At 41.3% G+C, this 277,156-nt stretch overlaps 8 protein-coding genes and 2 long non-coding RNA genes across 13 annotated transcripts; 6 read left to right on the plus strand and 4 right to left on the minus strand.

Annotated features, from left to right (window-relative positions):
- Window positions 1–2,419: 2,419 nt before the first annotated feature.
- Window positions 2,420–6,179, minus strand: nhlh2 (nescient helix loop helix 2). 2 transcript variants are annotated; one of them, XM_026159142.2, is made up of 2 exons: window positions 5,489–6,179; window positions 2,420–4,769 (listed from the first exon to the last, which is right to left on the minus strand). In XM_026159142.2, exon 2 carries the CDS (start codon window positions 4,731–4,733, stop codon window positions 4,362–4,364), a length of 372 nt encoding a protein of 123 aa, XP_026014927.1. In that variant the 5' UTR covers window positions 4,734–4,769; window positions 5,489–6,179; the 3' UTR covers window positions 2,420–4,361. The 2 variants fall into 2 exon arrangements, with proteins under 2 accessions (XP_026014927.1, XP_080153596.1); XM_080297470.1 differs by having other exon boundaries at window positions 2,420–4,786.
- A 28,643-nt stretch (window positions 6,180–34,822) lies between these two features.
- Window positions 34,823–36,581, plus strand: LOC145424121 (uncharacterized). The gene is made up of 2 exons (XR_013905090.1): window positions 34,823–34,974; window positions 36,271–36,581. It is a non-coding gene; the product is annotated as an uncharacterized LOC145424121 (long non-coding RNA).
- An 8,107-nt stretch (window positions 36,582–44,688) lies between these two features.
- Window positions 44,689–48,306, plus strand: hpxb (hemopexin b). Its single transcript, XM_026159741.2, has 10 exons — window positions 44,689–44,895; window positions 45,414–45,439; window positions 45,614–45,706; window positions 45,787–45,944; window positions 46,045–46,198; window positions 46,359–46,571; window positions 46,656–46,748; window positions 47,385–47,515; window positions 47,632–47,779; window positions 47,851–48,306. Exons 1-10 carry the CDS (start codon window positions 44,831–44,833, stop codon window positions 48,075–48,077), a joined length of 1,308 nt encoding a protein of 435 aa, XP_026015526.1. The 5' UTR covers window positions 44,689–44,830; the 3' UTR covers window positions 48,078–48,306.
- Window positions 48,307–56,832: 8,526 nt separating this feature from the next.
- LOC113016594 (gap junction alpha-3 protein-like) lies at window positions 56,833–66,769 on the minus strand. The gene is made up of 5 exons (XM_026159519.2): window positions 66,482–66,769; window positions 63,785–63,846; window positions 62,696–62,784; window positions 61,894–62,444; window positions 56,833–57,785 (listed from the first exon to the last, which is right to left on the minus strand). Exons 3-5 carry the CDS (start codon window positions 62,762–62,764, stop codon window positions 56,972–56,974), a joined length of 1,434 nt encoding a protein of 477 aa, XP_026015304.1. The 5' UTR covers window positions 62,765–62,784; window positions 63,785–63,846; window positions 66,482–66,769; the 3' UTR covers window positions 56,833–56,971.
- Window positions 62,216–71,434, plus strand: LOC113016596 (uncharacterized). The gene is made up of 3 exons (XR_013905305.1): window positions 62,216–62,355; window positions 62,536–62,643; window positions 71,297–71,434. It is a non-coding gene; the product is annotated as an uncharacterized LOC113016596 (long non-coding RNA).
- LOC113016595 (gap junction beta-2 protein-like) lies at window positions 68,322–72,371 on the minus strand. 2 transcript variants are annotated; one of them, XM_026159521.2, is made up of 7 exons: window positions 72,299–72,371; window positions 72,090–72,138; window positions 71,281–71,452; window positions 69,480–69,632; window positions 69,093–69,241; window positions 68,810–69,016; window positions 68,322–68,664 (listed from the first exon to the last, which is right to left on the minus strand). In XM_026159521.2, the coding sequence occupies exons 3-7, from the start codon at window positions 71,449–71,451 to the stop codon at window positions 68,577–68,579; spliced, it is 768 nt and encodes a 255-aa protein (XP_026015306.1). In that variant the 5' UTR covers window position 71,452; window positions 72,090–72,138; window positions 72,299–72,371; the 3' UTR covers window positions 68,322–68,576. The 2 variants fall into 2 exon arrangements, with proteins under 2 accessions (XP_026015306.1, XP_080153597.1); XM_080297471.1 differs by lacking the exon at window positions 72,299–72,371 and having other exon boundaries at window positions 72,090–72,224.
- A 4,621-nt stretch (window positions 72,372–76,992) lies between these two features.
- Window positions 76,993–81,015, plus strand: sap18 (Sin3A-associated protein). The gene is made up of 4 exons (XM_026158978.2): window positions 76,993–77,236; window positions 79,836–79,945; window positions 80,508–80,630; window positions 80,738–81,015. The coding sequence occupies exons 1-4, from the start codon at window positions 77,165–77,167 to the stop codon at window positions 80,892–80,894; spliced, it is 462 nt and encodes a 153-aa protein (XP_026014763.1). The 5' UTR covers window positions 76,993–77,164; the 3' UTR covers window positions 80,895–81,015.
- Window positions 81,016–83,125: 2,110 nt separating this feature from the next.
- rtraf (RNA transcription, translation and transport factor) lies at window positions 83,126–86,332 on the plus strand. Its single transcript, XM_026160023.2, has 8 exons — window positions 83,126–83,329; window positions 83,808–83,932; window positions 84,063–84,162; window positions 84,903–84,983; window positions 85,134–85,222; window positions 85,592–85,660; window positions 85,796–85,844; window positions 85,995–86,332. The coding sequence occupies exons 1-8, from the start codon at window positions 83,269–83,271 to the stop codon at window positions 86,147–86,149; spliced, it is 729 nt and encodes a 242-aa protein (XP_026015808.1). The 5' UTR covers window positions 83,126–83,268; the 3' UTR covers window positions 86,150–86,332.
- Window positions 86,333–88,524: 2,192 nt separating this feature from the next.
- nid2a (nidogen 2a (osteonidogen)) lies at window positions 88,525–144,915 on the minus strand. The gene is made up of 34 exons (XM_080297473.1): window positions 144,595–144,915; window positions 141,513–141,698; window positions 141,196–141,312; window positions 129,000–129,101; window positions 128,476–128,615; window positions 127,903–128,035; window positions 124,415–124,720; window positions 122,269–122,380; window positions 119,553–119,592; window positions 119,109–119,218; window positions 118,879–119,012; window positions 117,865–117,976; window positions 117,341–117,541; window positions 117,030–117,260; window positions 107,962–108,102; window positions 106,441–106,569; window positions 104,798–104,923; window positions 104,266–104,399; window positions 104,068–104,173; window positions 103,567–103,700; window positions 103,306–103,411; window positions 103,080–103,213; window positions 102,663–102,768; window positions 99,016–99,149; window positions 98,599–98,704; window positions 95,904–96,033; window positions 95,699–95,799; window positions 95,421–95,593; window positions 94,568–94,697; window positions 94,281–94,452; window positions 91,288–91,445; window positions 90,928–91,051; window positions 90,707–90,819; window positions 88,525–88,853 (listed from the first exon to the last, which is right to left on the minus strand). The coding sequence occupies exons 1-34, from the start codon at window positions 144,796–144,798 to the stop codon at window positions 88,843–88,845; spliced, it is 4,596 nt and encodes a 1,531-aa protein (XP_080153599.1). The 5' UTR covers window positions 144,799–144,915; the 3' UTR covers window positions 88,525–88,842.
- Window positions 144,916–151,555: 6,640 nt separating this feature from the next.
- On the plus strand, window positions 151,556–167,513 carry ptger2a (prostaglandin E receptor 2a (subtype EP2)). Of its 2 annotated transcripts, none has more exons than XM_026159329.2 (3): window positions 151,556–151,749; window positions 156,754–157,600; window positions 165,754–167,513. In XM_026159329.2, exons 2-3 carry the CDS (start codon window positions 156,755–156,757, stop codon window positions 166,027–166,029), a joined length of 1,122 nt encoding a protein of 373 aa, XP_026015114.2. In that variant the 5' UTR covers window positions 151,556–151,749; window position 156,754; the 3' UTR covers window positions 166,030–167,513. The 2 variants fall into 2 exon arrangements, with proteins under 2 accessions (XP_026015114.2, XP_080153601.1); XM_080297475.1 differs by having other exon boundaries at window positions 151,588–151,653.
- The last annotated feature ends 109,643 nt before the right edge of the window (window positions 167,514–277,156 follow it).

Consider the following 277,156-nt stretch of genomic DNA (forward strand, 5'->3'; position numbering starts at 1 on the left):
AACTCCTGGCTGCTCCAGTCTGCATGCCAAAGTATCCTTGGGTAAGATACTGAACCCCAAGTTGCTCCAATGTGTTTGTCAGATTATGAAACGTGTGAATAGGTGCTTGTATGTACATTTGTGTGAATGTGTCATTTTGTATAGAGCGCTTCAGTAAAGTAGAATAGCGCTGTAAAAAGAAACAGGCCATGTATCATTCCTGTGTGTTTCTTCTTAGACCAACTTGATAGCATTACTTACATAATGGCGAAAGCTTATTATGGAGTTCTGTTTATTGATACCCAGAATGTGTTGTCAGCCTTAAGGTGTGGGTTGTGAAGAAAGATCCTTCTACTACAGAATCCAGAAAGTACTGAGATTGAACCTAAACCTTTAGTTAGAGGCCTGACAGCCAGACAAAATGCCAAATGACAAAAGTCCATGCTGGTGGCTTTTTCAAACTCTCAAGATTTCATGTAAATGTTGAGACAAACTGAGAGTGGATAGTATTTGACCGCAAACAGAAAAGCTACCTGAGTAATGTCTGTTGTCTGTGTCATGTAGCTGGATGGGAAATCTGCAGCAACTTCATGATGCTATCACGTGAATTTGGATCAAATCTCTGAGGAATCTTACTAGCACAAAGAATTAAGACAGTTCTGAAGTCAAGGGTCCAATCCAGTACTAGAAAGGTCTACCAAACAAAGTGACCAGAAGTGTAGAAGTACAAAGCAAAGGCAGCAGTGGAGGGTTTTATTAATTTTACTGACTTTATATTCTCAGAGGCAGGGCCTAAACAGAAGGACCAAAAAATGCACAAACATGAACAAGAGTGACCTGTGTTGTTCCATGTATTTTTGCCACTTTTGCTTCTAGTGAGATTTAGACATGAGTATGCAAAGCTCTGCGCAGCCCCCAAGGACTCCTTACCCACAGTTTAAGCTGAAATCATCAACTACTTTTGTCTTTTTCAGAATATGAGACATGAATGAGTTTTTCTTTTATATTTCAGAAGGTATATACTGTATGCTGAATTTAATGACTGACGTGTCAGTCTGATTAGTGAGTTAGCAATGTCGGCCAGCAAACTTTCCCAGTCTGCAGTTGAAGTTAAAGCAAGAATGTCTGGAAGATGACTGACTGAGAAATACCAAATAGAAAAACAAGACCCAGGAGACCCTTGAGCTGAAAAGGAAACAAAATGTCCTGCTACCTTCAGTGTCTACAAAAAAAAAACTTTAAAGGAGAAATGTGACTGCACCTGCCACCGTAGGTAGGTAGATAGATAGATAGATAGATAGATAGATAGATAGATAGATAGATAGATAGATAGATAGATAGATAGATAGATAGATTTTTATTTATTCTGTTGCTGATTTGGAATTCTGGCATATCCAGGGTTAAAGGTTCAATTCCCTCTGGGGCTGTGCATGCTTAAAAAAGGTTCTCTCATGATAATCTAATGTGGCTTAGATAAAAGCATTTGCACATCTCTGTTTCTGTAACTCGACTCAGCTACAAGCCTTTTATAGCACAATCGATGGGGATAGGCGTCTATATTTATATCGCAAATGAATATAAATATTTGGATCTCTTTTTTGCTCATACCATTTGGCAATATTACATCTCAGCACTTGCTCTCTCACTCATAAATTTCCATCTCTCCCATCCCTCCTCTCTCGCCGGGTTTCCCACGGGAGGTGCCAGACGGCCAGTAATTTGGTTGTCTTGGCTCGTCTGGAGTAACACCTGCCCCCTCTCTGGGGAGGGAGAGAGCCTTTCAGCCAGGAGCACACATGTAGGCTACCACTGCCTTTAGCTGCTGACCATTGGGTCTGTGTGTGTGTGTGTGTGTGTGTGTGTGTGTGTGTGTGTGTGTGTGTGTGTGTGTGTGTGTGTGTGTGTGAGAGAGAGAGAGAGAGAGAGAGAGAGCAAGTGTGTGCGTGTGCAGCTGACTGAGTTTCCTTCTATGAATGTGCGCTTATTTTATCATGCACATGTGCAAACACACACAGCCATGTGCATGTGTGTACAGTAGGCTGAGTTTTCATCTGTATGCTAAACTGGATTTGCACTTGTTTCACCTTTCATTTTGTGTGTGTGTTTGTACATTATGCACATTTTTATGTGAGTAGGCTAGTGTGTGTGTGTGTGTGTGTGTGTGTGTGTGTGTGTGTGTGTGTGTGTGTGCTCTCAGACGCCCAGAAAGCATCTGAGAGCTTGCACTACATGCATGCTGAATGATTTGCATGTACACTTATGTCACTCCGATCGTGCGTGTACGCGCGTGCGCGTTACGTGAGCCTGACGTCATCAGGCCAGTAGGCTTTTCTTCATTAGGATAAGCTGAATATTCTAACGGTGGCTATGTCCTAGTTCTCTGTTACATTCCAAAACCTCAAAACTTTTTTTTTTGAGTAAAATAAAATACAAAACGTGCTTTTTCTTTTCAAGTATTACCTTTTTAATTAAAAATAACACCGAAAAATATGAAAAGTTTGTCCATTAGAAACCAGCTGTCACACAATACCTCTACTACAAAAGATCTGCATAAAGCAACAAGTAGCCTACACAACCCTGAAGAGACAAAAAATCTTTGGATAGAGGATATGTTTTTTTCCCTTTCACTATAAAATTACTTATTGACTTTTCCTAATACAAAGCAGAGACAAATAAATAACCCAATTAATCAGAAAATAAAATAATAGTCAAATCAGCGCACTGAAGATAATATTTTTTTCAAAATAATAATTTTTTGGTTATAGCAAATAAATAAATAAATAAGACAAAGAGGTTGAGCTCTGAATCGTATCCCCTTGGTGGTTTGAATTATTTGACAATCAGTGTCGATGAAGCAAATGTTTTTTTTACTTAGTTTTTTTTCTTTAGCAGCCCAATTCTAATTCACAGAGAAACCTCTCAAAAATGGGAAACAAATTCATGGGGCCACTAGACCCCATCTTGAAGTGCTTATCGTTGCCATCGATAGACAGCGGACATGAAAAATAATAACAAACAAAAAACAACAACAACAACAACAACAGAAAAAAGCATCGAACATACATCAAACGAATAAATTATACAATGGATTAACAGAAAGTGCCATTTTTGAAGAACACCACCACTTTCCAAGTTCAAATTCACAGCCTAAAATATAGAAGCAACAAACCATTATACATTTATACAAAAAAGACGGCAGCTTATGATATTAACATAAATAAATTAGCCTTAAATATTAACACAATTAAATAAATAATTCCATACACTTTAGGAGAAACAAAAAAGCATGATTAAGGTCACAATTTTATATGTCATAAGTGGCACTTACGCATTGAAATGTTTTTTTTTCTTCCTTTATGGAAAATCTAAGCTAGATCTAAAGCAGCTATGTTTACGTCCTTTCGTTCCGATCGGGGGGGGGAAAGACCCCGTGTTTATTTTGTTCAACCTCAAAGTGACACAGTGAGGGGAGCATTCAGAAATCTATTCATGATATTAGATGAGATTAGGCTAATATCATTTTTAGATGTAGATTAAATGTGAAGCAAATTAAAATAACCAGAATCTTCTTGAATTTTTTGCAGCCCACGCGAATTATTATTATTTTTTCTGTCCTCCACTGCATCACTGCAAAGGAAGCATGAATGCCTGCGGGGGCTCTTCCAGACCCCCCCCCCCCTCCCCTTTTGCTGAATATCGGAAAAAATAATTGTCATTATTGCATCCAACGGCTCAAAACAACTCGGCGCTTGCTGCTTGCAGTGAGCGATCTGGACTGAAAGTTTAGGCTCCCGTAACTTTTTGCACCGCTGCCACTACATCAATCAACACTGGACTCACACTAAAGGGCTCAGCTCACCATTAGAGGTATGGCAGAGTGTCAGCATCCGGGGAAGTGATGCTTTAGTTTGGATGGAGATGATGCTGGGCAGATTTTGGGCCTTGAATTGGATGGAAATTTTTTATTACATATCATTAAATGAAATAGAAGTTTCGGTGAGATGAAGGCAACACTGTGTCACAGGTGTTAGACCGATATATATGTGGAGCCGATATCGACATTTTTACATCAATCAATTAAGCAAGTCCACCTTAAAACAACAGTTTCTACCCCTGCAGCAGAAGTTTCGATTGTTTTTTTTTTAATTCACTGCAAAATTATCTGATTACTTAAAAATTGACCTTCCTTTTATTCAAAGTAGTGCTTTGTGGTGTTGAAAGCTAAAAAAAATCTCCTGCATCATTCCACCCTGACCGCTAACCTTGCCATAACCAGTTAACTCCCAGCACGTCGAGCGAGTCCAGTCTCCCAACAACTCAACCAGTTTCTCTCACATATGTGTGCGCGTAGAGGGCGGAGTGGGGGGTGGAGTGGGTCACTTTTAGACATCCAGCACATGATTGAGATAGGAGATGTAGCATATAGCCAGTCTGAGGATCTCGATCTTGGAGAGTTTCTTGTCCGGAGGTAATGTGGGGAGTAATTTCCTCAGCTCCGCGAAGGCCACGTTGAACGCCTCCACCCGGATCCTCTCCCTGGTGGCGTGGGCTGAGCGGTACTTGGCCGTGGCCCTCCGTCTTCTCCTCTTCTCCTCCCTGCTCAGGGGCTGGTCGGCTTTGCATTTGGCTCTGTCCTCCATCTCCGCCGGCTCGTCCGAGGCACAACCGGCCGACTTCAACCCATTGAGCATCGTCTCCGGGTCGGACTGAGTCCAGGAGAGGTCCGCCTCAGCCTGATCCGGGCTCAGCATCATTTTTATTCTGCGGTGTTGGCAGTCCTTCTCAAGAACCTGTGCACGGGAAAAATCTGTCATTGAAACATTAAAACATTGCTGCTTTTTTTTTTTAATGGTCATTTTAAATTCCACATTTTACAGTCAGAGAGCTACGGTGTCACATGCGTTTGGATGAAATAAAAAACTGGATTGATTTTTGAAATCATCGTTTTTGCTGTTTTCCTGCACTCAGGCACCACTATGAGAAAGCCCACAGCGGGTGCTCCAGTCCCTCCTGTGCCTATTGCATAATAAAATTAAACTCCATAAATAATGAATGGTTCAAAATTCGCGGTTAATTCACGAAAGCTTCAGGCCTTAAAAACAGCCCAACAAATTTGAATTTCCAAGTGTCATGTTTGCAAAATATTGTTTTTTAAACGACGAAACTCTTTAAAAATACTATTTGTTTTTAAATTAAAGAAAAAAAACCTCATTTTTTTGCGAATTAACATAATCAGAATTGGCCATCTGTCACAGTGTGATGAACACATCTGCTTGGCTGAGGCCGGAGCGACTTGACAGCATGAAGGCAGGAGATGGTAAAATAATGTTGACATCTGCTGGACACCAAATTATTGGAGCAGTTGCTTTTTTTCTTGATTTTTGTTAATAAAGAAAAATAGATCTACGAATCTAAAAATAATAATAATAAAAATGAACAAATCGGAAAAAATCGTATTTAATTTGTTTTTATTTAAAAGCTTAATTTTCCACAGAAATCTGAGACTCACCTTGACAAAGGGTTGGAGGTTTTGTTCAGTTTTTTTCTTGTTGGGAACTAAAAGGCGCTCTTGAGCGGAGCTTCAACTCCAAATTAACTCATATTCCACCGGCCAAAAGAAACAACAAAAAAAAAGACAACAACAACATCAGATGTTAATGAGACGAACATTCAAAGAAAACAAAGAAAGGAGAAAAATTATTTTCTTTTCTTTCTTTCTTTCGGTTTTTTTTTTAAATAGTTTTTGACTTTTCTCAGCCGCGAACTTGCAACATGGGATCACGCGGGGTCAAACGTCAAGCGTGGAAATGTTTCTGCTGATAAAAAAACAGCCCATCAAAAGTCTTGAGATGATTAGGTCGGACGAGTTGGAGAAAAAGAAATAATAATAATGATGATGATGATGACAGTGGTGGTGATGGTGATGATAAGCGTGGATCAGTCAGCCCCCCTGTGTGATCCCAGCGATGGAGAGACAATAGAGGAGATGGGCTGATAGCGGTGAAAGTGCAGCCAGGGCTACTCGTCCGTGAGCCTGTTGGAAGATGGGGATAAAAAGAGGGACAGATAAGCGAGGCTCTCCCTTGTCAGGAATCAGCGGATCGGAAGGCGGTTCGCGGATAATCCCCCCTCTCTCTTCCTTCTTGCGCCGAGTGTCATATGCGAGATAAGATCCAAGCGATCTGGACTAATAAAGGCTCACTTCATGGACGGAGGGGATGGAATATATTTGAGGAATGGTATTGTCTAACGCCGCCCCTCCCTCCCTCCCTCCCTCCTCTCTCACCCCTCTCTCTCCTTCTCTCGCTCCTCCTCACACACACACACACACACACACACACACACACACACACACACACACACACACACACACACACACCTCCTCCCTCTTTCCTCACTCCCCTCAGCCCCCTCAAGCGGTCTCACTCCCGTGGGAGCAGTGGGCAAAGGGAAAGCAGAGATGTGTGCATGATAAAGCGTGGAAAAAAAGGAATACTTGTCCATGTTGTGAGTTTTTGCACGTGCTCACATTTGTAGTGAATATTAATGATTATAAATAAATGTATATATGTATTTTAAATGCAAATGAAGGGGGGGGGGGGGTCAACTTAAATGCGATACAAGCCTGTAAAGAAATATTTTCTAGAATGCTTTAGAAATGTTGCTTATTTTTGGTTATTTTCTTGGATTTATGAAAATTAGAAACCATTTTTTGTAAAGAGGTGAAATAATAAAGCAGCTCCTCTGTTTTTTTATATGGTTTTAATTTGGTGCTGTTGACAGGTTGAGACTTAGATTTCCCTGGCTGACACACCTGAGTGTGTTTCACCCTGCGTTTATCAGTGGTCTGTTGTACTAATGATTATTAAAATAAATAAATAAATAAATAAATATTTGTTTTATTGTCAAAACTAGTTGGTGTGGAGAGAGAAAAGGGTGGAGAAGCTGCATGCCAGTCCGAGGATGTATTAGGATTAGGTTATAAAACAAGAACAAGAATCAAAGCAACTGTTGTCAGTCAAACTTCTTCCTTTCATTTTTTTTCCTCACAGTGTTTAACACTCATTGAATCTTTTTTATGTTTAAAACAATTCATATCCATTTGTTGACATCCTCATTTGATTTGGTAAATAAACAGCGAAACTATAAAAGAGAAAAACAGCACCTCAAAGAATCCTGGCTGCTAATCTACAGCAGGGGAAAATATGCTTTAATTTGCTCTATGCTACTCAATGACTGCCCAAATAAGTGCCCAGAGGTGTTACCAAGAAGGCCCTGATTGATGACACTTGCTTATTAAAGGACTTTGATATTAAAGAATAGCAAAGAAGCATCAGGGAGAACATTTTTCCTATTTTCTCAGATATGCGACTTACAGTATAGCCTACACATCGCTGACTTTTATCCAAGTTCTGCAGCTCTTTCCTGTCCCTGTAAAAAAAGAGAAGTGGAAGTGTAGTTTAAGGGCCTCGGAGAAACAAACCTGATATCCAGACACACAATAAAGATGGATGTAACAGCTGAGTCCAGCGGAAGAATGGCTGGTGAAGAATATAAGTGGGGATAAATGCCAACATATTGTCCCGCTTGTCACATATATATCCCAGGATTATGTCATATATAATGTTTTTGGAGTAGAATTGACACAAACATAAACATAACTTTTTCTTTTCCTTATTATATTGACATTTAGATTTAGGAAAACTTCAAATCAAGCAAACTTGATCTCTTCTCTTCTCCCATCATGCCGCCCTGTGCCCGGTGGCACCACCAGCATCGGGTCAGGAGGGCATGGTTCCAGAGGAGGAGCAGCGGCCAGTAAGTGTGGGGACTAGCTGCGCCTAACGAGGTGATTAAAACGATAAGGGGAAGCACGGATGACTTGCCGTGGCCCGCAGCCACCGACGTGTTTATTGTCTCACGCACACACACACACACACACACACACACACACACACACACACACACACACACACACACACACACACACACACACACACAATATGTGAATGAGGGAGAGAAGTACTACCACAGTGCCAGAAGGACCATATCACTGAAAAATCAGCGTGTGTGTGCATGACAGAGAGAGAGAGAGAGAGAGAGAGAGGGAATGCTTGTGTGTGAGATGACGGACAGCTCGCCTTGGGCTCTGGCCGGGTCCGTGGAGTGTGTGTGTGTCACAGAGGGACTCACAGCGGGGCGTATCGGAGACATGTCAAGACCAGGAGACAGAGGCCTCCTGACAGCTGGAGCCCACAGACACACACACACACACGCACGGACCACCACCCTAATTACTTCACAGATGGAAGAAGTGGAGATAGTATAAGCTTGGTGGTCTGCATCGTCCGGACCCCTCCTCAGACCATAAGGCCCTTGGCCAAAGACATGAAGGACCCCTCCAAGGCTGTTTTGTTAGTGCCTGCTGCAATTACATCCCACAGCTGATGTAGTGATTCCGGAGACAGACAGGCAAGCTGCAGGGTGGTGGAGTCACCAGAGAACAGTTAATGGATGATGTTTGCTTTAGTCATGGCGGTGCTGGTAAAGAAGCTGAGCTGGTTCCGAGCTGATTTGTGTGCACGTCAAGTCGTGCTTCCGCTTATGAAAATGAAATTTTGTTGTGACACAACACTGCATGTTAATAACAACCTCACACGTGTCATTTCCAGCAGGTCAGTGGGCGCAGAGATGATGCAAAGAAAGTTTTAGAGACATTGCACACAGACATTGTAGCAATATGAAGATAAAACAATCCAATAAGTCATTAGGTTTTGACCATTACACACCTCCTTAAAAAATGTAATATGATGAAAATGTAAACAATGAACAGTGTCATCTCATACTTAAAATTTCAACAAATCAAGCGCACACTCATTTTTCCTTAAGTGGCTAAAAAAGCATTATAAAGAACTAATGAAACTTTTTTCAGACTGAGATATTCCCTCGAAACAATCACCTTGTGAACACGAGTTTGGCGTAGGCTGATACTCTCTCTTGCTGTGGTTCCCATAATCATTCAGACCGGCAGACACACGGGAAGGAAGCCGTTCGGTGATTTATGATTATGATTATTATTTGAGGGGTTCATATCAACCAGCTGAGGCCGAATACTGCTGCTGAGTTTGTGAGGAAATAAGATGCAAATTTGAAACCTGAAAGGATCAAATTGTTTTCCGGGCTTAGTCTAAAAGTCGAAAAGACTTAAAAGCAAGCCTTTTTGTGTGTGTGTTTGTGCGTAGGTGGACGTAGGTGGTGACGAAGCTGTCAACAAGAAGTTGGGAGGTGATATCACTCTGATGAGATGTCTGTAATGGAGTTATTTCTCTAATCAGTCAGAGCTCTGTAGACCCCTGTGGCTGTCTGAGCTGCTTGTTACAACAAAAAAAAAAACCCCACCTTGAACCTGTGTGACATACTCCCTCCTGTCACCTATCAGACACACTCGCACGCACATACACACAGTTTTGAACATTCCCAGAGAGCAGTGGGATGGAGCTGTGAAATGGGAAGGATTAGTCACTTTGTCAGGAGATGTATGAGGCTTCTCTCAGGTGGACGGTGAGCCACAGGGGGCGTCTGCACGAGGCAGAAGGGAGAGAGGAGAACTAAGAGGCTGAGAGAGAAAAAGAAAAGATGGAGAAGAGCAGGCACGCAGGCCAGGAGGTTCCACGAAGGTGAGCGAAATGAAGACAAAGTGGGAGAAAAGACAGTTTGAGAAATACAAAGAACACATTGAGGAAGTTGCTGCGACTGATCATTTAGCCCCAGAAGCCAAAAAGTTGATAGAACTCTAACTCGACCCCTCTCACCTTTGCTTCACTTGCATCACTGAGACACACGCTCACGCACTGGGGAACACTCGGGGCAGCGTGTGACCGCCAACTCGTCCATGTGTTGTGTTCTCTCTTTTCTTCCAGGCTAGTGAAATAGGCAGCGGCCTGGTCTTTGGCCTCGTGTGTGTTTGTGTGTGTGTGTGTGTGTGTGAGAGAGAGAGCGAAAGAAAGTGAGTGTGTGTGTGTGTGGATGGGGAGGGGAAGCGTTTGTCAGTTCAGGCCTGAACAGGAGGTGTGGGATCCAGAAAGCTGGAGGTCCCATGTGAGAATGTGGCCGTCGTCAGCGCTGCCGTGGCAGGCCTCGGCACCATCTGTGCTCCCAGCAGGGCGCCCAGCACGTTCTACGCCACCCAGACGCATATGGACACACAAAGGTGCTCGCTTTCTCTCTTATGAATGTGCAGTTACGCGCACACTCACTCATCAGGAGTGGAGAGACACACACTTGGGAACGAATAGTGAGAGGTGCAGGAGGACAGATGATGAGTTTGTTGATTGTGCAGTGAACAGGATGAGAATGTCTTGGTGATGATGCTGATCTAAGTGTGATGACTTCAGAGGCAAAGATTAGTCAGCAAATGACCCAGATGTGCTCTGCTCACATAAAACATTCAGTTTCATTTTAATAAAGATGACAATTCATTTTCTGTGCTTTTTAAAAAACTTTTTTCTTTTTTGACTAATTTAAGCAGAGTCATTATTATACCTGTGTGCCAGTGTTGGCTCTGACACACCAAATTCAATAATTACATTGATTCAATTTTATTTACATAGTGCTAAAACAAAACAGCAGTCACCTCAAGGCACTTTATATTGTATGGTAAAAATAAAGAAACCCCAACAATCAGCAGCAACTTCCTTTTAACAGGTAGAACCAGGCTCAGGGAGGGGCAACGATCTGCCAGGACGAGTTGGGGGTGAGGAGAGGAAGACAGGACAAAAAACGTATTTATCACATTATTACTGGGTGGCTGTAGCTCAGGAGGTAGAGCAGGTCATCTACTGGGTTGGTGGTTTGATCCCTGGCTGCTCCAGTCTGCATGCCAAATATCCTTGAGCAAGATACTAAATCCAAGTTGCTCTGAATCCAAGAGAGTGTGAATGTTAGACAGAAAGCACTTAAGCATAGAAAAGAAATGGTTGTATGAATGGTGGATGAAGCTACTGGAAGTTCTCAAGTAGAGTAGAAAAGCACTATAAAACCAGTCCATTTACCATTTACTTGCATTAAAAAGGTTCCTCAGTTATCTGCATGCTAAGAGGATCCATTTTCCTGCGCTTACCCAGTTCAGGGTTGTGGCGTGAAGAGGAAAGACAAAAATAAAAGCAAACAAACATACCTTTTTCTTCCAACACATTTATGCTACACTTGGCTGGTTCCCATATTTGTATGGAAGGAGGAAAACGGTGGAGTGGTCTACAGATTTTAAAGAGTGGAGATTATAAAGGAGAATGACATTACGGGGTGGTTGTAGCTCAGGTGGTAGAGCAGGTCACCTACCATGTTGCTCTCTGATGCATCCATCGGAGTATGAATGTGTGTGGATGAAGTGATTGTGTGAATGGTTTAATGCACAAGTTGTGTAAAGCGCTTTGAGTGCTCAAAATAGAGTAGAAAAGCACTATATAAGAACCAGTCCATTTACCATTGCTTTTATTTTTATTGCATGAAAGGACAACAGCACAATACTCAAATACAGCCTCTGTACAGAAACAGCCGTATTATACTGTTAATACAACTTCAGCTCTTTATAATCTTTACATCTGCACAGATAGCATGCTAACACAAAGCAAGCCAAGAGTCCAGAATGGTATTAAAGCTGAGTCCAAGCAGCCGAGATCCTGATGAGCAGTCATATTTGTAACATTGGAACTTTTTTCTTGTAAATGTTTCTATTGTAGAATCACTCTTGGCAGTCTCTGTGTTCTAGTTTTCAACTTTAACAAAGAGAGGTTGTGTGTTCACAGTAGGATAGGGATTTGTGTCCATCTGCAGAACTGTAGATAGGGTTTATATTGTTAAATGTGACAATTTATGAAGTAACACAAAAGGAATGCAAAAGGAATGTAATGTAACTTCTGGCGAGAAGTTCAGAAACATGTTGCATTACTTTTAAGAAAAGTAAAGAGTAATGTGTAATACATTACTTTTGTTGAGTAATGACCTCAACAGTGCTGTGTGATAACAACCACGCTACAGTCAGAGACTGGATATACAAATGGCAAAGCTGGTAGGCGGAGCTAGGTTGACATTCATAACTTGCCAGGCAGCTGAACTAATGTAATAGTCCACAATTTTTCACGTTTGTGTGTTTTAAAAATGGGTTAAACAAGCATATTTAGAAGGATTTAGAAGTTCATTGGTGTTAGAGTACTTTAACCTAGCCTCTTGCTAGCATGATATTACATGCAAATTATAGAAAAAGGCATCATAAAATGCCCTCATGAGTCATTACTCCACCATGTACTGCCAGAACAGTTCCTTGGGATTGACTCTGAAAGTCTCTGGAACTCTAATACATGGATAGAAAACCATTCTTGGAAAACTATATTCCCATATTTAGGATTTTGAACATGGTGGTTGGAAAGTGATGTCTGACTCACTAAGCCACAGGTGTTGAGTTGGGTTTGACTGTGAAGGTCCGGCTGTGAATATAAATCATTTTCATACCCATGAGGACAGAAATGTGTCATCACAGGAAAAAGGTGATCACTCAGAACAACTTGGTATTGATTTGCATTGACCCTTCCCTCTAAGGGAACACATGACCTGCAGTGTATGGGTCAAGGGTTCATGTTTTTCCGTCAACCATCCGCACCTAAAAGAGGTGTCAGTCTTTGTATCACTCTTCTCAGCATCAGCGTACACTTTCTTCTGTGTGTGGGAAAATGCATTTGGTCAGCCTCTGCCCTTTTGTTTTTGATCGTCACAACTGTACATTTTGTAGCTTCGTAAAGCCCTGTTTCAGTTTGCTCTGCAGTGCCTGAAGTTTTGTGTTTTTCCGGTGACTTTGTTTATTCAATCAGACTGATTTTCTATCTGAGCTCACAGCAGTAATCAGCAAGTTCTTAAGCAGCTGTTGTCTCAACTTACTTTTTAAGAAATTTGTGAAACTTGATATGAGAAAAACAAGAGTATATATGGATAATTTTCAGCTTTTTAGTTCAGATTTTAAATCCTGACTATGATCCTTTTTTAGCATAATTATTTTTATGCACTATCCATGAATCCATGAGGTGCACTGACTTTTTTAAAAAAAAACATATTTCATTCCTTTCTGCAACTTTCATTTCAGAGCAAAACTAGGCTGGTACATAATTTAGAATGGCAATAGACTCAAGAAAAAATGTAAAATATTCAATTTAATGTTCTTGTCAAATTAAATGGACTTTATTGGATTTTAGCAAATATGTTTACCTTTAAGATTAATCATTTGAATGAATAAACCTTTGTTTTCAAATATTTCATTCGACTTTTACTCAAAATGATTGCTTCCTGTATATCATTTTCTTGAAGGTTGCTCAGAAAATTGTTATTTACGATAGGAATTATATATTGAGTGGATCTGCAGCTTCAATTAGAACATTAAAGCTCTGTTACTTTGAATGGCTTCTCTTTTCTTCTTCTTCTTTAGTGCATTTAATTCTTCTCTTAATCTTGACTGGAAACTTCAGAACTTTTGTGTTATCACCTGCCCATCTGAACCCCATGTTAGAGCCATCCATCCTTTCCTCTCCTTCCTCTTTCTCTCTTGCCATCCCACCTTGTTCTGCTCATTCTCCACAGCCTCCCATACCTGTTCTTCCTGCCCGCTGACCCTCCTGTCTTGGCCCTCAGCCCTCCTCTGAAGCTGCACCTGTCTCATTTATGGTGTTCGTTAGCTATCTTCAGCCACCCCACACCTCCACTTTCCTCATACCTTGCACCCCAGCCCGATGACCCTTTCTTTCTCTCTCTATCTCTCTCTCTCCCCCTGGCCCCTCATCCTCCCCTGAGCGCACCCTGTCGCTCCATCTAGGGCCTCCAGCTGGCTGATGAGTTCATTAGGCCCAGAGCTCTGCCAAGGAGTATGGCGTTGTTTGGGCCAAACCGGGAGGGCATCAGGGGGCCCCCGGTGGCCATTGGGCACAGGCCTTGGCCATTGGAGTTGGGACAGAAAAGTCCCATAATGTCCCACATGTCAATATGCAGGCTTGGTCCCATTCCTGGAACCTGGAGACTGTTATTTCGTACATTAGCAATCTGGTTTGGGGCTTGTTTCTCCCTTAAACTTCAGAGGGAAGAACGCAAGGCGTTGTGGTCTGAAGGGGTCCACATAAACAATGAGGGTAACAGATTTCTAATAATCCCCACAGGTCGCAGTGACATCTGGCCCTGCACTTGAGCGTTGGCTCAATTAATTCGGAAAACACAAAACAAAAAGTGCCAGGGGCAAAGATCTGGGGGACGTCACAGTACACTTTGCATGTGTGTCTATCAGAGTGTGTGTGTGTGTGTGTGTGTGTGTGCATTGACTGTGGCATTTGATCAAATCAGCGGCAGTTTATGTATGTGTGAATTTTTTTCAAATTAGTCAGAGTATACAGCTCCTACACCGAGACACACATGATTATAATTTTTCCATGTGAAACAACAACAAAAAAAGGTGCGTTGGTCTATTTTTTTCGTTAAAATATCTCCAAAATACTCCATACTTCATCGTTCCCTCTGCTCTCACCTTTTCCCTCCTCTGTCCTTTGCTTCCTTGCGGCGGGTCAGCTGGGGTTGGAGCCTCCGTGGCTGGGCTCAGGTGTAGCCTCAGCTGGGCAGAAGGGGGGAGGATGGAGCGGAGAGGTGATGTGAGGAAGAGCAGAGGAAGAGGAGAAGAGAGGAGAAGGATTCTGTCCCACGGGGAAGCCGAGAGGGAGTCAGAAAAAAAAAAAAAGGAAAACAAACACGTGCGTTCACGCAAGTTAAAAAAAAAAAGAAAGAAAAAAAAGACAACAGCTTTGTCCCTCACCCTTCTTTTCTACACCTCCCCCATCGTCTCTCTTCCCCTCTTTCTCTCTCACTCTTTCTCTCCTGGGAGAGGCCTGGCCGGGCTTGGCCTGCACGCCATCTGCTGCATAATGTAACGGGATGGAACTCCAAATCCTTCATTTCCACTCACTGCCTGTCATCTGTGTGTGTGCACGCGTGTGTGTGTGTCCACTCGTACAGTTGCATAGGCACACTGAAAGGGTGTGAATGTTTGGGTGCGTGTGAGATCTCATTTTACGGATGTTGTGACATTAGCTCGCCCGGCGACGATGTCGAGCGATGGGTTTGATGAAACAAAAGGTGATGCCAAAAGTGTGTTTGTGTTTTATTTTTCTAAAAATACTTACTCCACCATTCAACATGCAAGTCTGGTTTTCGCAGCGTCCGCCGAGGACACAGAGTTTCAACTCTCAACAGCTCTTCGTAGCTGGCAGCATTGTGGCATCGCAGAGTTGTTTGTCTTTCTTCATCCATTTTCAGATGTAACAAAAGCTCTAAATGAAATAGTCTTTAAACACAAGCTCCTGGGAAATCGAGCTGAGAGTGGCACCTTGCCAAGGATGTCACAAATTTGCTTTTTGTTTACAAGTTAACACACAAAAGTGCACACACACAGAGTCGTGTTTAAGTGCTCCACCCCTCTCTGCAGTGCTGGTAACCTGGAGGTGCAAAGAGTTGTCCCTCCAGGTCCCCCGTGGGGCCACTATGAATTGGGGGGCCATCTGTTTTCTGGTAATAAGCTTTCTCTTCATTCAGTCTCTCTCTTTCCCTCCCTTCATCCTCTCTGTGTTTGTTTGATTCTACTTTTGTTTTGGAAGGTTTTTTTTCTGTCTCGCTCTCATTCCCCAGACATGAAAAGACGCAGACAGACAGAGAGATCTGGTGCGAGAGGCAGCGTTGCTTCTGGACATAAACACAAGCTCCACTGCTGTTTAGGGGAATGGAGACATGGCGAAATATCACAGTGTAACCCCTGAACCCTGACCAGCGATCTATGGCTGTTGACACAAAGTAAACGTGACACATCTCTCCTCACATAAACCCCTGCACCCACCACCCCTACCACCCCACTCTCTCCCCTTCCAGCTGCTGGGCAAGTGCTAAAGTCTGCATTAGATGCTATGTTCTTTGTTGCTGTGGTGCTGTATGGAAGCCCCAACAGCTCTAAAAACTAAAGGAAATGCCAGAGAATATTTGAAGTGTCTCTGTAGCCTTTGGAAAAAGAAGTGACACCACACGGATGAAGGACAAAACTCTGTTGTGTGCTGTGCAAAGCAGCAGAAAAATAAACCCAGTGCAAAACTACAAACTACAGTTCCACATGTGGCTCCGGAAGCGTGTCAGTGTGATAAATTCTGTGGTAATGTGCAGAAATTTTAAGTGGAAATAAAGTTGTTTACTACTGGTAAAAAAAAATGTTTTGCTCCTGTAAACAAGGCGATTTTTAAAACCATTTACCCTTTTTAAATTAATTTAAGTTGAACTGAATGACGAGTGGACACTGACGCTGACGTGGACCTCTCACTTGTGTTTGTCAAACTGATGTCCACAGATTCTATTAAATGTAACATTTTGCATTGTAATTATGTAACAAAACGACATGCAAAATTACATGTAAAAAAATTAATTTGAGCAGATTTATTTATATTTTCCTTTTCTTTGAGTTCAGGCCTTCCCAGAAGTCTGTGCTCAATCTCTGGTGATTGAACTTCTCGCACTTTATTTGTGTGCTACTCAGCGCTAATCTGCAGATGAGACTTCACAAGCCAATGTATGCACATCTGTTTTAGGTTGTGACTCACAGTGTAAATAGACGATCCGTTAATTTGTGTGATTTAAATGGGATTGCACAGTACTTATTATTGAACTGAATTCAGAGCTGACACACCAGCAAGCAAGGAAAGCAAACCTCGCTCTCCCATCATCCCCTCTGCTCCCCGATCCGTCGCTGACGACCTGCATGATTGTTTAAGTTTTGGTTCGGAGAAAGATTTGGTATTAGATGGCACCGGATCGATCACAATAGTTGCCATGGCTACGGTGCAGCGTGATAGGGGAGAGGCTGAAAGGGGAAAAAAATAAAGGAGGACAGTGGACTTGAATTCACGTATATATAAGCACAACCTCGCATTAAAACAACCTTGAGTCTGAATGGAGACATGTCCAAGGGCCTGCTTTAAAGCGGTCGCAGCTCCTTTGGCTTTCATAACTTCCCGTACGTGTCGTGTGGAGCAGTGTTAAGGACAAATAACGTGTGTTTGCAGCTGTTTGGCTGCTCCAGCCTGAGTGTACTAGTTCAAACCTAATATTGCACAATACGCGTTTATGTTTCATTGCGGGCTGTGCATGACAACATCAATATGTCATCTGATATTGTTCATTATCCCAGCTGTAGCATTATCCAATTTATGCCTTCCTATGGCAGATTTCAATGCAGCCCCGTGTTATATGATGATTATGAGTGGTCTGGGCCTGGGATGCTGTCTGCATCTCATTGAGGCAGAATGAAGTGGATCAATATACCAGAGGGGGCTGAATCAGGGAGTCCTGCATATATGAGAGACAGTGTGTGTGTGTGTGTGTGTGTGTGTGTGTGTGTGTGTGTGTGTGTGTGTGTGTGTGTGTGTGTGTGTGGACAGACAGCCTTGGGAGATCAGAGTGCACAACTGCTTGCAGCCTCAAACAGCTTCTCTGTTTGGGTCTCTCACACACACCGCTGTTTTTTGGGGTTTAATTTTTTTTGCTGCATGCACAAGAGCAGACTGTGTGTGTGTGTGTGTGTGTGTGTGTGTGTGTGTGTGTGTGTGTGTGTGTGTGTGTGTGTGTGTGTGTGTGTGTGTGTATTTTTGTGTGTGTAAAACATTAAGGTGAAGCAACAATGTAATCACACAGTATATCTGCCTCCAGACTGCTTTGTTGCAAACTTCACGAGGCTATATCTCTTCAGCGGCGCAGCAGGTAAGCAGGCAGACAGACAGGCAGGAGTCGGGCTCTCACTTGCTCTCATTTAAGTGCAGATTTACAAGCTGTTTGCGACAGCAGCTTAGGTGCCTTTTCAACATGCCTAGCTGGGAGGAAGCCGCCATGTGAATACATCTGTTGTGTCATCCAAAGTGCAGCAAACAAGCTGTCAGGCATTCTGTGTTATGAAACGGAAAAATCTGAGCCCTCTAATAGCTCAGGTGCTTTGTTGGTTTGTTCTGAGAAATGGATTTGCTCTCGTTGGAGGGATATTTTTATTACGTTTGCACGCACAAACACACACACACACACGTATATAGTGCTGCTACCTCACAATTACACAATTACACTAATTTAATGCCCCATTCTCCTCTATTAATCCCGTATTCTGTCCACATTTTTATTCTTGCTTTAAATGAAGGGGCTGCCACATGCTTCACTCCAAACAAAAGCAGGGTTAGATTTATTCTTCATTTGAGGCAGTGTGGGTGGTGGTGGAGTATTTGGTGTGGAGGGTGTGGTGTGTGTGTGTGTGTGTGTGTGTGTGTGTGTGTGTGTGTGTGTGGTGGTGGTGGTGGTGGGGAGGGGGTTCATGCATGGGCATAACCCGGCCCCTGAAGGAAGGCCCCCGCTGCCAGCTGCCAGCCATAATTAAACAGCCCTGCCGTGTCTATCACTGATTATGTTTGACCTGGCTAATAAGGCGAGTGTGTGCCACCTACGTGTGGCAGGAGAGCACCGCGGCCTGCGTCACAGCGCCCATTGTCCTCTTTTAGATGAGGTTATTAGTTTGATGTATCGCCGATGCCAAAAAAATGTGTGTGTTGCTCAAACATCAGGTGCTCGGATGCTGCACCATTTGGTGCGTCACATAATAGGGAATATGAAATATCCCCACGTTTGATGGAAACTAGGTTTTTTTTATTTTTTGCTTAAAAAAAAATCTAAGAAATTGCAAACAGAAGCCAGATCTCATGTTCACAGTGTAACACAGTGTTTGTTAGTCGTGGAGTTTTAAGACAGATTGGACGTTGTTTTTCTAATGTTGCAGTAAACCCAGCACATTTCTGCTACAGCACATCAGGTCTTTTTTGGTCAGGAAGACGAAGCAAAGACTGTATATAAAAGATAGATGCAGCCACAGTGACATCACCAACTGATTTGGATTTTTGACTTCAAAAGTGGTGGATCAGACTGTGGGCATCAGCACACCCTCTGGATTTGTCGCTTGTGGAACATCATCGCACAGTCCTTTTTATTTATACCTGCCGTTAAGGTGCAGGAAGCTGCAGTTTTCTCCTAAATGATAGGTGTCCCCACTCAGACTCACCACCACATAAGTGCTGATATAGTAAAAGAAGAAGTCAAAACCACAATCAAATCCTTTTGCACAACTGCCTGAATAGCCACAAAAAGTGTGGTGCGCTGTATAATTTGACGTCCATCGAACACCATTAGAAATTGAGGATGTGTACTTATGTGTTTAACCACAAGGTAGCCACACCCCTGGTTTTTCATCAGTTATACTCTGAACAAGGGCATTAAAATAGATATTGTGCTGTGTTCAGTAAGACATAAAATTATCAGTTAAGATCACAAACAAATCAGGAAACTGTTTACTGATCAAGTCAGAAGTTGGGTTTTTGTTGTATAGATTTCTAAACATTTTGCAGCTTGAGTGACCCCTCTCTGCTGGTTGTTAAGAAGGATACAATTTTTGAGGTCTTTTTGCTCTAGCTTCCCTTTTCAGAGACAATATTCATTATTTAATCCATTCTGTGAAGCACATGTCTCCTGATGAGTGGGTGTTTGCACAAACACAACAAAGTAAACCTGGAGGCAATCGTGCCAAAGCAATGAACGCACAAAGATGGGGAACGTTAGGTTCCAGCTTCCCACTTAAGATGTGCTCTGCATTCAGAAAAAAACTTGTTATCGGATGTTTTTCTTAAACTTCAAATTCATCCCACTAGCTTTGGAACAGATCACATAATTACACTGTGAAATGTTTATTCCTACTTGGGTAAAGATCACTGTCTTCCCAAATGGCAATCCCAGGGAGGGGTATCCTTTAGTAACCGCTTTTGCCTGCATGTACACCAACATTGCAGCAATCAGTATAAATTAATAATAAGTGAATCAAAGTGCTTAATTTAATGGGGGCTATGAAAGATTAATACCTGACATTATCCAAGCTGCTGTGCTGTAAGGGGAACCACCCATGCCTGAGGTAAACCAATCACATTTCTATGAATATGACATTAGACACATTGATGTGATGTGTTCCATCAATGTCAGCCAGTCTTCACTACAGCAAGTCTGGATAGAAAGTCCACTGAGTGTGACTGGTCTATTTCTGTCTCTTTTTCCTCCCTCCCTCTCTCTCTTGGTCTAGAGGCGAAGGATCAGTTCAGGGTGGAGGAGAGCTGGTGTTTGGCCCGAGGGGGCCTTGGACACAGATTCTGTCATTGTTCCACAGCTGCCTCTCTGCCCCTCCCCTCCCTAGCCCTCTCCACTCTGTGGCCATCCTCACCTTAAGGGCGTCCCCTGCTACCCCGCCTCCCTAATGAAGAGTGACATGCGTCCAGAGGATCTGATCTAGTCTGAAACTGGGCCCTTGCCTCCTCTGTTTTGTCTCCTATTATTGACTGTGGTGGCTCATGCTGAGCTACGGTGATGAGAGAGCCATATACCCAAGAGGCATCGCTCCCAATTCGGAGGGGAGCTCAAAGGGCAGATGCAATTGTATGGAATCGTGAGGGCCTAATTGTCTTTATTCATGAGCTGTGTGATTGATATTAGTGGGAAATGAGACACTCTAATTGTCCTCTTATATGAGGAATTTCTTAAAGGCCCACACTTTGGATTATCTGTGGTTGTGTGTGTGTGTGTGTGTGTGTGTGTGTGTGTGTGTGTGTGTGTGTGTGTGTGTGTGTGTGTGTGTGTGTGTGTGTGTGTGGGTGGGTGGTATGCGTGGGTGTGTGTATACACTACTGGGTGAGATATCAAACTGACAACTCCTGAAGGGCATCTATGCAGTGGTCTCCCAACATATCACTTGAAATGATTCAGGTCGCCTTGTTGTCCTTTCTGACAGTTTCTTGCCTTTTATGACATTCAGAGAATCCAAACGCAACATTGCTGGGAAGAAACATGCAGACTCTTAATAGAAATGGCAAGCAACCTTTCTTGTTTACGTTATGTTCAGTGGCTCGTCAGTTAACACTGTAATTCTATTAGTTCTGTAGTTCTATTATAATCAACTTTAAAATTATTAAAAGCACTTCTTTGCTTACTTCCTGACAGCATACTGCAGATCCATAAGTCAAAATGGTGTAAGTGACAGTTATTATGAATAGCACCGATCAGCTTGAAAAGCAATGCACTGCTGGAAAAGCTGTGGACCTGATATTAATGTGCTGCTTTCATCCGCCAACAATTTTGTAATAAATGTACCATTTACTTCAACCAGTCTCACTCATAGCTTGTCATATGCTAACACTTGGTCAGGAACCTTTGATCTACGTGGTGACACTGGGTCTCTCCTCAGTGTCATTTTTCAACAGACCTCAGTAGTCCTATACTGACTCAAATAGATACAATGTGACCACTTGGGTGAAAGTGTAGTGTTGTCACTGTAGCTGGGCAGAAAACCATGGTAACCAAGGAAGCCAAAATGTGGAATAGAATAGTATTTATGTAGACCTTTTCTAGGCTTCTACACTACAAGTGGCATTCACTCTACAGAGCTTTGTTGTCCCGCTTTATGCCATTTAAGCACTTATCACACATATTAAAGGATACATCAAGGGCCACTTGGATGGGTGTCTTTGACAAATCCTTTGACATTTGAACTTTCCATGTGGCTACTAAACCACCAACCATTCAATTCATAGTCACACCCATTCAAGGTAACCAAGGAAATGTCAAAGCAACTTGATGCAGATCAATTAAGTTTGGCTCGTTGACGTGGTGAGGGGGTCTATTATAACTCAAATTATGACTTTTCCCTTGATCCTGAAGCTGTCTTGGTGTCTAGACCCAATTTAATGCCTAGACCTACACTTAAAAAGACACAAAGTGCCTTATTGTACACTTAGCAGCTTGTCACTGGGATAGTAACTTCTGAGGATCTTTCACTGTGCCCTTGTACCCACTTGTGGTTTGTAACTTTTCAATTTTATTTATATAGCAACAGTCACATCAAGATGCTATATACTGTAAGGTGAAGACTACAATAATAGAGAGAAAATTCCAGCAATCAAACAACCCCCTCCGAGCAAGCACTTGGTGACAGTGGGAAGGAAAAACTCCCTTTAAACAGGAAGAAACCTCAGAAATCGCTAATCCAGGGTCAGGGAGGGGCAGCCATCTGCCACAACTGGTTGGGGGTGATGGAAGGAAGACAAGATAGGACACACTGTGGAAGAGGCGCATAACTTTTTACAATTTTACAACCTAATTGTAAAATCAATATTACCATTAAAATCTAACAGAAATGATGTAAATATGAACCTTTTGGCTGCTTAGTGTTTTCAGCTTTTGCATAAAGACAAATGAACCTTAAGTAGACTGCCCGTGATTGTATAGGGAAGGTTGAAACTCAGAAATAAAATAAATAATGATGCAGAAAGTTCTTCTTGTGACATTAAAATAATAGGGTATGTAAGTGTATCCATCTGTCTACCCAGCTGACCTATCTACATACTGCACCTACCTTTTCCATCCTTCCGTGGCATAATCTAAATCCATGAGGGAAAACACCTTGACGGACTCAGGTGAGCGTAAATTATCGTGTTCGTGTGTGTTATATTGTGGGCCAACATGCATGCATACGCCAACCCACAAATAAAGATGAAAATAGGGTGTGAGTGTTTATGCACGTATGCATGAGTAGGGTGTCTGCGTGTGTGTGTGTGTGTGCGTGTGTGTGTGTGTGTGTGTGTGTGTGTGTGTGTGTGTGTGCACCCACCAGTGTAATGTGATAAGCTCCAGCAAAGCACATACCTGATGCCATTAAATGCAATTTCCCCTGTGTGTCAGCCGAGCCATTTGTCAGCTGCTAACACTGCACGCTTTATTAAAAACCTCATCCGCTTCAATTAACTGCGCTCGCAAAGCAGTTTAACTCCACTCTAATCCTGTCAAGATGTTTAAACAGGCCTTACGTACAGTAGGTACATCATTTCAAAAGATGTCAGTGAGGTTTTTGGGATTTTTTTCTGCCCCTTCACTTGTTACCTAAAGTTGGGGCTTAGCTCAGTGAGGGTGCTGATTTTTTTTCTTTTTTTCCTTTCTTATTGTGAAGCACCTCTCCCCAACAGTAAAATAAGTTTATGTAGGCCATCATCCTGCTGCTGACAAATGTGTTTGCATTTTTCCGATAAGCACATTCTGTATGCTATGTTACATACTCTCTACTTATATGCCAAATTTTAAAGCTGTTTCTGCCTGAGTAAACAGGAAAATTAAGCCTGTAACTGTAAAATCAAGCTTTAATTTTTGTGTAATAGCTGGCAGCTGTGGCCCACTATGGCTTGTCTCTTTGCTTAAGTCGGTTGTGACAGAAAGCATAGTTGTGACCAGAGTATTTGGGAACTGCAGAAAAAACAAAAAGTATATTTTTTATATGTACAATAGGATTCAAGTTACAATTACAATCACAATCTGTGCCCACTTTGCTCTGATTGGCAAGTTTGTGCTGGGCATTCATTCCTCATCTGTCGCTATCAATGTAAATAGTAGCACTAGGATTTGTTAGCATCTATAACTGTCTCTTCAGATAGAGTAGTCAATCACATCTGGTTTTCCCCCCAGCAGCAGAGTTTTGCCCCATTGAGCCACTTACTGCTAATTTTCCTCAATAAAAAGTTAGTCTGGATTTGCAGCACATTTATAGTCTCATATGTGAGAGTTTCAGAGTTTCAGAGCAGCTTAGTAAGAAATATGGAGTAAACATGGACAACACGTTCTCATCCCAAAGCGTACGCCATGTGACAAATCGTTGGTATGTTACACGTCGGGAATGAGAAATATCTGCCGAAGGATTCTTTAGGTTAGAGACAGATTGTAATTATGGCAAATAAATAATGGTTAAAATGAGATTCATATTTCAGTTCAATTTGGTTCTATTCAGTCATCCTATACTGTAAGGTAAAGACCCCAGGGTAAAGGTAAAACACTGGGATTTGAAGTATGAAGTAAAAATCGTTGTCATGCTTAACAGCGAGGTTGGACTTAATAACTAGAATCATCACACTTAGAGCAGTTTAAAAGGTTTATTGAACACTGGGGGAATGGACTTGAGGAACTGGTTAGTAAGATGTGAGAAAGGAGAGGAAAGCTTATTCCAGGTCAAGGTTGAAATGTAAATATTATTAGAAATTGAGTGAATGAAGTTGCCTTACTTAGGGAGTCTTTGGTTGACAGGCGGAATTCCAGCGGAGCAAAGTGAATAGTGGCAGGAAGTACAGGCTTGGAGTTCGTTGGGAAAATGGGTTAGTCAGAACAACTGGTGAACACAGTTTCAGAGAATGAGGAGCTGAGGAACAGATGGACTGATTGCATTGACAATGAGGGATTTTCAAAGCGTTCCAAGTGTTCAGTGCAAAAACAGTAAATAGACATAAGAGAGTGGAGAGGTTGGAGAAAGGGTGAGACTGAGGTTTTTGTACTCTTATTTAAAAATCCTACAAACATGGTGTGTGACGACTTCCTTACTCCAGATACCATTACCACATCCAAAATGTTGCAGTGAGAGTACTGTCAGGGATTTCCTGTTAAAGGGGACTTTTTCCTTAGCACTGTCACCAAGTGCTTGCTTACTGGGGGTCGTCTAATTGTTGGGGTTTTCTCTGTTCCTTGAGACAATTGTTGTAATTTTTCTCTGTGTAAACAGGAATGAATTTGAGTGAATTGCTTATATATTTTGCAACTAACGAAGGAAACAAAGTGCAGGCATTTAGGTGGGTTAGGATCAGATGTCTTGTGGAAGTAGGAAGTAGTGGGCTAGGACTGGAAAGTGAGGAAACATCAGAATTTGAAGACAGCCACTCAGTAAAACTGAAGTGGAGAACTGGAAAACATGCCAAACTTCAAAACCTTTAAAAATGTTGACTTGAAACCTGCTCCTCGTTTTAACCCTGAAGTCAAGTCCTTTTTTCACATTAGGGCCTTGAAGGCAACAAAATGAAAATCCCATTGCAAAAAAGAACCTAGTCTGAAGGGCTAAAACTGCATCCCCCAAGGATACCACACATGCTCTTCTGCTTTCTTCCACTCTCGTCAGTGCACACAAACACACATGCTCACACACGGTCATGCCAGCAGGGAGGTGATGGTTAGCATGGTGCTGTCACCAGGGGATCCTGGGTGGGGTTTGCAGGAAAGGGAGAGGTGTAAATTGGGTGAACGCTGGGTGCAAAGCATTCTGAGTGAAGACTTGGTACTCTTCCTCTTGATGCTTTGTCACTCACACACCCCATGAGATACAGGTGGTGGGTAAGGTGAAGAGAAAGGGGAGAAGGAGGAGGGGCAGCTTGGCTCAGCTGTCTGTTGTATATTATGTTTGTATCAGGACTGTGAGCTCTACTGTGTCTTTCACGGCTGCTCTTTCTTTAACCTGTTTACGGACTTTCTTTGCTGTCCAACACGCTATGAAACACTTGATTGGATTTCGAACACTAGAGCAGAAAAACAAGGTGTGAGCCAGACAGAGGGAATTGGACGCAGTGGAAAAAGATGGGATTGTGATGGCGTTGACCACAAGCAAACAGGTTTATCCCGTAATTTCATATCTATCCACTTGACGTTGATGAAATTTGAAAGTGTAATCAGCGAAACGAAAGCTAAAGACGAGCAGGTGTGACTTGCCTTTGATCATAACGGAGACCAATTGCAATTAGGCCCGAAATGGCTTGACGGCAGCATCGGGGGGCTGTTTGCAGATTATGTATTTTTAATCACAGTTGTTAGCATCTGTGATAGATGCCCATTTTGCTCTCACCAGTGTGTGATGGCATACGTCATGTTTGTTACCTGTTATCAACGCATGTAATCTGTCGATGAACTGCATGAAAAGGTGTACATTCTGAGCGCTACATGAAAACCATAAATGGCTTTGACATACACCTCCACTTGGGTTTAATAGGAGAAACAGATAAGCTCTCAGCTAATGAGAGAAAAGCAGTCCTGTGATTAAATATTAAGGTACAGAACAGAAATGCATTTAAAGCTGCATTAAAATATTTTGGTCACTTGAAATAAAAACTGCACACTCAGTCTTGACTTTCATATCTTTTATATTTGAGTCCTGAAACAGCTTTTTTCGATCTCAAAGTTCTGTCTCATAGCTTCAGACATTTTCACATAACATGTGCTCTTTGGCCAGTTTATTTGTACTTGTTCAGCCGCTGGTTAATGCAAATATCAAATAAGCCATTGGTAACAAGTAATAAGTCACATGCCTAAATGCAATGAGTTGTATTTAGGCATGCAGGCATGATCAAGATGACTGGCTGAAGCTCAAACCAAGCATCAAAATGAGAAAAAGGGGGCTTTATGGGACTTTTCACACTTGGTTGTTTGTACTGGATAGGTTGGTCTTAGTATTTCAGAAACTTTAGATTGACTGGGATTTTCCTGCAGAAGCATATTTAAGGTTTACAAACATCGGCCTGAGCAAGAGAAAATGTCCAGCAAACAGAAGTTCTCTTGTCCAAAAAGCCTCATCAATGCCAGAGGTCAGAGGAGAAGGGCCAGACTAGTTAGAGACCCAGTAATTCATTTTTGTGCACTGTAGTACACATTTAGTTTTTGCTTGTAGCTCTCATACTCTACTTGCCACTCATCTAAGTCCTGATGTTTCTTAGAGAGGACAACAGTACCTTTAAAATGATATCACATGTGTGGGGGTGTGGCCTTGCCAATTGTTTTTTTCCCACCTTTTCAAAATGGCTGGCATGCCCACAAGCACATTTTATGGAAGAAAGAAAGGTAAGCATGATATTTACATTTAAAATGTTTTTTAAAATCAGATTTTGATTAATTTTCAAAAATAAACATCTAGTAAATAATTTGAGGGGTTTTTAAGAATTAAGCTTATTTAGTTTCACAGAGGAAATGACTAATTTATTAATGTGTACTTTAGTGCACGTCGGGACTTTGTACTTATATTTATTTCACTTTTTCCTAGTAGACAACTCTTTGACAAAGGCAGAGAAAATTCTTAACAGAATCATTGAGGGAGATTCAAACATAGATTTTTCAGAAGATGAGAGTCATGTTAGCCAGATAGGAGAGGGTGAGAACCCAGGAGGAGCCACACGAAGATTATCAAGATGCAGTGGCAGATGTAATAGAGAAAGACACAGGGCCACCTGAAATCTGTCGTCCTATCTGGTCCAAAACCAACATGTAGGAGAATCTGGAATTTTTGATTTTGAGTTAAAAATAAAATATGGGTAAAATGCAGAAATGTTTTCCAGTAAAGTAAAAAAAACAAGAGTCGCAATTATAGCTGAATCCATGACACCTGATTGTTTCTACAAGATCACGTCTTTGCTGAAAGTTGTCACTGATCTCAATGTGTGAAAAGAACTCACAGTATCTGGAGTTCAAGCTCCTCTTGGCTGAGAAACCAGGGACAAACATGTGAAAAAGACCTGAATAATACCAGTGATGAAGAGTTCTCTCCAAAAATCAAGAAAAGGAGGCCCCAACCAGATGAGAGTGTAACAAAATATGGTTCACTCCACTTGCCTGAAATGGTTAACAGTCCAAGGCATTTCATTTGTAGAATGGTTGGGTGCAACAGTAAAACATATGTGAGATGTGGGAAGTGCCAAATGTTCCTTTGTGTCTCCAAATAAAAAAAATCACAGTACTTCCTCAGATATCATACATGAATTGACTTTTGTGAAATAGAAAGCCCAGTGCAATCACTTGTTCCTGAACCAATGGCTTACAGCTAGTGAAGTGTCAGTGACTTCTAAGTTGACCCATGATCTACATTTTTATGATATTGTTATATAAATAAGTTTTAATATCCTGCTTACAAAAATTTCAGTGGCGCATTTAATTTTCTTAAATAACTCTTGAATTTTGTTAGTTTCACATTCGTGATCAATGAACTCCCCTTGTGCACTGTAGTGCACATGTTGTAAAATTTAAATAAAATTAGTTAAAAATAATTTTGTTTTTGTAATGTGTTTTTTACCATCCCAACACTTGATTTATCTGAAAAAAATCACAATCAAAATACTTTTTCCCCCTGGGTCTCAGGAGGTTAAAACCAAGGTTACAGTAGGAATTAAAAAAAAATCAGTAGACACAATTAAGGTGTGCAGAAGAGCAACATGTCAAACCTTAATTCAGTTTTATTTATATAACGCCAAATCACAACAACAGTCGCCTCAAGGCGCTTTATATTGTACAGTCGATCGTACAATAATAGATACAGAAAAAACCCCAACAATCATATGACCCCCTATGAGCAAGCACTTTGGCGACAGTGGGAAGGAAAAACTCCCTTTTAACAGGAAGAAACCTCTGGCAGAACCAGGCTCAGGGAGGGGCGGGGCCATCTGCTGCGACTGGTTGTGGTGAGGTAGGCAGAGACACTGAGCTGGAAAGGATGTGCAGGATAGACAGAGATGGAAATGTAAGAGAAGAGAGTATGAGCGAGAGTATGATGAGAAGGTGGAAGGAGTACTTTGATGAGTTGATGAATTAATTTAATGACAAAGAAAGGAGGACAGTGAATTAGGGTGGCCAAAGGGTTGGCAAGGAGAAGAGGGCAGCTATGAAGAGGATGCAGAGTGGAAAGGCAGTTGGTCCAGATGATATACCTGTGGTGATATGGAGATGGCTAGGAGAGAGGGCAATGGACCTTTTGAAAAGATTGTTTAGCACAATATTGGAGGGTGAGAGGAGTCCTGGTACTGATGTGCATAGTTGTAGTAACTACAGAGAGATAAAGTTGATGAGCAATACCATGAAGCTATGGGAAAGAGCTGCCGAAGGCAGAGGCGACAATAAGTGAGCAGCGAGATGGTTTTATGCCAAGAAAGAGCACTACAGATGCAATGTTTGATTTAAGAGTGTTAATATAGAAGTATAGAGAAGGTCAGAAGGAACTTCACTCTGTCTGTTGGACCTCTTGGGGCAATCATGGCTCAAGAGTTGGGTGTTCGTCTTGTAATCGGAAGGTTACCGGTTCAAGCCCCGGCTTGGACAGTCTCGGTTGTTGTGTCCTTGGGCAAGACACTTCACCTGCCGCCTACTGGTGTTGGCCAGAGGGGCCGATGGCGCAATATGGCAGCCTCGCTTCTGTTAGTCTGCCTCAGGGCAGCTGTGGCTACAACTGTAGCTTGCCTTCACCAGTGCGTGAATGAATAGTGGTATTGTAAAGCGCTTTGAGGGGTCCTGAAAAGTGCTATATAAATGCAATCCATTATTATTATTACCTGTTGTACTGTATGAGTCCGAGTGTCACATAATCATGTAGGGGTGGTGCAGGACATGTAAGAGGACAGTGAGACAGTGATGAGGTGTGCGGTGGGAGTGACAGATGGGTTCAAAGTGAGGGTGGGATTACATTAGGGATAAATTCTGAGCCATTTCTTGCAGTGGTGATGGACAAGTTAACAGATGAGGTCAAGCAGGAGTCTCCCTGGACCATGTTGGTTTCAGAAGACATTATGATCTGTACCAAGAAGATCTGTGGAAGAGATCCTGGAGAGGTGACGGTATGCACAGGAAAGAAGTGAAATGAAAGGTACTGGAAGCATGAAAAAAGGTGTGGTGAAGTGCGATGAGTGTCAGGGGTGATTTGTGACAGAAGGCTAGCAGCAAAAGTGAAAGAGAGGATTTAGAAGATGGTAGTGAAACTTGGGGTGATGTATGTTTTGGAAATGCTGACCCTAAGAAAAAAGACTGGAGGCAGAGCTGGAGGTGGCAGGACTGAAGATGTTAAACTTTTCACTGGGAGTGATGACGACAGATTAGAAAGAATACATCAGTGCGACAGTTCAGTTTCATGTTTGGAGACAGAGTTTGAGATGGTTTGGACACAGACACGTGCAGAATATGTGTTGAATATGGAGCTGCCAGGCAGGAGGAAAAGAGGAAAACTGCAGAGAAGATTCATGGATGTAGTGAAGGAGGACATGCAGAAGGTTGGCATTGACTGAGGGGGATGCTAGGGATAGGGTGAGCTGTGGCAACCCCTAAAGGGAGCAGCCATAAGAAGAATGAAACATAAATATTCCATATTTACAAAGACCAAAGGCTGTATTTGTCAGGTGTGTGTGTGTGTTTGTGTGTGTGGCCCCTAACTCGACCATGTGCTAACCCCACACAGCTGCAGAGTCCCCTTGAGGGTTTGTCACACAGGCAACAGAGGAAGGGCGGAGAAGGTGGGGTGGGGGGTGGTGTGTGTGTGTGGACTCATTTCCATGCCGCACTGTTCTGGCAAAGACATTGTACACCGCTGTGATTGTGCGTCTCTAGTGCTATTGCTCAATCTTTTTAGGCCTGTCAGTTAGTGTTTTCATCAGATAATTCTCTAGGCGCCAAGGTTGGAAAGGTCAATGTGTACTTCACTGTGGCAAATGTGTTTATTTGTGTGTGGCATTGCATGTATACAGGAGATAGAAGAAGAGACTAGGGGACTGTTTAGAGGGAATTAACAAGAGCATAATCTGATTGTTTTCTTTATGCTAGACATCAAATGGAGTTGCAGAGAATACAAATTAATTTAGTCTCTGCTCAGATACCTTAGCTGAATTTTATTCAGCTGTATTATCGTAGCACTTGTCACTCTTGTAAAACTACAAGTGTTTTCTGCACACTTATAGCAGACATACGACAGCTCATAGTCCAGCCTGAAAACAGTAATGGAGAAACCAAGGAGTCTCAGGTTCCTCAAATATCCCTGTCAATCACACACCGTTTCCTCTGAGTGCGTTTTCTATCTGTCAAGGGTCATAGAGAGTGAGGATGAGCCCCGTCTCTCCCTCCCTACTGCTGCTTCTCCATCTCCTCCACCTCCATCCCTCCCTCCCCTCCTTCTCCTTAGAGGTGTATCTCTACCTTGTGCATCACGTCTGGGCATGACCTGTTGCTAGGTAACTCTGGGTCACAGCTGCACACTATGGCAGACCCTTTTTTTATTTATCAGTGAGTTATGTGGGAGACGGGGGCTGTAATTTATTAGTTTGATATTGGCCAGGCTGCGCAAGTTTGGGATTGTAAAAAGAAGAGACGGCCTATAGCTCATCAAAATGCTCATTCTGATCCTGGGCCTCCTTTCGCTGAAGAGATTCACAACAGAGGGGATCACAACATTATAAATTCATCTGCTTTTTACTAAGAAAATCAAGCATCTCCAACAACAAAGCCAATAGTAATGCACTTTCCATGCTGGTAATTGAACAGATGTGGTCAGAGCTTAGAGGACCGAGGAAAAGGAATTCATCTCAGTACAGTATGTGACTGATTCATGTCCAAGGATGAAGTGGCTGCAGACAAATAGCGTTATCCAGCTTTGTAGTACCTCCAGGGTAAATTTATGCAGAGCTTGCATCAGACTGATTAAGTTAACACATTTGTGTGAACCAATGATTTTGATAGAAATAAAAGCTAAAAATATGATAAATGTCTGATCTGATTTCAAATGCACGGTTTCATTTAGATGTATTTTGGTTTGCTATATAGGGAACTCTGCTTCTTTGCTTTCGATAAAGTTGCCGCCGCTCTCATATCTGTGAGGTGAACGCAAAGCTGGAGCAGCAGCTGGTTAGCTTCGCTTAGCATAAGAGCTGGAAACAGATGGCTTATGTAGTGTAATAAAAGGTTATCAGCCATAAAGAAGATATAAAGATTATATATCAAAAGATCAACATCTATGGCATTAACTGGAAATATTACTAATATAATAGATCGAGCACAATGTAGCGTTTTCATTGACCTAAAGAGAAGCTTTAGAGACAATTAATCATGAAATCCTTTGACACTGGAGCACTATGACATTAGTGGAGTGGTGTTGGAATGGGTCAAGAGTTCTTTGAGAAGCAAACAAAAATTTGTGAAAATGTTAATATCAATCAAAAATGCCCGGACACTGTTTTTGGAGTACCTCAGGGATTAGTATCAGGACCAAATTTGTTTATCCTGTTCATTAGTGATATATATGAAATATCTGATATATCACAGTTTAATTCATTTGTAGATGATACAAATATCTTTTTGTGCTGGAAAAAAATTCACGACAGCTTTTGGAAATTCACACAAGAAATGATTGAGTTGAGAACATGTTTGATGGAACCAAGTTTGAAGAAAACTAAATTTGGCGGTATTGGTACATACAAAACTTCACTTCGACAATTATGTAAACTTGATTAAAAAAGAGCAATCGGGAAACTTAATGGTCAAACATCAGTTAAAACCTTTTGCATTTCTGTTTGTGGATTAAAAGCTGTGGAACAATGAGCCTACAGCAGCGGTCCCCAACCCCCCGGGCCTCGGATCGGTACCGGTCCGTGAGTCGTTTGGTACCGGGCCGCGAGAGTTGAGGCTCAGGTGTGAAATGTATGGTTTTCAGGGTTTTTAGCGGTTTTCAGCGTTATTTTGTTATCGTCTTTATATATATATGTATATGCATATATATGTGGGTATACATGTATTTGTAATTGTATATATGGGTTTGTTTGTTTTATATGGCAGAAATAAAAGGTTATCATCATTATCATCATCATTAAAATTTTATAGGTGGCAGCCATCAACTGGAACAATAGTAACCATTAATATTATTACTGCTAGCTAATCACTAGCATAGGGCAAAAACACCAGAATGTCACTGCAAGGAAACCATAACTGCTTGTTTTTACTCATAAATTCTAAGTAATATGTACATACTGAAAGAGATCTTGGTGTTTCCACTGGTGCGATTGATGTTTCTAATTAGAATTAAAAATGGCGGGAATATTCTAACTAAAGTAAGCTAACCGGCGGCTAGCAGAACTGTTAGCAGTATAAATATTTTTGTTTCACTCTGAGAAAGAAAGCTTGTTCACTTAAATATACCAACATATTTCCATAAAATGGAAGATAGTTATTTTCCATTTTAAACATATTTTTTGTGGGAAAACAATTTAAAATTTTTGGAAGTTTAATGACCCGAGAGAGATTTGTAGATACCGGCAAAATGCGTAAGGTGAGACATTTCCCTAGGATTATTACTACTCCTTAAAATTTATCAGAATAAAAATTTCTACATTTTGCCGTAAAATGGCTCTCATATTAATTTATACTATATAAAATAAAATTCTACATTTCTTTTCTTTCTTTTTGTAGTTGAAATAAACAGATACATGGAAATAACTCAGCCCCTAAACTAAAATATGGCTTGTAAAATTTTAGAACAGACTGCTACCATGTGAAAGTTTGACAGTTTTTGCAACACTTCAGTATGATATTAATTTGTGATGCATCTGCTGCTGTTGACTCAGCCACATCTCTCTCTTTGCCCTGATGAAAGCTCAGCATTGCATCCCAGGTCTCACCCACAAAGCTTTTGTTAAATTCCTCTCCCTAATGTGCGTGTGATGAATATTTTTCAGATGCTTCCTTCAGGCCATAGCTGATCAAAACAAATGCACCTGCACTTTTTTTCCCTCCTTGCAACTGCAACTCCCCCAGGACTGGTAAAAATTGACTCCCTGGCTTCCTCCACCAGGCAATTACGTGCCATCTGTTCCCATCTTGGTTGTTCCAGCTCGTTTTGTTTCTGCGATTGTTCGTCTAATATCATAGGCCTGAAAGTGTTAGAGAGGATGGTGGGGTGGGGGGTGGGGGTAAGAGTGGAGGGGGGCACAAAAATGAGGAGTGGCATGAAGAGGAATTAATCGAATCTAACAGTCGAACCAGATCTTCCCCTCTGAAAGGAGATAGTCCCACTAGAATGAGGACAATTACCATATTCATCACCTAATATTGCCTGCTGTATGCAAAGTGGAGAAGAAGAGTGTGATATGACTTTCTTGACCATCTTTCTAATTCCATCTGTGGAAGCTTACAGGCTTGTCTTTTAATTGTTTGTTTGCAACAAGTCCATGTTGTACCTGCTTTGCTGTGGCGCTGCCATTTGTTGGAGAGTGCTAATAATAACCCATTAACTTCCCTGTCATATAACCCACTGATAAATCTATATGTGTGGTTGTTATGCTGCCATGCTGAATCACAATATTGTTTTGTTACAGTAACTATTGGGCCCATTACTCTCTGCCACACACACGGGCTGGTAGCGGCGTGTAGATTTAATTGCGGTGATGTTGCAGGCGAGGCGGCAGCTGGATTGGAGAGTTTTAACAGTGATATCAATAACGGAGCGCTACCTTAGGCCGATATTATTTTCCATCTCTCTTGGCAGAGCGGAAGATAGAAATAATCAGTCACAACACCAGCCAGGCAGCCTGTAGGACCCCGTCTGACATCCAGCAACACTGATGGCTTAGGACCCATCTGTGTCCAGGGGGCAACGCTCAGTGTGTGTGTTTGAGTGTGTCGCTGACGATAATTGGTGAGAAGATGCCGGATCCTATAAGAAGCGTGAATCTGTTACTGTGCTGAAAGGCTCATACAGTAAAAACCTTAACTGTGTTAATCAGTGGATATCAAACCTCTTTCGTACCATCTTAAACAAGTATCCAGTGCTTGCTTTGGCAAACCAACATTTTACGCTACAGTTTTTAGATATCAAATGAAAAGAAAGGAAAAGAAAAGAGACAGCAAAAATAGCTTGACAATAAAATATTTTGAAAAAACGAGTGACAAAAAAAGAAGATGGAAATTATCTGCAAGCAGCTGAGGACAAATTCAAGCACAATATCATTCCAGTATCTCCTTAACCTTCTTCTGTAAATTGTTACCTCTGAGAGGTTTCGAGTCTCCTCCCACAGAACCGGTGAGATCATTTGGTTTTTAATAACGGTAATTAGATAAGCAAAATCCCATAATGCAACTGAATATCGACAGGCAGCTGTTGAACATACGTGGTTTGAACCTTGTTGACAGCAGCAACAAACCCTGTAGGTTTACTGTTATTTTAAATTCATGTGCGCAGTTTCTTTTCCAAAGTGGCCACCCTGGTTGGAATGGCAGCTTTAAAAAAATAGGAAGGTAAGTGTGAGTCTTTAATTGGTTGCAAATCTGTTAAAAATGTGAGCTTCCTGTGGAGAGATGCTGATAAGATTGACCGACAGACAAATCTGTAAAATGCTATATGATGGGAAATTTTCATAGCTCAAGTTATTTAATATGAAAATATACACAACTAAGAAGTATTTTCCTCTAATTAAATTACTTTATGAAAATGATTTAATCTTTATTTATATAGTAAAGTATCTTTAAGTTGTGTGTGAAACGAAATATAGCTGTGGGGTGAACCCCTGGGAGTTTTGGCTCCTTGTTCAGTTGGTGAGAAAGTAAGTCTTGACACTCAGCCTGAATGATAACCTCTTTCTATAGAATAAAATACATTGCTTTCTTAGAGCTGTTTAATTTGGCATTAAACAGCTCTAAGGAAGAACAAATTCTATTAACTTGCATGGCAGTCTCCCCTTCGATTCTTTATATTTGCTGACATCTAGTGGTTCAAACTTGAAATGGATGTGTAGAACAAGCGTCAATGGAGAACTTCGCTCTCAGACTGCTGCCAACGTGTGATTTCTAGGATATTTAAAAGTAGAATGGGAGGCAGAGCCATTGGCTTTCAGGCCCCTCTTCTGTGGAGTCAGCTCCCAGTAAATAAACATGCTTTTCTTTTCTGTTTCATATTTCATATGCTGGTTTGCCTGCAATAATGCCAAATAATAAGCTACTCCGTCAACATGACGTGATTCTATAGCATCACACATTACGATGTTTTATCTAATTGTCTATGACCTCAGCGCATTCGAAATACACTAAAAGCCTATTAAGAGAGATATGAATTTATTTAGAACTCACCGGAAAGAAAATGATGCGAGCAAACCAACAAAAAATTGGGGATGGCAGAGAACTCGATATCCGCTCATCTGACCGCTGCAATCCAAGCCTGACATCTTCGTTTAGTAATATCGGATACATGAAATCCCTCCCGTTGCCTCCAGGAGGGGAAACGATTAAAAGTGAGCCCATTTTCCAGCTTCTTGCCTTCCCTATCGTGTGATCTAACGTTGCAACCGACAACACAGCACGTACGAACCATAGCTGACGCTTCCGTGTACTTTCTTTGGCCTACTGTCATGGCGAGAGGGGGCGTGGCCCAGCTCCCGTGACATCACGCTCCAAAGCCCTATAAACCTAAGCTGCTGCAGAGTTCCCATGATGCACTGAGTGTTTCTTCTTCTCTCATCTTTTTTCACTCACTTTGTGTTTATGCATCAGTCTGCATTTAATTATTAGTTCTTATTCATCTCTGGCTCTCTTCCACAGAGTGTCATTTGTCCTGTCTTCCTCCCCTCATCCCCAACCGGTCTCGGCAGATGGCCCCACCCCTCCCTGATCCTGGTTCTGCCGGAGGTTTCGTCCTGTTAAAAGGGAGTTTTTCCTTCCCACTGTCGACATTTGCTTGCGCATTTCGGGTCATATGATTGTTGGGTTTTTCTCTGCATCAGGTCCTTAGTTTACAATATGAAGTACCTCGATTTTGTGATTTGGCTTTATATAAATGAATTGAACTGAAATGTACCGAATTAGTACATTGCTGTATTTTCATTAAATTAAAAAACTGATGGCTTATAATATACAGTGTTTGTGTTTCTAAACCTAGCGAAAGTTTGCTGATATAACACACCGAATAGTTAAGTTACATTAAAATTATTAGTAGTATTATTAGAGACAGCTATATGCCTATTGTGTATTTCGTTTATCTAGTTTAGGAGCCAGAGTCCAATCAAAGTGAGTTCTAATGTGACATAAAATAATCCATCCATCCATCCATCCATCCATTCGCTTCCACTTATCCTTTTCAGGGTTGCGGGAGCCTATCCCAGCTGTCATAGGGCGAGAGGCGGGGTACACTCTGGACAGGTCGCCAGTCTGTTGCAGGGCTATCACACAGGGACAGACAACCATTCGCACTCACATTCACACCTAGTGGCAATTTGGATTATCCAATTAACCTATCCCCACAAGCTGCATGTCTTTGGATGGTGGGAGGAAGCCGCAATACCTGGAGAGAACCCACGCAAACACGGGGAGAACATGCAAACTCCACACAGAAAGACCCCGGCCTGGTGGAATTGAACTCAGGACCTTCTTGCTGTGTGGCAACAGTGCTAACCACCTTGCCACCGTGCTGCCCATTTTGATATAAAATAATCAAAATTAAAAATCCATCTGTAATTATATAATTGCTGATGGATTTTATTATTCAAATATTTACAAAATAATAAGGAGTAAGTCTGTGAAAAAAACTTTTTACTTGATTGATTTTTGAATGGGAATTCATTCTTGAAAAGCAGTCATCCTCAGGATGTTTGTAGATCTTCATCCTCACCTGCTAAAGTCTGCCTCAGATCAGCAGGTATTTAATGAGAGACATTTGTCATGAGCAGACAGATGATGGCAGATGATTTCTGCAGCATCTTTCTGTGGGAGAATATGTATCATCACAAATGTACCAGCAGGATCAAAATGACAAAAACATAATACACATTACATTTGTTTCAGAATAGTTCTGTGCTCCATCAATCTCATCGTCTTGGGGTGGGGTGAAGTTTTTATGTCTCATGTCGCTGATAGGGTGCTTGAATGCGAATATACTCCGGATTAAGTTTGAAGGTACACCCTCTTAGCTATCGTTTACATATATCATGCATAAACTGTTTTTGCTTTTTCCCCCCTCATAAATTTTTCAGCTCCCCAAAATGATCTACATTTTCAAAGAAGTTAAAATTATTATCCCTTACTGTAATTCAATAACACAACAATGCAGCCTGTGAAATATGCAAGGACAAAAAAAAGGGAGGGGAGAAAGATTGGGGGTGAGGGTGAGTGGGGAGGAGGGAAGGAGTAGAGGCTGCAGGTCAGAGCAGAGTGAGGAGCAGAAGGAGCAGTGCACACCTTGGTCACAGGTAGGACCTCCTTAGCATTGCTACTTTTAAGACAAAAAGGTATACATTGTTCTGTATATTCACCTTTAAAATGCTGGTATGCTATATAAATACCAAAAATGCAAATGATGGCTTTTAGGGACAATTTGCGACTCACAGATTTCTTTCAACCAACTGCGGGACATGCGAGTTTCAAAGAGGTGTTTAGCTGTGCTGAGCTTTACACTCCGTAACACTTTCTGAATAGCTCTCTTGTTTAGTTTGGATATGCAGTAACGCTCATGACCGTACTGCATAATCTTTTCAATTATGAATGGTATCATTTATTTTACACTCAGTGGAGGGCGTTTGGTAACTTAGCAACTACTGCCTCTCATTCAACATTAAAGTGGGGTAACATGAGAAGTCAGTGTCTTCTCTCCAGATAAGTGACAGGGATTTGTTACTGAATGTAACCTACAATTTCCTTAACTTTAACCGACAGATTAATTCATAAACCGTGCATCTTTTAACCCATGTGTGCATAAACTGTAGTTTGATTAAACTTGTGTTTATGTGTTCCGTGATTTCCTGCATCTGAGTTCTGTTTAAAATAATGTTTCAATTGACCTAAAAATGTACAACAAATCACTCATGGAAAATCTTAAACATAAAAGAACCCATAGTAAATAGATTTTATCCATTCAAAACAGGAGTTCACATCTTTCCTTTGGGGCCTTATTGTGAACCTGCACAGGTAAACTGATACCACCCCTTTCATCCTCGCAAAAGCTTTTTTGTTTGTTCCAAGGGAGCACAGAACTGCCTACCCAGGTCTACACTAACATATACAGTACATGCTCCTACCAACAAATGCCAGCTCCGAATATGATCCCTTTATAAATGGCCATAAAACGCATAGGCTTGCTGAAAGCACTGACCTTCTCTCACATACTTTGTGTCAGAGTTGAAAGACAGAGTTCAGTTTCAATGCTTTAAGCAGATAAGCGTGGCTGTTTCCATCAAGAGCGACAATGGGGCACCTGTGCTGCTTTCAGAAAAAATATTTGAGGCTAAGATTTCACGATGAGTAACATCAAGAGAAACAACTTGGCAAGCATAAACCAATGTGTTTTGCCTGGACTCCATGTGTAATGAGGATTTAATAATAATTTGAAGTGAGAAAAAGCAGTAGATTATAAAATAAGATATACTTGAGCCAACTGTCGATTAGCATCCTGTTAGAGACATTTATTGTCTTCACCAAACTCTTCCAACAGAGTTAAAGTCTGATTACAACACTGACCTCAGAGAAATGGAACAGTGGTTACCTGAGAGTATTTTGGAGTCCCGTGAGAAACTGGATATTGTGTGGGATAGATAAAGTTGCAATGAAAGAGACTCTGTGTCCCAGTTTTAAAACAGCAACAGATAGGCCATGTGGTTTTTCACAGGGCGGACTGTGGCATTCATTAATAAAACACCACAGACTGTGTTGATGAGACCCAAGACATCTCAGTGACATACCATACTTAATTTTGCTTCAGATCTACTTAGCTTTTATATTGACCTGCCACTGGATGAACATCTTATTTTGAATTCTACCTCCACATGTCTTACATTTTTTAATGCGTTCAAATACTACAAAAGTCTGTGTATTTTCTATTTACATGAATAATCTTTTAATTCTTTACAGAAACATAAAGGAGTAAAAAGTAAAAAGAGGACTACTGAAATCTGTCCAGCACAATGTTAATGAGGTCTCACTCAGAAAGAAGAGCCCTTCCTGGGTTCTCAGCCCTGCTGACACATAGCACTCCAAAACTGAAAGATGTGACTTTCCCACCTCCACTTTCTCAAACCCCACGGGAGTCCATCTTTACTCCCATATCTCTTACTTCACCACCTCCATGGGTAACACAGGCTCTTTCCAATCTGGAGCGAGGAGAACAAGAACTTTTAAATCTCAGGGAGCAACAGCAGGCCGAAGTAGAGGAGGTGAACCGCGAATTGGACAGCGCTGCAATTGAAGCTCAGCGAGAGGAGCGTCGCCTTCTTGAAAAGGTTGAGCAAGATCACAGAGAAGCCCAACGGCACCTCAGTCAAGTGAAGAGGGAAAATGCTGCTGCGGTGAGAGTTGTGCAGTCACTTGTTGATCAGCAACTCAGAAAAATTGGTCAGCTGAGGGAACAGATACAAAGATGGGGGAGTACAGCTGGAGAATCCAATAGAAATCAACTGCAAAGAGGGGTGGCAGAGATCATCCAGCCATGGGAAATCTCTCTAACACTTAAAAGAGTCAGTTTTTTACCAAGTCCTCAGTCCAAATCTTTAATCTTAGGGGAAGTTGATGTTCGTGAGCAAGGTATGACCTACCACATTGGTGTCTGTAGTGCTCAAGGACAAAAGTGTGCCTTGCACTCAGGAGATTTGAAATTTTTGAACCTTTCCCCTCTAGAAATTAGAAAGGAACCTCAACCAAACAGAACTGGCCAAAGGTATAGTCCAGAGGAGAGCATGAAGATAAATAGTGGGAACGTGCGTATTGTCCGGAAACTACGTCTGTCAAGTTCTACAGAGAATGAGGAAGACTTAAAATCACCGAACTCTCCCATATCAAGACGCCGTGGTGTATCCGAGTCTTCCCAAGATGAAATGGAATCCATGTTTTCAGACACACAAGGGCAAGACCTTTTCCTTGCTGTCCAACCTGTCTCCAGTCAAGGAGAATCTGAAGGTGATGACTCTGACAGCAGACCAAAGGGACCAAAGAGACGCAATACAGTGAAAGGTAAAAGAAAGCAAAAGTCTCTTGTCTTGGTGTCATGTAAGGAGCCATCCTGTCCTCCTGAAGAAACTGATACAGCAACATCTCCAAAGACTAGGCACAAATGTTCACTCTCCAGGCACAGTCTTGTAGATGTTTCTACAAGGCATCTTTCTCTTTCCCAACAAAGCCTTTCACAGAAATCTTCATTGGACAATGGAAGCCCACCATCCCCAGCCAACAGTGAGGATTTCTGCTACACCTATACTGTGAATACTCCAGTAAATGGATCGCTTAGGCAAGAGCACTGTCGATCAGTATCCACAGCTGACCTCTATGGTAAACTCCGTCCTTTAATTAGTGATGACAAGACTGAGAGCAGTGGAATCAGAAAGGTCAACAGAATGTGTCTTGTCTCTGAAACCTCAACTTTTGAGCAAGGCCAAGGAAACTCCCCAGAATTTGAAGGGAACACAAGCCGTGATGAACAGCAGTCCACAGCCACGACTCAAGTTACACAGGGTTTGAGTTCAAATCGTGTGAGCAGATCTCTGTCAATGTCAACCATTGAAGGTGACAAATTCCACAGAGCCAGTGAAACACAGCAGGATATGGAAGAGGGAGCTGTGTCTGGTCTGAAGGGGCTGGGGGAAAGAGCTGGTGGTTCAACTGCCCTAGACTCGGCTTATCTAGTCAAACAGTTTGGAAAACAAGGATCAGGCCGTACTGACTTCAACCTGCCAAGTGGTATCCACGCAACTGTCAAAGGGCAGCTATTTGTGGTGGATTGTGGTAATGCCAGAATTCAAGTCACAGATCTCCAGAAGAATGTTGTACAACAGGTGTCTCCTTCAGGACCTGAAAGGTCATCCCGCATCTGCAACTACTTTGATGTGGCTGTGAATTCAAAGGGCCTCATAGCCCTGACTTGTGCTGCTGAACGAGCTGTGCTGGTGTTCAGTCGTCATGGACGGCTGCTGCAAACATTTGGAGGCACTGCAATCGGTTCTACCACTGAAGAGTTAGATGCTCCAAGAGGGGTCACTGTTAACCGTCAAGATGAGTTTTTAGTTGCTGATATCAAGCGCGGCACTTTAACTGGCTTAAAGCTGGATCCCAAAACAGGGGCCAGGTTAGAGCGCACAGTGGTGACAGGGTACCACAGACCCTACTTGGTTGCAGCTTGTCTCACCACTGGGCTCATGGCAATATCAGAAAGAGGCAATGAAACTGGGCGTGTCCCATGCATTCGAGTCCTGGAGCCAGGCTGGAACACTATCCGAATACTGGGAGTGTGTTCTGGCCTGGGGCCAGTCCTGACCTGTCCATGGGGCCTCTGTATCGACAGTGATGGGGATGTATTGGTGACAGATTGGGGTAAACAGCACCACCGTGTTCTTATCTACCCATCCAAGGGAGTTGGCTGGCCTCTGGTGACTGACAACCTAAGTAGCCCAAGAGGTCTAGCCCTTCTCCCTGATGGCCACATGGTAGTGTCAGACAGCATGAATCACTGCATCAAGATCTACCAGTACAAATAAATGCGGTGCATGGTAAAGACTGAGATGCAACAAAATAGAGATACAGTAAGGGTGAAAAGTTTTAGAACACCCCAATTTTTCCAATTTTTTATTGAAAACTATGCAGTTTTATGTCTCATTGCACTCTGAAATGAAAGCATGTATTTTAAACTTCTGACTGATCAATGTAGCCACATTTGGCAGATATAACAGCTGAACACACACCCGTGGCATTCACTCTACAACAGAGATCAAATATTCTTCAGAAAGTTCTTCCCATATCGGTTGCACAAGTTCCCATAAATGTAGCACTTGTAGGTTGCTTTGCTTTCACTCTTCTGTCCGGCTCGATGGGCTTAAGTCTGGAGACTGTGCCGGTCACTCCATGTTTTCAAGCTTACCATCTTGTTCTTTTTTTCCTGAGGTAGTTCTGGCATAGCTCGGACCTGTGTTTTGGGTAATTAATTTGCTGTAGGATAAAACCCTGACTGACTAGGAGGATAACAGAGGGTATTGCATGGCGCTGCAGAATGCTGTGTTAGCTGTTTTGTTTCAGGGTGCCTCTCACTCTGTACAAGTCAAATCAAACTTCAAGTCATCACACTTCCTCCTCCATGTTTGACAGTTGATGCCACACATTGTAGAGCCATCCTTTCACCTACTCGAAGGCATAATACCTTTTTCCAGTCTTCAGTAGTCCAGTGGCGATGTCTCATGGCCCAGGCAAGCCTCTTTGTCTTATTCTGACGTCTTAGCGATGGCTTTCTTCCTGCAGCTTGTCCTGTCAAACCTGCAGCTTGAAGTCTTCTCACAGTTGAAACTGAGACTTGCTTACAACAACCACTATTGAGCTGTGCTTGAAGCTGTTGTCCTGTGAGCCGCCTGTAACACGAACTGTGAAATCTCAGAAACTTGTCCTCTGATTCAGTTGTGGCTTTGGGTCTACCAGACCTTTTCCTGTCAGAGTTTGCCCAAGTTTCATTGCCTTTTGATGGTGAAAGAAACTGTACTCACTGACACCTTAACTTTCTTTGCAATTTCTCTTTAGGAAAGACTTACATTTTTAAGTGTTATGATGGTCTGTCTCTCTTCCATTGTTAATTGCCTCTTTCTTTCTTTCTTTCTTTCTTTCTTTCTTTCTTTCTTTCTTTCTTTCTTTCTTTCTTTCTTTCTTTCTTTCTTTCTTTCTTTCTTTCTTTCTTTCTTTCTTTCTTTCTTTCTTTCATTTTTGTAGCAACAAACTACTTTCTGCCGTGCAATACTGTTCAGCTGATGCTCACGAGGGTATGGTACCACAACGTGTTCCAATACTGCTTTCATGCAGACGTAAGTTGGAACACCTGTAAGAATTAGTCGCACCAGCTTTCAAGGGTTGATCAAGCTCTATTGTTGCAGAACAGTTTTAAATTGTTAACCCGTTTTGTGTTCCCTGAAAAAGGCCTTTTTGAATAGTTCTGAAATGCACATTATTTTTACCCTTTTTTATCCTCTGGTAGTTCACCACTTACCTTCTCACCATCTCAATCTATTCATTTGACTTGAATTGCATTAAATAACTGGAAAAATTTGGGTGTTCTTAAACTCTTGACCGGTAGTATATACTAACAATAATTGGTCTAATAATTTGAGGTAGGTTAAACTCTTAGAAGAGTTATAATCTGACATTTTTTGAGATTCTTCTAAAATCTTGTACCTCTTACCAGTTATATTTGACATGATCATGCTTGAAGAGGTTTAAAGATTTAGTGTCATAAGTTAGAGTGGTGTAGAAAATTACTACTTTGATAGAATAAATTTTCAATATTTTCCTTTAATTTCCAATTCCAGAAGATGCAAGCAATATGGCATGCTTGGAAAATGTGAGCACAGTGCAACGGGTACATCTGTAACTCTTGATAATTGAGTGTTCCTGCGTGATATTTAGACTTTTTGTGTATATTCCCATATTGGAAAACATTTAGATGATGAATAATAATCATGACAAAATATAATAAACTCATTGTAATCTCTCCTGTATCAAACTCTTTAGTTGGCTTGGGAAGGTCTGAATAACGTTTGTACTGTCAGTTTCTTAGTTAATTTTATTAAACTTTCATTCAAATCTAATTTCCAGCTATTTTGTTGTTTCTGGAGATTTTTTTTAACCCTACACTTTCAAGGGTGGTTCAATAGCTTTTGGGTATTTCTATAACTGAGAAACTGTCCAAAATTGCAGTATTTCCAGAAATCTCTTACAAACACTGTAACACAAATGGAGTCTTTTTTGACCAACGTGCAGTTATCAAATGTAGTTAGAAGTGGTAACCAGACAGATCAATGATTACACTTTAATCTGCTCCATAATGAAAGTAAATCTTCTCCTCCTTTACTCTCATCTCAAGGCAGATGTAGAAATATATTTTGGTCTGCACACGTTCTCATGCAGAAAGAATAAAAATTAGCAAAGTTGAGTGAAAAGTGATAAATAATTATGCTACAGCCATATTTTGCAACAACAAAACTTCCATCACTCTGGCTATACAAACACACACACAGGAACACAGGATTTCCCAACCTGTCCACCCACACATGCACAGCACAGAATAAAAGTGCAGCTTCAGCTCCTGTGAAGCTACAGCTACAGCACCAGTCCAGAGTGAGACTCCAGATCTGAGGACTTCAGCAAGAGAAACATGGAGCTGATCACCAGAACTCTGCTTCTGGGTCTGGCACTTTCCCTCACTAATGCAGCACCTGCGTGAGTGTTAATGAGCTCCATTTATATTTTGAAGTTTTAGTCAAAATAGACAATTCGTGTTGGCAGGATTTTTCCTACTATCCTGGCTTTAAAGGCAGCATGATGCGCCATGTCTTTTAAAATAATTTGCGAACACTTGCAGTACGAATTCTCTGTGTGTTGATTCTTTATTGAGGTTAAAAAGGCAAAATGTGAAACAACTCATAAATTCTCTCAACTCTGTAAATTCAGGAATAATGGAACATATTAAAATTGATAACCTTTCTCAAAACATCAGTCTGTAACTATTTAGACATAATAATAGAATAATTTCTGGATTTTTTCTTCTTCTTATCAGTTGGCGATTTAGTGAAAAAGTCAGCTTTATCCATTTGGAACCCTGTTTGTTAGATTACAAAGGTCACCAGATGGATCAATTGAACAAATTTAAGACTGCTTAGTCATCATATTATTGCGTTGTTTTGTAAGTGACTCACTTTTTTTCATCTAGTATAACAACTTTTTGAAATTATCTACAGGCATCAAGACGAGCCAGCACCAGAAGGTAGGATTTTATGTACATAAACTGTACGTTGTTTGTCAGTTACATAACAGCTAGATCTCAATCACAGCAGCATTCTATACCGAGCAATACTCGTATGTGTCTAATGACATGCATTTTGAATATTAAAGTTACATTAACAGTTAAAAGTATGTTACTTTTATCTTGGGAATAAAGATGGAGATGCTGCTCTACCAGACCGGTGTGAAGGAATTGAGTTTGACGCTATCACTCTTGATGAGAGTGGAAAAAACCCCTTCTTCTTCAAAGGTATTGGACATGTTCTTTTTCTTAAAATGTTGGACTAAATCATCCTCTAAAATATTGTGTCTGTGGTGTTTTCTCCTCAGAGGGCCACCTGTGGAATGGTTTCTATGGTCCAGCTAAACCCTCAACGATGTTCTTCAAGGAGCTAGATGAACACCACCACCTCGGCCATGTCGATGCTGCTTTTCGGATGCACAACCCAGCGAAACAAGATGCCCACGATCACATCTTCCTCTTCCTGGTACGATCCTCATATGCTTTCAGCTATCATATGGGTCAAGACATCTTTTACTGATCTCAGATATTGTGTACTACTGTGTACTATTGTGTACTATTTCCAGGATGACCACGTGTTCAGCTATTACAACCACACTCTGGAGACCGGATATCCAAAAACTATCCAGGAGGATTTTCCTGGAGTCCCCACACATCTAGATGCTGCTGTGGAGTGTCCTCAAGGAGAGTGCATTACCGACTCTGTTCTGTTCTTCAAAGGTATGTTGGCATTTACTGCTGCAAAACTATTCAGTAAGTCGAAATGAATTCTTTGACAGCATTTTGTTGAGTACTGTGATATAATGAGGCTACAATAAATAAAAAAGAACATTGTGATGACTTGTGATCTCCTTCTCAAAGTGGTCATTTCCCTCCATAGGGCAAGATGTGTATGTTTATGATATAGTCACAAAGACAGTGAAGACCAAGACATGGCCCCACCTGCCTCTCTGCACCTCTGCTTTCCGCTGGGCAGAACACTACTACTGTTTCCATGGACACAACTTCACCAGGTTCAACCCAGTATCAGGAGAAGTTAGCGGCACGTACCCAAAGGATGCCCGCAATTACTTCATGAAGTGCGAAAACTTTGGTGGGTTCATTAAGAAGAGAATCTTAGAGATTCATTTTGGAGGTTTTTTTGTCAGATACATACAATCTTGTGTGTTTCCCGCAGGTCACGGAGGTGATCACAAGGCTCCTAAATGCAGCGAAGTCAAACTAGATGCCATTACTACAGATGACAGAGGCAGAATTTATTTATTTACAGGTAATGTGACATATGTTTCAAATTCTCAGTCAGCTCTCACTTAGTGTGATCTCCCATAACTGAATAAATAGATTATAATTTAATTATTTCTAGATGGGCTTTTAGCTGAGGGAACTTCGGACAGTCCTTGTATTTTGAGTTAATTTAGGATAAAATTTAAAGCAAAAAAAATGATATTTCAGTTATTTTATTGCCATCAAACATCAAACTGTAAGAGTTTAAATACCAAATAAAATAACATTAACAGTCAACTAAATAATGATGTTACCAAGCTAAACTAAGAAGGTGCTTATTAATAACACACTTAAAATAGCATTTAGCTATTTGGTTAAGTAACATATAGCCTTATGTAACTGCTAAAGTAGGATTCTTTTGCAGTTTAGTTGTTGCACAGATCAAACAAACAAATTGTCACTTTTCTTTTTTGTAACTTTACAACTTGCCAGGTGTATTTTTGAACTTTAGTGAGAGTCAGGCTAACCCGGAAAGTTTACAAGGAAACAGCTGAGCTAATAGCATGTTGATCCACACTTTATATGTAGCATACAGATTTAGGAGTGCTTCATCCAAATGTGATCCTGTAAAAAAATGTCTTTAAGTTTTCTGCCATGATAAAGAACAAGTTCAATTTCTCAGGGCTTAACTACATGCGTGTGGACAACAGGCGTAACGGCCTTCACGCCTTTCCAATAACCAGGGGATGGAAAGAAGTGACAAACGGGGTGGATGCCGTTTTCTCCTACACCAACAAAATGTACCTGATTAAGGTAGACACCATATAACCCCCCCCACCCCCACCCCCCCCCCCCACACACACACACACACACAATTTCTGTGTTGAAGTTAAAACTAAAATCCACTTATTCTAACAAAACACTTACAGGATGATCAGGTTTACATCTATAAAACTGATGCCCACTACGTCCTGATTGAAGGCTACCCTAAATCCCTCAGGGAGGAATTAGGCATTGAAGGAACCGTGGATGCCGCTTTCCTCTGTCCCAATGAACACACAGTTCATATACTCCAAGGTAAGTTACTGAGTGCTTATGTCTTAGTTTTTGTGGAGAAAATTGGTATTTACATTTGCTTTCTCCAAAAGGACACATGATTCGTGACGTTGACCTCACTGCCACGCCCAGGGTCATCAACCGAGAAATACCTTTGCCCTTGCCTGACATTGATGCTGGTCTCTGTGGTCCAGATGGCATTAAAGTGTTCAAGGGTTCACAGTATTACCTCTATGAAAGTCCCATGATATTGGCTACAAGCAGGATCGCTCCTGTTCCTCGAAACATCACGTCAGGAATGATAGGGTGTGAGGATTAATCAGAAAAAGAAAAATGAGGAAGAAACCTTAATAATAATTTACTGGCAAGTCAGTTTTTGGACGTAAAGACTCCAGCGAAAGCTAAAGTAATAGGGAACAGCTTTATTAGGTGACCAACGCGTTTCGTTGGCCTTAATCAGGGTCATTCAAGTCAGTTTTTGGAAAAATGATCATGTCTTGCAATGAAGTTTGACTTGCTTGGTGAATAAAGCATTTTTCATGGTGAAATCTTTATTATTAAAGCATCTATATTTTGAATCTGCAAGCTTGGAACTGAAATCAACCAAGTTCAGTTAAAATGAAGTAATGTCAGAGTTTGGCCACAAGAGGACCTGCTGTACAAAGGCATGCATATTCCCATGCATGGCTCTGTCCCAGTGATTTGCTTCTTTAATGAACAAAGTGTGACTTCTTCTTGTTGTTGCACTGATATTACAGGTCCTCTTGCTGACCAAAAGTTTTTTCTTTTCTTATAGCTTTCAGAAATGATACTGGTACTTTAAAACTTATATATATTTCTTTTCTGTCAGCTTTATACAATCAATACGGAGTATTCAGGTATCTGAAAAATCCTTTTCAGGACTATTACTTGACTAAAAGGCATCAGGTCAAACAAACAGCTCATGCAGATTGTTTTCAGTCATTGCTTCTGTGCCCAAATGAGACACATCCTCTGATGTCACATCCAAGGGGGCACTTGAGTGCTCTAAATGCCTCTTTTGTAAGTGCATCTGCCTTCCAAGGGGCTCTTCGGTCGGCCCAGATAACATTTCGGTTAGCTTAAGTGCTCCTTTAGTGTGAAAACTAGGAATTAAAAAATGAACTTTTGGCTTAACCCCTCCCTCTTAAATAGCCTATTGATTGCACAAATACACAAGGGCAGCACAGTAATGCACGTGATGGAGCTTTTATCCATTGTGTTGATTTTAAAATAATTTTCCTCAGACAATCTCTTTTTCACCTTAACTTTTGAATATGTCATATGAAAAATAAAACTTTTACTAGATCATACCTTTTATTAGCTTCTTGAACGTGTTGTAGGTTTTACAATTATTTTTGAAATTAAAAAATGAAAACAAAGTTAATTTTTAATATGTCAACATCAAAGTCAGGTATTGCATTTCCATCATCCTTTTATTATCAATATGTATATGTAGATATATATAACAGAGTTATAAATCCAGTTCTCTCTCTTTATTGCAAAATATTTAAATTACTGTCTCTAGCCATACTGGACCATGCAGACACGTACGCACCAGCCTGCAAGAGTCCAGAGGTCGGAATAGCATTAGCAGGCATTCAAGGCCTTTTCTCTCCCCGGAGAGGTTTTTGTTCAGCCAAAATCCCTGGGACTTTCAGCCAGCATAAAAGAAGTGCTGGCCTCAGCACAGTTTAATGGGTGAGGCCACTGGGACACACACACACACACACACACACACACACACACGAATATGTAAGTGCATATTCGCGCATGCGATCCAGTGTACTTGTTACTGTGATTAAATAATAAACATCTGTTTATGAATTTATTGATTGTCAATGCTTCTGTTAGCTTCTTTTAGACCGGTTTTTGTTCCGCTTTCTAGCACTGCGCATTTAACTGAAGGAGCTTGCTGAGCTGAAGCAGGAGTTTTTGTTTTTCTAATATTTATTTATTCATGGTGTCATGGTGAGTTATGACTTTCAAAAGACAAATGCAAATAAACATATATATTTTCCATTTCCTGTATTTAGAGGGATTGCAGGTCGAGTGAACTATTTTGCCACTTGGCAGAGAGCACAGTTCATACCTGTTACATATTTTTACACTTCAACTGAGTTACTTGATTTGTGATAATAGATGTAATTAAAAGAAAATGACTCAATTCGATTTAGACTAGGAATACACTATCTTGGCTATACTTGTGTCAGTGGGTCTATCCTTTCCATTAAGTTGTATGTTGTTTGTTTCACCACATGTCAGGAGCTATGCCTTGTTTGATAGAGGGAGAGCTAGCATAGCATGGAACGCTAATAACAAAAGCTCAGTACGTTGTAACTATTTGATATCTGCTATATCAACAGCTCTTCTTTGTAGTTTACAGTAGCTTTGACTCCAAATGAAGCTCCTCAGCCTCAGCAATCGATATCATACAATATCATACATATACAAACTAATAGACTGCTTTTTTTCTATCTCACATTTTGCCTACAGGCTGCTAGAACACAATTAGGTTTACACATTTTTGGATAACAACACAACTTTTGTAATTTTGCATCTGTACACCACCACAGTTGATTTTACAGTGATGTGGAAAAGTATTTGCCCCCTTCCTGGTTTCTTAGGATTTTGCATAATTGTCACACTGTCATGTTTTGGGTCATAACATACATTTTATTATTAGTCAAAGAAAACCCGAGTAAATCCAAAATGCAGTTTTTAAATGATGATTTAATTTATTGTAACTGCCCCCATGAATTAACTACATTTTTTTAAAGCTGACTTCAGTTCCACTAGCCACACCCAGGACTCATCACTATTACACCTGTTGAATTAAGAAATCACTTAAATCTGTCAAAGTGAAGGCATCTTCTGTGGCCTGAAATACCACAGAAGTAGGGATGGGAATCGAGAACTGGTTCCCAGTATTCCAATTCTTTAGAATGTTAGTCTACTTGTCTATCAATCCCAATTATTGGCTCTACTTACACGTATGGTTTGATCTATCAAACCAAGTCATCTATCAAACTTGATGGACACCAACACGTTCTCACTCCCAAAGCGTAACATTTTACGCTAGGTGACAAATAATCAACATATTACGCTTCTGGCCACCCAACACGTCCCTACATTACGAAACATGAGAACCGTTTGGAATGAATCTACACATGTACGTTCGTTTCGATTAAATCGCTTTGGAAAACACTATCTAACGTCATTAGAGTGCTGGTTAAGGTTAGAGATGAGGTTATGGTTAGGTATAAGGTTAGGGTTAGAGCTGGAATACATGGCTGGAACGTGTATTTCATCCATAACCCGGCTTGTAGCATAGGAACGCGGACGGTCACCTTTCGCGTTCCTCAGGAACGCGAGACTTGACAAATCGTCATTATATTACTCCTCGGGAGTGAGAACAGGCTGTGGAGGCAGTGTTATAGTTATGTTATAGCATGGACATCACTAGTACTTTTGATGATGTATTCTAAAGCTTACATGGCACACTGTCTGTTCAGATTCAAACAAAGTCTGCAAAACTGATGGGAAGGAAAAGTGCAAATATGAAGAGCATGTTTTTCAGTTAAAAAAGACCCAGCTGGATGCAAAAAAGGCTCACAAACAGTGATGGCAGATGCAGTAAAAGGTCTGAAAGAGCATCTCAAGGTATCAAGCACAACATACGGTGATCAGTCCAAAGGTTCCAGAGAATCATTGACTGCACAAGATTTTAATTTAAAAAAAGTAAAAAAAAACAAAACAAAATACTCCTTGCACTTAAAATGATCGTTGTTTGTCCAATTGAAAATGGGGGACTATGTAGAATCACTGAGGGTTAGATTCAATGTATCACCAAAAATTTAATTAAAGAATCTTTAAGTGTTCCCTTGGAGCTTGGAAATAACTAGAAGTGGCTGTGCATAGTGTACATCTGCACAAGTAAAGAAGAAACTGATAAAAACCCCACATTGGCTGAGAGGCAGAATAAAAGACTGATGCAACAAAACCATGAATATGCTAATTAGCACTCTCAGTTCAATTCAATTTTATTCATATAGCACCAATTCACAGCAGTCACCTCACGGCTTTGTAAAGTAAAGACCCTAAAATATTAGAAAAAAATCCCAACAATCATACAACCCCAATGGCCAAGCACTTTTTACCAGGAAGAAACCTCTAGCAGAACCAGGTTAGGCTAAGTTTTAACTACTTTCCATTGAAATCAATTGGCAACATTGCTCCGGACCCCAAAATATTCCAAAACAAGCAACAAATATAGGTATGGTACAAAATATTTATTGAGTAACAGTTCTGTAAACATCTGAGGTAAATCAACATTTACATCAACATGTTCTTCAACAAAAGGTTCAGACAAAAGGCCCTTCTCTTCAAAGACAATCATTTTACAGTGGGAGTAGTCGCAGGGGTTATTCTGTGTGTGCTCCTGCTTGTGTAGATGATAAGTCCATCATATAATCTTCATCATTTCCCATCAGAAAGTCTTTGATTCAAGGTACATCCACTGGTAAAAGCTAGAGCCAACATCTCTTCAACCATTTTCAGGACAGAAAAATATCACTTTAGTTTCATTTCTCGTCCATTCCAAGTCTAATTGTGTTTGTTATTTCCACAAATAAACTAAATATGTTAATATATCCCTCTTTATACGAAACCCTTCTGATTTTTGCTTCTCTCTAAATATTTCAATGTCTTCATAACTGTCTAACTGTGCAAAACTTTACCTACATGTCAAAGATACTAAGAACAACTTGGTACAATAAAGTTAAAAAAAAAACATTTAAGCAATAAAAAAAGATAATACCTTATTTCAAAAAGTCATCTTTTTAAAAGAAACTCTAACATAATGTATTTTCTGTATTATCTCTTTGGTGGATATTTCTTTGGTTTGGTTAAATCAACACATCACAACCTGCAACTTCCTCTCTAAGAATAGATTAAGTGGTTCAGCATCTACAGTGTGCTGAATTTATTGTCACCCAAACTTGATCAGAGACATAAACTCTATCCACAAACAGCATTTATGGGGGGGCTTATTTTATGCATTACAAAATGATTTGTTCTTAACTACAAAGTATGTAGAACAAGTTCCTTTCACCGTATATTGATTCTCATTTATCACCTTGTTTCTTATGTTCATTTATGCGCTTTAGGAGTTGAACTCATGACAAGATGGAAAACTTTAACTCCGAACTTTGAAAAGTTCCAAACATGAACCTCAGATTGACCCCATCAATGGTATGCCATCTAGTTTTACAGAAAATACATTCTTAATCACAAACTTAATGACTGCAATAACATCATAATCAAATAAAACAGAGGTAACACTCTACGAACAGATTCAATGTCACTTGAGGCATGTCCCATCTCCAGCGAATAGCAAATATTTGGCAAGTACTGTGGCATTCTCCTTCACTGTTTTGATATTGATATTGGTATTAGGCCATTAAAAAATACCTTAGGATGTCAACACTTTTACAGATTGATGAAACCTGAAATAGTTAATGTAATGGCCTGTAAATGGCCTGTATTTATATAGCACTTTTCTAGTCCCTAAGGACCCCAAAGAGCTTTACATATCCAGTCATCCACCCATTCACACACTGGTGATGGTAAGCTACATTGTAGCCACCCTGGGGCGCACTGACAGAGGCGAGGCTGCCGGACACTGGCGCCACCGGGCCCTCTGACCACCACCAGTAGGCAACGGGTGAAGTGTCTTGCCCAAGGACACAACGACTGAGACTGTCCAAGCCGGGGCTCGAACCGGCAACCTTCCGATTACAAGGCGAACGCCCAACTCTTGAGCCACGATCGCCCCTTATGTCTGAAAAGGGCTCTGGTTTATACCATGAACGTGGTAGATGCTTGCAAGGGATATTGTATTTTGGGGAAACAACCACATTTGCTATGTTGTTTAAAATTTATACTAGACAAACGATCCAGCAGATCCAATTGAAGCACTATTTATCTGTGAATCTGTAAATCCAAAAGATAGGTGGTTGTGCTAATCAATATGCCTGGGAGCAAGGGTAGCTATATATAATATATAAGCTAGCAGTCTAGTCTAGTAGCGGCATTAGCATCTTTGGAACAATAGGTCAGACCCTATTGTTCCAAATTCCTGAGGCAAAGCCCCTAAGGCTCTCTGAGCAACGGAAAAGGGAAGGGGAGCATTAGTGAGTGTCAAATCCACAGTCCAGGATGAAACATAGAGCATCCACGAATACATCGGGAGGATGGACCCCAGAAATAAGCAGCTGCAAGAATGCCTCTGGCAGCTGAAGACAGAGGGCGATGGACGACCAAGCATAGGATGTACCATCGACAGATAGAGGAACTAGATGGCATCAAGATTTCCTACTAGTGGCTAGAAAAGGCCGGCCTAAGGGACAGCACAGAGGCACTGATCATGGCAACACAAGAACAGGCCCTAAGCACCAGATCCAGAGAGGAAGGAGCCTACCACCGCCAACAGGTCCCAAGTTGCAGCTTGTTCAAAGGTGCCCAGGAGACTATCCACCACATATTAGCAGGATGTAAGATGCAAGCTGGGGCCATTTACACTGAGAGGCACAACCAAGTTGCTTGGATGGCGTCCAGGAGCATCTGTGCTGCATATGGACTAGAAGTCCCCAAGTCCTGATGGGAGAACAGCGCCAAAGGTGACTGAGAAAAACAGGTCGAAGGTCATGTGGGACTTTGAGTTCCAGGCAAGCAGATGTTGGCCAACCAACCAGGCATAGCGGTGGTTGAAAAGGAGCAGAAGACTGCAATCGTGATAAATATGGCAATTCCAGCAGATAGAAACATCAGGAAGAAAGCGCTTATGAAAACAGAGAAGTACTGAAGGAACAACTGCAATAGGAAGGGAATGGAAGGAGCTCTAACCCTAAAACTGGAAGAGTGGCTCCAGCAGATTCCAGGCACAACATCAGCAACATTCAGTTTATTCTGGAAATTTAGAACTTAGCTTTATTAAGAATATTAAGTTGACTTTATCCACTACACCATGTCTACGCCATCCAAAAAGTGTAAAATATGAACCTTTTCAAATTGAAATGAATGCACATTATCGAACAATCACTAGATCTATGTTTATGCATTTGGTTTCAGTATATGAGCATTACTTAAAGCACTTTGATATTTGACAGCTGAGCTGTGAAGTATGTGAGGAAAAAAGTGTTTAAATTCAAATGTTAATCACTGACTGTTCTTTGGTAGGTTGCATTTTTTTTTCAAGCGTGTCATTTATAAGCAACTCAAATCTGTTCATAGAGGAACACAAAGTTGCAAAAATACAAAACACAGTTTGCTCCAAACCACTCTCTCTTGCTGTCCTGATGCAAGGCTGACTTTTTTCCCCCCAATGGATAAAATTGGGTAAATTAAAGCTTTAGGGAAGTTACTAATAAGCAACATAACAACCTAGAATGCATAAACCATTATCCATGTGTTTTCTTGTGTTTTTAATCTGGCAGGAATTAATAGAAAAACAGGACATAAATGAACATTCCTATGTGGGATGTGTTAATTACTAACAGCAAAGTAAAAATGAACACTTCTTAGATCATATTGCTTTCTTTTCTCTCAAAAAAATCTAAGAGCTACAGCATAATCTACAGCTCATCTAGAAAATTAACTTAAGAGTCCTCCTAAACAAAACAGCTCCAGGGAACTCAACACTTCCGTGCCACACTGCAAACACAACCAGCAGAAAGAAGGCAGTTTTTATACTCAGTTCAAGCTGCAAAACTTAAACCTGTTCAGTAAGGAACTTTGAAATACTGTCTTATTAGTCGACTCAACTCTTATGCTAAGGGGTTTTGCATAGTGACAAACTTTGGCTCAAAGTCAGTAAAATGTTAAAGCATTTATGGTTTTTGGTTTCTTATGTAAAACTGCAGTTTGATCAGAGACAAACTTTTTAAAAACATAGGTAGTTCTGTATAAAGTCTTGTCGTGCATATCAATGCTGTTAATTATTATGTATTTACATATTTATATATAGTTTACCCTGATGTAACCGCAGAGATATTATTTTGTAAACACGAAACATTATAAATATACCTAAATGCAGACACACACACAGCCTGTAAAGCCTTAGAACTACATCTCTGGGTGGGCCTGCTTTATGGTCACCTGCTATTTTCTAATGCTGGTGAATCCCTCTATTTATTAAAACTACAGGCTGTGTAGAGAGCGTACACAGAGATGGACGAGTTCTACACACTTACGACACTTCAGCTCCACCATCACATCACAAGAAAAATTAAAGCTCAAGAAACAAAAGTGCAAACCTTTCCTCTGATGTCTCACAGGAAAGAAATAAAAGAAAGATGAAAATTAAAAAAAACTGCACAAAAACTTATTAGTAGGTCCAGTCATCATCATCATCACAATAACCTTTCCTTATATGTATTTTTGCTGGCTGTGTGGATATTTTAAGTGTGCAGTTACATTAAATATCATCTAGATTTCTTATCCTGTGTTATTCTTTTGTCAAAGAGGAGTGAGAGAATGGCCAGAGAAGCAAAATTAAGTAGCAGCAAAATTGACTTCTGCATTTCTGTCTTTGTGTCAGTAAACTACTAAAACAATGGATTTGATATGATTAGCTTAAATTGGCTGGGGGTTGTTTTAGTGATACTTTTTCAGTGGGCAATATCATGGCTACAAGAAAATTCCTGAAAACTCTAAGCTGGAATGACAACCATGGCCTGACAGGATTTTTGGTCTTGAAAAAATCTACATACAAAAGATATAGTTTCTTGGTCTATTTAATTTAGCCTCTAAACCTAATAATAAAAAAATAAAATAAAAATAATCTGGATGTTTTTATATGTTCGTAAACGAAAAAAATGGACCCCCATGTGCACAGCCATTACTCTAAACAATTTGAACCTCCTTTGAACTGAAAACTTACACGTTAAGAAACTAATGTGGACATACCCTGATGTTGTCAATATCTATGTAGGGCATCATTTCAGATTCGCAATGCTGACTATAAACTAAGCAGCCAACTCCAGTAGGCATCAGGCTCATGCTGAAGTGCATGCTTAGGTGTGGTTTTATGCTGCAGTGCATATTAAAAGAAAAAAAAAAGCATGTGTAGGCTCTCTCTGAGTATAGAGCATGCATGCATAGTTGGGTAAAAGTGTGAGTGAGTGTGTGTTTTAGCTACACGGCCAGGTCATCGGGGCGAGCTCGTCCACCGCCACTCTTGCTGGCCCGACTTGGCTTGCGGTTGTCTGTCCCCGCAGCAGCAGGAGGCTGATGCATCTCTGCCCTGGTTACCACAGTGAAGTCACTGTGCAGGACCTTAGGTGCTGTGATGACAGCAGTTTCCTCTTTCATTGCCGTCTCCTTTGGCATGAGAGAAGAAAGAGGGGTGTTGCGCGGAAGTGTGGGAAATGCAGATTGCTGCTCCTCTGGTGTTGGGGTCTTTTCCACTTCAGGAGAGGAGGAGGCTGAGGCTGAATTTTTTCCATTCAGATCGTGGACTTCCAGCACCATGTTGTTCCAGTTCTGCTCCATCACCACCAGCTGTCCTTGACTTCCAACACCCACTTTCTCACTGCTGCTATAAAAAGAAGCAGCATCCAACAAGAAGTCGTCTGGGTGGAACGCCGTGTTGTCCATCTTCATCCCAGCAGGCACAGGGGTGGTCGCAGCGTTTAAGGAGGTCACAGCAGGGGAAGACTCTGGTGGGCTGTAGGCCCCTCCCTCAGCTGCCCCGTCTCCCGTCACACTCACGCTGCCAAATGTCGGCAGACAGTCGAGCACCAAAGGAGAGGTCTGCTCAGGGATTGTCTCTGCGTCTGTGGGCTCATCTTCAGCCAGAATCAGTGACTCGCTGTCAGGTGCAAACTCATTGGTGACCCCTCGCTTTACTTTCTTCCAGCCTAGGTGATAGATCTCCAGCAGGTTGAGGACCAAAGAGACACAGGCAACGACCAGCATAAAGATGATGAAGATTGTCTTTTCAGTGGGCCTATGGTAACAGAGGAACAAAAAGAGGTTGTGATTAACAAATCACACCAGTGTATAATAGGAAATGTAACATTAAAAGAAAAAGAAGGAAGAAAATCCAATGTTATTGTTGGATTTCTCATTGTTAAAGCGATAAAGGCTGCAGTGGGAACACTTGGTGATAATCAATTTTAAATAAACCACAAGGGGAAAAATGTTAGTATTTGAACAATATCTTCATAGACTAAAGTAACTAGCTCCTTACTATTCAATATACTATTTATTCATACTATGTCCTTTTACTTTAGACTCCCTCTGTAAACACAAAATCCTCTTGTGTTAACTGAAATGAACCTTACTGTACTCGCTTGTACACTGTACTTCCAACTGGGTCTCTCTCCTAGAGTAGCTTTGCATGATTGTCAGTTCAAAATAATTCAAAATAATCCTTGAGCCTTTTTGCAGGCCCTAGATTCATCCAGATATTGAAATAAGGCTTCTCTTTAAGCCCTTTGCCTTGATTCATACTGACTGCCACTTACAAACAAAAGATTTGATTTGACCATGCTAAGGTTATCACTATTATTGACATCATACAACATACTAATGTGATACAAACTGTCTGATAATGAGTGTTAAGAGCATTTTGTTTATTTATAAATAAACTGACTTCTGACACTGAAAAGCTTCTTAAAAACAGACCTAATCAGACACTTAAACCACCCTCATTTAGCTCATTATTTCTACCTCTTCCAGGAAAGGAAAGATGATTCGTAATTTGTTTTGTTTTTTTGCCCCTGTGGTATTTAAATACTATTGGGTATCAAAATTCTAGTAATGTGGCAACTAGGGATGGGTACCGGTATCCGGTGCCATGATGGCACCGGTTCTGACATAAACGGTAGTAACCAGACCGAAAAGCAGCGCACATTTCGGTGCTTTATTTCGGTGCTTTTTTTTCATGAGCTGTGATACGCTTTAGATTCTAGCCAATCATTTTACGTTTCCCAGGATAGTAGGCGGGGCCAGGTACGTACGTTCTTTTAGAGCAGAGCTACAGATTAAAAATGACCAAGGCAAAGCGGTCAAAAGTCTGGCTGTACTTCACAGCAAAATTAGCAAACTCAGCAGCCTGCAACAAGTGCTTTAAGCTGATACTGTGATACTGTCAAAGGAGGTAACACCTCAAATCCGATGAAGCACCTGGCGACGCATAGCGTTTTTTTTAAAAGCCGAGAAATGCGCCGTATTTGATAGCTTGCTGTGAGACCTCACACCGAGCACCCTGCGGGTGGGTTACCTGTTATCGGACCCGGAGTTAGCAACATCCCCCAAAAACACGAAGAGGAGAGTCCTGGCCCCTAGCCCTGCCAGTGTAGCAGAAATGATGACGGATGATGATGGCAGCAGCCGCCGTTCTTCTCTGCGTGAGTAGCTTAATGTTGTCCGTGTGTAATTTACGTTGAGTAGGCTAACCACGTTATTAAATGAATGCATGTAAGGTGAACTAGCAAACATCATCATAGCTACATGCGGCTGTCTTCTTGTTTGATGGCAGATACTCCCTTCACCCTGGCCAAAAAGGCTAAAATGACCAAAGAAAAAGTGGAAAACAGTTAAACATGAGAGGTTTTTGGACAAAGTTTGTGTTTTTTCCATTGTTTAAGCACTGCTTCCAGCCAAGAGTGATGCCATAAATCCCCTATAGCTGCAGAAAAGGCTAACATTGTTATCTTTTTACAAAAAAACAGCTGAACATGAGAGGTTTTTGGACCAGTTTTGTGTTTTCCATTCTTTACATTCTCTACACTGCAGACTTCTCCCACAATTCCACCCAGTGCTTCCTGCAGAAGTTCTCTGATGACTCTGCAATAGTCGGCCTCATCACTGATGGGGACGACAAGGAGTACAGAGGTCTGACCCAAGACTTTGTGGACTGGTGCCAGCAGAACTACCTCCAGATCAACGCCAGTAAAACCAAGGAACTGGTGGTAGACTTCCGCAGGCACAAGCATTCTCCACTGCAACCACTGAACATCCAAGGTATGGACATTGAGGCTGTGGACAGCTACAGGTACCTTGGTGTTCATCTGAACAATAGACTGGACTGGACTCATAACTCAGACGCCCTCTACAGGAAAGGGCAGAGCAGGCTGTACCTGCTGCGGAGACTCAGGTCGTTTGGAGTGGAGGGCCCACTCCTGAAGACCTTCTATGACTCTGTTGTGGCTTCTGCTATCTTTTATGGTGTGGTCTGCTGGGGCGGCAGCATCTCTGCTGGGGACAGGAAGAGACTGAACAGGGTGATCCGAAGGGCCAGCTCTGTTCTAGGATGCCCTCTGGACCCAGTGGAGGTGGTGAGTGACAGGAGAACGGCGGCTAAGCTGTCATCCCTGTTGGACAACATCTCCCACCCCATGCAGCAGACTGTGACAGCACTGAGCAGCTCCTTCAGTGGGAGACTGCGGCACCCACGGTGTGGGACGGAGAAATTTCGCAGGTCTTTCCTCCCCACTGCTGTCAGACTCCATAATAAAGACTTTAACTGATCAAGCACACACATCCATACATATGCAATAATACTAAGTGCAATAATCCTTTCTGTCATCGTTGTATTTTTACTCAGTTGTATATAGTATTTGTATTTGTATTCTATTTTTATCTTATTGTATATTTATTTTATTTTATTCTATTCTGTACAGTTGTGTACTGTATTTATTCTTATTGTATTCTAATTTTTACCTCATAACTTTTGCACTGTCCACTTCCTGCTGTGACAAAACAAATTTCCCACGTGTGGGACTAATAAAGGTTATCTTATCTTATCTTATCTTATCTTAAGCACCGGTTTAAGCACCGTTTAAGCACCGGCACCGTTTCAAAAGTACCGGTTTGGCACCGGTATCGGATAAAACCTAAACGATACCCATCCCTAGTGGCAACCCTGTTGGAGACAGGAATATTAATTGTTGTTTTCTTTCAACTCTTTGAAGCAGTCTATTAGCCACAACACTACAACTGATCAAACTGCAATGCCAGCCAGAATTGCTCTTTTTCATTTAGAAACAAAAGGTCCCACATCGCAGACAGGTCTGGCCCGGATCTGGCATCAAGCTAGCACTTCTGACTGACTGGTGTCATGGCAGGATGTATGTCTACCAGATGTGGGCCAGGTCTGGCAATGATGGCACTATTTATGTTCCTATTTTCCTATTTTAGTTAGAAGACCCAAATGCCATGTTGCAATACTATACTGCTATTGTAGCCAGCGTTTCAAATGCAGGTTTGACAGGTTGTGAGTGTACACTTTATCCAAAACCTAGTGAGGGTTTACTCATGTTTATCACTACTGATTGGAAGGTTATTGGTTCGATCCCTGGCTCCTCTAGTCTGCATGTCAAGAGTGTGAATGTGTATGAATGTAGTTAGGAAGCACCCAGTTTAGAGAGAGTGTGTGATTGGGTGAATGTGGAGCACTTTGAGTAATCCGGGAGAGTAGTAAAGCATTATCTAAGAATTAGTCCATTCACTGTCTGAACAGAGTTTCGTCATGTTACTTTTGCACTATTATGTTCTGGCACATGTTGTTATTACATGGCTTGATTAAGGTACACATTAGGCTGACATCTGGGGCCAGAGCTGAAACTGTTCTGGGCCAGCACAGGGCCAGCAGTGTGTCTACAACTGGCCCATGGCTGCACACAACTTACACATGGCCCACATACCACAAAGAATGACGGCCCTTTGGTATCCCAGATCTGGTTTGCCAGAGGTAATCCACACAGGGGCCAGCACAGGACCACCAGTGTGTCTGCAACTGGCCTTGTGCTGGCCCATGTGTGGGCCACCTCTTGCAAACCAGATCTGGGCCACCAAAGGGCCGTCATTCTTTGCGGTATGTGGGCCATGTCTAAGCACATTGTGTGGGCCAGATCTGGGCCATACCAATTTTGCTATGTGGGGTGTTGTTTAGACTATTAGTGTTGTACAAGAACATAGAGAGTGATAGACTCAGTAAATATAACTGAGTGACAGGATGTATGTGTAGAGTATAATGAAGAATTATTAAACAGACACAAAGAAAAAAATCTTTGATTGTGATGCAAAACAATAAAACTGAACTTTCTTACCTGGAGATGAAGCAGTCCACAGTATTGGGGCAGGGCCAGCGGCCACATTTATAGAGAGGCCTCAGCTGGAATCCATACAGGAAGTACTGCCCCAGAATGAAACCCACTTCAAACAGAGTCTTGAATATTATGTTGAAGATGTAGGTCCTCAATAATGCCCCGCGTATCCTGATTTTTCCATGTTCGTCACGAATTGGGGGTTTCTCCTTTTTCCCTCCACCATCACCAACTCCATTGTGATAGAGAGGGTCATGGTCATCCTGGTGTCGTCCGGCCTTTCTGAGCTCCTCTTCCCTCTCCCTCCTCTTCTCCTCCATGCGAACAATGTGTAGTACATGGCCCAGGTAGATGAGGGTTGGTGTGGAGACAAAGATGATCTGCAGCACCCAGAAACGGATGTGGGAGATGGGAAATGCCTCGTCATAGCAAACGTTTTCACAACCGGGCTGCTGTGTGTTACAGGTAAAGTCTGATTGCTCGTCACCCCAAACTTCTTCAGCTGCTGCACCCAGCACCAAAATTCGAAAGATGAAGAGGACTGTGAGCCAAACCTGGGTTGGACAAACACGACAGTTAGAAGCACAGTAGTTAGTACTTCCTGGATAATGCAGAGGGTAACTAAAGCTTGTGGTTTCTCCACAGTGTCAGTATGGTCTACCCTTTACCAAACTGAAAACCAGAAAATGTCATCAACAATGTTGGCGTATCAAAAGTTCTATGAAAAGGAAATACAGTGAAAATCATCAAAAGGTAAGCTTAATATGTTTAACAGATCATGTTTTTGTTATCAATAGTCGGTCACCTTTCCAATCACAGTGGAGTGTTCTTGAGCATTCTCCAGCAGTCGCCCTAGAAAACTCCAGTCACCCATGCTTCTCTCAGTTTTCTAGCCTGCAGAGAGACATGAGAGTCTATGGTGAACAACAAAAAGTCAATTAAAGAACAATACCACAGAAAGTCAGTATTTAGGATTTTATCTGAACTTTTATGGCTGATACTGTTTTACCTTGTGTCTCTATGTCTGATTGTAGGTGTCTGTGTGTGTCTGTGTCTCTCATCACAGCAAATCATGTCAGTATGTATCAAAATCTCTGAGGAATGTATACAGCATCTTGTTGAATTCACAAAGAATTAAGCCAGTTCTGAAAATCAGTACTAGCAAGTGTCCTAATCAAGTGTTCGGTGAGTGTATTTTCCAGGACGTTTATGAGGAATCATTCGATCTCTGTCAGTCTGTTTCCCTTTTTTCTTATGCCAAACATTCGCTTCCTCTTCCTGCAATCAGTTTGACACTTCTTTTCCATGAAACATAAAAAACTAGCATTGTTCCATTTTTAGTCTGTGTCAAACACAGACTAGAGAGTCCTAATGAGATCTAACGGCCAGTTCATCTATAAACTCTTTAGCCTAGAAACTTTTGAAAGTATTCATCTAAGCCACAGTTATTCATATATTTAGTTCAATACAATTAAATTTTATTTATATCTCAACAGTAATTGTCTCAAGGGGCTTTATATTATAAGGTAAAGACCTTACAATATAAAGGCTATCATCATCAAAAACAAAATTCTTTGATATTCTGAAATATTGCTTCATATAAACGAGTGCTGTTAATACTTACCAACAAAATAACTGCATGAACATCTCAAGCAGTATCTTGCCTTACAATACCTAGAAATATCTTCTTTTACCATTTAAACCTTGGTGTTTCACTGTGAAATTTTACAAAAACTTGGCTGCTGCCCAAAAAGCTCTTTTCAACTGAGCACAGAAAGCATAACTACTTTCGAACTTCAATGCTAAAATCAAGAAGAGAAAAGACTTCAAAATAAAATTTCAAATAAGTTGGATTGTTTTGGAAAAAAAAAAAAGACAAATTAAGCTGACTTACTAAAATATTGTTGTGTTGTCAGTGATAAATCCATCGACCAGAAATCAGAACAAAAACTATATCTGGAAGGAAGACACAAAATGCTTTGTATTAGCTTTTTGGGCTCATCATCATACAGACATCACACAAAAAAGGATACAGAGCTTTTTGATGCTGATGCCAATATGAATCTTTTTTTTAACCAGAAACATTTTAGTGCACAGTAGGTACAAATGATGCCATATACTTATAGTATGGCATCGGAAAGGGTCTTGTTACTCCTCACCTGATGCTAGGATTAGTACCAGTGCTAAGAACTGTCCAAATTTTTTAAACAGTTCAGATATTTTAAATTATCAATCACACAGGTCTATAGAGTGATAACTTCAAAATTAATTCTGCAGCATGATGAAAACCCCAGAAACATAGCATAAGACATAAAGAACTAGCTAAATTGAGTCCGGCAGCGAATGGTATGACCTTTCAGAGCATTCTCATTCCCAACATGTAGCATAACTACGATTTGTCACGTCCCATGGCATCTCAAAGGTAACCTTCCGCATCCCTATGATACGCTCCGGATTGTGGATGGAATCCAAAAGAATGATGCTCGCGGAGGTAACACACATTCCAGCTGTGTATTCCAGCCCTAACCGTAACCTTAACCCTAACCTTAACCATATCAGATAGTGTTTTCCAAAGCGATGCATGATCAGATGTGTAGATTCATTCCAAACAGTTCTCGTGCCTCCGAAAGCTTAACATACCGACAACTTATCTCATAGTGTCGGTATGTTACGTTTTGGGATGAGAATGTGTTGGATCTTCACAGAGTCCAGGTTTTAGCTTCATAGATTCCATGTGGAATTACATGAAAAAGGAGAAAGAGGTTCCACAGAGGACCCGGAACAGTCAAGTACTCTGAACAAAGTGTACTACTAAGAATTGGTAGCTGCAGTTTAAAAGCGCTCATTTATCACTACTTTGATTTAATTTCACTCTTTTTTCTTCATCTGACATTTTGGTGCAATCCAATGCTCACAGTAGCACTGCATGTGTCTGATTGTTTGATAGTTATTCCATGGTATACATTTGCTTTTGGATGTGCCAAATTTGTGTGTACTTGCATTGGTATGTGTGTGTGATGCGAGACTGGCTGGTTAGTGGACAATGGCTGGCCATCTGTGAGAAGTGAAGTGAGTGAATAACAGGTTGTCGCTGTTGAATGCCGGACTCATCACATCCCAGGAATGCTGATGGGGGCAAATGTTTGCCTGGGATTCCCTGATATGAACGCACACAAACATATACACGCATTCTAAAGTTTCAGCAGTGTTCTGTACTCCTGCATACTGTGTAACTTACTTCCAAAATAAAATGTAAATCCAGGAATTTGTGTCTGATGAGAGGTAGGTCAACTGAGTAAAAGAAAAAGAGAAAGAGAGAGAACGGAAGCTCCATAGACAGAAAGGAAATATCGTGGTCTTGATTTAACTGTGTTCTTAAAAAACTGCTTAGAAACACAAATAAATAAATAACAAAGACTTTTCAGATGTCTTACACGTGAAACATATTCTCAAATGACAAATGGCTACTAATTCACCAGTCTAACGGTGGTATGTGTACATGTACATGATGTGTTGACGTGATGAAATACCATCGGCCATGGCAGACAATAGGGAAGCTGCCAGATGGATATTGTTCTGGCTGCTGTGTGCTTTTGATGGATCAGAGGTCTTTGTGCTAAAACAGCCCAAACAGTTAACTCCTGGCCTGCCATTTGCACAACGAAATCCGAAAATATGCACAGTCACAATAAAAGACAATTCTGTTCATTACTCAGTTAATCAACTACCTTAGTGTATATCCAGAAACTTGAGAAGACCGTGCTCAGTGTTTAAGCAATTAGTTTCACATGGTGTGGAATAGTACTGAAGATGATTAAATGCAGTTTGCTTTTAAGAAAAGATATTTTTGATACATATATTAAAAATGTAAATGTATGTCTAAAAGTGCCATTCCAAAAATGTGGAAAGAGTTTCTAACTGTACACACAAGTGAATAAATGGGCCCAAAGTTGCCTAAGATACTAAAAGTACAAAACAAATTTTTTTTTAAAGTGTGCAAAGATTTATAGAATGGCACACAGCATCTAAAGAGAGTATGGAAATAATCAATTCAGCAGCTGGTTGGCTGGTTAGGAGCAGCAACTTATTTCCTCCATTTACTACAGCAAGTCACACAGTACAATTCCAACAAGCAGAAAAACTACAGGAAGGTTCTTCCTTTCGTGGTAACATTAGACAGTGTGTCTCCTATACAAAAGATAAACAACTAGCAATGGTTGCATTTAAATATCCATCAAAACTAAAATGTAAGCTTCCCTACAGTTGACCTCAAATTTATTTAAAAACAAAAAAACAGTCCTACCGCCTGTTTTCCATTAGTTTCTTGTCCATGGCTCTTTTAAAAAAAACTTATTTTTTAACTAAAGTATCAAAATCTAGCCTAAGACCCCACAAAATGCATTCTTTTTTCCCAAAGATTATTTAAGCCTGGACGATATTGGTTTGGATTTGTGGCTTCCTGTCTGCCGTCTTTCCCACATGGATGTGAACGCATCATGAGAGGTGCTGATAATCCAGCAGGTGGAAAGATGATAATGCCTCTTCCCTCCCACTTCAACCTCCAGCATCACTCTACGGTGACCCTGCTTACCGCGTTTCTTCTCTTCTTTTTTCTTTTAGTCCCACGGAGGTTCTCGGGGCAACCAAGAGAAGATTGGGCAGATTGATAGAAGGGAGAAGGGAGGGAGAGAGACACAGAGAGAGCAATACACAGAGTAACAGAGAGAGAAAGTTAACAACAAAAAAGGAGGGAAAAAGAAAAGAAGAATACGCGAGGCTAGTCTAGTCTAAAAAAAAGGGCGCGTGTGGAACCTGTCCCGCGAAGGCGAAGCACAGCGGCTGCGTCCCGCGTGGCCAAGGCCATCCGCCACTGTCAAACATTGGTGTCCCCGTGCAAGGGGCGCAGGAGGGGGGTGGTAAGGGGAAGGCGCGCGTTTGAGTGCGCGCGCGTGTATATGTGGTGTAACGCAACTATCACATTCCTGACCAGACAAAAATTTTCTTTAACAACTTCTGTTAAGGGAAAAATAAATATTTGGATTGTTCCTTGTTGCAGTATGAGGTAAAACACCCTCTGGGTATTAGCTAATAACTTACTAGCTTTTTTACTGTCATTACAAATAAACATCAATATGGAAGATTACTGATGTCAAAAATGGAGAAATCAGAAAAAAACAGACAAAAATTGAAGTGTAAAAGTAAGCTCATCTTTCTACAAGTTCTTCATATTGCAACAGTTTTTAGCCCCCAAAAGGAATTTACATGTTAAAGTGTTACATTACATACATGACATTTAGTTACAAGTAAATTACATTCAGTTACAAAGATGATATTTTAAATGAAATTTAAAAGAATAGACACATTAAACACCATCAAGTTTTAATAATAAAAGATACAGGATAACAGAAATTAAACACAACAAAATACAAATGTAAAGACAAAATATAAACAGAAGCAGAAAACACAGAAACTAAAATCAGTTATCCCAAGCTTAGTACAGACATGAAAATCTTGCAGCAATAGTCAGCCGTGTGGCCAAGCTTAATATGGCCCAGAGCGCCAGTGTACAATAAAATGAATTCTATCCACCCAATGACAGCCTTATAATTAAACACTGACATATAGCCCATTTTCACATCTTTTAAACAGAAAAGACTACCTCAGTATTCATGTGAGATTAAGTGATTCATAGTATAAATGTTGACTGCAATAAATGTGAAAAGTAGAGTGATAAATAACATCCACAGTCTTAGGAATGCAGGCAGAGACAAATAAATTATAAATGTCACTGTATCTTTTTTAAAAACCTTTTTTCACTCCAAAATGTTGCAAAGTTTTTTCTTTTTCTGTAAAAGAAAACAAGTTTTTTGTTGTTGCTTCTTAACAACTACAAAGAATGGGGTGACACCATCTATTCACCTATGTTATCACTTAGTTTTGTGTCACCCAAAAAAAGTCCCTCTGGGTAGGGGAAGGAATTGTTGCAGACCTGTTTGCTCACCAGCAGGGGTCAGCAGAGTACAGTATCTCATTACAGAACAAAAGAATTCATGGGTTTGTCTTTTTCATTCCTTTAAAAACAAACATCATAAATATCATAAGAATAAACTACATAACCAGTCAAATGAAAAGAAGATTAAATGTTATCTGGAGACTTTTTGCATTCAATTAATTAATATGAAAAATACAACTTTTTGTAAATATTTGTACATCAGTGGCTTTTCATCAGGACCTTTCAATCAGGACAAGGCCCAGGGGTTGGGGACTGCTGCTTTACATTACTGCCTTCTTGTGGTCTGCTTGCTTTGTACTCATAGGAAATTGTAGCTGTCCCCATTTTTTTCTTTCTACAAACAATTTATAGAACATGATTCTGGACATTGAACAGAATAAAAAGTATTTAAAATGACTTCAACATTAAACACATGTAGTTAAATGCACATGATGTATTTATATTTTTATTTGTTAAACGGCTTATCTACATACAACCTCATTTAACATGAAAGTATAGTTTTAAGATGCTAACATCCTCTCCACCCCTTGATTTTCTATAGATTATCATTGAAAATGTCCAATTTGTGAGTTGTATTTACATTTATGATTCTCACACATGCATTATATCTCTAAAATGACAATGTTTTTATCAGTTTCTTCTCCACCCTCCGTCTTCTAGCTACATTTCAAAATCAGGTTGAAACAAGTGACTTCTGGTTAGTCCTGATCCGCATCTTCTCTCTGCTGCCTAATTTCCTCTCCTTCTGATCACAGAGACCCCTACAAGAAAAAATAAATAAATTATATATAATATAAAGAAGTGCATATGGAATGCACAGCTTAAAACTTAAAAACAAAAATAATGCACAAAAGAATTGCGTCAATCAGCTGATTAATCACCTGACTGTCTGATTAATACTATTACCTAGAGACAGCCTTGATGACAAGATATACAAGTTCAGCCATGTTAAGGACCATGCAGATAGATGAGGTAGTGGCCATGAAAACAGTGAAGATGGTTTTCTCAGTTGGACGTGAGATGAAGCAGTCCACCAGGTTAGGACATGGCCATTGATCACATTGCACCAGCCGTGGCATCTGGAAACCATCGTACACCACATACAGAGCATACCTGGAGACACAGATATCGTACCATCAAACCAAAACAGCCATGTGAGACTGACGGAAAAAGGAAGCACTGATCTTACATGAATCCTGCTTCAAACAGCAGCCTGAACACCAGGCTGCAGGCATATGTCCACCAGAGGGCACCAGCTATTGGGAGCCTCCGCTTTTTCAGAGTCTCTAACTCCTCATCTTGGCCCTTTGCACTGAGAAACCCAGCTCTACCAGGACTCTGTCGCACAGGATGAGATCATTTGAGCACTCAAAGAGCTTTCTACTACAAGTCTCATTCACCCAAACACACACATTCATACATGCCTAAGTGCCTTTTTATCTAATATTAACTTACACACACTGATTGATGCATTGGGGGCAAATTAGGTCTCTGTCACAGCTGCCCCAAATGACATCATCATTTTGTCTGTCATCACGATGACTTTGCCGTAATCATAATAAAACAATGCACACACCTGAAGGAGCTTCCTCTTATCTCTGTGGTTACGATAGGCCACATACATGGCAACCAGGAGTGTTGGCGTGGAGACAAAGACAAGCTGAAGACACCAGAGACGGATGTGGGACACAGGAAAGAACTGATCATAGCAGACGTTTTCACAGCCAGGCTGAGGGAAAAACAAACCAACCATGATCGTCACAATTATGACAACATCAGTGTATAGTTACTAGACCCTGTGTACGAGAAAATGCTAACTTCCTGGTTTGAGACCGGATGTGGGGTTGTACATTTCCGGTAGCTTTACTTTGCGGTCAATCGCTACTGCGAAGATATACTCCAAAATCATGTCCAAAACTCAAAAACGGAAAGATCGCGTTAAGTTACAAAGAGCAGAAGGTGGGAACACTCACCACTGTTGTGTCATAAAAAATCTAATGATCAATTTTGACGTTTAAAGAGTTTAGATCGATCAGTTGTTTACATCACTCAACACAAGCAGAACTGCATTACTGCATGCAGAAGACACATCGTCCACATTCAGAAGCACATCTCTGTATAGTGACAGTTATTATGATTTAAACAGGCAAATGTTCAGCATTCAAACTACAGGTGAAGAATAGTCAAACCAGATGTTTCCCTGTTATGTCGATATTAGCTAGTCAAGTACACACCTACACAGCATGTCAACAAACCGTGAAAAAAAGCCACACAAAAAATGAACGATTGCTGGTAAGGGTTTCTATACATTAGTATTTACGATGGGTATGTTGTGACTTACCTTCACAATTACAGTGGTCCCTCGCTAATAACCCCGTTCACCTTTCACCTCGCTGTTTCGCGGATTTTTTAGTGCAAGTTTGCATGCTTATTTTTACATCACATTGTGTCCTGCGTCCTGATCGCTGCAGACAATCTCCTCCGTGACGTCTCTCCTGTACAGTACAGAATCGCTGCATCGATCGCTAGCAGTGTGACTCTGAAGTGCAGAACTGTATGTCAACAATGTCCACAAAACGTTTTGCACCTTCAAAACATAAAATTGGCTACTTGATTTCACCTATCGCCGGTTATTTTTTAGAACATAACACCCACGATAAACGAGGGACAGCTGAGAAATATAACATTTGAATCCCTTTTCTCTTTTGCTCTGAGGCGCGGGGGAAAATATCAACAAGTCGATGAACATCATTTACAGATATATTGGGTAAATGCCCAAGACATCTAGAGAAATGTAAATCGCCGCTTGATTCATTCACTTGCTTAACTTGTTTTGGACCGTAAACAAGGCGCGAATAGGACACCGGAAACAGGGTTAGGGTTAGGGTTAGGGATGAACCTGTTTTTGCCTTCAGAACTGTCTTAATTCTTCGTGGCACCAATTCAACAAAGAGCTCGAAACACTCCTCTGATACTGCGGTCCATGCCATCACTCAGCTGTCGTTTAAACTTGTCACAGAGTCTCCGTTTCCTGGCTGACAGGAGTGGCGCCCGACACAATAAAAGCACAATAAAAATATTAAGTGGTGATAGATAGTGACTACTTTTTAGATTATTAATACTTTATGTAGTATAAAACTTTACAGTATAACTTTGAAGTCAGTTCTTAGACAGGAAACCAGTGGAGAGAAGCCATCTATTAAAACCAGTGAGAAGAGTAGATTCTGTATTCTTCGAGAACTAGGGGTGAGAGAATGATTCTTTGAGCTGCAGAATTCAAGCTCAGACAATAAAACCCAAATCTTATTTTAACAAATAAGTGTCATTATAACTTACATCCCATGTGTGGATCGGATGTAAAAATGGACACGTCCTACCTGCAATGTGTTACAGGTGAAGTCAGACTGCTCGTCCCCCCAGACGCTCTCCGCGGCAACAACCAGCACCATGACCCGGAAAATAAAAAGCACAGAGAGCCAGATTTTACCCAGGCTGGTGGCATGACGGTTCGCCCCGACCAACTGAGTGTACAGAGCGGGCCAAGACATCCTGGGGGAAAGGACAGTGACAAGGGAATGGGAATGCTTGCACTACAGAACAGGGATTCATCAGCATACTCGTTTGCATTTCTTGTCATTACACGGTCGTGTTTATCTGCTACTTTTACAGCCTCTACACGTCTGACACATGGACACCGATTTCAGATTTCAGATTTACAAGGAAGTCAGTGGCAAACGATGAAAGCAGAGACCGTCGCTGAACAAAAGACGAGTTTGAAAGAGGACGGGATGAAAAGGAATGAAAGTGAGAGGAGGAGGGGAGAAGGTCCACTGCCAGCATTCATGTGAACTGATGAACCTCTCTGCCCACTGTGGACTGTACTGAACCGAGCCCACTCATCTAAAAGCACACTGAAACACACTGTACAAGCACACTGCTGCGGTTCTCACTGAGCTTCACTGTTCACACTCGGTCACTGATTGGTTCATTCATATTTTTTAGATGATGTGTACTTGCACTGAAAGAACCTGGGATATACTTCACATGTCATGCTTATTTAGAGGTTTGTTTCTAGCTGGAGATGTTTTGTCGTAAAGTAAAAACAGAAATTCTGATAAAAACTGGAAGCAACTTTTACCAAAATGAATTAAGATTAACTTTTGTTTTGTCTTTGTTGTTTTCTTACCTTGTGTCTTCAGTGTCAGGATGTCTCCATGAAAGTATTCCACATGATCCTTTTCAGTATAAAAGCGCGCGCACACACACACACACACACACACACACACACACACACACACACACACACACACACACACACACACACACACACACAGCCTGTTGTTGCATCAGTCACATTTAAAAGAAAATCTCAGTCTAAGAAACTAAAGCACAAACCTGCAGCTCCTGCTTTCTTTGCATGAAATCAAAGATGTGCCTCTCAGTGTGAAGTGAGACAGGATGATGTCTGATAGCTTCCTGTGATGACTTTCAAAATAAAACAACACAGCGCAGATTGTGCATTTTAGGAGGAAGAGATAACAGAGAGGAGAAATACAGATAATATTTTTAGCAGAAATGTAGCAACAAGAAAAACTCTGGATTGTGACAAGAAGCACTCTGAGAGTTTTGTTATTTGCTCTGTTAAAACCCATTTTAAAAGGCTTGACATAATTTTGAAATATTTTTATGTGGATATAACGCATTAATTTCATTACTTAGTAAAATCAGTTTTTTTGTTTAGGAATCAATGTCAAATTTAAAATGTTTTTGATCACAACCTTATATTGTTTTCAACAAAAACCTTATTGTGCAAGGATATTCATATTGTTACATATTTAACTGATCATAGCCTGTTATTGTAATTTACAGGGTGGGCCATTTATATGGATACACCGTAATAACATGGGAATGGTTGGTGATATTAAAGTCCTGTTTGTGGCACATTAGTATATGTGAGGGGGGCAAACTCCTCAAGATGGGTGGTGACCATGGTGGCCATTTAGAAGTCGGCCATCTTGGATACAACTTTTGTTTTTTTCAATAGGAAGAGGGCCATGTGACACATCAAACTTATGGGTAATGTCACAAGAAAAACAATGGTGTGCTTGGTTTCAACGTAACTTTATTCTTTCATGAGTTATTTACAAGTTTCTCTTTGTTCATAGCCATTGACATGTCGAAGAGGTTAACACGTGTGGAGCGGATCTAAATTGTGTTGATATCTGGTGAACGCAGTAACCGGGTCATTGCAGCAGATTTCAGTGCAAGACACCCTACGAGACCACCCATCTCCCATGCTTTCGTGAAACTGGTTCAGTGTTGGATTTGCCAAAATATGGACACAAGAAAACTGTCACTAATGAAGAAACATCAGTGGCTGTCCTAGCTTCATTCAGCAAGACCCTCAGTTCATGCTGAAGATTTTGTTCAGTGATGAGGCAAACTTTATTGTGAATGGTGAAGTTAACAAACAAAACCACCGCTATTGGTCTGACACTAACCCACATTGGATGGATCCCTCCAAGACTGTTGGAACAACAAAAGTGATGGTTTGGTGTGGTATATGGGGTACAACGATAGTGGGTCCATTCTTCATCAATGGAAACCTCAAGGCCACTGGATATTTGAAATTGCTACATGATGATGTGTTTCCCTCTTTATGCACTGAAGCTGGCACGTTCCCTGAGTTTTTCCAGCAAGATGGTGCACCACCACATTATGGGTGCCAGGTCCGAGCATTCCTAGATGAACAGTTTCCTGGAAAGTGGATTGGTCGTCGTGGGCCAGTTGAACGGCCCCCAAGGTCTCCCGATCTGATCCCCTTAGACTTTTATCTGAAGGCAATTGTCTATGGTATGAAGATACGAGATGTGCAGCACCTGAAACTACGGATACTGGATGCCTGAGCTGGCATTTCTCCTGCGGTGTTGCTATCAGTGTGTGAAGAGTGGGAGAAGAGGCTTGCATTGACAATCCAACACAATGGGCAGCACATTGAACACATTTTATAAGTGATCAGAAACTTGTAAATAACTCATGAAAGAATAAAGTTACATTGAAACCAAGCACACCATTGTTTTTCTTGTGACATTACCCAATAAGTTTGATGTGTCACATGGTCCTCTTCCTATTGAAAAAACAAAAGTTGTATCCAAGATGGCCGACTTCTAAATGGCCACCATGGTCACCACCCATCTTGAGGAGTTTACCCCCTCACATATGCTAATGTGCCACAAACAGGACTTTGATATCACCAACCATTCCCATGTTATTACGGTGTATCCATATAAATGGCCCACCCTGTACATGACAAAGACAAAGATTTTTAAGCATGATTTTAAGGATAAAAGGCATTTTATTAAATTTTGATCTTATTTGACCTCAAGAAGAGGTCAGAGATCCAAAGAAAGGTGATAGCTAGAATCCCCGTATATCACTCCCTTTATGTCCATATACATATAATACAAACAATGGCAATAAAAAACATAGCTTTAAATAGCCTTGTCTAGAATTATTATTACTTTGACCTTCAGATCAAACTACTGATCTTGAAGCAGAGGTCAGAGGCCAAATGTATTTTTATTCAGTGCTTTCTGTATGTTGATAATACACATCAAAACTTGTGAGATTCATAGTTTCAAGTTATAAGGTTTTCGTCCATTTTCCACCAGTAACCATTAAGTTGACCTTGAAGTCCTCGATGGATGTAAATCAACTTATAATGGACTGTTCACATGACCTCACTCTACACCTCTACAAAGTTTTATCAAAATTTATTCAGGAATATAAATTCAAAGTAGTAATGAGATGAAACACCAATTATTGATCACGACTAATAAGGACAGGGCGTCGTGTGCAGGCAGGAGTGGTGAAATGGAGGACCTACAGTGCAGACTCCAGAGACAAAACATGAACTCAAAAAAACAGCTTTAATGCCGAACTCAAAAGTAACAAACTTCAAAATACAAACACTCAAGCACGCAGCCAAAACACACAGCTTGAATGAGGGTGGATCACGACACAGACAGATGAAAACACAGGGCTTAAATACACAGAGGGAACAATCAGGGAATGAGAGACAGTAGGGAAACACAGCTGAGGCAAATCTGGGCTGACAAGACAAAGGAAGCAAAACCAGATAACATGAGACAGACTTTCAAAGTAAAACAGGAACTACAGACTGAACTTACAGACACAGACTCACAAGCAGGCACTGCAACAGAGGGAACAGAGACATGGACTGACTGGACACAGAATAGAGGGAGTATGGAAACCAAAACTTAAGAACTACATAATCACACACCAAGAAGAACTTGGGAAAATAGAAATGCAAAACAGAAACCAAGACCTTCACAATAATAAACTAAGATGAGAACACAAATAAAAGGTACAAAACTGAAACCACTGGGTCAACGACCCAGGTACCCTAACACAGAGCAGGCAATTGCTAAAGAGGGAAAAAAAGATAACCTTGGCAGGAAGTAAAAGAACAAAGGGAATGCAAGAAAGGTTTGCTTCCAGTAAAGTTTCATAGAAATTTTCCACTTTTTAATGTTTCACAGGCTGGTTAGTGCTCTTTAGAAAAGAGCTCAGTTTCATGTGCAAGATGAGTGGGACTAGTCATGTTGCCTTTTCTTTGACATACTGGATTTTCCCAACTAAATAAACTTGGTTTGGATGACCATCCACTGCACCTCCTCTGCAGTGTGGAAGTCAGAGAGCAGAAAGAAGCAAAGCTGCGCTGGGGTTTAATGTGTGCGCGCGATCTGTTTGTGGCTGTAAGCTGAAACAGGTAGAGTCAGATGATTTTTCAGGTCCAAACCAGGACTTGGCAACAGTCACCCTGCAGGACAGAGCAGCTCTGTGTGTTGCTGATGGCTGTGACCGATGAGCCTTTCCCACTGTTTGTCAACGTGTGGGAGGATAAAGCACAACTTCCTCAGTTTACAATAAGGATGCTCAGAAATGAAGACTATTGAGGAAGCTCTAACTAGTTCTGCATTCTGTGCTGCAGTTTGAGTGGTGCGGATATAAACTGTGAAACAAATATTTTGCAAACAAAAAGCTGCCAGCTTGTTAAAAGTTGACGAATGAAGCAGAAGCGTCCCCGTGCAGAATTGCAGACGTCCTGGCTGGAATCTCATGTGCATAACTACACGTAACATGACCCAGCATTATGAGGAGACACGAGCTGAGACAGAGAGGGCGTTAGTGATTGTAATGGAGTCATTAGGGGAATAACAGCGCCACTTATTCTTGATGCATATCAATGAATGAGTATCAGTGTCAGGGCCCGACTCAAAGAGCCACTGTTTGATCTCTCAGTCAGCACAGGGTGAAAACAGAGGGGTGAAAGCTGGCAGATTGGCTGCCCATTCTGATGAGAGGAGGTGGTGATGCAGTGGTGATGGTGGGGGGGCTCAAAGACACGCACACACACACAGTGAATGGGTGGAAAGAAAAAGAGAGAGGTAAAATAGAGCTGATTGTTAGAGTAGCTCCTGATCAGCCACAACTGCAGGAGAACAGAGAGAGGCACTGTTAGGATACACACACTGCACAAACACACACACATACATACTGTACAAAGACGCACTGTACAACGCTCACATATATGTTACCCAGAAATCTACACACGCTCACCCTCACACCATGTAATGAGTGAGGGGGAGAGCAGCATGTGACTGAATAGCAGGTTTCACATCTGTAGGTGGACTTGGCTGCCTGATCTCAGATCAGCCACTCTGTGGAAGTCCGTACAAGTGCTGCAGGATGAGCATTTACCCCCCTTCAGTAACATCATCTGAAAGGCTACTACAGGTGTTTCAGACAGGGGTGCACTGGCCACCCCCACTCCATACTGAGAGAGCGAATTCAGATTTCAAAATCTTATTTGCTTTCATATGTACCTATTTTCAGTGATATTAACTTTAATAGCAGGAAATTAACAAGGCATATAATTCTTTTCTTTCTCTCTTATATAACTTATATTTGACAACAACATAATAAAACCGCTAATTCTCTTTTTGGTGTGCCACCCCAATATTTTTAATGGCCCTCCATACAGCCGCCCCTGTGAAAGAAAATCTGGAGCCGTCCCTGACCAGAAGGTGGCAGTAACTTATTCTGCGGTGGACGAAAGCACACGGGAAACGGAAACTACATGCTATCCGCCTCATTTTTGGCTGCAGCCTGGCTGAAATATCCAACACGGAGGCACAAGTCACCTAACTGAAGCAGTAAATTATTTAAAAAGTAGCAATGGCACTTGAATCGCGGATCACACAGGAGGAAATAAAGAAAGAACCAGAGAAGCCAATTGACAGGGAAAAGGTAACCAGCGGATTTTGATTCGCGTGCTGTTTTTGTTATTAGCTCTGAGTTAGCCCTGAAAGCTAACTGGTCAGTTTGATGCAGACTGCCTGATGTTTGCTCAGAACTGTCGCAGTTTTAGGGGTAAGAATAGATAAAGCTGCATTTGCGCTTTGTTTTCAGGATATGCAGCCTTAATGCTCAGAGAGTCGCCAGTTTGGATACAAAGTGTGCTAGTTAGCTAATAATCAGTTCGATAGCATCCAGCGGCACTGTTGCATATGATTTATGCAGTTTTTTTCGTTGCATATAACCTAATATAATTTTGCAGCTGATTAGTAACTGTTTGCTTGGTGTTTACGTCGTAAAATAGTAAGAAAAAAAATTAAATTAAAGTAAAAAAGCAAAGCTGTTCGTAATCGTAATTCACAGCTGGCAAAAGCACGAGGCATTTCTTTCCTTTTTTAAAGCTAGAATACCTTTAAGGTCTTTATCGAAATCCTGGCGTTTTGAAATGTGCCTGTAGGCAATTGCAAGAAAAAGCATTTATCACTTAATTTAGCTCAGTTGTCCTGTTAGATTTAGCGTTAAAGAACTTCAGTGATGTCTTACTATGAGTTTACTTTTGTGGCATTTTGAGTAAACAAATAAAATAGCGCTGCAGTTTAAAGTTAGATTTGTACGCAAAAGTTCAGAAATTAGCAATAAGGGAAACATTGTGAAGTGCGTAAAATAAATCGGTCAGTAAAATGTGAAGGCTCTAATGTAGAGCAGGGCGATATGACCAAAAGTATTTATCACGATATACATTTGAAAATTTGCGATAACAATATAACTGATGATATAATTGACACGAGACAAAATACTTTACAACTTTATTAGTGCAAAACAAAAAAAAATCAATGTATTTTCACTTAAATAAGCAGCTGGGTTTGTTTTATTTTTATTTTTTATTAATGTGCATTAAAAGTTATATAAAAATGTAACAGTGCAAATTCCTTGCTGGCAGTTTAACCAAAAGGTATTTCCAGTGGAAATTGGCCGACAGGTCCTCAGCATAACCATGTGTAATATCTACATAACTTAAAAAGAGCTTATACACACACAATACGGTAATATTATGTTGAAGCACAGTACATATTACTCCGCGAGGCTCCTGCGTACGACCCAAATTCTATCACCATATTTCATTTTCTTATCGTTGCCCAACATTATACCCGTATTACCGTGAACGGTATGATATGGCCCAGCCCTACTCTAATGCGTCTCTTACATATCTTTAGAACAGTTTGTTTGCACCAGACAAAATGAAAACGCATTGATCTTACTACTGTGATTGAATTGTAAATAAGCCTGTGAGGCAAGCAAAGGGAATCTATGGTGATCGCCTCGATCACCATAGATTCCCTTTGCTTGCTTTCTTGATTGAGATTGGGAAGTAGATCTTACATCTTTCAATGCAGAATAATGAGATGGAAGTCAAAGCAAACAAAACTTTCACTTAATTTAATCTTGCCGTAAAATAATTTTGACCACATTTCCATTAACTGGCTTCACTTACTGTGACATTGGTAGTGAGAGTTTATACAGTCTTTCTGTCAACTGGAAAGTAAACCCAGATTTTTCCAGTCAGACTACATTATGCTCACATGAAAGGAGCTGCCTTGGCCATGCTAGTGCATTACAACTGTAAAACAATTTGTACCTTGTTCTTTCAGCTGCAGTCTCTGGAGTGTTTAGTGCTCTGACAAAGTAAAAAATAAGAATAAGTAGGGCGAAAGCGGATCGTTGAATGAAACGGATGAACCGTGTTTTTCGGAAAATGCGGCACACTTAAAATCAGTCCTTTGATTTTCTGAAAAATCGACCGTGCCCCTTATAATCCCGAGTGCCTTATGTATGAATTCTGGTTGTGTTTACTGACCTCGAAACGATTTTCTGTGGTACACGGCGCTCGAAAATCTGTCAAATGTTTTAGTACGACTTTGCTAAGCTACGAACCCGCACCGCTTGATGGATTGTCGGAGCATTACGGTTATCGTAGGCAGGCGCCTCGAGGAGTGATACGTACTGTGCTTCAACATAATATTACCGTATTGTGTGTGTATAACCTCTTTTTAAGTTTTGTAGATATTATACATGGTTATGCTGAGGATCTGTCGGCCAATTTCCACTGGAAATGCCTTTTGGTTAAACTGTCAGCAAGGAATTTGCACTGTTACATTTTTATATAACTTTTAATGCACATAAAAAACAGCTGCTTGTTTAAGTGAAAATATATTGATTTTTTTTTGGGGGGGGGGTGCACTAATGAAGTTGTGGAGTCATAAAGTATTTTGTCTAATGTCAATTATATCGTCAGTTATATCGTTATCGCAAATTTTCAAATATATATCGTGATAAATATTTTTGGTCATATCGCCCTGCTCTAGTATCAGGTTCTGTTATTTTGTGCAGGGTTTCTTAGTAGTCATTTAAAAAATAACAGAGAATACACACCTGAATTATTTGAAATCAATATTTTTTTTATATCTCTTATGAATCAAATGTTTTCATTGTGTTTCTTCCATTGTAAACTGAATTTGTTCAGTAATATTATTATTATGTTTCTTTGCTGCAGACCTGCCCCCTTCTGCTGCGAGTCTTCACCACCAACAGTGGGAGACACCACAGAGTCGATGAATTTGCTCGAGGAAATGTTCCTTCCAGCGAACTGCAGATATACACTTGGTAAGATCACAGATGTGTCACTGGTTTTTGTTTTTTGTTTGGGTGGTTGGTTGGTTTTTTTGTGAGTGTGGGTGTTTTGGCCGGAGTCAAGGATTTGCCAGTGTTTTAAGCTGAGTTTGTAAAACAACAGAAACATAGTGTTATAATGCTCTCGGGGTTGGATAATTTTCTCAAATCAGTGCTCCTGGCCATCTCCCTGTAGCATCGCTGATCAGTGATAGCATTGTTGCTGTGGTGACAGAGGACGTTGATTGATTTGGCAGTCATGGTTAACATAATTGGGAGCACATCGGCTAAATAGTTTAAAGAGGACTAAATAAAAACATTTGCAGGCCCTTTAATTTTTTAAGTTAGAGCTATAGTTCGCATGAGTCGTCCAGTTTGTTTTCTCTGTGTCATATCCCACCTGTCTCTGGCTCTCTTTTCATATACGGTGGATTTTTCCCACAGACAAAAACAATATTGTGAAAAAGTTAAGGAGCTATGGGTGTCGTTTTTCGGTTTGTTTTCTTTTTGAATAAGGACACTGGAGCTGGTCTCTGATTGTGTTTATGTGTTTCAGGATGGATGCTACACTAAAAGAGTTGACCAGCTTGGTGAAGGAGGTATATCCAGAGGCCAGGAAAAAGGGCACCTACTTTAGCTTTGCCATTGTCTACCCTGATCCCAGAGGGAAGATGTACAAGTGAGTATCACACCAAAGACTGCGCTCTTTGGATTCACGCAGCTAAAGAATGTGGTGATCTATGTATATTGCATCTTTAATAACCTCTCTTCTCCCACCTCCTTCAGGTTGAAAGAGATTGGCAGTACTGTGTCTGGCAGAAAAGGTGCAGATGACTCAATGACACTGCAGTCTCAGCGCTTCCAGATTGGAGACTATCTGGATATAGCCATCACACCACCCAACAGAGCACCGCCCCTTGGCACACGCATGAGGCCATTCTGAAAATACACATGCACAAACCTACACCTTCTGTATTTTGTCTTATTTTCATCATCTTGGGATGATTTTGACTCAGTTTTTTTTAGAATGTGATCTGTAATAAAATTGTCCCTTTTTTTCCAAAGTCTGAATAGTTTTTTCTGTGTCACTGTGAGGTGATTATTGAACTTGTTAAACTAGCAAAGAAACAGAAGTGAAGCAGGGAGCTCGCCTCTTCCTTGAATGCTGTATTAATTTCCAGGATTGGAAATGTAGCCATTTACTGAATGCACATTATTTCGCTACCTTTGTATTTGTAAGCTATAATATTAAAATTAACTGAATTGCATTTTAATTAAAAACATGAATAAATATTACAAATTAAGTGAAAAAAAAAAAAGTTAATATTCAATATTCACAGTACCCACAAATCACCAATGTCAAATGAGTCCAAGCTACATGTAAGGCAAGAACAGCTTGATCAAAATGTTCTTTTCTTTTGAATGCAAATCTATAGTTAAAGATCAATGAGAAAAACATGGTTGCCATCAATGTTCCCTCTAAACTGCGCGCGTGCACAATTGCGCACTGCTGGCACAGAAAAAAAATCTAACCTGAATTGAAATTGAAATTAAAACTTTAACAATTCTGTTTTGCAGTGTTAGTAAGTGACTGTCTGCTCCCGTATGGGATTAGAACGATGCTACCTTATCCCATAGTCCAGCCAATAATGCGATTCACATTCGTATATACACAGCTAATCAACGTCGTTGACAGGTTATAACAGCGTCCTTATGTGCCGACACAACCATTGGAGATGTGAGCAGGACAGACGGAACAATTGATGGAAAAAGTGTGGACTTTATACCAGTTTTTAAATTGTGTTGATAGGCCACGTAAAACCAGAGTTATGATAAAAATATATGCAATGTTTGGTTTTCTTCCTGAATACTATCGTTGTTTATATTTACTGCGGGAAGAAACGCTCGAAAGCACTCTCTGCCTGTGAGCAAAACCAAAAACCCCACCTTTCCTATTCAACGAAAAAAGTACCATGTCGACCAATCAAAAAATGATATGGCATTTAGTTGTTTAGGAAGGGGGAAGTTTTAGGAGTGACGGCGGTGTTTTGAGATGTGAGAGATTTGCGACGTTTAGCGCAAGTTTTGTGTAGTTAGTGTGTAGTGTAGTCAATAGTTTTGTTGTGTGTGTCAGAACAATGAGGCGACTACTTAATGTTACGGCAGTGATACATCTCCTGCTGTCAGGCCTGCAGGTATCAGGCTGTTGTTCTCCTTTATCTCATAGTGGACAGAAATTATTTTTTGGAGTGGCACAAATAATTTCTGTGGCATCAAATTTGATGCAGAACACCTGATTGTTCTGTAAATAGTTTGAAATGCTTATTTAAAAAAATGCCTTGGCTGCATTTTTAGGTAAACAGCTGCAAAAACTTTGTTGTTTGCATAGCTCAGTTACTTTTTTGAAGAAGTAACTATATAATTAATTGCCCAACAGTGGTCATTATTTACTGTATTTTGCAGACAGAGAGTTACAGGACTCTCTCCCAGACCACAGACTCATAATACAAGTCAGAGCCTTATTGATTTTTTTTTTTTAAACAACAGCAGCAAGCTTTATAAGCTGTTGTTAGAATTTATTTAATATTACTTTCTAGTATCAGCTGATGTTTGCTGGAGCCACAGCTGTAAAAACTGCTGGTCATGATATCGGTTTGGATATGTGGTGAGAGGGAAACATGAAGGTGATACAAATCATACATATATACCAACAAGACAGTGTACATCACTTTCACAACAGCGTTTGTTTTAATTCAAAGGCTTTATGGTTTTTCCTATAATACCTGGTGGTGTAGTCGGCAGATTTTTTTGTCAGTTCAGCCTTATAGACCAAAACAGCCAATCAGATTTTTTTGCATCCAAGTCTGTGATTGGCTGGTTTTGTGGCACAACTATAATGGTGTACAGAAAGAGTTGAATGTGCACGGGCAGAAATGTTGAGAGCACAAGCAACACATTGCAAGCCAGCGCAAATGCAAAAACTGAGTGAGAGGGGGCTGTGTGTGTGTGTGGATAATAGTAAACACTGAAATACATTTTTTTGCACACAGCAATGAATTTTGTTCACTCAAATTTAGCTTTTCTTCGCTCAAAATAAATTTCTCCTCAAAATGCAACACTTGCACCTGCAATTTTACTCTTGTTAATGTCTAACGGCGGTAGTCAGTGTGGGAAAAGTTTTATTTTGATACCTATAAGAGGAAGTTGTACGCTCTCCGTCAGCGCATGCGCGAAGCTACATACTGAAGGCTAGCAGAAAATCCAAGCGACTGTTAGCTAAAGAAACTATTTGGTTTCCGTATTAAACACGGGGTGAAATGTTTCGGAGAAAACTGGGCGCTCTGGATTATCACAACCCCGACGGCTTTGACTGCACAGGTAAGAATAAACTTATGAAAGAGCAGTTCGGTTGGTCAGTTGAGTTGAACGTGGAGCCGGCTAACGTGTCTTGTCTGTATGGAGACAGAGAGCTGCCAGATTAATAACGTAGAACATGTATGTTCAGTATGAGACAAACGTGTATATTTATGAAAAAAAGCAATGTACAAGGTGCTTATGCTCGACACTTTTAATAATTTTAACTAGTTTTGACTATAGGTTGTTTGCATTTTACACGCAATAAACACACACTCGGGCTTCATTAGTAGGTAGGCTGCAGATACCAGTTTAGCACAGTCATACCAGTAAGTTCAAACGCTGGCTACTCCCTGGTGCCAAAGTAAATTGTTTGCGTCCTGTAGTGAGTGATTCAGCAGATATGGTCTTGGAACCTCAGTTTTATTTATTCACTCCTTCACTTACTTGCCATGTGTAGCTGCTGATGTGTTGTTATCGGTATTGTCTAATTTCTTCTCAGATGAGACACAGTTTAGGAACTGCATTGTGTGGCTGGAGGACCAGAAGATTCGACATTATAAAATCGAAGACCGAGGCAACCTGAGAAACATCCCCAGCTCAGAGTGGCCCAAAGCCTACCAAAAGGTAAGACTGCTGGATCATCTGAAAGTAATCACTGCTGTTATTAATGGGTATTACTAACATAACACTGCATTTCTGATATAATATGAGGAGCACGGTGAGTTGTGTTTGAGTTTTCTTTACCTGTGTGCAGTACCTACAGGATGTGAACTGTCCATTTGAAGTCGATGAGAGGAAGGAGGCTGTAGATTGGTTACTGGGCCTTGCTGTGCGGTATGAATATGGAGACAATGGTAAGGGGTTTCATTTGGGTCACATTTACTTGTATAGCGCAAGAATCCCTTAAAAAAAAAAAAAAAAAAGAAAAAAAAAAGACTCCTGGCAGAACCAGACTGGAGGGGACCACCATCAAGTGCAAAAGTGCAAGTAGCTACAGTAAGGGAGTTTTTCCTTCCTGCTGTTTTCCAAGTGTTCTCTTAAAGTTGGTCATGTGATTGTCGGGGTTTTCTCTCTGTATTATTGTAGAGTCTTTGCCTTATAATATAAAGTGCCTTGAGGTGTCTGTTGTTGTGATTTGGTGCTATATCAATAAAACTGAATTGAATGCAGTACGTAGAGAGCTGTGCTACAGAGCAGAGGTTTATTGGGGAAACCTGAGGGTTAACTTGGATTTACAGGTTTGCAGAGGGGGTTCACATCAACACGGTTGTGTGCCACACTCCTAATCGGACTTTTAGTAGGTTATGGTTAGGATAAGGGATAATGTACACAAAATTGCCACCTACTGGCCAGTCAGTTCCCTAGGGTTAGGGTTATGTTAGCCTGTGTCACTAGTTGAAATGCCACCGATGACCAGGAGATGGAGACATTACAAAAGGAATACTTTTTGCTAAGTGCCAGATCATATGTCTACTTTTACTGCAGAATAAGAAGAACAAATTGTTACTCTTCTACTCATTACTGTGAGCTCCCCTGTTAATGTAGTGCAAGTCAGTCTGTTCATCGGTGACGTGTTTTGTGTGTCTCTTCACAGTGGAGAAGTACAAAAACTGTCAGCCCCTGGCAGCTTCCAGTAACAGCAATAAAGCCATGGACCCTCTGGTTAACCTCGACAGTAAGTAAAACTTGGATTTGAGCTTCCTCTGTCCTGGCATTCTTTCTTCTTTCCCTCCTTTAAATCTTTGCAGGATAAAAGTTAAAGTGTGTGTGTGTGTGTGTGTGTGTGTGTTTTTATTTGGTTTTTTTTTGTTTTTGTTTTTTTCAGGTAATTCTCCAGATTTCAAAGCAGGAGTAACAGCTTTGTCCAACATCCTCAAGATACAGCGGCATGACGACTACCTGGTTATGCTTAAGGTGAGAGCGCACTAAAGGGCTCTTTAATACTGTAGCAAAGCTTACCTGGGCACAGAGGAAGGCGAAGTTTGCGTTTGCTTCACAATAAAAGCCCTTAAAATGATTTAATGCTTTCCACGTGAGCCGGCAGCCCTGAGTCGTTCTTTTAATGCAGGGTAATGGTCAGACTGATAACACGGAGATAATAGTTGGCACTCAAAAAATGCAGAATAGAAATTTTGCACTCTCACTTGCCACTCGCAATAGAAAGTAATCCTGTTAACCATATTAAGGGAATAGTTTTTTTTGTTTTTTAATGTAAGTCTTATGTATTAGAATGATCTCAAATCATTAAGAAGAGTTTTTCTTGTTTTTCTTTGCAACTGCCAGGCCATTCGTATTTTGATCCAAGAGAGACTTTCTCCAGAAGCCATTGCTAAAGCCAGCAACAATAGAGAGGTAAACTAAAGACACATGTGCATAATATGCATCAAAAATCATATGTCTGTGTATAGACTGCTGCAAGTCTAGAGCCATGATTTCAGCGGCGTTACTGACAAAACTCAACCAGCTATATTTTCTTTTTTCCTACAGGGTGTTCCAGTAGCTTTAGACAAGCACATCTTGGGTTTTGACACTGGAGGTGAGTTATTTATTTAAAGAATTTTTTCAGCAGAAAGGCTGAAAGCCGATGAGCAAATGCTATGACGATCGGTCTGCCCACAGTTCATAAGAATTGCTTCTCTTAAAGTATTGGTCAGCTTTTGGTAAAACTTCTGTCTTTTCTCCTCAGATGCAACTCTAAACGAAGCGGCTCAGATCCTGCGCCTGCTGCACATTGAGGAGCTGAGGGAGCTGCAAACCAAGATCAACGAGGCCATCGTAGCTGTTCAGGCCATCATAGCCGACCCCAAGACAGACCACCGGCTGGGCAAGGTTGGCAGATGAGAGCGAGGACGGTGACGGACCGCAAAGGGAGTGAGGGACTGAACCTGATTTGATTTTTGAGAGGAAAAACCTTTTGTTTGGTTAAAGGACATCAAAGAATTTTTGTTGATTTTTTTTTTTCCGTTGTTGCATGAGATCGGACTGTTTAAATTGGGAATCTCATAAATAAAAGACCCAAGTGTTCATGTGTGGACAGTCTGGATAAGTTCTTAAAACTTAATAATGTATAAATAATAATAATTAAAAAAATGGTTTCCATTAATTATCCAGTAACAAAGTTTAAAGGTTCTGAAACTGCATCTTTTCTTCTGCAATATTCAAACTGACTGTTATATTTGTTTCTGGTGTTTCTGATGAAATATTCTTTGCAGATGGACAGAAATTGTTATTTTCAGGTGGGAGGGGAAAATATATAAATCCAGCTGCACACAGTTTGACTCCTGCACTTCTGTGGTGAATCAGACAAATGTTCAAAAAGCATCTCCCGTAACAAGTCACATTTTATTTTCTAAATATCACACCTTATGAAAAAATTTAAAAGTAGAAGAAGAAAAAGTATTTGCTAAAAAAATGTCATTTGTGTAAAATACAATTAGTAGTGCAGCTATATATAGTAGGGCTAATTGGATGGGGGAGGCTGGAGAAACATACTCCGATTATAGTAATCGGATTACAAAAACTGGTAAGCATACAACAGTATCAGTGACAAGGGTTACAACTATCATGATTCCTTGGCAGGTATCGATACATTTGGGGAAAAAGATGTTCTTACATTTTACTTTGCTGAAATAAAAGAATCAAGTCATCTTTAATCTTTAGTGTTAGGTGCTGTATTTTATCCCTGCTTCCACTCGTTCAGTGATGGTAAACCAGTCTTCTTCTGACTGTGGCTTTATGTTTAAGCATATACTGTATATAAAAGAAGAAAGTAGCCACTGTGACTTTACCCACTGAGGCTATGTCCCCATGTACCTGGGTATTTTTGAAAACGCAGATTTTTCTATGCGTTTGCACCTTTCGTCCACACGTAAACGACATTTCCGGTCACTAAAACAGAGATTTTTAAAAACTCAGTTTTTGCATTTACGTGTGGACGAGGAAAACTGAGAAAACGCAGCGTCAAAGGTGTGCGCCTTTTTTGACGTCACACTGTGCGCCACGTTATTGTTTCGGTGAAATAAATTTCTACAATGGTGGACTTAGACAAAATACTGTTACTGTTAATTTTACTGTTTAAATGCTTACATATATACACACAGTTTATGTCCCGCCACACATAGGACTCAGTTCTGCTTCTATGCGCCATCTTTGTTTACCCTTTCCCACCCAGGCTTCTAGGCTTCTGATTGGCCAATATTTCTACACGGTTAGGAATATATCGCCACCTATTGTTTTGGCATGTTCCTAGCAGCGTTGTCCTTCGTTTTTGCGTTTACGCGTGGACAGGATTTAAAAAAAAAAAAAACGGAAACGGAAAATCTCAGTTTTCAAAAATACCCGTGTACGTGTGGACGTAGCCTGAGTGAAATGCCAAGGTGTAAGACAGCATGGCATAGATCTCACTGAGAAACTAGGACTTTGCACGCTGAGAGTTTAATGTCTCAGAGCTCTTATTCTCTTAACTGTTATTTCTTACAGACGGTTTACAAGACAGTCCAGAATGAAAGGGGCTCGGTGGAGCAGTAGCCAGACAATGTCTCCTAATAACAGTCACCAACAACCAACTTCTAAAGTGTACCTAAAGTCTAACATCAATCAAGCATTTTCTGATGTAAATCTTTAACAGACATTAGCATAATGCTAGCATTTTATGGGCAGAACTAGCTTCAGTGTAACAAAGACATAAGTGTTGTTTTATTACAATTTGGACACATTATCAAACCACATAAAGTGCTGCGACACGAAGTGCGCAAAACTCGCCAAAATCTGCTAACTCAGTTACCGCTGAGTTTCGAACCTGCTCTGTCATTAACATCAGCACAAAAAGCTGTGTGCTAGGAACTTCATGGCATGGGTTTCCATGGTTGAGCAACTCCTTTAAGTGTAATGTGTGGCAAGGACTTTTGTCCATATATCCAGTTTTTTCTTAGTCTGTGTATTTAGCTCACAGATGTGAGTGCAGTATTATTCCCAAAAAGTATTCCCCAAAAAGCCAGACTGCACCTTTAATGTGCAGTTGTTCTTGTTGTTAACCAGAGACCACTATGAGTGCATCTGTAACTTCTCAACTTAATGGCCAATGTTATTTGTTGATATATTAAAAAAAAACCCAACAGCTTGATGTTAGTTTTCCCAAAAGGAAAAGCTTCAAATTATTCTTCTTTGGCTTTAAAGTACAATTAAACCCCCAAAAACTACAACCATGCATTTTAACATCGGATTTCATTGTTCTGCACCTTTATTCAACAGAAAAACAAAAATCTCAAGCAATACAAAAATACAGTAGAAAAAAACTAAAAATGAGGTATAAAACAAATTTACAAATCATTTACTTTGGGTTACATTAAGGTGAGATACTGGGGTTGAAGTGGGTGTAAATTTGCTCTGATTGCTGATCTGGCTGTCGTAAGCCATCTTTGCTCCCTGCTGAGTGTCCTTCTTCCAGAGGGACACCAGAGGGCCTGGACCTGCCTTATGTCCATGAATCGCCTCAGAACTTTAGCACCAAAGCACACTGCGGGTGCAGGCTGTCGTTAGTGGCTCCCTGTGACACACACACACAAAGATAAAAGCTCATCACTTTGAATCATCATCCCATAGTGGAAGTACTTTAAGGATAAGTTAAAATGAGAGGTTAAAGGTTTCATTTTCTGTGTGAATCCAAATGTGACAGGATGAAAACTTGGGCGCTGCAGTGCTCTAATGACAGAACAAACAGTCGTGCACTTTGTAACTGGAAGCGACTGAGAATTATCTCTGTAAAGAATGTGTGTATATTTATGTATTGCACAATAAGAGCTTTTAAGCCTCTCGCAAGCTCCTCCCAAAACTTCAGGATCTGTGTTTTAGACCTGTCATCATGGCAACAATTACACCACACATCGTCATCTTTAAAGCTAGCGACTATAATCTAGTCTGACTGTTGAAGGATGTGACTTTTACAGCAACACACACCAGTGATAGTGTTCCTTCCGACTGTTTTCAAAGGCAGATGCATTGTGACGAGATTATGTACTCTGCAGATGTGTGTAGCTTTAATGGTGACATTTGCCAAAGTGCTACTTTAGGGATTATCCTGTGTACTTTGTACTTTAACGTGAGGCTTTGAAAGGACTCGAAGCCATCTGCAGACAACACATCAAACATGATGCGTGCAAAAAAACAGGTAGAGGGTCGCACACAGCTGTGTAATCTTTGTTCTTTGGTCTCTCACACACGCAGGTCACAAATAGAGGGTCACAGACAGCTGTGCAATCTTTGTTCCTGTCTATTTCATGGGTGTATGTGAAGTCACCCCTCAGACACATATACCGGTATCTGCAGAGTGGTAGGTGTTAGCCAGCTGTGTGATGATCAAACACGAGCTGTGATTACTTCCAACAACAAAGACTGCCCAAAGAAACCAGTTTGATTAACCTTTATCAGTAAGATGGATTTCTGAAAAAATTAAAACGTACAGCTCTGCTATCACTTCCAACATAAATGATGGCAGGAAACTAAACAGTAGTGACGTTTGTAGGGTCACAGAAGTTGGACTAGCTGGTATATAATGAAGTGCTGCGTGGTGGCTAGCTACACAGCTATGGTTAGCATAACATAGCAAACACAGTGAAGCTGGAGGATGAACGCTAACTTTTTTTCCACTTGAGAAAAGTTAACATGAGGGTTCCTGATGGTTAGGGACAAATGCAATCCCATGGCAGGATCCTGTAAATGGACCAAACTTCAGTCAGGAGAACAACTGAGATAATCCATCCACAATACGAGGTTAGTTATTAATATACTGCTGCATGGGCTGGGCTGTAGTTACATCGTAAGGTTTTAAAAACTGAGCACAGTAGCTGCATGTCCTGGTTAGAGAGAACAATAATGGGTGATAACGATTCTTAAGGATAGCAACAGATGGCAGAAAGATACCCTACTCAGAAATGTTTCTGATGAACTGAGAGAAATGTAAATCTCACACAAGTAACACCATTCATTTCAGAGGAACTGTAATCAGTGGATATGCAGCCTGCACAACATGTTGCTGAAGGCATCTAGTTTCATTTCATTCATACTGTCAAATGTCATGTTTTTCAAAGGATCTGTGAGATTATAGGAAAGTGCAGTGCAGGAAAAGCAAAGTTGGTACACAAACTAATGAGTTCACTGTCTGCAACTCCTTTAAGTTAGAGTGTGTGCATAATACAGTTAGTTTTCCTTCAGTTTAGCCCTGTGACAGACTGGCAGCCTATCCAGGGTATATCCGGCGTTTCACCCAATGACAGCTGGGATAGGCTCCAGCTCTGCCCCCTGCCATAACTCTTAACTGGACAAGTGGTTAAGAAAATGGATGGATGGGTGGATGTTCCTTCAAACTTGAAAGACGGACTCTGATTACACAATATATCTCACCTGGTAGGCAGTGGGTCGTTGCTACGGTGATGCCATACAAATGAGAGCGCTGCTCAGGCAAGTACTCATCAGTGAACAGACTTCTGTGTTTGTTCACTGCAATCACACCATCCCTGTGAGTAACAGGTTAGAGAGGAATGATATCAGCGATATACACATATCAACTTATTGAACTGTAACCACCACTGTGATCTGAGTAGAAGGAGATGAATGAAGACTACCTCCGCCAGTCAGTGTAATAGAAGTGGTTCCTGTAGTAGACCATGCTGAATGGGTAGTTGAGGTTGGCGTGGATTACTCTTCGACCTGAACCATCTGAGGATATACACTCTAGACGCTTTGTACCTGACAGACACAGGAAGACAGCATGGCTCATTACAACATCAAGAAAATATAGGTTAGGTAAATTCTAGAGTATTAACTTTTAACTGAAGAGTTTTCAACTATCTCAATAAGCAAGATATGACAGTATATAGTCTGAGAGGCAGCTGTACACTGTTTACAGATGTCTTAAAACCCTGGGACAATAAATAAGGGACCAATTCACATGAATGCAGCATCAGCATAGAGGCCATGTTTACCTGCGTCAGCCCAGCAGATCTGTTCAGTAGCAGAGTCATATGTTAGAGCATTTGGCAAACCAATCCCATCAGACACTATCACCTGGCGGTTTTGACCATCCACTGATGAGCTCTCGATCTTAGGGGCCTCTCTGTTCCAGTCTGTCCAATACAGAGTACTGCAGGGAGACACAGGAGGGGAAAACTTATTACTCTCACTCTGATTGTTCCTTTACTCTTTTCTCCATAAAGACAACATTTGATAACCTCCCCCGAAACCATGATGGTGATTTTTTTACACCTCAGAATATATTAATAAAGATGTGATTTGACGACCGTTAGAATAGTGTCCAGGTTTTTCCAACAGGTAGCTGCATATGCAGAAACCATCCTCATTAATATCTGATGCAAACCCAGTCATTTCCTTCTTAAGCAGGCCTGGAATATGACAGAAACTACTCTGTTGAGAAAAGAAATTCAAGCATTTCTTCTAGTGAGCTTTCAGGGACTAAAAGAGTTAAAAGGGACCTACTTGTGGGAGTCAAGCAAAACTACTCTAGAGTCCAACATTAAAAATATGGAGCTGGACATGAGCAGAATGAACCCCTTTCCACACCCTTCCATCTGGATTGTTGACTACAGTCATTTTGCATTGATTTGAGGTCAAGGTCAGGCTTATCTTTTTAGTTTCTGGTCATGCTTTATCTGTGTACATAGAGAACGTGGACCACACTGCCTCACACATGCAGGCATATTTATCAGTGTTTTCATATTTCCTGTTTAATGAAGATTTAAATACTATTTTAAACAGTGCACTGTGTGTGGGCTGCTTACGTGCTGGCAGTCCTCTGGGAACTACAGGTAATACACACCACATGAACGTTCAGCTTATACACACACACACACTTATGAATTTGGTGAAGGTGCAGGGCAGCAGATGTCTGACACATTCACACGTGTATATGCTTTTATAAAGCCTTTGCGTGTCATTTTGGTGTGTCTGCTTCGCTGAGTGTCGTGGTTAGAGATGAGAATATTCAGCGACCCTCCCCAATTCGGTCTATTCGCCTGTTATTGGTTAGGGTTAACTGCATGTGTTCACTTTACAGCCTAAGAAACCACAGAGGACATGCTTAATCATAAGTGCATAAGTGTGCCCGTATGGAACAGTAATTACTTTTCAAACCTGAGTTTTTGTCAGAACACACACACCCCATATATTTACCCCTAAGTCAGAAACTAAGCTGTAAAATCAATAATGTCAAGCAAACGTTTCAGGTTTTATGACCAGGGTTATTGCTGCTGTGTTTAATCATTTGTAACAACCACATTAACTAACACACACACACACACACAAACATGCACGCGCATAACTGTTGATTATGTGATTAGTTGCTGTGATGAAGAGCAGATGTTATTCCTGGCGAGTTGGCCAATCAAGGCCTCTTGCTTTCATCCTATGAGCGTGTGTGTCCAGGATTAATGGCATCAGTAAATTCAGGACAGTCTTCTTGGCTCAGTTTGCTGCGACACACACAGCACTAAAAGTCACTTGTGATAGAATTAGCAAACATGTGTTACTAAAGACAGACTCCACCTAAAAATCCCCATTGCCATTTTTTTTCTATGAGTGCCAGTCTCATAATGATGAAGTCATGTTTTGGTCACAGTCTAAATCTTAGAATCCAGACTCAACAACCCCCCTTACTGCCAAATAGCCTTAAAACAGAGTTTGCACTGTACTAATGAATTAGGTACAGGCCTCATTGAGTCATAGCTTATTAAAGAACTAGTGTTTAATTTTCATTCTCGTAGTAACAGACTGAAAACCATCTGTGCCCTCTTCTTCCATAAAATCTCTGTGGATACAGTGAAGGCTATCTCAGCAGAGCACCTCCAGGTTGTTGCAAGACAGTGTGTGGGCTCTTGTTTGTTTCTTGTTCCATGTCTGCAAATCCAGATTATGTTAACATACTTTTCTTCATTTCTAAGTAGAGCTTTTATGCCTTTCTGTATTTTTTTCCATATACATATGTTGTGATGTTGTTGAGGCTTCAGACTGCTCTAAACACTCAGCCAAGGCTATCCTTATTTGTATGGGAGAACTGAGTGGTAACCCTGCAAACATTTCAATGTTCAGTACATTTTATCCTATCTAGTCTGAAAAATACTTTCAAAATGAAAGCTGTGCAGACACTGAGATGTAAGTTTGCCATCAACTCGCTGTACTTCTTGAACATCACCTGCATGCCTCTGTTTGACTGCTCAACAATGGTATTCTGTGTTCAAGGCAGACTTCATATTATCCCTTCTTACAATTCTTCTAATTCTTCAAACTATGACAAAATAATTTAAGCAAAATATTCTTGATAGTGACATCGAAAAGCCCTAACCTTTTTTGTCATAATTCTGCAGCCAGTTTCAACCCGACAGATTAGATTGCATACGCATATCTCTTACCCAAGCTATGGCTAGCAATCTGTATCCATGAACATATGGTGGATGTTTTTTTTTTTTAATATATATCTTAAGAACAATTGGCTGCTTTTATTAGCAGGTGTGCTGACAGCAGATGTAGCTAGTAGCTGTTTGCTAGGTCCCTACTATTGGAATTATCTAACAACTTGCTATGTGGCACAGACTATCAAGAACTCTGTCAGCATTAGCTGACAACTCAACATTCAGTCATCTCATCCAAATGTGATTACGTCAGGGTCTTAAAAAAAACAACATAAGCACAGCCAAATTGCTAATGTTGAAGCTTTCGTATGGGGAATCCAGAACCCCGCGGAAGACGTCACTGTGACTCCATCTGTTCAAATCTGCTCTTTGTGAGAGGCAGTGGGCTTAAGGGAAGGAGAGCAGGAGTTAGAGGAAGAGACGGGTTGCTTCAGACAGTGCATCACATTGACGTCAACAGCAAGAAGGACAGTTTTTTTCAAATAACACTACGGATCTGGAAATTGGCATTTTGAAATTAGTGAAAGCAAAGAAAGATGAACAAATGGTTTTACCCGGTGGAAGAAACCACTATGATTGCACGGGGGTTCACCAAGTCTGTGTCAAACAGGGTCCTCCTCCCACTGCCGTCCAAGTTGGCTCTTTCAATCACATCAGGAGTAGAGTCAACCCAGAACATCAGCCGGCGTTTGACATCCACTGCCAAACCTTCTGGACTGACGAGATCTGCAGAAGCGAGAAGAACAGAGATCCAGACATCATAGAGGAGATATTGAAATCATTTAAGGCATTCCACAACAATCATTACAGGAACAAGCACCACACAACTGTGAAAGCTTACTTGTGTTAATGAGAACCTCAGGCTCAGCACCAGACACCATTGAAGCTCTGTTGATTGATCTCGCAGACAAATCTGTCCAATAGACTTGGTTTTCCTTGCAGTCATAGGCTATACCAACAACTATGGAACCCTGGAGACGCACACATAAATACAAGCTTCACAAGTGTTGACATACATCAGTTCACACAAGTGTACCTCAAAGATGAGAACTCACCTCCAACATTTTGGTCACCTCCAACAACAAAACTCAAAGTTAGTTATAGATACTATGAACTATATGCTTTTCTTCTATTGTGGTCTCTCTTTCCCATCACCAAATTGGTCGAGACAGATAGCTGCCTCTCCCTAAGCCTGATCCTGCAAGAGGTCTCTTCCTGTTATAAAAGGAAGTTCTTCCTCCCCGCTGTCACCAAGTGCTTGCTTATTGGGGACTGCCTATTCCCTGGGGTTCTTTCTCTAATATTTTAGGTAGTTTTTCCTAAAGTATAAAGTGCCCTGAGAGGACTAGAAATAACTAAACAAAATAACTAAAACACCATATTTATATATCTGACAAATTTAAAACTTTCTACCCAAATATGTAATACTTTATATTTATATACATAATATTTATTATACTAGTCAGATATTTTCTATAATCAAGGTGCCGGGTATTTACAATGACATACAATTTGAAATACACGATGTGAAGTCAGTTTTTACTTATAATTCTAAGACATAATTCTGCTTAAGACATAATGCTGACAGTTTTTTTCTTTCTTTCTTTTAAGTAGCAAACAAATTTATTACAAAAATTAACAAAGATTAAAAAAATAATTTTATAGAGTATGTGATCTACCCATTAATTTCTTACATGTAGAGCCAATAGTGTTTTGGATCGGCTTTCGTCTAGTCTGGTCCCGTTGAGAGGCAGCGCTCCTATTTTCTGGCCCTGAGCGTACAGCAGTGTGATGCCAGTGTTTATGGGAGGGGTGACATCTGGACGGGATGTTGGACGCACCGTAGGCGGTGGCACTGACGAGATGCCTGGGATGTAATTGGATGGATAAAAATGTTTGAGTCACAATTAGTGAAAGACAAAACTTATATAATACAGTACAATGACATATATCTTTGACGATTATTGCTTACATGCAGGTTTGACAGCATCATCTGATTTGGTTCCGGGAACCATGCGTCCATTCTGGTCCACACACCAACAGTAGTTGGTCTCCCCATAACACTGGACTGGACTGGGATGGTGCAGGCAAACGGAAAAATCAGAAGACTTTTAAACAGCAATGCAATTATTTTTTCCTTGAGAACTTCCTTTGATGACTGCATATCTGCTGCTTACCTGAACTCTCCATCTGGCTCACACTGAGGTACATACTGCTGTGGGCCAGGTTTCCCACCATAGTGCTCAATCAAACTGGCTCTCCATCGCTCACACATGCTCTCAGGGCGTTCTGTTGGAGTCACTGCAACTAAGGGGAAGCCAAAAACCCCAAAACAACCCATCAGTACTTCCATTCATAAAGCTAAAGATAAATTACAAGTCAGATGATATTCTTCTGTAGTTCATCATTATTTATTCAATTGTATTCTCAGGATGTTCCCTACTTTGCTGAGTTTATACTACAGTGTTAGTTGGAAGCTAATGGTGAGGGGATGCTTCGTGTTTAAAGAGGCACACATATACACACATCGTACTTTTGTCAGAAATGTTTACCGCGTTCAAATCCCTTTAATGACTCGCTTTATTGGAGAGCATTAAAACTAAACCTCAGAGCATTTCTGGCTTCTACTTGTGTTTACACTAGCCTCGCTCTCTCAGTGTCAATTTTGAATGTGAGACTTTGCTGTTTGTAGACTGAGAAGGAGGGGAGGACACAATTTGAAAGGGAACAGTTCTCTATTGCGAGATAAAGACAAACCAAAATATTAATGCAGTTAGCTTTTCCAGAAGTGTTTATTATAGTGGCAGTTAGCATGTTGCAATTTAGTCTTCTGGATCACTTGGTTTTGCTTCTATTTAATGTTCAGACTACCCACTAAATATGGTGGTTTGGAAAAGAGCAACAACTGGATGATCCATCAGTTCCATCTGCAGACTGGCAAACTACAGTGGGGCAAAAAAGTATTTAGTCAGCCACCGATTGTGCAAGTTCCCCCACCTAAAATGATGACAGAGGTCAGTAATTTGCACCAGAGGTACACTTCAACTGTGAGAGACAGAATGTGAAAAAAAAAATCCATGAATTCACATGGTAGGATTTGTAAAGAATTTATTCGTAAATTAGGGTGGAAAATAAGTATTTGGTCACCTCAAACAAGGAAAATCTCTGGCTCTCACAGACCTGTAACGTCTTTTGTAAGAAGCTTTTCTGTCCCCCACACGTTACCTGTATGAATGGCACCTGTTTGAACTCATCATCTGTTTAAAAGACACCTGTCCACAGCCTCAAACAGTCAGACTCCAAACTCCGCCATGGCCAAGACCAAAGAGCTTTTGAAGGACACCAGGAAAAGTATTGTAGACCTGCACCAGACTGGGAAGAGTGAATCTACAATAGGCAAGCAGCTTGGTGTGAAAAAATCAACTGTGGGAGCAATCATCAGAAAAGACATACAAGACCACTGATAATCTCCCTCGATCTGGGGCTCCACGCAAGATCTCATCCCGTGGGGTCAAAATTATCATGAGAACGGTGAGCAAAGATCCCAGAACCACACGGGGGGACCTGGTGAATGACCTGCAGAGAGCTGGGACCAAAGTAACAAAGGTCACCATCAGTAACACACTACAACGGCAGGGAATCAAATCCCGCAGTGCCAGACGTGTTCCGCTGCTGAAGCCAGTGCATGTCCAGGCCCGTCTGAAGTTTGCCAGAGAGCACATGGATGATACAGCAGAGGATTGGGAGAATGTCATGTGGTCAGATGAAACCAAAGTAGAACTTTTTGGTATAAACTCAACTCGTTGTGTTTGGAGGAAGAAGAATACTGAGTTGCATCCCAAGAACACCATACCTACTGTGAAGCATGGGGGTGGAAACATCATGCTATGGGGCTGTTTTTCTGCCAAGGGGACAGGACAACTGATTCGTGTTAAGGACAGAATGAATGAGGCCATGTATCGTGAGATTTTGAGCCAAAACCTCCTTCCATCAGTGAGAACTTTGAAGATGAAACGAGGCTGGGTCTTCCAACATGACAATGATCCAAAACACACCGCCCGGGCAACAAAGGAGTGGCTCAGTAAGAAGCATTTGAAAGTCCTGGAGTGGCCTAGCCAGTCTCCAGACCTCAACCCCATAGAAAATCTGTGGCGGGAGTTGAAAGTCCGTGTTGCTCGGCGACAGCCCCAAAACATCACTGCTCTCGAGAAGATCTGCATGGAGGAATGGGCCAAAATACCAGCTACTGTGTGTGCAAACCTGGTAAAGACCTATAGTAGACGTTTGACCTCTGTTATTGCCAACAAAGGTTATGTTACAAAGTATTGAGTTGTATTTTTGTTATTGACCAAATACTTATTTTCCACCCTGATTTACGAATAAATTCTTTACAAATCCTACCATGTGGATTCATGGATTTTTTTTTTCACATTCTGTCTCTCACAGTTGAAGTGTACCTCTGGTGCAAATTACTGACCTCTGTCATCATTTTAGGTGGGGGAACTTGCACAATCGGTGGCTGACTAAATACTTTTTTGCCCCACTGTAGGATGGCAATTATTATGAGTTATGTGGGAGCAGATAAAAGCAGATAGAAAAAAAAGTCTACAATTGAATTTGAACAAAAGAAATTTGTCAGTATGACTAAATCAGACAAATTGCCTGTGTGGGTCAGATATCTTCAGATCCTGAACCAAATGTGAGTGAGAAATGTTGTCATTATGAAATAATAAACCTCGTTTGCAGTTCATAGACTATATATTAAAGATGTACTTGTTTTGCAGCTACAACTTAGGCATTTTGTCTGTTGCATTCTTGGTGATTTAAAACTGGTTGTGAGAGGTGAGGGGGCTGGGGGTGAAGAAGTCTCACCTGGTCTGTCACAGTCTACAGGTGCTGCACCAGGTGGAGTCCTGGTTCCTGCTCTCTCCTCTCCTCTACTGTCCACACACCAACAATAACCAGTGGAGCCATGGCACTGAAATAAAGATGAGAAATACATTCCATTTTGGGGAATTCTGACCTTTATTTGATAAACAGTGAAGAGTTTTCAGACATGAAAGAAGGGAGGAACAGTGGTGGAAACCACGCAGCAAAGCTCCCTGAGTGAGAGTCGAACATAGACTGCTGTGTTGAGCTTTTCAGCATAAAGTTGCCTGCTCAACCACGTGAGCTAAACTAACACCAATAAAAAGGGTCTTAAGAAGAACAAAAAGAAATCACTGATAAAAGCCAAAGAAGAAACTGTAGTTATTCACTAAATAAATAAATAAAAAGTCAGAGTTTCACCTGCTGAGGTAGATACTGTCCTTCTGCATCACACTGTGGTTTGTAGACTCCAGTTATGGGATATCCATCAGCACTGGTGGTCTTTACGCTGTCTCTGTGGTGCTCACAGTGAGTTTTAAGATGCTCTGGTTGAACTGAATGAGAAAAAAGAAAAAAGGAAATTGATGCTTTGTTGTGCCAACAGGAAATAAATCTGAATAAAAACAATCTGAATGAAGTACGGGCCACTGGAATACCAACAGCACCCAGAGAGAACAACTGCTCCTGAAAGAAAAGGACTCCACTAAAACTTTAATATTTGTGGACGCTATTATTACTGCGTGTCACCCCTCCCAGGGTATGGGCCTCCAAAGGTACTGTAGATCTCCAGAGATTTCTGTCCTGGGCCATTATTTCTAGTTGGGTCCAGGTGTAGCCAATCTTTTTTGCTTCTGCCTCAAGGTCCTGTCGTCAGGTGTTTCTTGGGCGGCCTCTCTTTCACTTGCCTTGGGGATTCCACCTGAGAGCCTGCCTGGTGATGTTGGTTGGTATTTTGCATAAAGCGTGCCCTGCCAAGCACTAGGGCTGGGCCATATTATACCGTTCACGGTAATACTGGTATAATGTTAGGCAACGATAAGAATATAAAATATCGCGATAGAATATGGGTAAAACACGCATGCCTTTGTTTTCATACGCACATGGCCGAAAAAGCATGGCGGCAACGGAGAATGAGAAGGGGGAAAGCGGATCGTTGACTGAAACGGATGAACCAGAATTGGTTTGTAAAAATGGTGCACCTTCAGTGGTGTGGAACTGGTTTGGTGTTTGTCCGTAAGATACCCACCAAAGCACTATTTTTTGTAGAACATGCAAAGCGGGCCGTCGTTATTGCCGTATTTGTCGGACTAAGGTGCTCGTAAATCTGGGAGCAATCTGGGTCCAAAACTCCGTCCGCTTCAGGTCCCAAAGTCAAACGAACACTGCGGCACATTGAGAGTTAAAAACTGTCGAAATTATTTCACCTTTAATAAAATGATCAGCATTGCTGCTTTACCAGGTGTAACAATTAAGTTTAACATCCAGGCATCCATGAAAACAGAATTTATTACATTTAACGGAGTTAGAAGTTAGCAGGAAGTTTGAGGAAGTTAGGTAGCTAGCGAAACTAGCGAGCTAAGCATGATATAGCATGTTCTGACTGAGAGATTTCTGAAAAAATTTAAACGTACAGCTCTGCTATAACTTCCAACATAAATGAAGACAGGAAACCAAACAGCAGCGATGTTTGTAGGGTTACTGAAGTTGGGCTAGCTGGTATATAATGATACGCTACGCTAGCAACACAGCTATGTTAGCATAACATAAACAGTGAAGCTGGAGGATGAATGCTAACACTTTTCCACTCGATAAAAGTTAACGTGAGGGTTCCCGATGGTTAGAGACGAATGCAATCCCATGGCAGGATGCTGTAAACGGACCAAACTTCAGTCAGGAGAACAACTGAGATAATCCATCCACAATACGAGGTTAGTCATTAATATACTGCAACAACATGGGAATAGAGCAGCTGTGATAGAATACAGCATTAACGAATCAATGGTACAGAAGTGGAGGAAGCAAGAAGAATGAGTTGAATAAAGTTTGATTTATTTGACCGCTTTGTTTTGCTTAATGTGCCTTATAAACCCGTGCACCTTATGGTCCGAAGAATACGTATTTGACTTTTTTATTTGGCACACTGCAGTTTAATGTTGCAAAGCACCTCTTTTTAAACCTTTGTGGTGTCCTCGGGATTCCCATATGCTTGTTTGCCATTCACCTAGGGACCATTTGTGATCCGAGGACACCACATTACCTTTAGTGGACATTATACATGGTTATGCTCAGGATATGTCCGCCCATTTCTACTCGAAATGCCCTTTGGTTAAACTTTCAGCAAGGAATTTGCATTTGCACTGTTAAATTTTTATATAGCTTTAATTCACATAAAAAACAGCTGCTTGTTTAAGTGAAAATAAATGGATGGGTTTTTTGCGCTAGTAAAGTTGTGGAATTGTATTTTGTATTTTTGTCTCGCATCAATTATATCGTCAGTTATATCATTATCGCAAATTTTCAAGTATATATCGTGATAAATATTTTTGGCCATATCGCCCTGCTCTACTCGGCACCATCTTCTCTGCCTGATTTCTTCCTTAGCAGCGAGTTGACAGGTTATTTCCCGTAGTTTGATGTTACTGATTGTGTCTGGCCAGCGAATGTGGAGAATCCTTCTGAGACAGCTGTTGAGGAATGTCTGGATTTTTCTATTTGAGGTTTTATTTGTCTTCCAGGTTTCAGCCCCTTACAGCAGTACTGACTTCACGTTGGAGTTGAACAGTCGGATCTTGGTAGTCAGGGTCATCTCTCTGGATGCCCAAATGTTTTTGAGCTGGATGAAGGCGGCTCTTGCTTTTCCAATCCTTGTCTTGACATCTGCATTGGTTCCACCTAGTTAAGTAAAAGAGTGTATTTCCTCAGGGGACTTCCACTAAGGATGACTGGGTTGTTACTATTGGAGTTGATCCTAAGGATTTTGGTCTTCTCCTTGTTGATTGATGAGTCCAACCTGTGCTGATGTGGCTGCCAATATGCTGGTCTTTTCTTGGAGCTCCTCAAAGTGTTCAGACCATCTTTTCATCTGTTGCACTAGTTCTGTGATGGCCTTTCCCTCTTTGTCCTTGACGGGTCGTTCTGGCTTGCTGTACTTCCCAGACAATTTCTTGATTATTGCGTAAAGGTGTTTCATGTTACCATTGTATGCTGCCTGTTCTGCTTCAGCTCCCATTCCATCTATATAGACATTCTTGTCTTTCCTAATGCTCTTTGTCACTGCTCTGTGGGCTTCTGCCTATTCTGCTTGGGCCTTGGCTTTGTCTGCCCTAGTCCTGCTGTTGTTTACTGCCACCTTCTTGTGTTTTCTCTCTTCTATCTTGCCCAAGGTCTCAGCTGTGATCCATTCTTTATGATGCTATTTCTTTATTCCGACCACTTCTTCACTGATTGTTCTCAGTGTCTTCTTTATGGTCTGCCAATTGGCCTGTATGCTGCTTTTCTCCTCTCCCTGGTGCAGCTAATTAAGCACCTTGATCTTGCTCTTGAACCGAACTCCTCCCTTTATCTTTACTCGACTGACATCATTCTTCGCTCTACGCCGTGTTGTTTTTGTCCAGTTCTTCTTTAACTTCAGCTGCATGTTGGCTACTACAAGATGGTGGTCAGATGCCACATCTGCTCCTCTTCTCACCCTAACACCCTGGAGAAAACTTCTAAACTTCTTGCTAATGCTGATGTGGTCAGTCTGGTTCTCTGTCACACTGTCCAGTGATACCCAGGTTCTTTTGTGGATCCACTTGTGCGGAAAAATGCTACCTCCGATGACCAGGTTGTTGAATGCACACAAATCAACTAATCTCTGCCCATTATCATTCATCACTCCCAGCCCATGTATCCCTATGATTTGTTCATATCCTGTGTTGTCAAACCCAATCTTGGGTTCACATTAAAATCTCCCATAAGGATAATGATGTCTCTGGTTCGGAACGCTAGATTGCTAACAAACAGACAGACAGAAAACCAAATAAATGGAACTGATTACATAAATCTTTGGGGGGGAACAGTCTCACCTGGTCTGTCACAGTCTACAGGTGCTGCACCAGGTGGAGTCCTGGTTCCTGCTCTCTCCTCTCCTCTACTGTCCACACACCAACAATAACCAGTGGAGCCATGGCACTGAAATAAAGATGAGAAATACATTCCATTTTGGGGAATTCTGACCTTTATTTGATAAACAGTGAAGAGTTTTCAGACATGAAAGAAGGGAGGAACAGTGGTGGAAACCACGCAGCAAAGCTCCCTGAGTGAGAGTCGAACATAGACTGCTGTGTTGAGCTTTTCAGCATAAAGTTGCCTGCTCAACCACGTGAGCTAAACTAACACCAATAAAAAGGGTCTTAAGAAGAACAAAAAGAAATCACTGATAAAAGCCAAAGAAGAAACTGTAGTTATTCACTAAATAAATAAATAAAAAGTCAGAGTTTCACCTGCTGAGGTAGATACTGTCCTTCTGCATCACACTGTGGTTTGTAGACTCCAGTTATGGGATATCCATCAGCACTGGTGGTCTTTACGCTGTCTCTGTGGTGCTCACAGTGAGTTTTAGCACGCTCCGGTAGACCTGAAGGCAAAAATAAAAATAATCACATATAAGCTGTGCTGTGTCAACATGAAATCAACCTGCGTAAAACAATCTGAATGAAGAAGTCTCACCTGGTCTGTCACAGTCTACAGGTGCTGCACCAGGTGGAGTCCTGGTTCCTGCTCTCTCCTCTCCTCTACTGTCCACACACCAACAATAGCCAGTGGAGCCATGGCACTGAAATAAAGATGAGAAATACATTCCACTTTGGGGCATTTTGAACTTTATTTGATAAACAGTGAAGAGTTTTCAGACATGAAAGAAGGGAGGAACAGTGGCAGAAGAAACTGTAGTTATTCACTAAATAAATAAATAAAAAGTCACAGTTTCACCTGCTGAGATAGATACTGTCCTTCTGCATCACACTGTGGTACATAGGCTCCAACTATAGGATATCCATCAGCACTGGTGGTCTTTACGCTGTCTCTGTGGTGCTCACAGTGAGTTTTAACATGCTCTGGTTGATCTGAAAGAGAAACAAAGCACATCTAAACCTTCCTGTGTCAACTCCAAATAAACCTGTAAAATACTGGTGGCCGCCAGTACTACCCCTCAGCTTCATAGTAGCTGCACCTGCATGCATCAATGTCAAAATCCTTGTTCACAAATAAGAGTTTTAGAAAACTTGACCTCTGACCTTTAGGTCAAGGTCACTGAGATTTGAACTCATCTGAGATTTTTATTAGATACACCTGTGGTACCAATCTGAAAATCCCATGTCGCCTTATTCTCGAGTTATTGCAGGGTGACAACAATACCCCACAACTTTTTAGGGCTGAGGGGTAATAAAACTAATCTGAATGAAGTACAGGACACTAGAATAAGAGTCTCACCTGGTCTGTCACAGTCTACAGGTGCTGCACCAGGTGGAGTCCTGGTTCCTGCTCTCTCCTCTCCTCTACTGTCCACACACCAACAATAACCAGTGGAGCCATGGCACTGAAATAAAGATGAGAAACACATTATTTAGAAGAACAAAATTAAGTTTTAGATGAAAGCCCAAAGCCAAACTGTACTAATTGGAGTTTCACCTGCTGAGGTAGATACTGTCCTTCTGCATCACACTGTGGTTTGTAGACTCCAGTTATAGGATATCCATCAGCACTGGTGGTCTTTACGCTGTCTCTGTGGTGCTCACAGCGAGTTTTAAGACGCTCCGGTCGATCTGAATGAGAAAAAAACACAAAGACAGAAAATTTAGGAAAAACAACACACAAACCAGAAAAAAGCATAAATTCATGAGTTGCAAGAGACAGTCTGTCAACATCAGAAGTTTCTGACTGGCAAAGACACCTGTTTGGAAAGTCAAGGGTGAACAGTTCAATTCCACCTGAAATCACAAAGCCCCTCTGGGGTTAAGGCACAAAGAGCTTCTAGTGTAAAGCTATGAACCATATCAAAACCCCTTGTCAGCAGGGACATATATTAGCCCTCGACACAACCCCTTCATGGTTAAAATCAGACTGAATTGGAGTCTTTGCCTTTAAACCAAAGGCATCTTTTGCAAAGGCACTAGTTGACTAGATTTAGCCCAGAATACAATATCCATGGAGTGCTACTGACCTTCCTGCTGAGAGCAGTAGAAACCATTCCCAAAAAACCCCAGCTGACACTGACACTGGAAAGATCCCAGTCCATTAATACATCTGGCATTGATGTGACATGGAGAAGAGCTGCACTCATCTATATCTGAAAAAAAGAAAAAAACAGAAGGAGAGAAAGGAGTCAAAAACCACAACTGGACTGGAAACTGCACTACCAATACAACTAAACACTCACACAAAAAATACTACCTGGCTGCTTAATAGATGTTATTTATTTCAGTGGTGATTTATCAGTAGTGTGATTATCTAAATGTAAAGTATTATACTTAGTTTTATTTTTTATTTTTTTGGGGGGGCTCAAAGAAAGTTCATCAAAAGTTCACACTTTTACGTGAAAGGAGGACATGTATGCGCGCACACATTCACAGACAGACACACAAACACACACACAGCCAGGACCTTGCTCCTCCACACATTCCAAAGCAACAAACACATTGTGCCATTGCTCCATTTGTCTTTCCCTTAACCCCCACCCGCCCTGTTTAATCTCACCCTGTCGTTCTCACATTAGTTCTGTTCTCACATTTCTCATCTATCCTCCCCTCTGCCTGTGTTTTCTAGCTTTTTGCAGCTGTGGATGAAGAAATGTTGTAGCTCTGCTTGGACAAACAAGTGAACCTTTTCCAAATATTCAACTCATTTTGGAACTTGGAGGACAAAATGCTCCGAGAATACTTCTCAGGGGGACAGTTAGTCCAGCTGACAATGGATAAAATGCAACAAAGGCAGAATGGAAGAATGATGTGTTTGCCACAAAAAATATGTGTGCACATATTTGGTTAAAATTTGCATTTGCATCAAAGGTACGGTATGTGAAAGCAGACAGGATGCCACAGCTTAAAAAGTCAGCAGAAACCAGCACATTTCTAAGCAGAGATTGATCAAACTGACACGGTGTTATGGCTTTCAGTTGATTTCTTTGCACACAGGGGATATTCTTAAGTGGGATTTCTGAAATGCTAAACATTCGGTTTAGTTGAAATTAACTGTCTGTTTGCTGAAGCTAATCATCAGCCCTCCACCACCGTCATCATCATCATCAACCGAGGGACTGGATCCTCTCTAGAGAAGCAACTGAATAACACCGAGCGCCACAACACCAGTCACCTGGCTAGCCAGCTGACAAATAGTGAAAATTTTCAAAATAAGAGCTCATAAGAAAGGGTTTTCCAACAATAAACTGATGATAGATGATGCAACACATGTCAGTTCTTATGCAGAACAACTGAAAATGTTCACACTTGTTGCTGATGATGTGATTAAACTGATAGGAGGCAGTTCAGAATGTGCAGGCTGCAAGTGTCGCAAGGAAGTTGATATCAGCCCTTAACGTAAACAATCTGGGAGACAAAAGACGAAGAATTCATGCAAGAGATAGCAAAAGAGGTGGACGAGAAGTAAAAGAACATAGAAAAGAAGCACAACATTTTTGGCTTCTAATGAAATTATTGGATACAGTTCCATTGATTGATGTCAAGTCATTCATGTTTCCCTCAGAGCGACCCGTAATAACTGATGAGATCTACTGACTTTGCAAAAAAATTTCCTCTCACATTTTATACAGATGTTTTGTGCATTTCTTGAAGGAATTTCCAAACTCACCAACACAGGTACGCCCATCGTAGCCAAATTCGTAGCCCCTCTGGCAGTGACAGCGGTGACTCCCAGGCAGGTTCACACACTCAGAATTATCCCCACATGTGCCCAAACCCTCAGCGCACTCATCTATGTCTGCAGAGAGGGAGACAAAGAAATTAGCTTTTCTTTAAATTTACAAGTCTGTAAATCAGGAATTCCTTGTCAACACATGTAAAAGCTGTAATTAGGGCTCATTACTGGTGCTTTTACTGTATAAAAAGAAAAAACAAGGTTTCATAGGACTCTGTGCAGTCTAGTAGTACACCCTTAACAGCTTCTAAAGAATTAAGAGGGTAAATAACAGGCAGGTGCTTCCCTTGATTAAGCGATCATCACCAAGTTTGAGCACCTCTAGAAAAGCAGGGGTTTTGGCAGTTTGCTGTTCTGACACATCCAGGTGTGTGCTAACACGATGCCACAATCTTCCAAGAAGCAAATGTCTAAGGTCAGTACAACTGACGAGCTACAACTCAGACTCTACAGACCTCAGTTAGCATGTTAAATATTAAAGGTTGGTGGAGTGATGATTCAGGGTTAATTTGCAGGACCTGGGGACTTTGTAGCCATTAAGTCGACCAGGATCTTCTCTGCATACCAAAGTATTCTAGACAAATGTCAGGCCATCTGTCTTACAGCTGAAGCTTGGACATACATTGGCTATGCAAAAGGATAAGGATCTCAAGCGTGCCAACAAATCTAAAACAGAAATGCTGAAAAAGAAAAGAATCAAGGTGTTGCATCAAACCATTCGAAGTCCAGATCTTTACCCGATTAATATGTGTGGAGGGACATTAAGAGAACTGTGCATGAACGAATGCCTGCAAACTTCAATGACCTGAAGTGACACTGCAAAGAATAATGAGCCAAAACTCCTCCACAACAACGTGAAATAATGATAAGTCGTAAAGAAAACAATTACTTCAAGTTATTGCTGCTAAACTGAGAAATGGTGGCGAGTCTTGTGCACATTTTTTTTCCTCACATGAATGTAAAATGCATTGTGTAATACAACATGGAGATCATCTGAGCAGAAAGGCGCACTGAGGCCCATCCATGAGAATTTAGGATGAGCCTGGGGCTTTCTTTGCTGTCAGCAGCGAAAAAGACCTGCTGCTGGGCTAATGACAGACCACACACCAGCTTGAAGTCCTGAAGGCCCTTTTAACTTGAAAATTAACCTTGAAGAGACGAATGGAGAGGAAGGATGAAGAAAAGAAAAGAAAAGAAAAGAGTGATTACAGACGATTCTGCTCAACCAACCTGTACTTGACCCCTCTACACTGGCTGGACAGATGTTGATAAAACACAGAAACACTGTCTTGGACTTCGACATTTTGTATGCGACAGAAAACGCTAGACTAAACAAAGGCAGAGGAAGCACTCTGAAATGTACATAAACCATCTCATTGCTGCACAGTATATCCACAGAAGAATTCACTCTACGTGCTTGTTCACAGAAGGACCGACACAGACACAGATAGATACCGTAACAGTTGTGCCCATCTCCTGTATAACCAGTAGCACACTGGCACTGGAAAGCCAGGTCCTCTAACGGGATGCACTGGGCTGTGGTGTCACAGTCGTGGGTCCCGGCATAGCAAGGGTTGTGCAGCTCAGGGCCTGGAGCTTCCATTTCATGAGGGAAGAAAAAGAAAGGATTGTGTTTTTAATCACAGTGGATGCAACTTAACAGTGACCGAGAGTGACAGTGAAAAATTACTCTAAGATTCCTAACAGTGCTGCTGGAGAGAGAGGATCCGTTTGGACACCAGGTGTCTATGATTTTTAGGGTCAAGTACAATAACTCAGTTTTGTCTGAATTTAGAAACAGGTCATCCAGATCTTTATGTCTTTTATTCATACCTACAGTCTAACTAGTTGGTATTTGTCATCTGGTTTCATGGATAGATAAGCTGGGTATCATCTGCATAGCAGAGAAAATGTATGCTATTCCTTCTAATAATACTGGCTAAGGATAGCATGTATAATGTAAATAGAATTGGCTCTTGCAAGGAATCCTGTGGAATAATTAACCTTAGTGTGTGAAGAGGACTTCCCATTTACACAAATAAGTAAGCTTAAGTACTTTTTATATGCTAACTTTCATATAACTCCCTGTAACCAGTGTCTAATATAATTTCCTTATTTAATATAATATATATACTTCTGCCATGGTGGATTTTTCATGTTCAAAGTTTCATTTGAGGTCAGCCTTAAAAATAATTCAATATTTCTTCTATTTCAGACGTTATTTTGTCTTACACTGGCTCTGTATGATGACAAAGAGAGACCATATCCCTGTTATAGTCATCTCAGTCAAATTGTTTTGGCTATGGTTACAGAAGCCCCACCCACTTGCTGGTAAAACCTTCTGTTTAGGAGTAGCAGCCAATCAGATGAAAGATGGCCTAAAGAGCCAAAAGCAGGTAAAATGGCTTGTTTCAGGTAACCTGATGGAACTCATGCAAAGCTACTCTATTAGAAAAAATTGCTTGTGTACTGTCAGTAATGTCCATTTGATTTCATTTTCATTTTCTAGTCTTTCAAAGCACATTAAAAGTGGCACCTTCAACAAATGTTAAAAAAGAAAGAATTTAAAGAAGCAGACAATAACATTAACAGACATTAGAATCTGAAAATAAACTGCATTAGACATAAAAGAGCAACATTGTTAAAGCTGGTGTGAGAAAATTCAACCAGACAACCACACAAAATCTGCTACACACCAAATATCCTGAACTCAGATCAACTGAGGTCTGGATTATTTAGTGAAACTTCAGTGATTAGGGCAATGATTACAGGGCAAGTTAACCAAACACACATGTAAAATCACTCCAGACAAACTCCCACAGGATGGACTCCTCTTAGGAAGCAACTCCCTTCATGTTCTCTATGTTCAACATATGGACAAGCTTAGACGCATATGGGGGGGTAGACACATGGACAGAGGGATGAGTGAGCGGATGTGAGTTCAGGGTTTCTTCATACTGCTGCGTGGCTCAGACACACAATTTCAAAAACAAACCTCAGACGAATTTTGAGAAAATCAGAAATATAAACAAAAGAGCAAAGAAAACCATGGGGGAAAAAATAGAAATGTTAAAGATGAATAAATATGCTTAAAGTTCAAATTTGCTGTGTACAGCAGGATACAGCAATGATCCTGTTATAAGAATGCTCCAACTCTTATTTTTTTGTATTATTATAACTTTAACATTAAGCAATATTATAGTGTCGTTAAAACAAGTCTCAGCATCTTTGATCGATAACTTTGGTCTCGTGTCATGTAAAAATATTATCTCATGTAAAATACCCCACACTGCTCAGGCATTCCTTCTACCCACACAATTTAAATATTGGCCCAAATATGGAATTTAGATTCGGCTCAAACACAAACCTTCAGTGTCTGCATGGTTTCGCTTTTATTTCAAGGACATCTATAGTTAGTCGGCTCCAGTTGGCTGGGATGTAAAATATTCTCAGTTATGCACATGAACACATCTGTTATAATATCTGTTTTTAATAATCTTAGAATGTTTCATGCTGGACTTTTGCTTTACTGTCAGCTTCATCATATGCCATAAACAACAACACACTTGCACATAAACAAAAACAAACATACACACACGCAGCTTGTTTTCATCTCCTGAGGCCAGAGAGCAATTTTGGCTCATTATCAGAGAGAGAGAGAGAGAGAGAGAGAGAGAGAGAGAGAGACCCTGCAAAGTCTGAATGTGGCGGTAAAAAAGGGGAGATGAGAGGGTGAGATACACATGGACTATAGAAAAGGCTGAGGGATAATTAAAGAGAGAGAGAATGGGAGAAGCACGCACGCACACACACACACACACATCATCATCATCATCATCAAAGTGGTGAGTGCAGTTTCCCACCTGTTGCTTTTCAAAAATCTCCTCCACACACGCATAAACACGTAGACACAAACAAACTGGGTTTATGCACTGGACACTTAAAGTCCAGCAACACTAAATCATCTGAACGCACTGAAAGCTGGATTTAAGTGGTTTATCGGGCTAAAAAAAAAAAAAAACCCGGCACAGCTAAGGAGAAAACTACCCAAATGAATCCATAGTGGTGTCAACAGTTAGCTAAAGTGAGGCTGCAAATAAAAAACTAACTGCAGGCATGGTGCTTAAAACATGGGGGCAATTAACATGTAGTTCTTTTAAAATATGCAGCTTTGGCTTTTGCACTACGGGGAATGTACAACAGGGGCCCGAGTCTCATTAACAGACTCAGACTCTTTAAAATGACGAGATGTTTGTTCAAAGCAAAATCCAGATAAGTAAGATAAATATGAATCACTTTAGGTCTAAAATGCTAAATTGGCCACAGGTGTGAATGCGGGAGTGAGTGTGAGTGCAAATGATTGTCTGTCTCTGTATGTTAGCCCTGCGACAGACTGGCGACCTGTCCAGGGTGTACCCCGCCTCTCGCCCCATGACAGCTGAGATAGGTTTCAGCGCCCCGCGCGACCCTGAAAAGGATAAGCGGAAGCGAATGGATGGATGAATCATTTTAGCGGCACCGTGGCACGGTGGGGTCTTTCTGTGCGGAGTTTACATGTTCTCCCCATGTTGCGTGGGTTCTCCCCGGTTGCTCCGGCTTCCTTCCACAGTCCAAAGACATGCAGTTAGTGGGGATAGGAAAACACTAAATTGCCTATGGGTGTGAATGTGAGTGCGAATGGTTGTCTTTGTCTATCTGTTAGCCCTGAGACAGACTGGTGACCTGTCCAGGATGTACCCTGCCTCTCACCCTAAGACAGCTGGGATAGGCTCCAGATGGATGAATAATTTCAAATATTTACTTCAAAACTATTTACTCCAATACTTTAAATAACAGGTGGCTACATTAGATTAAATTAAATCATTGAAAATAGGGGGCCCTCAATAAACTATACCACAACTAGTTAATTTGCAGTTTAATAAAGCGTATGACAGGTTTACCTGTCAGTTCAGCGTCTTTTCTTCCACAATTCTCATGACATCACTAGTCAGCTATTCTACCTGGCAACCCCCATTCAAGACACCCCCCACTCCACAGCACATATGTATGCCCTCTGTGTGACAGGCTCATACTTAACCCATGTTTACAAAATCCCTTATCCCCAAAAGCTCTTCCAGCTGTGGTCTGGGTGGATCATTGTGTGTGAGCATGTGCATGTGTGAGATATGTCATCATAACGTTTTTAATCAGCGTGCTGACGTCTCAATGACAGATTCCTGGTCTGAATCCAAAAACAAGGTGGTGGTGTCTGTCTCAAATTCTTTTTCAGACTTCTTTTTCCCGTCATCTTACAAGGTCACGTATCCAACTGTCACTATCTGCTTTTCAGCAGACAAAGTGGGTAAAGACAGCACAACTGCTGCATGTTGACAGAAAAAGAACACAACACATGTTCTGTCCTGTATTTATATATCTATGAACATTTTTTCTTCCATTATTTTAAGGAGAGCAGATGAAGGTAATGGACATAAAAATTAAAAACAACGCGGGAAAAATTGTTGAAAAACTTTTCATCTAATGTAACATAATTCATCTAAAAGGATCTTTTCTTTGGCTTAGCAAGCCACAAAGACCTCTGTGATTCTCAAAGTGCTTGATTTACCATTCACTTGGGTGCAGTAAAGCTTTAACAACGATAAAACTGTAAATAGAAAAGATAACATCAAATATGCCTGTCAACCACACACACTCCCCAAACACATTCAAATCCAACCCATACCTTGGATATCACTGGACCTAACTGCCTACAGTTACTATTCTGTGACCAACGCAGCGAAAAGTAGCTAGCAGCTAATTTCAGGTTTACCTTCTGTAGATCATTGATTATTGAATCATTAAATGATTGCCAAGCAATATTTGTTTATGAGACCTGCCGTAACTGTGGTCCAATAGCATGGTGGCAGGAGTTTTGTTTTTCCGGTACTGGCATTGTGTTTTAACGCTGGGGTACGCATTAAAGTTTTACAGCGGACTAACATCCAGAGTGATCATTGGCTTGTCGCATCACATGAGAATGCTACACCTTCTATTAGTAAAACTATATTAATGTCCATTCCATCCATCCATTCGCTTCCGCTTATCCTTTTCAGGGTCGCGGGGGGCGCTGGAGCCTATCCCAGCTGTCATAGGGCGAAAGGCGGGGTACACCCTGGACAGGTCGCCAGTCTGTCGCAGGGCTAACACATAGGGACAGACAACCATTCACACTCACATTCACACCTAGTGGCAATTTGGATTATCCAATTAACCTATCCCCACAAGCTGCATGTCTTTGGACGGTGGGAGGGAACCCACGCAAAAACACAGGGAGATCATTCAATTCATTTCAATTCAATTCAATTCAATTCAATTCAATTCAATTCAATTCAATTTATATAGAACCAAATCACAAAAACAGTTGCCTCAAGAGGCTTTGTATTCTAAGGTAAAGACCCTAAAATACTACAGAGAAAACCCCAACAATCAGATAACCCCACTCTCTTTTAACAGAAAGCAGATGTCTTTGATTTGTCTTCCTCCCCTCACCCCCAACCGGTGGTAGCAACGTCTGCCCCTCCCTAAATTTCTGGTTCTGCCAGAGGTTTCTTCCTGTTAAAAGGAAGTTTTTCTTCCCACTTTCTCCAAAGCCTTAGCTAATAGGGGGTTATCTTATTGTTGGAGGTTTCCTCTCTAAATTTTTAGGGTCTTTATCTTACAATATAAAGCCCCTTAAGGCAACTGTTGTTGTGATTTGACATTACGAATAAAATCTAATTAAAATGAATTGAAGAAAACTCCAGCACAGCCAGGCTCATGGAGGTACAGCCATCTGTTGTGACTGGTTGGGGAGGGGTAAGAAAGGAAGACTGAACCAAAGAGACAATGTGGAAGTCAGCCAGAGATTAACAGTAACTAATGATGAAATACGATGCTGTGTTCCAAAAGGTTGATTCTGTTCATCTGGAGGTAGCGTTTTCAGTGGGAGAAACGTTTCGTCACCCATCCAAGTGACTTCTTCAGTCTCAGCTGACTGCAGGTTTCCCCAATCTTATAAACAGCACATTTGCATAATGACTGAAACCAGCCCACTGAAGGAACAATGGGCTGTGAGGTCAGTTCCTTGATCATTAGATTAAGGTGAAGAAGAAGAAGAAATGCTCAGTGCACCATGGGAAACCCCCAGCAGCCTAAGTCTATTGGGACGTACCAAGGGAGGGTTCAGTGTCACCTGTCATCCAATCCTTACTATAAGCTTCATCAAAAGGGAAAGTTTTGAGCCTAATCTTAAATCTAGAATAAAGGTCGTCTATCTCCCAATTCCAAAGTGGGAGCTGGTTCCACAGAAGAGAGGTACTTTTAAATACCCTCCTTCCCATCCTGGAGAGGCCATCCACAGTTTCTCAGCTGAGAACCAGAGACTCAGACTCTGAGCTGCTAATTGTCAGCCACTTCACACAAGTGGATCCAGTGTGAAAGTGAGTTTACTAAAACTCATATCCTCTGCCTCTTCATGGCTCCTAAAAAATTCTGTCCATAAAAGTTGTAAACATAGTCAGTTGTACCAATAATACTTTAATAATTATAATAATTACTAAGTAGTATTCCAAGCACATTACTTTTTTATTCCTAGGTTGCAGACGATAACGCAGAACACAAACTTGGGGGCAAATTCCACAGAACCAGTTCTGGTTTGGTGGTTTTGGCTTGTGCTCTGGAAACAGAAGGTGCTTTTAAACAGTAAGGCAAATCTTTTTTTTCAACACTCTGAGATTTTTTTCCCCCACTCATGCTAAGTTCTCATTAAATTCTGTTGGCCTATCTACAGTTTTCACTCCTTGACCAGCTCTTTTCGTTAACTGTGTTAACACATGTCTGGATTCATCTGCAGCTGAATTCGTTAAAATCCTTAAAGACAGCTGTGACAGCTGTGACGTAAACTGTGGTTCAAATTATCCTTAAAAGGGTCTGGTGTGTCTGCACCATGGTAGACACTGAAGTGAAAATGGAGACATTATGACAACATTTTCTATGGTTTCAATCTGTAAATCCACAGCATGTGTTCTTAAACCTGTGCTCTATCCAACTCTGTGCCATTGGTTTGGCTGAGGTTTCTGTGGCAACCCTGCAATAATTAATAGCTGAATGGTTAAAGGCTCTGGAAGAGAAGTCATGTTTCCAACACTGTAGGCGTTGTGACTGAAGCTGAAAGACTGAAGTTACAAAATATGTGGTACAACCATTCTCGGGACTAGTCTGGCTTGTGTTGTTGGTCCATCCAAGTTATAACATACAAAGAGCTGAAGTGAAAGCAAGTGTTAAAAATGATGGGACGTGTCCACTGCAGTCACTATCTGTGGTTTTCATTTTGTATTTTTTATTATTATCTTTGATGGAGTTTTGTGTGCTTCTCTCTTTCCTCTGGCGAACTCTGTTGCGGCTCCCTTTGCTGTTACGGCCCACTTGTCAACCAGTTAGCATTCGACAACAGACAGCTTGATCTGCATCCAGCAACGTGCAGTTGGGGTTTTGGAAGACTGCACAGGAAGATGTTTGCGGTGGGTGAAAACCCCTCACCAGAAACTGTCCATATGGAATGCCATACGCAAACAGACACAACTGGTAGATCATAAAATACACATGACAGGGATGGTCTGAAATCCATTTAGCCATTAGAACCATAAGATTTGTTGATTTAAAACTTTAAATTGTTTCAGTTTGGAGAACAGCCTGTTTTTTTGGTCATCATGTATGACTGTATCATGTATCAGAGTATCTAGTAGATGTTTTTATGACAGCTTGCTGGGAAACAGTTTACATAATGGCAGCATTTACTGCTGTAGCTCAGGAGGTAGAGCAGGTCATCTACTGATTGGAAGGTTCGATCCCTGGCTTTCCCAGTCTGCATGCCAAATATCCTTGGGCAAGATATTAACCCCAGGTTGCTCTCCAATGCGTCCATTGGACTATGAATGTGTGTGAATGGTAGTTACTAAGGAGTTAAAAGCATAGAAGACAGTGCTTGTGTGAATGTGGCATATTGCATAGAGGGTTTTGAGTACTCTAGGAGAGTAAAAAAGCGCTATATAACAATCAGTCCATTTACCATTTAAAGAAAAATCTCAGCTCAAAAACTGTCACAGTTATCGACAACTCCAGTCATTAAGTGAACTGCAGTGTCAGTTATCTTTTCATGAGTTTAGGTTCATAAAATGTGTGCAACCTTGTAAACACTGTCCATTGTACCATGCGTTATTTATCTTATATTACAAGTAGGGGAATGGCATGTGCACTAAATACCTATATCTATATACCAAGTATCATGAAAATGATAACTTTTTCACTTTTGGCACAAAAAATGCCAGCTGGCCTGCTAACCACACCCATGCTGGCAATTACAGCGTAAAGAAAATGTAGTTGATTTACCGAATACTTTTATAATTTTATAACAAGGGGCAACTACTCAAGACAGTATTTTCTTATGTGAGCTTGCAATCTGTCTCTGTCGGCAGGGAAAGACAAATATTATTCCGAAACCAAACAGTCCCTTCATGAATCAAACGCCCTTTTGATGTGGGCCATAGCAATCGCTTGGCGAGCACATTTCTGTCTAGACAGGCTTCAGTAGACAAATTCTTCCTGCTAATTTTCAATTCAATTCAATTCAATTTTATTTATATAGCGCCAAATCACAACAAAAGTCGCCTCAAGGCGCTTCATAGATACAGAGAAAAACCCAACAATCATATGACCCCCTATGAGCAAGCACTTTGGCGACAGTGGGAAGGAAAAACTCCCTTTTAACAGGAAGAAACCTCCGGCAGAACCAGGCTCAGGGAGGGGCGGCCATCTGCTGCGACCGGTTGGGGTGAGAGAAGGAAGACAGGATAAAGACATGCTGTGGAAGAGAGACAGAGGTTAATAACAGATATGATTCAATGCAGAGAGGTCTATTAATACATAGTGAGTGAGAAAGGTGACTGGAAAGGAAAAACTCAATGCATCATGGGAATCCCCCGGCAGCCTACATCTATTGCAGCATAACAAAGGGAGGATTCAGGGTCACCTGGTCCAGCCCTAACTATATGCTTTAGAAAAAAGGAAAGTTTTAAGCCTAATCTTAAAAGTAGAGATAGTGTCTGTCTCCCGAATCCAAACTGGAAGCTGGTTCCACAGAAGCTGCTAATGTTAGCTAAAATTTTATGTTATTCTTATTATTATTTATTGCTGGACAATAAATACTTAAATAAATACAGCACTTCAGGCTTTTAAACTACTGTTGTGTTGTGTTGTTGTTTGCTGTTTATGTGTGTAAATTTGTTGACTTGATTTTATAAGAACTTTGCATTACGTGTGGTCAGAGGCTTGACAAGTCGCAAATGTTCACTTTACTTCAGGTCAAGGCACTACTTGCTATGGTCGATTTAAGAAAACACTACCATGTTAAAACTCACACATTATATGAGTAAATATGTAGTATATACAGTAACTGGACCACCTGTGAATTGCTATTAAAGTGTGATCTCTGTAAACATAGTTTGTCTCACCTCTAACTGGGCTGATTTTGTTGGTGATGGCGTATCTCAGGATCCGCTCCTCCTTCACGAACATGACAAACACCCTCTCCATAAGGATCTGCAAAGTCTCCGGGGTGGCAGCTTGGTTGTTGTGTGGGCAGTCACGGTAGGTGATATTCTGTTTCAGCTGGAAAGAGAAGGACTCGGACCCTCGGTCTGCTGTAACCACTGAATACTCTCTAATAGAGGTGGAGGTTGCAACTGTAGAAAGAGAGATGGAGTCACTTTAAGCAACAAAAAGGGCAATCGAATGATGTATGCTGTTCAATCCTTGACTTTACCTGAGGGGTAGTACTGGTAAGTCTCTTTGAAGGGCTCCATGGTAACTTCAGCACCAGGAGGAAGGAAGGGCACACTGCCGCTGATTACAGTACCCACGGTTAGGTGGTTGTGGTCATCGAGGCCACGGGCCGTCTGAATAATTGACAAGCGCTGGTTCCCAGGGTAAAATACAACCTCTGCGTGACGACTGAACTCAGCACCTTGTAACACAAATAATCATCAATCTTTTATTTACTGGTTTATATATAACAAACATGCAGAAGCTACATTTCAGAAAAAGTGCAGTGTCTACAATAGTTACACACTAACACAACCACACAGCTGTTTCCCATTAGTGAGGGGAGGGGGAAGACTGATATCACATCACATCCCTGGAGACACTACATCTGGCTGGGAGACCAGAAACACACACATGCAAAGAAACAGACACACGATGTCCTTGCTATTAAGGAGTTCCCTCATGTCTCTCCAGAATGTCAAGAGTCAGGACGTACAAGGCAAAAAACTGTGCAAACATGTTTACCTGTCAGTTTGAATCCCGCTTGGCTATTCTGCAGCTCCAAAGCAAACAGCCATCCAAATAGCTCTCCAATGGGTGCAACTGGCATCAGTGCCCAGCCCACTGGTTCTGGTACCTGACCAAGAGGGATAATGTTTGCTAAGTTGACTAAGTTTACATAAATGACGCAAGACATTAAGATGTTCATTTTTTTCAGAGGCTTTTTAACCAACATATTTCAATTTCCTTTACTTAAAAATGATTAAATCCAAGGTGGATTTGAAAAAATTGTGGTTGAAAAAAATTCGAATCGAATTCCCCCAATGGACACTATATCAGGTGTTTGTGCTGATATGCTGTGTTTGGTTTCCTCCTTATTTGGTGTTGTGCATTATAGCCAAACTTTAGTTTCATCCATCCAAAGAACATTGTTTCAGAAGTCTTGTGATTTGTTCAGATGCAAAGTGGAAAACCTAAGCTGTGCTGTCATGTTCTTAGAGGCTTCCTCCTGATAACACTTCAAAGCAAACCATACATGCACTTTTTTATTAAATAACGATGGTATCATGACATTAAACATTGATGGACTCAGACTCTACAGGCCTCAGCATGCCCATGTAGTTCTTGGTCTGACATTGGAATGAATTCACTGGGATTTCCATTATGTTAACACACCTCAATGCTCCAGACCAGCAAACTGACAAAACTTTTATAGAGGTGCTCAAACCTGCTGATGTCAATTAATCAAAAACATTCGATTAGCCAAGTATTAGGGTTACCCTCTTAATTCCTGTGGAAGCAGTACGGGTATGCTTAGTTTGTCTCATGACTACGTGCAGTCCTCTGAAAACTTTCTTTTTCATGACTGTAAGTTAAACCTTGCTCCTGATCTCCTGATCTGATAAGTTAGCCCCACTCTGAAAGCTTACCAGATTGGTTCCTTAAATTTGTTATGGAAAAAGTACTGGCTGCCTTAATCTTAATTACAATATAGAAGAAGCTTGTACACGATTAATGGGGCTGTTTTTCAGGTTGTACCTCGCTGATGGCAGTATACGCCCTCCCGTCTCCCACCACGATGTAGGCATGGAGATCAATGTTGTTCAGCGATACTGGAGTCGATCCCACATACACAGTACCGCTCACCTTACCGCTAACACGCTGGGGGGCACCTGGATGAGCAGCACAGAACGCACACAACAAAGCAGCTTTAATATGTAAAGACAACCAATGGGCACAGCACTTAGAAAAAATGGCCAAGATCTAACCATCAGGCAGACACTGGCGTCCATTTCCATAGAAGCCTGGTTGGCAGTGACAGCAGAAGCCTGTGGCATAGTCAGTGCAAAATGCATTCTGGGAGCACTGCTGCAGGAATCTAAATGAGAAGGAGAAAGTTGTAGTTTTAAGTACGATCGGTGCTTTTTTGATATGTATTCATGGCATCAGACAAGGCATGAGAATGGACAAGTGTCAGATCAAGCAGACACTAACTTAAAATATTATTTCTGCAGGAAAGAGCTTTTCTTTTTTAAGAAAGATCTTCAGATTCTGAGAAAGCAACTTTTACTCTTTACACTGTTTTGAACAAATCTCAGTGTTGTTAAGACACCTAACAAAGTTGTCTTTGATGTCTTTTCAATGTCTTACCAACAATGTCTGATTGGCTGTGTAGGTAAGCAAATTAAATTGCATGTCTACTCTTTACATACCTGGCACATGTTTCCTTATTCTCTGTAGTATATTGAATCACTATGAGAGAAAAAAAGTAAGATTAGAGGATACATGATATGACATTTAAACTCATTAGCCTAATGTTTCCACTCTAATGCTTCAGTTATACCCACTACATTGGTTAGTTTGCGCTCCACTGGTGACATCATCACTCAGCCATATTCATTTAAGCTCTCTGTTATGACGCAGCTACTTGCAGTATTCTCCTGAACAGTAAGTGTTGCTACTCAGACAAAACCTTCATATTGCTGATGGTTTAGGGGGAGAAGAGTTTTTCCGACTAAGTCTTATCTTTTCAAACTGTTGCAACATCTCCCTCTGTATCATCTGTGAATGTCTTCTGCAAAATTTATGAAAAATCTTTTATAATGATCAACATTCTATATTATTTTTATGACTTTTACCTGAAAATGAGTGATGGTAAGATGATTCACTTGAACAATTTATATTTTGTCTCCAATCTACACATTGTACAAAAACTTCAATTCAAATGTATTTGTATAGCACCAGATCACACCAACAGTCAGCTCAAGGCGCGTTATACTGCAAAGTAAAGACCCTACAATAACACAAAGAAATCAGATGACCCTCTATGACCAAGAACTTACTGACAGTGGGAAGGAAAAACTCTTTTAACAGGAAGAGACTCTGCAGCTGGTTGGGGGTGAGTGGAACAACATGAAATTTGCACACACACATGCAGACATATATGCATACACTCCAAGATGCTATATGAAAAGAAAACCAGCTGCTGCAGTCCTGCTTCAAACATCCACACATGCACATCTTTCCTCTTTAATGAGAACCTTCATTGACATAATACATTGTGTAGTCTTGTAACCCTCACCACTCACTGGCTAACCACAACCCTAAACTAAGCCAAATATTAACCTAAACCTCAATACCAAGTAATAAACAGTCCTTGGATGTGGCCAAGATGAGACCCAATGTCTTCACAGCATATACATGTTCTGACTACGGCTCTAAATAGACTCTAAACTAAAAGACTGTTTATTTGTTGAAAGTGTCTCTGACTTGAATGCTGCACAATTTTTTTCTTTGAATCGACAAAAAAATAAATAAATAACTGAGTCAGCAAGAAAACTGCTGACTTAAGATATTTAGATTGAAACCTTAAATGCCTATTCTTATTAGAACTGCTCAAGTCTGACCACAACCTCACATGCTTAAGTAACTTCTCTTAACAAAAAACATCACATGGAGCTTGCATAACTCCTGAGCGAGTGCATTGTTCTCTTTGACTTTCTCATTTTCTTTCTCTCTTTTTGGGACGTTGGAATTTTCTAGGGAGACAAAGACGTAACAATTGTACTCCAAGTTTCATAAACATCAAATCCATAAAAATGCCGAAAAATATAAATGTGCTTTCTAAAAACTTCAAAACACATAAATATAGCACTTGACATTTGACCTTTTTTAAAACCCGCTTGAAAACACACTTGTATTCTTTAGCTTTTAATTGTGACTAGTCATTGTTTTTTTACTATGAATGTTTACTATTTCCATTATCTACAGCACTTTGGTTCAACCTGTGTTGTTTTTAAATGTGCTTATGAATAAATTTGATTTGATTTGATTTGATAAATATAGCCAAATACTCTATGTACGTATACTAGTACATGAAGTCTGATATTCTTTAAGTCTACAAGATATGGTCTAAAATGGCCTTAGCAGCAAGATGCTCCATATCCCATCCTGCCTGTTTCCACTTTTACTATAGCTCTACAACAAAATAGTGAGCTTAAAGACATATCTTGTTTTCCTAAAAACATGCATAAAAATGTCAGATAGAACATTAAACACTTGGCGACAGATCTCGAAGGCTTCTCAGAAAAAACTGTTTCTTTTTCCCAAACTGACCTAATAAGATGAACTCACTTACACAGACAGTTTGCTTGACCTTATATAAGAGGTTCACTGAGAACACATTCTTATTTATGGCAAAATCCTGTGGGAGTAGTTTGAAGGGGAGGGAGCGTGAGCACACACACCTGGTAGCTACACAGCACAACGGCAGTATTGTATTAGGTACCGCTCGGCAGCTGGCCAAGACAGCGAGGTAGCGTTTTCCATGAAACTAATTTCAAAGAGTAGAGAAAGTGCAACCAAGGTTATTTTGTTATAGCTACAATGTACAGATGTCCCCAAATGCATCACATGCAGGCAGTGACAAAGTTACTGATATGAAAAGAGGACAGCTATGAGAATTCACTCTCTGTATATGTGTATGGGTTTGACTGTGCCTGTTCAAAACGTGGCTGTGTGAAATAGGCACATTTTTGGCTGTGGCTTTCTTTAGAATGGCTCCTCAAAACATAGTCTCATGTGACTCACTTCATTGTCACAGGAATCCAAAGACAAATAAATAAATAAAATTGCATGAAAAACAAAACAAAGTGTATACTTGCCCAGTTATCACTATGACAACTTGACTGTGAAAAAGACGGAACTTTTGACCAGCTGTCCTTTTGTTTCTGACGTCCTTTAAATGGCCTATTTTGGCCTAAGCGTGAAACGAGCACACTATGAAGTAACTTGGAAAACTGTTGGAAAGTGTATCTAGACGATTCAGTGAGGTACCACATATTGATTTGACTGCTCTGTGCACTTCTTTAGGATAAAGTTTGCTGATAAGTTTTAAAAAAAGAAAAATACTCATTGTTTTTTTCTTACCTCCTGTGTCAAAATTAACCTGTTCTTCATCCACACTGACCACATGTGCTCCAGGGGAAAGAGGCGGAGCATTTCTATGTGGGGTGTGCACATTCACCACTTTCAGAGGCAGCTGCAGAGGAAGACACAGGAGAAATATGTTCTGGCATTGAAAGCAATAAAATCCAAGCCTGTAGCTGTAATTCTCTACAAATATCATAATCCAGAAAGTTATGATCTGCGCTATGTTCTCATTATTTTGTTGACAACACCATTCCACTATGACCATGATATTTTCTTAAATTGTCCTTTGAATTTAAAATCCTTTTAACACCTGACAACCCTGCTGTTTCAATTCCCTTTTTTCATATCTAACTAAGGCAGTTGTGATGGCAAAAGGTGTGCATAATACCAAGTTGTGCATGATAAATGGTTAGTGGGTTATACCAGAGGTGTGGACTCGAGTCACATGACTTGGACTCGAGTCAGACTCGAGTCATTAATTTTATGACTTTAGACTTGACTTGAAAAAATGTTCTAAGACTTGTGACTTGACTTGGACTTTTACACCAATGACTTGGGACTTGAATTGGACTTGAACCGGTTTACTTGAAAAGACTTGATATTTTACCCCAAATATAAAATTTAACATGCATATTATATAGAGATTGAAAATGTGACGTCATTCACGGGTAGAACCGCAAAGGATTCTGGGAACTCGTGGCAAGAAGTACTAGCGCACGCAGGCTTTCAATTGAACTCAGTCACACAGAGATAAAAAGAAACACAAAAATGTCAAGAAGCTGTTGTATTATTAACTGCAATAGCCGGTCACATGACAGCCACGGGAAGCCGACGGGTAAAGAGATCGGTTGTTATCGGATTACGTCGTTGAAGAGAAATTGTTCGAGCCATGTTTCTGAAGTAACAAAGATGCGACGGATGGCCTGGATTGCAGCCATTCAAAGATCAAATATAACGTCCCAGAACACTCCAGCTCACAGGTTAGTCTGCTCCAAGCATTTACACGAAGGTCAGTCTGCTGTTGTAGTTAATGCGTCATTTTTCTTAACATAATTGGTGATATAGGTTACAAGCAAGTCTGGCGCTGAGCAGAAATTGTCGCGCTATGCTCCTTTATTTATTGTGCATAAATAGTGAATTGTCCTGACACAATATTGCGTTTCGCTTCTGTTATTATGGTACATTGACAAAAACATATACTTTTATTCACAGGATAAAACAGTTGTTTTGTATCACTAATTGCCCAGTACGATTACAGCATACAGTATTAATGTCACTGCTACATTTCTGTGATGCTACCAGAAATTATTTCCACTGCTAATTAATTACCGTTGAGCTCAAAGGTTATATTAATAAACGGTTAACGAATGTGTATTTATGAAGACAATTTGTGAGACTGGTAAACTTATGATACGTACGATGGTCTTTACTTTCTACACGGTGCATTTCAAGGTCCTGCACCCATCCGTCGGTAAACTGTACCTGGGCTTGTTGCAGTGACCTGAAGTTACTAAACTTCATGAGTGTATGCACTCACTCCAAGAACCGTATGATTATAAATATGCATATAAATATGCTACGATGAGATAGCTGACTTCATCTAACTAGCAAATGTTTTCCAGGCTACGTTGGTGATACAGTTTTTTTTAATATGTATGATATTTTTGTCATGCGATTTTAAAGCTGGTCCTACAACCGCATCCAAGAATAACATGCAGCTTATCTCAGAACTGTCGGTGAAAATTATTCTTGGAGCTAGGTTTAATTGAGCTGCATTTTAAAGAGGTGCAATTTCACAATTTGTGTATATTTTCTAAGTTCACTATTTTGTCATGTGTTGAGAAAAACACAGATTTTAAAATTACATGGTCTAATATTTACATTTAGCATAACTGCAACATGCTTTTTTTCGGGTTTTTTAATGACTCGAAAGGACTTGAAATTCAAAATTTCAGACTTGTGACTTGACTCGGACTTTTACACCAGTGACTTGAGACTCGACTCTGACTTGCCTGACATTACTTGAGACTTGACTTGAGACTTGAGGATAAAGACTTGAGACTTACTTGAGACTTGCAAAACAATGACTTGGTCCCACCTCTGGGTTATACTACAGTTCTTTGCACATTTGAACCACTGTTACCTGTGGTTGCTGTTCCTGGGGCTGCTGAGCACCTCCCTCTGCGACTGTCTGTGGAGGATTAGGGGAAGCGTACTGCCTCTCTGGTGGCTCGAAACCATACACAGGTTCAAAGGTCAATGGTATATTGTCGCTCCCATAATGGTTTTGCGGTAGAAGGAATCTTGATCGGTCACCATCAGCAGGTGCAGGCTGGAATTCAGGGTTCCTCCCTGTTAAAGGATAATCATCTTCTCTTTCTTGGGTATTAGGGTCAAACGTATTCTCCACATATTCTTCAAACTCATCATAGTCTGGGGTGGTGGTGCCCTGGAAGGAAAAACAATGGAAAAGTCAGAGGAGTAAAGAGCAGCATGGGTGTCTGAGGTTGTGGTGGCAGCTAATAAAACTGATTGGACTGGGGATTATCTAAAAAGAACATCAGAAACAGTGTGTAAGATAAAGAACAGTGAAAACAATCATAACAAGAGGGTTGTGTCTGACTGTCTTATCTGTTGGGAAGCCCAAGATGGTAGAAATGTCCTACACTGGTGCCAACTCCACCCAACACCCAAAGAAGGGTCACACCAACAGATTGTACTGTTAAACAAGTCTAAGCCCTGGATCAGATGGTGGCAAAACTTCCCCTGTGCAATAGGAGCAGGCGGTGGTTAACTGAGGGCAGATGGAAGAACTGCAGGCCCAGGCCGAGCGGCACAACCCGGTGCTGGAAAACCTTGTGGTCTGGTCTGGGGCCGCAACTCAACTGCCTCTACTTACCATGGTTCTTTGATCATGCCACACAAGACAGTGGAGACGTATGACCGCAGCTGGTCTTGGATATGTTTGAGGATACAGTGTTGGAGGCTGGTAAGCAGCTGGTGGAGGAAAAGGCTGTGTGGCTGCTTCCCCTATTGTCTGGGGAAGGGCAGGCAGCAGCGCTCAGCCTACCAGCGGTTTTTCAGGGGAACTTTAAAGATGTCTGGAAGACTGTGCTGGACTGCTTGGGCTACTCCCATAAAGACCAGTGCTGCCAATTCCACAACTCCAGACTGGGAGTGGGAGATCAGCTATTGGCCACACCCAGCTGGCTGTAACTAGGGATGTTGTAGTGGGAAATGTACATCCTGTTGCTGGTGGTGCTGATATAATATGATAAAACCATAATAAAATCGTGACCCAATTCTTCTGGATGAGTCCTACTTGGAATGCCAGTCAGGTCATTTCACTGGAGTGCACAAGGATATCCTTTTGTTTTTAGTCTTGGTGAATTATGCAACACAATATCATGAAGAGGTGGCTTTGTGAAGCATTTCAATTTCTGCTGAGAGTGTGGTCCATGAGCTGTTTCTGGTCATATTCTGAATCCCAAAAGAAATATTTACTGACCAGGGCAATTTTTTCAAATCTCACACATGGGCTGGTGGAGTGTGTGAATAAAGCATTAAATTCCATGATGTTTGAGGAGAAGTTCATTCACAAGGATGAATGAACTTGGGACTGGTGGTTAGACCCACTGTTGTTTCCACTGTAGGAGGTGCCCCAGGCCTCCACTGATTTTTTCTTTTCCTTTGAAATGCTGTTTGGCAGAAAACCACGTGTGGTGTTGGACCTACTTACAGAAAACTGTGAGAAAAGTCCAAGCAAAAATAAAAGAAGAGAGGATGTCAGAGGATGACAACAGAGAGGCTAGACTCAAGTAGTTTACACCAGGAGGTAAACTACTTGTGTTTCTCCCATCCTCCAGCTGAAAAGTACTTGTCAAGTAGTAAGGGTCTTTTGTGGTCACACATGATGGGTGGGTGATGTCAATTATGAGTTAGCACATTCTGCCAGGGGTAGAGCCACAAAAATATACTGCCTGAAAGTGCAGAGGCAGGCAGATCCTGTTTCTCTGGTGAGCTTGATGAAAGACAAAGATGGGTTGGGGCCCATTCCCGCCATTCCTTCGTGACGACCATCTCACACAAGCCCAGAGAGCAGATGCTGTTAGGTGGTTCTTGGAGCTGAATGGGTTCATCATGAACTTTGCAGAGCTAACTAGTCCCCTGACCAACCTCACCCGAAAGTGTGAGTCAGACCTGGTCCATTGACAGAGCAGTGCCAAGGAAGCTTTAAATTCCATTTGACTGGGTAAAATAAACTCTCTGGGGATAACCATGCTCCATAGTCCTAACTTCTCCCTGAGGGCAGGTGGCCGTTTTGTGTTTGCAGGTGAGGGGATTCGACTGAGGTATACATCGGTTGTAAGCTGTCAGAGCGCAAGACTAAATACAGCACAGCAGATAAAGAATGTCTGGCAATTCTGTAGGCAGTTGAAGCCCTCCACTGTTATCTCCTGATATGCTGATTCACCCTATGTTCGGGCAATGTTTTGCAGAATGATGGCTCCATTGCACGAAGGATGCCAACACCCAGATCATCCAACGATATCTAGCTTGACAGCCTTTCAAATTCACGATGATCCAAAGGCTTGAGGTATAGATGGTTGTGGCTGATTTCCTCTTCTGTGGGCAAAGGAAGTTTAGGCTCCGCATCCCAGGTTGGGCGATTGGGGTATTTGGTGGCGGGGTGTGGTTTTGGCTCAGCGCCGGGAGAGCTGGAGCAGAGGGCTCTTTGGGCTGGCTGGCACAGCTGTCAGCAATTGTCTCATTATGTCTCTTCTATTTATGCAGTAGCTCGCTGGGACCAAGGTGTGTATAGCAATCACTTGGACTAGCAGCCAGAAGAGCTACTAGAGCTGATAAAATTGAGTGGACATGTCACTGTTAAAAAAGCGTTAGAGATAACACTGAATGAATAAAGAAAGCAGCATAGCAAGAACGTTGTGTCTGACTGTGTGTGTTGGGAAGCCCATGATGGCAGAGATGCTCTACAGCAGGTGTGTCAAACTCATTTTACATGGCGGGCTACGTGCAACCCACTTTGATCTTAAGCGGTCCGGACGACTGAAACTCCCCATTCTGTAAAGAAGTTACATATTTAACTGTTTTTCTACATGTGCCAATAACAGAAATCTGTCAGCACGGCTCTTTGGACTTAAATTGTAAGAAATAAAATTAAAGTAAAAGTTCTGGTAGCTCATTGCTCTGACTTCCAGTTTTGTGTTATTTGTTTTTTTTAAATTGTTTTTTAATTGTTTTGTTTTTAACTGTAGTCATAAAAAAATGAAATTTCTATAGTAGAAATTGAAAAGCAAACTTTTCTGTTTTTCACAAAGTTACAGAGGTTTTACTAAAGACATGGCTAAGCCTTTTGCAATTTAGCATAATCTGGAATGATTTATGAAAGTTGAAATTTCTGATGTACTCAATAGCAGAAATTAGGCTTTCTTGTTAGAGGTCATTTGGGGAGAAAAAATTGTGGCCGACAACACTGTACAAAGCAGTAGACTGGTGCATAATAAGCAAGCAAATAAGGCAGAAAATGTAGATTTTTGATGCACTACAGTATATTTCAAGAAGATATATTGTTATCTTCCAAAAGCTAAATCAAGCAAATAACAAAATTACCATATGGGAGTCATATCCTACAGTTGGTGGAGTAGAAACAGGACCTTTAATGGATGCAGGTACAATGTTGTCAAAGGAATAACGGTTTCCAGTGTGGAAAAGCCAAAGGCCTGGAATTCCACTGTTACCAAACCTAGAGCAGAAGAAATCAGACATTCACAGAAGGATGTAAATAATTATGTGCACCACAAAAAAACATTTTCTGTTGTTATAAATGTCCTAAGCTTCTCCTGCAACAGCATTTGAAGAAAAGGTTCAACAAAGGACATAAGGCAAGGCACATAACAATGAATGTGAACATCTTTTTTTGAGTCACTAATTTTAGCTTGACATTTACAACCTGTAATTATTAGCTATCTGCCCCTTATTGTGCTATACATGCACTGTCATTAGCAAGCTCTTACTACATACACATTTATTTACCAGTATTTGTTTTAGCGATTACTGTGTGTGCATGCATCTTGTTACTTGTTTCGATTCTGATCATAGAACAAGTCATTATTTGCGTACATCTAATTCTAAGGTTAAACTGTTGGCTGCAAAGAAATTTATGGTTTAACCTTTTTTACTTACTGGTAGAGGTTTTTAACACTCTGCTCATTACTGGTGACACTGTAGTAAGGGCCTTCATTTCGGGAAGTTAATATATTTGGAATTTCTCCTCTGCTGAAGCCAACTCTTGCTGGAAGCTCTATCTCAACATTATATGACTCCTAGAAAAATTAAAAAAAAAAAACAAAAAAAAAAAACAGAACAACATAATAACCATGTTCTCAAATAAAATAAAATAAAATAAAATAAAATAATTTGTCAAATATTTAGCAACAAATACTAACAATAACAAAAATTAGGAACTATATAGAATAATTCAATAGTCATTAAGGAACAAAATAATATGTAAAATCTGAGCAACCAAAACGTGCACACAGATACTAACATAACCCTGGTCAGGTGTTATGTTGACCCCTTTATGCACCTAAAGCAGCAGTGGCTATGTGAAGTGATAAAAATAGTGATATAAATACAATGGTTCATTTTGCTCGTGTACATTTTGCCCTACAGCTGTAACAGTGATGACTTAACTCTTGTTTGCTTACCTTAGGCAGTGTGCCAAAGAAGTTCAGACCGCCTTCAGGGTAGAGGAAGAGGACATATGAGTCTGTCTCATCATAACCAATAACAGCCTGGAACGTATTGACCTGTGGAGGCAAAAGCGGATTACAACATGGGCAGCAAGAAAAAATAACCCTAACCTGCTCAGCCAGGGTTCCAAGTGATCTGAGCAGGTACTAAAATGTGACATCATCACACTGCATGCCACCGATTGGCTAGTCTGTGGTGTCATTCCATGAGTCATGAGAGCGTGTCGTTCAGGAAAATCAAAACCACATTTTTGAAACCTAGCAACAAGGCTGAACAACGCCGTGTTACCCCGAGCAGCAGGTATAATCTTGCCTCGAAGTCCACTTTTATTGTTGGTTTTGTGTTGCATATTGATTACATTGTGGTACACTCAGACGCGTTGCTATGACGACAACCACGTCCATCAAGAGGTACTAAATTGTAATGGAAAACCAGTCGATCCATGTCAAACCGATCTGAGTAGCTACTAATGGAAAAGGGGCTTGTGTGGCGTCAATCAAACACTTTCCAGGTGGATCAAATCTGGAACATCTAAACAGATATGACAAGGTCCCCAACGCCATTGGCTGACATGCAGCTCCTAACCATGACAAAACCTCCAACGTGTTTACAGATGGTTATAAACTTCACTGTTGTATTCTATTGTATTGTATGCCTGTGAGACTGTTCTATATTTGCAATCTTTCATCGATTGAACTAAATAAATGGAAACAAAAGTTTTTGTGAAAGGCTACTGATAAGAAAGTATCTAAAGTACAGTTTAAATCAGTTCATCGCTTGAGCCTTGTTTTCCCCTTTCCCTTTTTTATGCTTGAACTATTTGCAGGTTAAGTTACTTAACCCAAAAATTAAAAATAAAATGAGAAAGTCTGGCTCACTGGAAGCAAACTACACTACATATTTATGTTTTTCTGATTAACATAGTGTTGAATCCAGTTTTTACACATCTATAAAATCACCTCCAGTGTGTCCTGCTCAGCTTAACCTCCCTCCGATTATTCATTATTTTTACACTTACTCCTCATGTTTAAACTTCACACCTCTCCTGCACCTACCCTCTCCTCCTCCCTGTGTAGCCTGCCCTTCTTCTCTCATCTGCTGGGTCCCATGTTTAGACTTCTCACCTTTCACACCCCCCACGCCTTGCGGTCACCAAAACGACTACTTAATCTCATCTCATCTCATCTCACTTTACACAAACTAAGCTGAATTGAATGAAGTCTGCATGGACTGACGAATGAGGGAATTCCATTTACACGGGAGACTGTGACTTGAAGAACTTATCTCCTACACGTATGGGGGAGGCCAAGCCCACTGCTCAACCACAGTTGAACAAACACAGATTTAGTGAATGAAGGAGACACTGTGAGTGATCCCATGTTGTTTTCCTTTGGAACAAAATCCAATTATCCGTAGACTCACACATAAAAAGAAAGCAACAGATATACACACACCTCATACTCTCAGCCCCCAGCCCAGATGTTGATCTCCACAGCTGTCTTCCTGTGTGTCTCAACATCTTTCAGGATGACTTTACAACATGCAAACCAGAGACCAGCTACAATGTGTTAGCCAGGGGCCATGGAGGGCACACACACACACACACACACACACACACACACACACACACACACACACACACACACACCTACAGATGTTCCTCCACCTATATTAATCTCATGTGAATGCATGTGTGTGTCCCCCACCTTGTTTACATCAACATCTTTAAATGCTCTTGCTGTTTGTGGGCGGGAGGGATTTCGGAGCCTCTGGGCTCTGCGCAGTTAGTGAGGAGGGGGGCTTGTGTTTTCAGGGAAGGAGGAGAAGACGCTGGAGCAACATGACGTGATGTGTACCTTTTTTTGGGGGGGAAGGGGGGGGGGATTCTGATACTCCAACTAGATGTCTCTCCTGTTTTTGTTGCTGCTTTCTTGGGAGCAGGAGGAGGAGAAATGAAGGACACAGCGAGAAGCAAAAGGAGCACTAAAATTGTAAGGATGATCTGATATCCTCGTGTTGGTGTTGTTCCCAGACCATCATGAAAATGTTGTTCCAGGTTCAACATTGCAAGTGACCAATCGCATTGTTGTGACGTTATTCTTTTGCGCGCCAAGCCATTCGTGCATTTATGAAATTCCAATGTTGCAAGGACAATATCAATTCTGCTTACCGTTTATTAAAGGGTTACGGTTAGGGTCAGGGTCCGTTGATCGGCGGACAGAGGCGGTTTCACGCAGCTTTAGTACAGTTTTTTGTTTTACGCCGGTTTTTCCCGAAGTTGCAAAAGTATGACGTCACAACATTCTGATTGGTCACTTGCAATGTTGATCCTGGAACAACATTTAGTATGATGATCTGGGAACAACACCAATATGAGGATATCAGATCAACCAAAATGTAAGGTTAAGTTGAGAAAAGCAAAAGGAAGTTTGTTTGTTTTTTCTCTGTCTACATGTAACATACACCAATCAGCCACAACATTAAAAACAGTGACAGGTAAGGTGAGTAACGCTGATCATGTCTTTACGATAAGGTGAGTGCTAGGAAAGCTTGGGCCTGACATCCATGTGGATGTTACTTTGATAGGTACTATCCACTGAAATATTGTTGTAAACTACAACCGTATGAAACCTAATAACCCCTCAAGTCGATGTGATTTACTCCTGAACTATAAGTGTTGCTAAAAACACAGATAAAAGAAGTTAAAACACGACTTTGGGGAGCAACTGAAAGTAGCTGAGAATATTTAATCTTTCCCAAGTGTTCGAGCAAACACCAGCCTGTTCCAGCCTGTAGAGATAGAGTGTGGTGATGGACATGGGGGGGGGGGTATAGATGATGATCTCATTTTCACAACAAATAAATCCATTCATAAAATGCTGAACTAATGCGTTTTCGTTTGAAAACGCATCGTTTTCTCCCAGTTTTGGCCTCCCGTCCACACTGAGACGGAGGAAAACACAGCGTTTTGAAAACGCTCTCGAAAACGCATACATTTGAAGACGGTGCTTCAAATGCAGTGTGGACAGTGAAAACGGAGACTTTAGAAAACGATGATGCATATTAGTCATATGATGCAGTCATGTGACCAATTAAACTAAGATAGCGGAGGGCATTGTACAGCAGTTGTTTTGTTTACTCTCAATTTTGACAGCGATATTAAAGATTAATATCAGTTTGTACATGCTTCAGATAGCTTTTCTTCAAATTCTTTAACTCTCACTCGCTTTTGCAACTTTGTACTTTTGTGTTACTCACAGCAGCAACTCCACGTCATTGTTAGTCCATTTAAAAAACTTTTCCTCAACATTTTGCCGCGATGTTTCAAAGAACCGGAAAGTAAATAAACGGCAGACAGAAATGAGGCAGGTTGAATCTCCTTGCGTTTCACGCATGCGCAGTACTGGAATGTAAGCGTTTTCGGGCGTTTCAATGTGGATGCACAACTCTGTGAAAACACCGTTTTCAAATCTATCCAGGCTAGTGTGGACGTAGCCTCAGTCCTGTAAGGTCCTCTGTGCTGGTCCCCATCCCGTCTCTGTCTTTGTACTCATGTGTTTGTCTGTCTCCCCAAGTGTGTAAAGAAGTCTCACAGCTGGAGAACAACAAATTGCAGCCAACACACATCAAAGACGTTTAGACTCTGTAGCTCAGTATGCATGTGAGAGGTCCCCCGCTCCCCACACACACACACACACACACACACACACACACACACACACACACACACACACACACACACACACACATATACAACACTCAGACTCCCTACAGGCGTTGTGTCACACCTTTTTAAAGCGTTTCCTCACACTCTTTGCTGCAAGCAGACGCAGGCACAGACGTTTAATTGTCTCTGGGACCAACAAATGTTTCTTTTGGGGGCCATGCTGACTGTTTTAAGGTTTAGGTGGAAACATCATCCATCTGCTAGGCCTGTCTGCTTCACAGCAGGGGGTGAGAGAGTCTGAAAACACCTCTAAAGAAAAATACCGGAAGTTTATTTAGAAAGGTGATAAGCACTTACATGAACTTGCCTTTTAGACCTGTGTATAAATCACATTAAAGTCAATTATGTTTTATTATCATGGGACCAGTTCTCTACAACCGCTGTCACAAAGTGATTTTTACTGCACTGTAAGGAAACAAGCCTACAATATTCAAGAGATACGCCCAACATATCAGGTGATCACGATGGTGGGAAGGAAGAACTCCCCTTTAACATTAAGCAACCACCTGCAGAACCAGGCTCAGAGAGAGGCGGCTGTTCGCTATGACAAATCGGGACTGAGGAGACAGAGAAGGTAAAAAGAAGAGGGAATGAGACCAGGTACAACAAACAGGACAAAACAGAAGAGAAAGAAGACTGAAACCTGTGTCAAGTTTTGTTTTCTTCATCATTTTTGTCTCTCAATGGCAGCCTATGAAGTGTCATTTGTTGCATTTTGAGTGGCCCAATGATTTATGTGATTGCATATGATGATGATTCATAACAATCTCCCTTCTTTTGGTGTTTTACTTTTAAAGGAATAGAATTAAAATTAAAATATTGATATCACTTTTAAGTTTGCACTCTAAATATGAAGCTAGAACTAGCTTAGATAGTTAGCTATGATTAGCTTTGCTTAGCATACAGACTTGATACTATAATACTATTTAATAAGCTTTATTCTGTATACACAGATCATGTAAGCAAGAAATATTCCTCATCAGCCCTAATCTAAACAACATTTTACATATACTGCAATATAGATCCAATTATTTACAGCCAAGAAGTTATTTTTGCAAAAGTTTGCTTAGCTGATGCCAAGTAGCAATGAAAAAGAAGCTAAAAGGAGTCAATCCAAACGCCTAACTTATTTTCTTACAGCCTGGTACAAAAACTGTTTCCCTATTTCTAAAAACTATCTGATATGATAATATTCATATCACTCACCCTATCAAAATCTATTCATGTTTAATGTTGTTAAACGGCCACTTTAAAATGTCATCGCTTTCAGCATTCAGTTGTACTAAAAATCACTTTAGTGAGTTGCTTCCTCAGTTTTTCCACTAAGTTAACTTTGCTTTCTAGGATATTTCTTGCCAAAATTAGCATGCCATACAACATTACACTAAACTACGTGTATGACAACATCTCATACAAATATGGTCATGCATGGTCAAGACTGATTACCAAACTACAAACTTAGAATTCATGAATCCACAGGGCTGTGTAAACACACTGGCTGTATCCATCTTTTATATACACTCTTTTCTTGACACTACGTTAACAAGGCTTTGAATAAACGACAGCAGCCGCAAACATATATCAAACTGTTGTGTAGAATTAATTTTAGGACTCTCTCAGTTTACTCAACATAGTTTATCTTACTTTGGGATTGTTTACTATTTACTTATTTATTAGTAGTGTGGTTTACTGCCTTGAGATAGTTGAGTCTACTTTACCTCACATAAATTAAACTGAAAACAGTTTCGTTGATTTTCCGTCTCATCTGGCTTTTAAATAAATGACTCAACACACTGTAGCGGATGTTCTGAATCATGTCACAGATATTTAAAGCTGGAACCCAGTCTGCTTTGCCTGGAACATCCCAGGGAAACGAGTTCGGGATAAATGGACTTCACTTGTTTGTTAGTTGCTGGTGTTTTATCTCGTCGGCCGCACAGCTCCAAGCAGGCAAAGTGAGGCAGACAGCAGCTGCAGCCCAGTTGCCAGCCTCACCAGAGTGCTACAAACGGAACTGCCTGCAGCGTGGGAACTGGCACACACACATACACACATACTGACTACAGCCCAACACTCCTGTCAGTATCTTACTGTTGTCATATGAAAATCTCTACACTAATTTTATTTTTTTGTGACTTTTTTTTTTTTTTTTACCTTCAGCTGTTTATAGCTGAAAAAAATCTGTCCAGCTTTGGGGCTTTTGAAAGCTTTTCAAAAGCTTTTTTTAAAATCAAGAGCAAATGGTGGTTAACCATAGCTGCTTTTCTTAGATCCTCAAAGGTTTGCGAACATGAATCTATTACGTAACTACAAACCAGACAGCTATGAATGTGTACTTATAATTACTAAAGCGATGTCCCAAGTCATCATGAGTCATTTTTTGGACATCACAGAGCAGTACACTAAGGCAAACTCATTTTTCCCCTTACTTTTTGTCCACTAATAAGCAAAATCTTTCTCAGGGCGTAAAAGCAGAGTAACATCTTCTAAAACTTGAAGTTCAGTCAGTCTGCTTTGGACCGGGATGAACATATTTCAGGGGGATGCCACTGCAAGGAGCCACCAGAAATAACAAATAACACCGATGGCAACAGCACCTCCTATTGTGGTACAGTAACAAGACAGTTCAGCTGGCAATACCTTTCTTTTTCCACATATAGCAAATGCAGAGGACAGATTTGTAAAACCAGAAAACATGCAAAGATATATTCTAAGATCAAATCTTCTTCATGTTTCCTCTTAAAAGGCCAGGACGATTGCTAAGAAATGACTGTGTTGTCACTTTGAAAGACAGTCATGTTACATATGGCATCACGCACTATCTGAGTTATCTACATAATGCTTGTGAACTACATCTTGAACTGAAGCTGAGTAAAACCATATATAACTATACAAAATGATGGATGGCACTTATTGGTTTGTAAGTCCAGCTGTTGAGCATTATTGCCATCCTCCGTATGGGTGAGAGACGGATCTAGCTTAGAAACAGAGGGACACTGGACAATCACATCATCATAAATTCATCAGGTAATGAGATAATAGGTCAGGGGAGCCGAGAATCATTTTGCTACTGACTTCTATTATACACCTAGATTTTGTTTTTATGACCAAATGATTCCCCTCATGCCAATCATTAGCAAGAGCACAGGTTTAAGGCACTCCAAAACCTGTGAAAAACAGAATCAATTTTTTAATATTTTGCAATATATTAAGTACTGTAATAATATATAAATTAAGATTTATCACCTTTTGTTAACCATAAATTATGTCTTCAAAGTTAAACTTTGTCAGTATCTATCTTATATAACAAGATAAAGTTACCTCACTTATTTTTTGCTGCAAATTCAGATTGACAAGCATACCAACGCTGTCAATAAACTTGGCCAAATGTTGCCATAGGATGGAGTCAGTCTGCAGACAGTCTGCAATTAAATGGGGTCAGGTTCTCAATTATGTGCAATCTGTTTCTGATAATCCAGCAATTAACAGGGATAAATCATTGAAAATGACATATCTGTAGCTGTTTACGTAGACAGAACTTCACATTTAACTATTACATTTTCTGTCAGCAAACCACCTGTTCTGTAGGAATATGAAAATGAGATCATCATCTACAGGGAGTGCAGAATTATTGGGCAAATGAGTATTTTGTCCACATCATCCTCTTCATGCATGTTGTCTTACTCCAAGCTGTATAGGCTCGAAAGCCTACTACCAATTAAGCATATTAGGGGATGTGCATCGCTGTAATGAGAAGGGGTGTGGTCTAATGACATCAACACCCTATATCAGGTGTGCATAAGTATTAGGCAACGTCCTTTCCTTTGGCAAAATGGGTCAAAAGAAGGACTTGACAGGCTCAGAAAAGTCAAAAATAGTGAGATATCTTGCAGAGGGATGCAGCAGTCTCAAAATTGCAAAGCTTCTGAAGCGTGATCATCGAACAATCAAGCGTTTCATTCAAAATAGTCAACAGGGTCGCAAGAAGCGTGTGGAAAAACCAAGGCGCAAAATAACTGCCCATGAACTGAGAAAAGTCAAGCGTGCAGCTGCCAAGATGCCACTTGCCACCAGTTTGGCCATATTTCAGAGCTGCAGCATCACTGGAGTGCCCAAAAGCACAAGGTGTGCAATACTCAGAGACATGGCCAAGGTAAGAAAGGCTGAAAGACGACCACCACTGAACAAGACACACAAGCTGAAACGTCAAGACTGGGCCAAGAAATATCTCAAGACTGGTTTTTCTAAGGTTTTATGGACTGATGAAATGAGAGTGAGTCTTGATGGGCCAGATGGATGGGCCCGTGGCTGGATTGGTAAAGGGCAGAGAGCTCCAGTCCGACTCAGACGGCAGCAAGGTGGAGGTGGAGTACTGGTTTGGGCTGGTATCATCAAAGATGAGCTTGTGGGGCCTTTTCGGGTTGAGGATGGAGTCAAGCTCAACTCCCAGTCCTACTGCCAGTTTCTGGAAGACACCTTCTTCAAGCAGTGGTACAGGAAGAAGTCTGCATCCTTCAAGAAAAACATGATTTTCATGCAGGACAATGCTCCATCACACGGTGTAGGAGCCATTCTTGGGTTAATACCTTATGTGGTCACTAGAGGTCACCTTTTTGTTTTGATTATGTAATGTAAAGGTATTTAAGGTAGACGCACGTAATCGGCGTCAGGTGTGTCATTGAGAAGGCAAACAGTTTGTGACCGTTGTGCTGTTATGCTATGTCGATACGGAATAAAGACCAAAAAGGACAAGATACATACTGCTGGATTTATTGGACTGTGAACTTAATTCATGCATACCAGTGACATCGCGTCATCCCCGTTAACGACCACCTCAGTGGCTTCAAGCGTAGGCTTAGCCTCTACACACGCGTCCAAGTACTCCACAGCGTGGCTGGCAAGAAAGGGTATAAAAGAAGAAAAACTAATGACATGGCCTCCTTGTTCACCTGATCTGAACCCCATTGAGAACCTGTGGTCCATCATCAAATGTGAGATTTACAAGGAGGGAAAACAGTACACCTCTCTGAACAGTGTCTGGGAGGCTGTGGTTGCTGCTGCATGCAATGTTGATGGTGAACAGATCAAAACACTAACAGAATCCATGGATGGCAGGCTTTTGAGTGTCCTTGCAAAGAAAGGTGACTATATTGGTCGCTGATTTGTTTTTGTTTTGTTTTTGAATGTCAGAAATGTATATTTGTGTATGTGGAGATGTTATATTGGTTTCACTGGTAAAAATAAATAATTGAAATGGGTATATATTTGTTTTTTGTTAAGTTGCCTAATAATTATGCACAGTAATAGTCACCTGCACACACAGATATCACCCTAAAATAGCTAAAACTAAAAACTAACTAAAAACTACTTCCAAAAACATTCAGCTTTGATATTAATGAGTTTTTTGGGTTGATTGAGAACATGGTTGTTGTTCAATAATAAAATTATTCCTCAAAAATACAACTTGCCTATTAATTCTGCATAACCCCCATATGTCTGAAAATAACACATGCATGAAATGCAAAAGGTGGATGCTATATACACACAGGTTTAAAAAAAAAATTATGTCTCTAAAATGTAAAATCTCTAAAATTTAGACTTAAATTGTAGACTTAAGATGAGATGTCTAAAACGTTACTTCTTCTTTGGCTAAAATAATAAGATTAATTGAATAAACATTACTCATGTGAGAGTAATTTAACTGATAAAAAAAAAGGAGGTGTAGTTCATAAAAACTCATTGATCCTCTCCATGCACCTTGGAAGCAGATGAAGTTGTGCCAGAAAATTTTTGCTGCATTTATACATTAGACAGAAGTTATGTGCAAAACTTTGACTCTCTCTGAGAGTAATTGCAGTCTGTCCAAAGACTGTTGTCCTATTTTCAATCGCATGACCGGGCACTTAGCTTGCTCTGAATTAGAGTGTGTCCAGTGTCGAATGTTTGTTGTTGTTTTTTTGTTTTTTTTTTAATATAGATGATTTAATGTAAGTTTGCTTGGCTAACGTTATCTCAGGATGGTGGTGCATGAGATGAGCCACTTTGCTTGTAGTATTCCCAGAGTTTTTTAAATGTATTTGATAAAATATTGATATTTGGTGTTCCTATATTGATATAATACCCCCAAGCAAAGTACTGCAATACTATACGGTATTACAACATTTTCCCCACCCCTACAATATATTAATATTAAATATAAATAGAGACATCTGACAGATGAACTGATAAACCTGCGGTTTGCCTCCACTTATCACCTCAGAGAGAATGCTCACTTCAAGGGACACACAGGCGTTTCTGATTGTTTGCCTTTATGCTATGAAACATGACAGTAGGACACAAGGAACTGAAGTTATCAAGTTTTGCTTTGATGAACAAGCAAGTTATAACATGCAATTAGTTAGCTTGTGAATCTGTAGCTGTTGTAACTTGCAGAGCCTGGCTAGCTGTTTACCTTTCATCTGGCCTCTGCGTTAAGCTAAGATAGTCATCTTTTTTATCTAATTCGTGACAAGACAGTGAGTATGTGTGAAATGTCAACCTGCTCTTTTAACATCAAGATAACTCTAGTGCTTCTTTGGATGAGATATTTTTCCAACTTCGGGCTGCTTAGTGTTACTGATAATCGCTCAAAGTAAAGTCAACACTTCTTAAAAGATCTAAACACTGAAAGCAGTCTTTAGCGAAATGACTGCGGTAATTAGCTAACAGAGCACCCTGCTAGTTGATGTATGGGTGTGTATTTTAAGTCAAGCAATTTCTGTCCAATTTTGATAATAGCATCTCTAAGGCTAATTTCATCGAAAACACAGCTCAGCTTATTAGAAGTGTGAGCCTTCACTCTTTCGCTTGAATTCTCTGTCTTCTGTTTTCCTGTTATTTCATCTCCAGACGCCACACATTCTGCCCCCTCCCCCTGAAACAGCATCCCAACACCCCCCAGTACCCACCCCAACAATCACACACTTCAGGTCACACACAAACCAATCTGCCCTCAACACACACCACCCAGCACCTCTGGCTAATCACTTCAAAGGAAGATGCTATCAGTCTAAAGAGAGACCCACTCAAGCAACTAAGAGAGCGCTCCAATCTGATGAGCAGCACGGAGCGCTTAAATAGCAAAACACGTCACTTCTTGTACTTTAGGAGGTACGCTCCATCCTCTAATTAGCATGTTGTCAAGAACTGAGCTAAGACAAAATTCCAATTTTGGGGCTCGGAGAAAAAGCCCTTGTCCACTTGGGGGCTTGTAAATCCCGATCAGTTCCAGAGAAAGCAGTTAAGAGGGTTAATGTTGCAGTAGCCATTAGACTACTCTATGATAATTTTTTAAACATTCAAGGAGGAAGAAACAAGCCCAAAAGAAAGCAGACCGTGAGAGCAACAAAAAGAACAAACAGAGACGAGGAGGGCTGACAGAAAGAAAGATCCCCTGGTGTTTTTCCTTAAACCTACCACTCCCTTTATTCCTCTTCACCCCAAATTCTGCACACCAAGAACATCAAGGAGCTGTTTGTTTGATCAATAGTAGGTCTGGCTTTACTTGGAGTCTCTCCCAAAGTTGGACTGTAACAAAGCAACCAATGCTTCTCCTGTTAACTCTTCTTAATACAGCTCTTTAAGTTCTGAATCATTTGCTTGGACAAGATTTTAGAAAGTATTAATATTGACATTAATATGAAAGAAAACCGATACAAATGTCTGACGGATACACCATAATTTAAACCCTGCTAGTGTCACTACACTTTGTTACACTTTAAAAGACATGAGCATGTAGGTGGCAGGAAAGGTCTCATGCAAGGGTCACTGCTGAGCTGCATTATGACTGCACTGCTTCTGCACCCACACGAGAGGCAGGAATTCTTAGACTCCACTGATTTGATATTGACCATTCCTGAGAATCATCATGCTTTAGTGATAGCTGTCATTACGGTCGTGGTTACACAGCAAACAGGAACTATCAGCGACCAATACTTTAAATGGCAAATACAGCATTTAAAAAATGGCACAATTATCCTAGATTACACAAAACGGAAAGACAAAAAAGGATTTAAAGAGTGAAACACGAGGAAAACCATTAGTGGCGGAGGGCAACAATGGTCAATACATGTTTGTGTCTACTGGTGTGTGAACTGGAGAGGATAAAGAGGGCGGGGGACACTTTGATGACTCTTAAAGATGATCTTTGACCCTTTAAAAAGGTTAAGAGGCAAATTTGGGGAAGAGGGATTACAAATAATCTCCCCAACCTTAGGGTGATTACAAGTCATGCACAACAGCCAGGAATTTGGGATTAAGTGTCACACAAGAACCAAAACATACTAGTGTGGGGTATGTGGGCTGTTTACATGATGATAAAACAGAACTCCTCCATACAGGGAGGCCCTGGAGCTACTGGTGTCTCTTCCTTTAAAACATCTTACCTTGTTTGGAGGGCTAGGGGGTCGAGTTTGTTCTTCGTATGCCGGGACATTTTCCCACGTTGCCACTACAGCGTGTGTGGGTGTGAAATTTGCATCTGGGAACCCCCGGTGTACTTCCTAGGCGAGGAGATGAATGAACGAATGAGGGAGGAAGGGAAAGGACGACACATGAAATAAGGGAATGAAAGACAAACACTGAACTGATGGATTGAGACAAACCAAATCTGTAGTTAATTAAAGTTCAACAGGTATTTTTTTCTCTAGTGTTTTATAGCATCTTATGAGTTTTCAACACTAAAACTGTAATCATTACACACCTGTGCGACTCTGTTGAGCACACTGGGTATTTCAGTCACCCTGTAGTAAATCTGTCCTCGCCCTCCGCTTGTGTCAATGTCAGCCAGGAATGGAGCCACCACAGGGAAGTCTGTGGGGAATCCGTCATCAACGTATTGCTTCTCCATTGGCAAGTCCTGGGCTGATATGATCCCATTGGTGGCCACCTAAAGGGAGGGAAAGCTTTAGTTTGGAATATTTGGAATACTATCACGAACCCAACAAACCTCCTAATGATCCCATTCGCCCTTGTAAACCACTAGAACCCCTTCATGGACTCCAGGAACCACATAATTCAATTCAATTCAATTTTATTTATATAGCGCCAAATCACAACAAAAGTCGCCTCAAGGCGCTTCATAGATACAGAGAAAAACCCAACAATCATATGACCCCCTATGAGCAAGCACTTTGGCGACAGTGGGAAGGAAAAACTCCCTTTTAACAGGAAGAAACCTCCGGCAGAACCAGGCTCAGGGAGGGGCGGCCATCTGCTGCGACCGGTTGGGGTGAGAGAAGGAAGACAGGATAAAGACATGCTGTGGAAGAGAGACAGAGGTTAACAACAGATATGATTCAATGCAGAGAGGTCTATTAATACATAGTGAGTGAGAAAGGTGACTGGAAAGGAAAAACTCAATGCATCATGGGAATCCCCCGGCAGCCTACATCTATTGCAGCATAACAAAGGGAGGATTCAGGGTCACCTGGTCCAGCCCTAACTATATGCTTTAGAAAAAAGGAAAGTTTTAAGCCTAATCTTAAAAGTAGAGATAGTGTCTGTCTCCCGAATCCAAACTGGAAGCTGGTTCCACAGAAGAGGGGCCTGAAAACTGAAGGCTCTCCCTCCCATTCTACTTTTAAATACTCTAGGAACAACAAGTAGGCCTGCAGAGCGAGAGCGGAGCGCTCTAATAGGGTGATATGGTACTACAAGGTCATTAAGATAAGATGGGGCCTGATTATTTAAGACCTTGTATGTGAGGAGCAGGATTTTGAATTCAATTCTGGATTTAACAGGAAGCCAATGAAGGGAAGCCAAAACAGGAGAAATATGCTCTCTCTTTCTAGTCCCTGTCAGGACTCTTGCTGCAGCATTTTGGATTAGCTGAAGGCTTTTCAGTGAGTTTTTTGGACATCCTGATAATAATGAATTACAGTAGTCCAGCCTGGAAGTAATAAATGCATGAACTAGTTTTTCCGCGTCACTCTGAGACAGGATATTTCTAATTTTAGAGATGTTGCGCAAATGGAAGAAAGCAGTCTTACATATTTGTTTAATATGTGCGTTGAAGGACATGTCCTGGTCAAAAATGACTCCAAGGTTCCTCACCGCGTTACTGGAGGCCAAGGTAATGCCATCCAGAGTAAGAATCTGATTAGATACCATATTTCTAAGATTTTCAGGGCCGAGTACAATAACCTCAGTTTTATCTGAATTAAGAAGCAGAAAGTTAGCGGCCATCCAGGTCTTTATGTCTTTAAGACATTCCTGCAGTTTAACTAATTGGTGTGTGTTATCTGGCTTCATGGACAGATAGAGCTGGGTGTCATCTGCATAGCAGTGAAAATGTATGCTATGTCTTCTAATGATACTGCCTAAGGGAAGCATGTATAATGTAAACAGAATTGGTCCTAGCACTGAACCCTGTGGAACTCCATAATGAACCCCTATTTTCCTCAAAAACCACTGGAACAACCTCGGGGTGCCCTCCCAAATTTTTCTGATCAAGATTTAGAAAAGTTCTGACCACATGCAGCCACAGCTGTACTCAAGCAATTCAATATTTCCATTTGATGCTACTTCACAACATTTTAGAAGGAGATTTTTACAAGGCTGTAGATAGATCCCCGTGAGTCAAAAGATCAGTTTTTTCTACTCTTGGCTCTGTATGACATCAGTCAGAGGGACTATCCCTAATATGGTCATTGAGAGCCCAAACCTTTGACTGTGAGCACAGAAGCCCCACCCAGCTGTGTGTTAAAGTGATGTACACATCAAAGCATTAATATTGGTATTCCTGATTATTAAAGTGGCCATGTTGCATAATGAGCATTCTCACATGTGACAGTATTAATCAGTGCAATGTTGCTACCACTTAAACCTATCTATCTATCTATCTATCTATCTATCTATCTATCTATCTATCTATCTATCTATCTATCTATCTATCTATCTATCTATCTATCTATCTATCTATCTATCTATCTATCTATCCTGAAATCTTTGATTCTCCTTGGATAGCTTGCATGAGTCACAGTTCAACATAATCTCTATTTATCACATACCAGCCCATGGTGTTGTAGAAGTGCATTGCTGAGACTTAGTTCAAGTTTTAAGTGAGGATAATAACAGTTTACCACTTTCTTTGGATCTAAGAAACGTTGTTGATCTCAAACAAGAACAATACAACATCATTTATTTCTTGGTTATATTTTGAGTTATTTTCCCAGATCTGCAAGCTATCAAATAATAGTCAGTTAGAAAATAGTTAAGTAGAAGCTTTAAGTGGCTTTTTTCCTTTGAACCCATTGGTTCACTCCTACTTTGCAGCATGGCTACTTTGCAGGCTCTGACAGGAGGCACTCTGGGCAATAATTACTTTTACTTTTAAAGCATTAAGTACATTTGACTGAGCAACACTTCTACTTATACCGGATGCTCCTACAGCAGTTATGGTAAAAGAAAAAGAGTTAATTTATTTGCATCTGTTGACATCTGCTGAATATAAAAGTGAAGTTGCTGAGAGATTTGGATTTAAATATTAGGAGCGCAGTTTGTTGAAATCCTATTCAAACATTGGTCCTTCATGAAAAAAAGAGTACAGATGATAATAAACCCAATCTCCTCTGCTGTCCATCTCTTTTTTTTATTCAGCCGTGAATGAATCGCTCCATTTAGCAGAGGGGAAACAGCAGCACAACTCTCCTGCGCAGATTATTCAACAGCTGCAAATATCACCTGAGACACGTGAAGCGGGAACTTCAGCGAATCTTTTTAGGTGCTCACAAAATAGACAACCTCGACTGAGTGCAAATGAATAGTAATGAAGTCGTACTTACATATAGCTGGGAGAAAGGGGAGTTGAAGAAGTACAAGGGTCTGGGAAGGGACAGCACTTTGGACGTCTCATCGTCGCCCTCTCTCAACACCGAATCTCCATTTAAAGTGCCGTAAGGAAACATGTCAGCCCTCTGGATGGCAGTAACCATAGTGCAGCTGCAGCACAGCAACACGCACGCGGCCAGCATCGCCCATCTCTCCATTGCACAGCCTGAGTGATCGAGCAGCGCTGCGCTATGAGAGAGAGCAGCAGGAGAGAAGCACAGCTGGAGTCAGAAAGAGATCTTTACTCACTCCTCCTCTCCACCGAGCCCCCGCAAACTCCACGGGGAGGGAAGGAGGAGTTTATGCCCACTGTGATTGGTCAAAGGCGGGGTGAGTGACAGCAGGCCGGGGCTGGAGGTAACATCTGGCTCGTATTAAAGAAAAGACAAATAGAGCATTTTTAATCCGGATGTAACTCTATCTGTTTCACAACACTGAAAAGACATGTGGTGTCATTTAAAAAAACAAACAAAGTGAGAAACATGTTTTCTTAAATAGTTTGTAGGTTTAATTTGAGGTTTTCGAGGAGGACACATTAAGTGAGGGGATCTGGAGGACTTCCCTGGGAAACTTTTAACTTACTTCCTGAATTCTTGTAAAGTTTTCTTAACAAATATGTGACTTTTCTGCATTTATTCGTAATGGAAATATCGTTATGTAAAGGAAAACATAAAATTCCGACACATCAGGTAATGATTCAGTATGTTAGGTTCACACTTCTATATATTGTATATAGATCGTTTTTTTTTCTTCGTTTTTTTCTTTGTCAGTTTTTTTGGAAGCCACATTTGAATGAGATGAGATATTAGATGGAACAATAAGGAGTTAGCACTCTTGGTTTTGCACCCTTTGTTTCTAAGTATATACCTGTATGATCACCTGACAATCCACATCTGCTTCTTGGATGGGCTGTACGATTAGGCAAAATGCTAAAAACAAGGAAATAAATAAAGCTTATAGTGCTAAGTCCAGTTGTCTGAGGTACAGACAACATGAATGGCAATGGTAGTGATGGTAATCTTTATCAGTAGAACCAGCTGTAAAACTTGTGGAAATACAGCAATAAGTCTGAAATTTTATGCACTTTATCACATTTTTGGAAAAGCCATCCAGTGGGCTAGACTAGAGTCTTTGCGGGCCAACTTTGGACTCCCAGACCTTATGTTTGACACCTCTGCCTTAGAGGGTGTCACTTAAAATCAAAAAATAAAATTATTACGAACTTTTCTTAGCCGACTAAGTAAGAAAAAGTAGTACGGTTATAACATAAACAATTCTTTTGTGCTTTTTATAGGGTGTACAAATTCAGACACACACTTACAGACAATTTACACCACGTCCAATGTATGAGCATTTCAGAGACTACTTACTGAAAACCCAGAACCATGCAAGAAGCCCTAAAAACTCATTGTGTTGTCTTGTTTGCCACCTGGTGTCTGCAAAGGCATACTGCAGAATATGCACCATGCCCCAGCTAAATTGAGTTTGAAAACAGTCATTTACAATTTTCAGCAATTGCTAAGAAACGTTTTTTGAATCCATCCATTTAGGACTGGACAGGCTGGGCAGGTCACAGCCCATTGCTTCTCTTGAAAGTTTCCACCCTACATTTACAAAAACACTCTTGCAAAATCTCACAAACACATCAAAACAGCTGTGTTTTGATGTGCTTCAAACCACATCGTTTTATCTGATCATGCATGCAATCAAATGAAGAAAATACTGGGCATTCAGAGCACACCACATCAAAAAAATTGAAAACAACTGGTGCAGGAACTGGAACTTGGACCTTTAATCTCAAGTGGTTGTTTCACAATATTACAATGATTACCAAAATATAAAGCAGACATGTCTCACATATTGTTTCTACATATTAGTGTTGAATTTAAGTCTCTCTCTGTTTTTGTGGGTTCTGGCTTCTATCGCTTCAACTTTTGGCATCTGTGGTCAATGTTCTGCATCTAATTATTGTGCAAATTGTGCTTCAGTGAGTGAGAGTGTGTTTAGTTTGTGGTGTATGGTGTACTTGGGGAACTCCTTCCAGATCTGGACAATCTGAGGGGCAACCTGGCAGCATCAGATGGACCGAGACATAATATCCCAGAGGTGTTCTAATGGATTTAGTTCAGACAAGCTTGGGAACCAGTAAGTAGTATCAGTTCCTAGATCAGTTCCAGATCCTTCAAGAACTGCCTGCATACTCTGGGCAATGCCGTGCACCAGAAGGAACCCAAGACCCACTGCACCAGGTCTGACAGTGGGTCCAAGGATTTTAAACCCTTCACCTCATGACAGTCAGGGTGCCATTGCCTAGCCGGAAAAGGTCTGCACATCCCTTCACCACCAAACTTGTCAAGCTGAATGTAACAGCAGCAAAATGTTTTCCACAAGTTCTGCAGACTCTTTCATATCGGTCACATGTATTCATGGTTGGAATGTGTTCTCATCTGCAAAAAGCACAGAGCACCAGGCGCCAGTCAGCTCTGCTATTCTATGGCAAATGACAACTGAGCTCCATGGTGCCAGGCAGTGAACACGGGTCCCACTACAGGATATCAGACCCTCAGGCCACCACCATGAAACCTGTCTCTAATTGTTTAGAGAAAGACATTCATGCCAGTGGCCTGCTGGAGGTCATTTTGCAGCGCTGGCAGTTCCACAAAGGAGCAGATACTGGTCCTGCTGATTAGTAACTGGGTAGCATCTGGGGTAACTTTCTGTCTCCTGGAATCTCCTCCATGCATTGACACCGGACTAGGAGACACACCAAGCCATCTGGAATTGGATTGCCAGTGCAACCTCTGTAGGGTCCAGGTATGGCTTCATGTTACCAGTAGTGACACAGAACCTGGCCAAATGCAAAACAAGTGAAAAACAGTCAGATAAAAGACTACGAGGGGAAAAGATTCTCTAGCCTAGCTCCTCTACTGACCCTGTTGTTAATTTCACCAAATCAGCTGAAACTGACTAACAACCCCATCTGCAACCTAACTAACCAAGATCCCAGGAGTTTAACTGACTTGATGCTATACTCTGATTAAAAAGTGTTCCTTTCATTTTTGTGAGCGGTGTATTATTGTACACAGCCTATGCTTTATTTCCATAGTTGTAGTACAGATGGTCCATATGCTTTGTTCTGTTCAGTGATGGGAAGATTTTCATTTTTGATTTTTTTGCTTTTTTGTAAAGTGTACTACTTTGTTTACCCAAATAAATGGTCATTTTTTTTGTTTGAATCTGTTTTTTTTGTTCTGCCCTTGGGTCCTCTGCAGATAATTCATGCCAGTAGTAGAATGCAAAACCCTGAAATCAGCATTTGACAAAAGCAGAGGTTACGTCTCCCATGGAGAAATATTCACTTTGTGATTCTGACGGTACCGAACATTTTGACCACTCTGGTTTAGACACTGTTAAAGGTATCCGTAGTATCCAATTATCTGTAGTATTTTGCTGCATATATGAATTGTTTTGGGAAATGTATCTTAGGCACCAATCAATCAAAGATTCAAGAGAAAAAACAACTTAATAATAAGATTTTTTTTGCGATCCCACCAGTGTGATTTACCATCCCTTTTCTCACTCTCCCCCATCACCCTGTTGTGTGCTGATGTGTGTGAGTGACAGGCTTACTGTCCCTGTGAGACACGGCCTCCAAGCTGCACTGCTGGAGCATGAGCTGACATAACTGGCATATCTGCTCTGCGTTACCTCATCAACAGCTAGCATACAGACTTGTAGTGTCATGCTAAATTACTCTTTGTACTTACCAGTTTCTCTTCTCCCCTTTCTTAGAATTGTCTTGGTGTCCCAGCTATAGCCTCTCAGCTCTCTCTCTCTCTCTCTGGAACTCCTCATGTGGACACAAACCACTCCACTTTAAAGACCATCATTTACACGTTTTAGAGTTATTGTTAACAATAAAACAGTGTAACAACCAGATGATAATATTTACAAATCAGTAATAACATATAACCTGTTACTTTGTATGATATTAGTCAGGTTTGTGTAATTTAGCATACCTCAGACTTTTCCCTTCTTAAAGAATGGCCTTGTGACAGCCAGCCTTCCACTGAGACCAACATAAGGATCAGGTCCCGGGTCAGGTTTTTGCTGAATAATTTCCTGTTTATTAACAACATGACTTTCACACTGTTTGTCCTTTTTAGGTCTGCCACTTCTTGTTTTGTCTCCACTTGTCCACTTTTCATTTCAAAAACCCTGAAAATGCCCCTGTCCAACAGCCAAGGGAAGTTCATACAGGTAGATTCTTGACATTGAGGTTACTGTGTGCAGAACTGATTGCCAAAAAATGAACACTTTCTCCTTTAAGTTAAACGAGACCTAAAAACAACCGCAAATGTGTTGTGAAGTGATGGGACACAAGTGAGGAGTATTTCCTACTGTACATACCTGTATCAGCGAGCTTTTCTTCAGACAGGAAATCCGAGCTTGCACTTACACACAGAAACCAGTAGGTGGAGACAAAGACAAAGCAGAGAGATTAAATTCCACACAGTGTGGGTCGTCTATTCTGTGTGATTTTGCTGTCTGATTTGTGGTTTACTTTGCACACACACACACACACACACACACACACACACACACACACACACACACACACACACACACACACACACACACACACACACAGATATTTTAAACCGTCTGTCTATCATGTAATAAAGGAAGACCCACATGCAATCATATCCCATATTTATAATTGGACGACCGTGTGCCATAAAATAAATACACATATATAACAAAGTGCATTTCCCATAGTGTGATTAGAAGGTTTGATGTGTTCATCTTCCGTTTTGCTTTTCACTGTTTCAGTGTGTAATTACAGGATGTCAGTTCTTTATGCTTCAGCTGTGAAAGTCAATATTCACTAAAAAAAGAAAAACAAATCGATGAACTCATCAATGATTCAAACACAGACCATTAGCAGGCTACAGCAAAGCACACACATACAGTTGTATCCTGTTGACAGCAGTGGGGCTTGTGTGTGTTTGTGCAGAAAAGAAATCACGAGACACTAACAATTTGTACAGCAGCTGTCAGCACTTTGACTGATGCCAAACTCCCAACAAAGGCTGTTTACCAGAGCAGCAGGACATAGACTTTGTGGATCAAGACCTTGATCAATAATTGAAATGGTTCTAAATAAAGAGCAAAGACAGACAACAATGATCGCTATTTATAAATCCTTTGCTTGGATCAATATCGACTCACGGGTGGGGCTGTTACTTGAAAAATCTGGATTTGTAGGTTTTGTATCTATAAGCTGAAAATTGTGGTTGAGTCTTTTAATTTGTAATGGTTAGGTGATCAAAGAAAGCATGAAATCAACTGTAAAAGGGCAAAAAGTAGAAGGACGGGGAAATGACAAGAAAAAGGACATAATGGAAAAGGTGCTGACAGAGGAAAGGTAGGAAAAAGAAAGGAAAGGAAACAAAATGGGAGCAGACAAGCTGTAAGGGAAGCGAAAGGTATTACAGGAAATAAAAGTGGAAGCTACAAGATCTGCAATATGAAAGAGAGCGAGAGATAGAAAGAGTTTTTAAAAAAGGAAGAAAGACCAGGCAGGAAGGAAGGGTGTGTGAAATTTCTGTGTGTGAGCTGTGAAAACTGTAAATAACATTTAGAATTTGAGGTGTTGGGCAGGAGATTATATGTGATACAATTCTGTGGTTGCACGTGTGCTTTAGACATTAGCTGATTACAAGGCTTTTCAAACCAGAGGAGACGAATTGTAAAAGAAAAAAGAAAAGAAAGAAAAAGAAAAAAGGTAAATGGTAAAGAAGTCACTCACTGACCTGAAATCCCCATTGAGCTTAATCTTACAATGTCCAACGATGGCAACATGTTCCAATAAAGGCACATTATTGGATCTTGTTTGGCATTTATTCTGTTTTCTTCTTCTATCTGTTTTATCAAGTGATGTATTGATATTGGCATGGAATTTTTCTACAGTTTTTTTGTTTGGTTTGTTTGGTTTTTTTTATGCTGATTCATACGGGACAAACACTTTTATTCATCTTCTTGGGAAACTCACCTCAAATGTACATTAATTTGAAGAAAAAAACAAACCCCAAAAGAATACACAAACCCTACATATGAGAAAACAGACATCTTTCTTTGAATCTCCTAATTGTACATTCAAGATAAAAGCAGGAGACAGACACACACACACACACACACACACACACACACACACACACACACACACACACACACACACACACACACACACACACGTCATTTTATCAGACAGGAAACAGTCCATGCTATAACTTTTCTTTTTGTTTTTAGTGTTGGAAACTCACCATGAATAATAATGCCATGTAATATTGCTTTAGGGACTTCAGAAAGAAAGGGAGCAGATTACATTTTTATATAATTACTTCACATTAGTGCTACAGCTGTTTGTTTAAATTTTTTTTTTACAATAGTTCCCCCAAAATAGCTGCTTGTCGCATTTAAAAGTCTTGTGTACAATCTGGAGAGTGGCCTTGTTTCTAAAAACATTGTAAGCCAGTTGAAGGCTAGTGTGAAACCCCTTCTTCATTAAATAACCTATTTGTTAGTATAATGCAGCATTTCCAAAAATAAAGACATATAATGTTACAAACAATGTAGATAATTCGCTTCTGTGGTACTTTCTTTAACTTAGGAGTGATCGGTTGTCATTCTTACCAAAGTGAAGCTACATGACTTGTTTAAACAGGGAAGTATCATCCCCGTCACGTGACTGCAGTCTGACAGACAAACTGAACAAAGACTGTTCTGCAGCTGAACTCACAGTGAGCGCTATTTAACAGTATTTTTAAGGTAAGGCTTGCACGGGCACGCATTCACTGCGTGGGTGGACCTTTTGGGTGTGACGTCACCGCACGATTCCCTTTACCCGGGTCCACTCATGCCTGACTCTCACAGCAGCGCGCGCCTCGCTCTCGCACCAACTTACCTTGAATCCAGAGCGGCTCCGTAAGTGAAAGAAGAGGGAATATACGGTGGGTATTTTCTTGTGTTTTTACCTGCATTGCGACTCGACTGGGACATTGATAAACGACAAACTTCTACACTAGTGAAGGAAAGTCAAAAAGCAGGTGAGAACTTAATTTTTTTGGATGTGTGTTGCTTCTGTGAGGGACAGTCGCGTTGTTTTCTTGAGTGTGAATGATGTAACTGAAAGCCTTCGTCACATGCTTCAAACATCTTTTTACCAATTAAATAAATACTTTGAAACCAGACAGCAAACCGCCGTGTCTTGTTTACAAGAAGTCATCGATATTAAATTAAACGGAAGCCGGCTTGTTTGTTTTCATTAAAGCGTGTTAATTAATAAAGTCACATTTTTCCAGAATTTTTTAAATAGCTGTCAAAAACTGACGTCATGAAAAATCTGCAAAGAACTTCATCCAAGAACCAAAACCTGGTCACATCTTTCAGACTCCCGACGTTGTTTTGTAGCTGTTTAATCAGTTCAGGAGCATCTGAAGCCCAAAGTAACAGCGGGCGTAATCAGTCACAGCAAGTGAGCCTGTTACACATCCAGTGGAAGTGAAGGCAATCACACCCACAGAAAGTCATGCAAACGGCGCAAATGTGCAATATTAGTATGCAGACGTAGACTTTGAAAAATCAGCACAGCCGTTGTAAAAGTAACTGTGTGAAACCTTGAGATACACTTTCTGATTTTCTGCCTGTCAGCTGATATCTCTTAACTGCTGAGGAAAAAGAGGAACAACTTTGGGTTTCACAATTCCAAAAGATATACTAGTGGAATTTTTGCAAATGTAAAAAAGGAGAAATGGGAGGGGGGGGGGGGGGATCTTCCTTTGCGCACAGCATGCGTGCGGTCAGTAAGGTCAGACAAAGTCCTACAAACATCAAGTGTGCGCCATGTGTTATCAGCGTTATTGGCTTCAGTCAAAATGGTGTGAATTTAAATGACACCAGTAAACATTCTTGGCAGCCAACACTGGATTTTCTTGGACCAGTGAGCGGAAGTTAAACAAATGAAAGTCATTTTGAAACTGCTGGAACTTAGCGCTTAGAGCATTCCCTAAAGCTGAGTCAGAATTCAATTTGCTTTGCAGTGAAGATCATGTGTTGAGGTTCATGTTCCCTCATTATGTTAAAATGAACATTAAAACCAACAGTTTTAATGCAGTTGTCGAGTTGTTTAGACAACTAGTTAAAGACAGTATTTTATCATTTACATTACACCCATAAATCAACAAATCTTTGTATTAAAAGTCCTGGATAAGAGATTTGTAGGCCTCTAGTTTTTCCTTTGCACAGACTTGAGTTTGTCTTCAACTGCCAGCAGTTTGGTTTCACCCACAAAACACATGAGCAACTGCAAACATGAAAGATGACTATGACTGGGCGTAGTTGAGTTATGTAGCATGTTTGTTTTTCTCTGGAGGGGAATCTATCATGCCCTTTCATTTTATTTGTCATCATACACTCTATTATATCGTTGACCTGACTTTAGCTTTTATGATGTCACATGGACACACATGGACTTCCTAAAGATTCTGAATGATGTGAAGGTCCGGAGTCAGTGGTGGCCACAGTATGTGAAAATGATGTCTTGAGCCCCCCGAACAACTCTTTCACAATTTAAAAGGATAGTATGTAGCTTTCGGGATATAGCCACAGAATCAGGGAAGAAAGAAATGAATTCATGGAAAAGTTGGAACAGGGTAAAACTGGGCTCATTAGACTATGTGACTTTTTTTCTACTGGTGTAGAGACCAATATTTTCACTCTCTATCAAATTGAAGCCTTTCTTCTGGTTAGCTTCACTGATAAGTGGTCTTTTTAGGGCTACATAGCTCTGGAGACCCAATCTCTTGAGTTCTTTACATAATATGTGTATGAAAGTGCCTTTCTTGCAATGTATTACACTTGCATTACACATTCCTCTTTACTCGACTTAAAAGAATGCACTATGGAATGAAATTAGATGCCGGAGAAAGTAATTTGACTGCTTGGCATATTACTTTCTCGTTACTCTGTAAAACATAATTACATTTTACTTATAAACACAAAGCCAAACAAAGATGAAAACCAGCCTAAACATTAAAGTAGAATCGCCAGTAATTCTATTTTAGAAACAAAAACAGGTAGAAATGGAGGCTGCAGGCTGATGGCCCATCACTGTGGAAATTCGGGGCCTGGTTACTGTGCTGGAGTCATCATGGACTCGGCTTTATCATCACTCTGGGTTCTTGGCTAGATTTGTGTTTGCATGCTGTCTGTGCAGGTGCTTGCAAAGAGCTGAAGTTGTGTTAGCCTTATAATGCAGTTGGTACAGTAATTTACTTTACTGCATTATAGAAAACTCTAATATGATTACAGTCAAGCGTTACTTTGTAATCACGTTACTTTGTAATCACGTTACTTTGTAATCACGTTACTTTGTAACTTTGTAACATGTTACATACAAAAGTGTATCTTTATTTAGTTATTTTAATCTAACTGAATTTGTTGAGCACCATCTTGGTATCCTGTCTCTTCAGCACTGTAGCCAGGCTGACAAAAAGTCAGAGCTCTTTTGAGCCAACCATCCCTTTAACGTTAACTAGTAATGACTTCATGAACTTCTTCACAAATAAAATTTTTATCATTAGAGAAAAAATTACCAATAATCATCCCACAGATGTAATATTATCTACAGTTACTCTTAGTACCATTGATATTAAGTTAGACTCTTTTTCTCCAATTGATCTTTCTGAGTTAACTTCAATAATTACTTCCTCCAAACCATCAACGTGTCTTTTAGACCCCATTCCTACAAAACTGCTCAAAGAAGTCCTGCCATTAATTAATTCTTCGATCTTAAATATGATCAACCTATCTCTAATAATCGGCTATGTACCACAGGCCTTCAAGCTGGCTGTAGTTAAACCTTTACTCAAAAGGCCATCTCTAGACCCAGCAGTCTTAGCTAATTATAGGCCAATCTCCAACCTTCCTTTCATATCAAAAATCCTTGAAAGAGTAGTTGTCAAACAGCTAACAGATCATCTGCAGAGGAATGGTTTATTTGAAGAGTTTCAGTCAGGTTTCAGAGCTCAGCACAGCACAGAAACAGCTTTAGTGAAGGTTACAAATGATCTTCTTATGGCCTCTGACAGTGGACTCATCTCTGTGCTTGTCCTGCTAGACCTCAGTGCAGCGTTCGATACTGTTGATCATAATATCCTATTAGAGCGATTAGAACATGCTGTAGGTATTACAGGTACTGCGCTGCAGTGGTTTGTATCATATCTATCTAATAGACTCCAATTCGTGCATGTAAATGGAGAGTCCTCTTCACACACTGAGGTTAATTATGGAGTTCCACAGGGTTCAGTGCTAGGACCAATTCTGTTTACATTATATATGCTTCCCTTAGGCAGTATCATTAGAAGACATAGCATACATTTTCACTGCTATGCAGATGACACCCAGCTCTATCTGTCCATGAAGCCAGATAACACACACCAATTAGTTAAACTGCAGGAATGTCTTAAAGACATAAAGACCTGGATGGCCGCTAACTTTCTGCTTCTTAATTCAGATAAAACTGAGGTTATTGTACTCGGCCCTGAAAATCTTAGAAATATGGTATCTAATCAGATTCTTACTCTGGATGGCATTACCTTGGCCTCCAGTAACGCGGTGAGGAACCTTGGAGTCATTTTTGACCAGGACATGTCCTTCAACGCACATATTAAACAAATATGTAAGACTGCTTTCTTCCATTTGCGCAACATCTCTAAAATTAGAAATATCCTGTCTCAGAGTGACGCTGAAAAACTAGTTCATGCATTTATTACTTCCAGGCTGGACTACTGTAATTCATTATTATCAGGATGTCCAAAAAACTCACTGAAAAGCCTTCAGCTAATCCAAAATGCTGCAGCAAGAGTACTGACAGGGACTAGAAAGAGAGAGCATATTTCTCCTGTTTTGGCTTCCCTTCATTGGCTTCCTGTTAAATCCAGAATTGAATTCAAAATCCTGCTCCTCACATACAAGGTCTTACATAATCAGGCCCCATCTTATCTTAATGACCTTGTAGTACCATATCACCCTATTAGAGCGCTCCGCTCTCGCTCTGCAGGCCTACTTGTTGTTCCTAGAGTATTTAAAAGTAGAATGGGAGGGAGAGCCTTCAGTTTTCAGGCCCCTCTTCTGTGGAACCAGCTTCCAGTTTGGATTCGGGAGACAGACACTATCTCTACTTTTAAGATTAGGCTTAAAACTTTCCTTTTTTCTAAAGCATATAGTTAGGGCTGGACCAGGTGACCCTGAATCCTCCCTTTGTTATGCTGCAATAGATGTAGGCTGCCGGGGGATTCCCATGATGCATTGAGTTTTTCCTTTCCAGTCACCTTTCTCACTCACTATGTATTAATAGACCTCTCTGCATTGAATCATATCTGTTGTTAACCTCTGTCTCTCTTCCACAGCATGTCTTTATCCTGTCTTCCTTCTCTCACCCCAACCGGTCGCAGCAGATGGCCGCCCCTCCCTGAGCCTGGTTCTGCCGGAGGTTTCTTCCTGTTAAAAGGGAGTTTTTCCTTCCCACTGTCGCCAAAGTGCTTGCTCATAGGGGGTCATATGATTGTTGGGTTTTTCTCTGTATCTATGAAGCGCCTTGAGGCGACTTTTGTTGTGATTTGGCGCTATATAAATAAATTGAATTGAATTGAATTGAATCTTTCTAGGTCTTAATAATTTGTTGCAAAGTTGTTGTACCAGACTGTATATACTGTCACCGTGGCATTGGCTCATACTAAACATGGTTGGTTCTTTGTACTTTTGTATGCTGATGAGGGCCACGGTGGTACAGTGAAAGAAAGGCATTGCGGAGTCTAGTTCTTTCTGTTTTCTTAAAAGTAAATAATACATACTGATAGTGTGATAATAATTCCCATATACAATTTTGCTAGTGTTATTTGGAACTCTGTTAAAAGTACTTATATCAATTGAGTTGTATTTTGTTAAGACATTTTTCACCAATCATTTTGATCAAGCTAATAATAGTGAAAAAAAAATTTGTTGTCAAGACTACGTCTCACAGATCTCTTTTCCTATTTTTGGTTTAACAGGATGGGTGAAAGCAACTGCTCAAGGATAGATGTAGACAACGATACATGCCACTTCAAGCACCACATTAACCCTCCTGTGAACCCCCTGGTCAGCGCCTCCATGTTTGCTATAGGCATCTTTGGAAACGTAGCTGCCCTGGTGATCTTGGAAATACGGCGACGCAGGAACGTAAGGAGTGGAGGCACATGGCAGCGCAGCTTGTTCCACATCCTCATCACATCATTGGTGGTTACGGACTTGACTGGAACCTGTTTGGTCAGCCCATTAGTGCTGCTTTCATACTCGCGCAACTTAACCCTGATTGGTATGAGGCCTAAAACTTGCGGCTTGTGTTCGTACTTTGGTGCCAGTATGACCTTCTTCAGCCTGGCTACCATGTTGCTCCTCTTCTCTACAGCACTAGAAAGATGCTTTGCCATTGGGTACCCCTACCTGTACAGCCGGCATGTCACCAAGAAGTGTGCATACATCACAATATTGCTGGTGTTTTTGTTGTGCATAATATTCTGTCTCCTCCCTTTTGCTGGATTTGGGAGATATGTACAATACTGCCCGGGCACATGGTGCTTCATTGACATGAATGCAGTGAAACCACAGAACAAAGCCTATGCCATTCTGTATGCCACTTTTATGCTGGTGCTCGTGGTGGCCATTGTAGTGTGTAACGCCTTTGTGGTGTACCAGCTGTATAGGATGTACCAGCGCCGGAGGAGAAATGGCACAGTGATGTCCACAATGAGATCCAACAGTGAGCGCAAGCTTCTGTCCATGTCAGAGGAGGTGGAGCATCTGACCATGATGGTCGTCATGACCGTTACCTTTATCATCTGTACACTACCACTAGTGGTAAGTGACAATGGAGTGTTGTTCTGCAAATGACCTTTGTTCATCAGTTTGTTTGGGCTGAACTGAATCCGTAGGAGCCATTCATGGCCAATTCAGTTTTTTTTGTCTCTTCTTTTGAGGAGACCACTCTACAGGTGGATGAATCTACCAGAGGTGGAGGATGGACTTAACCTTGTTGTTTATTGTCTTATGTAGTCTGGGAGTTGACTGAATGTTAGGGCGGGTGTAGTTTTTTTCTCTGTGGTGGGGTCAGATGGGCACTGGGGTCCTTTTCTCCCCATCCCTAAATATGTCCCTTCTCCCACTTAATTACAGCAGGGAGTGGGGACCAATAGGAATGGTCAACGCCTCCTTCCGTAGACAAAATAAATAAATAAATACATTTTTTTTACTTCAATGCCTACAATTTTCACAATTGCAAGACCCTTCACTGAACTGACTCTTAGCTGTCTGGTTCTGCCCGCCAGACCACATGTTTAACATCCCTTGTCTACTATTTGTGACCGGCCTGATTAGGTCACTGCAGTTTTTGTGCTACATTGTTGGTCATGCAGGCTTACAGGCTAGTCTTTTTTGACACTTTATATCCTTTATACACTTTGGTAATAGTGATATTTTGGTTAGAGTACTTGTTATTAGGTTCACACTGTGTCACATTACCTTAATACTACACTACCACTATTTCAGACCCCCTAGAACACAAACCACGTTCCACTTATACAAAATTAGAGACAATGTTTAGCTATTTACAAAAGGAAAGCGAAGTACTGGCTTAGCGGTTTGACTGATATGCAACTCATGTATATGCATCTCTTTTCAGCTTATCTGATCTCGAGTGCTGATTGAAAGATAAAACTGTTTTTTGTTTTGTTTTTTTTAGCCTGGTTGCTGAAAAACTGCTGTCTTATCAGATGTGTATCAAAATGTCACCCACAGCCGATACTGTTTATTGTGTGAAGTCTGATACATATGCAAATGTAACTGTTTCTCTGTGGACACGTGGTGGAAATGCAATACTCATAAACATTGCAGTAGATTATCGGTTGCTTTGATGCCAATGTGTAGACAGGAATTTCTGTAGTGCCTTTGTGAAGCTGCTGCCTATTTTAAAGCCAAAGATGATGCACTTCAGTTTGTGTACAGGGGCTTGCTAAAATATTCACATCTTTCCTTTTTTAACTTTTTTTTTTTGTCTTGTCTTGTTTTTGATTTTTTTTTTTTTGTTAAGCCACGTAACACTGGCCTATGAATCATTCAAGCATACAAAACTACCTACAGTGGGGCAAAAAAGTATTTAGTCAGCCACCGATTGTGCAGGTTCCCCCACCTAAAATGATGACAGAGGTCAGTAATTTGCAACAGAGGTACACTTCAACTGTGAGAGACAGAATGTGAAAAAAAAAATCCATGAATCCACATGGTAGGATTTGTAAAGAATTTATTCGTAAATCAGGGTGGAAAATAAGTATTTGGTCAATAACAAAAATACAACTCAATACTTTGTAACATAACCTTTGTTGGCAATAACAGAGGTCAAACGTTTACTATAGGTCTTTACCAGGTTTGCACACACAGTAGCTGGTATTTTGGCCCATTCCTCCATGCAGATCTTCTCGAGAGCAGTGATGTTTTGGGGCTGTCGCCGAGCAACACGGACTTTCAACTCCCGCCACAGATTTTCTATGGGGTTGAGGTCTGGAGACTGGCTAGGCCACTCCAGGACTTTCAAATGCTTCTTACGGAGCCACTCCTTTGTTGCCCGGGCGGTGTGTTTTGGATCATTGTCATGTTGGAAGACCCAGCCTCGTTTCATCTTCAAAGTTCTCACTGATGGAAGGAGGTTTTGGCTCAAAATCTCACGATACATGGCCCCATTCATTCTGTCCTTAACACGGATCAGTCGTCCTGTCCCCTTGGCAGAAAAACAGCCCCATAGCATGATGTTTCCACCCCCATGCGTCACAGTAGGTATGGTGTTCTTGGGATGCAACTCAGTATTCTTCTTCCTCCAAACACGACGAGTTGAGTTTATACCAAAAAGTTCTACTTTGGTTTCATCTGACCACATGACATTCTCCCAATCCTCTGCTGTATCATCCATGTGCTCTCTGGCAAACTTCAGACGGGCCTGGACATGCACTGGCTTCAGCAGCGGAACACGTCTGGCACTGCGGGATTTGATTCCCTGCCGTTGTCGTGTGTTACTGATGGTGACCTTTGTTACTTTGGTCCCAGCTCTCTGCAGGTCATTCACCAGGTCCCCCCGTGTGGTTCTGGGATCTTTGCTCACCGTTCTCATGATCATTTTGACATGAGTGGGGGACAGAAAAGCTTCTTACAGAAGACGTTACAGGTCTGTGAGAGCCAGAGATTTTCCTTGTTTGAGGTGACCAAATACTTATTTTCCACCCTAATTTACGAATAAATTCTTTACAAATCCTACCATGTGGATTCATGGATTTTTTTTTCACATTCTGTCTCTCACAGTTGAAGTGTACCTCTGGTGCAAATTACTGACCTCTGTCATCATTTTAAGTGGGGGAACTTGCACAATCGGTGGCTGACTAAATACTTTTTTGCCCCACTGTAACTCAAGGGATAAACCAGTGTTTTGTCTACATATCAGAAAACTTAAATGGTATCTTTAGGCACTTTGCCACTAAGCAGCTACAGCAGAGAAATTGTGTCTGAAAAGTTATCCCCGATAAGGATAAGCGGAAGAGAATGAATGGATAGATGCATGGATGGATGCATGAATAAAATAGACTGGTGAGTTTTTCAGGGTGTTTTCCAGCATGCGCTGCACTAACGGCTATGTTGAATGATCAGCCAGAAATTTGTGTTGAGCCACGCCTCCACAAGTGCTCCCTGCCCGGCAAACTTATGCTATGCTTTGCTCAAAACAGCAGGAAACTGCATGGCACAAGCCATAGAAAAGACTGGGTTTCAGAGCGCAGCACAGCACATGCCACTTCCTATGTGAAAGGGTTTATTACAGCTTGGCCAGGCTTCTGCACTGCCACAACTCTGAATTACGAAATTATTAAATTAAAAATAAATCAATCCAAGATATTTATAAAGCTATTTATGATCCCAAGCTATATTTTTCCTAATGATTTCTTCCATCACATATTGATTCACATATTTAGGGATAGCTCAGTAGGTGAAGTGGTTGCCCCATGATTGGAAGGTTGGGGGTTCAAATCCACTGAACAGCTACCCTGAGGTACCCCTGAGCAAGGTACCGTCCCTACACTGGTGGCTGCCCACTGCTTCACTGGGTGAATGGGTTAAATGCAGAAGAATAATTCCCCTACGGGGACTAACACATAAACATTGTCATTATTATTATACTTAAGTTTTATTTAAATAGTGAGTAGATAATGAAATGTCCAGGACTACAATCCAACCCCCCCCCATCAAATAGAAGTTATGTTTTAAGGTCAAGTTATCATTCCAAACAGCAAGCTTCACTTGCAGTATGCTTGGTAACTGGAAGCAACCTTTAAGATTTTATCAGTAATGTCATCAGAAAGCAATTTGGATTCAGGCTGTAATGAGAAGATCATGAGTATCTGTCTTTCCAAGTGCAATTAGAAATGTCACTTGTAACAATATCACAGATGATTGCTCAGGGGATGGTAGTAAAACACCAAAAACAAAACCTCTATGTTGTTAGACTTTGTTATATGATATTTCTGACTAGCATAGCATGTTTACAAAGTAGACATATGAGAAACATTTGATTTCCTAAGCGTCACTTTGTTCTTCAAATGCTAAATGAGTAGCTTTCCCAGCAAAATATGATGCCATGCACTTAGTTGCAGACATCGGTTATGTGCTAAAGTGCCATCCCGTGTGCTGTTGCTTCTCAGCTCTGACCTGAAATACGGAGTCATAACCTTCAGCTCTGCAGTGTCTGCCAAGTTGTGCATTATACTTAACTTAATATCAGCCACAATATAAAAAGCAGACGACGCCAAGGCGGAAGCCACTTTATGAACCGTGTTCTTACAAGCAGAGCCCTTCAGAGAGTGTTCCTCAAGGAGTATTATTAATTTAACAGTTATTGTTTGATCGTTATGTAAATCCCTCAAATTGTCACACATCCACTCACTTAAAATTTCTAGTGCTTTTGTAACATAAGCTATTCATACACAGGACTTTTAAAAAAATGTCTTTAACAGTAATGAGGAGCGTAATCATCACAGGATGCCGTAAAACTGAACATTTTGACAGCTTCTAATTGTGTTAATGAGAATCAACTATCAGACAACTGCAGCCAGATGTAGAATTCTGTAGGCAGGTACAAGACACTGAGATCAGGTTTCTTCACTGCCTCAACAGACAACTCAGTGAAATGCATGACTTTTGGTACAGCGAGGGTAAACAGGGACATGAGGGAGGAAGGAAATCTACTTGGGCTACAGTAGAACGCAGTGGGGGAAATAATTATTTGTTCCCCTACTAAATTTGTAAGTTTGCTAAATTCCAAATACATGAAGAGTCAAATTTTGGTGGTTTTATTTTTACTGGAGAGACATAAAATAAAATATGTATTCGATGATGTATATCTCCAGAACTGGGTTGCCTTTTTTCAGTCCATAGAACCATTTAAAGATTTTTATCATATTCTCTGAGTAAATTGTTTTCACTTAGTTGGGGATAATCCGCTTTAATTACATGTTACCCATAGTAGTCTTTTTTTAACACCATCAACGATGCAGTATTGCCTTCTAGCAAGAAAGTAAACTTACATGTGTTGATATCAGTTTAAATGTATGTTATATGTTGAACATTTTCAGTGCTTTTCCTGGTTTCAGGTGGTGCTTCTTAACAAGTCAAACTCTTGAACTCCACCAGACGACATTGACAAAACTGCTAATTTTACCATGCAAAGCTGTTAGTTAGGGTGTATGATTATGGTGACTTGATGGCATCATTTAGATGCAAACTTATTCTGTATTTTTTTAATAGAAAAAAAGTTTGTGATTCTGTTGGACAGACTGCATCTTCATGTCAGTCATGTTCAGCTATTATGCAGCAACAATTTTGAGTGGCTGAGTCATCAGACTTTTTACCACCGCTCGCTGGTTTTTGGCGGTCGCTTGGGTGAAGTTGGATGCAAAGAAGTAGTTGCACCAAAAACTTCCTAGTCATTGCTTTGGTTCCTAGCAGATTGCCATAGCTGCCTGTAGTTTTTCATGTTGGCCTGCAAATACTAGCCGAATGTTAGTGCAAATTATCAAGTGCAGCACACATTGAAGATGGAGGTTTGCCTTCAAAGTAGAGTCATACGTTAGCATTCAAGCCAAGTGTATTTTAAAGTGATAAAACTGCTACCCTTTTCATGATAAGATCTGATGTTGTGACTGTCATCACTGAGCAGTTCTCTAATAATGACTGTAGCTCAAGAAGGTGGGGCTTGAATAAATATTTAAGGTTTTTCATGTTTGCAAAATGATTGTGAGATTCCCAAGGACACAGTGATATACTGTATATACTCTTGGGTGTCCAGATTGTAATGTGAGACCACAGTCAGGATATCAAATACACACAGCCACATGGCAAGATCATATTACATTTTTCTGCGGATATGAAATCGTGGACAGATGATGTGGTTATCTGTGATCGCATTAAAATGTGAAAACGCTAGCCAACATTAATAAGTAACACGATATCATGAGGGCAAAATTAATAATGTCATCACCTCTGACTCAGTATCTGCTCAGCATACACTGTAGCTGTGTAACATTTTGCTCTTCGAAATGAAACTAAAACAGATGACATTAGTTCTCTGATCAATACCCTCAAAGACTCACAACAACGCTTCCTGTTGGTGCTGTGAGAGAAACGTGGGCTCACGGTGAAAGTCTGACTTCTGTCTCCTCGCATTCTCGTTTCTCACACATGGTGAAGGCTGTCACTGATCAGAGTAATGATCCCATCTGGCTTTGTTTAAAATGGCACTGGGGTTTGCACTTAAAGAACAGAACACGCAAAAGGCACATTTTGTGTTTTATTCCAAGGTTGTTCACATTGTTCCTTCATCATTTGTATTTTTGAAATACATGCTGATTTTTCTTGCAAATTTTTCATGCAAATTACTCCTTATTTCCAGGTGATAATCTGAGTGCTCTCATAGGTGCTAACACAAATGTAGAGTGGAAAGCAAAAGAGAAAGCGCTAAATAAAAACTTGCAGATAGCAATAAAAAAAAGAATTTCAGAGAAAGAGAAAAGGGTGGGTGGAGGACAGGAAGTGAATAAGAGAAGCACTGTTAGGGAATACAGCGAGCATGTAAAATATTAGGAGGTTATTGTCCGTTGTTATTTGATCCTTTTAACTGTATATTGTTCCCCTCGATCCCCGAGAGAGAGTAGCAGTCATTTCTAAACCTGCAGACTAGTCACAGCTTCCATGGATTGTATTAACATGCTGGTTCTCAACCTTGTGGTTATGTGCTGAGGGAATTTACTGCTTCTTCCTGCCAATAAATGCAGTGGCTGATTTCACTGACATTCCAGCTGCAAAGGAGGAACTAATTAGTGTAATTTGATGCTCATTCTTGGCCTAAGGGGTGCTAATGAAAGCAGCTGTATTTAAAAGCTCAAGTACTTTATAATACATCAATTTTTCTACTACCTTTCTTTGATTTTGTCTTTTGAACAAGGTTGGAGGTTGTAGACCGAGGCAGATGAAAATCATATGGTGAGCTTACAAAAACGGAAAAGATCTGAATTTGAACTCAGTCGAGTTTAAAAGGTGCTTCAGTTGGAAGCATGTTTCCTACCTGCAGATCATATGTTTGAGACTCTTTAGAGAGGATTTTTATCCAGACCATGTACAGCTAACCAAACTGCTTATTATTACCTAACCTTAACCAAGTAGTTAACTATATCAGTAGATATGTGATTGGCCTGAGAAATATTTTTCATGCAAACAAAGTTAAAGGAGGGAACTTTATATCCTGGAACGTAAAAAAAAAAAAAAGGAAAATTTGTCCTAAAACACGGGGGGACACAAGTACATCATGAACTACCACAAGAGTAGTTAGAGTGTGATTTTAGTTTGGTTTTTACGTTAGAAAGTACGGAGTTTCATTTTTAATATTTGGTCTGTTTATCCAAACGGCCCGAAGTACCTATGTGCTTTGAAAATGGTGGAGATTTCTTGAATTATTGGTAGGATGAGCTAAAAAACTGAAATATGTAAGAATACTTTCATTTTATTGTTATTTTTGTCTGTAAACTGAGTGAATAAGCATGAGAGCCCATATTTGGGAGTTGCAAGAAATTTAAATATTCTTCCTGATGTAGAACATTAGTTAGTAAAAATATCTTGTGTGCGCATTACTAGGGATAAATTGTAGTGCTATTTATTTTTGAGAAATCAGTTATGCAGACTAAAACCGAAACAATTAAAACTATGCATAATGAGATCAGGTTGTAAGATAAACTGAGCCCAAATTATCATTGGTTATTATGTAATCTAGTTTAGATCTGGGCTTCTATCCTCAGCCTCTTGTGTAAGTGGAGACCATTTCTCCACCTTTTTAAAAATTTACAGCACTCGCACTAGTCCACTCGCCAGCAACATTTTCGCCGTTGGATTGATTGCTATCATGCTAATCTCGCTGGAAGAAACAAAGAAAAAGTCTCCAGTTTCTTAGATGTCCCAACAGTATTTCCTCAATAATCAAAATAATCAATATATAGTAGAGCCACAGATTCTGCATAGATAAATAAATAAATGGGCTAGTATAAGCGGATGTGATTTTGCTAGCTAGAGCAATAATGCAAAAACATGAAACATGAACATTCGTAGTATTTTTTTACCACTTTTATTCTACAACATTGGCTTTCTTGTAATTTCTTCTTTGGATGTTGGCTGGCTTTTGCACTGTTCACTGTCAAGATGATTCCAAACTCCTTCCACATGCAGGCAGCATTAAATTAAAATTAAGTCAAATTCAGCCCCCTATATCAAACTGTCTTTATGTGATGGTTTACTATTAAAGGCTTAATGTTTGATTTGGAACCAGGATGCTAGCTGTGGTGTGTCTTTCTCTCATGATGTTCGCTTTGAGATTGTACCTTGGAATCTTCATAATCTCTCTATCCTCACTCCTTGCTTCCTCTTTCCTCCCTCAGATTCGAGTGTACATCAACTACAATGGCGAGAATGATCATCCCTCAGACCTGATTGCTCTCCGCTTCATCTCTGTCAACTCCATCGTCGACCCCTGGGTCTTCATCCTACTCTCCCCTGGTGTTCAGCACTTTTGCTGGACCTCTGTCTGCCAGTCCACCCTGATAGACCAGAGAGGATCTGTGTTTAAATCATCGCTGGCTAAAGAAAATGCCAAACTAGAACTGTCTCGGCCAACGCTGTACACGGAGCAAATTGATTCAGTAAAAAATATGTGACTGCAGCAGTGCTTTGCCATCACTTGATATTTATGTTTACTGGACATGAAAGTAGACTGTGCGCTGTCCTACCTGAGCACCGAAGCTGCAGAAGTTTGCTGGGTCACAGCAGTGTTTCTTTTGGGTAATGGTCCATGCCATCAAGCTGATAAGAACTTCTAAGCAGCCTTATCAGTTTCGGGCCGTCTCTTGCCAATTAGTGGGCATTTCCATACACTTCTAGCATTTCAGCTAAATGCACACTGACTTCTCCGGAGATTTTGTCTCCCTCATGACTTGCATTCTTTATGAATGAAAGAAAAATGGCTGCTGATGGGAAAGGAAATATCTAAAGTTTGGCAGTGATGTCATAGACAATGTGCAAGTGCGTTACAAATATTGATCACTGGTATTTTGATACTTCTCTTATCAACCCTGAGAGTCTAAACCTCGTACTTTAATCTAGGCTGCCAGATTGATGTTAGAAAAGTCAAAGGGCAGGATGCCTACAGAGTCTTAGATTAAGCTATCTTTTAACCAAAAAAGGTAGAGAGCTACAGTATTTATTTTTTATGTATAGTGTGTAGTATACAGGATACACTACCATGTTATTAACAACAAGGTTTCATGTGCAAATGTATTTTGATTTAAGCTTCTTAAACTGTTAAGGAAAAGCGGATCAATAATCTCATGACACGTGGCTGTTATTGTAATGCTTTTGATGCACTTTATGAACTTAGGGTACTTTTTAAAGTGGGTCTTATTAATGACAAAACAATTAAAAATAATGTGATCAAGTTAATTTTCCAGACCAGGTAGGTTTATATGTTAACTATTATAGCATAAACATACCTTTTCTGCCTTAAGTGATACTGTAGATTAAATTATGTCAGCTGCGTGATTTGTAAAGAAATGGCTGATTACATTCAGTATTTATCACTGTAATGGCAAACAGTTATTGGCAGCAGTTCACTAAATACACGTGCAAATGCATCTTTATGCACAATACAAAGAATATGCAGTGGCCATTTATAAATCCTGTCTCAAAGTTTTCATTATAAATATTTACACGACAAATATCTGAAGTCTTGAGCTTTAGCCCTACATCTACATCAGCTGGTTTGAGATGATACCCTTTTACACACCTGTTTGGCGAATATGAACCACGCCACGCCATTTATTGGGTTTTAGTCTGGCTAAAGTTGCTATGTATCCAACTCATCTCTACCCAACTCCACCTTCTAAGCCGATGATGTGATTTTTGTTTTATTTGTGTTTGCTATGTCCTATTTGGGGTCATCTTCTAGCTTTCCATAAACAGTTGTGTTCAGAAGTTTCATGGACATGAATTTCATAGTTTGGGGCGTTTAATGATTTCTTTGAATTTATCTCTATTTTTATAGTGTGGAAAGACTGTAACTTTAAATGGAAAGGTGCTTTGAGTGTTCAGGTAGAGAAAAAACAGTCCATTTAAATGTTATAAACTTGCCTCATTCACACAAGCAGTTTTTCTGTGCTTCTCAAAGTTCTTTCTATCTAACGTTGACACACATTTTCTAATTGAAAATACGGTTGAATAAAACTTTACTGTAACTGAAGTAGCCTAATATGGCAACTTGACTTGCTCATACAAAATTAAGACATTGTAGGGGGGGGGTCTCCTACAGTAACAATCTGGTGTTGAAACAAGACATCTTTCTAAATTAGGGCTCACAGCTAAGATCCTCTTAGAAATTCAGCTGATAAAGCAAAGGTTTCCAATGTAAGTTTCCTTTCAGGTCCTTAAGAATTGTACCCCGCATTAATCATTTTGCAGTTAGCCTACACAGCTCACGCGCTTTACTGATCAGCCACCCACCATTACACAACAGTGATGTCACTTTTAGCAAATCAGCTGAAATCAGATGACTACTGATTTTCTTGGAAAATGTGGGTAGTATTCTCCACTTTGTTTTTTTGCAGACTTTCAATGGGATAAAAAGTTATATGTGGTTGAATTACACAATATCTTTCTTTTAAAGGAACCCTGGGGAATAAAATAAAGCTACTGCAAACTTCTGCCTGCTCTCCTGCCATTATCTCTCAAAAAAAGGGAAAACTCTCCCACTGACGTGACTGGGTTTAGGAATTGAAATAGTTTGGTGCTCAAATGAGTACAAAGTGGAAAAATGTTCACAGAAATGTGTGGTAAAGGCCAGAAGATTCAGTGAGCATCACTGTGAGAATTGCCCGTTGTGTTGTTAAAATCTGCAGTTTATTGCCTCTGCTGGTATGTTGTTGATTCTTAGCTCAGGCTCAATATGTTCAGTGTTTACGACAGAGACTTACTGCTTCCTGTCAGTGGTAATGTGTTCTTTCTGTGTGCACTAATGCCAATGTGTTCTCTTGTGATTTTGAGAATGAGCGTGTGTATGTGAGTCTTTGCGTCAGTGTGCCTGTGATATGTATCAGCTTGTGTGACAGACAGCAAATGTAATGTCAAACCTGAATGCTACCTACCTGGATTTTTCTGTAATTAAGTACTGTACATGAAATTGAATGCACTGAGCGCACAAGCTTGTGTGTGTGTTTTATGGCTTGTGTAAATAAACATCTCATCTACCAAGTATTCTGAGCAACCAGATTTGTAACTTTTCACACACACACACACACACACACACACACACACACACACACACACTTTTTATATGCAGTATGTGGATGGGTTCCAGATGTAGAGAACAGAGTCGAATATGGCAGCTAAAACTACATACCAAGACCTTCTGCTTTGTTTATGATCAGCTCTCTTACTTTTGGATGCAACGTACAACCATATATGCTATGTTATAAAGGTGCTAAAATATCTGTCCTGGTAAAGCAGAAGACGGTCAGGACAAAGCGGGGAGATGAATGCCCTTGTTTGAGAGGGAAAAAGTCTGACCTGCACAGGCCCATGATCACTACAGAAGTACTAAATAACTGTGAAGTATATTACTAAATTGAGTTTGCTAGTTTTCATTACCAAATTATATGGTTTAATCTAACTCATAGTTACAGTGTATCAATAGAATTCAATTGAGGGGCCACAGTGATTTTATTGGGCTACCCCTGAGGCCTGTTCAAACATCTGTTTAACCAAGTTGAAACCACTGAGGCAGACTAAATACAGCCTGAGAACAAGTGCAAAAATCTTTAACATATTTTGGAAAATTCTGCAAGTCATATATTGAGCCTTTGCCTCAGATTTGAGGCAGGAGAGTTTTCTCCAAGCATGACATCCCGGTGCATTTCAGACCCAGCAACACGCTCAGACAAAAACTGGTTCACCCGAAAGACAAAACGCCAAAACACAGACTTAACAATGTGGTGTATGCTGTACAGTGCAGCGAGGAATGCCCAGACCTCTACATTGGAGAGACCAAACAGCCACTTCACAAGCGCATGGCACAACACAGAAGAGCCACCTCCACAGGACAAGACTCAGCAGTCCATCTGCATCTTAAGGATAAAGGACACTCTTTCGAGGATGCCAATGTTCACATTTTGGACAAAGAGGACAGATGGTTTGAAAGAGGAGTGAAAGAAGCCATTTATGTCCACTGTGAGCGACCATCTTTGAACAGAGGCGGGGGTTTACGACACCAACTCTCTGCCATCTATAATCCAGTTTTGAGTTCCCTTCCCAGACGCCTTAACGCCCACTCACATCCTGGGCCATCTGATCTCAGGAATTCGCATGATAAGGTGGGGCCAGGTTTCACAATGAACACACCCGAAACTCTGGCTGATTGGGACCCACACCCAGTTTCACACCTTGGCTCAGGCGATTAGAGGATCATCAGGGGGTCCTTTTGTCCCTCTGTGGGGGGACACTCCCACTAGGTTTATATCTGGGACTCTCCACCATTTGACCTTAGAACTGAAGAAGCTTCTCGGATGAGAGGTGAAACGTCTTCAAGCAACTTAAAGAAGTCCAGACGCTTTTCTTTGCAAGCTCCTTTGACTCAGATTTGAGACAAAAAACGCTGTATTATATTGAAATGTGAGATTATTCATTTAAATTTATTCTTAGACACTCCAAAGGCCATTTAACTAATATTGTTTGCTTTTGAAGGTAATATTCCAGCGTGCACCCAAATGAATTGTGGAATGCAAATGGAAAAAGATCGCTCCTGCTTTGGGCCAAAACCTATGCAAGCATGGGTTAATAACTTTACACAAGGCCCCAACTATTTAAATAAGAACCTTTTTGCCATCATGTAACAGTGCTAACCAACATACTGTGTTGCTAATTTATTCTTAGCTGGGTAATTGTGAAACTGGCAGAAGAGCACTTGATTTGCTGCAGCTTTGTCCTAAATGAGAGGTGCTACTGCCCAGAAAATGTGAATAATATTTGAACAAGTCAGAACAGGAAACACTGGTGGGGGGGGGGGGGGCATATTTATCAAACTTAAATGTTTCAGATTGCTAAACAAATTTTAATATTAGCCAGAGCTAACCCACATAAATGACAAATTGCAATTTTTCAATGTTGCTTTAATTTATTAAGTAAAAACAGCTATCCAAAAGCAGTAAAGCAGCCGAAGGCCATCGCACTACCACTAGCATGTTTGCCGGGGGAATACATTTTTCCATGGTGGCCAATGTAGACAACACAGTGGAACCAAGCCATTAACACAGTACTTTCATTTTTAGGACATTTGGAACCACAATATATAATAATGTTCCATTAAAACATCAGCAATCAGTGTGTATACCAACTTGATTTAATGATAGTACATAAGACATGGTTTAATTACTAGAAACACACTAATTAGCAGTCAGGCACATCACAACCAAGTCCTCGATCTACAAAGGTCAACCAATAATAAATTAATTCATGAGTCAGACCCACACTGTCATCACTGAAAGCTCACATCAGTTGATTCCACGTGATAGGAATGCCATTTCCCTTTATAATTACCTGTATTCCACCATGTGTTCTGTTAGTTAATGTCCCAACAACAAACGGCTAATGTCTAGTCAGCAGACCAGACATCAGGAACACATTAGCCTTAACTAAGTTTATTCTGCAAAATTGAAAACTGATTAATTAACCCTGTCTGGTTAATTTTATAATCTCTTCTTGTTGTGTTTCGATTAGGTCAGAGGAAGGAAGGAAGGAGCTCCCATGTGTGTTTACTTTGTGTTTGTGTTTTATAGATTGCTAATTCCAGATAGTGGCATCGTAGTGCTGTGGGCTTACCCGAAGGATGGTGGGTAGAATTACAAACGATACTGATCCACAGCTAGTAGGACTAGAAGACTGATCTGATTTCTCACATGCTGGAGGGAAATTAAAGCACAGGAGGCAGCCAGCTTGACTCACAAATCAGAAACCTCGATATGAGGTTCGGAGTGGAATAGGGAGACAAAAGCAGCAGCAGCAGCAGATAAAAGCTAAAAGGAAGCTCAAGCTGAGTAATTACCAGGAAATGACAACAACTCAGCATTTTTGAGGTCTAACCTCTTTCACATCTGAATGTGCGGGAAAAGTTGTGTTTGGTTGAAAGTACAGGCAAAAACAACAACAGTGTGGCCTATGGTTCAAAGACTGTGAGGCCCAGAATTTCCGTTTAAAGTTTTGGGGAAAAACCACTTATTTTCGAACAAGCTATAGCCATGTGCTTTCATTTCAGTTCTGGTGGGAACACGAAGACAAAAATAAACTGTCAAGATTCCTGGTTCTTATTTTGTCACAGGTGAAGTAAGATCATTTTGCATTTCCTGGTTGGCAGCTCGTAGCAAAATGCAGGGCAGATTCTTGGCAGTTGATCTTGCATTTTCAGCCCTGTCTCCGTTTATTTGGAACTTATTAGCTTTAAGTGGTGTTTATTAGCTTTGATTTTATTTTACTAGCCCATGTTTATGCTCATATTAAATACGGCCAAAATTGCAAACACTGTAATGCGGTTAGTGTGTCCACAAGTAATTCCTGTAAGACACACGTTACGTCACACTTAGTTTCAGACTGTTCCTACTCTTGAATCTGCATAATGTCAACAGAGATCATAGGCTTAACATGAAATATAAGTCACAGAAGCCCCAATCCCCCACCCACCTTTGTTCGCTTTACAAGAAAAAGTGAATCAAAAGGAAACTGGATTAAAGCAGGGGTGGCCTTGGAGGGAGAAGAGCTAAAAGTGGGTGAGGTGCTGCATCAAGGCCTATATAATATAAATAAGGATTATTCTGAACTGTGTTATACACCACTCTGCATTTTTACAGTGTGTCTTTTGTGGAAGAATGATGTTTAGGAACATTTGCTTTTAGGTTTCAGTAAACTTGTGGTTTAGATCCCGCCCCCTTTTTTTTAACTTTGTGTAGCATTTCGAGAAAAACTCGAACCTGAAACCACTTCCTCATGAGTAATATTGGTATTAGTCAACCAGCATTCCCATCATGTGTAATCACCCACTTAATTTCAAGTTGCTGATGAATAATCAACAATATTGTTTTAATATGCAAATTTCACACCTCATTAGTTCTGAGGAAAAACAAGTTGTTAACTTAATGAAAAAAAGTCATGCCTGAGCTTATGTACATACATATATATATACCGTAATTGTCGGGCTATAAGCCGCTACTTTTTGCACAAGCTTTGAACCCTGCGGCTTTTAGTCAGGTGCGGCTTTTCTATGGATTGTCCGTGATTTTTGTGATATCGTAAGAGGATTGTTTTGTTTGTTCCGCTGTTGTACGGCACTACGTTGCCTGGCGGAAGGGCATGTGATCAGACACACAGTATCGGGGTTCAAGAGTGGTATGCTGGTCACATGTCCATCCGCCAGGCAACGTAGTGCCGTACGAAGTAGCGCGAAAAACAAACTTCAAAGTAGCGCTACGCGTTCAGCGGGAGGCGTGGATGATGAGCGGCGATAAACTTGCGAAAAGCAAGTTATGCTCAACTCCACCAGTGGATTCTGACAGCGTGGAAAAGTGTGAAAACATCCATGATCACCAACGGATTTCGAAGGGCTGGACTGTTGCATGATGGAGAGGAGGACACCGCCACGGCCCTTCTGAGGGTGTTCGACTCTGACACTGACAAGGAGGATTTCTTTGGTTTTGAAAGTGACAACGAAGGAGAGAAGCTGAGAGTGGATGACGTAGCCACCCTGAGCCTGCTCGTTTCCGACACTGGAGAAGAGGACTTTGGTGGTTTTAGAGCGCAGGAAGAAGAGAAAGATGGTGGTGAATGACTGACTTTTCTTCTTGTTAAAGCCGTGTCGCTGCACCTGAGCCTAAAAGGTAGTCCGAATCTATTTTTCTAGTGTGCTGTAGGTTATTGTTATGTACTACATTTGTTACTCATTTATGAAGCACAGTACATGTTTCGTACTTGTAATTACCGGTACTTGTACATATACCTAAAAAGTTATGCAAATATGTACCCATAACTTGTTTTTCAAAATATTAATAAAAGTGATGTGTCTCCAAACAGCCATCTCTTTCCTGACAATTCCCTTTGTGCATATTCTCTTACATATAATAAGTCAACATTGAAACACCTGCGGCTTTTAGTCAGGTGCAGCTAATGTATGTACAAAACAGGATTTTCCCCTGATTTTAGCTTGTGCGGCTAATATTCAGGTGCGCTTTGTAGTCCGGGAAATACGGTACATACATACATACATATATATTGTAACGACTGTGGGTTTGGGGAGCTGACTGGCTAAACTGCTCACTAGCTAAACGGCTAGCGGGGCGCTAGCAGCTATTGCTAAACTTCGCAATGAATGGAGAGCGCTCGTGCCTCGTACACCACATGACCCCGAGCGTCTCAGCAGCAGACTGGTAATCCCCGAATAATCCAGCAGGAGGCAGTAGTGGTTCACCACAGGCATTTATTCACCATCTTTTTCAACAACAACGTAACACTGCTGACACCGAACCCCTATCACGCTCCCACCACATAGAGTCGCGGTGTCAGCCAACCATGCCAATTCACCCCCCTCCACAGAACACACATCAACTTCACTGTGGCTTACATTAACATAACACTAACACAACATGCAAATCAAACACATATGAACTAGCAGAACGATAGAAAACACAGAGACAACACAATACCCAGAATGCACCTGGCTAACAACCCCAGCCAGGTCATTACACAGCCCCCTCCCAAAAAGGTTTAGTGTCCCCACAACCTTAACTGTCCACACTGTAGTCCAGCAAATGTCCGGGCCGGCGTCGGTGTCCAAAAGGAAAGGCTGGCTGGGGTCAGGATACGCCAAGACCAGGGCACTCACAAGGGCAGTTTTCAGCTGCTCGAAAGCCGTTGCACAGCCCTCCGTCCAACCAAACCGCTGACCCTTGTTTGTCAACTGATGCAAGGGGCTAGCGACGGTGGCAAAGTCTTTTACAAACCTCCTGTAATAGGAGGCCAGCCCCAGGAAGCTTCGTAGCTCGGCGACGTTCGATGGGGTAGGCCAGTCCCCCACAGCAACCACCTTCTCGAGGTCAGTAGCCACCCCCTGTTCGCTCACCACATGTCCCAGGAACTTCACCTGGCGAGCAAGAAGGTTGCACTTGGCCGGGTTCAGCTTTAGTCCGGCCCCGCGGATGGCAGTCAGAACCTCTCGTAGGTTGGCCACGGCCTGTTCAAAGTCCTTAGCATGAGTCAGCAAGTCATCCAAATAGACCACGCAGCGGGCACGGGGAATGTCTTTGAGGACCCTTTCCATTAACCTTTCGAACGTGGCTGGTGCATTGCATAGTCCAAAAGGCATCACCTTAAACTGCCACAGTCCTTGCCCTATGGTGAATGCAGTCTTGGGCCGCGCCTCGGCAGCGAGCTCCACCTGCCAGTACCCACTGCGGAGGTCTAGCGAGCTGAACCAACTGGACCCAGCGATGTAATCCAGTGCGTCATCGATGCGAGGTAACGGGTAAGAGTCCTTGCGGGTGACCGCGTTCAGACGCCTGTAGTCCACACAAGGGCGCCACCCCCCTGTTTTCTTCCGCACCATAACCATAGGTGCGGCCCATGGACTATCCGAGGGTTCAATGACGCCATTAGCTGCCATCTCTTTTATCAGTCCCTCGGCAGCTTGGCATTTGGCGAGGGGCAGGCGGTGGGGCCGCAGCCGGATTGGAGCAGCTGCTCCAGTGTCTATAGTGTGTTGCACCAGGCCCGTCCTTGTGCAGTCCTCTTCCCTGGCGGCAAAAGTGTCCATAAACTCTGCCAAGAGGCTCTGCAACTGCTGCTGCTGTGTCGCACTGAGGTGCACCCCACTTCGCCGCCCAAGCTCCTCTACTGCCGCGACAGTCTCAGGTGACGGGGAGACTGCCGAGCTAGGCGGCGACTCTGGCTGCGGGATGTTGGCCCTGCTTACGTCCACCCCCTGGGTCCTCTTCCGCACCCTTGCCGCCCTCGGCCCCTGGCTGTGGCATGGAGCTGCGGGGCGTAAGGGCTTTGGGGGTGCTGGTGGGGTGGGGGTCTGTCCCTGGCTACCGCGGCCCACTTGAAGCTGCACGGTCTCAGCACCAAGGTGGATGGCAACTCCTGGTACATCGACCCGTGCCCCCCAGTGGGCCAGCAAGTCCAGTCCAACAATGCACTCGTCTGTTATGTCGGCAAGCCAGAACTCATGGTTCACACTGTTCGTTCCCACCACCACCTGCAGAGTCTTTTTCCCCGGCATCACAGTCTTTTCTCCTGTGACAGTGTACAACGCTGTGTGAGTAGGGGTCCAGTCTTTTGGCAATGAGCCACCCGTCTCCGGGAGCACCCCCCTTCGCAGCAAGCAGATGGTGGACCCCGTGTCTACCAGGGCCCGGCAAGACCGTCCATCAACTATACAGTCCAGGTACAGTCCACAGGTGGACCCACAGCGGCCCACCACGGGATGAGTGTCATGGAGAGGGTTTAACGATTGGGGTGGGGGTTCCCTCACTGTCCCACCCCGTGGCCGTTTCCCGTCGGTGATGTCACTCGGCTCCGAGGACTAGGTGCGGGACAGTTCCGGGCGAGGTTACCAGGTTCCCCGCACCGATAACAGCAGTCCGTCCGGCGCCTCCGACGTGGAACTGCCTCTGATTGGGCTCGTCTGGCCTCCTCCTCCTCATCCAACTGGGACGCGTTCATCTCTCGCTCGACCATCCTGGCCGATCGTCGGGTCCCTGGCTCGCCCCGCAGCACCTCCTCAGCCCGCTCAGCCTCCCTCAGTGCCTCCTCCAGGTCTCGGGGGGATGACAGCCGGACATGCTGTCGCAGCCTCTCCGGTGTGAGGCCCCTCAGGAAGGCGTGGAGACCCAGCTCCTCTCGTGCCGCTCCTGGGAATGTCGGGTAGCCCCGTCGGGCATAGAGGCGGACGTCCGCAGCAAAGGACCCCAGGCTCTCTCCCTCGCATCGGCGTCGGCAAGCCAGCTCCTCCCTGCTCTGTTCGGCTGGTGGTCTCTGTCCAAACCGTCTGCCAAGCGCCGTGGTCAAGGCCCGGAGGTCGCGCTGCTCCTCTGGGGGCAGGTCCAGCAGAACCTGGAGCGCTGGGCCCTCCAGTGCAAGCGCCAGGTGGGTGGCAGTCTCTTCTTGACCCCACCCGTTGTGAGTGGCAGCCAGCGTGACTTGGGCCAGATACGGCTCCAGCTGCGTCGCCCCAGTGTAGTGCTGTAGCTTAGCAGCCGTCCTGCCAGGAAGCTGTGGTGCGGCCCCAGGAATCCCCTCCCGTCGCAGGGAGAGCAGGGGGTGGCTGTTCCGGGGTGCGCTGTGGCCCTCTGGCCGCCCCAGCTCGGGTCTTCTCCGCTGGGTCTCGGCAGCCATGCTTTCCAGAAGCGAGCTGTTGTCTCGGATTACACGCTCTAATTCGCCTATGGTCGGCTCCATAGTGTCTGCTAGACACTCATGAATCCCACTTCTGACACCAATTGTAACGACTGTGGGTTTGGGGAGCTGACTGGCTAAACTGCTCACTAGCTAAACGGCTAGCGGGGCGCTAGCAGCTATTGCTAAACTTCGCAATGAATGGAGAGCGCTCGTGCCTCGTACACCGCATGACCCCGAGCGTCTCAGCAGCAGAATAATCCAGCAGGAGGCAGTAGTGGTTCACCACAGGCATTTATTCACCATCTTTTTCAACAACAACGTAACACTGCTGACACCGAACCCCTATCACGCTCCCACCACATAGAGTCGCGGTGTCAGCCAACCATGCCAATTCACCCCCCTCCACAGAACACACATCAACTTCACTGTGGCTTACATTAACATAACACTAACACAACATGCAAATCAAACACATATGAACTAGCAGAACGATAGAAAACACAGAGACAACACAATACCCAGAATGCACCTGGCTAACAACCCCAGCCAGGTCATTACAATATATATATATATATATATATATATATATATATATATATATATATATATATATATATATATATATATATATATAAAGCAGAGTAAACCCTAGGTTTTAAATCAGTCAGAGGACTAACTCTCACAAGTGGAACACCCATGCACACATTCACATTTACAATCAATTTTAGGATCACCAAATAACTAAATAACCATTCATTCTTTGCACTGTGGGGCAGAAACTGGAGAAATCGATCCAGGGTCAGGGAAACATACAAACTCTACCACCGTGTAGGGTTTCTTTAGTGTCAAAGTCCATCTATAACTGGTGACACTGGTGACAAAAGCTTCCTTATATTGTAAAAGTCCGGGAACACATTGACAGCTTATGATTGTGTAATTTAAGAAGGAAGTCTACAATACGTGATGCTCTCACTGCTGCAGTATTGTTAGTCATAACCCAGTTATACTAATATAACCAATGAGAAAGTCAGGTAACTGCCAGAAGAAGTTGAGAATCTTTTGTTGTACTTTTCCAGTCTGACATAGACTTCTATTTGAAAACTGGCACTCATCTCCTTTGTCCTCACTATAATTTGGAGACATTCTTCAGCTAATAGCTTTGAAAACTGCTCAAAGTGTCTGCAAGGCTTTTATTGCGGAAATCGCATCCTGTCACAATGTGAATGTATGTGATATTTGAAACCGCAAACACAAACGCTGCAGAAAGCACAGCTTCATTTAAAAGGTTGCTCTCCTCCTCTTCTGTATCTAATTAAGAGGCCTGCTTTTCCTCAGGCAGCTGACAAATTGAGGCCCCTAAATGGCTAAATGGCTTGTTGAAGTAAAAGTCATGAGAAAAAAAAGCCAGTTTGCAGATTCAATTCAATTCAGTTTTACTTATTTTGTGCTAATTTACAACAACAACAATGTCTAGATGCTGTAAATTGTAAGGTAAAGACACCAGACACTAGAATTCTGGTAACGTGACAGTGAACCATCCCTTAGTTATGCTGCAATAATAGTCTGTTGAGTGGATTCCCAGGATGTTCTGAGTGTTTCTTCTTAACCTCACTCATCTTTTTTCACTCTCTGCGTATTTGTATTTTTCAGATCATTTGACCTCCACCACCAAAGCAAGCTCATGTGTTGATGTTTCATGCACCCGAAACCTCTGTAATCTCATACCCACGGCATTACCTACGTGTGTAAAAATGTGTAAAATGTGTAAAGCTTGGGTTAACCACAGAGTTTTTTCAGGTATCTAACTAACAGCCCTGAATCGAAAAAAAGAACTTGAAGTACAAGTATGCCGTGTTCCAACATCTGTGTTGCATATCCTTATCTGTATTGTCCTGAATGAGAGGAATTCAGATAAAGGGAGGATAAAAACAGAAATGAATATGTTGTTTACTTACCATGCACCCCAGATGTTTGAAAAAACACACTTCCAAAGTGAAATGTTCTTATTAAGGCTGCTGTAAGAGTGAGCAGGCGGTGAGTTAGGTCGTATGAAAAAAATATCACCATTTACACCTTCTGTGTGAATAAGAGGCCACACAACTGAAATAGTATGTGTATTACATTTTAATGACCATTTTATGTTATAGCTGATCAAAATCATAAAAACAATTCACATGGAATCTGGTATACCAGGGGACCTTTTAGGAATTTGGAATTATCCACACACACTTGTGCTACTTCTCACACGCTGGCATGAGATAAAGTCTATTTTTATTTGAATTTAAAGGCAAACCTAACATCAATATTAAAAGGCTGCCACAAAGCAACTTCTAAACCTGTTGAAAAACAAATATTTCTTACTGAGACCTTTTGAAATTGTACTCCTTTCCCGAATTTTGCTCTTTCTCAGTAGATCTACATGCTGTTTAGTGACATTACCTCTTGCAGTGCAATTAAAATGTTGTCCAAGCTTCGGTGTTTAATTGTCAACACTGCTTCTGTAAGTCTTGTGTGCGTAAAAGAGGGGGGAAAAAGGTGTGGAGGAAATAAGATTGTACCATTGGACCACTGCACATCTTTAAAAGGACTTTGGTTATAATGATCATTAAGATTTTCAATGACCAAATGTAGAACTGGACATTTAGCATAAGCAGTAGGGACCATGAATGCATAAACTCACCCATCTGTCACTTAAACTGGCCACACACCTAAAAATGCACAGCTTTAGACCTCAATTTAAACTGATGTTTTACATAAAATGAATCTGTTATTCAGTTTTAGTGAAATCTAAAATAAGCTATGAGGCTGAAAATGCACAACATAGGACCCAAATGCAGACACATGGAGACAAACTGAAGTAAACAAAAAGCGAGCCATTTATTTAGGCAGTTATAGTAAAAAATAAAGGTAAGACAACATACAGATGCAAACTGAAAATTCTCACTAACAGAAACCTAAACTGGGATCCAACACTAGGAGACAGGACTACTGAAGCTGGGAGACATTTTGACAATCAGCAAGGGGAGACAGAAACTGTATAGACGGCGATTAGGAGAAGTGGAAACACCTGGGGAAAAAACACATAGCAGAACTGAATCTAAGTAATGAGGCAAGGGAAGCAGAACTGAACATAACATAACACACATGAGGCGAGAGACCACAAAATTAAAACAGGAAGCATGTACACTGAGGTAGAGACACACAAACCTGGGCCCTATTTCAGGAAGCCGGTTTAGAGCAAAATCTGAGTAAGTATACCCTGAGTTAACGAAAACTCTGGGTTTTCGGTTTCACAAAGCGAGTTTAGATTAATTCTGAGCGAGTTACTATGACAACACACTCCGTGAAGCTAACCTGCCCCCTAGCAGGTTTACTTCAACTAACCCTAACTTTCTCCGCCTCTTTGTCGGAAACCTGACTGTAGGAAGTGTCAGATATGGCGTGTCCCTTCCTTGAAGAGCCAGTAGATGTTGAAGCCCAAATTCTCCGCAGAGCTCTCCGCCGGGAGAGAGTGATTAGAGCACGTTCGGACATTTTATCATTTTCTGATGATTTCCTGTGTGAACGTTACCGTTTTTCAGCACAATCTATAATTTATTTGAATAACATCCTCAGGCCTAATATTGCTCATGTGACACATCGCGGACATTCTCTCAGTTCTGTACATATTATTTGTATTGCACTTCGGTTTTTTGCAAACGGGAGCTTTCTGTATAATATTGGTGACGCTGAGCACGTTTCCAAGGCTACCGTCTGTCGAGCAGTCAGGAATGTTACAGTTGCACTGAAACGTCTCCTGTACTCGTTTGTGGTGTTCCCTGGTCATAGACCCACAAGATTTATCAAAGAGGGATGCCACAAAATTGCAGGTAGCAGGATGAACGAAACTTAATTCATGATGTGGTGATACTTGAACTACTACTTAAATTTTACATTTATTCTCACGGTTCCCAGGCGTGATTGGCTGTATAGATGGCACTCACATTCCAATTATTGCTCCTTCAGTAAATGAAGGAGACTATGTGAACAGGAAGTCTTTCCACAGCATTAATGTACAGGTACATAGTTCCCTGTAGCATTTCAAACTAACAAATTATTTCATTATAGTAATGGATGCTAATTTGTGTTCTCTGCACTGTGAAGATCATATGTGATGCTGCCAACATTATCACAAATGTGGAAGCCAACTGCTCAGCCTCTGTGAGTGGTGGTGGAGGAGGACCCCCACCTGTTTTTCAGGCCTCCGCTTTTTTTCTGTTGGCTATAACGGGTCGCATATGAGCATACAGAGTAAGCAAATATGTACTTGTAATGTGCTCAGATAATTTCAATAAGTGCTTACAGAGGGGAAATTAATGTAGCCTCTAACTGCAATCGATTTACATCGGACAAACAGACCAAGCACTATGGCTCATAATACAATTACACCTTACCTGTTTGGACTATATTTTTATATTTCATTTTTACTTGCTGCCAGGAACATTTGGGGCCTGTTGGGTTGCACCTGCGCTCAAATCACATCACAAAATAAAATGTATGAAATAAAAAATAAAATAAAATATAATAAAATAACGTGTTAAATGGGTGGAAATCCCTAGATCAATGTTTAAATTAACACTCACGCATTGACTCTGTCGGCTATGTTTTGCCATGCATGCTCCCTTTCTTTTGCAGCTGAGGCTGTGTTACTTTTTTTCTGCAAAATTTGCATGTTATCGCCCACCCCCGTGACATCACGCTCCAAAGCCCTATACTGCCATCAGAATTTCGGCCTCAAGCGCTGTAAAATACATTGACCACGCCTTCTTTCCCTCCGTCTCCATGGTGACTCCCTTAATCTGTGCTCCACTAATCAGGGCTTTATGTATCCTCGTGCGCGCGCTTAACTTGGGGTGAAAGCAACTCCACGTTGATTGAACTAATTGTTATCAGCCTTTCTGAAACCGAATATTCCGAGTTGGACAGTTCGGGGTTACTCAACCCTGAGTATCGTTTTTCACTCTGAGTTTTCTAAACCGGCTTCCTGAAATAGGGCCCTGATATACACAAAAGGTAAACAAGCAACAAACATGACAGACTGAAGGACACAAAGAGACCAAACCAAGGTTACCACAACACAAGAGGGAACCAAGACATGAGACTAAGAACTAGTAACATGAGAAATAACATTTTGTTTATTTCTCTATTAAAACTGGACATTTTATCATGGTTGTTATTTATATCTTGCTCTCATCTATACGATGTCTTTGTCCTGTCTTCCTCCCCTCACCTCATGAGTCGCAGCAGATTCAAGTCAATTCGATTTTATTTATATAGCGCCAAATCACAACAAAAGTCGCCTCAAGGCGCTTCATAAGGCTCCCACTCCCTGAGTCTGGTTCTGTCAGAGGTGTCTTCCTGTTAAAAGGGGTTTCCTTCCCACCTGGCTCACATCCAGGGCTGGACTGGGACAAAAAATCAGCCCGGGCATTTTGACTGGTGACCGGCCCACCAGGTATTATAGGAAAAAGCATAAAGCCTTTGAATGAAAACAAACACTGTTGTCACAGTGATGTACACTGTCTTGTTGGTATATATGTATCAGTCTAATAAACTTAAACCTACACCATCCTCCCTATTCTGGTATTCTAAACAGTACCCAAAAGTAAACTGCTTGGTCGAGTTAACCTCCTGAACTATCTACAACACATGGTGAAACCCTGAAATTAAGACAGAGAAGACTAGAGGTGAGACCTGATCATTACTGATTACTGATGACAGATTTAGATATATTTTCATAAACTATTCGTTTGCCACATCAATAAACAGCATGGCAGGGCAAAATATTTTTTCTAACATGGCAACCTTTAAAAAGTGAAAGGAGACAGAAAGACAGGTGAGAAAGAATAAATCTTAATTGACTTTTTGATGGCATTTTACACACAGTACTGGTACAGTATCTAGAAAATGTGGGAAAATACTGGCATCATATACAGTACTTAGCTACTTCTGAAGAAATTATGATGGGACCCTAAAAAAAATTACTATGTACAATAATGGATTTCTATACATTTTACATCAGATGAAAACGTTTGTTGTAAGATTCAGATAATTATTTTTTAAAAGCTAGACATTTTAAATGAGAATAAGAAAGTATTTCTTTGTGCCCCCCTCTCCCTGTTAATGCGCGACCTGGCCCCCTGGCAAAACTTTGCTAGACTCGCCCCTGCACAGTTACCAGCTGTCAGCTACTGTCAGAAAAGGATCCTGGTGTTATTTCTCAGAAACAGTTCATAACTTCCCTTCAACTCATTCATGTCACCTAAAAGGTAAACCTGTTTCTCCATCACCTGTTCAGCTCTGATGGTTCAGTAAGGACATCTCCTGGTTTCATCTTCATGTTTCCCTCTCACCAGATAACCAAACCGACATCATGACCAGCAGCTTTTACAGCTGTGGCTCCAGCAAACATCAGCTGATACTAGAAATGAATATTAAATAAATTCTAACAACAGCTGATCAAGCTTGAACGTGCTGCTGTTGTTTAACGCGACCTCCGCTGGTTTCTTCTTTCTGGCGCAAAGTGGGCGATAAACAAACAAGAGAGAAAAGCCGATCAGCTGATCATTGATCAGGTTCATGATTGAAGTAGAAACAGGAGAGGGAGGGGGAGAGAATGAGAGAAGAAGAGGCAGCTGACAGCGTAAAGACAGAATAACTCCAGCTTTGTATCTTTTTCATTGTAGCTGAAGTACGGGACAAACTGTTCCTTTTCAGCTCAATACGAAACGCACAATATTTTCTCTGAATACCAGACAATTCCGTTTTTTACGGGACGGTTGGAAACTCTGCTAACTAACCTTATGAATAAAATAAGATAAAACAAGTTCAACATCAGTAACATCATAGCACCCGCCCAGCTGTATAGAAACTCCATCATGCTAGCTAGTACGCAGTACGAGTTATTGTAACTGACTGTAAAAAGTCAGCATAACGAAAATAAACTCCACCTAAACTTGGTTTATATCTGACCCAGATAGACTGCAGGTCATAACGTGACCCAGGTGATCGTGGCTCAAGAGTTGGGAGTTCGCCTTGTAATCGGAAGGTTGCCGGTTCGAGCCCCGGCTTGGACAGTCTCGGTCGTTGTGTCCTTGGGCAAGACACTTCACCCATTGCCTGGCCCGGTGGCGCCAGTGTCCGGCAGCTTCGCCTCTGTCAGTGCGCCCCAGGGTGGCTGTGGCTACAATGTAGCTTACCATCACCAGTGTGTGAATGGGTGGATGACTGGATATGTAAAGCGCTTTGGGGTCCTTAGGGACTAGTAAAGCGCTATATAAATACAGGCCATTTACCATTTACCATAACTTCTTACCTGAAGTTCAGTTCACCGCCTCGGGTCTCTGCTCTTCCTGCCTTTCCGTCATCCACCTGCCAGCGTGTTGCATCTGCTGGCCTCCACCACTTGCTAATGTTACTGAATCTGTGTAAGCTCCGCAGTTGCCCGGTGGGCCGATGGCCAGTCCAGCTATGCTCACATCTAATTTCTGAGGCTTTCTCTGTTTTCTCTGTGTTATTGTTGGGCCTTTACCTTACACCGAAAAGTACCTTGGGGCAACTGTTGTTGTGATTTGGCGCTATATAAAATAACTGAATTGAACTGGGAGTGTATAGGGAACTGGGGCCAACTGCAGGAAGCTCCTGAGGATGTTTTACCAGTCAGTGGTTGCTGGAGTACTTTTCTATGCTGTGGTGTGCTGGGGGAGCAGCACAGCAAAGAGGGACTCATCCAGGCTGGAGAAACTGATCAGGAAGGCTAGCTCTGTGGTCGGCATGAAGCTGGACACTCTGGTGACAGTGGCAGAGAAAAGGACATTAAAGAAACTGCTGGACATTATGAACAATGCTGGGCATCCTCTGCACACGGCCATAAACAATCAGAAGAGTCTGTTCAGTGACAGGTTGCTTCTCCCCAAGACAAGAACTAACAGACTTAAAAACTCCTTTGTCCCACACGCCATCAGACTGTTTAACTCCTCTCTGGAGGGGAGAGGGAGGGGAAACAGGAGGACAAAGGAGGGGGGAACAACTAAGCTGTAGTGCCTCTTCACCTCACTGTACAATACCTTGTGCAATACTTTTTGTAAATAGTCAACAGTGCAATAGACTCAATACTTGAAATGTGCAATTCACTTGTATTTTTATTTTTTATTCCTATTTATTCTATTTATCCCCTTTGTATATTTTATTTATATTTGTCTCTGTATTTATATATATATGTGTGTGTGCGTGTGTGTGTGTGTGTGTGTGTGTGTGTGTGTGTGTGTGTGTGTGTGTGTGTGTGTGTGTGTGTGTGTGTGTGTGTGTATATAACAATTCTGTAACTGTAACTTCGGTCGTTGCTGTGCTTTTTTTGGAAGTCGAATTTCCCAGAGGAACCCACCCGAGGGATTAATAAAGTTCTATCTTATCTTATCTTATCTTATCTAACTGGACCCCTAGTATTAGTTAAAAAAATTTTAACTTCCTGTTTAATTCACATACATGAAAAGATAAGATGAAATTACACTAAATCAGACGATTTCATCCGTTTTGCCCTCTGGTAATCATCTGTGATTTCAGGTCTTGATATAGTGAAGATAGTATGCTCCATTTGTCCACTGATCACCGTAACACAGACCACCACTAATTGAATATATTACAGTTTTGTTCAAAATTGTAATATATTCATTCCAGATACCCAATGGCTGGTTGCATCTAATCTGCTGTGCAGATCCAGACAAACGTTTTTAAGGATTATATAACATTTAACATGTAAGAGATAAGGGGAAATTATCTGCACTATCATGTAGTGGAGAAAAAAAACAAATGTAAACATGGGGGAGCTCAGGCAACAGGTTTGTAAGAGAGACACAACCGGCTTTTTAGATGTACTAATTTTGACACACCTCCCACTTTTTTGGGGGAGGGGGGGGAATTGGCTGAACAGAAACTAACTGTATGAAACATACTGACAGGTCTGGTTGTTGGCTCACTGCTGTAACTTTGATGGTCTTGCTACAACATGCAATGGAATCTATGACTGGCTTTCCCAAACCATTTAGAAATCTTGCTTTTCATCTCATTCACACGTCTGTTTGGGAGGAAAAAGAACACTTCCAAACAGACAGTAGTTCAGACTATTTGACATTAGGATGTTTGTCCTTTGGCTCGGTCTTCCAAACTCCAGCATCCTTTTTAGTTTTCCTGCTCAGTACTCACATTTGCAACTAACTCTGAAGAGGACCTTTTAGAAGTTCCTTTATTTTCTCTTGTATTATAATAGTGGTTTGTAATGAGGTCACTGTATGTATGTCATCCAGGGAAGGACGGATGTTGTTTTGCTGTGCTGTATTTTAATGTGAAGTGTACTTATTTATTTTTTATATTGCATGTATTGGTCATATTTTGTGCAGTGTTTTATTTAGATTGCATGTTTTGGTTATACCGTCAAATTGTCCTGGAGAGACTCCGCCCTTTCCCCCGTTTTTACTAATTGGACACACCTGAGAGGAAAAAGAGGGTAATTTACAGAGTGCTCAGTGACACATAAGACTGGAGCTTGGCGTTCTAGGGGAAGAGGATACAGCACCAGCGACTAGGGACGCGGAGCGAACAGTCGGACGGCAGTAGTAACAAGAGCCCAACTTGTGCACTGCGGGAGAGCAGAGGCGTCGAGACAGCTGGTGCCGATTTGCAGTTTTAAAGAAGCGGCGGGCGGAGTTGAGAGCTCTGCCCACCCGGGGTAAGTCTTCGACTTATCCCCTTTTTACGAATGAAAACTGCCTGAAAAGAATAGTGACTGCCGCTCCCTCCCTTTCTTCAGCGTACCGGGACGCGGAATGCGGGGAGGAAGGCGAGGACTCCGCTGGGTTTCCCTTTTACACCACTTCGCTGGATTTCTTAGCTCTTTGTGACTTTTATACCGTGGCGGATGCCACTGGACTTTTAATGTTGTGTTTTATTGATTTTTATTGTGCTACCCCTTGGCCAGGGTTGTTTTAATTCATTTTACATTTTTAACTATTTAAATATAATAAATTATATTTTAATTATACAGTTTTTTAAGCGTGTGCTTTCCCTTGGCGGCTCCACTGCTCTGTCCGTTTGGAGGAAGGTTTCCTTCCTTTAGAAAAAACACTGTGGAAATAGAATCACCTTCCCTCCGTTACATGTACAGTTTTTATGAACCATAGTCAAAGGAGCTTGCAAAGAAAAGCGTCTGGACTTCTTTAAGTTGCTTGAAGACGTTTCACCTCTTATCCGAGAAGCTTCTTCAGTTCTAAGGTCAAATGGTGGAGAGTCCCAGATATAAACCTAGTGGGTGCATTTCAGACCCAGCAACACGCTCAGACAAAACCCGAAAGACAAAACGCCAAAACACAAACTTAACAATGTGGTGTATGCTGTACAGTGCAGCGAGGAATGCTCAGACCTCTTCATTGGAGAGACCAAACAGCCACTTCACAAGCGCATGGCACAACACAGAAGAGCCACCTCCACAGGACAAGACTCAGCAGTCCATCTGCATCTTAAGGATAAAGGACATTCTTTCGAGGATGCCAATGTTCACATTTTGGACAGAGAGGACAGATGGTTTGAAAGAGGAGTGAAAGAAGCCATCTATGTCCACTGTGAGCGACCATCCTTGAACAGAGGCGGGGGTTTACGACACCAACTCTCTGCCATCTATAATCCAGTTTTGAGATCCCTCCCCAGACGCCTTAACGCCCACTCACATCCTGGGCCATCTGACCTCAGGAATTCGCATGATAAGGTGGGGCCAGATTACACAATGAACTCACCCGAAACTCTGGCTGATTGGGACCCACACCCAGTTTCACACCTTGGCTCAGGCGATTAGAGGATCATCAGGGGGTCCTTTTGTCCCTCTGTGGGGGGTCACTCCCACTAGGTTTATATCTGGGACTCTCCACCATTTGACCTTAGAACTGAAGAAGCTTCTCGGATGAGAGGTGAAACGTCTTCAAGCAACTTAAAGAAGTCCAGACGCTTTTCTTTGCAAGCTCCTTTGACTACGATGACCTGGATGACTGAGAACCTTCACAGACATTTATGAACCATAACTCATCCTTAGGGGTGCTCATACACTTTGTCCAGTCTTGATCTGAATGATTTCAGATTTGAGATCATAGACTCTTAATGTGGTCATTTCAGTAACACTCCATAAATGCCTTAACTGAAAAAGAGATCTTGAAGGGAGCATACATTGTTCGAAATCCTATATATACATTTGAGAATTGATGTTGACTTTAAAGACGTGTAAGCTGTCAATTCGATAAGCACAGATGCTCCATCTCCTCTTTGATTTGGAGGATGGGTCATCCATGTCTCCCAAATGTTGATTTCAAATTTGAATTTGTGGGGATTATATCATTTTATATCATGTTAGTTCTTTTACATCTTTTTATTTAGCTTTGAGCAGTGCCGTTTGATTAAACATTTATTCCATTTATTAAACATACAGTTTCAATCATGTTATTACACACATTGCATTTGTACCTATGATAGAGTTGAGCATACAGTCTAATGAAGGTTAAAAGCATCGTTCAGCGCTATGTCTGAATTGATATATTGATGAAATGACTTGTATGCTGTGAATGAAGGCCTAACATGCTTACATAGACATTAAGTATAATTTCTAGGGTAAAGGTGAAAGACATCTTGCTTTGTCTCTGCTTAGCAACTAGTGATCTGGGGTCTACAGGAAACATCTGGAGGGGCCAGACAACCATATAGGGAAAAATGCTGTTGAACACGGAAACTTGTTGAACTGTCGTTAATTATAACCTATATATGTGATGTTTTGTCTGACGTGAGAAGGGGCGTTAACCCTGACATAATAAAACCATGCTGAAAGTATGTTTTGACGGAAGATCGGTGTTGACAATATAAAGCTGTGCATCTTTCCACACGTGTTTAATAAAATCATTGTTTTGACACACTTGGACCAGTAGTCGTTTGTCTCACACCTCAATCATGAATCGGGACAAATTGAAGACAGGACAAAGACAAGCTGTGGAAAGGAGCCAGAGATTAATAACAACTAAAGATTAAATGTAGAGTGGTGTGTAAACAAATGGCGAGTAAAAAAGGTAAGTGAAGAAACACTCAGTGCATCATGTGATTCATGAAACCTCCACTCTACCCACTTAAGTTCTATACAGCTTAATCACTGACAAACTCATTACTTGGAATTTAGATCATAATCACAGTCATAGACTTTTTCCTAAGATAGATCTCTTCCTCTTTTCCTCTCACCCATCTTAATCATGAAGCCACTTCCTCTGCAAACCACTAAGGCTTTCCTCTTTGCTTACTGTCACATCAGTCCAAATCTCACTGACACACTTGTAGAAACACTGGTGAACAAAGAAATATTAGTGGTCATTTTGAGGCAGTGAAAAAGAATTGGTTAGATACTGAGGGATTTCACCTCTGGTCACAGAGCGTGGAGAAATCCAGAAGATTGGAAGGATTTCACAACACAGAAATATCCAAAATTACACAGCACTGAAAAATAATCTCTAGACACGCAGTGTAATTTTAGCAAAACACAGGCTTTCCCAAACAGTCACAAGTGTGCATCAAAACATATGTGGGAAAAAACTTTCCTTCTAAAGAAAGTGATTCACCATCTGTGTTAGTCAGATTCTCAGAGTGTTGGATGTTGTGTGGCTGGCTGTTCCAAAAGCTGGAGCGATAGGAATATTTCAACAAACAGGGATAAAGGTGAAAAGGAAACATTGAATAATAATGCTGAAGTCACTCAGACAAAAATAACTGTCCTCGGGGCTAATACAAAATCACAATCATTGTGCATGTGAAACAGACAGAAATAGGTTAGGGTTACACTTTATTCATGCTGCATGAGCGTGTTTATGTTCAGCTGCACGGAAGAATAAGAGTAAATAACTAACAATGTGAAGTAATGCTCTCCTTTAATCTGGTTTTCAATTATTCAAAAAAAATCACTAGGAATCATTACAAAAACAGTAAAAGGCAGTGATTTCTCTCAAATAACAACTTTTATTTCATTCAGACTGACCATCTTTAACTGTGTCATCAACCCCCAAAGGCCCATGCTGATCCTGAAATATGCGATCAGATAATTAAAACACATTTCACTGGGTGCCTTAAATGTGGCTGTGCTCAGATTTTAAGCGTTATCTTAGTTCAGTGAGATCTTTCACGCTCAAGGGGGATTTGCCCGTCATAATAAGGGCAGAGTTGAGCAATGAGGTGCATAATTGAACAGGTTGTTGAGAGGGGGAACAGGATTCATGTATTCTTGAAATCTAAAAAAGGTTAATTATGTCATTTTCCAGGCAACAGAAAGTGAAACATGCATCAGCATTGAGTTATGGTTGAGTGAGAGGTGGGCTGATACTCGTGTAATTCTGATCTTAGTCTTTTGAGAACCACATGCAAAAAGTATGTTTTAAACAACCAATAATATATATATTTTTTAATCTTAACAGCCAACTCTAAAAGTAAATAAATATTAAAACTGCATTTCCTCTAATGGTCACTTGAGTCTGTTAAAATGTTCAACTTTAAGGGAGAAATTAACAAAATACATTTTGGTCAGTGGGGCTATTTTTGCTCTTCATAACAACTGGGGACAAACTTTCCACTAAATACATTTACTATGCTAATAATTTACAGGCATAGATGGGAAAAAACGACTAATAGTATCTACAAAAGAATTTGTAGTTTGTAGCCGTATTTTGTGTTTATCCGGAGAGGGCACATCCAGGGCACATCTGGTTACAGAGTACAAAGTACAAAAAGTGTTTCTGCACTTTAATGATACAGACACATGGTGTTGTGAGTCTAGAGTTGATGCCAAAGACAACAGCAAGTGTCCACAGTGGACTAGGTCAGAGGTGTGTTTGTGTGTTGTGTTTAAAAAGTTGAGAGGGTGAGAAGTCAGCAGTCTAGACCAGTTATGTCCTGGGGAGAAGTAGTTGTTCTGCACAGAAGGAGATGAGTAACAAAGTTTCTAAGTACTCGTTTTAACTGTAAATAGCACAACATTCCTCACCAATGTCCGTTCTCTGGCAAACAAAATGGATGAGATACGGCTCTCCATCACTAACAACAGACGGATTATGGACTCAAATGTCATGTTTTTCACCAAAACATGGTTGAACAACAGCTGCCCGGACAATGCTATCGAGTTAGCAGGACGCCACACACACCGAGCCGACAGGCTAGCAGATGACTCCGGCAAGACCAGAGGTGGAGGTTTGTGCATTTATATTAACAATGCTTGGTGCATGAACTCCACTACTACTGAGAGTCACTGCTCCCCTAATGCGGAGTTTTTAATGGTCAAATGCAGACCTTATTACCTCCCCAGAGAACTCACTTCGATCATACTCACTGCCGTGTATATACCCCCCGACGCTAATGCTAGGTTGGCCATGAAAGAACTTTCTGCAGCCATTAACAAACACCAGAATAAACACCCCGAGGCTGCTTTTATTGTTGCTGGCGACTTCAACCACACCAACTTAAAGACAGTCCTCCCCAGATTCCACCAACATGTCTCCTGCCACACCAGAGGAGACAAGACTTTAGACCATGTGTATTCCAACCTGGCTGGAGCCTACAAAGCCACATCCCTCCCCCACATTGGACAATCGGACCATCTCTCCCTGTTCCTCACACCTAGGTATTCACCACTCATCCAACGTGTGAAACCTGCTTTGAGGACAATTAAAGTGTGGCCAGAGGGGACAGACGCAGTGCTCCAGGACAGATTTAAAAACACAGACTGGAATATGTTCACCCACACAGACCTGGACCAGTACGCCTCATCTGTACTGGATTACATCTCCGAAACCACAGACAGTGTCACCACCCAGAAATGGATCACCATGTACCCCAACCAGAAGCCTTGGATGAACCAGGATGTTCATCTCCTCCTGAAGGCCCGCAACACCGCCTTTAGGTCAGGAGATGCACACGCCTACAGTACAGCCAGGGCTAATCTAAAGAAGGGCATCAAAAAAGCCAAACACCATTACAAAAAGAAGGTAGAAGAACACTTCTCCAACTCCAACCCCCGACGCATGTGGCAAGGACTCCAGACCATTACAGACTACAGGACCACCAAACCCTCCCCCACATCCTCTGATGTCTCCTTCCTCAACGAGCTCAACAACTTTTATGCTCGTTTTGAGCAAGGGAACCCCACAACCACAACCGAAGCAGACGTGACGCCAGACCACCAACCTCTGACTCTCTCCCCCACCGATGTAGGAGCGGTGCTGAGCAGGATCAATTTCCACAAGGCTGCAGGTCCTGATGGCATCCCCGGGCGTGTTCTCAGAGCATGTTCTGGGGAGCTTGCAGGAGTGCTCACAGACATATTCAATCTGTCCTTGGCCCACGCTGTGGTACCGGCCTGCTTCAAATCCACCTCCATCGTCCCGATACCCAAATACTCCAACCCATCTTGCCTCAATGACTACCGCCCAGTAGCACTCACCCCCATCATCACTAAGTGCTTAGAGCAGCTGGTCCTAGCACACTTCAAATCCTGTCTCCCCCCCACCCTGGACCCCCACCAATTCGCATACCGCCAGAACAGGAGCACAGAGGATGCAGTCTCCATCGCACTGCACTCTGTGCTCTCACACCTGGACAACAACAACACCTACGCCAGAATGCTGTTTATAGACTTCAGTTCAGCGTTCAATACAATCCACCCCTCACAACTCATCAGGAAACTGACAGACCTGGACATCAGTTCCCTCATCTGCAAATGGTTACTGGACTTCCTGACCAACCGCCCCCAACATGTCCGGCTGGATAACCACTGCTCATCTACCATCACAATGAACACCGGTGTACCACAAGGCTGTGTGATGAGCCCTTTCCTCTACTCCCTCTTCACCCACGACTGCAGACCTACTGATGGTTCCAACACCATCATTAAGTTTGCAGATGACACCACGGTGATTGGCCTCATCAGTGACAACGATGAGGCTGCCTACAGGGAGGAGGTGGATCGTCTGGCTGAGTGGTGCGACAGAAACAACCTGCTGCTTAACACCGAGAAGACCAAGGAGCTCATCGTGGACTACAGGAGGAATGCTGACCCACATCCACCCATCCACATTAAGGGGACGGCTGTGGAGCGTGTGAGCAGCTTCAAGTTCCTGGGAGTCCACATCTCCGAGGATCTCACCTGGACGACCAACTGCTCCAAGCTGGTCAAGAAGGCTCACCAGCGCCTCTTCTTCTTGAGGACTCTGAGGAAGAACCACCTGTCCTCAGACATCCTGGTGAACTTCTATCGTTGCACCATCGAGAGCATCCTGACCAACTGTATAACAGTCTGGTGCGGGAACTGCTCTACCTCAGACCGGAAGGCGTTGCAGAGGGTCGTGAAAACTGCCCAGCGCATCACCGGAGCACCACTTCCTGCCATAAAAGACATCTACAGGAAGCGGTGTCTGAAAAGGGCTGGGAAAATCATCAAAGACCCCAGTCACCCATCACATGGACTCTTCACCCTCCTGCCCTCTGGGAGGCGCTACAGGAGCCTCCGGACTAAGACCACCAGGTACCGGAACAGCTTCTTCCCCACAGCCGTCAGACTCCTGAACTCTGCCTCCTGACATCTGACCCACGTTAACACATGGACTGAACATACACACACCCACAATGGACAACTGTACCCTCAAACACACAATAATAACATGGACTGAACCACCACTCACAACCACTAGCACTTTATATAGCCTCTGTAGGAATTATATCTCACTTATCTTAACTGCACTATAGCTCTGTGTAAATAATCATTCTGTACATTTGATAATTTTTAATCCTACAACTGTTTACAACTTGCATAGTTCCCATTTCTGTATAACTGTATATCTCAGATTCTGTAAAGTTATTTATTTCATATTCTGTATAGTTTTTCATATTTATATCCTGTTCATTGCCTGTACATAGCTTGTACTCACTACAGCTTGTACATACTTATAGAATATTCACAACATACTTCATACCGTGTACATTATAACATACCATAATAGCCCCATTTCTGTAATATACTCACATATCTATATTATTGCTAATATATATTGTAATATATCTATATCACTAAAGCACTTCTGGATGGATGCAAACTGCATTTCGTTGCCCTGTACCTGTGCATGTGCAATGACAATAAAGTTGAATTCTATTCTATTCTATTCTATTCTAACATGTAACTTAGACCGGACTCAAAAAGAGGAATGCAGTTACCTTTAAGGGAAACGTTGATTTTTAAAGGGCCACAATGAAACCCGCTGCAACCAGAGTGTTTTTTGAGAGGGATGAGTTAGTGAGACACAACCATAGATTTTACACTTGCATCGCACTACACACATGCATGCTGGTTAGTGCTGAGTAATTACCAAAGTCAAGCACAAACCACTTGAACTTGGAAGTTATGATACAGATAATTCCATTTAAAATGGTCCAAAATTCACTGACACAGTTAAAAGGCCCATTTTACTAAAATAGCAATGAAGGTTAAGCCTAGCAGTCAGTGTTCAGCAACAGCTTTTAGTCAGAGCAGCTAAACCCACAAATTTATGTCTTTACTTAAAAAAAAAAAAATCACCCTCGTGAATGTTATGAAAGGCGAAATTAGCTACAGAGCCCAAGATTTATGTGTATCTTTTATCATAGTGTGTCACTTTAACCCCTTAAGTCCTTGAATATAAAATTACCATAAAATTCCTTTTTTTTAATGGAGAGTTTATGAACCATTAAAAATTCGTGAAAACAATAATTAAAATAATCAAAATAATTATTATTTTGATTTATGATTTCTGGAATGACATCTGGAATGTTTTTTTAAATGGTTAAAATTATATTGTGCAAGTTATTTAGGTTTCATCGGGGGAACAAATTCACACTGATGATGTACGAGTCTAAAAAACTCACAAATAACTCTATGTAGCGCAAATTATACATTAGGTATTATGGTCCTAACGGTCCAGATGCAACAAATCACCTTTCGGGCCAGCCTGAAGTTGTCACGGCAAGTGACACGAGCCCTGTGGGAATTAAAGGAGGATCCAAACGCAGGCACTTGTAAAGGTGTGAGGGTGGTTTATTAAACACAAAAATAAAAATGGACAAATGGCGAACGGAACAAAGACTAAACTATACTGAGAACAAACTGACTACAGAACACAAACCTGAACATGAACATGAACATGAATGAGAGTGAGCATAAACAGATGGCGGTTGACAGCAGGGGAAACACACAGATGAAGCAGGGTGGATACACAGACGGACCAGCAACTACAAAGACAGAAGACGAGACTTAAATACACACAGAGAAACACAGGGAGATGACACACAGGTGGGGGACTAGCTGGGAGTAATCAACAAGACGAGACAAGAGGTAAAACTGAACACACTCACATGAGACGCAGACCTTCAGAATGAAACAGGAAATAAGAACACTACACAAAGACGCAGACCAGACACAGAACTAAACCCACACAAAATATGAGAACACAAACCCTGCGAACAAAACCCCAAACCAGAACCACAGTAATAAAATCTATCGTAAGTAATCAAAACACCAGAGAACCCCAAAATACTCCATAATGCAAAAATAAATAAACTCAGAATGCTGGGTCGAACCGACCCAGAACCGTGACACAAGTGGCTAATCAAGGAGTTGTGCTCTATTTTGCATATATTACACGGTCAGTTAAATAATACAGGTAAACAGTCTATCCAACATTGTAATCCTTATACTTTTAGATCAGACATTATTATTATTATCATAATCTTCAAGAAAATAATGAAAGAGTGAATATCTGAATATTGAATATAAGAAATGGAGAACATATATGCACAAAAAACAATAATAATGCTTAAAAAAACCCAGACTGCTGATTTATGTGAGATTTATAAAAACACTAAAGCAAACCTTTGGTTTCCACCTTTTGAGGTGGAAAAAAAAAAACAGCTGACGACTTCATTATTGTCTCGTATTACCTATTACACAACACTGTCCCAGAGCTGTTCTACAAGCTCCTCCCCCGTCTGCTCTTCCTGTGCTGCAGGTCTGAACATATTGAGATTCACTCTAATGTTTTTGCAATGCTACCTCCTCTCACCTGCTCTGCTTCACTGAGAGCCACACTTAGTCAGCTCTCCACTGTTCTGTCTGAGAGTTTATTCCAGCTGGATGAAAATGTCAAATGCTCCTTATGTCTCTAGCGCTGACTTTAGCCAGGACAAAAGTACAGACGCATTTGTGTCGGTTTATTATACACAAATATGTGTTATGTAAGAGTTGCTTAAATACCATAAAAATGCATTACTCTTGTATTCCGCGTGGCCTCTAGGACTGAACAACAGGACTGAAGTGATTTCAGAGGTTGTGATACCCTCCAGCTCCCACCCTATACGAATAACATCACTAAATGGAACAATAACAAGTTCCTACTTTGCAATTTTTTGGACTTGGCACACGTTTAATCACTTTCTCCTTGGATGTTAGGTCCAAGAAAGCTACAGTAATGGCATCAAAAACTGCAGTTCTTATGAACGGAAAAGTTCAGCGTATCCTGAACATTTGACTCAGTAACCTGTAACAGACTGTCAGTTTTTACAGTGTCCTCCAGAGTAAATAGACCAAGCATTGTCTAAGCAAAGGACGAGAGGCATGGGCGAGCCTACTCACCCACTTGGGCCTGCTGATCTTGGCCATCGTTTACAGGTCTCGAAGAGAGGCTACCACCAGTCTGTGAGACACAGAGAGCAGCAGGTCTATTTTCCGGGCCACGGTGTCCCTCAAAATATTTTACGTGTACTCGAACGTAATATGCTTTGGTGATCGCGCCACAAGACAAACACAACAAGCTGGAGCTGGAGAAGACAAACTTGCTGCCATAAGAGAGGTGTGGGACAAGATGTCCAAGAGGATGCCCGTCATGTACGATCCTAGTCCTGAGGTGATGGTGGACGAGCATGATTCTTTCCAAAGGTATAGTATGATTATAAAATTAATAATAATTCAAAACTCTCATGGTCCTGGTGAATGGCTACATTTTTCCACCGTTTCGCTGAGTCCACCTCTGGGCACACCCATCAACACACCTGTCATACTCACATGATTGTGATCTGGGATATTCAATCAGTAATATTTAAGACCAGCACACAAAACTATTCTTGGCTAATTCGTCTGCTAACCTACGCTAGTGTTAGGCCATCTTTGCTTCTTGGGATTTATCATATACTTGTAAACTTATATTCTTCTCCTTGTGTTCTAGCAGCTTCACAGATCCATCATACTCCACCTTCGCAGTTATTTTACTCATGAAGAAACACTCTCTTCCCGTCTGGACACTCACCCAGCCAACAGTGCCTCCCCCCAGGGACTCTACACCTGCTAGTCACGTAAGCCATAGGAAACCATTTGATACATCTCTTCCAGTCTAACCTCTCTCTCCCTCAGTTTCAGAGACCCTCATTCAAGTTTCACACGCTACATACGATTCCCATGAGTAGTTTTTTCTTGTGTTTATGAATAAAGTCTTCTTAACCCTGCTTTTTCTGTCTGAATCTGTATTAATACACCTCAGTGCATGGAATCATACTTGTTATTAATCTCTGTCTCTCATCCACAGCATGTCTTTATCCTGTTTTCCTTCTCTCACCCCAACCGGTCGCGGCAGATGTAAATAAATCACCTGCTACACTGGACAGCATCTGTCTCCTGCCCTTCTTCAGCCACTTTGGCAAAGCTGTCTGGGAGTACATTAAAGTAGAAAGTAGATATTTGTTTAAAAATGTAGGGAGTAAAAGTAGAAGTTGTCAAGAAATGCTCGAGTGAAGTATAGATACCTGAAAATTCTACTTAAGTACAGTTCCCACCTCTGTAAGTGCTTCAAAATCTCTCTGTCATTGGCTTACATTTAAAAATAACATCTGAATAACAACATTTTAATATGCTTGGATTAAGTTAAATGAAATATTTTAACAAAGGTTAGAGGGCAGGACAGGAATTCTGATGTCTTAAAGTGGAGGAGTTGCTGAAACGCGTCCTGCATTTGTGGCAGATCTAACATTTCTCTCCAGTGTGGGTACGATGATGATGCTTCAAAGCTGATGAGTGACTTAAACGCTTGTTACACTCATGACAGGAGTAGGGCTTTTCCCCAGTGTGGGTACGATGATGATGCTTCAAATGTCATAATCGATTGAATATTTTCCCACACAGCTCACAGAGGAATAGTTTTCTGTCATCTTGCCTGGGAAGGTCCAGCTGCCCTTCCATAACATCTACCGTGTTCTGATTGTGAGGTCTTTTTGGGGTTGCAGGTAGGGCTGGGCGATATATCGAGTTTTTTAAAAATATCGATATATTTTCATACGAGATATAAGATGTGGCAATATCGTTTATATCGATATAGTCTATGTTACGTTATAATTATACTTGTGGAGCCGCAGGTTTACCTCTCTTTCGTCCACTTTTGTCTCTACGCAACGTTACTCTGCCTCGCCTCTCCTTCACTGAACACAACTCCGCCTCCCCCATAGCTTCACCTGCAGGCAATGACAAGATGAAAGCGGAAAATCTCCGTTAGCGAGTTACCGCGGATGGCCCCGTGCGTGGGGCTGGACGGCGTCAACGTGTTAGCGAGCTAACCACGCTAACGAGCTAACCGCGCTAACGACATGCAGCCCCGCCTAAAATCCTTTCATTTTCTCAAAACTCGACAGTGCGCCTTATGTATGAATTCTGGTTGTGCTTACTGACCGCGAACCGATTTTATGTGGTACACAGCGCTCAGCAATCTGTCAAAAAATGTTTTAATATGACTTTGCTAAGCTACGGAGCTGCACGGCGTGATGTCGGAGGATTACGGCTACCGGGGAGGAGCCTCGCGGAGTGATACGTACTGTGTGTGTATAAGGACCACAAATGGCACCTGTTCAGAGACGTGGTGCAGCTGTGAAATCTGTCTCTTTGTTATTATGCTCAGCGTCTATTAGTTTACATTTTGATTGCACAATTGTGAGCTTTTTGTTATGCACAAAAACAACATTTTCTTTTATTTATGGACCATGATTATTTAATAAATGCTGATAATTTATTTTTGAGTAATTTCTTCATGTACATCTATGCTGTATGTAAATAAAAGTGCCCGTGTGACATCTGGGACACAGTGTGACTTAGAACTCTCTTTTTGTTCTTAACTTATGGCTTTAAAAAAAAAAATCGAGATATATATCTTATATCGCCATCCAGCTAAAAAATATCGAGATATGAATTTTGGGTCATATCGCCCAGCCCTAGTTGCAGGTCTGTATCTAAAGAGAAAGAAGAGATGGACAGAGTAACAACAATCTACAACCATATTTGATTTGATATTGATATTTGATATTTGAGTTGTCATGAAGAAAGTGGAAATGGGAAATGTCAGAAGAGTTGTCGTGTGCTTCTTTCATGAACTCCTCCTGTCAGGTGCGTCAGGAAAAAAAGTGTGTAGTCAGAAGATGTTTTGATGATGTTCAGAAAAAAGAAAGCCTCCCTTAATATCAATTAGGTGTCACACTAGGCATCAAGTTTATCTATCAGCAGTATGTTCCCCCCTTGTCAGCATGCTCATTAACACAACAATAACTTTTAATATTAATTGCTTCGTTTTGCCCATCCCATTCTATAATTGGAGTGAGCAGGGAAACTCAATTTTAGTGAAAGTTAAGTAAAAATATATCCTGGTTGTACCTGTAATGCCAAATATGCTAAATTAACCGTTCCCCTGGCCCTTTTGCTCTGTGATAAATCGCTTCTGTGCAGCAGAGTTTGGCTCACATGTTCTGGCCTGTTGATTGGCTCTTCAGGGTTAGGGCATCTTTACAGGATTCTCCTATAGGTTTCTATTCAGCATGTGTCAGGTTAAAGTGACTTACAGTGGGGCAAAAAAGTATTTAGTCAGCCACCGATTGTGCAAGTTCCCCCACTTAAAATGGTGACAGAGGTCAGTAATTTGCACCAGAGGTACACTTCAACTGTGAGAGACAGAATGTGAAAAAAAAATCCATGAATTCACATGGTAGGATTTTTAAAGAATTTATTCGTAAATCAGGGTGGAAAATAAGTATTTGGTCACCTCAAACAAGGAAAATCTCTGGCTCTCACAGACCTGTAACGTCTTCTGTAAGGAGCTTTTCTGTCCCCCACTCGTTACCTGTATGAATGGCACTTGTTTGAACTCATCATCTGTATAAAAGACACCTGTCCACAGCCTCAAACAGTCAGACTCCAAACTCCGCCATGGCCAAGACCAAAGAGCTTTCGAAGGACACCAGGAAAAGTATTGTAGACCTGCACCAGACTGGGAAGAGTGAATCTACAATAGGCAAGCAGCTTGGTGTGAAAAAATCAACTGTGGGAGCAATCATCAGAAAATGGAAGACATACAAGACCACTGATAATCTCCCTCGATCTGGGGCTCCACGCAAGATCTCATCCCGTGGGGTCAAAATGATCATGAGAACGGTGAGCAAAGATCCCAGAACCACACGGGGGGACCTGGTGAATGACCTGCAGAGAGCTGGGACCAAAGTAACAAAGGTCACCATCAGTAACACACTACAACGGCAGGGAATCAAATCCCGCAGTGCCAGACGTGTTCCGCTGCTGAAGCCAGTGCATGTCCAGGCCCGTCTGAAGTTTGCCAGAGAGCACATGGATGATACAGCAGAGGATTGGGAGGATGTCATGTGGTCAGATGAAACCAAAGTAGAACTTTTTGGTATAAACTCAACTCGTCGTGTTTGGAGGAAGAAGAATACTGAGTTGCATCCCAAGAACACCATACCTACTGTGAAGCATGGGGGTGGAAACATCATGCTATGGGGCTGTTTTTCTGCCAAGGGGACAGGACGACTGATCCGTGTTAAGGACAGAATGAATGGGGCCATGTATCGTGAGATTTTGAGCCAAAACCTCCTTCCATCAGTGAGAACTTTGAAGATGAAACGAGGCTGGGTCTTCCAACATGACAATGATCCAAAACACACCGCCCGGGCAACAAAGGAGTGGCTCCGTAAGAAGCATTTGAAAGTCCTGGAGTGGCCTAGCCGGTCTCCAGACCTCAACCCCATAGAAAATCTGTGGCGGGAGTTGAAAGTCCGTGTTGCTCGGCGACAGCCCCAAAACATCACTGCTCTCGAGAAGATCTGCATGGAGGAATGGGCCAAAATACCAGCTACTGTGTGTGCAAACCTGGTAAAGACCTATAGTAAACGTTTGACCTCTGTTATTGCCAACAAAGGTTATGTTACAAAGTATTGAGTTGTATTTTTGTTATTGACCAAATACTTATTTTCCACCCTGATTTACGAATAAATTCTTTACAAATCCTACCATGTGGATTCATGGATTTTTTTTTTCACATTCTGTCTTTCACAGTTGAAGTGTACCTCTGGTGAAAATTACTGACCTCTGTCATCATTTTAGGTGGGGGAACTTGCACAATCGGTGGCTGACTAAATACTTTTTTGCCCCACTGTACCTCTGCCACTGTCAGCATTTGGCTGCTGGTGTTAGCCTGCTCCACAAATTCCTCCATCAGTTAATCACATCTGACAAACATAAAGATAATAAGTTAGAGAAAATGATCCAAATACTGCCTTAAAAACAACACTGATGTTAAGACTTCTCATCCAAACACAAATGAATCACCACATATTTACCTTAAAATTTTAGCTTGAGAGTAAGATGAAATACTTTTAAGTAGTGTCACAGCGAAGCAGACTGTGTGGATTTGACTACTCTACTCAAATCTAGGGGGAGAAATGTTCGAACTGCTGTGAAATTTCCGGAGGCTACAAGTTCTGTTTTCAAGTCAGCTGAAAGGGAGGGGGTTAATGTTTCTAAGCCAGCCTTTAGCTATGTACTTTTCAGCAGGGGCACAGGCAGTTGGTAGGGACAGAAATTACAGGCTGTAACTTAGGCTCTCTGAAGGAAGAGGCTGTCTGTTCCCCAAGGACATTTAAGGAGTCAAGTTGCACCTCTCTAAAATCTATTAAGACTGTGGCTCTTACCAGGGACTGTTCTGTGTCCCAGTTGAATGTTTCTGAGGTTGCCCACTCTGCTAAGGCTGTATGCCCAGACCCAGTTGGCAATATTGGGCATTTTGAGACCCTTCCTGAGCTTCTCTCTCCTCCTGTTTCTGCTCCTAGGGTAGCTCGGGCCCAGCGTTCCCCTCCACCCGTTTCAGTTCCTCGGGTGGGAGGGGTTGGTGTTCAGCTGGTGCCGGCACCCGTTCCCTGTGTCAGCTGGAGGCTCAGGTGAGCCCTTCCAGCAGTTTTTCTCGTGTTCAGAAGGCTCAGGAGGATTAGCTCAGTCACCATCACAACCACCATCACTACAACCTTTATGGCAGTTCCCAGCTCAGGTTCCAGTGTCCCCTGCCCAGCAGCCACCTGTAGCACAGTTTCCAGTGTTTCCTGCTCAGCAGCCGCCTGTACCCCAGTCACCAACTCCACCACCACCACTTTCACCTCAAGTTCAGTCACCCATAGGGGAGAACCCAGCCAGCCTCAAGTTTTGTCAGCTGGAGGGTCCGAGGAGCTCGTCCAGCCTCATGCCACGTCTGCTGGAGGGTCCGAGGAGCCCGTCCAGCCTCATGCCACGTCTGCTGGAGGGTCCGAGGAGCCCACCCAGCACCACGCCTCGTTAGCTGAGGGTCCTGGAGGACCCAGCCAGCACATCCTCACATCTGCTGACGATCCGGGGAAGTCTGTTCAGCCGTCACCTGCTGAATCATCCCCTGTGACTTCTACATCATCGCCTGCAGCATCATCGCCTGCAGCATCATCGCCTGCAGCATCATCGCCTGCAGCATTCACATCATCGCCTGCAGCATCGCCGCCGTCAGGTTCCGCAGCCGTCCCGCTGCCATCAGGTCCAGCCTCTGTGCCTTCATCCACGCCTGGTCCAGCCTCTGCGCCTTCATCCACGCCTGGCCCAGCCTCCGTGACGCCGCTTTCGTCTGGCCCAGCCTCCGTGACGCCGCCTTCGTGCGGCCCAGCTTCGCCTTCGTCTGGCCCAGCTCTGCCTTCGTCTGGTCCTGCCTCGTCTTCATCTTCGTCTGGTCCTGCCTCGTCTGGTCCTGCGGTTGCCACACCGCCGTCAGAGCCAGCTTGACCCGTTTCGCCGCGCCTCTGCTGGCCGTTTTCCGGGCCTCTAAGTTGGCATCATGGCCTTCGGGGACGGCCTCCGGAAAGAGTTCGTTGCCGCCACTGGCATCGCGGCCGACCTCCGGACCTGCTCAGTTGCCGCCACTGCCACCCGCATGGCCGGCCACCTGATTTGTTTTGTCTGCGCCGCCATTGCACAGTCGGCCCCCAGAACTGTTTCCCCATCATGACCGTTGCCGTCTACATGGTCGACCTCCTGAACTTTTTCGTGGACTCGTGTTGAGATCCGCTCTGGTTTTGTTTGGATCATTTCTGTATTCTTGGACTTTTGGTTTCTTGGACTGTTTCTAGGTCTCCAGTGTTTTTTGGTTTTTGACCTGTTTCCCTGATGTCCAGTGTTTGTGTTGCACTGTTTTTCTTGTGTTTATGAACTACTCTGGACTCATGCTCCTTGTTTTCTGTTTTCTCACTTTTTTATAACAGAGATCTTTTAGCTCAGGGTTCATACGCCTTTCTCAGGGTCAAATTCAAGAACTTTTTAAGCACTTTCAAGGTCCCTTTTCAAGCTTTTCCAGCACCCCCCCCCACCAAAAAAAAAAGAATGCATGTTTCAATTCGCATCACCTCAGTATGACCATGTGAAAATTTAAATAAATCATCCTAGGTGAACTTAAACACCTTTGTTCCCCTTTTGTTAAGTTAAGACATAGAAAAACGCACCACACAAAAATACTGCAAAAGGAAACGGTCGCCTTATATACATCGTGTATAAACTCAAAATGCACATTTCACTTAAAAATTAAGATGTGAAAATGTGAACAGATCAACTTGTTAGAGATATTCTTCTCTTGTTGGGAAAAAACAAAAAAGAAATAAGTAAGTCTTCTCATCAGATATTGATGCTTCTTTCCCGTGTGACAAAAAAATAGGAGACATGTTTGTCTGTCATTTTTTGGTTTTTTAAATTAATTCCCAATAAAACTGTTTTATTGCTACATTGCTGTCTGTATTATTGCTGAAGTCCTAAATGATCACCTTTAAAGTGTTTGTGCTAATAACATCATGTACACTCAGACAGGAGAACAGCACTGATTGGGAGAGGCTTTGAACAGATCACATAGTTAAATTCAACATATAAGACATTAAGAATGCACAAGCATCTACTTAAAATCTATTGAATTTATCATTTGTGATATTATTATGTACAATTCCAATGTATTTTGTTCATCTCCCTTAAATAAACAGGCAGCCTTAAACTATGAAATATTCATATACAAATACACATATAAATGTGTCTACTCTCTCAGTGGCTGATAGTGCCCCACAGGCCTCAGTGTGAGCTTGAAGACATTTATAATGTTTAAGTAGTTTAATGTGTCGGTGCTGACGATAAACAGATTTTGAATGAAAGCTGGGGAACTTCAGTAGCACAGAAACAAGTGGCTATTTTTTGTGACCATATGGATCTGTCCCTCATATTACCATTATTTCACCCAAAGGCACCAAGTTAATACTCAAAAAAGCTGCAGTAATACACACAAATATAAACAATACTTGGGGACAACTTTGCTTTTAGCCTCTAACCCTCTCGGGTCCAGGGTATAATTTTTGACTACTTTTGATTTGGCCTCTATATTTCACCTTTAAAAACTGTTTATCTTGCTGTTACGGCCCTAGCAGGGCCTCCTCCTGAAGGTGTCTGTGTGGGCGTGTCCCACTACCTCTTCTGCCTGAGGTGCCACCTTTCCCTTTTGTGCAGCTGACTCTCGTCAGTAGTTAAGGAGATTTAAGCCCAGGGAAAGGTGAGCTCTGGGCCAGAGTGCCATTAGTGTGGTTACAGCTAGTGAGCTGTGTTTTTTGTGGTTTTCAGCTAGTGAGCTAGTCTGTGTTTGCAGCTTGTGAGCTGCACTCTTTTTGACTTACTTTGTGCTTTATTGACCAACGCCTAGTTTTGTTTGTTTTCTTAAATGGTGATAGCGGCTTGTCCGTCTCTTTTAGTTAGTATAAATTGAAACTTTAATACAACTCTTTAATTTAATCCTTTTGCCTCCTTGACTCCTTTTTCTAACCTGGTCACATTTGTTACTCCCCCCCCCCCCCCCCCCCCCCCCCGCCTTGACCCCTCAGGGGAATGTAACACTTGCCAATCTGTTATTTTCTCATTTTGACATACTGTATAAGCACAATTTATCTAAATTCAGACAAATTTTAAATTATGACTAGAAAGTGATATTTTTGACTGTAAAAACCACAAGCATGTTTAACAAATCATAGAAAAAAAGTCGCTAAGGGGGTCTAAAAACTCGCTAAATATAGCGACAAAGTCGCTAAGTTGGCAACACTGATGTTAGCGCACTCATCCCTGACTGTCCGAGGGAGGGGCAGGGTCACACATTGAAACAGACAGCAGCGCAAGGCAGCACAGGCGGGGAAATTTTGCTTTTACATTTTGCGACTCATTTTATTTCTGATAAGAAAACTATTCAATCAGATAGTTATTTGTGGTGAATGAAATACAGTTACACATTCAAGCAGTTTTAAGCACCACATCTGAAATTCAAGCACTTTTCAAACCTTGAAAAGACAACATTATAAGTCAAGCATTTTCAAGGATTTTCAAGGATTTCAAGCACCCGTACGAACCCTGTTCGCTGCTGTGCACCATTACAAAGCCGCACAGAGGCCAAGGTGTGAGGATTGGAGGATTATAGAGAAAGTGGAAATGTGAGCCTACACTAGAATAAAGCAATACATAGCATGTTGGATGACAACACTGGAAGTTCTCAGGAAGTAAAAAGGGGAAAGCGGTTCAGACTACAACTGACAGAGGAGCTCCAAGGACAACGTCTTTACTTTGGTCACCTTGGCAGAGAAACTCCTCAGATGAAAACTGGCACAGGGGAAATAACGCTGACCGAAGTGCTGAGCATGAAATAAGAAAAAACATAAATACTAAAAATAAAAATACAATAAGGGTAAACAATAAAGAACACAATATCAAAAAGACAATAAAATGAAAATAAAATTAACATTTTAAAAATATTGATTGAGGAGGCCTAAATTGTAATGGCAATGCATTCCACAATTTGGGAGCTTCCAATTAGTGATGGAATTTCCGCTCTTTTTAGAGAACCGGCTCGGCTCACTAAAAAGAGCGGGCTCTTTTGGCTCCCAACCGGCTCTTCAGGTTGTTTTGTTGCTTTAATTGATTTATTATTAACAACAATATAAAATTATGCACAAAAAACACGTGGTTTTATTTATATATGTTTATATATAAATATATAAGGTGTCCCCTAGAGACAAAGCACGTACAAACTCCAAAAAGCACGTATAAATTCCAAAACACATACAAACTCCAAAGCATGTACAAACTCCAAAACACATTTCTAGCGTTAACTGAACTTCCCAAACAGAGCTACCTGGATCACTTAAATTACACAATTGAAAGCATATGTGTATTGTTTGTGTATTTATACACAAGCACTCATATATATTCAAATAATTTAAAAAAAAGTTCATTTACCTGTTACTACGACACAACAAATCCGGTCGTTGGTACTTCCTGGCTTGTGTAGCCACTAGGTAACAAAAGCTCAACACTGCCCCTAGCATCCAGGAGCACTTCTGTTGTGTTTTGTACGTGCTTCGGAGTTTGTACGTGCTTTGGAGTTTGTACGTGCTTCGGGGTTTGTACATGCTTCAGAGTTCGTATGTGTTTTGAAGTTTGTACGTGCTTTGTCTCTAGGGGCCACCGTAAATATACTTTTATTTATTCACTCCACATAAAATGTAATAAATAAATCATATAATACAAAAACCAACTATTCACATTTAAACTTGTAACTATTTAAAATTTTCAGCAAACCACAACACAATTAAATATCTTTAATATCTCTCTTCCAGCGCAAAGCACAAGGCTGGTGTGCAGTGGTGTGTCTAGAAAATTTTTGTTGGGGGGGTTCAGGTAGGGGCACAGATTTGGAGAAGGGTGGCAGATGTAATTGGCAGATAACGTTAAAAAAAAATTCTACCAACCGTTAACCATAATTCAATAACTCTATATACCTAATAACTGAATGCGCTTTTAACTTTTATTAGAATAAGATTTTCACTCAACATTTTTGAACATTAAAATACAAACATTTTTAACATACAATTGGCAAGATGGCGGCGCGCACAGACGCAGCAGCCCGGAGCTCCTACACTTTTGCACTTTTGGTGGTACTGTGTATTATTTCACACAGTCTGGGGTTACTTCAATACAACAGAGATGATCTACTACAACTAAGCCGTGGAGATCTTCAACTAACATCCGAGTATCTCATCCCCCCGGAGATCGTTAAGCAACCCCCGGGGCTACCCGCAACAGCAAGCCGCAGGTGGAGACGTTGCGAGCGGAGGCAGAAGAGAGGCAAGCGGGGAGGCCTGTGGGCACGGCTAAAGACTAGTCCGTTTAAACCACCACTCCCGATCATATTCCTCTCCAACGCCCGTTCAATCCGTTACAAACTGGATGAAATACGACTGCAGATCGCCACTCGACGGACTTTTAATAACTGTTCGTGCATGATTTTCACTGAAACCTGGCTGGACAGCGCCATTCCCGATGCGGCTATCGATCTAGCAGGCCGCACCGCCTATCGAGCCGACAGGTCTGCGGACTCGGGTAAGAAGACTGGCGGGGGGCTGTGCATCTATATTAACAACCTTTGGTGCACGAACGTCACGGTAACGGAAAAACTGTGCAGTACAGAGGTAGAACTGTTGGTGTTAAAGTGCCGTCCATTCTATCTCCCTCGGGAATTTTCTGCCGTTTACATCTGCGTTGTTTACATTCCACCAGATGCTAATGCTAAGCTAGCGTTAGCACAATTGAGCAGCAGCATCAATAACAGCCTGGTAGCACACCCGGACAGTGTCTTTATTGCGGCTGGGGATTTTAACCACGCGGACCTGAAATCTGTACTTCACAATTTCCACCGTAATGTGAAGTGTGCTACCAGAGGAGATAGAACGTTGGACCAGGTGTACACCAACATGGCGAATGCGTACAGAGCCCAGGCTTATCCCCACCTGGGTCTGTCAGACCATCTCTCCCTTCTGCTACACCCAATATACACACAAAAGATCAAGAGCACTGGGATTACAACCAAAACCGTGAGAACATGGCCGCAGGATGCTATTCCGATGCTTCAGGACTGTTTCCACTGCACAGACTGGGATGTATTCAAGGTGCAGGACACTGACAATCGTGTCGCATTGGACAGTTACACCTCCACTGTCTTGGACTACATCTGTTTCTGTGTGGACAATGTAACAACTTGGAAACGATTCCGTGTGTTCCCTAATAATCCACCCTGGATGACACACGGAGTTCAACAACTTATTCGAACAAGGAACAACGCTTTCAAATCCGGGGACCAGGAGGCATACAGTGCTGCCAGGGCCAACCTGAGAAGAGGCATCAAGACTGCCAAGCAGCAGCACAGGAGGCGTATCGAGGCCAGGTTTGAGAACAACACAAACCCAAGGCAGGTCTGGGAGGGCATCAGGGCTATCACGGACTACAAAAGAAGAACACCATCACCCTCAGCCGACAGTTCTACTCTGGCTGAGGATCTAAATCTCTTTTATGCCCGTTTTGACAGGGAGAACACCGACCCTGTCCTGTCCCCTCTCCCCTCAACCGACCCTGCTCCGGTCCTGAGCACTCATGAGCTGAGGCGTGTGTTCCGGAGCATTAACACCAGGAAGGCGGCCGGGCCGGATGGAGTGCTGGGCCGGGTGCTAAAAGACTGTGCTGCCGACCTGGCGGACGTCTTCACCTCTATATATAACACCTCGTTGTCCTGTTCACTGGTACCATCCTGTTTCAAAGCAGCAACCATCGTTCCCATCCCAAAACAGTCAAATGTCACATGTCTGAACGATTTCAGACCTGTGGCACTCACCCCCATTCCCGCCAAATGCCTGGAGAGACTGGTCATTAAACACATCAGAGCTGCTTTTCCACCATCCCTGGACTCGCACCAGTTTGCATACAGGGAGAACCGGTCAACCGAGGATGCGATCACCACAGTGCTGCACACATTACTGAAGCACTTGGAACACAGGAACACCTATGCACGGCTCCTCTTTGTAGACTACAGCTCGGCTTTTAATACCATCCGGCCATACAAACTCCGTCCCAAACTCCACCAACTGGGACTTAACTCCTCTCTGTGCAACTGGATTGTGGACTTCCTCACTAACCGTAGACAGAGTGTCAGAGTGGGTAAGAACACCTCTTCCACCCTTGTGGTCAACACCGGTGCCCCTCAGGGGTGTGTTCTGAGCCCTCTGCTATACACTCTCTTCACCCATGACTGTATTTCCTCCTGCGCGTCCAATCTCATTGTTAAGTTTGCAGATGACACTACAGTGCTCGGACTTATATCCAACAATGATGAGACAAACTATAGGACAGAGGTGCAACAACTAGAGTCATGGTGCCACGACAATAACTTGGTCTTAAACACCAAAAAGACGAAGGAGATCATTGTAGATTTCCGGAAGAGGGGCCATAACAACCATCTGCCTCTCTTCATTGGCAGTGAGGCGGTGGAGAGGGTGAGCAGTTTTAAATTCTTGGGGGTAACTGTGACCGAGGACCTGTCCTGGGGCAACCATATCACCTCAGTTGTACGGAAGGCCCAACAGCGCCTCTACTACCTGAGGAGACTGCGGAGCGCACACATTCCCAGATCTCTGATGTTGAACTTCTACAACTGTGCCATCAGCAGCGTTCTGACGTATGGATTTCTAGTGTGGTTCCCCAGCTGCACCAAGGCCGATCAGCAAGCACTCCAGCGGGTGGTGAAAGAAGCTGGCAGAATTATTGGAACAAGTCTGCCAGAGATCAGCAATATCTTCCCCACTCGCTGTCTGAGGAGGGTGCACAGTATCCTGCGGGACCAACATCACCCTGCGCGCCACCTTTTCCATCTGCTGCCCTCAGGGAGAAGGTACAGGTCTATACAGGCCAGAACATCCAGACTGGCCAACAGCCTGTATCCACAGGCTGTGAGGCTCCTGAACTCTCTGCCCCCCTCTCACGGACAATAACCATATCCAACTTCTTAATAGCAATGAACTGGTCTGCATTGGTGCATCATATCTTTATTCTCTTCCCCCTCCTGCCCCCCCCCCCCCCCCTCTTTCTTAAATAGATAACTATCATATCTGATATCATATCTCACAGTACAATAATATTGAATGGGTTGCATTGTTGTATTTTGTCATGTTTCTCAGGTCTTTGTCTGAATTTCTACGAACATTATTGCTAAGGATTGTCTTATTGCATTGGAGTCACACTGGGTTAAATATGTACACTTGGGTTTTAAGGGGTATTTATTATTTTCTTCTTTTTTGGGGGTTGTATGGAAGCCCCAAACGCAATTTCATTGTTCTTGACAATGACAATAAATAAATAAATACTAATACTAAATACAAATTAGCCAATGCAATGCAAAACTTCTCAAAAAAAGAACATAATCTTCACACAAGCTGGTGTTTAAATGTGAAACAGGAAAAACAAATGAAAAGACTAACATTTGAATTAAACCTGAAAGCAAGTAAATACTTTCTATGCCTTCTTTTGATAATGTTTTAAGTATAAATTGTACACGAATAAACCTCTTGAACTTTTAATAAGACTGTTACATGTTAAGAAGACAAGAAGTACAAAAACATTTGTAAACAGCAGCACTTGTAGTTGCAAAATATTTATGTTTTGAAAAGAGAATATTATCAATGACTTAGAATAGGTGGATCCGCCTGTTACGGTGACGGGTGGCAAAGTCATCCAGGCTTAATGATCTCGCCCTTTTCCCCTCAATACTCAAAACTCCAATATTGCTATGCCTCTCATCAGTCATAGTTGTTCGTAGATGATTTTTTTATAAGCTTTAGCACTGAAAAGCTACGTTCACAAGTAGCACTGCTGACAGGTAAGGCTAAAGCTATTCGACATAAACGAAAAAGCTGTTGAAACACCTCTTTGTAAGGCTCTAGGAAGGTAGTAAACTCCAAAACACTGGAGAGTTCATTCCCACACCCTGCTCTCCTTTGAACAACCTTTCTAGCTTGATACAGCTCATGTTTGAGGTCTTCAATTACACAGTCATACAGACCAGCCAAGCTTAAAACTATTTCCTCTGACAAAAAGCTCTTATTCTTGGGGTTTAGTGCCTGTATACCCCTCATAATATCACAATTGGTCCTGTTGAAGCGCTTCTCCATCTCTGCATGTACATGGTCAAGAATGGGGTAAAATACTTTCCTCTTAAACTTACACCTGTGTTGCCCGATTGAAGAATCTACAAAATAACCCTTAAGCCTAAGGGTTAAGCCTAAGGGTCTCTGCACCTTCTCTAACTGTCTCAGAGGCAACAGTACACTGTTCTGCAATATCCATTGCGTCTTGCCACAGCTCATCAAAACAGGATTCACTTCTATATTGGTCCAAGGTGTCTTGAAGTGCATGGATTAGGTCTACAGCCTTTGCTAGATCAAGAGATGGAGACTGAAGTACATCAGAAAGCAACTTAATTTCCCCTAGAATTTTTCTAAATGTGGATAAATTGCCAATAAATGTGAGGTCAATTTGTGCCAACAGACCCCGTGCCTCCACTGATCTGTCACCACTGTTCTCTAAATGTATCTCATGCAGTACTCTTAATATAGCTGGTAATCTGTCCATTACAGTTTTGCATGCACTATAACGACATGCCCACCTGGTATCACTGAGTCTCTGAAGCTCTCTTGGAGCATCTGGATAAATGTCTTTTTGAACTGTGATCCATTTTTGGTGAACATATGAACCTGACATATAGACATACAATTTCTGCAACAATGAAAAAAAGCAGTCAGCTTCAGGGATAACAAGGTTAAGGCAATGTGCATTGCAATGTGCATAAAATGCATGTTTTGCCTCTGTTTTGATCCTGGCTGCAACACCCCTGCATTTCCCTGCCATTACTGACGCCCCATCATATCCTTGGCCTACAAGATTGGATCGATATTCAAGGCCATGCCTTTCCAGACACTGTATGATGTTTTGGGTGAGCCCTGCCGCATCTAGCTGACTTGGTCTCTGGAACTCTAAAAAACTCTCTTGAACAGCCCCATTGTAGTAATACCTTAGTACTAATGACAGTTGATATGTTTCCTTTAGGTCTTTTGTTTCATCTGCAATCACAGAGAAGTACTCACTCTCCTTCACTTCTCTGATAATGTCTTCACGTACCATCTCTGACAGACATTCCATTACTTCATTCTGAATGGTGTTACTGGTATATTTTGCATTTTCTGCAGCTTTAGTTTTTTTTATGAAATCAGTGGATTATGCTTAGAAATAAGTTCCATTATCTCTAAAAAGTTTCTTTTGTTTTGTGATTGTCAGAGATTTACAGTTAACAAACAGTCAGGTGAATAAACAACAATGAGACACTTGTGTAGGTTAACGTGCTGCACGGGTGAAAAGCTCAGAGCAAATCACACCGAACTGCAGTATTCGTTTATTTTTATAGGTTACATCGTCAATATGCAAATATAATCACATTTCCTGTCACGCATGGCCTGATGTCTGTCTGCATGCAAGCTGTGTGTGTGTGTGTCACAGAGTATGTGTGTTGCAGGTCAATTTCTAAGAATAATATAATGCAAGTCAACTTCTGCAGATATGTATTTCTGTGCTGGTCTCTTGTCAGTGTCACAGGGTCAGCTTCCTGTTTCTACAGAAAACTGTGTCTGGTGAAATATGTGTAACATAACTTTTGAAGCATAAGCAAATAAAACAATAAAAACTCCCTAACAGTGATGTATCTGTCTCAAGATGCCCCCTTTGGGAGAGGTTTTGCATAGCTGTAAGGAGAAGTACTTCAGCAACAGTTTTGATATATATGCGATTTTCCTCTACTTTTTTTTATATGCCTTGTCAAAGCATCACGCACAAAATGTCAAAATGTTGTTCTTATGTTCACTCCAAATAGGGGTGGGCGATATAAACGATATACGATAGAAATTTGGCCAACGATAGAGATTTTGACTATACCGCTTTATCCGATCCGATAGCACATGTTGATGATGTCATCAAGCTGCGCCTGTTTTGGTCGAAAGCATAGTGGCGGCTAAATGGTAAATGGCCTGCATTTGTATAGCACTTTTCTAGTCCTTAAGGACCCCAAAGCGCTTTACACTACATTCAGTCATTCACCCATTCACACACTGGTGATGGCAAGCTACATTGTAGCCACAGCTGCCCTGGGGCGCACTGACAGAGGCGAGGCTGCCGGACACTGGCGCCACCGGGCCCTCTGACCACCACCAGTAGGCAAACATTAGTATCTTGCCCAAGGATATTTGGCATGCAGCCAGGAGGCAGCCTGGGATCGAACCACCGACCTTCTGATTAGTGGCTGACCTGCTCTGCCACCTGAGCTACAGCCACCCCCTAAAACCATTATCATCTGCAAATTATGGCGGGCGACAGGCATAGCAAAGAGATGAAGCACTTTTGAAGTATGGGGAAAGCCAAAAACTGCGCTTCCTCCACTTCCGTAACATTGATTCATTAATGTTGAATTCTTTCGCAGCTGCTCTATTCCCATATTGTTGCAGTATATTAATAACTAACCTCGTATTGTGGATGAGTAATAATCAGTTGTTCTCCTGACTGAAGTTTGGCCCGTGTATAGCATCTTGCTATATGTTAGATGTTAGAACACTTCTATTTTCATTTTAGTGGCCACTCAAAAATTACAATAGACATGTGCTGGGGTTTGGAAGAGAACTGAACAAATATTTAAAATATAATTTGATCGTTTTGAAGCAGCCTTCAGAATCTCCCGTATTAACATGCTGTTTTTGTTCCTGGTGAAAATGTTTCCTCCTGAATTGAAATATATCTCAGCCAAACCGATTTACTCAGGAACAAATAAAACAGTGAAATCAACCAAATATTAACATTTCAAAGTTATGTAAGACAGCGGTCCCCAACCCCCGGGCCTCGGACCGGTACCGGTCCGTGAGTCGTTTGGTATCAGGCCGCGAGAGTTGAGCCTCAGGTGTGAAATGTATGGTTTTCAGGGTTTTTATCGGTTTTCAGCGTTATTTTGTTATCGTTTTTATCGTTAACTCGGTTTTCCTGGGTCTTTTCACGTGTGTTATGAATAAATCTTCTTTTTTTCGGTACTGGTACTAGTTTTATTTTGTTGTATTTATCCACCACACCTTAAAGGCCGGTCCGTGAAAATACTGTCAGGCATAAACCGGTCCGTGGCGCAAAAAAGGTTGGAGACCGCTGATGTAAGAGACCTGTTTAACCTGAGTAGCGAAAGACCGGGGGGTTGAAAGTGATGTGCGTGTTCTGCATGTGCTGGTTGTTGAATTTACACGCAAGGAATTTAATTACGGCCGTGAAATGAAATTATTTGCTCCAGTTGTTTTTCTTTCATGCGCAAACTTATGATATAAAGATAATTCCATTCCCCAGGTTTGTTTTAAACCAATATGTGAGGTCACAGTGGCTACATCTCTGTCATATACGCTTCATCTACTTTTAGATAATCATGGACCGTTGCTTTGCACCTAAGACTGCCCAATTTTAGCAGGAAACTACTCGTTTCAAGGGGGGGTTGGCTCAAAGCTGAAGACTCACAAGTTGAGAAGATGGCTGCTAAACATTAGAAACTACCATTAAAATCACTGATGAAAGCTATTTGTGAATTGAGAGAGGAACTCAATGTTCATATAAACAAAAAGACAGATGACATTTGTAAGTCACTAACAAAGATTGTTTTCAAAGCTAGCCGAGTGGGTGCAGGAGATGGTGACCAGGATTGGAGCTAATGAAGACAACCCGACCAATGTATGGGCCGAGAAAGAGATTGCTCTTCTAAAAGAGAAAGCAGACGATCTAGAAAACCAGAGCACGAGGTCTAATGTTAAAATTGTTAACATCTCAGAAAAGTCTGAGGGCAACGATGTTGTTGACTATGTGGAGAGTCTCATCCCCCGGCTTTTCGGGGAGGAACACTTTCTAATCCCGGTCACCATTAGAGATGGACCGATCCGATATTACGTATTGGTCCGATACTGACCCAAATTACTGGATCGGATATCGGCGAGCAATAAAAAATGTAATCCGATCCATTAAATATCAAAAAAGCACCTCACAAAACTTGCTACACGGTGTAACTCGGCTCATAACCGTAACAAGTTGCAGCAGTATGCATCACGTGATAGAGCGGCTGTGTGTATTTGTAGCCTTGCTAGCAATCCAGCATTTCATCTCCGAGGAAGTTATCCCAGAGAGAAGTAAAGCAAGTGTGTAAGTTCATCTCTGAATGTTTGTAAAGCATTCCCACGTTAAGCCTAACAACCGATATATGGAGCGACTGCCTCTCTCTCTCTTCAATCGTGAAACTGATCAATGATCAGCTGATCGGCTTTTCTATCGCGAGTCCGTCTCTCTTCTTTGTTTTTGGCCCACTTCTCGCCAGAAAGAGGAAACCAGCGGCTGAACAACAGCAGCACGTTTAAGCTTGATAAGCTGTTGTTAGAATTTATTTAATATCACTTTCTAGACCAGGATCTTTTTCTATGTAGCTGACGGCTGGTAACTGTGCAGGGGCGGATCTAGCAAAGTTTAGCCAGGGGGGCCGATAGGGCATGAACAGGGAAAAGGGGGCACAAAGACATACTTTTCTTTCTTATTCTCATTTAAAATGTTTAGCTTTTAATAAAAAATTATCTGACTCTTACACCCAAAGTTTTAATCTGATGTAAAATATATAGAAGTCCATTACTGTATATAGTAACTGTTAAGTCTAATATACCCTAGTAAGCTATAGTACTTTTTCCTTTGGGAAAGTGCCATCTGTGAATTCTGCAATTCTGTTGAAGAAACGCGTTGAATCTATTTAATTATTCTTGAAAAATAATGTATTTCTGTGCATTTCCCCCCCTGCATCAAATTAAATGTGATTACATTGATTAAGCATCATGAGGTGGAGGGTGGGGGGTGGTTCCCTATTTTTTTTTTTGCTGGGAGTTTGCAACCCTATTAGTTAGGTTGCTTAATATTTCTGCTAAGTACTCTTTAAAATACCAGCATAGGGAGGATGGAGTAGGTTTAAGTTTATTAGATTGATCAGTGTTGCTGAACTATGAAATATTTTGGGCGCAGTGTATTTTTTACATACAGGTATAACAGAATAGCTTTAGTGTTGTTATGTATTTAAACTTGAGTATAAACTTATACAAAATGCAGCAAGATATTAAAAAAACGTTTTATTGATTAAAAAACACACTATATCGGATTCATATCAGTATCGGCAGATATCCAAATTTATGATATTGGTATCGGACATAAAAAAGTGGTATCGTGCCATCTCTAGTCACCATAGAGAGCGCACACAGCTTGCGAATAGAAGCAGATCAGGTCAGCCGTATCCTCGTGAAGTTTCTGAACTACAGGGAGAAGTACAAAGTAGTCTGCTTGGCCAGAGACAAAGGGACTGTATACCCAGACACTAATCGAGTCTCCTTTTACCCAGAATACAGCATGGAGGTGCAGCGTAGGATGATCGTTAGGATGAAGAAAAAGTTGTGGGAGAAGAACATCGAGTACATCAGCTGCTACCCCCCGCCAAACTGCAGATCCGGCACAGAGGGGAATTTAAAATATCTCTTACACCATCTGAGGTGGAAACTCTCCTGTCCAGTGTTGAAGAGGAAGTCGAACATTTTGCCAGCAACACTCCCATTACAATGGCAACCATCTCTTGCCCTCCGGTCAGGCCTGTCCGGTCGTTAAGTCTGATGTCACTAGCCGTGTCTGGGCCTAAACTCCGCTGCAGGTCCATATATCAAACGATCACTATGGCATTACTGAGAGTTGAAAAACTGTCTAAAGTCTTTCATCTTTAATAAAATGATCAGCGTTCTGCTCTACCAGGTGTAACAATTGAGTTTAACATCCAGGCATCCATGAAAACAAAATTTATGACATTTAATGGAGTTAGAAGTTAGCAGGTGGTTAGCTCGCTAGCTTCTATCTAAATACAATATAGCATGTCCTGACTGCGGGGTTTTGGAAACAAATTAAAACGTACAGCTCTGTTATCACTTCCAACATAAATGAAGACAGAAAACTAAACAGCAGTGATGTTTGTAGGGTTACTGAAGTTTGGCTAGCTGGTATATAATGATGTGCTACGTGACCGCTAGCGACACAGCTATGTTAGCATAATATAAACAAGCTAACTTTTTTTCCACTCAATAAAAGTTAACGTTAGTGTTCTGGTGGTCAGGAAAAAATGTAATCGCATGGCAGGATGTTGTAAAAGGACCAAACTTCAGCCAGGAGAACAACTGAGATAATCCATCCACAATATGAGGTTAGTCATTCATATACTGCTGCATGGGCTGGGCTTTAGGAGCTTTTTGAGATTAAATAGAAGAAAATACATAACATTAAACATGTTAACAACACAAAAGCCATATTAAACGCAGACTACTTTATGCCTGGAAGTAGGATTCGTTACGTCATCACTTAACGACTGGGTAGAATTAAAGAAGGGGGAAGAGTGCATGCCATCTCCTAACACCTGATTCATGGCCTTGACCACATTGCAGAGAGAAGAATGGTTCTCTGAGTGACTCCAAAACTATTCTACAATACACTGTGTGCAGTATAAGACAAAACACAAATATGTGTGTTTTGTCTTATACTGCACATGAGATATTAGCTAGTGATGTGCGATACCACTGATTTTCTTTCCGATCCGATACCAAGTAATATTCAGGGTGGTATCGACGATACTGATCCGATATCGATACTTTGTACAAAAAATTATTTTATTTATTGTATCTCAAATTATAGCATCATAATGATTACAGGACATCAGATTACTTGTTCTTATCACTTAATAATGCAGAGTTCATCATATAGAAATAAAAAACCTGAAGTTGTGCGCTATTTGAACACCTTGCCTGCCTGCAGCACTAAAGGACTCCGTGAGAGACGTCTGTCTCGCCCTAACAGCACCTGTCCCTCTCCTCCTCTTCAGTTCGTCTCAACATACGCGCCTCATATTCTGTGACATGATTTACTCTGAGGTGTTTGACAAGGTTAGTGATGTTGCCACAACCATACATGCCAACCCTCCTGATTTTTCCGGGAGAATACCAAATTTCAGTGCCCCTCCCGAAAATCTCCCGGAGCCACCATTCTCCCGAATTTCTCACGATTTTCCACCCGCACAACAAAATTGAAAAACCATATCACAGAATTCATAACGGGCCCAGCCAATTCCAGTTTCCAACAATGGTGGCAGATACTTAGTTTTAATATTACTCTTATTTCTCTTTCTGGGTCGCAAAAAACTTTTAACATATTTTCAGGAGAGAATGTAGCTGTGTAAACTTCAAATATCTGAGCCGATCGACACATCGTTTTCAAACCCCCGCGGTCTTTTGCTACTCGGGTTAAACATGATATATAAGTCACTTTGATAACTTCAAAATGTTATTGTTTGGCTTTTTGTGGGGTGGCTGTAGCTCAGGTGACAGAGCAGGTCAGCCACTAATCAGAAGGTTGGTGGTTCGATCCCAGGCTGCATCCTGGCTGCATGCCAAATATCCTTGGGCAAGATACTAACCCCATGTTTGCCTACTGGTGGTGGTCAGAGGGCCCGGTGGCGCCAGTGTTCGGCAGCCTCGCCTCTGTCAGTGCGCCCCAGGGCAGCTGTGGCTACAATGTAGCTTGCCATCGCCTGCGTGTGTGACTGGGTGAATGACTGAATGTAGTGTGAAGCGCTTTGGGGTCCTTAGGGACTAGAAAAGCGCTATACAAATGCAGGCCATTTACCATTTTTCAGTGTTTTATTTGTTCGGTTTGGCTGAGATTAAAGTTATTAGATTAGATTCAATTAAATTTAACTTTATTAATCCCTCGGGAGGGTTCCTCCGGGGTTTTCACACAGCTGAATAAACGTCAAACAGAAAACTCTATTAAACAGAAGAGTTTACGTCAGCACCCGGTTATATTTTAGATAGCAAGGAGCAGACAGCAGAGTTTCACTCCACCGAGGGAGCCTGTGACATACTACCCGGCTTTCTTTAGACCGCGAAGGCCGGGTCCTCAGGTGGAAGCAGCCTCTGAATTTGGACACCCCCGCTGTTTCCGGGCCAGCCAATAATAACGGTGACATTTAACGTATTTTATCCGATAAATAAACCCTGTAAAATGTATTCCCCCCCCCCCCCAACAGCACTCTTGAATGTCTTCTTAGTATGGCCACACAACACCTCACTCTTGGAGCACTTTTTTGCCACATGTATCGCAAACCACGTCTCAGCTGTTTGTGGAGATAAAATAAGTCCGCACAATTACGCTCAGCCATTGTTGTGAGTGCGCACGCCAAGGGGCTGCGAGACATTTATACAGCCGTATTTCGCACATGACTATGAAAGGCGGAAGAGGAAGTAGTTCCTTTGAATGTAGACAATCTGAATGTTATAGTTTCTTTCCACTGTGTTCCTGTTAATGATAAACTACAAATTTACTCTAAATTACTAAAATATCGATATTTTAATGTGAGAATCGATTCTAGAACATAAATGACTGGTATCGGAGGAATCGATATTTCAGGATCGATCCTCACATCACTAATATTAGCCTTATAGATGAAAATAAATCCCAAAGGTAACTATTGAGACTGCCATAAATTTCTAAACATTGTTTTGTTGTTCTTTTATGAAGCTATAATGGTACTTTTTAATTTTAGTCCGCTGAGGCTGCCAAGTAAGTCTAGACACGGAGTCTTACCTACCCTGGGTTTTGTTTTGAGGGGATTATAGGGGTTTTTTTTTTCTTTTTTCCCTTTTATTCATTTTGAGGGACTTTTGGGATGCTCTCTCTATACCATGTTTGATTCTGTAAGTATTGGAAATTGTAAACATTTGGCAACAGATTGGAGGTTTATTTAGATTTTAATCTGTTTTCCTAACCAGGGAAAGATTGATTTATAAGACATAAAATAAAAAGGACAGGACAGTTAAACTGCATTTTGGTAAATGTTAGAGGGTTTAACTCACCCATTAAAAAGAAGAAAGTGCTAACATATTGCGTTTATCCAAGAGACCCACCTCACTGATATAGAACATTTAAAACTGCGCAGAGACTGGGTTGATCATGTTTTCTATTCGTCATTCTCATCCTAAGCTAGAGGTGTGTATTTGCTTGAACAATGAACAATTAGTATTGATATCTATGGCCCAAATTAAGACAACCCACATTTTTTAAATAATTTAATTATAAAGCTGTCAGCAGTTAAAGTTCAATGTGTTTTGGGTAGCGATTACAACCTAGTTTCAAACCCATCAATGGATTGTTTTTCTCAGAAACTAGTACGCTATTCAAATCTCTAATAGCTCTAACTCAAGGCATGAGAGAATTAGGCCTCTGTCCCCAAAACCTTTTTTGTGCCACAGACCGGTTTATGTCTGACAATATTTTCACGGACCGGCCTTTAAGGTGTCACGGATAAATACAACAAAATCAAACCAGTACCAGTACCACAGAAAAAAGAAGATTTATTCATAACACACAGGAAAAGACATAGGGAAACGGAGTTAACATTAAAAATGATTTTAAAAAAATAACGATAAAAACCCTGAAAAACGTAAATTTCACACCCAAGCCTCAACTCTCGTGGCCTGGGGGTTGGGGAATTTAATTTTATTCAACTGTTCATTACTTACTTACTCGAGAATAGGCATGTTTTTGGCTTCACAGACACTCCTCTCACAAATTAAAACTAGCTAGTAATTAAGCTGCTACAATTTCAGATCCTAATCCTATAAAAAATTGATTTGGAGCTCTACCAATCTGAATTTTCCTACTAGGTGGAAATTTAAAGGATATTTGTTAAAAGCCCCGAATGTATTACTTTTATGAATATTAAAATAGACATGTATCAAACTTAAATACCTCCTCACATTCAAATATATGGGAAGCGCTTAAAGCTTATATGAGAGGTCACATATTTCATGTGTCTCATATAAAAAACAAACACAAAAGGGAGCAGCGTTTTCAATTAGAAAAAGATATAAGGCCTTTGGAAATAGATCATTCGAGAACAAAACAAGCAGAATTACTTAGTACCATAAAACAAAAATTAATTTTATGTGATGATATGTCAGAACTAGATATCATTATGATGAATTTGGTTGTAAGGTTGCCAAACTACTATTGTGGCAAATCAAAAAGTAAGATACTGAAAGATACATTTACAGTATTAAAACAGATGATGGCAGATATTTAGAAAACCCAAATGAAAGAAATTCAGAATTTCAAAACTATTATCAAGCATTATATACAACTGACCATGACAGTGACCATAATACGTAAATTAACTCCACCAAAGATTAGCACTTCTGATCATGCTAGAGAAAGAAATATCTTGCTGTTAAATCGTTAAAAAACAATAAAGCCCCAGGCCCCGATGGATATCCAATTGAATACTTCAAAACCCATTGTGTAACATTGAGGACACTCACAGAAGAACACAGGCTAACCTCAAAGCACCCAGAGGTGGCAAACTACAGACTTTGTTTACTTAAGTAGATGTAAAGATACCTGTGTCAAAAAATACTCCAGTAAAAGCTGAAGTACGGAAGCAACTTCTTTACTGTTTACGGCGCTCAATTTTAAATTAGCTGCCACTAAAACCCAACTGAATGTTTTAACTCAACTTATTTTATGAGTCCTCTTATCTGTAAGATTTCATTCATGTGGGAGGTGGAATATTTTCTCTGTATGCATGAAAACTAGGTTGAGTTAAGGTAGCGCTATGACCTGAACTGTTACAACCTCAAGTTATCTGCTACAGGTGATCCTGACTCATGAGTTTGCTGCAAAATGCCAACTTCCCTCTGGTAAGTGTCTCTGCACCTGGCCTGTGTGAAACAGATGAGCTAACATCTGGAGCCGAGCCAGCATCCTTCTACGAAAAAGATGAAACTGCGAAATAAGCTATTTTATCACTCTTTCCTTATGACTTTCTGTGAGGCACATAGAGTGTCGGACACTCGATACACAGTCTTAGGGTGTGGGTGTAATCTTATGTGTGGAATTGTGTTAGCACTCACGCCAAGAGTGAGCCTTGTCAGGACCTGTTATAAGAGACTGCGGTCTAAGTGATCCTGGTAAACAAGCTCAACTAGGATCATGCACACAGACAGTGATACTTGCCATCCTGATGGTGCCTGGATGCTGCTACAATTTCTTTGTTCGTGTTTTTGTGGCCACGCTGAGGTTCAGTGGATTTTACTGATTGCAAGTCACGTCTCCCTTCCAGTCTAAATCACTGAGGAATGAGGGCTCTAGTGACACGACAGCAACTGGAAGAAGATTTCCACAGCAAACTGATATTTTAGCTCAGAAATGAATTATCTTTCAGTTACAGATACGTTGGTTGGTTAATACATCAGCATCTTCAAGGGTAATTATATGAGCAATACTGCAGATTTGTTATTCCATCACATAAATAATCACATTACATGGCAAAAAAATATTTTATTGTAACAAGTACAGCTTGTGGTGTTTTTCCAGTTTCTTGGGGGAAAGTAATTAAAATTAAGTCAGATTTGCTTCAGTTATTTGATTTGAATATGAGATTTTGTTGGGATAAAACTGAGGTTTCCATAGAAAGAAAGAGAAAAATTTTGCTTTCTTAATTTCAGTTTGAAGCCAAAAAAAAAAGAGTCAGAAAAGTTTGCTTGTACACACTCATCCCTGATCCTTGTGTTTCTTTACATTGTATTGTGTAGTCACGTTGTATACTATTGTACAATAGTACAGTAAGTAGCTTTATAAGTGTTAGGCCCTTTTTTGAAGTATTATTTGTGTCATGAAATGTCTGTGTAAAGCATGCAGGATAGCATCCAAATGCAGACTCATAGGCGAGACTTTAACTAAAAAAACACAGCTTTTATTGCTGAATGGAAAATACTGCAAAGAAAAACTGGGGAATTACAGGAAACTAAACAAACGGAGAAACACACAGCCATGGGGGAGACTGCGACGCAGGACAGAGGGAGACGCAGACATAAATACACACGAGGGCAAATGAGGGAACACAGCTGAAGTTGACACAGACTCACACAATTCACACAATATGACACGGAAACTGGAAGGAAGGAACGCTTGGGGAAACGAGATGGACTAGAGAGAAAACAGAAAGCGATAACGCAATAACAAGGGGAAGGTGAGGAAACAGTTAAGGGGGTCGAGACATAGAGAGAGCGAGGGAGACATGACAGGCTGAGGAAACATGGACGAACATGACCGACAGGGGAGACATGGGATGAAAGACTAGGTGGGGAACATGGGATAAGAAAAGGGAAACAAGACACAAGGACACACACCAAGAGGGTCACAGGGGACAAAGACACAAGGGGAATCTAATAAACAAGGAGCTATAACAGGGAAATATACAATAACCTCAAGACTAACCAAATGAACTTCAATCTAAACCATAAACACAAAATCACATCAAAATACAAGAAAACTCAAAACGCTGGGTTAAATGACCCAGGACCATGACAATTTGCATAAATTAACTAATTTACAGTGGGGCAAAAAAGTATTTAGTCAGCCACCGATTGTGCAAGTTCCCCCACTTAAAATGATGACAGAGGTCAGTAATTTGCACCAGAGGTACACTTCAACTGTGAGAGACAGAATGTGAAAAAAAAATCCATGAATCCACATGGTAGGATTTGTAAAGAATTTATTCGTAAATTAGGGTGGAAAATAAGTATTTGGTCACCTCAAACAAGGAAAATCTCTGGCTCTCACAGACCTGTAACGTCTTCTGTAAGAAGCTTTTCTGTCCCCCACTCGTTACCTGTATGAATGGCACCTGTGTGAACTCATCATCTGTATAAAAGACACCTGTCCACAGCCTCAAACAGTCAGACTCCAAACTCCGCCATGGCCAAGACCAAAGAGCTTTCGAAGGACACCAGGAAAAGTATTGTAGACCTGCACCAGACTGGGAAGAGTGAATCTACAATAGGCAAGCAGCTTGGTGTGAAAAAATCAACTGTGGGAGCAATCATCAGAAAATGGAAGACATACAAGACCACTGATAATCTCCCTCGATCTGGGGCTCCACGCAAGATCTCATCCCGTGGGGTCAAAATTATCATGAGAACGGTGAGCAAAGATCCCAGAACCACACGGGGGGACCTGGTGAATGACCTGCAGAGAGCTGGGACCAAAGTAACAAAGGTCACCATCAGTAACACACTACAACGGCAGGGAATCAAATCCCGCAGTGCCAGACGTGTTCCGCTGCTGAAGCCAGTGCAGGTCCAGGCCCGTCTGAAGTTTGCCAGAGAGCACATGGATGATACAGCAGAGGATTGGGAGAATGTCATGTGGTCAGATGAAACCAAAGTAGAACTTTTTGGTATAAACTCAACTCGTCGTGTTTGGAGGAAGAAGAATACTGAGTTGCATCCCAAGAACACCATACCTACTGTGAAGCATGGGGGTGGAAACATCATGCTATGGGGCTGTTTTTCTGCCAAGGGGACAGGACGACTGATCCGTGTTAAGGACAGAATGAATGGGGCCATGTATCGTGAGATTTTGAGCCAAAACCTCCTTCCATCAGTGAGAACTTTGAAGATGAAACGAGGCTGGGTCTTCCAACATGACAATGATCCAAAACACACCGCCCGGGCAACAAAGGAGTGGCTCCGTAAGAAGCATTTGAAAGTCCTGGAGTGGCCTAGCCAGTCTCCAGACCTCAACCCCATAGAAAATCTGTGGCGGGAGTTGAAAGTCCGTGTTTCTCGGCGACAGCCCCAAAACATCACTGCTCTCGAGAAGATCTGCATGGAGGAATGGGCCAAAATACCAGCTACTGTGTGTGCAAACCAGGGGCCTGTTCTTCGTACCTAAGTAAGTTAGCTGGATTAGATTGTTGACGATTTTGCGTGATCCTGGATCGTTCGGTTCCCCGAAGCTCATCCGGGACTTGCTGTCATAGCAACAGAGCCGTAAGCGTAAACCTGCTCGGGAGCAGGTTTACTTTATGTAAACAGGATTAGATCGCGGCCACGCAGGTATGTCCGCTTCATTTATACGAAAGCAACAGCGATATTCCACCACTGTTTCACCATAAATAAATAACATCAATGTAACTAAAGATAATGCAGCACTTGATCCTTTTATTGATGTCACACAGATACATACAGGTCATTCCCTAAAAAAGGGAAATGTACTATTAACATTCTATTACATGTATGTGATTATTACAGATGTAATTCATATTTCAGAGTAGTAATTGTAAATTACTTCGTGTAATCAAGATGAGAGACCACGGCTATAAAAGCGAAGGTGGATTTGGGAAGCCTGTCGCAGCCATGTCCTGTCCGTATACGCGACCAACCCATTGCGGAAGGTGCAAGATTAATAAGGAGAGTCCTCAGAATTCAGCGTATATTGCGGGATAGACAGGATCCTTTAGCTCAGCGCGACAGTGTGCTCATTGAGAGATATCGATATTCCCGTGAGGGTATTATTTACTTAACCAACTTGTTGACGAGGGGGTGCAGGACCACCACCTGTCTTTTTTTCCTCTGCCCTTTTCTTGGTTGCTGTTATGAACAAACTAACAGAGTATTACAGGCCAGTATTACCTTGCCAAGAGACGAAAAGCAATCTAAGAGATAAATATTACCATTCTGTAGAATACTCCGGTATTCCACTTTTACTTGTTCCCATGTTCTTGTGGGTCCTGTTGTGGCTCTAATGTGAAAGGGGATATAATATAACATATTATAATATAATATAATGCCATATGATATTGGACAATATAGTGTCATATGATAGATCTACCCTACCACCTACTGGTGTTGGCCAGAGGGGCCGATGGCGCGATATGGCAGCCTGGCTACAACCGTAGCTGCCTCCACCAGTGTGTGAATGTGGGAGTGAATGAATAGTGGTATCGTACAGCGCTTTGGGTGCCTTGGAAAGCGCTATATAAACCCAATCCATTATTATTATTAATATTATTATTAAATTACCTACGAGTTTGATTTGTCAGCAACTTTCTGCCAGCCCCTCTCTCCTTGCTTTTGCAGCCTTTGCAGTGTTCTCTTGCGTTTTCATTAAACTCTGAAACTCCTGAAATCCCTCACTCATGAGTTCTTGCTCTGCTGCCGGAAAATACCGAGCGCGCTCCTTCGACATTTTCGCCGACCAATCAGCGGGTTGCCGATCAATGTTTCTACTATCGATGCGTAGCCCCTTTTACGACACCCAGTGATGTCACATTACTGCGTCCAGCTGTACTAATCGTCAACAGCAGGTGTGTTCGGGGAACCGGATTAGCGAGCTCACGGTTAGCGCGATGGTTTGGTCTTGGATGTGTCATTTGATCTTGGATGTAGTAAGCGACGTACGAAGAACAGGCCCCTGGTAAAGACCTATAGTAAACGTTTGACCTCTGTTATTGCCAACAAAGGTTATGTTACAAAGTATTGAGTTGTATTTTTGTTATTGACCAAATACTTATTTTCCACCCTGATTTACGAATAAATTCTTTACAAATCCTACCATGTGGATTCATGGATTTTTTTTTCACATTCTGTCTCTCACAGTTGAAGTGTACCTCTGGTGCAAATTACTGACCTCTGTCATCATTTTAAGTGGGGGAACTTGCACAATCGGTGGCTGACTAAATACTTTTTTGCCCAACTGTATGTATATATATATATATATATATATATATATATATATATATATATATATATATATATATATATATATATATCCAGCTGCAATGCTCAGTGGCTAGAGGATCTGAGGGCAGACCACAGCGACCTCCCTGAACAGGGTCCAGTAACCATCACAGTGGCAGATATCCAAGAAAGGGTCTCCAGTATGAAGAGTTGGACAGCACCAGGGCCCGACATGGTTCACGCCTACTGGCTGAAGAAGCTAACTGCACTCCACGAGCGTCTGGCAGCACAAATGAACCAGCTGCTAGTTAACGAGAGACACCCGGAATGGCTAACTGAAGGCCGGACGGTCCTGATCCCCAAGGACCCCAAGAAGGGACCGGTCCCCTCCAACTACCGACCAATAACCTGCCTCAGTACTACATGGAAGCTCCTGTCAGGCATCATATCGGCTAAGATGAACAGGCACATGGGTCAATACATGAGCGGGACACAGAAAGGAATTGGCAAGAATACCAGAGGCGCAAAACACCAGCTACTGGTAGACAGAACAATCAGCCGAGACTGCAAGACCAGACTGACCAACCTGTGCACTGCCTGGATTGATTACAAGAAGGCCTATGACTCAATGCCCCACAGCTGGATACTGGAATGCCTAGAATTGTACAAGATCAATGGGACCCTAAGAGCCTTCATCAGGAACTCAATGGGGATGTGGCGTACAACACTAGAGGCCAACTCCAAGCCCATAGCACAAGTCACCATCAAGTGCGGGATCTACCAAGGAGATGCTCTGTCCCCACTGCTGTTCTGCATAGGCCTGAACCCCCTCAGTGAGATCATTAACAAGACTGGCTACGGATACCGACTACGGAACGGAGCAGTTGTCAGCCACCTCCTGTACATGGATGACATCAAGCTGTATGCCAAGAGTGAACGAGACATCGATTCACTGATCCACACTACCAGGCTATACAGCAATGACATTGGAATGTCGTTCGGACTGGAGAAGTGTAGTCGGATGGTAACAAAGAGAGGGAAGGTAGTCAGAACTGAGGGGATTGAACTACCAGAAGGCAACATTGCAGACATAGAGGACAATTACAAGTACTTGGGGATCCCGCAGGCGAATGGGAACCATGAAGAGGCCGCTAGAAAAGCTGCAACCACCAAGTACCTGCAGAGGGTCAGGCAAGTCCTGAGGAGTCAGCTGAATGGTAAGAACAAGATCCGGGCCATCAACACGTACGCCCTGCCCGTGATCAGGTACCCTGCTGGGGTAATAGGCTGGCCAAAAGAGGAGATAGAAGCCACTGACATAAAGACAAGAAAGCTCCTTACCATGCATGGAGGGTTTCACCCCAAGTCCAGCACCCTGAGGCTGTACGCTAAGCGGAAGGAAGGGGGCCGGGGACTGGTGAGTGTCAGCACCACAGTCCAGGATGAGACAACGAACATCCAAGAATACATTGGGAAGATGGCCCCAACTGACCGAGTGCTCAGTGAATACCTCAGGCAGCAGAAACCCAAGAAAGAGGAGGGAGACGAGGAACCATCATGGAAGGACAGGCCCCTGCACGGTATGTACCACCGGCAGATAGAGGAGGTGGCTGATATCCAGAAATCCTACCAGTGGCTGGACAAAGCTGGACTGAAAGACAGCACAGAGGCACTAATCATGGCAGCACAAGAACAAGCTCTGAGTACAAGATCCATAGAGGCTGGGGTCTATCACACCAGGCAAGACCCCAGGTGCAGGCTGTGTAAAGATGCCCCAGAGACAATCCAGCACATAACAGCAGGGTGCAAGATGCTAGCAGGCAAGGCATACATGGAACGCCATAACCAAGTGGCCGGCATAGTGTACAGGAACATCTGTGCCGAGTATAACCTGGAAGTCCCGAGGTCAAAATGGGAGATGCCCCCAAGGGTGGTGGAGAATGACCGAGCTAAGATCCTGTGGGACTTCCAGATACAGACGGACAAAATGGTGGTGGCTAACCAACCGGACATAGTGGTGGTAGACAAACAGAAGAAGACGGCCGTAGTGATCGATGTAGCGGTTCCGAATGACAGCAATATCAGGAAGAAGGAACACGAGAAGCTGGAGAAATACCAAGGGCTCAGAGAAGAGCTCGAGAGGATGTGGAGGGTGAAGGTAACGGTGGTCCCCGTGGTAATCGGAGCACTAGGTGCGGTGACTCCCAAGCTAGGCGAGTGGCTCCAGCAGATCCCGGGAATAACATCGGAGATCTCTGTCCAGAAGAGCGCAGTCCTGGGAACAGCTAAGATACTGCGCAGGACCCTCAAGCTCCCAGGCCTCTGGTAGAGGACCCGAGCTTGAAGGATAAACCGCCCGCAGGGGCGTGCTGGGTGTTTTTTATATATATATATATTAGGGGTGCAACGATACACAAAATTCACGGTTCGGTTCGGTTCGATACTTTGGTGTCACGGTTCGATATTTTTTCGATACAAAAAAAATGTTCATGCCTTTTTAATTTTTCATTTATTAAAATTATAAATTTATATTTTAACTCAAAAGTACAGTTTTTAAATTTAACCCTAACCCTTGTGCGTGTTTTTTATTTTGACAGCGAATGCGCACCTGCGGACCACTTATGTGCAGCCCTGGTTATATAGTTCGTCATATTGCAGCCACAGAAATTATTTTGTCCATGAAACCATAAAGCTGCACTTTCTTTTTGCCTTATAGTCTGATTTGTCATAACTACTCCGTTTTGTGGTAAGCTTTTCTTTGGCTGTCACTTCTTCACCCTGACCTGTCTTATTTGGCTCAGCAGAACTAAAATATATATATCCTGCTGCTTTTACACACGCACTCACATAAGCTCAGTGATTCTCTGCGCAATCAACCTCTCACATGTTTAAGCTTGCTGTGGGAGATTTCACTTGTCATGTTTGCATAGTAAGCTAACGATTAATAAGACGATGTCAGAGGAATTGGTGCGCAAATTATCATCACTCACAGATCAGTGCTGTCGCTCTCTATACACAGTTCGCACGATTGCAAAGTGAAAGCAAAAAAACAAGCGCAAATTCAAACGCGATTTCAATATGTCACATATTGACAGTGGCTCACAGATGCCAATGACATAATTACCCAGCTACATTTCTGAAAGAATGCAAAAGCATTGACATATATTTTTCCTTCCTACAATAGCCCGACGGGCAGGGCAGAGATAGATTTTGGTAGCCCGACTGAAAAAAATCGCTAGCTCCAGGACGTCGGGCTAGCGATATTGCAAGCCCTGTATCTGATTGAGGAATCACTCATCTTTGGAAAAGAGAGTTTATTACAGAGAAATGTCTCTTTCCAAAATAAAAGCTATACTATCCGCTTCTTCTGGGCTATATTCTCAGCAGCATAAGGAGAATCATGTGCTAACAGCTGTCTAAATGACTCGGCTAAAGTTAGTAGCATGCTTGTTGTTTTGGTCTTTGCACTAGGATGATGTCGGTGTAAATGTGCAGTCATATTCGTTGTGTTCCCACTAGTGCTTTCAGGTTAATCTCGTTGAAATGACCTTAACGCCACAACACGGCAAATCTCCGTTAACGAGCTACCGCCGATCGCCCCGTGTGTGGGGCTAGACAGCCAACACGTTAACGAGCTAACTGCGCTAACACACTAGCTCCCACCCATGTAATTGAGCATTGCATGGCACATCCAACATACTGTTTTACTTTAGTCCATGACTCGCTTACCTTCAGGGTCATACGTCACATGAAAACCAAAATAATTCCAAACGCCAGATCTGAATGAGGGTGGGGGAGGTCCATGTGTCTTGCTAGCTTGCCCTGCGCTCTTCCTTCTGACTATGCTGTCTGTGTTGAGCGCTCAGTGGATCTGCGCTCGAAAGTGCAGCCTAGGCGGAGTAGTCGAACGCAGATTAATAGGATGAGGGACCTATGGATTCTTCGATACCCAACATCCACAATGACGGCGAAACAACTAGTAGCTCAGTGTTCCAACATTCGAAAAAGGGACTGCTCTCACAGCTAGAGAGTGACGAGGTACAACACAAATGCTACGGCAAGGAGGAGTCAGGACGCCAGGTCAGGGGGGCGATATCATCACCCCCACCCGAGATTGGGTACATAGCCCCAAGTACGATAGGAGAAGGATCGTTGAGTGCGAGAGGAACTGACCTGAAAAATAGGATCATGGCCAAGCTTGAAACCTGGATCCCCCGTAGCCGGTTACCAAGATTACGTGAAGTACCCTCAGAAGGTCTGCTAGATGATGTTAATGCAGCACTACGGGCAATACCTACAACCACGATTACCAACACTAACAAGCTGATCTACAATACGGCAGCAGTGATCAGTGAGATGCTTGGCTACAAGTTGAACAGCGACAAGGGGCAGTACCCTCCATGGAGAAGGAGGCTAGAGGGCAAGATCAAAGTAGCACGGAGGGAGGTTAGCCAACTAACGGAGTTGCAGAAAGGTGCGACAAATAAGGTGCCTAAGAAATACAGCAAGCTGTCCATACCTGAGGCCTTGGAAACTGCCAAGCAAAGACTCACAGCCTTGGCCAGCCGCTTGAGGAGGTACACCAGAGAGATAGAAGGCAGGAGAATAAACCAACTGTTCTCCACAGAACCAGCAAAGGTGTACTCTCAGTGGCAAGGGAACAATAAGAGAACAGCACCACCAAGGCTGGAGACGGAGCAATACTGGAAGAGCATATGGGAGAAGGACGCAACCCATAACGGCAATGCTCAGTGGCTAGAGGATCTGAGGGCAGGCCACAGCGACCTCCCTGAACAGGGTCCAGTAACCATCACAGTGGCAGATATCCAAGAAAGGGTCTCCAGTATGAAGAGTTGGACAGCACCAGGGCCCGACATGGTTCACGCCTACTGGCTGAAGAAGCTAACTGCACTCCACGAGCGTCTGGCAGCACAAATGAACCAGCTGCTAGTTAACGAGAGACACCCGGAATGGCTAACTGAAGGCCGGACGGTCCTGATCCCCAAGGACCCCAAGAAGGGACCGGTCCCCTCCAACTACCGACCAATAACCTGCCTCAGTACTACATGGAAGCTCCTGTCAGGCATCATATCGGCTAAGATGAACAGGCACATGGGTCAATACATGAGCGGGACACAGAAAGGAATTGGCAAGAAAAACAGAGGCGCAAAACACCAGCTACTGGTAGACAGAACAATCAGCCGAGACTGCAAGACCAGACTGACCAACCTGTGCACTGCCTGGATTGATTACAAGAAGGCCTATGACTCAATGCCCCACAGCTGGATACTGGAATGCCTAGAATTGTACAAGATCAATGGGACCCTAAGAGCCTTCATCAGGAACTCAATGGGGATGTGGCGTACAACACTAGAGGCCAACTCCAAGCCCATAGCACAAATCACCATCAAGTGCGGGATCTACCAAGGAGATGCTCTGTCCCCACTGCTGTTCTGCATAGGCCTGAACCCCCTCAGTGAGATCATTAACAAGACTGGCTACGGATACCGACTACGGAACGGAGCAGTTGTCAGCCACCTCCTGTACATGGATGACATCAAGCTGTATGCCAAGAGTGAACGAGACATCGATTCACTGATCCACACTACCAGGCTATACAGCAATGACATTGGAATGTCGTTCGGACTGGAGAAGTGTAGTCGGATGGTAACAAAGAGAGGGAAGGTAGTCAGAACTGAGGGGATTGAACTACCAGAAGGCAACATTGCAGACATAGAGGACAGTTACAAGTACTTGGGGATCCCGCAGGCGAATGGGAACCATGAAGAGGCCGCTAGAAAAGCTGCAACCACCAAGTACCTGCAGAGGGTCAGGCAAGTCCTGAGGAGTCAGCTGAATGGTAAGAACAAGATCCGGGCCATCAACACGTACGCCCTGCCCGCGATCAGGTACCCTGCTGGGGTAATAGGCTGGCCAAAGGAGGAGATAGAAGCCACTGACATAAAGACAAGAAAGCTCCTTACCATGCATGGAGGGTTTCACCCCAAGTCCAGCACCCTGAGGATGTACGCTAAGCGGAAGGAAGGGGGCCGGGGACTGGTGAGTGTCAGCACCACAGTCCAGGATGAGACAACGAACATCCAAGAATACATTGGGAAGATGGCCCCAACTGACCGAGTGCTCAGTGAATACCTCAGGCAGCAGAAACCCAAGAAAGAGGAGGGAGACGAGGAACCATCATGGAAGGACAGGCCCCTGCACGGTATGTACCACCGGCAGATAGAGGAGGTGGCTGATATCCAGAAATCCTACCAATGGCTGGACAAAGCTGTACTGAAAGACAGCACAGAGGCACTAATCATGGCAGCACAAGAACAAGCTCTGAGTACAAGATCCATAGAGGCTGGGGTCTATCACACCAGGCAAGACCCCCGGTGCTGTGTAAAGATGCCCCAGAGACAATCCAGCACATAACAGCAGGGTGCAAGATGCTAGCAGGCAAGGCATACATGGAACGCCATAACCAAGTGGCCGGCATAGTGTACAGGAACATCTGTGCCGAGTATAACCTGGAAGTCACGAGGTCAAAATGGGAGATTCCCCCAAGGGTGGTGGAGAATGACCGAGCTAAGATCCTGTGGGACTTCCAGATACAGACGGACAAAATGGTGGTGGCTAACCAACCGGACATAGTGGTGGTAGACAAACAGAAGAAGACGGCCGTAGTGATCGATGTAGTGGTTCCGAATGACAGCAATATCAGGAAGAAGGAACACGAGAAGCTGGAGAAATACCAAGGGCTCAGAGAAGAGCTCGAGAGGATGTGGAGGGTGAAGGTAACGGTGGTCCCCGTGGTAATCGGAGCACTAGGTGCGGTGACTCCCAAGCTAGGCGAGTGGCTCCAGCAGATCCCGGGAACAACATCGGAGATCTCTGTCCAGAAGAGCGCAGTCCTGGGAACAGCTAAGATACTGCGCAGGACCCTCAAGCTCCCAGGCCTCTGGTAGAGGACCCGAGCTTGAAGGATAAACCGCCCGCAGGGGCGTGCTGGGTGTTTTTATATGTATACATATATACAATAGTAATAAACATGAAGTCAGGGATCAACCCTAGTAAATATCAAAAAGACAATAAAATAATTCTGTAATTGTCTTATCTTATGATGATTTCAGAGGACTTATAAATGATACAGATTTAGTTACTATTTCAGTGCAAAAGCAACCAAAGAGCATTTTCATCACAGATGATCTCCCTGATAGCAGAACATCCGTACAGCCCAGCTTGTTATTCCCACGCTCTGTTTCACACCACCAGAAAACAATCACGTAATGAGACTTTACAATCAGCTCAGAACTGCAAGCTGCTATTGCTTCCATGTTTCTGTGTCAGCAAATTATAAAAACATTTTACTGGTGGCAGCCTTTGAACCACCAGCTGCTGTCGGAGTTTGCAAAGATACGTCTGCAGCTATTTCCCGGCACAGTATCACAGCATGGACAGGAAGTGATATAATGAGGTTTAATCTAAGATACGTATTTAGTGCCATGTTGTCCAATCCATCTGAATCATATATCTACAAGCTTGTCAGTTCCAGCGTATTTTTCTATCAGATGCAAAACAATGATGTCAAACATCAACGACCTCAGTTACACAAATAATAATGAAAGCATGACTGTGTTTTTACACTACGTCCACACAGAAAACTGATCAGAAATCAAGAAAATAATCATTAAGGAATTGCAACGAGGAGTATCTTATTGTTGTCCATCCCTTGTTAAACAATATTAAATACAAAAAAGCTAAACATGACTTAAAAACTTTATAAATAATCACAAATAAAAGTCGAGATATTCATATAAAATAAGATGATGATTTTAATATTTAAATAATATTGCATTTTGACTTTGATTTACCGTCATATAGTTGAATATTTTGTAAAACTAACCTACTGAACCATTCGCCTCTGTCAGTGCGCCCCAGGGTGGCTGTGGCTACAATGTAGCTTGCCATCACCAGTGTGTGAATGTGTGTGTGAGTGGGTGAATGACTGGATGTGTAAAGCGCTTTGGGGTCCATAGGGACTAGTAAAAGCGCTATACAAATACAGGCCATTTACCATTAATGTGCAGTGTTCACTTTATGCCCAGATCACGCCTTTTATTTTACATATCAATGGTAAGGTGCTTTAAAAGATTCATGCAACCTAAATCCACTTCAGTCAGAGTAGAAATCTTTGGAAATCTTATTTTAGATGGAACATTTTTATTGATTCTGCAATTTGTTTAATTTTGCTGTTGGACATACACTGAAGTGCCCTTTGTCATACGGCTCCTGGGAGATCATTTCTATAGAACTGAACGCACTCTATTCATGGTTTCCTGCGACTCCGTGACAAGAAAGTTAATTAACCCTGAAAGGGTCCAGTCACCTTAGACAATTAAATTAGAATTTGTCAGGTTATGTAAATATGTGCACGTGAGTTATGTGGAGATTTTAATGGTTAAATGGACACTGATCTATCAGTTGAATCTATTCACAAAGACAGGCAAATAAAGAGAGATAAATAAAATAGAAATAAGTAGATGTAGACTACAATGTTAGTAGGATACATCTAAACTATATTGCCAAACGTATTCACTCATCTGCTTTCACACTTGAGTGGCAATCCCATTCTTAATCCAAGGGGTTTAATATGATGTTGGCCTCAGCTATGTGGGAAGACTTTCCACATGATTTAGAAGTGTTTGTGAGAACTTTTGACCATTCCAGAAGCACATTTGTGAGGTCAGACACTGAAGTTGAATGAGTCAAGTTCTTCCACACCAAACTCACTCATCCATGTTTTTGGACCTTGCTTTGCTCACTGGTGCGGAGTAATGTTGGAACAGTACGGTGAACATCCCCAAACTGTTCACCAAATTATAGGCTTTAATTGTAAATCATTGCATTGGTCTAGCACAGGTGTGGGGAACTCCAGGCCTCAAGTGCCAGGTCCTGCAGGTTTTAGAGATCAACCTGGGTTGATCATTTAAATCAGCTGTGTTAGATCAAGGACCAGTGTTGGGACTAACGCGTTATTAAGTAACGCGTTACAGTAACTACGTTATTATTGTGGTAATGAGCACGGTAACTAGTTATTATGCCAAAATCAGGAACGTGTTAATTGTTACTGGGGTTTAGATAGGGTCGTTATTCGTTACTTCATGTGGTGGCTATCACGGAGCTTCCACAGATTCAGTAACATTAGCAAGTGGTGGAGGCCAGCAGATGGATGAGGGAAAGGGGAGGCAGGAGGAGAGACCCGAAGCGGCCGCCGGTCCGAGTGTCAGGTGAACTGAACTTCAGGTAAGAAGTTATGACCTGCAGTCTATCTGGGTCAGATATAAACCAAGTTTAGGTGGAGTTTATTTTCGTTATGCTGAATTTTTTGTACTGGGTACTAGCTAGCATGACGGAGTTTCTATACAGTTGGGTGGATGCTATGATGTTGATGTTGAACTTTATTTTATTCAAAAGGTTAATTATTAGAGTTGCCAACCGTCCCCTAAAAAACGGAATCGTCTGGTATTCAGAGAAAATATTACACGTTTCGTATTGAGGTGAAAAGGAACAGTTTGTCCCGGACTTCAGCTACAATGAAAAAGACACAAAGCTGGAGTTATTCTGTGTCTTTGCTGCACAGCTGCCTCTTCTTCTCTCATTCTCTCCCCCTCCCTCTCCCGTTTCTACTTCAATCATGAAACTGATCAATGATCAGCTGATCGGCTTTTCTCTCTTGCTTGTTTATCGCCCACTTTGCGCCAGAAAGAAGAAACCAGCGGAGGTCGCGGTAAACAACAGCAGCAAGTTTAAGCTTGGTCAGCTGTTGTTAGAATTTATTTAATATTACTTTCTAGTATCAGCTGATGTTTGCTGGAGCCACAGCTGTAAATGCTGCTGGTCATGATGTCGGTTTGGATATGTGGTGAGAGGGAAATATGAAGATGAAACCAGGAGATGTCCTTACTGAATCATCAGAGCTGAACAGGTGATGGACAAACAGGTTCACCTTTTAGGTGACATGAATGAGCTGAAGGGAAGTTATAAACTGTTTCTGAGAGACAAATAACACCAGGATCCTTTTCGGTGTAGCTGACAGCTGGTAACTGTGCAGGGGCGGGTCTAGCAAAGTGTTGCCAGGGGGGCAGGTAGGGCATTAACAGGGAAAGGGGGGCATTAAGGAATACTTTTGTTTCTTATTCTCATTTAAAATATCTAGCTTTTTAAAAATAATTATCTGAATCTTACAACAAACGATTGATAGATTGATGCATTTATACCATCAGAACAGTGTACATCACTGTCACAACAGTGTTTATTTTCATTTTTTTGTCCCAGTCCAGCCCTGTATGCAGCTCATCTGCAGTCTGGTGTTACCTACATCTTCCTATTCGGAAGGCAGAATTTCCGAGTTCTGAGTACAATCGAAAGCACCACGACTGCAGTTTTTGTGTTGGATGTAAAAAGCGCACATGACGCTGTGACGTAGGCTAGAATCATGGCAGCGGTCAACGACAGTCCAGGCGTGGGATTTCTCTCGTGGAAATATGCACATTATTTTTTCCTTTCTATTGGTAGGTGGCACAGTGCACTTGTGGCAAGTAAGCAAGCTAGAAGACTGGCAAAGTTATGGAAGCACACATTAACAAGAGAATTCTGAGTAAAACCATAGTTACTTTCCCTAGTAACTAGTTACTTTGAAAGTAACGAGAAGTAACTGAGTTACTTTTGATAGAAGTAACTAGTAATGTAACTTACTAATTTAAAGTAACTTACCCAACACTGTCAAGGACACATCTAAAACCCTTCAGGCCTGCAATTGGGCCAGTCCTGGTAGAACAGATAAACACACATAAAAACATTTAGGGTGAATTGTATTACAACAGACAGTTTTCCCCACTGTGACTTATATCAGAGCAGTGGCGTCGTTAGGCCTATTTTAGGGGTGCTGAAGCCTCCCTAAACTATTCTTAAGCCCCCCTAAATAATTTGGTGGGTTTTTTTTTCTGTTTTTTTTTTTTTTTTTTACAGAACTTGCAGACAAATTCAATATAAAGATGCAGGAATATGAGTTTAAATAAATAATAATATAAACCTGTCGCTTTCACATAAATATGATCATAACTCGGTTGGTCCCTTTCACTTTACACTGTTAAGGTAGCGTCAGTGCTTCGTTATCCAATCCGTTCCAGTTGTTCACAGGGGACATCCACATTACTGAAAATCCAGTCCTCGTTTTCACTGCTACTTTACACTCCGCTGCGGACACACTAGCGTACATGCTGCAAACAGCAAGAAAACATGGATATACGCAGGTTTTTCAAGAAAGTAAGTCTTCATCACTGGCTGGTAGTAACAATTAGTTAGCTCCAGCTAACAGCAGAGAGTCCCATGTAAATAATGAACCAGGTGCTTCCCATTTTGATAAATAAAAACCTGGCTAGTGCACTAAGTTAAATTGTTAGCATAATGTTAATTTCTGTCACTCGTTTTAGTTCTGAAAAATCGAGCTGAGCTCATTCAGGTTATCATCAGTGGAAATAATAATAATCACTCCTCCATCCCCATTAACCTGTAGGAGTCAGGGCAGAGGAGCACAGAGAGTGAGAGGGGAGAGACCTCTACTGGAGAGGTGAGTCAAAGATTTCACAGGATGGAGTCATTTGTGATGCAGATAGTCTGATTAGAATTTTATGGAACTCAATATGGATATGAAATATGAAACATTTCAGTCACGGTGCAACACATATTTTTGAGGGATCTATTTTTGGGAGCAACAAATTACTGTGGCATGTGAGCAGAAGTCATGATATTAGCAATTTACATTACATTTCAGTAATATAAATTTAATGTTTTAATGTATCTTGAAGGGTGAGGCAGAATGAGAGGCTGAGGGAGAAAAAGGTCAACAGGCAAGTTCAAGTCAGAGAGAGCAAGGAGAGACAGAGGAGATGCAGCAAATGGATTGAGAAGCAGAGGAAGATCAAGTTATTACAGAGAGAGGAGAGCAAACAGGCCAAGAGAGGGAAAATGATGAAGCAGCTGCAGCAACTCATTCTACTACAGGGTTTGATTTAGGTGACAAAGACACAGGGCCCAGACAGGTAAAGCTGAAGAGCTGTCCACATGATACTTTTGGTACACAGAAGTGAGCATTTAACCACAGCTGGTTTGAAAAGCACAACTGGTTAGAATATTCAGTCAACCAGAATGCAGCTTTCTGCTTCCCATGTAGAGTGTTTGGCAAAAACATCAAACATGATAGTTTGGTCAGTAGCGGTTGCAGGAACTGGAAGAAAGCTTTAGTCATCTTTGGCAAGCATGAGATGGCTCAAGCACATAAGGACAGTGTTGTTACATGGATCGGCTAGCAGGGAAGTAGCAAACAGGGAAACGTTGCACAGATGATAGCAACTGCAAATGTGAGTGAGATAGTCGAAAGAAGAGAGTATCTCAGACGAATTGTTGCAGTCACCTCTATGTTAGGGAGACAGGGACTCCCTTATCATGGCCATGATGAAGGTGAAGACAGCCCAAACAGAGGGAATTTTCTTGCATGCATAGAGCTTTTGAAGTTTGAAGTTTGATCCTTTTCTTCAAAAACATAATCCCCCCATCAAATGCACAGTAAGCTCTGAATGGTTTAGGACCAAAATACATCAATGACCTCCTGACCCAGTATGAACCATCCAGATCCCTCAGGTCATCTGGATCCGGTCTTTTATCAGTTCCCAGAGTCAGAACCAGACACGGAGAAGCTGCATTCAGCTTTTATGCTCCTTATATCTGGAACAAACTCCCAGAAAGCCTCAGATCAGCTGAAACACTCAGTTTATTTAAATCCAGGGTTGAAGACTCACCTGTTCTCAGCTGCATTTGAATAAAGCACCAAATCCACACTTTAAGCTTAAATTTCAAAACTTACATTTAACTACTGATTTTATCTACTGTTCTGATTTTATCTGTTTTGATTTTATATACTGTTGTTTGTTTGTTTGTTTGTTTGTTAATTAGTTAGTTAGTTTATTTGCTTGTTTTAATCAATTTTAAATCATGCTTTTTATTTGTTCTTGTTTCTAATGTCTCTGTAAAGCACTTTGAATCACCTTGTTGTTGAATTGTGCTATACAAATAAACTTGCCTTGCCTTGCCTTGCCTATATCTTGCCAACATCCCAGAATGACATGATTGACTGTTGTGCCCAGGAAGTTAGTAGTGTCATTGTATCTGAAATGACAAAGTCTAAAGTCTATGCCATCATGGCAGATGAGGCAAGGGATGAAAAGGTAGAACAGTTAGCTGTTTGTGTCAGGTACGTGTCAGATGGGCAGTTAAGGAGCGTTTCCTTGCACTAGCAGAGATAAAATCATTTGATGCCCAGTCCATTGCAAATGAGATTCAGCAGCAGATCCAAAACAATGGTCTTGCAGAGCTTAAGTGTGTAGCACAAACATATGATGGTGCAGCCGTTATGAGTGGCTCCACTGGAGGTGACAAGCACATTTTAGAAGGCTCCATCCTGAGGCTAGCTATGTGCATTGTTATGCTCATCAACTCAACCTGCTTTTGTGCAATACTTGCAAGGCTGTCCCAGAGGCTGTGGAACTTTTCAGCTTGTTGGAGTGTGTGTATTCTTTCTTCAGCACCTCCCTAGTCAATCATCATAAGTTCATGGAGACTCAGGCAAAGCTTGGATTGACAAAAACTGAGCTTGTGCAACTTTCAAACACTCGCTGGGCATGTCAGTTGTGATCAATCAGTGCAGTTCTTGAGACATTGCCTGCCATTTTGGAGAGCCCATCTACACCCATAGCTGTTGGTCTCAGAGCAAAGCTCTACAAGTTCTCAGCAGTCTATGCACTACTGATGTTTCAGTTGATTCTGTCTGTAACCGAAGGACTCCACCAATTCCTGCAGAAAGAGACTTTAGATCTGGCAGAAGCTTTTATCTGCAAACAAGCTGTGTGTGACACACTTAAGGGCAAACACTCAGATGCATTTGCTACAGAGCTGTATGAGAAAACCAAGGCCCTGTGCAACACCCACAGTATCTCTGAACCAGGTGCCAAGACAAGGCACAAACAGAGGAAAATGGAGGATTTTGTCCTGGAGGCAACTGTGGGTTCACGCACTGAATTGAACAACTCAGACACATTGAAAAGAGAGTTACTTTTCCCTTGTGTGGATCGGATGGTTGGCGAGCTTGATCAAAGATTTTGCAGTGTAGATGCAGGGCTGCTAAAAGGCATCCAGGCATGGAGTCCTAAATCTGAGAACTTCTTGAGTGAACCTCACTTGAATGAACTTGCAAAGCACTACAGACTTGACCTGAAAAAAGAGGAGGTTCTGGTGGCTAGAAACTTTCTGACCCGGAAAATACAGGCTGGATGTCCACCCAAAAATATGTTGTCTGTGTACAACCTCCTTGATTCAGACATGTTTCCCTCTCTGAAGGCAACCATCCAAGTTGCCCTAACAGTGCCTGTCAGCAGCTGCTCGTGCGAAAGATCCTTTAGTGCACTGTGTTGGCTGCACTGTGTTGGCTGCACTCCTGGCTGCGTCAAACAATGGGTCAGAAAAGACTTCACAGTCTTGCAGTCATGTCTACTGAAAAAGACACGCTTCAGCATCTGAGACACAACAGAGTGATTGACCGATTTGCCACTCTTAAAAACAGACGTCATCCTTTGATGCTTCCACCCACCAAGTAACTGGTGATTGCAGCCATAAAAATGATGTACTTTTTTATTTTCAGTTTTTTTCTTGTTATTGATGCAGCAAACACATTTCCTCTGTTTTCTTGTTGTCCTGTATTATAAAACAGACTGAAATAAAACATGATTTTCGTTCCACTTCTCATGTGTACATCACTTTGTATTGGTCTTTCATATGGAGTTCCAATAACATTGATTTATGTTTGTGGCTGTAATGTGACAAAATGTGGAAAAGTTCAAGGGGGCCGAATACTTTTGCAAGCCACTGTAGGACAGAAAAGCTGCAGAACTTGAATCTGGCTGTCAAGTGTGCAAAATGACTGAAGGGCATGTGATGACTGAAGGCCAAGACACACGCATGCTAAGAAGACAAAATGGGTGTAGAGAGCAAACAAACTTCTGTTGTAATCTTTTTCACACTCCATGTGAAGCATTCTTTCAGGTGAGAGCTCGGTCTCTGACTATGACAGACAATCCACATTCCAAGCTCAAACCAGTGTGCTTTTTGTTGGCATGGGCACTATGAATTCAACCCTCAGGTGAGACCTTCAGAGCTAAGCACTGATGTATAGTCCTGAGTCTTCTGGGGAAGAAAATTCAGAAAAAGCTTAAACTGAGGTTTGTGAAATTGTGTACACAAATCGCGAAATGCGACCACTGGATAGATTATTTGACTCCTTGTGACTTTATCCAGAGGTGCAAGAGAAGATCAGTCTAATTCACATTAACCAAACTGAATCCAAAACACGGAACTTTTTGACACCAACTGAAACTGTTTTACTTTTTAATTGTTCCTGAAATTCCAGAAATCATGGTCTGTCTTTCAAAAGGACAACTTGTCACATCTGGGATGGCTGGTGTGTTTGAGGAGCAGACCAGAAGCAGGAAAAATAAGGGACAAAACTGAAGTTGAACAAAAAGTGAGCCTTTTATTCTGGCTGTTAGAAAAACGTAGAAACAACATGGCAATGGTGAAAACTAAATTATAATCTAAACTGGGAAAGCTAAAGCTAGACAGGGAAAACTCTACATACAAACCTAAAACATGTTCATGAACCTGAGAAAACCTAGACTTGAGATGACATGAAATCCAGGAACATGAGATGAACTAAACAGACGACCTGACAATGAACAGAGGGAGACAGAGGAGTCAAATACACCGAAGGGTGGAAACACCTGGGGGAACATAACTGAACAAAAGAACACCAAGAACAAAACATCCTTCTTATAGGGCATCAGGTCACACTGTGTGTCTTTGAGCTCTGCATGCAGCAGCAACACTTGAGTGATTTATGTGCACCAGTTTACTCTGACCACTTCATCAGCTCTGGTATGCAAAGGCACACCTACATTACCAATCAGGCACCAGCATCCTCAATCGATTGCACACAAACGCGCCATTTCACCGGCCAACAGGTCTTTTTGCAGTTTTTTGGGAAAGACAAAATTGCTTTATTCCCACTTCAGTTCATCATTCCTTATTTATAAATGCCGGAGGTTTCTTCCTGTTAAAAGGGAGTTTTTCCTTCCCACTGTCGCCAAAGTGCTTGCTCATAGGGGGTCATATGATTGTTGGGTTTTTCTCTGTATCTATGAAGCGCCTTGAGGCGACTTTTGTTGTGATTTGGCGCTATATAAATAAAATTGAATTGAATTGAATTGAATCATATCACGTGTTTCTTGCACGTTAGCTAACCAAGCCACACATCAAGTTATGAGTTTTAAAGTCCTACCGAGTTTGTGATTGCTGGATATGCGTACATTGTAATCGTTCAGTTTGAAGGATAAAAATACTTCTGGAATGCAAGAGAACAAGGAGCGTTTATGGGCCTGTGGGGTGGTATCATGTGGCTTTTTTTCCTGAGGTTTTTTTTTTTCTGAAATGGTCAAAAAAAACATGCACAGTCATTCCCCAGATATTAACTTATATTTTATTGGAAGAATGTGTGTTAAAAATGTGCTGATTTCACAGATACACTAGATCCCTAACAGTTGTTCTAGCTCATAACTAATAAGCTCATAACACTCAAATGTCGTTTTGTAGTTGAGCAAACTATAAAGTATTGAGCTCTGTTGGCTTTTATGCAACTTTAATTGAATAGGGCTCAATATTTTTTAGCTAATTTGTTTGGAACGCTCAAAAAGTTTAAGAAGCATATATTAGTGACGTTCTGGTGGGTGGAGTCTTGTCGCTCCCTCAGGAAAGCTGAGTCAGCCATCTTGAATTTACCTTGATGCGGGGAAGATTTGGCCAGCCCATGTGGATTAAGAGTCCCCAACTTCAACCCACCACGACCACCACCTTTTTTTTTTCATCAACTGCCCTAAATTTGGTAAGTCTAACGTGTTTTTGTTTTGTTTAAATTTAATTTCGATAAACATTCTTTTTTATTTTTTACTGGAAATATATTTGTACTTTGTGCACAGTGAATGTTTGTTATAAATAAATTCGAATCCAAGTAATTGTAATTTTAGAAGTTTTTGAATGCGACAAATACGTAATGTTATTTCAAATTAGAACGGTGTAACGTTTTGGCGGTTTTCCGTGGGGGACAACATTTCCCATAATGCATTGTATTCTTGCCCGGGAAGTTGGCAGTGGCAGTTCTAGCTCCTTGCGTTTGAACTTTCTACTGTCCGTTTCTACCGGTTGACGTATTTGCCGGTAATGCACGTGCGTATTGTGAGTATACTTATTTCAATAAGTGTCCGTGTTACACAGTCAGTAGTTTACGCTGTTGAGCTATGTGTGTGTGTGTGCTAGCATGAAGCGAACAATAATAAACAACATGAGTGTGTTATCATGATGGTAATTAGGCACATGTTTGTATTTTTTCGTAGTCTCAAATGTGTGGTTGTGAGATAATCTCGAAATCCTTTTAACAGTTTAGAGGGGTATTCCAGCGAGCTCTACAAGTCAAGGCTTGCGGAAAAATGCATCGCCTGATTCAGCCTAACATTACACACTGGTCGAACTTGGTGATTATGCGATGGATACAAGGTTGTCATTTTAGGAGAAGGACATCTTGACAAAATCTATCCTATCAAAATATCCAAAAAAAAAATCCAAAATACTGAATTTACCATCTATGGCTAGGGTAGGGTAAGGTTACCCTTCTAGATAGGAACAGCATGATGTAAATACAAGACGGGCCCTCGTCCTTCGTGCACTTCCTGTGTACCTGTGTGAAGATGCCGCCACGTTATTCAGGACTTGTGATGTAAGTGTACTGGCCTCAGCATCAACCCCTTTGCCTAGCTGTTCAGTCGAACATATGACATCGCTCAGAACTCAAGGAGAACCAGGGTGTATATCAGGAAGGAGGTTCAACACAGTCCTCATCTGACTTGTTTTCTCCCATATATCAACTATTGTTGAATAAGATTGCAAGAAGATTGTTACGCATAAACGAGAAAACATGGTAATAGTTAAAAGATTATTAAACAAAAACAAATTCACAGATAAAAACTATCTCCCTTTTAAAATTCAAGTGTTCTATTTTTCTGGAGGTGCCATGTTGTGGTCAGACAAATATTTGGTAAATAACAAAAACAAATATCTTGGCATATATTTATTATTGAAAACATTTATTTAAACATATGTTTTGAAACCAAACCCAAATTAAGATTATTGTAATGCATCATGATGTATCGCCATATCAAATTAAATCGTTGACATTATAATCTTAAAAGAAACGTGCGACTTATGAAGATTCACACCTCTAATCAGTAGCATGATTTGTGTCCTTGTGGGGCTGAACTCATTCTTGTATTATTTTTGTTTTGCAGTCAGCAGATGGTCCAGACCTCACTGACACTCCTGTGGCTCTGCTGACAGTTGTCACGGATGACACTACTGATTTGGCCCTCTTCAGTCCTGAAAGCGTCTGCATTGTCGTTGAGGATGAAATACTTGTGAATGGTCCCACAAATCTGGCTGAGTCATTTCTCCTGCTCTTTGGGTACATCTATGCACTAGACCTACAATACCCAAAGAAACTTGAGCTTACATTCACATTTATCCAGAAGGTTGTGATGTGCCTTGAGGACAACAAACCACTGAAAGGGCGTCTACTGACGCTGAAGAATGATTTGTTCAATGAGTGAATCACTCAGAATGGACTACTTGTTGAGCTGAGTATTGAGGAAGCTTTTTTTTGTTTGTTTTTTTCCTAATCATTTGGCTTTTCTACTTCAAATTTAAAGTGAATGACAGCTCCTTTTGTGGACTATTCATGTTTAACGTTGTGTTGCCTAATACCTTAATGCACTACCTGATGTTTGTTCCCAGTTATGTACAGTTGTATAAACCAGTACAAATCTGGATGCCTCATTTCTCCTGCTTTTTGGGTAGTTCTGTGCACTAGACCTACAATACGCAGACTCGAGCTTTTATTCACATGTATCCAGAAGGTTGTGATGTGCCTTGAATACAACAAACCACTGTTAGGTCACTTACTGATGCAGAAGAATTTGTTCAAGTGAATCACTTGGAATAGACAACTCTTTAAGCTAAGTATTAAAGGTTTTTCTTGTTTTGTTTTGTTTTATTTATACCGTTTTTTTTAACCATTTTTTACCATTTGTCTCTTCTACCTCACATTTAAGATGAATGACTGTTCAGTTCATTCACTATTCATGTTTAATGTTCTGTTGCCTAATACATAAATGCACTGCCTTGATGTTTGTTCCCTATAAGTACAGCAGTGGAAACCAGTACTGTTTTTTTATGTATTTTTAAAAAAGAAAGTGAGCTGCAGCTGTCAAGGTACAGTAAGTGTTAAATGCCTCAATGTTCTAATAGCTGCAATTGCTGTTAATACTGAAAATGTTATTGAATTTTAGAATTGAGATGGAGACCCTTGGAGTCTTTTTCTCTTGTTTTATTTATGAAGCACTTTTTTATGAGTGAGCTCTGTTGTTTGTGCCTTTTTAAAAGCACATTGTGTTTAATAAAAAGTTGTTAAATTGTTAGTGTTGTTACTTTCATGTTTTCTAACACTTTTAGCTGATTATAATTTACTGGGCAAACAGTTTAGAATTATTTGTAAGTGTATTTCCCACAGTATTTTATAAATATTGAAGATTTTAAGTGTTATTTCTCATATGAAAAAGTTTGAGTTTATTTCCCACATCGTATGAGTTGCAATATGTAAAATATTTTGAGTGTATTTCCCACCTTAATTAAGTTGAAAAATATTGAACATTTTGAGTTTATTACTCCCTAATTATAAGTTGAGGAATATCAACATTTATGAGTTAACATTGAGGTAATTTAAGGCAACTGCAATTTTTATTTTAGTTAAACTTAAAACTTTTAAAAACATCACTAAAAAATTGTTGTGGAATCTGTTACGCAACAATTTTTGAGTTCTGTGAACTTATTAGGTTTTACAGTGTACTATTGACCGGGGGAGGGGGATATGTCTGCACCAGAAGTTAAAACACAGACATGTGGGTGCATGTTCAAACCTCAGTTGGCTCCTCTTAATGTGGAGGAGTAGCCCCTAAAAGGTCAAGATTTTCACCTTGTCTGTCAGGGTGAGCCCAGACAGCCTTCAGAGGAAGCTCATTTTCATCTCTTGCATCCAAAAGAATGTGTCTCATTTGTTACGGAGCCCCGCAGGGGACATGGGAGAAAAAAAAAATTAGGGAGAAAAAAAAAATTAAGACCGACTTTTGCGAGATCTCGCAAAACAAACTCGGGATCTCGCAAAAGTATTGCGAGATCTCGCAAAAGTTTTAGCCGCATTCTTCGGAAGCCGCCAGCTCGAAGCCGACCGGGAGGTCGAGGCACGATGTGCCGGGAAAGCGGTGTTCCTCCCGGCTGTAGTAGGTCTCGACCTCCCGTTAGCTTCGAGCTAGTGGCCGCCAGCTCGAAGCCGACCGGGAGGTCGAGGCACGATGTGCCGGGAAAGCGGTGTTCCTCCCGGCTGTAGTAGGCCTCCCGTTAGCTTCGAGCTAGTGGGTGTCAGATCTCCAAAAACGTCGGAGCACTTTTGCAAATATGTGATGTCTTGTAAACCGAGCAGATATCTGACGTTTACACAACTACATTCACGCCTCAAAATATCTTAAAAGTGTATTTTGTGACCCAGAAAGAGTAATATTGCCGCCATTGTTGGAATTCAACTTTCGCGAGAAAGTTTGTTTTGCGAGATCCCGAGTTTGTTTTGCGAGATCTCGCAAAAGTCCGTCTTAATTATTTTTTTTTCTCCCTAATTTTTTTTTCTCCCATGTCCCCTGCGGGGCTCCGTAATTTGTTGAGTCAAGACCCAAAGCTCATGGCCATAGGTGAGGGTAAGAGCCAGTAGATCTGCCAGTAAATAGCTACATACTGATGCCTCTGTCAATGTACCACTTTCTCCTTTCTTAACTGACCAGATTCAGACTGTAATGTTGTATGACAATAATAAAATAAAGGAGTGTCCACATAAAATAAATGTATAGAGATGGGAGTTGAAATTAGACTTGTGCATATCCAAGAGGTTTACATTGCAAAACATGACCACGCATAAGCGCGACATATACATCTGCCTTTGTGCATGCACACAGTTTGGTCATAGTTCCTCACAGATTTTAGGCATCAGGCTCCTGATGCATGCTGGTCACAACATGGGCTAGATTTGAACTTTGACCACACATGTGTTTTACCTCACTGCAAAAGTCAAACTTTGTCCTCAGGGATAAGAAAAGGTTGACAAAGGCCAAACTAATTATTTTCACGGAGGTTTCACTTTTTTGATCTATATGCAGTTATCTCCATCACATCTATTGTGAACAATCGGTGGCTACATAACAATACTAACGGTGTGTTCACACCGAACGCGATGGACGCGAACAAAACGCCCCAAACGCCCCTAATTTGACGCGTGCACATTCAACGTGTGTCCAAGAAAAATCCATCGCGCGTGAACCGGAAATGTGGGAGGAATGTGGGAGGAAGTTGTGCCAGACCGGTATCTTTGCAAGATGGCAGCTGTCGAGCTAGCGCTTGAAGAGAGAGTCTCCCTTCTCTATGTACTGTGGAGAGCAGAGCAGCGGCGTAAAAGACGTCCTCGCCGTACCTGGGTCCATCAGGTGCTCCAGAGGCGTGAGCAGTTTGGTGAGTTTCACCATTTGCTCCAGGAGCTGCGCCTGGATGACGGTCGATTTCAGCAATATCACCGTCAGCCAGTTTGAGGACCTGCTTTCCCTCGTCGGTCCCAGCATCGCCCGCCTAGACACCAATTACAGGGGCTCAATCCCACCTGCAGAGCGCCTGTCCGTCTGCCTGAGGTTAGTAAAAGTATTTAATATGGTAGTCCTTTATTGATACCTGTGCTAATATGCTAAACCATCCATCTATACACTGCTAACATGGATGTGCTATGCTAACAGTGAATGCTCTCGGTGTTTACTGATAGCAAACTGTGGTACGGAGACGACTCTTTATAATATTTCTAGTGATACTCAGAAGCTCTCATCAAGTCCCGATTTAATTCGATTTATGCTGTTATCAGTGTTTGCATTGATAGCATGGCTGTGGTGTCACATCAATGTATGCGCTCGGTGTTTGCTGATATCAAACTGTAGCATTAGGACCACTGAGTTAACCTTTGTAGTGATACTCACTCCTTTTTATTTAGACCTGGTTTAATTCTGGGATAGTTGAATAGTTGTATATAATCCCTGCAGCTGTCAGACTCTATAACAGGGGTCACCAGCCTTTCTTAAAACAGATAAAACTGAACAGTTTGGATCATCTTTAGTTACATGGTTCTATCTTGATAAGCTATGTCTTATCACAGATTAATTTTTCAAAAATATTAATGATTTAAGCAAGGAAAGGGATACTTGTCAACATACAACCTTTATTTCTATTAATGTCTTACTTCATTCCTACCTGATTGACATGTTTAGGAATTATGAGTGATTGGCACACTGTAGTGGTAAAAGTTGCTACCAATCAAATTATGATATGTTAAAGTTAAAACAAAACACAACTGTTTTAGATATTATCTAATATACATTTTGTAATTATCCTTATAATTACAAAATGTTTTATGGAAGATTTAAGTTTTGTGATTTAAATCAGGCATTACAAAAGTATTTTGTAATTTGAATAATGTATTTTGTAACTGCAGTACACATAATACTAATTTTGAACAATTTTGTCCAGGTTCCTTGCCACCGGGGACTCCTTCAGGACCATCGCGTTCAGTTTTCGAGTTGGTGAGTCCATGGTGAGCCAGATCATCCCCCAGGTAGCGACGGTCATCTGGGACTGTCTAGTGGACGATTTCATGGCTGTGCCTTCACCTGGAGACTGGCGGTCCATCACAGAGGGATTCCAGGAGCGCTGGAACTTCCCTCTGTGCTGTGGAGCTCTGGATGGGAAGCACGCCCAAAGGAACCCCATATATCATATAGGAGACACACACATTGATATACACTAAATATTTATTTCATTTCTTCTTTGTGGTGCCCAAATTTATGCACCTGCTTGATTTTGTTTAAACAATTATTGCACACTTTCTGTAAATCCAGTGAACTTCTTTTCACTTCTCAAATATCACTGTGTGTGTCTCCTGTATGATATATTTAACTGACTTTTTTTATTGTAACAACGATTTATACAGGAAAATGATGGCTATTAACAATGTTGCCCAAACTTTTGCATCCCACTGTATTAGTATATTTGTCATTAGTATAATATGAAATAAATTCTACATGTGTCAAGTCGTGTGCCAACATTTGCTGTGTAGTAGAACAGAGACATTAGTCATTATAAAAATTTATTTGAAATAATATTAAAATTCTCAAACAGAAAAACATTAAACATAAATATATAAAATATAAGTATTTACAGAGAGACAGGAATAAAAAGGACCCAGCTGCTCTCCAGAGCAGGAACAAGGCTGAGGAGGAAATGCTCCATTGGAGACTGGTGTGGCCTCTTCAGGGACTCCAGGATGGCCAGCTCCACCGCGGATGGACCGTCCTGGGACCCGTCCCTCATCTGCCTCGGAGCTGTCCTCCTCTGTGGGCCTGTAAAACAGCACAAAACACAAAGAAATGAGAAGACTGCTACTAGATTTTAATTTCAACATCGAAAAAAACCAAACAGGATATAATCAGATTGGTTGTAGACATTTAGTAAAGGTGATCACGACGGAATCCCACCGAGTAAAAAGCTATCAGTGCTTGCTGTACATCTGATGCTACAATTACATACCTGTAGTGCAGCAGCAGGAGCTCAGGGACTGGGGAGCCAGGAGAAGCAACAGGGGATTAGGGCTGGGCGATATGACCCAAAATTCATATCTCGATATTTTTTAGCTGGATGGCGATATAAGATATATATCTCGATTTTTTTTTTTTAAAGCCATAAGTTAAGAACAAAAAGAGAGTTCTAGTTACACTGTGTCCCAGATGTCACACGGGCACTTTTATTTACATACAGCGTAGATGTACATGAAGAAATTACTCAAAAATAAATTATCAGCATTTATTAAATAATCATGGTCCATAAATAAAAGAAAACAATGTTGTTTTTGTGCATAACAAAAAGCTCACAATTGTGCAGTCAAAATGTAAACTAATAGACGCTGAGCATAATAACAAAGAGACAGATTTCACTGCTGCACCACGTCTCTGAACAGGTGCCATTTGTGGTCCTTTTTTTTTTTTTTTTTTAAACTTTATTGAAATTGCAAAATGAACAGCCAGTCATTCCAGTTCAGCCTAAATAGTAGACATACAGCCATTTGTGGTCCACGTACACACACAGTACGGTAATATTACGTTGAAGCACAGTACGTATCACTCCGCGAGGCTCCTCCCCGGTAGCCGTAATCCTCCAAGACAATCCATCAAGCGGTGCAGCTCCGTAGCTTAGCAAATTTTACTGGATAAATTGGAAAGATATGGTATTCGAGGGAAAGCTGGTAACTGGTTAAAAAGTTACCTAACGGGTCGGGAACAATATGTTAGCATAGGGCATTACCATTCAGAGAAACTTGGTATTACATGTGGTGTTCCCCAAGGGTCAGTGTTGGGACCAAAACTTTTCAATGTATACATAAATGATATTTTTGATGTTTCTCAAGTACTTAAACTCATACTGTTCGCAGATGACACCAACATATTTTTCAGTAGCGATGATTATACTGATCTTGTAATGACCGTAAACAGGGAGCTAAAATTAATAAAAAAATGGATGGACATAAATAAATTATCATTAAATATAAATAAAACTAAAGCAATGTTTTTTGGTAATTTAAAATATAATATAGAATTACCAATTATCATTGAAGGTGTACCAATTGATAATGTGAGTGAAAACAAATTTTTGGGAGTTATAATTGATAACAAAATTTCATGGAAACCCCACGTCAGACACATAAAAACCAAAATTTCTAGAAGCCTCGCAGTTTTGAACAAAGTGAAACAATTCCTTGATAAAGATGCACTTCGTACTCTGTACTGTACCCTGGTTCTTCCATATCTTACATATTGTGTGGAAGTGTGGGGAAATACATATAAAAATACAACTAATCCATTAGTCACAGTACAGAAACGAGCACTGCGTATTATTCACAAGGCTGGATCATACTCACAAATTCTTTCTTCAGGCAAAGTTACTTAAATTCCAGGATCTGGTTAATTACAATACATCCATAATTTTGTATAAAGCTTTTACTAAACTTTTACCGGCAAATTTACAAACTAGATTTGAAATTCGAGAAAAGGTTTATAATGTGAGAGGCTTTGGAGAATTCAAATTACCCAGAACTCGAACAACCCGTAAAGGCTTTTGTGTGTCTGTATGTGGTGTGAAAATCTGGAACAGTCTGAGTTTACAATTGAAACAATGCAAAAATATTCATAGATTTAAATTTCTCTACAAACAGTTGGTCTGGTCACAGTATACTCAATGATGGGTTTTAGTGTGCTCTGTAATGTCTGTCCTCTTACCATTGCTGGTATGGATTCCAAAAAAAAAATAAAATAAATAAAGTGTGCGTATGTATGTACATATATGTACTTGTGTGTGTAGATATATATGTATGTATATGTATGTGTGTTTGTTACTTGTAGTTATTACTACCTGTTACCTGTGGTAATGCAATTTATAATTTATATATTCTGTATTCAGTTATGAAGGCTCTAATTGTTGGTTGCGAGCTGCCGCTTAGATGCTTGTATGTGCCCGGAGCTGTTGATGGGTCTGTATGCAATGATGGGCGTAGCTGCGGGAAGTTTATTGTTTTTTTTTGTTGATGAGTGAGTATAGGGGTGGGATTTAATAAGTTTTCTTCGTCCCACTCCTTTTTCAGGCAATTTTTGTTTTTTGTTTTGTGTATTTTATGTTCAATATAGGTATTTGTTGTGCCTGAAAATGAATAAATAAATGAAATGAATGAAATGAAAGTCATATTAAAACATTTTTTGACAGATTGCTGAGCGCTGTGTACCACATAAAATCGGTTCGCGGTCAGTAAGCACAACCAGAATTCATACATAAGGCGCACTGTCGAGTTTTGAGAAAATGAAAGGATTTTAGGCCGTGCAGCCCCTCCGGGTTGCATGTCGTTAGCGCGGTTAGCTCGCTAACACGTTGACGCCGTCCAGCCCCACACACGGTAACTCGCTAACGGAGATTTTCCGCTTTCATCTTGTCATTGCCTGCAGGTGAAGCTATGGGGGAGGCGGAGTTGTGTTCAGTGAAGGAGAGGCGAGGCCGAGTAACGTTGCGTAGAGACAAAAGTGGACGAAAGAGAGGCAAACCTGCGGCTCCACGAGTATAATTATAACGTAACATAGACTATATCGATATAAACGATATTGTCACATCTTATGTCTCGTATGAAAATATATCGATATTTTTAAAAAAACTCGATATATCGCCCAGCCCTACAGGGGATGCTCTGCTGCAGAATCAGTTGGTTCTATCAATACAGTATTAAATGTTAACAGGTTGAATATAATAATCATAGAGTAGACAGAGGTCCCTCATTTAGAATAAATACAGGCCATTTACCATTTAAAAGTGGCACGGTGGTTAGCACTGTTGCCGCACAGCAAGAAGGTCCTGAGTTCAATTCCACCATCAGGCCGGGGTCTTTCTGTGTGGAGTTTGCATGTTCTCCCCGTGTTTGCGTGGGTTCTCTCCGGGTACTCCGGCTTCCTCCCACCGTCCAAAGACATGCAGCTTGTGGGGATAGGTTAATTGATTAATCCAAATTGTCACTAGGTGTGAATGTGAGTGTGAATGGTTGTCTGTCCCTGCGTGTTAGCCCTGCGACAGACTGGCAACCTGTCCAGGGTGTACCCCGCCTTTCGCCCTATGACAGCTGGGATAGGCTCCAGCGCCCCCCGCGACCCTGAAAAGGATAAGCGGAAGCGAATGGATGGATGGATGGACAGTTCTCCATCTCAGAAACTTTAAAACCTTTTGTGAACATTTTTGGAAATGAAATGTGGAAAAATGTGAAAAACATGCACAGAAATTGGTAAATAAAAACACAGTAACCATAAGATTTCAGGTCATTTTGAAATTCTTCTCTAATTTTACTTAACTTAGTGGACCTACAGCTGTAAAACAGGAGGAAATCATCTTTGACTATAATCCACTGAGCTATATGTATTGGAAAAATATTGTCAGTTACTTTTATGTAATCAACCAATAGATTAACTAATCCAGTGGGAATACAGGATTTTGTCGGGTTGCCATTGCCAACGCAGTACATGCTGAAACACAACAAACTTCCATCAAACCATCTAAGCGTGTGAGGTTGAATTGGAATGTAGACACAAACGAGAGATGAGAGCTCTGACATCATTAAAGTTGCCACACACACGAATTTAACAAGAGAGAGTAGCCCGGGCTTATTAAGGATGACAGGCACAGACACACACTCACACACTGTCTAATCATGAACATAAGCCCCTTAGGACATTCCTGAAGAACAAGAAAAGAGGAGGATGTTTACCAGGCTGTGCATGTGGAAACAGAGAGAGGGACAAAGAGGAGGATGTTTTCTGTACTGCAGGTATATATATAGCTGGGATATACTAAGAAAAGCTGCAGGGTCTAGGGCACACACAGAGAACACTATCAATCCCCCCCCCTTTCCACCTAAATGCATTCTAATAATATATGAAAGTGCAGTTTTTGTCAGAATATGTAGGACTTGCCTCCATATTGATCCAGCAAAAACCTCTTAATGGGAGCAGATGTGTTATACTAATGCAGCATTTCGATTATAGAAAATGGCATGTACTATAAACAACATTCATCAATAAATCAAATTCAACCACTTAAAAGGTTTCCTGCTTGGGTTTCATGTTGATGATCCAGTTTTACGGAAACCTCGCTAAAATCTCTAATGATTGGGTAACGGTGAAGGGGGGGGGGCTTCTCTTTCTTGAGGTTGATGCTTTGTTTTGTGCTGGCTTTGGTATTCCTGTGAAATCGCTGGCATTTCATCCGCCAACAAAAATATCCAAGCTCTAACACATCTGGATTTTCATGTTAGAGTCATAATAAAGAGACACACTGTGGATGTTGGGGTTTTTGGTCTTTCTTGCAGATTTTGTGTTCATGAAAACCAGAGGTTTACTTTTTTTTTTAAGAAACACAATTTTATTGCAAACAGATTACTGAATCCCAGTGTCCCTGAGGCTAGGGCTTCATTTCAGCTTTTTGTTTTTTTCTGCAGATATTTTTGCGCATGCCAAAAGCTGCCAATGGAAGATTTTGTAAAAGCGACAAAGGCCTGTAGCCTTAGGAGCAATTTTGACTCCTGTCAATCAGAAACGAAGAAGGAAATCAAGCAGCATTATTATTAGCAACAATGGCAGCTATAAAAGAGGATGGAAGAGGGGACCCAAACTCAGGACACGTGATGATGCACATCAAGTAAACGATCAACACAGTGAACAATTCTGATAATCTGTTGGGAAAAAGGCATGAATGAGGACAAAAGACTTTAAATGTGAACAAAAGGAAATGCCTGGAAAGCTGCCCAAAGATAAAGTGGTAACTGGAAGGTGAAGAATGGGCGGTGTATATAATCAGGACACTGGGTTACTGAACACAGGTGGTACATAGAAAGGCTGGAGGCACGAGAAGCAATTATTACAGAGTGAAGTAGGAGGCAATTTCAGGAGAAAACGTGGCAACTTTTTACAATTTCAATTGCAATTTTTAGGTTCAAATCATCACAACATTCATCTCAAGGTGCTTCATATTGTATGGTAAAGATATAATAATACAGAGAAACCCCAACAACCATGCGACCCTCTAATAGCCAGCACTTTGGTGACAGTGGGAAGGAAAAACTCTTTTAACCAGAACCAGACTAAGGGAGGGGCAGCCGTCTCCCACGACTGTTTGGAGGTGATGGGCACTATGTGCCTCAGCTCTCAGCTCTGTAAGTTTATATGGTCTCCCACTTAAACACTTCGAGACTGCAACAATGGCACTTACAGTTGATCCCTGATGGGTCTTGACGCAGCGTTTGGTGTTGTTGGACTCGGTTGAGTCTTGAGTTTAGTTTTTCTTTTTTATGTTTTTATTTGTATTTATCTGATGAGAATGGCTCTATAGCTGCTTGCAGTTATTATTTACATTTTATCTTACTTTCAGTAACGTTCTTTGTATCTTGTTAAACCTTCACTTCTGGTTTTAGTGTTCTTTTGCTGTGTTACATCCTGTGTTAATTTGATAGTCATGTTTTAAGTCCGCATTTGGATCCGCATTCATTACTAATTGCTAATCACAAGCTTGTGCTTATGGACCAACACAAATTAAGGTATAAAATGACCTGTCAGCTGATAACAAGCAAAGAAAAATGGATGTATTTGGCCACTTTGTAATTATAAAACGGATACACTGGCCAGAAGCCTGGATGGTAATATTATGTTTTTCATGCCTGTGTCATAACCAATTTCATTGTGCGGGGAGTGCAACATTCAGGACACTATGTCATCTGGAACAGAGGCCAATTCTAAACTGTAATTTAGCCACACCACCATTTACAGTCAGTGAAACTAAACTGAGTTTAGGAGTGACGGCTGTGTCTCTGACAGCATATAATCAGTTTAGAGATTAAACTACAGAACAACAGACAACTAATGCATCACAACTTCACTGCTCTAAATGCTAAAAAACTGTTGTGCTAAAACAGTTCAGCTAACAAGTTTAGGGGTTTATCTTGGATGTTTATCTTGGATGTTTATCTTGGATCCATCTTGGATGACTCTGAGCAGTCATTTTACTCATCCAAGTGGTTTGAAAGTCTTCTTTTGAACAGCATGCCCCTTGTTTTCTTCTGTTTCATGATGGGATTCTTTCCAGAGTCTCTGAGGATGAGCAGGAATGCTGACCTCTGCTCTTCTTCATTTGGGTTTCCTCCTCCCTTACTTTCCAATGAGTTTCCAATAAAAACACAGGCTTTTTAATCCTCGCTGAATTTGGAGAGCTTCAAGCAGTAGAGATTTTAATCTGTCATGGTTCATATACTGTTATTGCAGCTGAGGGAGTAACATCAGCCACGGAGAAATAAACTGGAGCAATGTAACCAAGAGAACAAAGACACCAAAATGATTGCGATAGTGTCTTTGACCTTCAGTTCTTGGGATAATACGAGGGTTTTCAGTGCTATTTATCATTCTCTTCAGTGGAAGCTCACTATCAAAGGACTTACAATATGGACATTCAGACCATCAGAGCAAGGCCTCAGGTCAGACCTCCTGTCTAACAGGGAGCCACGCCAAATTAGACGTCTCTGAAACAAAACGAATGTAAATGTTTGGAGAAGATAAAAAGGTTACTTCTCCATTTTTAGACTTTATTACAATGATTTACAGGGCTCCTCTTACCTTTCCTGCTTCTTCAAACTTGATGTATAAACTTTCATTAAAGGGCTGATTTGATTTCGAGTAAACCAGCACTTTAATGAAGTGGTCCCTTAGGAACAATAACGGAGATGTCAGATAAAACAAAGGGCCTGAGAGACTCATAAAAGTAAGTCACTCATCAGTAAAGGTTTAGGCTGAAATGTTTCTCATACAGTGTTTTCAGCAAACACTGTTCACCACTATAATACTATAATACTCTACAGAAACTAAGACTCTATTTAACATTTAAGCAAAACTACAAAGTTTCCATAACCTTAACTAGGCTTCCAATGTTCCTGCTGACTGAGTCTAACCAAACAGTGGCCATCAAAGTGTTGCTTTAATTAAAAAGAGCTGTTGTTGAATCCCCAGCTGGCAGATGGCCCCGCCCCTCCCTGAGCCTGGTTCTGCCAGAGGTTTCTTCCTGCTAAAAGGAAGTTTTTCCTTCCCACTGTCGCCAAAGTGCTTGCTCATACGGGGTCATATGACTCTTGCAAAATAAAGCACCTTGAGGCGACTGTTGTTGTGATTTGGTGCTTATAAATAAAATTGAATTAAATTGAATATAATCCACTTAGCAGTTGAGAAGTAATAATAAATATCTGGAATAGTACTGAAATATCAGAGGACATTAAAATTTAGGAATAACAGTATAACAACATTGCTAACACCACCTTACATCTTGGTTCAGCTGCAGGACATAGTACAGAAACACAGGAGCAGATTTTCGGCAGGACACAATAGCTTATTAATGTGTATTCTTTCACATAAACAAAGACATTACCACCATAAATCGCTACAGAAAAAATAGAAAAATAGTGCATAAAAATTCACCAGAATGCTGAAAACAAAAATTCTTATGAATTTCACTGTGCTACATCTCACTCTATGCTCCATGCTCAACAAAAATAGTGTTCAGGTTTAGAATAACAGTGTTCTTTCACAGCAGGCTATATAAACATACATAAGTTCTCTTAGTCACTTATTGGAGCTTGCAGGGGTTGCACAGGGTGAAAGGCAGGCTAAACCCTGGACAGGATGATAGTAGTCTATAAATATACTGGTTGAATATAAACTTACATTTAGTCATCACAATGTTAGCTTTGGTTATCTAATACATATTTTTTGAGCAAGCAAATTATTTTTTGTTGGTCTCCACAAGACACTGTTTAAGGACTGACCGAAATTATGCTGCAAAATAAAGGCACAAAGGAAGCAAAAAAAAAGCAGCCTCCCTGTATACGTGGGAGCAGTAAAAGTTCACTTAACAGATCTTGGACAGCATCCCTCTCTCACACATTCTTAAATCACTATGCTGTTTGGGACGGTGACCCCACAGTGATTTCTGTAACACAAGGACATGACATGGACATGCATAAGTAAAGACAACATGCATGTACTCACGCTGTGGGTCTCCCTCAGTGCACTGACATGCCAATGTGATGACAACTTGGTTTATGAAGGGAGTAAAGATCCCAGAATTAGTCAAAGGTAGACAGTCCCAGGGCTTTGTAAGTGGCCTAAAAGGATTTGGAATTGGCTAACTGAGTGACATGGGAAAAACTTTAAACTCTGAATACAGGTGTGATACGGTGGATCCTTGGGTGTGAAATAAGTGCAATGTCACAACTGTGTCTCAGCTCTGCGTCAAATCAAAACTGAGAAACCTGTAAGATACAGGGCCAAAATGTAATTAGGTTGGATGAGCTGAATGTCTCAGAGAGTAGGAGAGTCAGTATATCAACAGCGAAACTCTCAAGTCATTGCTTCAGTAGCTGAAGTGCAAGTGACCTCAGCACACTTTGTGGTTGAACTGTTGTCCCACTGAAGAGAAGTTGAGTAATTTCCAAAAAGCATTGCCATTAATCGATGCTTGACGTTCAGGCCGCGCTGTCTTTGATTGGCTTTGTTTGTAAGTTCTGCAAAAGATCCAGGAAGTCTGCGTAGAGTCAGCCTTTGACTGCTGATGTCTCCTAGGATCATTTTACAGACATCACTTCAAATCTTGATTTGTTTAAAGGACTGAAAAAATCAGCCTTTAAAAATATTGTTGGCTATATTTGTATAATTTTTGGGAAGAAGTTTTTGGGGGTTTTTTTGCTATATTTTCATTGATGAAAGGGAGAGAAAACATCATCATCATTTAAAACCCCAAAATATGATTTAAACATCCATCCATCCGCTACCGCTTATCCTTTTCAGGGTCGCGGGGGGCGCTGGAGCCAATCCCAGCTGTCATAGGGCGAGAGGCGGGGTACACCCTGGACAGGTCGCCAGTCTGTCGCAAGGCTAACACACAAGGACAGACAACCATTCATACTCACATTCACTCACAGATTCACACCTAGTGGCAATTTGGATTATCCAATTAACCTATCCCCACAAACTGCATGTCTTTGGACGGTGGGAGGAAGCCGGAGTACCCGGAGGGAACCCACGCAGACACGGGGAGAACATGCAAACTCCACACAGAAAGACCCTGGCCTGATGGTGGAATTGAACTCAGGACCTTCTTGCTGTGTGGCAACAGTGCTAACCACCGTGCCACCGTGCTGCCCATGATTTAAACAGCTAAAGAAAATATAGCTGGAATACTCACCAGTACTACAGAGCCTTTGTAGTGACACTGAGAGCGAAGTGAGGACAGATAGCTGTATTTTATTGGGGAATATCACCTATCTCGCAGAACAGTTGCATGGTGGTTAGCAGTGTTGCCTCACAGCAACAATATCCCGCAAGGTTAGCTTCCCACAGCAAGAAGCTAATACATGTGCATATGAATTTAAACAACAAATTTGTAACTACTTGTATTATTATTATAATTAGTATAATTGTTTTGTTTTTTATATAAATACTATTTATATGACTACTTTTATTTCAGGTGTCTATAATATTTAAGGCAGCTCATAAAAATGTCAAGAATTATGGCTAACATGGAGCTAACAGCTGGAATCTTGGGGCTTTCAATTCATTGTAATTACTTTTTCTACCCTAGCAAACAGGATACACAGCACTTGGTTAACGTATAGACTGAGATATGTAGACTATGTAGATTGAGCTAGCTACTCAATACAGTAGCTGCATCACCTGTTGCATGCACAAGTTTTACTGATTATAAACGGTCATGTGCAGTAGAGGAGCTTTGCAGGTGACTGTGCTGTCTCCACTTCTGTTCATCGTGTAAATCTTACTTTCAGTCATTACCTACACTAATACCCTAATGATTCTGCTGTGCTTTGATGTATTAATGATGGGCAACAGGAAGAGTACAGAGCACTAATGATGATGTTGCGGGGTGTTCTGGAAGGACTCACCAACTCCTGAATGTGAATAATATCAGAGCGATAGTGCTTAACTTGAGAAGGAAGAGGAAAGCTGCGTGACCCATGTTTATCCTGGAACAGGATGTTGATGTGATGGAGGAGAAGTACCTGATTGTCCACATCATCAACAGGCGTAAGTGGAAGACCAGCACAGAGACTATATACAGAAAGGATGAGTGTGCTCTATTTCCTTTGGAAAATGAGATCCTTCGATGTGGAAAGCAAAATGTCAGAGATTTTCTATCAGTTGTGAAGGTCACTAAACAAACTGTTATCAATCACAGATAATGCTGACCACCCTCTACGTCTACGTTCTCTAATATTCAGCTCCACTGCCCAAGGACAGATACAGTCAATATTTCACACCTTGTATAATAAGGAGCTTGGAAAGAAAAGCATCTGGACCTCTTTAAGTTAAGAGTGACGTGGACCCCCTATTGATCCTCTACCTTGGCTGATTGTGACCTACACCCATTTTCACACCTTGGCTTGTGTGATTAGGTAGAGGATCAATAGGGGGCCCATGTCCCTCTTGGGGGACACTCCCATAGGGCTTAAATCTGGGACTCCACCATTTGACCTTTGTTCTGAAGAAGCTTCTCGGTGAAACGTCTTCAAGCAACTTAAAGAAGTCCAGATGCTTTTCCTACCAAGCTCCTTAGACTACATCTGTTCTCCCATTAACAAATATTTCAAACCTGCACTCAGTAATTAACAAACACTAAGACATTTTATTGAACTGTCCTCTTCCCACTGTTATACTGGCCCACTTTAATTTGTCTGTATGTGTCGGCCCTGTGATGGACTGGTAACAAATGTGTACCTTGACTCACAGCCTATGACAGCTGGGACTGGTTCCAAGCCTCTGCAATCTAAGGTTGGATAAGCATGGATAAATTTAAACCTGATGTAACTCTCAACTATTAATTGTCTCAAAATTCCATCAGATTGGATCTCCTAATCAAATAAAACAGCTCCCAGATTCCCCTGGAGTTGAACTTGGGATGTGTTACCAATTCTAGGCATGTCTGAGTACTTGCTGACAGGCAACAAAAAAAAAAATACTGCTCATGGATGGCGATGTTTTTCTTCTCTGGTCGAGACAAAGAATGGGGGGGGGGGGGGGGGTGTATCAAATATTCTGTATTAGGGTGTTCCTTCTGAAAATCTTTGTGAAAAGCTTTAGAGAGTAGCTGCCAGCCAGACTTTCTTCTCTGTGCCACTGACAAACACTTCTTTTGCTTCCCTGTTCTGAACTCAAACACACACACACGCGCGCACACGCGCACACACATAATAGAACTTTTGTCAGCTAATCCAGTGGGTGCTAAAAGGTGTATTGTGTGGCTGCCAAGTGCTGGAGAAAGCAGAGCATTTCTTTGTGTTGGAGCACGGATGATATTTTACCTCTTAACCAATTCATGCAATTTTGTATTTCCTGACAGTATTTGGCACATTGTTACCATAGATCAGTGGTTCCCAAACTTTTTTTGCTGGGCCCCCCTTTGTTTTACAAGCACGCACATGCACGCACACGCACAAACACATCCTCCAACCACACACACCCATATTTTGCTCCATTGCGGTTTATTTCACACCTCAAACATTTAGTAAACAATTAAGCAAATACAAGTAATCTGCAATAAATTACAGGTAGTAAGAAAATACTACTAACTCTTTTACGTGTGGACGAGGAATACTGAGTTCGTCACGCAACGTCAAATTTATGTGCCTTTTTTCACGTCACGCTGTGCACCACGTTATTGTTTACATGAGATGAATTGCAGAATGGCAGATAGAGACGAAATACTGTTACTGTTAATCTGACTATCTGCAGGTTTTACACACTTACATATACACATGCAGTTACTGTCCCTCCATTTACAAAGACAGAGGCATCACGATGTGATTATTTTACATGTAGTTGTTTTTTTCCTGTGTAATAATAGTCAACATTGCTATCAATACATTTTTCAAAAAATGCCTCTCTGTGTAAAATAGGTTTAAAAACATAAACAGCTGTGGGATACTGTTTGTCCGGGATTTGAACAGGGGGCACAAATCGTGGCAGGATCAGCCTGATATTATTTGTATCCCACTGTAACTTTACTGTATAAAGTATAGTATAGTATGTATATTTCCAAAATGTCAGGAGTAGTTAGTCATTACAAGAAGTGTTTGTGAACTAAAAATCAAGAATGTGGGATAGTGTTTGTCCATGATTTAAACAGCCCAGCGCTGCTTCTGACGAAGGGAAAACCAATCCTGCAGGGGAGACCTACCTCGGCACTTGTGCAGGTGAAGCCAAAGGGAAGACATGCTTCACTATATTTTCTAGTCTTTGGCTTAGAATGAAGTTGGTTTGGAAACATATTCAGCGATGCTTCATCTCCTGCTTTGCGTTTCTGTAGGCGGCCGTGCTAGCAGTGTCCAAGCGTTTTGGGGTTTTTTTCCCCCTTTTCATCCCGCGCCCCCCCTGCCATGGCTCTGCGTCCCCCCCCCCCACCCCACCCCACCCGCCCACCCCCCAGGGGGCGGGCCCCACACTTTGGGAAGGTCTGCGTTAGATCATCTACCCCTTGTCTAAAACTGAACATTGGATGAGTTTGACTCCGAGTACCCGGAGAACGTAAACTCCACACAGATGGGCACCAGACTGGATTTAAGGGAACTTCTTGCTGTGAGATGACTGCACAATCACGCTGCCCAGTCAGCAGGCTATCCAGTAATAAATAGGGATGGCAGCCAGCATTATTGAGCCCTCTGATATAACCGAGACATGTGAAAACCAGATGAAACAGAACCATTTCAAGTCTTATTTTCCTGAGGGCAGGTCATTTTTTATGACTGCATCAGCTGATAGATGTTTCGAGATTGTGTTTCTGTACTTGTAATCCCCTCTTTGCCATCAACACAGGGTTGCATAAGAAAGGGCATCAAGCCTAAAAGTCTGCCAACTCAAACATGGGCTCCATCTGCTGAGGTGATCCCGTATGAAAAAGAAGCTTCCTCTACTTTGTACGGAAATCTGCGTCCACAAGTATTTACCCTTATTGAATCATTAATACCAACATTATATTCATCTTTGAATTCCCCATTCATCATTATATATCAATGCCAATACAAAAAGTGTGGTGGAATATTAGATTTATAATATTTAAAATCATTTGGTCAAAGAAGCGAATCATTAACACCACAAATGGTGTCATGATCCTGGGTCCTTTTGACCCAGCGTTTTGTGTTTTCTCTTCGCGATTTTGGTTCTGTTCTCTAATTGGTGTTACCCTGTTCCCCCCCGTGTGTTCCTGTTTTATTGTGAAGGTCTGCGTCTTATGTGAGTGTTTTCAGTTTGCCTCCCTGGTCTCGTCATGTTAATCACTCCCAGCTGTGTCTCCCACCTGTGTGTAATCTCCCTGTGTTCTGAGTGTATTTAAGTTGTATTTTCTGTCTCAGTAATCGCTGGTTCGTCTGTGTTGTTTCCCCTCGGTCTCCCCGTATGTATTTCCCCGGACCTCCCTGCATCTTCGTTTCTGGTTTGTCTTATTAGTTTACCCAGTTTAGGTTTCTAGTTTCATGTTTTGCCACCCTTGCTGTTTGTATTGACCCACTATCATAAATAAACACCCACCTGCACCAGAACTGCCGTCCTTTTGGTCCTACTACAAATCCACACGGCTTGCCCCGCAAACCGTGACAAATGGACATTTTGGCCAATAAGTGGTTATTTTATCCATTTAACCATTAAGACAAATATCATTATGATATAAATCACAATTGTATCTATTGACATTTTCTGTCAGCTGTTTGAAATTAAAGTCTTAAACCTGTATTTCGTTTTGAAAACATGAAGCATGAAGCACCACATGAGTGATTATCTGCAGCTGAATTCCTGAAAGGAAACCTCCCGAAAAGGTCTGCTTTGAAAAACTGCAGTGCACATTACAATTTTGTTTCGGCCCCAGAACTCTTTAACCATGTTACAGAGATGCTATCACAACTCAAAATAACAACTGTTAAACTAATGTACTACAAAATGTGAAAAATGACCACCCACACTGTATTTGTAACATTACAGGAATAAAAATGCATCAAGTTCTGGAAAGGTGAGAGAGGACTTATGCAAAGTTGAGTTACCGTCTGCCGTATTGTCTCTATTTCTTTGTTTTTCTCTCTATTTCTCACCAGACGCTCACACAAAAACACCAGATTTCCTCCTCTTCTCCTCTAAGGCCAGTTACTGTGTTTCTCTTCCCAGAATCGTGTGACACACTCAATAAAAGCTCTTAGATATCTCTCTCTCTCTCTTTCACACACACACACACACACACACACACACACACACACACACACACACACACACACACACAGTATCATATTCATGAGACTAGAGGGGCAGGCACAATCAGATTATGAATGGTGTCAATCACAACAGGTCATCAAAACAATTTAATATTGAAATTTAGAATCTGTGAATTTGTGTTTTTCTTAATTTATTTCATACCTTCTCAGGTAATCACTTCCTTGGTAATTATTGATGGATTTAAAAAAAAACTAAAACATTTAATCTAGTAAGGTCTGGTAATCTTTGTTTTTAATCTTTTAACAAATACTAGTGGTCAAAATAAGCATGAGTATGTGAGTATGAAGTAAAGGATAAATATCTCACATCAAACCTTCTTGGTCAATGACTGCCATGGTAAAAACTGTCATTATTAACAACAACAAAAAATCACTAAAACTTAAATTAAACCTGGTGGTGCTACAGGAACACTTTTACTTCAGTAGAAAGGCTTTTTTTTTAAATCACAGAAAGCATATTTATAGATCATGTTTCTTTCAACTTAGTTTATTTTTATATAGTTAATTTTTAAAACTTACAAAATAAGAGCATGGACTGAACATTGAGATGATGTATTATAAAATAGGGTTATTTTATAATACATAACCCTAACCCTAACCCTAACCCCTAACCCTAACCCTAACCCTAGGCTAATAGTCACATTAAACTAGCATGTCACTTTAGACCCCGTGAGTGAATACTATAAACAGCAGAAAGTGTGCTTCTAATAAAGCACTTATAGGTTACACCAACAGAATGAATAATACTGTAGAAGTTAGTCATTAATTGCTACACAAATTAAGCAGGAATAGATATGACAGGTATGACAGTACTACAGTGAGAGCTAGTATAAATACATACAGCTGGCTTTGACTATCAGATATTATACTGAACATTTAATATGCAAACTCCAAGAATGTGACTTATGAGAAATACCACAACAGGAGCCTCTATCATTCTTACTTGAAGTCATTCAGTCTTCTGGTCTGTCAGCATTTTCTCTAATGCCATCTAAAGACAGTAATTTACTCTCAGGGCTTATGAAAAAATCGATACGTACTTACCATGCTTTTACTGTTCAGCTGAAGCTGTGGCTTTTTGTGAAGACCACTGTTTTTGTACAGTGTTGTCACAAGTTTCGATACACTGGTAGGCATAAAATTGCATGTGTTATCTCTATGTGATTGGGAGCTATTTAGGTGAATATGGTTATTTTATTGAGAGGCTGCTTTTTTAAAGAATTGGTGTCATGTTCTGCTCATCCACAAGCTTTGTTCCTCTCAAAAGAATCATCCATTCAATTAAAGGTTGTGGGGAAGCTGGAGCCTGTTATGGTGAAGTACACCTATGGCCAATTTAGAATCACATAGCCTTTCTTTAGACAAAAGCTGGAGTACTCAGATAGAACCCACACAGACACAGGGAGAACATGCCAATTCCACACAGAAAGGCATCAGGCTAAATTTGAACCCTTCTAACTGTGAAGTGATAGTGCTGACCACTGCGCCACCATACCACCCCACCATATATAAAATTCAATTAAACAAACGTCTTAATTACCACCAATCACATTACTTTCTCTATTTTACATAGATCGACACACTCTGTTTTCCATGCACGTCCCAGGCATCAGCTGCTCTAGTGGTCTCTGTCCAGCTTGTTTTTGATGGTATGGCATTAACCACAAAGTAAACCACTAATTAGGCCATTTCCATGCACATAATCTTCATTAGAAAAAACTCTTGCATGAGCGTATCCATGGTCATAATGTAGCAGCCAAATCTATCTTCACATTCTCTCTATTGCACACACACATACAAGCGTAAAAGTAATTGCAGATAACAATAATTAATAACATCAATAGCATCATTCTAGATTTCTATCGACGGCAGGGTTAATGGACACATTTATCTAAGCTAATGCTACAAACTTACATCATCGTCTTCAAATATGCTACCAGCTTGCTGCAGTCTACATGGAGGTTTTCACCTTTCCACACTCATTCCTGGCTGAAGAATTGTAAAAGAACCATAAAATATCATTACTTGGGAAAGTGCCCAAAAATAAGTGTGTCAAGCTTGTTGCAAAATACTCACACTGAAAAGTGCTTCAGCAAAATACTGAGCAAAGGCTGTTGATACTTATGTATATATTATATTTTTGTTGTTGTTGTTTTTTATTTAATTTAAACATTTTTACTTTGTCATTATGAGGTATTGGTGTAGAGTTTTGAAACTATGTAAAAGAAAAAAAAGTGGGGGGGGGGGGGGGATGGGGTCAATTACAATAAATTAAAAACAAAAAAATCTGTCATGTTCTGGGCATTTGACCGAGCTTCTTGAGTTTCTTGTGTTTTTTATGATTGTTATGTATTATGATTATGATTATGATTTGATAAAGACATGAACACCATGTCTTTATGCTGTTTCATGTCTTTATCCTGTCTTTCTTTTCTCACCCCAACCGGTCAAAGCAGATGGCCCCGCCCCTCTCTGAGCCTGGTTCTGCCGGAGGTTTCTTCCTGTTTTTCCTTCCCACTGTTTTTCTTTTCCTTTTTTTTTTCTTTTTTTCTTTCCAGAGTGCGAGTGTGACAAATGTGGCACCTCTTCATGCGATGACAGGACAGGAGTGTGTCACTGCAAGCCGGGAGTCACTGGACGGCTGTGCGACCAGTGTCAGGTGAGACAGAGAACGTGAGCTTCTTTATTGCAGCTCTTATTTCTTCTTTATTAATAAAAAATATGTCCCTTCGTGAACAATTAGGCACTGACAACTAGGCTTAGGCAAGTTCCTGGGTTAGGTAAGAATAATAATAGAAGATCGTGGTTTGGGTTAAAATGCATTTTGTTTTCTTGGCTACCATGGTAACACCTTCCAACTTTCTCTGATATCAAAAAAACGTTCTGTCAAAATAGATAAGTTAGAAATTGATCCTCCCAAACAAACAGAAAGCCTTTTTCCGACTATTTCATATTCTGTTATGAGACTGGCATGGAGTGGCTACAGGGCAGGACCACCCATATGATTATGATTTTGATTTGAAAAACACATGAACACCATGTCTTTATCCTGTTTCATGTCTTTATCCTGTCTTCCTTCTCTCACCCCAACCGGTCACAGCAGATGGCCCCGCCCCTCCCTGAGCCTGGTTCTGCCGGAGGTTTCTTCCTGTTAAAAGCGAGTTTTTCCTTCCCACTGTTGCCAAAGTGCTGCTCATAGGGGGTCATATGATTGTTGGGTTTTTCTCTGTATGTATTATTGTAGGATCTACCTTACAATATGAAGCTCCTTGAGGCGACTATTGTTGTGACTTGGCGCTATATAAATAAAATTGAATTGAATTGATTGGGGCAGCTGGTGGTTAGCTCTGTTGCCACACAGCAAGAAGGTCCTGAGTTCAATTCCACCATCAGGCTGGGGTCTTTCTGTGTGGGGTTTGCATGTTCTCCCCGTGTGGGTTCCCTCTACGTACTCCGGCTTCCTCCCACCGTCCAAAGACATGCCGTTTGTGGGGATAGGTTAACTGATTAATCCAAACTGCCAGTAAGTGTGAATGCGGGAGTGAATAATAATAATAATAAAAATAATGAATTGCATTTATATAGCGCTTTTCGGGGCATTCACACAATTGCTAATGGCTTTCTGTCTCTGTGTGTTAGCCCTGCGACAAACTGGCGACCTGTCCAGGGTGTACCCCGCCTCTCGCCCTATGACAGCTGGGATAGTCTCCAGTGACACCCCCCCAACCCTGATAAGCGAATGGATGGATGAATTGAATTGAATTTAAGGTTCTCCTTGTGTCTTGGTCTCTCCTCTGTGTTGCTGGTATGTGTCTGTCATGTCATCTGTGTTTGTGTCTCTCGTGTCCTGTTCATGTCTGTGTGTCTCGTCTCCCGTAACTGTTTCCGTGTTCCCTTCTTTGTGTCTTCTCCCATTGTCTCCCTAGTCCGTCTAGTTTCCCTGAGTGTCCCTTCTCCCAGCTCCCGTGTCAAGCTGTGTGAGTTGGTCTGCGTTTTTATGTTTCCTGTTTTACTTTGACAGTCCTGTGTCCAGTGTCTTCAGTTTTACTTCCCCATATGACTACATTTATTGGTTCCAGCTTTTCCCCCATGTGTTTCCACTCTCCGTAATCACTCTGGTGTGCTTATGTTATGTCAGTTACCTTGTGTCCTATAGCTCTCCATGTTCTAGATTCCTCGTCAGGTCTCACGTTTCCATCTTTCCTGTGTGGTAGTTTGAGGTTTAGTCTGCTCAGTTTATTTTATTTAGTCAATTCTCATTTTGCATTTTGCTTTGTGCCTTTAATAAATGGTTCACCTTTTGTTTAATATTACTTTTTTCTGCAAGTGTCTGCTTTTGGGTCCATTCTACACTCTACACGGTCTGCCAGCTCAGACTGTGACAAAATCAGTTGAATGAAAAGACGTGAGTAGTGTGTGGCACGGTTAACTGTCAAAATCTACAGGGGAGATTCAAAATATTATTGAAAAATGAAAGTGGAGTGTTGCCAGAGCAGATGGTTAAAGTTAATACATTCAGGTATTCTAGTGAGCTCTCATGCTAATCTCAGATACTAATCTGAAAGTTCTTCTGAGCTTGTATTTGGTCAACCTTTATAGAAAAAGTCAGAGTTGCTGTCCCCTCTCTATCATTGTCAGTGCTTTCATTGATCATGTATTAAAGGAGTTAACAACTTTTTTTTTATCCTCTGACTTCTTCTTCTACTGACTCTATAAGGTGGTTAGCAAGAGGAAACTCCTCTGTTACTGTGATAAATCCCTAAAGCCTGTTTACTTGCTAAGCTTGCATGTGGTGGTTCCACAGAAAGAGCAGATCGTAACTGATCTCACAGCAGTTAAAGCAAAGCCAGCAGCAGCTTGCCTTGCATGCTGGTCTCACATCAATTTAGAGTCAGTGACTAGATGTCAATCCACAATGTGCATGCACTAACCGCCCGAAGAAAGCTGCTGGCCTCTCAGCTTACCCAGCTCAAGTCACTGTTCATGGGAGACAGACACATCCATAAAAAACCACTACAGACACCACTACACTTTCCTATGAGAATGAAATGAGTGTAGCTTTCAGCAACAACAGCCAACTGGAGTTGGCAGCAATATAAAAATTGCAAACAAGCACTGTCTGCCTTGCTTGTCCTCAATGAGACACCACTTGCTCAAATCCAGATTCCTAGCAGTATACTAATTATGCTCTCTTCACCACCTTTTTTCTTTGCTTGCTAAAGATAATTTAAAATGCTGCTGAACCGACTAACCAGTTTTAGAAAATTGTTGCATAGTTGATGTTGTCAGGTTTCTGGGCATTTTGGACAAATCACAGAAACCAAGGTCAGGAAGTACAAGTAATTTATTTCAAATATAAAATGACTGTGTAAATATTTTCAGATCTAAATTATTTGTTAAGATGAATGATCTGTTTTATTATGAGAGCTAAGCCAAGGAGCTTAGTGGTGGGAAAGTCTGCTCTTTTATAGGACAAAAATAGAATTTTACTTCAAACGAATAAAAATAGTGCTTAACATGCACTATTAAATTATATTCTCAACAAAGCTTCTCTGAGTTGTCTACAGAGTTAGTCTGCAGAGACAGAAAGAGAACTCACACCTTTATTCAACAGTCATGACTGCGTCAGTGTAATAGGCAAAATAAATAACTCAACTCATTATGTCATTAGTCCGAATTTACTAAAATTGACTCAACAGGGTTACCACGCCATTGTGTCAGTCTTTTTATGCCTTGGCTTAAAGATTGGAAATGGTGGTAGGTGTTTTCCAGGGTAACATGCGTCACCAGTGACATTGCAACAAATCTTAGTAATGTTCAATGGAGTTTAAAATAGAAAAAAACACATTCAACACTGATGCATACCTTTGTAATTCCCCAAGAGAGAAAAAAGAATTTCCTTGGAAAACTCATGATAAACATACTAAGTCACATTATTTGGAATTTCAGTTTATGGTGTGTAATAAAATCGTTCTCAACAGTCAATTTTATAGGTCTGCACAAAAAGATAGATTACAGAATGAAAATACAAATTTAAATCACAGCCATTCAATAGCCGCACCCTGAAGCAGGGGAATTATAGGACAATTTAAACCCAAGAAAACAGTTCTGCTAAGCAGCTGTAACAAAAATACACCCCGGCTCGTTCCTTCGCCCCTGAGGACCCAGGATCTGGCAGATATTCCTGTATTTATTGGAAACAAATCCAAAACAGAACAGAGGAAAAATAAGTGTATGCCAAAGAAAAGTTGCCTTGTAACATCTTTCAGTCTGACCTGACTGTAAGACAAACCATCACTGTATTAAATATGATAATACGTGAGATTAGCACGTGTTAAATGGGTCATGAGGATGACTTTAGGGGGTTGCAACATGAACAATGAACCAGGAAGGAGACACATTTTCTTAAAGCTTTGGGGTATGGTATGCCAACATAAAAATGTCTTTCACCTCCCTTGGATGCGTCTTTGTGGACAATAACCAGACCGTATATAAAGCTCTGCTTGCCCTGGTTCCAGTTGAAAACTGTAGTTTGACTCCATTTAATGGATGTGTATGAGTACTTGGACCTCTGAGTCCTTGATTGGAGTCATCTCCCTTGATCCCAGGACCAGTTTTCTTCATAGCAAAGATAAAACTTGCAATTGTGGCCACAAGTAAGCAATGCACACTAATCATGCCATAGATATATAGCAGCATAGAAATTTGAAGTGCATTTTTAAAAGGTAAGCTGTTTTTCTTTAAAAACAAAACAAGAATGTATGTCATCAGCACACATGAGTCAAACTCACCTCTTTAGTAAAACATGTTGGCATATTCATGAATAAATTAGTAGATTTTTGATAGGCTAACTGATGCCTGGTGATGCTAGCAAACACATAATGAGAACCAGGAAAAAATAATTAATTGTAAATTATTTTATCTTGTGCTTTTTCATCCAACAACATTTTGGTTGGTTGACTGAGTGAAATTTCAAATAAAACATAACATTATGGCATGTGGTTTTGTGGTCTATTTAAACAGGTTTATTTGCTTAACCAATACATCTGTGAAATATGGCTATAAATAAGGCAGAGAGCACATTTAAGAAGTCTTGTAAATAGTTTTTCTAGGCTTTGCTGTCCTTTTGACCGTGACTGTCTGACGAGGTGGAAAACTCAAATGAGACTGAAAATACTGAAAATAGAAATTTAAAATAAGCCACCAGTTGAAAAAAAGTAATTGTGTAAGGCTAACTAGCCAATTATACCAAATAAAGTAAACTAAATAAATGACCACACCTCATCTCCTAATGCATTTACCTGCCCAAGACTACGTTTTTTTTCCTCCTTTCTGTCTCAGCCTGAGGACTTTCTGCACTGAGACAGCTCCCTGACCCTACCAAGCTTTACCTGCTACTTATTTTCAATAAACTAAATGCTACACTTCCCAATGGACTGATTTTTGAAAGAAAAAATTATATGATATGTTTACATTTTTTATTTGTTATAGTTTTAATCCATATCTAAGAGTAATTTTTTTAATTAAGCCATTTTTCACTTTGTGGTGTCAGTTGGATGACTGTACAGCCATGCGTTTAGCTCTGAGTGACTGGAGCATTCCCATGCAGCACTGCACACAGTGGAGACTGCAACAACAACCCTGGGGCAAGGACACACAATAATTGTGTCACGTGCTGTTCATTTTTCTTAGTTTATTATAGATTTGCGTGGTAAAAATAAATAAGCATTCATATCTGAACACATGATGGAAATAATGTGTTTTAATGCAACCTGAAATCTGTGTCCTAATTGAATAGCAGATTATGTAGAACAGAGAAATTCCTGCCTCTGCCAGCAATAAGGGGACAATTGTATTTCTTAAACAAATACATGTATCCTAAGTCTGACAGAAAACAATTACTTTTTTACTATTTCATCAAAATATTTAAAAAATAATCATTTTTGGTAATACAGTAGATATTTATTTAACTGCATAAGTAATAATATATTACAGTTTTTCACACAGGAAAGAGTACAGCAAGCTGCAGGAGGCTGTCATGTATTTAAAAGAATAAAAGACAGGCAGTACAGAACAGTATGTTTTAATGTGGTACAAGTTGTGTCTGTGTTTGCCTTTCTGTAAAACCGCATGCCACAGAAAGAAGCTGTCTTTGGTTCCAGTTCAGTCCCTTATTTGTGATAAAGGCTTTAATGTCATCCAGTGATAACGTTGCAGTAATAAAGATTTACTGATTATCACGACTGAGCTTGGGGAGGGGTGATGCGCGTCATCTTGTATGCAGTGTGGTTTTGGCAATGGGATCTATGTCTGTGAGAACACAGATTATCTGACCTCCCATAGGAGTTTTTTTGTGCAATTATGGTTGAGATTTAGATACACACAAACTTGGGAGTATATATTCCCAGCCAGATAAACTTTACTCACACACACACAGGAAAATATACAATCACAGATAACACATCCTATTTCCAACAGACAAGATTAAGCTTATAAAAAGCATCCTCCTCTCTCTTCTTCTGTATTTCTCCGTCTCTATCATTGGATTTTTTCCTTGGCTTTTTACATGCTTACATCTGTCTGTCACTATGCCATAGACTACACATAGCATGTCCTGCACAACAAGCCAGATTCTTCCTTTTCGCGCAAATAGCTGGAACCACAGGCTGTGGTCGATGTTATGCAAACCAGAAAAATACTTTGAAGCAACAGCACATGAAATTAGCCATTTTTTCCTTTACAACTATGGCCTGCTTTTACTCAAAGTACTGTATGGTGATGTGAGCATAAAAAAAACATGACTTCTTTTAAGTACTACCAAGAGAACAAACAAACACGCAGGCAACATAGAAATGTGGTCTGTGTGTGTGTGTGTTTTTAATTTCCACAAATGTAATGATACACACAGTCTGGGGACACTAATGTCATCACTCGCGTGTGACACGGGGCTGTGTGATTAGACCATAATCTAGTTATATACCTGAAATATGCACGGCCATTTCCTTTTTGAGTGATTATGCTGAGTCACTGTGCCATGCAAAGCTCAAATGTAATTCAGGGAAGTGATACAGACTTCAGATTGGTTTCAAACCTGGTCATCACTGAGTGCTCTACAAAATGAAACCGTCCTCTAACATTTAAAACTCTCGTACATGTCCCTCCTGATTAAATATGAAAGAGGCAGAGGATTTTATTTTAAATGTTCTAAAACTAACATTTTTCAGGCATGTGTGTGTCTGTTGTTTCTTTCTTTCTTTGTTTCTTCAGTGTGCGGCCTCTACATATTCACAAAGTATGAATCTTAAGTATAAGCGCACAACTAATGATTTGGAGGAGCTAAAAAGGAAAAAAGGGGAGGAGATCTAGTAGGTCGACATTTTTCACTGTGAGATGTTGTTTTGTTTTTATTTTAAAAGTCTTTCTTTTTGGTCGTTTTCCAAGAAATCATAATCTTGAATGATTAACAGTTCATTTATTTTTTTAGTGTTCTTAGAAAAGAACAGGCACCTTTAGATAAAATGACCTGCTGATGCTTTAAATACAACATCCACATGGGGAAGAAAAGTGATTTAAGTGAACATGGCATAGTTGTTGGTGTCAAATGGGCTGCTCTCGGTATTTCAGAAACGACAGATCTCCTGGGATTTTCCTGCAAAAACATCTCAAGGTTTTTACAGGGAATTGTCCAAATAAGAGAAAATATTTGGTGAGCCTCGTTTAAACACCACAGCCTAGCTAAATATTGTTGCTAACCATGTCCATCCCTTTATCACCGCAGTGTACACATATTCTGATGGCTGCCTCCAGCAGGTTAATGTGCTCAAATGACCTCCACAATCACCAGATCATAATCAAATAGAGCGTCTTTGGGATGTGATGGAACAAGAGATTTGCATCATAGATGTGTAGCCAACAAATCATTAACTACGTGATGCTTTTGTGTCAGTATGGACCAAAATCTGATGTTGAATCTGTTGAATCGATGCCATGAAGAATTAAGGCAATGCTGAAGGCCAAAGAAGGTCAAATCTAAATAACTTTTTTCTCTCACTGATTGATCTTTAATTTCTTTTTTGTACTTGTTGAATGGGCGGCTGTAGCTCAGGAGGTAGAGTAGGTCATCTACTGAGCCGAAGGTTAGTAGATGCCTGGCTCCCCCAGTCTGCATCCCAAGTATCCTTAGCATAGCTGTCTTACTAACTCAGTAACCTTCCCAAAGGAGTGTGAATGTTAGCTAGGAAGCACCGCGCATAGAAGAAAGTGCTTGTGTCAATGGGTGAATGTGGCATGTTGTACAAAGCACTTTGAGCGCTCCGGGAGAGTAGAAAAGTGCTAAGAATCAGTCTGATGTCTTTCTAGTACATTTGTGAACTGTGAAACTGAAGGCTGAATAAAATAACAACAAATCCAAATTGTACTGATTTTAAATATCTTGGCCAATACCAATATTATCTTTTCAACTAACAATTCGGCTGTGTTCATTTGTTTATCATGCCAAAGTTGAACAAGCATACGATCACTCATACAAATATGTGGAACTGGATCCATATGCAAGGATGGAAAAAAAAAACTCAAAGGAAATGAAAGAATTAACTCACTTTTGAACAAGCATTTTCCTGGATTGCATTCTGTGACAATAGGAAAAACATAGAAAAAAATCTAAAACCACAGAACACTGGAAACCATCACAAATTTGTTTTCTCTATCATTTGCACGATATGCATTGCATATTTGTACTGTCACGTTTCTGTTTAAATACTCTCCAAATTCCAGTAAAAAGGAAACAAAGAGATATAAAACAAAGCGCCTCATCAGTCCCGTCAGCAGCTTTTAACACTAGCAGGGATTTTTCTGAGGGTGCAATTCTCCTTGAATTATATATGACACATTTCAGTCCAGGTCACTCTCTCACCACCATAAATAACACATAAATAACGCAAGTGTTAATGTTTTCGTTTAACTCGAGTTAGAAGGGAGAATGTGTCATTGATTGGACTTTTAATCCCAATTTCCATGGAAGCATTTCCACAGCACTAATCAGACCCTTAACCCATCTTATCATACATCTGTCTGTGAAGGTTCTCAGTCATCCAGGTCATCGTAGTCAAAGGAGCTTGCAAAGAAAAGCGTCTGGACTTCTTTGAGTTGCTTGAAGACGTTTCACCTCTCATCCGAGAAGCTTCTTCAGTTCTAAGGTCAAATGGTGGAGAGTCCCCATACATACTGGACAGAAATTTTTGGAGTGGCACAAATAATTTGTGTGGCATCTTATTGAAAAAGGGGTGAAAGGTAAATGGCTGCAAAAAACTTTGTGGTTTGCAAAACTTGTGCATTTAATTTTAAAATTGACCATTTATATTTGCATTTAAAGTTATGAAATATGATTCATTAAACATGTTTGTGGTTGAAACAGTAAAAAATATAACATTTTCTAATCGGATCTAATGTTTTTTGTCTGATTTTAGATCAATACAGTGTGTCAAAATAAAAACATAACTGTACATAACATAACCAGAGGGTTAAACATTTTTTTAAAGTAAGGCAATAGTTGTTTTTCAAGTAATTAATTACTTTTAGAATCTTGTAACTCAGTTACTAACTTAGTTACTTTTTTGAAGAAGTAACTAGTAAATATAATTAATTACTTTTTCAAGGTAACTTGCCCAGTACTGGTTGTTAAGCTGTAATCAGCTTCACTGATTACTTCATTGGAGTGCTCTGGGATCTGTATGAGTCAATCTCAGGGACCGTGCACTTAAGTTTTAGATAAAATAAACTAAGCTGAAACCATTAAATACCTAGCAAATATGTAAGCTTTAAATCTGCCGTTTATCAGGCATCACTGAGTAATCCTTTAAATCGAACCTCTCTTGTTCCTGTCCTGTCTTTTCTTACATCTCTGAGTGAAGTTCTCACACTCTGTTCTGTCCCTGGGAAATACAGCAGCTGAAGCTTTAGCTAGTAGAAACAGTGTGACAAACAGCACACAGAATTTGTGTGTTTGCTGGTGTTTGTTGAGCTGATAGAAACGCTGAATTTGA

The sequence above is a fragment of the Astatotilapia calliptera genome, chromosome 23 (assembly GCF_964374335.1).
Source record: "Astatotilapia calliptera chromosome 23, fAstCal68.1, whole genome shotgun sequence".
In the NCBI taxonomy this organism is placed as follows: domain Eukaryota; kingdom Metazoa; phylum Chordata; class Actinopteri; order Cichliformes; family Cichlidae; genus Astatotilapia; species Astatotilapia calliptera.

What these genes read in the sequence shown, in the direction of transcription:
- nhlh2 (XM_026159142.2), bottom strand. Translation starts at nt 4,733, where the DNA reads ATGATGCTGAGCCCGGATCAGGCTGAGGCGGACCTCTCCTGGACTCAG.
- hpxb (XM_026159741.2), top strand. Translation starts at nt 44,831, where the DNA reads ATGGAGCTGATCACCAGAACTCTGCTTCTGGGTCTGGCACTTTCCCTC. An exon ending in CTCACTAATGCAGCACCTGC is followed by an intron (nt 44,896 to 45,413) that starts GTGAGTGTTAAT and finishes AATTATCTACAG; the next exon opens with GCATCAAGACGAGCCAGCAC. An exon ending in CACAGTTCATATACTCCAAG is followed by an intron (nt 47,780 to 47,850) that starts GTAAGTTACTGA and finishes TTTCTCCAAAAG; the next exon opens with GACACATGATTCGTGACGTT.
- LOC113016594 (XM_026159519.2), bottom strand. Translation starts at nt 62,764, where the DNA reads ATGGGTGACTGGAGTTTTCTAGGGCGACTGCTGGAGAATGCTCAAGAA. An exon ending in ACTCCACTGTGATTGGAAAG is followed by an intron (nt 62,445 to 62,695) that starts GTGACCGACTAT and finishes TGTCCAACCCAG; the next exon opens with GTTTGGCTCACAGTCCTCTT. An exon ending in GTGGACTGCTTCATCTCCAG is followed by an intron (nt 57,786 to 61,893) that starts GTAAGAAAGTTC and finishes CTGTTACCATAG; the next exon opens with GCCCACTGAAAAGACAATCT.
- LOC113016595 (XM_026159521.2), bottom strand. Translation starts at nt 71,451, where the DNA reads ATGTCTTGGCCCGCTCTGTACACTCAGTTGGTCGGGGCGAACCGTCAT. An exon ending in ATAAGAGGAAGCTCCTTCAG is followed by an intron (nt 69,242 to 69,479) that starts GTGTGTGCATTG and finishes CCTGTGCGACAG; the next exon opens with AGTCCTGGTAGAGCTGGGTT. An exon ending in GTCATCAAGGCTGTCTCTAG is followed by an intron (nt 68,665 to 68,809) that starts GTAATAGTATTA and finishes TTTTTCTTGTAG; the next exon opens with GGGTCTCTGTGATCAGAAGG.
- sap18 (XM_026158978.2), top strand. Translation starts at nt 77,165, where the DNA reads ATGGCACTTGAATCGCGGATCACACAGGAGGAAATAAAGAAAGAACCA. An exon ending in AGCCAATTGACAGGGAAAAG is followed by an intron (nt 77,237 to 79,835) that starts GTAACCAGCGGA and finishes TCTTTGCTGCAG; the next exon opens with ACCTGCCCCCTTCTGCTGCG. An exon ending in GAACTGCAGATATACACTTG is followed by an intron (nt 79,946 to 80,507) that starts GTAAGATCACAG and finishes TATGTGTTTCAG; the next exon opens with GATGGATGCTACACTAAAAG.
- rtraf (XM_026160023.2), top strand. Translation starts at nt 83,269, where the DNA reads ATGTTTCGGAGAAAACTGGGCGCTCTGGATTATCACAACCCCGACGGC. An exon ending in GGCCCAAAGCCTACCAAAAG is followed by an intron (nt 83,933 to 84,062) that starts GTAAGACTGCTG and finishes ACCTGTGTGCAG; the next exon opens with TACCTACAGGATGTGAACTG. An exon ending in AAGCCAGCAACAATAGAGAG is followed by an intron (nt 85,661 to 85,795) that starts GTAAACTAAAGA and finishes TTTTTCCTACAG; the next exon opens with GGTGTTCCAGTAGCTTTAGA.
- nid2a (XM_080297473.1), bottom strand. Translation starts at nt 144,798, where the DNA reads ATGGAGAGATGGGCGATGCTGGCCGCGTGCGTGTTGCTGTGCTGCAGC. An exon ending in TAGGATATGACTCCCATATG is followed by an intron (nt 124,721 to 127,902) that starts GTAATTTTGTTA and finishes TTTTCCTTCCAG; the next exon opens with GGCACCACCACCCCAGACTA. An exon ending in TTACCAGTACTACCCCTCAG is followed by an intron (nt 117,261 to 117,340) that starts GTAAAGTCAAGG and finishes CTCTTTCTACAG; the next exon opens with TTGCAACCTCCACCTCTATT.
- ptger2a (XM_026159329.2), top strand. Translation starts at nt 156,755, where the DNA reads ATGGGTGAAAGCAACTGCTCAAGGATAGATGTAGACAACGATACATGC. An exon ending in TCTGTACACTACCACTAGTG is followed by an intron (nt 157,601 to 165,753) that starts GTAAGTGACAAT and finishes TTCCTCCCTCAG; the next exon opens with ATTCGAGTGTACATCAACTA.